This window comes from Cavia porcellus, unplaced genomic scaffold (assembly GCF_034190915.1).
Source record: "Cavia porcellus strain 051 isolate PalLab524CR breed Dunkin Hartley unplaced genomic scaffold, mCavPor4.1 scaffold_19, whole genome shotgun sequence".
In the NCBI taxonomy this organism is placed as follows: domain Eukaryota; kingdom Metazoa; phylum Chordata; class Mammalia; order Rodentia; family Caviidae; genus Cavia; species Cavia porcellus.
Window position 1 is genome coordinate 38,077,114 of NW_026947502.1, and position 288,358 is coordinate 38,365,471.

At 42.2% G+C, this 288,358-nt stretch overlaps 1 protein-coding gene across 4 annotated transcripts; it reads right to left on the reverse strand.

Moving 5' to 3' along the window:
• Positions 1-47,374: 47,374 nt before the first annotated feature.
• Positions 47,375-168,248, reverse strand: Sema6a (semaphorin 6A). Of its 4 annotated transcripts, XM_005005197.4 has the most exons (20): positions 168,062-168,248; positions 104,420-104,557; positions 102,069-102,186; positions 98,008-98,068; positions 96,988-97,050; positions 96,167-96,268; positions 91,168-91,258; positions 88,376-88,495; positions 87,623-87,711; positions 86,517-86,734; positions 82,729-82,860; positions 80,648-80,803; positions 79,205-79,381; positions 78,567-78,707; positions 78,400-78,480; positions 76,218-76,276; positions 73,845-73,865; positions 73,657-73,707; positions 68,348-68,512; positions 47,375-49,964 (listed from the first exon to the last, which is right to left on the reverse strand). In XM_005005197.4, the coding sequence occupies exons 2-20, from the start codon at positions 104,517-104,519 to the stop codon at positions 48,766-48,768; spliced, it is 3,144 nt and encodes a 1,047-aa protein (XP_005005254.2). In that variant the 5' UTR covers positions 104,520-104,557; positions 168,062-168,248; the 3' UTR covers positions 47,375-48,765. The 4 variants fall into 4 exon arrangements, with proteins under 4 accessions (XP_005005254.2, XP_003473328.2, XP_005005255.2 ...); XM_003473280.5 differs by lacking the exon at positions 73,657-73,707; XM_005005198.4 differs by lacking the exons at positions 68,348-68,512; positions 73,657-73,707.
• Between the last annotated feature and the right edge of the window lie 120,110 nt (positions 168,249-288,358).

Here is a 288,358-nt window from a genome sequence, read left to right on the forward strand (position 1 = left end):
TCAATATACATGAAAGTATGGACAGCTATTTTGAAGAGAATGAGAGACTCTACAACAGCTATTAGTGACTTCCCTATTGTCTGGTTTTGAAGACCTAAAATGCCTTCCTCATTCTGTTTGGATCAGTTTTATACTATGTTGCTTTGTATGAGCTTTCTGTATGCGAAGACATGGACAACTATTTGGAAGAAAACAAGAGGCATGATAGACAGTGAAGATCTCAGGTCATCTAGCTTTGAAATTTATATCTCTTACATTGCTTTCTTAGTCCTATTTTATTTTGTTTTGTTGTGTTTAATTTTACCCCTTTTTAAAATTTTATTTAAAGAAAGACTAAACAAAACAGAAAATAGGTAGAAATAATACATATGTTCAGAGAAAAAAATAAACAGTAGGAAATCACTTGTTGATGTTTACATATTGTCATTTTACAAATAATTGTTCAAGATACAAAAATGGAACATGTAAAGTGGGAATTCAAACAGCGAGACTGCAAACAGTTCTGTTCAACTGTCCAACAAAAACTTAGTAACATGGTTGTTAATCCTATACACTTATACATGCAGTAATCCATATCTTCATTTATGCTTAAACAAACTAAAGCAGGTTAAAATCATTCTGAACAAAGAATAATAGTATTGCTAGATTTCACATCATGATACTACATGATCAGCACTGGGTACTGTAGTGTCTTTTTTTAAAAATTTAATTTAAAGAAAGACTAAACAAAACAGAAAACAGAAATAATACATAATTTCAAAGAAAAAAAATAAAGAGTAAGAAATCACTAGTTGGTGATTCAAGATTGTCTTCTTACAAATAGTTATTCAAGATACTAAAGTGAATCATATAAAGTAGGGATTCAAACAGTGAGATTGCAACCAGTTCTGTTCAACTATCCAACAAAAACTTAGAAATATGGTTATCAGTCCTATGCACTTCAACATACATGCCTTTATCCATATCATCAATTATGTTGAGACTGAATAAACCCAAGCAGGCTGATATCACTCTGAACAAAGAATAATACTATTGCTGGGTTTCACATTATGACACTCCAGGATCAGCACTGGGTATTTTAGTGTCTCTTTTTCTTCAAAGTGTTGTTCATTTCATCATGTTTCATAAGATCAGTTCTCATAAACTGTTTATAGATTCTACACATGCATGAGTCTTAACATGTATTTCTATCCTTTCTATATTAGAGGGAGAAACAAAACAAAGCAAGATGAAACAAAACATATTCCTATAAACACATGAAATGAAAAAAACATAAGACCATTGTACAAAGAGTTCTACCATGGTTCCTGTGTTGTCTCTTGTTATCGCCAATAGAATTGGCTATATCATTAGACATAGTATAATTGAATATATCAGTAGATAACAGTATTAATAAAAACACAACTTTGTATATAGTATAGAACTTCAAAAACTGGCAGTTATCAAACCAGAGTGTGTATTGTAGAGTCTTGTCATCTTCAGTGTAGTTTCCTATACTCTCAGACTTGATACTATCAATCATATCAGTTTTGAATAAAATCTTCTCTGCCTCATTTGTGTTATCCTCTTTTTTTGCCATCAGTTGTCTGCTTATATTCTTCATTCTGTTTTCTGCTCCATTCATTGAGGCCTCTCTGCCACTGTTCCTGGAATCCTGGTACTTTTCTCTCTCTCTAGAATGTCCTGCAGTATTCTCTGTAGAGTTGGATTGGTGATTACAAATTTCCCAAGTTTCTCTTTGTCTTGAAGCATCTTGTTTCTCCATTAATTTCTAGAGACAGTTTATCAGGTTATATCAATCTTGGACAGAGGTTATTTTCTTTCAAGGCTTGGAATATTTCGCTCCAGACTCTTCTTGACTTGATGGTTTGTGTCGAGAAGTCTGCTGTGATTCTGATGAACATTCCTTTATAGGTGATCTGTTTCTTGTCTTTAACAGCTTTTAATATTCTGTTCTTATATTGAATATCTGGGATCTTGATTATTATATGCCTGGGTGTAGCTTTATTTTGGTTGTAGGTGGCTGGAGTTCTGTATGCCTCATATATCAGAATATCATTTCCTTTTCCTATGTTTGGGAAGTTTTCTTTAATTTTTTCTGTAAATAACCTTTGTAGTTCCTTTGTTTGTATCCTTGCTTCTTCATTCACATTCTTTATTCTCAAGTTATAGATCCTCTTGTCTCTTCTAGCCTTTGTATTGTTACTGTTTGTTTCCTTGTTATTTTTAAAAAGTTTTCCCTTTCATAATCCCACATTGCAAAATTGTCCTCCAATTTGGGTAATCTATCCTTAGTTTCTTTCAAGCAGCTTTGCCATCTTTCTATAGAATTTTTAATTTCCTGGTAATCTCTTTGAGTCTGCTTCATGTATTCTATATTTTCTATAGTCTTCATCAAATGGTTCTCTCCTTTGAATTCCTCCCTTCTTCCATCTGTGTCTGCTTGAGGGGTGCTTAGTATCTCTTTTATTAATCTTCTTATATCTTGATTTACTTGGCTAAATATTTCACTTTTGAACTCATCTATGAGTTCCCGAATATATCTCTTTATGTCCACTGGCGCTGTGTCTGATATTTCATGTTTGCTGTTCTCATTCTCCTTTGTATTTACCTGTCCTGGGTCAATGTTCTTAGTGTTTGGACCTGGGGACTTTTTATTGTTGCTTCCTCTTCCCATCTTTTTTGGTTCTTCCAGGAGGCCCCAGTTTCTTTCTTTGTTGGTTACTATTCTTCTAAAGTGTGCTGACTAGATGACCCTTCCCACTACTGTGTGCCAGTGAGTTGCAGACAGGGACAGCATATGCTGGCCCCTTCTCTCTGGATCAGTCTAGCTGCTGTGGCCTGCACTGTATTACTTTGTGCCGCCTGCGCTCCCGATCAGTCAAACTTCTGAGGCTTCACTGGATTAGTGTGATTAGTGTGTACCATCGCTGTAAGGACTTGATTTTGGATAACCTATTGGGTCTCAGCCAGGTCGCATGACCCAGGCCTAGCTCACTCCACTAGTCCCGTTCGGGAAGGAAAAAACTGACTGAAGTCACTGCTGCCCCTTGTACTTGCCAGTCCTGTCCCGACCCAGAATGTCATCTGCCAGAGCCCCCTTTCTATGGAATGGCTCCATTTCTGTCACTCACCACAGGTTGATGTAGACACTCTGCCAATTCAGCTCTCCATTCAGCTCACCAGCCTCTGAACTCAATGTAACTGTGCCTCCAGTGAGTCTAAGCGGCAGGACCTCGGACTGCTCAGCAAGTCGTGGCGGGACCTCTGATTGCTTGGGAAGTCACCCGCTGCACAGGAACTGAACCTTTAGCTGTTCCAATAATAGCACCAGGACTGTATGTTTGGTTGGTTCTTCTCACCTTCATTTCTTCTTGGGACAAGAGAATTCATCTCCTTCTCTTTGAGGCTCCCCACTTTGTTGAATTCTAAGTTGACTGTCTCAGGGAGCCTCTGTAGCCAGTTATTATCTATCTGCCATCTTTCATCCTCCTATCTATACTCAATTTTACCCTCTATAAAATAAAAATAAAAATAAAACAAATCCAATAAGATAGCAGGCTACAAGATCAGCACACAAATATCAGTTGTGTTCTTGTACACTGGTAATGAACTGACTGAGAAAGAAATTAGGAGAACTACATCATTGACCATAGGGTCAAGAGAAAAAAAAAATCACATAACTGGGAACAAACTTAACCAAGAAAGTGAAGGACCTTGATAATGAGAAATTCAGTATACCAAGTAAGGAGCTCAAGTAGGACATCAGCAAATGGAAAGATATTCCTGGTCCCTGGATAGGCAGAGCCAGTGTTGTTCAAATGGCCATCAACAATACTGACAGCTCAAAATTTAAACTCTAGCACAGGAGCACCCCAGGGCCACTAAGGGTGGGAGGTGTTGCTGTATTCACGATGACTCAAAAGTCATTAACCATAGGGTCAGAAAGAATCTTTAGTCTGATGTGATTCAGGAATTGTTTCTGGATCTTCTTTTTGTGGCAGCTTTTTACAAATGGGCCAGCTTCTCTCTGTATTTCCTGTCCATGTTAGGATGGTGTCAAGGAGAATATGAATAAGGTTGACCCAGATAATGTCACTGTTTGTATTAGAAGGAAATATTTCCTTTAAGCCAATCAACTGATTGGTTGCCTCGGATCAACTAAGCACCTCAGAGCCAATCAGTGAGCAGGAAGGTCAGTCACAAGAATCAAATCGACCATCTGTGATTGGAGAAAAGCCTGTACCATGACTATGAGAGGGACCAGTTTTATGATTGACTTGATTAGGACACTGGTGGCTTCAAAATACTTACTAAAATCAAATGTTAATGAAGCAATATCAGTCTCAGGGTCTGCAATTGAAAAAGTTCTGGAACCAGGCATTAGGAGTGAAGAAATTTGACCCTTCCATGATTGCGAAGCTGAACCAGTCTTTCCTTTCAGTTCCTGTTGGGAGCCGCGTCTGTGATAGCTCGCCTTGCGCGGCGGACTTGCGGCCTGTGGTAAAGAGCAAAGCCTGAGGTAGATTACCCCTCCCATCGAATATGTTAGTTTCCTGCTTACCGCGTAAACAACCCGCTCAACAATATAGTCTGCCTGGCAACTGATGATGTTAGCCAATCAGCTTGCCTTGCTTACTTTAACATGATTGGACACTGTACCCGTATATATACCGGTGCCACCCCTGGGCGGAAGAAGAAGCCAGGTAGAAGCCCAGAAGTAAAAGCCCAAAAGGAGCCGCGGAGAGCGGACCGGTAGAGGCTTTGGGGCAGACTGAAGCACAAAAGGAGCCGCAGGGAGCGGACCAGAGGAGGCTTCAGCTGGGAGAACCCAGGGCAGGCTGTACGGAGAAGGAAAATAAAAAGAAAAGGTTGTCCACTACCAGACTTTGTCGTGTGTCCTTCCTGCCGGCCGGGAGCGGACATCGACATTTGGAGGCCCACACGGGGACTGATCACCCCCGAGACGTGGAAGTGGACAACGCTCCAGTACAGAGCTGCGAGACAGGTGAGTTGGGGATAAGCCTGGGCTCTGGGTGGCGCGCACCTACAGGGCTTTTAGACTCCCCTCAGGCTCACGCGTAAGTGGCGGATTCCTTGGGCCTCACGCGGTGAGTAACATATTAAAAGATGGGAAACATGTTAGGTAGCAACACTAAGAGCGAGGGTGGTTGTGGAGAAAGCTCTCAAGAGCTTACAAAAGTACGCAGGGTATCTGAGCAGGCCCAGTCAGGGAGCTCCCGAGAGGGGTCCGTCAAGGGGAACAAGGATGCTAAGGAGGAGGACGGGGCTCTAGCCTCGGAGTCGTCTGACTCCGAGGACGAGGGAAAGTTGAATGGCAAGGAGGCCAAAGAGACCAGCTGTCAGGAGCCTAAATCGCTCAATAAGGAGTCGCAGGGTTCTTTTCCAGCGTTGCCCCGCGAATTGCGCTCTGCTCAACCTGGTCTGCGGAGGAGTAGAGAGCTCCTGAGCGCTCCCCGGTGCGAGAGGGAGGCGAAGCCTTCCGCCCCACCTTGGGGGCCGTTTCCGGAGGCGATTCCTCGACACGAGGCGGCCGCCTGGGAGCTCTCTCCCCTTTCGCCAGAACAGGAAGTGATGCACGGGCCCCCATTTTCCGCCCAATCACGGCCGCTGTCTTATGCTCCGCCGCCGGCGGGTCGGTATTTTTACAGGCGGCTTTGGCAGGGGGGACGCTTGTCTCATGAGGTACATCCACCTGGGATAGATAGTGGCCCCTACGGGATATTTCCTGTACAAGTAGCTATGGGCCAGGGACGCAATGTATGGGAGCCTTTTGAGATAAAGCAGATTAGAGAACTTAAAAATGCAGTTACAACCTTTGGGCCGACTGTGCCTTACACCATTGCCATGCTGGAGAACCTGTGTTCTGGGCCCCTCACCCCCGCGGACTGGATTCAGCTGGCAAAGGCGTGTCTGCCCTCGGGCAGTTACCTGGATTGGCGAGCCTGGTACGCAGAGTTCTCTGCAGAGCAGGCTGAGAGAAACGCCAATCGGGGAAACCGGGGGTGGAACAAGGAAATGCTTATGGGAGAAGGTCGGCACGCTGATGACCAGACCCAGTTCCCCGGCGCTGTCTATGAACAAATCAATGCCATAGGGCTCCGCGCCTGGAAACAGGTAAGTGGTGCCGGAACTACCTCCTTGTGTCTTTCAAAAATAATTCAGGGTACCACAGAGCCATTTGTTGACTTTGTGGCCCGAATGCAAGATGCTGCCGATAAGATATTTCCTGATCCGGGAGTGGCTCAACCGCTGGTAAGACAGCTGATTTTTGAGCAATGTACAAAGGAGTGCAAGGCAGCGATAGCTCCTCATAAGAACAAGGACCTCAACGCCTGGATTAGGATATGCAGAGAGATAGGGGGGCCGCTCTCCAACTCGGGAGTGGCTGCTCTCCTGGCCTCGGCTGTACAGCAGAGGGGACCTCAAGGGTTAGAAGGGGAATGTAAGGCTAAAGGGTGTTTTGCCTGCGGGGAGCCAGGACACATTAAACGTCATTGCCCAAACAATACAGATGCTAGGCCTCGCCCTAGGAATGAAGAACCATATGTTTGTGGGCGATGCAAAAAGGGATCACACAAAGCTGAGGAGTGTAGGTCGGTCTTTGATGTTCAGGGCAACCGTATTTGTGGACAAGATGCTAGAGAGCCAAAAAACGGCCAGAGGGGGCCCCCTTCACAGGCGGGCCCCCGCCCCAGAGACAGGACAGCTCAGGGTGGCAGCCTTCAACAAGGGCCACCCCTGGGTCAGCAGGTGTGGACCTCAGTGTCGCCTCAGGACTTATATTAGTGCCTGATATGGGTGTTCAAGTGGTTGAAACCACCTTTAAGGGACCGTTACCCGAAAATTCCGTGGGTCTGGTGATCGGGAGATCCTCCACGGCCCTTCGGGGTCTCACAGTAGTCCCAGGGGTCATAGACTCAGACTACACAGGACATATTAAAATTATGGTTCAATCTCTTGTGGGTACTATGGTAATCAATAAAGGAGACAAGATAGCGCAGCTCTTGCTGCTCCCCAGTCTCCACAAGAGATTTCCCTCAAAGCAGAAAATTAGAGAAAGTCAAGGTTTCGGTTCCTCAGGGGAAGTCTTTGAGGGACTCCATATGACACTTGGTAAAAGGCCCATGCTCTCACTTAAGGTCAATGGCAAGAATATAACAGGGCTCCTAGACACAGGAGCTGACCGTTCCATTATCTCCAGAAAGGATTGGCCTTCCAACTGGCCCACCAACACTGCAGATAACACGCTGCAGGGCCTGGGGATGGTGTCAGCTCCTCAGGTTAGTGCTTCAACCCTGCTCTGGTGCGATGAGGAGGGTCATCAGGGCCATTTCCAACCGTTTGTGTTGCAGTTGCCAGTGTCTCTATGGGGAAGGGACATCCTCACTCAGATGGATGTCACGCTTACGTCAAACTGCTCCCCCCAGGCTAAGGATATACTCAGGAACCAGGGATATACCCCCGGCAAAGGCTTGGGCAATGCCCTGCAGGGTCGGACATCCCCAATACCAGTAGAAAACAAAAAAGGTAGGCAAGGATTGGGTTTTTCTTAGGGGCCGCTGAAGAAGCTCTCCTACCCACTTCGATCAAAATCACCTGGAAATCAAATGATCCGGTTTGGGTACCTCAGTGGCCCCTGCCTAAGGAGAAGCTATTAGCCTTGTCAGAAATAGTCAGTACACAACTTAGATTAGGACATATTAAGCCGTCAACCTCCCCATGGAACACCCCCATTTTTATAATTAAGAAAAAGTCTGGCAAGTGGAGGCTGCTCCATGATCTAAGGGCGGTCAACGCGCAGATGCAGCCCCTGGGGGCGGTCCAGAGGGGGCTGCCAGCTCTCTCAGCCATCCCTCAGTCCTGGCCAGTTTATGTTATAGACCTTAGAGACTGTTTCTTCTCAATTCCCCTGCACCCAGAGGACACTCATAGGTTCGCCTTTACTTTGCCCACCATTAACCAAGAAAGCCCTGATCTCAGATACGAGTGGGTAACGTTGCCCCAAGGTATGGCCAACAGTCCCACTATGTGTCAGATTTACCTTGATTCCCTACTGGCCCCCCTACGAAAATCCTTTCCCAAGATAAGATGTATGCATTACATGGACGACCTTTTGCTCAGCGGCAGGGACCCAGACATGCTAAATAATATGCTCGGCCAGTTGGTCGAGGCCCTGAGACAAGCTAATCTGCATGTTGCCCCCGACAAGATTCAGGGAGGAGAAATGGTGACCTACTTAGGCGCGAGAATCTCCCCTATGCTAGTCTCTCCGCAGAATGTCACCATTAGGATGGATGGCGTTAGGACCCTAAATGACATGCAAAAGCTATTGGGAGACATTAATTGGATTAGGCCATATTTACATATACCAAATTCAGATCTCAAACCCCTGTTCGACCTTCTGAAGGGAGACCCAGATATAGCCTCCCACAGGAGGCTCACTCCTGAGGCAAGAGCTGCCTTACAGAGAGTGGAAAAAGCCTTAGGTGGGGCTACCTTACACAGAATTGAACCAGGGCGACCCTTTGATGTCTGTTTGCTACAGACTAGTCTACAGCCTACAGCGGTGATTTGGCAGAAAGGACCACTACTGTGGATACACCCTAAGGTCTCACCTGCAAAAGTCATAGAGCATTACCCGGAGGCAGTCGCTTCATTGGCCCTTGAAGCGCATGATAGAGCTGTCCAACATTTTGGCTCAGGACCACAAGCCATCCGAGTACCCTATACCGCCAGCCAGATCAAGACCCTGGCTGCCTGCATAGATACCTGGGCCATTCTGAGATGTGTTTTCCATGGGGATATAAACAATCAATACCCTAAAGACCCTATCTTGTCATTTGTCGCTCAGCACCCTATAATTTTTCCAAAGGTTACTGCCTCTGAGCCATTAGTCCCAGCAACTACAATATACACAGATGGCTCCAAGACGGGGATAGGCGCCTATGTGATCCTAGGCAAGCCCCCGGTTACCATACAATTTAAACCAGATCAGCCTCAGGTGGTAGAACTGCAGATCGTTAAAATGATTCTTGAACGGTTCTCAGAAGCCATTAACATTGTCTCCGATTCTAGGTATGTGGTCAATGCTATGCAAGTGCTTGAGACTGCCAGTTTAATTAGATCCACTTCCACAGTGGCTGGACTGTTCCTGTCTATCCAGACATTGCTTCAGAACAGACACCATAAGGTCTTCACCACCCACATAAGAGCACATACATCCCTGCCAGGGCCCATGGCACAGGGGAATGCGGCTGCTGATACTGCCACTCGCCCGTTATGGATTTTTACCTTACTAACACCAATCGAGCGAGCCCGTGCCTTCCATGATAAGTTTCATGTCAATGCCAGGACACTAGCAAACCATTTCCATGTTTCTAGAGCAGATGCACGAGATATCGTGGGACTATGTGACTCCTGTGCCACATACAAACCTGCCATACCGATGGGAGTAAACCCTCGAGGTTTGATCCCTGGTGATGTTTGGCAGATGGACATCACACATATACAGGAGTTTGGGACTCTTAAATATGTTCATGTTTCCACAGACACCTGTTCTCACGTCATATTCGCAACAGCAGAAACAGGTGAAAAAGTGTCTAATGTGATCAATCATTGCCTGGCGGCTTGGGCCGCATGGGGCAAACCAAAAATATTAAAAACTGATAATGGACCAGCCTATATAGGCAAAGCCTTCAATGAGTTCTGCAAAATGATGGAGGTTCAATTAAAACATGGTATCCCATACAATCCCCAAGGTCAAGGAATCATTGAGAGGGCTCATAGAAGCCTCAAAGAAATTTTACAAAAACAAAAAGGGGGAGTAGGCCAAGGCCTGGCCCCAAAGGCACGATTATCCATGGCACTATTCACACACAATTTTTTAAATTTAAATAATGATAATCGCTCCCCAGCTGTGGAGCACTGCAACCCTTCCCCCAACCATAAAGGGTGGGTGAAGTGGAAAGATGTCCTGACAGGACAATGGATGGGCCCGGATCCAGTGGTCAGCTGGAACCGAGGCGCGGTTTGTGTTTTCCCACAGGAACCGGGACGAGAACCACTGTGGATACCGGAGAGACTGACACGGGCAACAAAGCCCTCGACTGAAGATCAGACCTGCCCTACTGGAGATCCATCACAGACCAACCAATAAGATGAATAGAAATAGCGGTAGCCCGAAATGGACAAGAAGATCCTCAGGCATATGCATGGCTTGCTCAATTGGCCCACGACCGAGTCTAGATATGGCGGGCATCCCTCATTCTCCTCCATAAGGTGACAATACACAGCAGGGTAGGTGAGTCAATGACGGGTAAGAGCGTGCCTCCCCAGCACGACTCGACCTAAGCCAGGCCCTACCCCATCCTGCACGTAAGCCGCTGGACTGTTAGATGCTGCCCAGGTCTAAATTTCTCTCCGAGGGGATTTCTTTACGGAGAGGAAATGAGTGCAAGCTTGTGTGCATCCAGGTTCCGTCCAGTTTGTGCCTGGCCCTAGAAAAAGGACGAGGGCCTCAGGGCCTTGGCAGACCATGGCATGGCCAACCAGCGTCTAAGCCAAGGACCTACGGTGGACCTACACATAGGGCATAAGCCTCTGCACCCAGTCCAGGAAGGGCTACGATGCGCACATTCATAAAAAATAAAATAGGGGGAGATGTTGGGAGCCGCGTCTGTGATAGCTCGCCTTGCGCGGCGGACGTGCGGCCTGTGGTAAAGAGCAAAGCCTGAGGTAGATTACCCCTCCCATCGAATATGTTAGTTTCCTGCTTACCGCGTAAACAACCCGCTCAACAATATAGTCTGCCTGGCAACTGATGATGTTAGCCAATCAGCTTGCCTTGCTTACTTTAACATGATTGGACACTGTACCCGTATATATACCGGTGCCACCCCTGGGCGGAAGAAGAAGCCAGGTAGAAGCCCAGAAGTAAAAGCCCAAAAGGAGCCGCGGAGAGCGGACCGGTAGAGGCTTTGGGGCAGACTGAAGCACAAAAGGAGCCGCGGGGAGCGGACCAGAGGAGGCTTCAGCTGGGAGAACCCAGGGCAGGCTGTACGGAGAAGGAAAATAAAAAGAAAAGGTTGTCCACTACCAGACTTTGTCGTGTGTCCTTCCTGCCGGCCGGGAGCGGACATCGACAAGTTCCCTATACCACTGGCACTGAATTGCTGTTGGATTCATATAGAGACACCACAGAATGAGTGGAAATCATACCAGTGGGGTTGGCCCTTCTTGTGGCCTTTGTTGGGCTGAAATGTGTTTCTCTAAAATTTATCTGTTAAAATCCTAACCCTAGGTATTTCACAATATAACCATATTTGGATGGAGACCTTTAAAGTGGTAATCATAGTTAGCTCTGATCCAGTCTGACTGGTGTCATTAAAAGAAGAGATTAAGACACCCAGAAGGAATGCCACATAAAGATGCAAGGAAAGATACCTTGAACTAACCCATGCTGATACCTTGAGCTCAGATTTCTAGCATCCAGAATAATAAGAGAAAAACACTGTTGTCTCAGCTACCAGGTGTGCTGTACTTGGTTACAGCAGCACTGGCCAAGGAACATTGCCTCCCAGTGTGAACTTGCCCTGGTCCAGCTTTTCTGTCCGCTCAGCTGCCTGGGCTGTGAACTTGTGCCTGGCATGCCCAGCCAATGGGCTTTCCCAACAGGAAGCCAGGTGAGTTGATGGGCCAGGTGTTCAGTGTTGGGAGCCGCAGCCCCGAGCCCGGTCGCCTCACTTGGCGGACGTGAGGCCTGTAGTAAAGAGTAAAGCCTGAGGTAGATTACCCCTCCCATCGAGCACGTTAGTTTCCTGCTTACCGCGTAAGCAACCCGCTCAACAATATAGTCTGCCTGGCAACTGATGATGTTAGCCAATCAGCTTGCCTTGCTTACTTTAACATGATTGGACACTGTATCCGTATATATACTGATGCCACCCCTGGGGGGGAAGAAGAAGCCCGGAAGTAGAAGCCCAGAAGGAGCCGCGGGGAGCGGACCAAAGGAGGCTTCGGCTGGGAGCGATCCCAGGGCAGGCTGTACGGAGAAGGAAAATAAAAGAAAAGGTTGTCCACTGCCAGACTTTGTCGTGTGTCCTTCCTGCAGGCCAGGAGCGACATCGACATTTGGTGGCCCGCACGGGGACTGATCACCCCCGAGACGTGACAGCGGACAACGCTCCAGTACAGAGCTGCGAGACAGGTGAGTTGGGGATAAGCCTGGGCTTTGGGTGGCGCGCACCTACAGGGCTTTTAGACTCCCCTCAGGCTCACGCGTAAGTGGCGGATTCCTTGGGCCTCACGCGGTGAGTAACATATTAAAAAATGCGAAACATGCTAGGTAGTAACATTAAGAGCGAGGGTGGTTGTGGAGAAAGCTCTCAAGAGCTTACAAAAGTACGCAGGGTATTTGAGCAGGCCCAGTCAGGGAGCTCCCGAGAGGGGCCCGTCAAGGGGAACAAAGATGCTAAGGAGAAGGACGGGGCTCTAGCCTCAGAGTCGTCTGACTCCGAGGACGAGGGAAAGTTGAATGGCAAGGAGGCCAAAGAGACCAGCTGTCAGGAGCCTAAGTCGCTCGATAAGGAGTCGCAGGGTTCTTTCCCAGCGTTGCGCCGTGAATTGCGCTCCGCTCAACTTGGTCTGCGGAGGAGTAGAGAGCTCCTGAGCGCTCCCCGGTGCAAGAGGGAGGCGAAGCCTTCCGCCCCACCTTGGGGGTTGTTCCCGGAAGCGATCCCTCGCCGCGAGGCGGCCGCCCGGGAGCTCCCTTCCCCTTCGCCAGAACAGGAAGTGATGCACGGGCCCCCATTTTCCGTCCAATCATGGCCGCCGTCTTATGCTCCGCCGCCGGCGGGTCGGTATTTTTACAGGCGGCTTTGGCAGGGGGGACGTTTGTCTCATGAGGTACATCCACCACCTGGGATAGATAGTGGCCCCTACGGGATATTTCCTGTACAAGTAGCTATGGGCCAGGGACGTAATGCATGGGAGCCTTTTGAGATAAAGCAGATTAGAGAACTTAAAAATGCAGTTACAACCTTTGGGCCGACTGCGCCTTACACCATTGCCATGCTGGAGAACCTGTGTTCTGGGCCCCTCACCCCCGCGGACTGGATTCAGCTGGCAAAGGCGTGTCTGCCCTCGGGTAGTTACCTGGATTGGCGAGCCTGGTACGCAGAGTTCTCTGCAGAGCAGGCTGAGAGAAACGCCAGTCGGGGAAACCGGGGGTGGAACAAGGAAATGCTTATGGGAGAAGGTCGGCACACTGATGATCAGACTCAGTTCCCCAGCGCTGTCTATGAACAAATCAACGCCATAGGGCTCCACGCCTGGAAGCAGGTAAGTGGTGCCGGAACAGCCTCCTTGTGTCTTTCAAAAATAATTCAGGGTACCACAGAGCCATTTGTTGACTTTGTGGCCCGAATGCAAGATGCTGCCGATAAGATATTTTCTGATCCGGGAGTGGCTCGACCGCTGGTAAGGCAGCTGATTTTTGAGCAATGTACAAAGGAGTGCAAGGCAGCGATAGCTCCTCATAAGAACAAGGACCTCAACGCCTGGATTAGGATATGCAGAGAGATAGGGGGGCCGCTCTCCAACTCGGGAGTGGCTGCTCTCCTGGCCTCGGCTGTACAGCAGAGGGGACCTCGCGGGTTAGAAGGGGAATGTAAGGCTAAAGGGTGTTTTGCCTGCGGGGAGCCAGGACACATTAAATGTCATTGCCCAAACAATGCAGATGCTAGGCCTCGCCCTAGGAATGAAGAACCATATGTTTGTGGGCGATGCAAGAGGGGATCACACAAAGCTGAGGAGTGTAGGTCGGTCTTTGATGCTCAGGGCAACCGTATTTGTGGACGAGATGTTAGAGGGCCAAAAAACGGCCAGAGGGGGCCCCCTTCACAGGCGGGCCCCCGCCCCAGAGACAGGACAGCTCAGGATGGCAGCCTTCAACAAGGGCCACCCCTGGGTCAGCAGGTGTGGACCTCAGTGTCGCCTCCAGACTTATATTAGTGCCTGATATGGGTGTTCAAGTGGTTGAAACCACCTTTAAGGGACCGTTACCCGAAAATTCCGTGGGTCTGGTGATCGGGAGATCCTCCACGGCCCTTCGGGGTCTCATAGTAGTCCCGGGGGTCATAGACTCAGACTACACAGGACACATTAAAATTATGGTTCAATCTCTTGTGGGTACTATGGTAATCAATAAAGGAGACAAGATAGCGCAGCTCTTGCTGCTCCCCAGTCTCCACAAGAGATTCCCCTCAAAGCAGAAAATTAGAGAAAGTCAAGGTTTCGGTTCCTCAGGGGAAGTCTTCGAGGGACTCCATATAATACTTGATAAAAGGCCCATGCTCTCACTTAAGGTCAACGGCAAGAGTATAACAGGGCTCCTAGACACAGGAGCTGACCGTTCCATTATCTCTAGAAAGGATTGGCCCTCCAACTGGCCCACCAACACTGCAGATAACACGCTGCAGGGCCTGGGGATGGTGTCAGCTCCTCAGGTTAGTGCTTCAACCCTGCTCTGGTGCGATGAGGAGGGTCATCAGGGCCATTTCCAACCGTTTGTGTTGCAGTTGCCAGTGTCTCTATGGGGAAGGGACATCCTCACTCAGATGGATGTCACGCTTACGTCAAACTGCTCCCCCCAGGCTAAGGATATACTCAGGAACCAGGGATATACCCCCGGCAAAGGCTTGGGCAATGCCCTACAGTGTCGGACATCCCCAATACCAGTAGAGAACAAAAAAGGTAGGCAAGGGCTGGGTTTTTCTTAGGGGCCGCTGAAGAAGCTCTCCTACCCACTTCGATCAAAATCACCTGGAGGTCAAATGATCCGGTTTGGGTACCTCAGTGGCCCCTGCCTAAGGAGAAGCTATTAGCCTTGTCAGAAATAGTCAGTACACAACTTAGATTAGGACACATTAAGCCGTCAACCTCCCCATGGAACACCCCCATTTTTATAATTAAGAAAAAGTCTGGCAAGTGGAGGCTGCTCCATGATCTAAGGGCGGTCAACGCGCAGATGCAGTCCCTGGGGGCGGTCCAGAGGGGGCTGCCAGCTCTCTCAGCCATCCCTCAGTCCTGGCCAGTTTATGTTATAGATCTTAGAGACTGTTTCTTCTCAATCCCCCTGCATCCAGAGGACACTCATAGGTTCGCCTTTACTTTACCCACCATTAACCAAGAAAGCCCTGATCTCAGATACGAGTGGATAACGCTGCCCCAAGGTATGGCCAACAGTCCCACTATGTGTCAGATTTACCTTGATTCCCTACTGGCCCCCCTACGGAAATCCTTTCCCAAGATAAGATGTGTGCATTACATGGACGACCTTTTGCTCAGCGGCAGGGACCCAGACATGCTAAATAATATGCTCGGCCAGTTGGTCGAGGCCCTGAGACAAGCTAATCTGCATGTTGCCCCCGACAAGATTCAGGGAGGAGAAATGGTGACCTACTTAGGCGCAAAAATCTCCCCTATGCTAGTCTCTCCACAGAAGGTCACCATTAGGACGGATGGCGTTAGGACCCTAAATGACATGCAAAAGCTATTGGGAGACATTAATTGGATTAGGCCATATTTACATATACCAAATTCAGATCTCAAACCCCTGTTCGACCTTCTGAAGGGAGACCCAGATATAGCCTCCCACAGGAGGCTCACTCCTGAGGCAAGAGCTGCCTTACAGAGAGTGGAGGAAGCCTTAGGTGGGGCTACCTTACACAGAATTGAACCAGGGCGACCCTTTGATGTCTGTTTGCTACAGACTAGTCTACAGCCCACAGCGGTGATTTGGCAGAAAGGACCATTACTGTGGATACACCCTAAGGTCTCACCTGCAAAAGTCATAGAGCATTACCCGGAGGCAGTCGCTTCATTGGCCCTTGAAGCGCATGATAGAGCTGTCCAACATTTTGGCTCAGGACCACAAGCCATCCGAGTACCCTATACCGCCAGCCAGATCAAGACCCTGGCTGCCTGCATAGATACATGGGCCATTCTGAGATGTGTTTTCCATGGGGATATAAACAATCAATACCCTAAAGACCCTATCTTGTCATTTGTCACTCAGCACCCTATAATTTTTCCAAAGGTTACTGCCTCTGAGCCATTAGTCCCAGCAACTACAATATACACAGATGGCTCCAAGACGGGGATAGGCGCCTATGTGATCCTAGGCAAGCCCCCGGTTACCATACAATTTGAACCTGATCAGCCTCAGGTGGTAAAACTGCAGATCGTTAAAATGATTCTTGAACGGTTCTCAGAAGCCATTAATATTGTCTCCGATTCTAGGTATGTGGTCAATGCTATGCAAGTGCTTGAGACTGCCGGTTTAATTAGATCCACTTCCACAGTGGCTGGGCTGTTCCTGTCTATCCAGACATTGCTTCAGAACAGACACCATAAGGTCTTCACCACCCACATAAGAGCACATACATCCCTGCCGGGGCCCATGGCACAGGGGAATGCGGCTGCTGATACTGCCACTCGCCCGTTATGGATTTTTACCTTACTAACACCAATCGAGCGAGCCCGTGCCTTCCATGATAAGTTTCATGTCAATGCCAGGACACTAGCAAACCATTTCCATGTTTCCAGAGCAGATGCACGAGATATCGTGCGACTATGTGACTCCTGTGCCACATACAAACCTGCCATACCGATGGGAGTAAACCCTCGAGGTTTGATCCCTGGTGATGTTTGGCAGATGGACATCACACATATACAGGAGTTTGGGACTCTTAAATATGTTCATGTTTCCACAGACACCTGTTCTCACGTCATATTCGCAACAGCAGAAACAGGTGAAAAAGTGTCTAATGTGATCAATCATTGCCTGGCGGCTTGGGCCGCATGGGGCAAACCAAAAATATTAAAAACTGATAATGGACCAGCCTATATAGGCAAAGCCTTCAATGAGTTCTGCAAAATGATGGAGGTTCAATTAAAACATGGTATCCCATACAATCCCCAAGGTCAAGGAATCATTGAGAGGGCTCATAGAAGCCTCAAAGAAATTTTACAAAAACAAAAAGGGGGAGTAGGCCAAGGCCTGGCCCCAAAGGCACGATTATCCATGGCACTATTCACACACAATTTTTTGAATTTAAATAATGATAATTGCTCCCCAGCCGTGGAGCACTGCAACCCTTCCCCCAACCATAAAGGGTGGGTGAAGTGGAAAGATGTCCTGACAGGACAATGGATGGGCCCGGATCCAGTGGTCAGCTGGAACCGAGGCGCGGTTTGTGTTTTCCCACAGGAATCGGGACGAGAACCATTGTGGGTACCGGAGAGACTGACACGGGCGACAAAGCCCTCGACTGAAGATCAGACCTGCCCTACTGGAGATCCATCACAGACCAACCAACAAGATGAATAAAAATAGCGGTAGCCCGAAATGGACAAGAAGATCCTCAGGCATATGCATGGCTCGCTCGCCTAGCCTACGACCGAGTCTAGGGACGGTGAGCTTCCCACACTCCTCTAAAAAAAAATTATGACATAGCTGGGTAGGAGAGTCAATGACGGGTAAGAGCGTACTCCCCCGGTGCGACTCAACCTAAGCCAGGCCCTACCCCATCCTGCACGTAAGCCGCTGGACTGTTAGATGCTGCCCAGGTCTAAATTTCTCTCCGAGGGGATTTCTTTACGGAGAGAAAATGAGTGCAAGCTTGTGTGCATCCAGGTTCCGTCCAGTTTGTGCCTGGCCCTAGAAAAAGGACGAGGGCCTCAGGGCCTTGGCAGACCATGGGACGGCCGACCAGGGTCTAAGCCAAGGACCTACGGTGGGCCTACGCATAGGGCATAAGCCTCTGCACCCAGTCCAGAAAGGGCTACGATGCGCACATTCATAAAAAATAAAAAAGGGGGAGATGTTGGGAGCCGCAGCCCCGAGCCCGGTCGCCTCACTTGGCGGACGTGAGGCCTGTAGTAAAGAGTAAAGCCTGAGGTAGATTACCCCTCCCATCGAGCACGTTAGTTTCCTGCTTACCGCGTAAGCAACCCGCTCAACAATATAGTCTGCCTGGCAACTGATGATGTTAGCCAATCAGCTTGCCTTGCTTACTTTAACATGATTGGACACTGTATCCGTATATATACTGGTGCCACCCCTGGGGGGGAAGAAGAAGCCCGGAAGTAGAAGCCCAGAAGGAGCCGCGGGGAGCGGACCAAAGGAGGCTTCGGCTGGGAGCGATCCCAGGGCAGGCTGTACGGAGAAGGAAAATAAAAGAAAAGGTTGTCCACTGCCAGACTTTGTCGTGTGTCCTTCCTGCCGGCCAGGAGCGACATCAACAGTTCAGCTCTTGCAGAGCATGACTAGAGACACAGGCTGTGAGAAGAGCTCTCCCTCTGCCCTCTGCATGGTGGGATGTTAGCCAGGAGCTCCTTTCTGTTTCATTAGCTCCTGGAGGATGAGATCCAGTTTCCACACCTGCTGTTTACTCTCTTCCCTTCTGCGTTGGCAGCAAGAGTGCAAGGACTCCTCTGGCTTCTCAGCTACTGAAAAGCAGCCATTTTTGCTTTGAAAACTACAAGATCAGGGAGTTGTATAGTTTCCCTGATTTTTGGTGAAATAGGCCCTCAATGAGCAGATGGCAAAGAAGCCAAGTGCCAAGAGAAGCCTTGAAACTTTTAAAGTGACCCAGAAAAGTCTATGTACACAGAAGTTCATCAATTATGCATTATAAATAAGCCACTTAAATGTACTAATTGAATATTACTTTAATTCATAGCAATACAGTATGGAGGTATTGCAAGCCCCCCCCCCAATTCCCTCTAAAACACAGAGGTGAGCATAAAGGACTGCCCTTGAAGGACCTGGCAACAGGGACAAATGCCCAGAGAGATGTGAAGCAGTGCAGAAGTGAGCTCTGCTTGGGATCCTTAGTCCGTCTCTGCTCCTCTCTGTTATCCTGTGATCACAGAAATCCAGATGCAGCCAATCCTGTGTCCTCTCCTGCTTTATTGAGTCCCAGGCAGGGCCAGATGTCTGACTTCCCACAGAAAGGCCAGTGAAGGACGTGCCTGGTTGTGAGGTGTATGTGGAAGTGCCAGCACCTCTCCTGGTGACGCTCCACCTTCCTCTTGAAGCCTGGGGCAAATCCAGATCACATGGACCTGGTTTGTCTTAAAATGTTCCTTATAGGAATCACTGTCCATGTCTTGCTATTTTGAAGGAAAGCTAGGAAATAGAAGAAATTCATTTTTCAGTAGGGGAGAAATGAGATACAGATAAGACTCCCATGTGGTAGTTATCTCTAGGAAGCTACAGGAAACTCTTTTTCTACTCCATCTTTGGCAGCAACATAAGGTCCCCAGGAGGCTGGCAGCAAATCCTCGGGCTCCTGTCTCGGCCTGGACCTGAGCCCTCTCCTGAGCCCTCTGGGAGGTTATGTCTTAGAGCCCGAGGACATGCAAGAAGTTGGTCTCCCTGAGAGTACAGCAGATCTCCTGTCTCAGGGCTCTGGAGGGACAGTGGAGATAGCCCAGCAGCTTCTGCCTGAAAATAAGCTGTCTTGGGCCCAGTCCCTGCCCACCTATCCCCTTCCTGGCAGTGCCTTTCTCCCGCAGGCCTGTTCACTTCAATGATGAAGAAGGGAAGAATTAGAGAATGAACAGTCAGTATTTGGCAGCTGTGAGCCTATTGCTTGCCATAGAATAATCTGTCTGAATTGTCACAAGAAGTCTGGCAGGTTGGTGTGGTATCCCACCTTTAAAAATGAAGAGACAGAGGCTAATGATACAAAAAGTCCTTCAACACACATCACACAGTCAAGAAATGGAAGAGTTAAGATTTGAATTCAGGGTTTCTTTCTTCAAACTTTGGGCCTGAGGCTTTACTTTGAGTGCAACCTTCAGGGTTCCATCAGTTCTACAGCTCCAGGTCTGTTAGTTTTCTAAAACTTACTTCAATGGTCTGAGAGACTTTTTGCCTGGCTTTGAGATGGACAAAAAGGGCATTATTGTGCTACAGTCAAAGGTGCCAGGCCAGGGTGTGACGGTCAGTCTTCAGTGTCATCTGACTGAATGAAGAGATTCCGGGAGAGGTAACTGCACCTGGGGGTGCTGTGCTCATCAGCAGGCTAACCCACTGGTGTTCCCAGCAGGATGTGCTGCTGGAAGGTGGCTCACTGGGGACATTCTCTGGAGGGTGTGTATCTTGTGGGTGCTTGTTGTAGTCAGGGGTTGTACACAGAGAACAATTCAGATCAGGACATGGAGTTTATAATATTTTTATAATGGTCACCGGAAGTTAACACAGGAGAATGCAGGAAATCTATCTGCAACACCAACGACATAGATTAATTAGTCAAGAGTCTAAACCCCATGGCAATGTCCCACATGAGTCCAGATAAAAACCCAGAGCTCAGGACAATGCCTCCGCGAGTCCAACTGGAAGTCCAGGGCCCACAAGGACTTACGCCAGTCTCTTTTACGGATTCGTGCCGGGAAGACCCAAGGGTCCGAGGTGGAAGCCAGAAAGTCTATGCCAGCAGGATGAAGGAGCTGTGCTAGTGGGATGAGGGTTCTACACTGGAGCTGAGAAGTCACACTCACAACAAAGAGTGGGGCTGTCCTGAAAGGCACCACAGCTGTCCTCAGCGACACGGAGGCCCTGAGCTCCTCCGACGACAAGCACAGTCAGGTATGTGCCAGGAAGCAGCGTGTTAAGTTCATCCTGGAGACCAGGCAGCACATGTCTTCCCCTCTGGAGCCAGGAAGCGATGCTTGATGTGAAGACCAAAGCTTCTCCAGGAGAACCAACAGCTCAGAGAGCAACTCGTAGGAGAACCAACAATGCCTCCATAACGCCTCAATCCCTCTCAACATCTCTCTTCTTCTCCACCTATTTATCCCGGCAACCCTCCTCAGGTGGAGCATCTTCTCTCAATGCATGCTGATGTAATCCAGCTGGCGTTAAGTTGACCACCAGTTTTCAAACTATAACAGTGCTCTTCCCCTGTATTCTGCCTCCCTGCTGACAAGAAGAGAATAATTCTGCTCCACCGTGGGTCCCTTCTCCATGCTGTTTCTGCCTCGGACTCTGGACTGAACCATCTGAAATCATGAGCCAAATTAAACTTGTCTTCCTTTCAGTTACAGATATCAAGTACTTTGTCATACTAATGGGAAACCTGTCCAAAATATGGACCTACATGTTTGTAGCTAGGAGGATTGTGTGGCCTTGGCATCTCTACTCCTTGCTAGAAGGAAATATTCTCTGTGTGTGAATCCTGTCCCTCTTCTCACTAAGGCACCTAGCACGGACATCCTCTTTAATAGAAGTTTTAAACGTGTTGAATAACAGTCAAAATAAAACTGTGAACAGATTAATCATTTATTGTATGTCCTCATATGAGGCATACATGTGCACTGATATTAGGGTCACATAAAAGACATCACCACTGCGGCACATTCCTAATATGACTAATATGTGATCAACTCTCTCTCTCTCTCTCTCTCTCTTTCTCTTTCTCTCTCTCTCTCATCATAGTAGTCTGGGAAGTTTTTGCAAACCCAACTCTAGCCACTATTTTTCCAAAGCCAACAGTGAATTTCTGGGTTCACTCTGCAGGGGAGATTAGTGGTGGTGAAGGGTGAGAGATGCAGGCAAGGAAAGCACAAATGAACTGCAAAAAATTGTGATCCTGAGGAGACAGTGTTCACTAAAACACTTTCAAATTAGGGCATGACAAGTGAGATGCAAAATGTCATGCAGCACTTTTAAAAACCCACTGGAAATCTACACTTTATTACTCAGTGTTTGAGGGGCTCAAGAACTCTTCTTCCTATTGTGCTGGCAGCAGTGCTAGGGCGGCTGGCTCCACCCTGCCCTTCTCACAGCCCTTGTGCCTGCTGTGGGTAAGACCGGGACTTTGCAGACAGCTCAGGTTCCCAGGAGCAGCTGCTGCTCTCTGTGATGGGAGCCTCGGGGTAAAAACCTGTGTTTTCAAAACCTCAAGTCAGGCTGCATAGCTTGAAGACAGGGTGGAATATTTTAAAATAAGGTGCTTCCAGAAAACAAAGGCCCTGAGGCTGCTGTACACTAATCACTGCAGCAGCTCTTGTCCTCTTTGTGAGCCTTGTTCTCAGGGCCAAAGTGGCCCCACCTGGAGACAGCTTTTGCCTGGTCTTGATGCTTGCTGGGTTTTTCTGGGCTGACTGTAATGCAGCTATTCATATTCTAAAACCTTAATTCCTTATTGGCCTTGACCACCTGAGGGGATTTCAGAAACTAAGCAGGGCTGGGGAACTGATACACTGAAGCTGAGCACTGAGAGGCAGGGTAGGTGTTGGGTTAGGACTTGTCTGCTTAGTCCCATCTGGCTGCTGGGTGGCTGGACAAGAAAACAAGAGAGCTGCTATCAGGACTGGTTTTTTGTAATACTGATGCAGAGAGCAGAGCCACTTGCCCTGTACTTTTACTGCGTCGGTGACCTCGGGACAATTTCTGTACAGATGTTTTACAGTGAAGAATCTAGATCGTAGGTGACAGAAAATCCAGCCCCATCTGTCTTCTGCAGAAGCAGAGTGTATTAATGTGACCAGGTGGTGCTGCATGGGGAAATGATTGGCTTCACTTGTCACTGGACAGGTTCAGTGCTCACTTTCTCTCTATTTGCCAATAAGTGGGCCTCTGTCTTGATTTTATAGGTAGAAATAGAGGGACAGTAGTACCAGTACTAATTGTCACTGGTTTCTACAGTATTTTCAGCCGTCCCTACCTTGCTTCAGCTTTTTGGCAGATGCAGTGCAGCAGAAAATCAAAGTCCATTTCTGCCAAGTTTAGGGGTAGCTTTGCATGGCAAAGAGAAAAGCTGCCAGAGGGAAATGGCCATCATTAGGCCTGGCTCAGAAAGATCTCTTTGGTGGTAGTTGCACCTTGATGTGCAAAATAATTCTTGACTGTCAGATTTATAACGCATACATTAAAATGATGTGGAAAATATATAGTTTTTAAAGATAGCAAAACAGCCCTGCAAAGTGGCTGAGGCTTTGGAAATGCCCTCTGGGAGGATGCACCGTGACCGACCCTGTACTGGCAGACTCGGTGCCTGGCGAATTGGTCTCTCCACCACCTCTGGCTCCTGCCCCACTCGTCAGGCTGTTCTTTGTCTGGTTCTTCTTCTTCAAGCAGTTTCCCTAAATTGCTTTCCATTTGGACTTTCTACTTTTGTCCCCTAATTTACTGGACAACCTGAAGACACAGACCACATAGGAAACCAGAGAGACTTGGTTTAGAGTTTCCTGATGGAGAATACAGAATAACTTAAACTCATTGCTCGGCACTGATGTTTGTTTCCTCACAAAACTTTTAAAATAATCAATATTCTTCATACCTGTCTGGAGGAAAGGGCTCAGACAACCTCACAGGGTCACTTTAGCCCTGACACTTGATAAATGGTGGCATCCTCTCCTCAGTCCCCCTTTGTTTGTGCTCCCTTCTCTCAAGCCAACTCCTCAGCTCTCTGCCTTTAGCGGCCAACTCTTCTCCCCCAGCACAGGCCAGCTGCTCACTTGGCCTGGGAATCATGGCTTTGCTGCTTGTTTACCTTGGAATACTACAAAGGAAAGCTGATTTGTCTCTCCCTGACTTACCGAGAGCCCTTGCTTTTCCTGTCCTCTATCTCATTATTTTCCCTTAATACTGTAATTGTGGCATAATGGTCCATCAGCAAACATAGTGCCTAACAACACCAGCCCTCCTTCATTTACCTCACGGGCCTACAGTTAGCCAGTGTGCCTTAGAGAGGGCTCATCTCTGCCGTAACCCAGGGAATGTGGACTGGAGCTGCAAGAACTTCCAATAAAGCTCACTCACCTGCTGGTGCAGGGGGCCGGAGGGCTCTCCAAGGGCTGCTTGGGTTTCCTCATTTCACTGTGGTGTGATGAGCATCCCAGGAGATGTGGAATGAGTGTCTCTGGTTTGGAAAGACCTGGATTTGAACACACAGCAGTATTTGTACAGTATTTGTACTTCATGACTGTCTGGTGGCTCTGACCATCTGTGTGAAGTATTTGTACCATTCTCACACTGCCATGAAGCCCAGATCCAAGGGAAGCCATGAACACTCATTCTTCCCAACAGGAAACGTGTCAGAGAGTCCTGGGGCCATGTTTTAAATTGCCAAATTGAGCTGAGGAGCTAAAGTTCCAAAAAAATATAGTAGCTTTCCTGAAATCATGTTGGTAGATACCTGTACAATTGGTTACTACCTTCTACAAGAGTTGCTCTTACCATGTGGTGACCTTCTAAGCCCTGTTCCTGCTCAGGAGTGAGGTACCATGGGGTCTGGACATCCTATGTGAGGGGATTCCCCTCGAGATAGGAGTAACGTTTCCATCCTGAAAGCCCAGCAATGACTTGCTTCCAGGAATTTGGAATCAGGATGCAGACAGACTGGCACTGTAATTCACTAGGGCTTACATTTCTTGAGCACCATCCTGAAGTCAGGGGACTTGAGGGTATAGAGGAAGGTGAACCACTGATAGATAACTGTTTGATACAGACAAAGTGATTTATTTTCTTTGAGCTTATCTCCCTATAAAAGAGGAAGATAAATGATGTTAGCAATCTACGTTCTCCTAATTCAGTGCAAGTTGGAAATGTTTGAAGTTGGGCACCTAAAGCATTTTTGACTCCTTGTTTCCTGGTATTTTATCTCCTACCAGAGAACTAAGGATAAGGTAAGAGGTGGCTCATTTTGAAACTGACTCAGCAATCCTGGGCAACATGCTCTCTACTTAGGAAGGCGGAGCTGAGCTCCTATCCATGTACACTTCGGGCAATGGGTATCTCCAGCAAGGCATGTCTTACTTCAGAGAGCTGCCGTATGGGCCAAAGAGGGAGATGTTTAGACAGAAACTTATCAATCATAAGGTCCTTCATGACATTAGCTTTGGTATTACAAATCCCAGTGGTTCACAGCCAGGGTAAATTTGCCTTTAGAGGACAAATGACAATATCTAGAGACAGTGTTGTTTGTCACAGTGTATAGGGCAAACTACTCGGCTCTAATGAGTAAGGCAGTTATGTTGCTAACCATCTACCTTCCTAGTGATAAAGGATTATCCAGCTCATGGTGTCAAGACTGAGCATCCTGCTGTGTCATAATGCCCATGGGATGATTTTCAACCTTCACAAGGTAATTTTGAAAAATCACAAGCAAACTGCTTTCCTGTCTAGGTTATGATCCAGACAGAACCCGAACTCTTCCTATACCTTGAGTTGTCTACAAAATATTAATTTAAATCCTCAAGTCTGTATTCCCTTTCCCATGACTTTGAAAAATTCCATGTTTAAGATTCTGGTCATTGTATTCTGCCCTACAAGACACATCTCTATTCTGTCCTACACCAATCCAGATGTGACACTCACCTGTCTGAATTCCCAGTTGCACATTTTGGTTTCTCTGTGCAGGTACACACATTAGAAAATTTGCATGTGTTCAGTACAGTCTGGTGTATATCCATGGAAACTGAGATGACATAGGAAGTTCATAATATACCAGGATCCCTGCTCTTCTGTGTTTTCCGCCTAATGGGCTCACATGGAACCAAAAGAGCTGTAACTTGGTCTGTGTCTGAAAAGCAAGGAGTGCAGATGTGAGGGTAGACAGCGTGCGCATGATTTCTGAAACAATAAAAAAGTCATGGGGAATATTTTTCCAACTTTTTTAAAAGCACAACTCTCAGGAAAAGAAAAATATGATAGCATAGTCCGTCTATTCCTTAATATAGTACAAAAGTTTTATGAAAAATATCCTTCATTATATACAATGCTTCCAGAATTTTCTTTTCTAATTTATTTTATAAAAAGTGCTGCAACAGACTGACTTCATGACTATCTGGTGGTTCTGACCATCTGTGTGAAGCTTTGGCTTAAGGTGATGCTCTAAGGTAAAAGCCTGGGTTATAGGGTGACCAGAGAGTTGAAAACTGCAAGGTCCTTGTGTGACAGGACCATTCACCCTGGTATCCAAGGTCCTTGGGAAGCTAGTGGGACCAGTGGATCAGGACAGGCTATCACCCATGAACCCAAATCATTAGTGAACATAGGGAGGTCAGTAATGGCAAAAGGTAGAAAGGAGGGAAGAGAGAAAGCAAGTTGGAGTAAACCTCAGAGGTTACGATCTTTTCTGAATGCAGGAATATTAGCTGTTCAGCAGAATCATAATCATCCTTCCAGGTCCAATCACTCATGGCGCAGTGTGAGTACAGCTTCTCAGCAAGGGTGGAAAATCTTCCTTGATGAACTCTCTTTTGACAAATATTTATTCAGCACCAGCTTATTTAATACCTGAGCCTTGCACTCGTGTCCTGTTTTGTTCTTCCTAAAAGCATCCTTGTCAATCTAAAACTTGATGCTAAGGAAGTCGCAGCTACATCTGGGGCACTATCTGGCGATACTGTCTTTTGTCTCGCATACACGGCTTCTGCGTTAACACGGAATTCTCAAAGTCCAAAGGAGGAAAGCCAGTCAAAAATGTCCAGTGAAAACTTCTTACCATAGGGTTTGAAAATGACTCTGTGCTATTATAACACAGATTTTAGATAGGATGACATGAATCATATAGTCCAAGGCCAGTTTAAATGCCTGAAAGAACACTGTAAGTAAACAAACAGTGACTCTCAGGTCATTGAAAGGCAATTATCATTTCTAGCATAACATCCTGCTTCAGGCCTGTGAAGAGCCTGCATCTGAAAAGACTCCGGTTAATTTTCCTCTTTCTTGGCCCAGTAGTCATTTGCTACTCCGAAGGAACCACGTGCAAGTCCACTGGCTGCTCTCTCTCTACTCTAAATCTGTTGACCCAAGTATCAGTCCTGGTCTCGTTGCTTCCAAAGTTCGCATCTGGATGTCAGCTTTCTATCTACAATGTAGGGCCCCTGTGTGAATTTGGCAAAGTTTTGAGCCTGAAGCACATAGTAGAGCACGAGCTTTGTAGAGTATTTGCTGGGAAGCAAGTACCCAAAAATATCGTTTCTCTTGCCCCCTTACCTTTGTTTTCTCTCCCTATAGTAAAGGGGTATGATTTTTTTTCAATTCTTTATTTCCTTCTGTGTGACATTTGGCACATAACTTTGAAGTTTCTTCCAGTGGTGGTGGAATATAGTTTATGCCTCACTGATATTGGACTTGGTGACTTGTTTGCATTGGAGGTATCCATATGACTTGCTCTAATTGTTGGAAAAGTTAGCAAAGACAGGAGTAGAGGTTTGAAATGTGTTTTTATGTTTGAGTGTATTCTCTCTCACTATGGGAAAACCATGAAGCTGCTGGTGCATTTGTGATGAGACACATGGGGAGGAGATCTGGACTCAGTCTGAAGCTGGGTGTCAAGTCCAGCTGAGCCCAGCCTAGACCAGCTGAACCCCAGCTGATCTGCAGATACCTGAGGGAGAGATGAGTGCTTGCTGCTGTATGCTTCTGGGTTTATGCAGCATTATTGCAGCAACAGCTAAGTGGTAACGACCTTAGAGCTTTCACACTCTGCAATGAGTGCTGCATATATTAAATAGCTGCATATATTAAATGGCAGAGAAAGTAACTGCTCCATGGAAGCTGTAGAAAAAAATGAATCACTGGCACACAGAAGGGGCCAGTACTTTATTTTCCTTGTAACCCCTAAAAACATTTTGTGGAGCCATGGGCCCAAACTTTCTTCCATCTTTATTTGGCTAAAGACGATTTTGTATCGGAATGAAACTGTCCAGAGATGGCACTAGTAACGGCAGGATTATTGTTTCTCTAAGAGTGAAGCCAAACTATTGTTCACAGAAAAACTAAGCACACTTTTTGCAAAATCAGACTGCACAGACTTCAAAAGAAAACAAATGATTATTGGATGAAGTCGTTTGTTCTTAAATAATCATAAGGTGGCCTAAACCAGAAATGGTAGAGAAACTAAAGTGAGACCCTGTCACTGCTAAGACAGAGCCTGCCACGCTCCCTTCTGCAGCCAGCACACAAAGCAGAAAACAAAAGATACTGCACTCCCATTGCCCGTGCCAGCCTATCTCCTTTGGAAAAGGTTGTATGCAAACAGACAGATGGGAACAAGGAACGGGAAGAAGTTAAAGAAGAACTTAAAGCAGGGATGCAGGTGGGGGTGGAGATGGCATCTGGAGACCTCAGGGTCCCCTGACAGGTTGGGCGGCTAACATGCTGTGCACTGGAGAAGAACTAAAAGGATAAACAAGCACTGTAACCAGCTGGAGCCCCACTTACCAAGCCAGGTGCCAGGTACAAGGCAGTGCCCATCTAGAGCACTGTCTAGAGACGGGAGCTTACTGTATTTTTCTAAATTTCAGTCAGAGAGCAAACCAGCAGCCACTCTGAGCCAGACCAAAGAACTGAGCCTGTGGGATTTCCCCAAGGTTTTTTTCCCCCACCCCCAGCCTCATGCAGGGCAAGGAACAATGTAACTTAAATAAAGCCTGTCTTCCAGCTCCACTGGCTACCTGGGACAGTGAGTGTTCTGACCTTTCATCATAAAGTCCCACTGAGTTCACAGCCGGCTCCTTCTGAGGAAGACAGGGTGGTGGTTCCTCCCAACGGAAGCACCTGTCTCCTGATGGTCTGGTGGCAGCGTCCAGCCCTTCCTCTCTGGACTGTCAGGAGCTCCCGCAGACAGGCAGACAGCTCTTAGACTGGAGGACACAGAAAGCCTCTTCCTCTGCTTGCTGTGGGCCCTACCTAGTTAGGTAGTGAGGGCCATGGCCCCTTGTGGGAAAGAAAGGCAGAGTCCTGACACACCCACGTTGTAAGTGCGGTCTGTTTCAAAAGTCAAAATCATATTACATATTTAAGTTTGTTCAGAAAACTCCCATCTTTGATTATCTAGTTTTATGTCTTGCTCTTTACTTTTATTGTATTTGAGGGTGCATTTAACGTTTTGCAGGGCCCAGTGCTTACACAATTTGGAGGGCCTGCTTTAGGAAAATCAGATTATATAATAATATGGAATTTTGTGTGGATGTGGATGTTTTGTGTGAGCCGGATGGATTGAGTCTTGAAGCCTGAGCATGATTAGTTTCATGGTATGTCTGCCTCAGCCTGATGTGGCCTGGCTTCTCCCTTTCTGATTAGGAGGTGAGTAGCCAAGGGATACTTGCTCCTGGCTTGTCAGTGTGTCCCCCGCTGTCACAGCTGAGGTGGACATGGTGTCAATATGGTGGCCGGCTCCACTCTGGTCTCACTCTTGGGAAGGGTGTAGGGGAAAGTGTGGTCAGGCTGCTTGGTCATCCCTCCTGACCAAAAAGCAGGTGGCCAGAGTTCTGGTCTTATGACAAGGGTAACCCTGAGCATTTGTTATCTCCTCAGTGGCCCCACTGATAAAATGATGGGGAGACCCATGATATTCCAGAAGCATCCCCAGGAACATACTCAAACTCACTCAAACCCACAGTATTTGTCTAAAATATGTGGTCTATTCTAAAGCTTGTTTTTCTTAAAATCTCCACAGTTTACTATTCTTTGGGGGTTAAATGATATTGGGATATTTTGCTCTGCTAAGTAATACAAGGGGGAATAAAAAGAGAGGCATAATATTGGGTGGGTATACAGACCTCCGAGAAGACCAGAAGGGACTGGGTCAGGTGTAGACACCACTTCCCCAGGCATGCTAGTTGAAACGGGTTTGCAAACAGAGTAGACAAGCTCTATGGACAGATCAGTTTGGACTTTGCTAGCTGAATGCAAAACTCTGAGGAAGATTTGCAGAGGGCACTTGGGACAGCTGAGGTGTTCAGTGGCTGCACGGGGCATTGGCCTGAAAGATACTTGCAGGGAAGTCATGACTGTGTGGCTCTCAGGAAAATAATTCATGCTCGCTGTTAAAAAGGCAAACAAACAAACATATGACATCATGCAGTCCTGTGCAAAGACCTTCTTTGTCAAACAGCAGGTCACAATTCACGCTCAGGATCTGCGCAGTGAGGCCCAAGAGTCATAAAATGCAAGGGTCTTGACTGGATTGCGGTTCGCTCCTGCTTCAGGGTTTCTGGTATCATAAATCACTTCTGTATTCCGGCTATGGAAATATTTTCTTTTCCACTGACTGCTTTAGGCTTTGAACATGGGTAATGAGAGAGCTTTCGCAGTGGCAGGCCCAGTGCAGGAGCATAGACTCTGTGGAGATCTTGCAGGAGCTGGTCAGTGAGTTTGTTGGGGTGTTAGGCTGTTATCCGAGGCTGAGGTGGAGAGCAGAGCTGTACCTCTCACCCTTCCCTGACTCCTTACTCCCTTGCCCCACATTTAGGATGGATCTATTTCCTGTCCACATCTCCCATCGGGCATTGCCCGGAACCACTATCCCAGATCCCCAGTGATTCTGAGCTCCTGCCCTTCACTCAGATGTTCTGTCCTTGCTTCTTTACTGCACTAGAGACAGGTTTATGGCTTGCACTCACGGGAACAGGCCAGTTTTTGTTCTTTTAACTACACAGAGAAGCAGAAAGTACCTGTGTGTCCTTCACCACAGACTATATTTTTAGATGACTCACAAGTGTGTCATTTTCTTTTTTTCCTCCTCACACTCCTAAATTTATTCTTGGACGCAGCCCTTGCTGCTGACTTAACTTCTCTTCTTGGCTGAGTCTAGGAGGATCTGTGGTCCCTTATGCATATCCAGGCAAGGATGGATGCACAGTTCTGCCTTGCAAAGGAACACTGAGCTGGTACAGAATGTCCTTCTTTCGGCTTCCTGTGCTCCAGGTGAGAATTGTTGACCGGTTCTAACCTCTATTCCAGCCTTCTGGGAATGTATTTGAGGATCTTAACAAATGCACAAAAACCCAGGATCTGAGTTCATGACTACCAGTTATGAAGTCTTTGATGGCTCCCATGCTGAAGCCCAGATTCTTTAGCTATACATAAAAGTCCTCTCACAATTTATCTGCAGCCAAGATTTCTGGTCTCTCCTTGTCACATGGTTGACCATGTATTTCACTTTGCACCTTATGCATGCCATTGTTCCTTTCTCCCAAAAATCTAGCCAGTTCTGTGCCTTCTTTGAAGAATGGGACCTTCAGCTGGGAGTGCTCACTGTCCTCCATCCTGGTGTCCCTAGAACTGGCATTCCTACCAAGGGAAGCCCCTGGCTCCCCTTTGTACACCCATGACCCATGTCATCATTTGCTGGGACCTCATCAAGGTTTATTTATTTGCTTGTTTCTGTCTGCTTTCCTCATCTGTCTATGAGTTCCCTAAGGGAAGTATTAGACTCTTATTCTCATTTTTACACCCTCAGCATCAAATATGGTCAGAACCACAGCCAAGCAAATATTTGATGAGTAAAACGGACAGTTCTGCAAGGAAAACTTTCTCTTGGACACCCACAAAATCAGTTCTGTAATTGGCACATGTTCCTGAGAGGCCAGATGTTTGGGAGGGACTCATGTCTCCTCCCTCCCCTCCCCTTCCCTCTCCTGTCCTCTCCTTTTGTCTGGCTCTGTGCTGGCCAAAGGGTCCAAAGTTCCTTGGAAGCTGTTAATGTCTCTCCTGATGATCTGCTTCCTGTTGCTAGCAGAGAGCGCTGCCTACTATTGTGTGTTCTTTTTCTTTTCCTCTCTCTCCTGGAGGACAGGAAGTTCAAAGCTAAGCCATTTACTGGAATAATTATTCCACAGACTCCTTTCTCCTGTTGCTTCTTCTTTTTCCTGGCTCTTGCTTTGACAGGAGTTTTAAAGCTGCTATGGTCCTTTTATATCTGTGCTTTGTAGTGAAATCTATGTCCCATGCTTTTGAAAACAGGTGGGATATCAATAATAGATTAGATATGAACAGAAGATATGATGCTCTGTGATGCTGCACTGCCTGCTAAGGAAAAAGCTCCTCCATCCTGTGTGTTTGTGTTTGCTCTCAGACTCTTCAATGTACCCTGGTTTCTGGGTCACATTTAAGAGTAGATAATGTCTTGGTTGCTATTTGTATCTGCCATAGTGAGGCCCAGGAAGAAAGCCTGTGCTGTTCTTAGAAGGCTTCAGGAATCCAGTTCTGTGTGTGCAGTGCTTTTGTCTCTCCTTTAGAAAGGCCCCCTGACTTGCCTAGCAGGTGCTTCAGCAGGTGTTACAGTGTGGATCCCTCCCACCAAAGGCTGTGTAGTGAAGGCTTGGATGCCAGCCTGGGATGATACTGGGAAATGGTGGAACTTTTAGGAGGTTGATCCTAGTGGAAGGAGGTGAGATCTGTGGGGGTCTTTGCTTGAAAGAAATATGGCAGCATCTCCCCTTTTTCTTTTTCTTGGGATCCTTGAGGTGAGCAACTTTCCTCTATCACACACTCCCTGTCATGATGCGCTGTATCACTACAGGCCCAAAAGCAACAGGCCAAAAGGTAACAATATGTACCTGTGAAATGAAATGTGTATTTCCTCTTGTAAGTTGTTTTTCTCCGGTATTTTGTCATAGCAATGGAAGATGTACTGACACAATCCTAAAATGTAGGCTGATTAGGAAGATGTGAAGACTCAGAGTGACCACCTACTACTGCCTCTTGACAGATGCAGTTTTATGTACAATATCAAGGGGAACCAGTATTGCAGTTTAAAATTCTCCTCTTCAAAGGCTGGATTCAACAGAATATTGTTACAGTAATTAAAAAATTGATAAAGACCACCAAAATATTTAAACAGAGGAACAGCATGGCAATTTTGCTTAACCTGCTTTAAAATTACCATCATTTACAAAAACACAGTACTGACCTGAATGCATACATTCATCAATAGGATAGAATAAGGAAAAGGGTCCGAGTTAGCTTGAAGCAATGCCTGATGAAGGTGATGATATCATTCAGGGTTTAATCATAGAAGCTAAACCACTACAATAGTCTAGTGTGTGTAGTAGTGCTCAGTGGGAGCGATTTTGTCTCCAGGGGCCACTTGAAAATGTCCAGAGACCTTTATTTGTGGCCATCAGAAGGAAGCAGTGCCCCTGGCATTTAATGGGTAGAGACAGGGATGCTGCTAAACATCTGGCAATGCACAGAACAGTGCCTACCAACCAACCCCAAATGTCAACAGTGATCAGGCTCCTATGCACAGCGCTTACAGGACATGGTCCTCCTTCAGTGGCGAGGGTTCATGGAGGAATATGTGTTTAGTTGTGCTCTTAGGGCTTTAGCTACCATAGCTCAGGTTGGCTAGCAATCAGGAAGGAAAGCTGGAGATAGAGATGGGGAGAGAAAGGACAAACTGGAATCCACGAAGCTAAACTGGAACCTGCTCCTGTCTTTCCTTTCACCGCTTCCCACCTCAGGGCTATGGGTGACCTGCACACATACGGCTGTCCTAGTACTCTGAGGAGCAGGAACACGGCAGGCTGGGGTGCTGTCTCAAGCCACCACAGGCAAGAGCTGGCAATAGCACCTTGTACCCTGCTGTGACCTTCAAACCATATTACTGCGATGACATGGCCACCTTCCAGAAGTTTCTTTCACTATCCCTAACTGGAAACATACCGGGAAGGGAATTCCAGAAAGCAGAGCTGCATCTTAGCTGAGCTGATAGAGTTCAAAGTCCCCACAGTGGTATTACAAGAAGGAGTTCCCGTAGACCTTTGCAGACTGGGTGGAAAGAGTTATATCTGCTTGCAAGACAGAGAGATTAAAGGCTTGCTTTGTGCACATACAGAAATGCAGTCAGAAAGTGGAGAAAGTCTATGAGAAAAAAAAAAGATAAAACATTTTTTTTTCAGTTTCCAAGACAGAAAGTTGTTTAACTTCTCAAATAATCAGAAACATGGAAACTAACATAACGGACCTTTTTACTTAGAACATTGGCCAAACTTTAAAAATTGGAGTCTCTACAAGTGTGATCAGGGTAAGAGCAGGGCAATCGCATTTGTTATTAATATCACTGTGAGTTCTGGGAGCATTTCTGAGGGAATTTCAGAAGTAACTATTACTTTGATATAAATAAATGCTCTGTCATAGTAATTCACTTTCTGGGAGTCCTGTGAATAAACATAATATTTTAATAATAAACATAATATATAATAATATATGATCGTAAACATAACCTTAGTGTATGTGTGGGTGTATGTGTGCTGCCCAAGGGAAAATACTATATATAAGTACTGTTTATGTAATGTGTGCTTACTAAGAGTTCTTAACATCTGAAGAAATGTGACCCTCTTACATTTAAAGACTTCAGTCAGGTGCCTGCATATCCTTATAGATGGCACATTAATTGGATGATTAGTCACACATACTTTCTTTCTTTCTCTTGGAGCAACTGCTCTATGCCACCCTACTCCTAAGCCGAACCATTGACTACGTTCGGGTAGCCATTTCCTACTTATCCTGGAAAACATAGCAGAGCCACTTCCTCTGAGAATGCTGCTGAACGTGACCTCCAACGCCCTGTGTAGGGACCAGGTCCTCCACACTGCACACGAGAGCACAGCCATCACATTTACCTTTCAACTGGTTCATTTTTCCAGCTCTTAGGACAGCACATGAAGCATAATGCACAAAAAATGTTTGCTGATTAGATGAGTCAATTTCAGATTTTCCAAAAGACGTTTTGATTTTTTTTGTTTGTTTCCAAAAGACATTTTGAGAAAATACATTTGCTTTTTGTGGCCACTAGTAATATGCAGTGATTCTTATCAACCTAACACCAAAAACAACCAGAGTGGAGCTCTTGTATGATTAAAACTCCATTCCCTACCCCCTGCAGTCAAGCTTTTCACATCCTCTGTTCTATGAATACAACTTGTGTGTTGAGACTTTTTTCCCTCTCCACTAAACAGCTGGTGTTCTGATATTCTGGAAAAATATATTTTAATTTTACCATTAAGATATAAAAATGTGTTGAGAACCCATTGAGTCAATTTAGCATGTAGAATGCTGTGTTTGTTTAAGCATATTCAAGTCTTAGAGGCTACTTACGCCACCCTTGATAAGTCTAACGATCATATGTGACAAATTTGGATATGAGAGCAAACTCAATGAATTTACTCTGTCTTGCTCACAGAACATGCAGAAAACCTAATGGACATCTGGAGCTACCTGTCTATGCTTGGATTCCCCAGGACCTTGAGGGTACCACAGGGAAGCACTATTGTCCTCTGATCACCCTCACAAGGGAAGATAAAAGCCAGTGTGTGCTGGATACTTTTCTTAAATTCTTTAATTAAACCTCTCTCCCTGAAAAAAAAATCTATTTTTTAAATGAGGATATTAAGACTGAGAAGTTTTATGTGTATTCTCCAAGCTGGCCAACTTACTCAGGAAGAATATAGTCTTACATTTTGCACCCCTAACCCTAACCCTAACCCTAACCCTAACCCTTGTCCACTCTGAGACTTGAGGAGTACTAGGAAGTTATGATCTGCGGCTACAGACTGCACACACCTTGGGCTCCAGTCCGAGTCCCAAGGCTGAGGTGCAGAGGTGTGGCCTCTGCTTGCTATCATCTAGCTCTGTAATACTGAGGTAAATGGCACAGTGGCCTGTCCTTTCTTCCCACAGCCTATAGCCTACTTTTAAAACTGGACTTACTGTCTTCAGATGAAATCCCTTACATCCAGTTAAATCCAATCCAGCCTGTATTAAAAATGTGTATGGTGGGGAGTGTGATCCTCTCAGGATCTTCCATGATTTTTAGTATGAGCCCTTCTCCAATGAAGCCTGACTGAGCCTAGGCGTGTTAACATGCTTTTGTTGGTTTTCCATCTTACGATTTGTATCTTCGTGAAAGGCTTAACATTTTGGGTCCCCCACCTTCCAGAGGAGGTCCTCAGACTCCTTTAGATGGCGTTGCATCTAACAAGGCTGTTAGTAAGTATGATTTGACAACGCAGCGTGGATTCGCCCTCCAGTTCTGTTCCTCAAAGATCCCGAAAAAGAACCAGTGCTATTGTTCTCTCTGGGTCAGTTTCTTCCCAGAACACCATGTTCAGTCAGACTCAGAGGTTGGGAAGGAAGGTGGGAGGTCTGTGTGAATGGATGGAGGAGGACCCTTGTCCTCTCAGCATCGCCCGGGTGAGGTGCAGCGAAAGTGCCACAGAGCCAGGAACTAGGGTGAATGCTGCACCCCTCCCACCCACACCCAACTGCAAAAAGGCCCCCAGCTTCTTTAAGCCAACACTTTGTTTTTTGTCTCACATTTTGGAACAAGGGAAACTTGGAGCTTTGAAACCTTATTTATTTTAAAATCAAATTCAACTTCCTACACAGCCCAGATGTTCCTTCACTTTGCCTACTTTGATTTCCTCTCAACACCAGTCACAAGCAACGGAAATCAGGGCCAACGGAGGTGTCATTGCCAATAATCTCGTGTTCTTGTGAGGTTTCTGCACTGCTGATTCCCCCAAGCATCCTCCTGAGCTTCTTTGGCACCTCTAGACCCTGGAGGTCTTGGATGTGAGCTTGGAAAATGTGTGAGCCTGCTAATTTGGGCCCCATCCTGTCCGCCCACTTATGCTAGCACATCAGAGGTGGATGAAGAGGCAAAGTAAAAATTAAGCTCAAATTGATGATGCTCGAAAACCATCTATACGTCATGTAAAGAAGAGTAGTTTACTTATTTCTCTTAATTTCTTACATGGGGTTTGAGGATTTTTATGGTAGAACAAAACTTTCAAATTGTATTTCCTTAATGCATTGTTTCAGATTGCTTCAGAGTATAAGGAAGGTTCAGCCTGGCCCAAACCTCTTTCCTCTATGCAGAGCAGGCAGGCAGTTAATGAAAGGGCACTCCGGCTGTTGGGTACAGGAAAGTTTGTTCAGCTAATTTCCACTGCCGGGAGAGGAAGAGGCAGATATTAAGAACTGTTCCAAAAGAATTAAATAAGTAAAGAGGAGCCTTGGTCCTTGAACTACCTCTAAGAGATATCGGATTACATTTTTTCAGGGTTTCCTAGGAAACCAGTTTGGTGTAAAAAATGTTTTCTTTGTCTTCTGCTCTTTGCAAAATTGTTTGAGCCATCATATCTCATAAAAGGTTGCTTCACAGGCAATTTGAACAGCATTTTAAAAAAAGCTTAATCTGCAGTTTGCTGCTCTAAAGGCAAAACACCTTTATCAGAAGTTGAATGCTTCAGATTCTATTTGTTGAAAACGGATAAGATTATCCCATTACTTGTGAAGCATCTGTGAAATCAAATCTTGTTGTCTTTCCCCCTTCTAAACCATGAGACCTTCCTTTCAATATACACAACTTGCATTAAAAAACAAAATATAAAGTAGTTTTAGGAAAATTTTATCAGCACTTACACAGCAGAATAGAGAAATAATAGAGAGAAATAAACCTCTCTCCCCCAACCCTGCGCCATGCAGCGTGATGCGTACACACTTGCTCTGACTGCAGACCTGACGTGCGCATGTGTTCCTGGTGACACGTGGGCTGAATCCTCCTTGTCTACTCTGCTGTTGTGGGTCTTTTCTGACTTAGGATCCTCACATAGTGTATTTAGATCTTACTGTGGTTGTGAAAGGCTGGCATCCTTGAATGTGTGCTGGGTGAAGGGTGGTGAGGGTTGGGGGTTGAGGGTACATACGGAAAATGTTGTGTTTGAGGGCTTTGGGTACAGAATGGAATCACAGCAGTGAAGCACAGCCTGGGATGGGAAAGTAGCTGTGAAATGAACTACTTCTCATTACATGTGCCAGGGGGAGGCTGTGTCTGGGGGATGACACACACTCCTTTAATGTCACTGAACACTGACTCCTACAGTTTCCGATAGGCACTGTTGGTCACATTGAAAAAAAGTCCTCATCTCATCTTGCTTAATAAGACAAATGATTCAAAGCACTGGCTCTGGAATCACCCAGATGTACACACTGCACCCAGCAATTACTACTCAGTGAGCATGAGGAAGTTCTTATACTGTACTGCAGTTACCTTATCTGTCAAATGGAATAACAAAGGATACCTGCCTGGTTCTTATAGGGATTAAATGACCTAATGCCTCAGAAACACCCATTGCCTGGCAGCTGGTGAATGTAAAATTTATGCTGCAACTGTTATGAAATCTATGGCAACCACTAGTAGTGATTTTGTCTCTGTTGTGTGTGGAGACTCAACCCTTACTATGTTTTGTCTGATGATGGTAACTCCATTTAGCAAATGGTTTGCCATGTACCTATAGTTTGCTAAGAGCACTGGTGACACTGAGCTTACCAAAGTGAAAGATAAAGTGACTATCCTTTGAGATGCTTAATTTCATGGGGAAGCAAAGCTTTGTGGTAGGTGTTAAAATCTTTATGCACAGGGTGGTCTGGAAGAGGAGAAAAGAGCAGAGCATGGCCAGGAAGCTCAGCAGAGGCATGCTGGAGGTAGGAGGCCTACACAGGGCGTTGATGTAGCACAAGAATGGATGATTATTATAATACAGTAGCACTGTGCAGTAGGTTTATATGATCTTCTCTGGTGTGGTGGTGCATGCCTGTAATCCCAGCTACCTAGGGGCTAAGGTGAAGGATTGCAAATTTAAGACCTACTGGGCAACTTTGAGACTCTGTCTCTAAATAAAATATAAAAATGGCTCAATGGTAGAGCACCTCTGAGCTCAGTCTCTGGTACCACAAAATAACTTACTTATGCTCTTACAGGAGCAGAATGTGACAGACTGCTGACTCTCTGTAGTCTCTCTCTCTCTCTCTCTCTCTCTCTTTGTCTCTCTCTCTCTCTCTCTCTCTCTCTCTCTCTCTCTCTCTCTCCACATCTTTTTGTATAGTTCAGGCCAACCTCAAACATGTTGATTCTCCTGCTTCAGCCTCCTGAGTGCAGGGATTGCTAACTTGGGTCACCACTCCCTGGTTTCTCTTTTATAGTCTTAAAATTTAATTTTTTAACTTAAAACATTTAATTGATGAACAAAAATTAGATAAATTCCCAATATACTATGCAGTTGCTTCTGATGTGTATGCAATGGGTGATGACAATCAGAAGCAAGTTAATTAACACATCTATCATTACTGGTGCTGTCCCCGGGGTCCTCAGAACCTGTTTATCTTATGACTGAAAGTTGATGCCATTTGGCCAACATCTCATTTTCCTCAAACTCCATTTCCTCAAAATCCCTTACAAACTACCACTCTGCCCTGGGTTTAATCCTCAGTACCTCACACATTCAAAGTAAAACTGAATTCTCAGGAAGCTGCACTCTGGTTGAGCAGTAGGGAAGGCTGGGATTGGGGGAGCAGATCATGGGCTGAGCCTGATCATGGAGCACTTCGGTTCCTGCCAGGAAAGCAAGCACTGAAGACGTGTTGAGGGGAAACGGCTGACTCTGCCAGCTTGAGAGCAACTCAGAGTGAGGCAAGCCAAGGCCACCAGCTGTCATGTGCTGGGGCCCAGAAATTTACAGCTGAGTTTTGCCATGCATCCTAGGCCCCACGGCCTAGGCCTGAGATCCTGTCTAGAGCAGCAGTTTGGATCTAGCAACTGGGAGGAGCCCCAGAGGGCAAGGAGGCAGAATTTAGTCACCAGTGCTTCCCAGACCACCCATCTGGAACAGACGAGGATGGTGTCATAGTGTCAAGTCCCTGGAGCCTCTGCGTGGTCACCGTGTGGCTGAGATGGCCACACCAGTAAAAAGGAACCAGAACTCTTGAGCAGGCCAAGCAGGGCTTTGTTTAACCAGGTCCAACTGGCTGCTTTTTTGACAGATAAAATAGTTAAGGGAGAGGAAAAAAAAGAGATGTTTTACTGATTAGCAGGCTGGGAATGTAGTCATAACTGATGGCTTGGAGGGCTGGGATCTCATTCCGTGCACCATATTGGAGAAGAGGTACATTGGTTTTGTTTGTTCCAGTGAAACACTTCCCTCGCAGTTGGGCATAGTTAGGTCTATTTTGCAGATGGAGCGAATGAAGTGGCAGAATGACTGCTCCACAAACAGCAAGGCCAGCTCAGACTAGAATGGAGGCACACTGCCTTCCAGGCTAGCATGGCTTGGGTAGGGGCGTGCCAAGCTGCCACACACAGGATGACTGTCCATAAAGCCCGTAGGGGCTGAGCTGTGTGGGGTAGTCTGCAGCACTTCTATCCTTCATGGCACCCCTCCTCCAACACACACATACACACACACACACACACACGCGCGCACGCGCGCGCGCACACACACACACACACACACACACACACATTTACATACACACCGTCACACCATTACCTCCCTGCCCATGTCTGTCTGCTGCTCTGGCCAAGTAATTAGAGAGAGATAATCGTTTTGGGTCACTATTTCCTGAGGACAAAATATCCCTTTGGTTTCTTGATGAGAAAGCCTGGCAGACTGAGTGACAAGGAAAAGTTTTTGATCTTGCTTTTTATAGTCACCTAATTAAAATGAAATGCAGATGCTCTAACACCTAGTAATTTTCACCTCACGTTGGCTCCAATTACAGCCCTCTCCTACTGACTTACACTGTTTAAATTACAAAGTCGGAAGGAAATATGACTATTTACCTGTTTTTATTCATACATCCAAGTCTAACACATTATCTTTTCTCCCCAAGCAAGAAATGTGATCATAGGCTTTCTCTGTGCCCTAGAAACAGAGAGGAATAAATTTTTGATTCTTAAATAAAATTAAACACCAATAGGAATATAAAATAAGCAAATACCTATGTCAGCCTTCAAGGGGCAATTTGCTATACAAACACACACACACACACACACACCACACACACACACTATCTTGTCCCCAAGAAAGGAAGAGGCAGATCCTCAGAACAAGAATAGCATTTGCAGTTCACACTCAGAGTGAACTGGCTACAGACTCTGACCCTTTGGATGAGGGAAAGGTGGTCCAAAGTGCTACTTTTAGTGAACTCCTAATTAGGTAAATAGTATTGCATGCCAGGTGGAAATGAATTAGAACTACCTTAGTTGATTACACCTAAGGCTCCTTATTTACTAAAAAACACTAAGAAAGGCACTGAACTGAGAACAGGGTTTTAACTGTCCAGCAAACACACAACAAACAAACAAGCACCAACCAACCGAAGAGACAAAGTGGTACTGAAAGAAGAATGGCCACTTCCCTCTCCTCAAAATGGGTCTGAGGACGTTAGCAGGAGGGGAGCGGAGGGTGCCTGCAGCTTGCAGTGCTGGAGTAGCTTCTCAATGCGGGGAGCCGCCCAGCAGCAGGAGAGAGGCTGGAGCTCCCCACAGGGCCCCTTCTCCAGCTGCTGGTGAACTCCAGCAGGGCAAGCCTGTAAGGTTAAGGACAGGAGAAAGGTGGGGATCAGAGCAGGAGAGTGGAGGTGAGGTGAGGCTTGAGGGGTGAACAAAGACAAGGATGAGAATCTGTACATTTCCTCTTTGTTCCCAATTCATCCTGGTTCTATTTTTTTTTTTTTTTTTTGTACTGGAAATCAAACTTAAAACCTCAGGCTTGTCAGGCAGGTGCTGTGCCACTGGGCTCTATCCCCAGCCCTCACCCTGGTTCTTGGAAGCCCTTTAAATTTCCTTTGTGACCTGTGGGCATGGGTACAATAAACTCACAAAGCGCAGCCTTTTGTCCTTTTTTCTTTCAAGGAGGCCTGTGTCACTGTCCCTGAAGGGAGGCACTGCCCCTGAGAGAGGCCACTGCATTTGGCTTCAGGTCCCTCCTTTCCTGCTTTGTTGACAGTTCCTAATCACACCACTGGCAGCAGCATTCTGCAGACTCAGGAAGGAAGAGATAGCTATTCAATGATGGAAAAAATATTAGCGCACAATGCCCTGTAAGCAGCATGTGTGTGACTAGCTTTTATTTCGGGAGCTTGATTGTTGGGACCATCTCTCCTGGGAAATGCTGTAGGAGGCTCCTCCCCTTTCAGTGAGGCAGAACAATTATGTAACCTGAGGTGTCCCCAAGAGAGCCTGGGGTGATGTCAACACACAGGCTTTTTGAAACGCGGCTACATCTTTTTGTTGATCATCGCTCTAACAGGTCCTTCCTCTTCCAACTCCAGTTGCTGTGTGTGCTGTTCATTCCCACACATTGTTATGAATATCAAATAATAGAACAGACATGATTATGTCTGCAAACTGTAAAATGTCATGCATGCAAATATCACTGTTATTGATAGGAGCAAAACCTACCGGTCCCTCTTGGGTGCTGGTCTCATTCTGCTTTTTTATCTTTTTTATTCAATAATTGTTAGTCTTTTATTGAATTTGTACTTTCACACTATTGTGCAAAATGTTCAATGTCCACACCAAAGAACTGACACAGGGTTTTGCTGAGATCAACTCTGTCCCACGTCCACATAACATGGTCAGGGTGGTTGTCATGAGGCCCAAGAAACAAAGAATGTTTGGTTCCCAGACTATTTTTTCAACGTCTTTTTTTTATTGTTGTTGTTATTCTAGAAACCCTTGAGAATCCTGCCCCAGTTTCCTCCATGCTGATATCCTGGCATTTGGCATTGTGTCCAATGCCACTTTCATCCATTTCTTGTTCCTTTTCTGAAAATCATCCATGAAAAAGCTTCTGATTTCATTGCACCCACTTTTCCCTTCCATTAGCATCCCTTATTTGGACTATCACTGCAGCCCATTAGGTAGGCTGATGACTTGCTCTGGTGATGTGGTTAATGATTCTCAAGGCAGTCTTTTATCTGAAGGGGATTAAGAAAAATAAAAAGTTGTCAGTCACCTCCATCAGTGTCGGTGAATTTGCTGAGAGTTTCCTGTGTCCAGGATCCCCTACAAATACCCTGATTCCTCTTTCTGAAATTGTGGAACCCCCATACTTTACCCAGAAAACAGGTGACAGGTCTTCCAAGGGGAACACTGTCAGCACACACAAGTTCAGATCTCTGTGATATTTTCCATATGAAGAAAAAAGTCCTCCTGACAGCATTTGCGTGCAGAAATGTGTGCATCAACGTGTGTGCAGAGGGGGATGGGGAACCCTCTGCCACTCAGCTGCCTCCCATAATTTGCTCAAATTTCATTTCCATTTGCTACAGGGACATCTGCACATTTTTCTGTCCATCCACATTTAATGCGCATCAGTTCAGCCCTAACCCTCTGTGGAGGTCACTGTGCCCCATTGCCAAACATCCCGGGGGGTTACAGCTAAGGATACACAATAATCTAAATGGAATAGTGAAGATCCCCATCTGCCTGGCAGATCCGATCAATAAATGTGAGCCCTTCCTTCCCACTTCTGTGCAAGAGATGCGTCACCACCTGGATTGGAGACAAGTGTGAGCCTGGGCTTCTAAGGGTCAGTGAGTCCAGCCCAGCTGTCACAGCACTCAGTCGGGAAAGGGATTATACTCTTAATCGTGTTATTTTGTTACTAAAAGGTTCTTATAAACTCCCCTCCTCCTTCCCTTCAAGCAAAATATACCAGTGTCTGAAATTGGAGGTGTCTTTCTGACACTCTCACTTGCTGACTGATTTCTTTTTGAAAGAGCTTTTGTTCAGGCAGTAAAATCTAGACTTTGTGCTTCTGGGCCATTTTGTCTGGCTATTGCCAAATTGCGAGGCTGAACAACAAGACCAGTTTATGTTTACCTGACATGTCACTGGAGCAAGGCAAACAGGCCCAGCAGGTCAGCTCTGGACCCCAGAAATGCCTGGCCCGAGTCTGCACAGGTGCAGCCACTCCTCAGGGACAGCGACCTGCAGATCTACTGCAGAAATCCCCAGCCCCTTTAATAAGCATGTGAGCAAATACACAATTAAAACTCTAGACTGGTTGAGGTGTTTTTCTTGTCTGAGCAGGGGCATCCCTGTGGCTTCAGCTAAAATACTGGCTACACCTGTTCAGCCTCTGTCCCCTCTTCACCATCCCAGAACAGAGGTGACTGCAGAAAAAGCACACAAAGATCAGGTTGCACTGTGGAGACTGTGCCAGTCCTGTGTTCTGTGTGCCCAAGCAGCCCCTGCCTGGCCCAGATGAAGGACTGGTGTGCTGGACTGGGGAAGGGAGGCATGTATGTGTGTGTGTGTGTGTGTGTGTGTGTGTGTGTGTGTGTGGATGGTGGGGAGGGCTTTTTCTGATCAACAGTGAGAGGGAGATGCTGTCCGGCTCTGCAGCATGCTTTTTGGAGCTAATGTGGCTATAATGATCTGAGCGGGTAAGGGTAGAAGATGACTTTGTCTTCACTGAAGTTGCTTTCCTCTGGTTTTAAGATCATCACCAAATGCTTTCCTCAGTAGTCCCTAACTTCCCCTCTTTTTTTAAAAACAGAAGGTCCTGTTAGACCAGTTGTTGACCATTCTGAGTTCTTTTTTTTTTTTTTTTTTTTTGGTCTTTTTTGTTTTTTATCGGTACCAGGGATCGAACTCATGACTGCCTACTTGCAAGGCAGGCGGTTATGCCGCTGAGCTAAATCCCCAGCCCCGACCATTCTGAGTTCTACAGTAAGGCATTTATGTAAAACTGGGCAAGGCCAGCCTGCTGATGGCATGTGCAGAAGGAAGGCCTTCCATCTGGCAGAGGGGACAATCACAGAGGTGGTTCACTATGTTTCCTATAGAACCTGAAGTTAAACGTGGCCTTTCCATTTGTATTGCTCCTACCAATTGGGCCTGTTAGAAGACACATTGGCCATCCAGCCCGGAGCCTCTCTGGACCATGCCAGTCCCCACATTCCTGCCAGCCAGCTCTCTAAAGCTCTGACACATGCTTGCTGCCTCATCTGCTCCCCCGCAGCACAGCTGAAGCCCTCAAGGATCATCCTAGTCTGTCCCCAGCCAGCCTTCCCCTGTTAAAGGCCTGCTAGATCTTCCATTTCCCATGAACCGTGCCTTTGCACAACTTTCTCCTCATCCCGAGCTAGTTGTCCAGAGAACTCATTCTGTGAGAGCCATCTCAGAAGACGCCATGTGACCCCAAATCTGGGGAGTCCCTTTAGCACTCTGTGCTTACATCTGAGAAGGGTAATAATGGGGGTCATGTCAACACATCTTTGGAAATGAGGTAGTAACAATACCTTGTGAGCTCCATGCCAACAGTGGCTGGCACTGAGGATGCAATTCAAGAGACACAACTGGAGATGACTTAAGACTTCTGGACCAGACCAAGAGATCACTCCAGGTACAGCTTCCCACACTTGAGCTGACCAAAAACATTTTGAAAAATTACTTTAGAAGGTCAAATAGCTGAAGACTCATTTACATAACAGCTTTTTTCAAAATACCCCACAGGGGAAAACCTGATCTAGGCATTTCATAATGTTATTCTGCAAAATGAAAACCAAGCACGCCATCCTGATAGAACTCCAATCGTGTCTTCTGAGTTATGAGGGAAATGCTAACAAGGAGTAAAATCCGGGGCCCTCTCCCTCATTAATATGTAAAAGGGCTGACGTCACATCTGTGCCAAGGATCTATTTTTAGTGGATGTTACACACTAAAATCCAAGCCTTGATCTCTTACCGACCATAAATGTTTGATGATGAACAAGCCCATAAAAAGAAAATGCATAAAACGAATAGAGGGCTCAGTGCGTGCTCCGCCTTTTAATTACCAGTGGCTTCGGCTAAAATCCTGCTCCCGGCTTGGTGCAGACAGGGAACGCACATCAGTGATTTTGGTGGGGGGCTCAGGATGTGGGTATTATCACAAACACATGTGTCAAACTATATATATATTTCTGTGTTGCAACCCAGATAGAGATGAAAGGAAGTGTCGAGTCCTACAACACAAAAGCAGGGGGTGAGAAGAGTGACTAAAATAAAAAAAAAAAAGATAAATGAAAGGCAATCAGGACACAAAAGGTAATGTAGAACAGTCTGATTTTATTACTTTTAATAAAGAGCCTTTTCTCTGCTTTTTTTCTTTTTTATCCTTTTTCTTTTTTTTTTTTTTTCTTTTTTACAACATACATTAAGTTGTCAATCAAATGTTAGGGGATGTGGAGACGGCAGGAAAATTGGTGACATCACAGTATTTTTACAACTTTACAACAAATATAAATCTGAGTTGGTTGCATCTACAGTGTCTAGCAAGGGGGAAAGCAAAGGCACACTTGGGTTCGTGGACCTTCCCCCACACACCGTGGGGAAAAGACAGGGATAAAACACTTCGATGCCGAAGACCAGCTCCATACACGTGGGCACTGGTGGACACTACTAGGGGCGGACTGTGGGATGCAGGAAGTGGGACGCACATTTGGACACAGGTCTCCTTAACACAGCTGGGCAGTGATGTCCACTGATGCAGGCACAGGACTGCCCCTGAGTGGGCACTGCACCATCAGGACTCCCGGGAGCACAGAGGAGAAGGTGGCAGGGTGACAAAGGTCCACCCCTTCCTCACTTCTGCATTTGTGAAGAAGTGGCGAGGGGGAAAACAACATTTCAGTTTCTAGAAAAGAACTGATGGTATCAATGTCTAGAGCTTCTGGGATGTGAATACTGACTCCACTGAAAAACAAAACGAAACCTAACAACAGTCTACCCCAGTAAGACCACAAGGGGCTCTCGGGGCCACGGCTGCATCCCCATCCTGAGACGCGTGCTCAAAGCTCCAGGTGAATGCGCTAAACATGAAAACTGTCCTTGTCGGTCTTTTTCTGAAGTTCTTTTTTTTTTTTTTTAATTTTTATTTTTAAAGACAAAACTAAACCCAGAAGATCACACTGGAAATAAAGAGGCAAAGCAACCACCAAATATATTGTTTAACTTTTTAAAAAAAAAAAAAAAGAAAGAAAAAAACCCACTAACAACCAACAACAATACTCACAGTTTACAGTACGCTGACCTTTCTTTTGTTGGTGATAAAGTAAATCAAAGTCCCTTCCATGTGCTCCAACAAAGGAAAGCCAAGGGGAGAGTACTACAGGCCATTCTCTCCTAACCCTTTACAAACAATAATAAAAGGATAAAGAAATTTTAAAAAGTTAAGAAAAAAACCCCCTTTTGCCCCAGTCAATGTTTTTGCCACACCGTGGTGGTCAGCTTTGCACTCTGAGTTATCATTAGTCACAGCAGGGACCAGCCCGCCCGTGTCTACCTCCACATTGTCTTTTGGCATGCACTGCACGAGTGTGCCGAGCCCACGCTCAGCTTCAGAGATGGCTCCCAGGTGCCAGCCACACACGGTGTGTTTTGCAGCCAGTGGACACAGCAGAAAGGATTGGGGCTTTAGTCCCTTTTCTGCTTGCTAATGAGGATGTCACCACACTGAGATGACTGAGAATGTTAGGGACAAAGAAAGCTCTGGAGGAAGGGGGTCACCACCCACCACACTGGGGTGCGGCTTGGAGGCACAGCCAAAGGGTGGTCAGGTTGGCACAGCTAGAAGGCAGTGTGAAATGGAGGATGTGGTTCCACCTGACATTCCCAGGCTGCTGCGTTCCAAGCATCACCACTGCATTCTTCTATCTGCTTGACTCTAATCTTCCAGAGGGCTGGAGTGAGAGTATGGAGGAGGGAGGATTCAATAAATATCTGCATTTATTTCAGAAGAAAGGAAAAGCTGATCATAGCAACAGTTCACAAGTGTACACAACTCAGGGTGTAAGGCACAAATTTACATGTGGAAAACAGGCTATTCACAGATGTAACCCACGAAAAACCTGTGTGATCAAACCATGAATTTATGCAAGGTAGCAGCCAGCATATTAATGACTTAACACCGTTGGTGGATTTATTTTGCGGTCTTACATGCAGGGTGAAATGAGATGGCGGATTGCAAGCTGGTGCCTGCACAAAAGGTAGCAACCAGTGAAAAAGCCACGCTGGCCCCAATGGATGTGCCGTTCTGGACGTTTCCGTCCTGGTTGCTCTAGTAGATGGCATCTGGAAGGACTTTCAAACTTAATTAATGTTTTGCATTTTACAGGCCGGAGACCTGATCCACAAATTAACTGGTAGCTTTAAATAAATATTCCCCTCCTAACTCTTCGCTTCAGCTACAGACCAGACAATCCAACCAAACAAAGCTCAGAATTCCAGCTTTGACTTATTTACTCAGTGAATTTATTGTAAAAATAAAGAAACTCAATTATTCCAGTTAATGGATTTCACGTTAAATAGTTTTAACTTTCAAGGGGCTTCAAAAGAGCTGTCCATAGGAGGATATATGGAAGAGTCCTTTCCTTAAAGAAAAACAAGTGAACAATAAATAAAGAGTTACTTGCGTTAACGGTCACGTTATTTCATTAAAAGAGGAGGAGCAGAAATCTATGACATAAGTTGCCCGACATGGCAATGATCTGCTGTTAACAGGAAGCTGTAACACTGGTGGGCATTTCACAGTATCTGTGCGTAGTAAACTTCTGCCATTGTTAAAGTCTGAGTTAGAATTATCAATGAATTCTTTTTTTGTCTTTTAAATTTTCATGACTTTAAAAAAAAAAATGTGTCCTGTGTTTTGCAGTTTGGGAGGCTAGCCCAGTCGGGCAGCACTTCGTGCAGTCATGGACAGAATGCTGTGGTTGCTGTTCACATGTGTGTGTGTGTGTGTGTGTGTGTGTGTGTGTGTGTGTGTGTGCGCGCGCGCGCGTGCACGGGAAGTGGAGTGGGTATGTGCTTTTGGCTCATGTTTGTGATGATAACCGAAGTCTCTCGTGGGTCCGACCTGCTGTAGGGTGTGGGGGTGAGTGAAGAAAGAGAATGGAGGCGAGTCCCCCTGTTGCAGACCTTCACCAAACTGCGTGGCCCGATTTGGGGAGTACCCCGGTGTCCCAGAGAGGAGGATGCATGTCCTCAGCGCTGTCCTAGGCCATCTGGATCTGATGTGTGCTCCAGGCGGGTGAGAACCTCGCTGAGCTGAGCGGATGACTCGCCTTGCCTGCTGGTTCGACTCCTGACCCCTCCCCCTGGCATTATGTACATGCGTCATTGGGCTTCATGGATGTGGAAAGGGGAGCAAAGGAAGGTTTAGGGGGTACGTCCGGCTTTAGCGAGGGTGTGCGCTTCAGCCCCGACCTTGTCAGTGAGTTGTAGGCGTTGAGGCTGGGCTGCCTGGAGACAGTCACAGCCTGGCTGGAGGGCTGAGGGCTGTGCACCTGGATAGAATCCACCCTCTGTGGGGCGGGGGGCGGGTTGTCTCCCCTGCCAAAGCTCTGGTTCCGGGACAGGTGGGAGGAATTGGAGGAGTTAGTATTGTTTCTTTTGAGAGTGGTGGCCTGGTGGCTTCTCGTGAGCGAGTTCGTGGGGTAGCTCCTCTTATAGTCAAGCCCATAGGAAGAGGAGTGATGCATTTCCAGACGCTTGCTCAGGCCATTCTGAGACAGGGAGGCTCCAGGAGGGCCCAGGGAGGCCTCGCGTTGGGGAACTTTGGGGGGCAAGCTGTCCAGGTTCTCCACGAGATTCACCCCGTGATTGGGACTCTTGCTGCTGAGATGCTCCTTGATGGTCTTATATTCTAGGGTGGCGGCCTGGTCCTCCAGTGCCATTTGGGCCACCTCACTTATTTTGGGCTGCTCCACGTACTCATGCTGGTAGCCCTGCTGTGTGATGGGCAAGACCACCACGCTGGGGATGTGGCTAGGGGAGGCCCGGAGGGGCAGGTCTGTGGGGATCACAGGGGAACCCATGGGGGGCATGTCCTTCGTGCAGGCATTGATGAGGTTCTGGTTTCTTTCCCACTCGCGGCTGCCGCGCCTGGGCTTCCGCTTCTGCTGCAGGGTCGGGGTGGACTCCGGCGTGGGCAAGGCCGTCAGGTCCATGTGGTGCTGGTCAGCCTTAATGAGCATCTTGGCCGTGTTGCTGGGAGTGGCGAGCTTGCCGTTGTGCATGAGGGGTGTGAGGATGGCCTCCGGCTTTGGGTCTTTGGACTGAGTGTCCCCAAAGAGGCCACTGAGCTTGGTGACGCTGCTCATGGATCCCCGGCGTGAGTGGGCGAGCTCTTTCTCCTTGCGCTGCACGACTGCCACGTCCTTGCGCCGGTGATCGCAGACGCAGTACACGATGATACCCGAGAAAACAGCCCCCATGACAAAAGCCAGAATCACCGCAATGGCCAACAGGGTGACAGGAACAAGCTGGTCATGTCCTTTGAGGTAACTTTCCCGAATCACTCCTGCAACAGATATTGCATAAGGTGTTCAGAAATGAGAGTGCACTGTGAGGCTTACTGTTGCTTGGCATTTACCCTGGGCATTGGTAAGAATAGTGAGTGACCGTGGCACCTCTTCAGGGTGCAGCTTGCCAAACATTTAACTAATCAACCCTCCCCTCTTGGTCTTGCCTATGCAAACTGAATTCCTTTGTTGCCTATTTGTGTTTATCACACTCTCCAAGTACAGGGTTTTTCTAGCTAGCTACACTCCATGGAACACGGCAGGTTTTAGTTGACAAAATCTGTCTCTTTTCTGTCTCCCCTTATACATTAGAGCAACTGAGGTAGTTTGTATCTGGAGGAAGATACAATGGTATGCATGTTAAATGGACAAATCACACAGCAATCCAGGCTTGCAGCTGGGCTCCTTTCTGATGACTTCTTGTAGCACCAAGTCTCTGTCTGGAGAAAAGTGCTTTTCAAAGAACTAGGGAATAGAAGGTATATGTCATTTGTAGCAAAACAAAAGAGATAAAGCACACAGATTGCATCCCCAAATTTCAGGTTGTATATATGCTGAATATTTGAATGGAATATTACGATTGAGATAACAGGGAAAAAAGACCATTTGGGCTTCACCAGTTAGTGGATTTAAAAAATGCCAAGCCCCATTATAATGCTTACAGTTTCCTTGCACTCTGAGGTTCTTCAGGAGAGTTGATCCTTTCAGTTTAATATAAACTACGTGGTTACACCCATCTACAGTCTTATACTATATTAACCAAGATGGTGCACTTCTGAAAAAAGCTGCTCTCCTGTTCCTGCCTAGTCTGCCACCAGGCTGAGCAATGCTAATCAAATGCAAACACTGAAGATTTTATTTTTAATACCAAGTGAGAATATGGATCACAATTGTCAGATGCTAAGTGCTTGATGCAGTAGCTAAAAAAAAAGTCTCAAAAAACCCAATTCCTGCCTCTGGAGACTGAAAGAACATGAATACGTTAGAAGCACTGCATGGGCTGAGGAAATGTAAATATTGTTCCTATTATGGAAATGATAGCAAGACAGAAAATGTACCTTCTTCAGTCTCAGGAGACACATCTGTCATCTACTAAATCAACTCTGTCTGGAACATGTTTAATGCATTATACTGGCAGGTATCAGTGGCATGGAATCAGAATGAAATGAAATTAAAAAAAAAAAAGAAAAAAAATTCTCTATGCAATCCCAAATTCACAACATGCAACCCTTAAGCTTCTGCTGGAAAAAAAGGAAAAAAAAAAAAAAAAGGTTTTTCTTTAATGTCACAGCTGAGACCTTGAAGAAATGCAGCTTTATTGTGGGGGGTTCTTGCTAAAATATTTTGATTACTGGAGAGATGGTTTTAAAACCCAGAAACGTTGGCCTGAAGATTGAATTCTTTTCTCTAAAGGATTCTTCTCGCAATTGTGACAATAAGTTTGGTTGCTGTAGAAATGATTTTCCTGTGACAAAGGACTGTGACTTCAGGTGGCATAAATAGAAGCAGCAAAGTCTCTTGAGAAGAAACATTCTGTGATTAAACAAATACCCTTGGTGATGAAAGGCAGTCACCCTAAGGAAAGTGTTTAAGGTGGTAAGATGCTGAATAATTCCCAAACATGACACTTTCCCAATATTTCCGTATTTATCTTCATCATCTTTTAAGAGGCAGAAAGCAAGAAGCAAAAATCCACTAACTCACACCTTTTGTGTGTACCACTCTCTACACAGTGGGATATCTTGCAATCAAATATGTTTTAAAAACATATTTGTCAGCCAAGAAAATGTGCTAAAGAAAAAAATTCTTCCTAAAATTTGCATTTCCTTTTTGTTATGCGAATAGCAATTCATTTTCCTTCAGTTTTGATTGTATGTGGGTTCTATTGAACCTCTTTTTTTACCACCTACACATGAATGCGCCTGGAAATAAAACGGATTTTATTTCTCTTATTGAGTTGGTGATCTCAGTGGGCTCAATACTGGTAGGTAGGCAACCAGGGAGGGAATATGTACAACTTTTCATGGCAATGAATATTTCACAGCACACTTTCAGACAATTATTTCCAAGCATATCTTCCTCAAATATGTTTAGGTATTATAGGGCACTATCTACACCTGACTTTGATACTCTACAATTCAAATTGCCATTTTAGATTTCACGCTGACTCCCTATCTAAATCCCACCTGACTTGTCTTCCAAAATCAAGTAATTTTTTTCATGTTGGGCAATCAACCAGTCTATTGTGCAATATATCCAGGAATTCCATGTGAGTAAACAGCGGCAAGAATGGTCAAAGGAAATTAATGATCATGGTTCTTGAGACGTGCAAAACCGAACAATATCTATCTCACGATTAGGTGATTCGAAGCGGACGTATGTGGTTTGGCCACACCTCCACCTAAATGAAGGTGTCCACCCATCTGTGATCACCAATCTTCTACATAGACTGCCCCTAAAGAGCCTTGTAGGAAGATGGCCTTGTAGGATGAGATGGTCCCCCATCTTCTGTCACTTAGCTTACAGCAAGAAATTTCTGTTTGTGCGGCGGCCTCGCCTCTTAACCTCGGCTCCTGGCAGGCAGCTGAGCACACCAAGCCTTTCATGACACAACGAGGCTAGAGCTATGCATTTGTTTCACTGGAAAACAGCTAAGTTTTCAGATGAACCCACTGCTTTCTAACCTTTCAGCTCCCACACACCGTTCTTCTTTCATGCCTGAAGTTCTTTAGCTACCTTAGACTCCTGGAAACCTCTCGCCCTTTCACTGGGAAAATATTCTAGTGGATGACATTGGAGTTCAGGTTTTTAGTTGTTAACAAGTCAGGGAGAATCGGACCTTTCAGGAAGATGGTGTCTCAGATAGTTTTTTCTAGCTCATTTTGTTATGTAAATATTGCCCTTAAAAACCAGCTCTGTATCTCTTCATCTTATAGACTCACAGGCAGGGGACTTCTTCGTTTGCTTGTGAGAATTCAGAATAACCTCTGTGTCCCCCAACTTGGAAAGAGACCAGAGATTAAATTGAAAATGCAGTGAAAAAGGCAAACCTTATTCTTAGAACCACTTTCCAAATGTGAAACTCTCTGCTCACATCATGTAAAAAGAGAAAAGGATCAAATTGCCTCTGGCCTGGCCATGGTGAAGGATGGAACACAGCAGGCTTACTTAAGAGCCTCAGGAAAAATGCCCAAAGCCACCACTGGGAGACCTGAGAACCTTGGGTCCCAAGCTCCTATTTCAAACTGCGTGACTTTTTGGCCAGGGACAACTTTGGGCCTCAGTTTTAATCTGTAATATGGGGGTAATACAATCTTTCTGCCTTACTGGGTGTTAGAAGAATCAAATGAAATAAATAGGAAAGCAATTAAATGTTGGAGTTTGCTGGTCAACTTTAGTGGTCAAAAGAAGTCATCAAGGTAAGTGTTGGCTGCTAGGGGACAGTCACAGTTGCTCTAGCTGTTTCTATCAGCTAGTGATCTCACAGGGGTGAAAGTTTTTATCTGCCCACGTGTGGTCAGAGAGAAGAGATGCTGAGACAACATCAAAGAATACTTTTGTTTCAGGGTTGCCTACAGGTCTTAGATTGAAATACTGTAATTAAAAATTATTGAATAAAACACAGTAATTATGATTCCACGTGGAGCAATAATCCTACAGACAGCTCCTTGAAAGTTGGACACAAGTATTTGTATTTATATTTCTAACCATCCACACCACTGATTAACAGTGCAGCTAAATAAATGATGGTTGAATACATGGATTTTCAATATATTGTACAGACACTAAATGCACTTGTAAATGCTTAGAAGTGAGTGTAATCTTGTTTTTGCTGTCATAAAGGAATTATATCTCTAATCATGCCATAGAATTTTAATAGTACTATGCATTGGGCAAAAATAAATTATGAAAGCACTCAGTATTTATTCAAAAATAAGAAACTACTTTAAAAATGAAACTAAATTAGCTCTAGGATAATTCCAAAAGATCAAAAGAAGGTAAGTGGTTACATGTAATAACGAGAGTGCTCTGGTAGAATTGAAAAATTTGAAACAAATGCATCTTTGCAAAAGGCAAAAGGCAATTGGCTAGGAGGTTTGGGTGGCCTTTGCCTCAGGCTCTACAAGAAGCCCTTGGTGAGTGGAAAGCTTCTGTGAGACACTTTGTTCTGTTGCTTAATGTCCCCCACTGCAGTGGGAACAGTCAGAGGAGGCTTCCCTGCCCTGGGGAGTTCAAATGCCTTCCTTTGCCACCCCTGGGCCTTCTGCTCTCACCAACTGAGTATGGGGCATTAGTAATGAAAACAGTATCTGAAAAATCCTTTGCATTGATTCATTAACCGCCAGCTATTTCTCACTAGTCATGAGGTGCTAAATGATTATTCTTTCTGCCTTCCTGTGCAGGAAGCAAGGCGTGCAATGGCTTAGGCATTTCTCTGAAATCATGCCTTAAATTGGCAGAAGTGAGAAAGGATAGAATATCCAATGCATTTTCTCCCCTAGGTGAGAATTTTCAGATGCTGTCAGGAGGCCTCAGGAAGGTAGTCTGAAGATCTTCAGAGGCCAAAGCAGAGAAAATATTATGCACAACTCTGCCCTTGAAGCCCTGCAACACATAATTCAAAACAAAAACTATGAATTTTATGAGGAAGTCTGATACAGTTCCAAATTTTACTTTGATGAAATTACTAATGAATTCTGCAAGATCAAACCCCAAATTCTTTATTTAAAACAGTGTGGCTTCAGGCAGCCCTGCATAGAGAACTGTACCTGCTTAGTTAGTGCATACTCAGAGGGCCAGCACCAGGTTCTGGACCAGTTAGTTTCCAAATGATGCTGTCTCCTAACACAAGGCTGTGATTCTCTCAGTGTCTTTGTTATTATTCTCCTGGTATGTCAAGCCTTTTGGTTCCAAGCATCTTTGGAGCTGCCCTTAGCAAACATTTACTGAGCACACTAAACCACTGTGCCAGATGCTGGCAGTAACAAAGGGGAGTGATGCCCAAACCGTAAGAGAGCTGCCTGCTCACAGCTCCCTCCAAAGTGAGGAAGTGTGATGAAATATGTTGCATTTCTACCTCAGTGACTGGGGTAAAATTTCCCAGTAGAGTTTGAGCTAAGCCTTAAAGATGCATAGGATTTCAACAAGAGCAGACAAAGCAACGAAACCAACGGGCTGCTGGGGAGACCAGCAAAAGCAAGGGCAGTGAAGGACACAGAGAATGGTGCTTACTACCTTCTGGTCTCTTACACGTACAGGTTAGGAGCCATCCTGCTGAGCTCCTGCCTGCTTCCGGGGCCACCGGAACTGCACATTAGCCCATATCCCTCCAGGCCTCAGCTTCCGAAGAAGCCTCTTTCAATTTCTCAGATCAGGTGAGCACTTCCTTCTACAAATATCCCCATAGCTCCTACCCGCTTGTCAGGTACCATCTTGAGATTCCTTCACCTGGGCTGCTCTGAGGGAGAAGGACTCACTACTGAATGCCCAGCAGAAAGAGGCTCAGGAAGTGTCTACTAAGCCAGGAACAGAACAACACATAAATGAATCAGTAACAGGGAGAGGAAAAATGTCAGCCAGAAACAGTATTAGGATGGTTACAAACAGTCTTAAGTGACTAAAACAAGATTTTTGGAAGATCTGTTAGTTTTGGAAGAAAAGTTCTCACCTAATTTACCTATAGTTTCAAGCACCTCCGTGCCTGAGAAAGCTGACTTTGAGCCTGCTGGGCTCCACATTGAAGAAATTATAAAAAATTACTGGCTCAAGAGGCAGTATCTTTGTTTCAGAAGCAGAGCTAGTGTGCTACTGTTTTTTACAATTAACACTCTCAATCTTCAAGTATACTTGCCCTCTGCTCCTTACGGAAGTGTCCAGAAGATGTTTTCTGTCCTATATGAAGCAAAACAAACAGATGTATAAAATGCACCTACTGAGCCAAATACCAAGGCAGGGTGCTCTCACCCCTACCTGAATACCTCTCTAAACGCGTAGAGCCAGGAGCCAGCAACTTGAAACAGTTAAGCGCGCACATGAGCCTCTCAGCTCTGCTCACTGCCTGGCCGCTCCGGGCTGCCGAGATATGATGGATACGTCTGTCTCCACAGCGACATGATTAATAGGCATCTGTGTAAAGCGGACCCGATGACCACAAAGACAACAAAGCCTCTCTGTGTCTTTAGAGAAACATGCGAAGGCAAAAAAGGAGGATGGACACTTCCTCCACCACGGAGCTGGAGAAGGTTTATGTTGGGTCTGAGAGCTAAGAAAGATGGCAAAATACCAAGAAAAGCCCCAGAGTAGGAGACCCTAAAAATAGACTCATGCAATTTCCTTGAAATCCTCATAACAACTCGGGTGAATGGGATCTAACAACCCAATTTTTCTTGCTTGAAAATCTTCTTGCAATAAAATGCCAGTCTCACAGCCCGGCAAGGCACTGTGAATGAATGAAGGAATCGCGAGCCAAGCCTCACCAGGCTGACCACACAGGGCCCACTGTAATCGCTACTGAAGAGGAGGAGAAAATAAACGGGGCAAAACCCCAAACTGGGGCCAATTTATTCTCGAAGCCACACCCTGGCCGATGGAGATGACCACACTGAGAGCGAAATGGGAGCTGGCTGCGGTTATCTCGGCAGGAAGCAGCCTTCTTGTCTTACTGCATAATGTGAACCAGATGGTAGGAATAAAGGGAACCGCCAGCAGCCAGGGAAATGGGCTCAAACTTTCCTTTTCCTTTGATTTTTAACTTTTCTACCCGCTGGCTGTTTAAAGATTAGGTACCAGGAGAGAACATGGACTTTAAGATTAAAGTTAGTGACTAATTATGTCGAAGTAGAGGCAGCTTCCTAGGTCTGGCAGTTTAAGATCCTCAATTCAGAAGTGACTGAAAAACACGCACACTGAATAATGCTTACTGTGACTGTCTGCAGAGGAATCCACTTCCAGTTCTAGCACCTCTGAAAGGGACGCAGTTTTGGTTGGGATGCATCACACGGAGACAAGGGAGAATGAGCGTGAAACTCATGGCGTTTCATGTTTTTTAAAAAGAGCTTCCCTGTCTTTGGCTCGCTGACCCTCTGTGGCTGCACTGTTTTAGACCTGGTGTTGCCAGTGAGAATGTGGATCCAGAGCCTGGATTGGTGTCTTGATTAGAATTAGAATTAGAATTAGAACAGGACACATTTTATAATCCCTGCCCTGGAAGGTTGCTCTGTGTTTCCAGCTTCAAAAGCTTACTGTCCTTGTAAAGGTAATTCGTACTTTACATTAGCAACGATTTGCAAATTTTCCTAGCCATAGGGTTTTTTTTTTTTTTTTAAACTCTTTCCTAAATGAGATGGAAAACTCAACATCTGAATGATGTCTAAAGCCAGACAAAATATTGCTGTTTTCAATTTCCTGGTCCTATCTTCGTTTGCTCTCTCACAAAGCATTTAAAAAGCTACACAATGAGATAATAGATCTTCTCATAAAATTGTTAAACCCAAGTAACAGTTTGGAATTCAGATAACTGTTTGGATTATTTGCAGTGCTTTTGCCATACAAAACAAACATAAAACAAATAGGATGCAACATGTGTTAACAGAACTGAAATTGCCAACTTAAACTAGCCAGAATTACAATGCATGAGGTTCAGGTCAAAGATGAGGCTGGATGTTACTGCTGAGGAACACAAGCTTTGAGATTGTACAGTCCTTGATTTGAACCTTGGCTGTGGGAACTTGGGCATGTCACTCGGTCTGTAACCCCAGCTGAACTGAGTATGCCAGGAGTGTTGGTGGAAGGATAAAACAGGCTAAACAAATGAATGCATGGAAAGCAGATGGAACTGTGCAGGAAACATGTTGATACTTAATAACAAAAGGGCTGTATTTCTAGAATCTCTGATAAATTGCCCACCTGAAACAGTGTCTCAGATAGATTACTTTAAAGCAACTCTTTGTAGGGCTCTATTGTGTTAGTCAAGAATAGAAAGCTGAGGATATAAAAATATATAAAGCAAGATCCTGACTATTAAGCTTCCTAAGAGCCTGTCAGCAACATGGAAAGTGTCTTTAGTCAGTGCCACTCACCATTAGTTTTACAGGGAGGCTGTTAGAAACAACAAATCCTTAAGTATTATCTAGACCGGCCTCAGAATCTTTGGCCTTTTAATAAGGCCTTCAGCAAAGTCTTATGTTCACCAAAGCTTGAGAAGCACTGAATCAGTGACATCGATAATATTCTAGACAGTGCATCTAGGCTTTTAGCCCAGTTGTCCAACCTCGTACACCACTGAGGCAGTGGCAGCCCAGACTTCTAAAATGACTGATGAAATTTGTAACAAATAAATGCACCCAACTTCCTGCTGTCTGAAGAATGAGTCCTTAGTCCTTAATTTCCATACTTGGTGTCATGCTCTCACAAAGAAAAACTGTTTTACTTGAAACAACAATCAAACCTCACACTTGCTATTAGTAAGTGAAAAAAGCATCACATACGACTGAAAACTTAATCCAATTTGCTAGCACCAAAGGTACTAGAAGGATGCCTGAGTCATTTTATTAAACCTGGCATGAAGAGGGAAATTTTGATGGTCCCCTCCTCTGCAGCAGTGGCCACTACCTCATAGAACAGGTAGAATTCAGGTTATGTCCAAGAGTATGGGCCCAGGCATGATTGGCCCCCACAGGCAGAAGAAACAGTATCTCAGGGCACCACCAATGGGCACAGTGCCCACTTTTGTGTAATGGCACCTCAAAAGAAGCTCCTTAAGCAGTATTGAGAGTAGATCAGAGAATGCAAAAATCTGTCCCCCTACCCCTGTCTGATCAGATTAGAGAAAAGAAACCCAGGCAAGTTTTTTCTTTCAAATTCTAAACTAAAAGGAACTGTGTGAGCTCAGGTTTCATTCTCTGTGTTAAAAGTCTTGCTTAGGGATGATAAAAGCACCGGCCTAAGAGTGCACTCAGCAGAACCTGGCACTTCCAGTCCGCTGAGTTGAACTGAACCTTCAAATCCACAGAATTACATAAGAGATTTTTAAGTTACATAAAATTTCTGTTGCTTGCATTTAAATCCTGGAGTGCAAGACCCATCAGCACTTAGAGTGTATTTATTACCTTAACAAATGTCAGCTGATTGTGTCCAGTGTTATCTGTTATTTATGAGTAACAAGAGGCTACAGGACTGGAAATGACATGCTTTAATATGTCCAAAAGGTTAGGCATAATGCAGTCTGCTGCCCTATAAATTTCTCGATACAATTTCTCCCCTAATGAAGTACTGTCAGTGGCTGACATTTATAATGACTGCCTCTGACTTCAGTGAAGAAAATTGTAGATATGTGTGAAAAAGAAAGCATCTTCTTAAAAATATGAAATTAAAAAAATAATCGGAGTCAGAGAATTTCTATGACCCCATTAAAAATGAATAGTTTTACAAAGATAATTCCCAAGTGGAAAACTTGGAAAAACTTAAGAAATATTAATTAAAGATGACAAACCTTCACACCACCTATAATTGGCTTGCTGACACCAATTAAGATCCACTGTGTACCCACTATACCTGACGCTGTCCCAGTACATTTTACCTATGAACTTCAGGGCCTGTCTGGGTTAAAGCAGTGAAATTCATGTGGTTTCTCTCAGATTCCATCGCAGCCACGCCCTTTGCAAGGGTTTATCCTTTACTTGCATGGCCTGTATCTTCTTTGGGATCAGCTAATGAACACACATTTTTCTCCCATTTCTCTTTATGGCAGTTTATGTATTCTATATTTTGGAAAAGGCTTATAGAATTGGAGGCCATTCTCATGTAAAGTTAAAAAAAACTCTTCAGAAAAGCTACCTTATTGTAGACTAATCTAAGAAACAACGAGTTTCATGAAGGAAAACATCTAATAAACCTAAAACCAAAACAACAAATACCTCATGAAACTCAACTATGAGAAAAATTTGAGACAAAGCTAGTACCATTTTTTCTATGATCGCAAGTCTCCAAACTATAAATTGACTCTTCACAATTTTATAATGAGGGCAACATAGAATCTACAAGAGCACAGTGCAGTTGAATCAATGCAAATTGCAAGTTTGTAACTATTCCAGATGTTCAGTTAATAAGATCACGCCTAATCTAGTCCCTTTAGTCCTTGAAAGTTCCATTACGCTGTCAGAAAATTTTGTCATTGTGTGTGTGTTTGTACAAAAGATGGAAGAGAATGAAGAATATAAAAGAATGGGGGAAAAGGGTAGAGGCAAAATGTCAAGAACGGTATGGCTTGAAAAAGGAGTTGTGGATTAAAGGTAAAAAGCACAGTTAGAAGGTGATTTTTTTAATATGCTGAGGTTTAAGATGCTGATTTAAAAGCAAAAGTTCAAGTCTCCATAATCTTAATTTAAATCCTTCAGTTTTTGAGGAAATGGATAGATTATGATGAAAAAAGAGGTTGAGTGGATATCCCTAGAAAATTTAAATACTGGTGCGCACGCACTTCAGGCAGCCAGGGAGATGAAACAGCTTTCTTAACGTGGCTGACATTTAACTGTTTTTCTCTTCCATCCTTTCCACAATAATCTCATCAAGACTTTAGATAAATTCAGCAAGTTGTCAAAAGGATACAAAATTAACTAGATCCAATCTACATCCACGCCCGCACTCCTGAAAGGACAGTTACAGGCAGCCCCTCCAAGGCTCACAGGGGAAGGTGTCAGCGTGGGGCCCAGCGCCAGACCTGCCTGCTGCTTCACTCCTCCCAGACCTTCAAACAAAAGTCAGAAACCACAAATAGACCCCTTTTCTTGTAGATGACAAAGAATTAAAAACTACAAACGAAGGCTGGCACTTAGATTATATTATCGTGTCTTTCTCAACCACTCCTGATAGAAAAATCAGAGGAGGCTGAGAAATGTCATAAACTGCAAAGGCAGTGACAGAGGAGTCACAGTTTGGAGTTTAGCTTGCTTGGGGCTTTACCTGGGACCAAGCCTAGTTTGGCAAGGGGCATTTACCAGGAAAAGCTCAGCGAGTCGTAGAGCACACAGCCTCCCGTCAGGAAGTAACCAGCTTGCTCTATGTCCATGCCATGTACACTTAGTCTCCATGGCCGTTGTGGCCATCTAGATGCTGCACCACTTCCGTCACTTCACACTGCCTGCTTCCTCAGCATCACATGCCGCACTGTCGCCAGCATGTATCTTGGTCATGCAGTTATTCGGTTTGGAATGAATGCCCAGCTTCCTCCTCCTGCCACAGAAATCCAACCTTTCCTTCAATGACCCCACCTGGGCCAGGGAAGTCCTGCGCCCTGTGCCCCCTCAGTTCTTTAGCCACCCCTTTGTCACTGTCTTCTCTTGCTCACAGCAGGTGCCCGGGCAGACAGGTCACCGGTGTATCTGTACTGTAAGCCGAGTTCCAACCTGCATCTTCTGTGGCTCTTAAGGTCAGGTCTACATAGAACACATGTTGCCCTCGTTTCTGCTGAATACACAAAGAAAGAAAGGAAAGGGGGCCACTTTTCCAGTAGGGTTATCATTATCATTATTAAACTATTATTTTCCAGTGCTTTGAGTCTTAGTTCTTTTTTCCAAAATGATGAAAATAAGGTAAACAAGAGTAAGCAAAAGTTGAGGCTAAATAAGAACTAGTAGCTTTAATAGCATTCATTTCAGTAAAAATTTGATTTCTGAGCCTTCCTTACATAAAAGTGGCATTTGAAAGACTGCTTCCAGTGATAATCTTTTAAATTATCCTTTGTCACATTTCAAACATATGTGTAACTTTAAGTGCATATTTTCAGAAGTTAATATGATGTGAATATTTTTCATGGAACAAATATTGTTACTTAAATGTCTCCAACATGGCAATATTATTGTAGATTTCCAAGAGATTTAAGAGGCAAATGTGATGTAGAGACTAATCTCATATCCTCTCTAAGTTATCAGCAACCTCTTCAGTGAGATGCAGGCAGCAAAAGTAGACAAAATACTTCACTAAATCTAAATTTCAGATAAACAGTGCTGTTTCATAGTACTATTAGTCCCATGCAATATTTGGAAGATGCTTACACTAAAAATTATTCAGTTATGATTAAATATTTAAAAACAGTATTCAGGTAAATTTGATATTTAAATTTAACTTCCCATATTGTGCTTTACCCAGCAACCTCCTCTTCCTCGTCCCAATTGTGCACTTCTAATGACTCGGACAAACATCCTTTAAATGCATTTGGAGCTTTTGGAAGTTAAAATAGTTTAAGAGAGAGCTTTAAAAATGATATTAGACCACTACGGGAGAAGTAAAGCACAGGGTACAAATAAAAGAATAACAATCAATTTTCAGGTTTTTTTTTTTTACTGTCCATTATTGTCAAAAGTTTATGCTCTCTCTCTCTCTCTCTCTCTCTCTCTCTCTCTCTCTCTCTCTCTCCTCTCTCTCTCTCTGCTGAGAATCAAACTCAGGACCTTGTACTTGGCAGACATGCACCACTGAGCTGAATCTCTGGCTACACTAAATTTCTTATGAACTTCGCAGGGTACTCCCCCTCTCACACTCCAAAGCAAAAATAAATGAACTATAATTTAAAAAGGTTCTGGAAACAATGCTACTCACTTCCTTCTTTCTTAATGTTCTTTGCATCTGGCTGGATGTTTTTTTCCTACCTAGTTTGGTTTATTTTTGGGCCCATTCTCCCTCCCTCCCACTAGAGGACTCCTCATAAGATAGAAGCCCTCTCTGGGAAATCTCCACAACCTGGTCTTGTTCTACTATCACATCCCAAACTGGCTATGATACTATTTGTTTTACTAATAAAACCTTGTATGAACTTAGTGGTTTTTTTTTTTAAATAAAGGTTGAGGTACTCAAAAGAACAAAGGTAGAGTTTGCTAGCATATCTGCAAATATGTATCTATGCATCCAATACCTGACACCCATCAGCTTCCTGATCCTCCTTATCTAGTGAGAGATCACTGCTATGGTGTTGGTATTCAAGACTAAGGAAAGGGGCTGAGAAATGGATTTGATTGTGATGGCACGGACTTCAGTTGCCCAGCATGTTCTCCTCACATCTACCATGCACCATTCTGTCTTGTTCCCAAAGACAGTAGTGGCCAGAAGGCACTGTGCCTTACTGTCACGTCCCCATGCACTTGTCTGTCGGCAGTTTGGACAGGATCTATGTCTATTGCTAATAAAACCCTGAACTCCTCACTGGCATCCAAATTGCATTCCAGAACCAGTGATAAATTTGCTTGAGACGCCTCAGAAAACATTTTGTTACTGTGATGTTACTGAAGGAATGGCAGAAAAGTTTAGGCCAACTTAAAGAGTCCAGGAAAGAACAGAAGTCCATTTCCCTTTGTGTGTTACTGACATCAGGAATAATTTTCTCTGGACACAAAATGGCTCACATAGGAGCTAAGAAATAACCTTCTCCGCTGGGAGAACTGGGCAGATTGAAAAGCCCAAACTTTGGAGATTTTAAGCATCGGAGAATGTTAAAATGCAAGATTAGTTAGAGTTAGGTTCTGTTACCAACCATACTCAGATTTTCCCTGCTGTTTTTATATCAAGCCTGAGTCCCACGGTTTGAGACTTGGAATAGACAAAGAGCGAACAGGAAAAGGTCAAGGTTAGGGTACTGCCCGTAGCGCCAGAGTTCTGGTGGGTGCAGAAAGGGAGAAGGGAAGCAGAAGCGTGCAGGTAAATGTTCCCTTGACCAGCAGGCATCAGGGTGATCCCTAGCCACAGTCCACACCAGGGTGCTTGCTGCTGGTGTAGAAAGAAAAGCTACCAGACGCTTAATAAGCCATGAGTGGCTAACTTCTCAGTCTTAATTCATTTTGCTTCAAATTCCTACTTGACCAAACTTCCTATTCCCAGAATCATAAAACTCAGCAACTGGAAAAGAAAACAGAACAGCACTGGGTTGTGTAATTGCCACATCCAGACTGAGAAGTGCATTCGCTTGGCGATGCAGCCCGCAATCAGCGGAAGGCTTGGCAGGCGTCAAATCTCCTTTTGAGGATCAGAGGCAAGATTTCAGTGGAGCACGAACACAATGTCAGTCCACCAGGAAGTGTCATGAATCATTTTGTTTACTTAACATATATACATTCTTTTTTGTTTTTTAACACTTATACATACTTAAGAGCATTTGCATTACTTATTTAATATTTTATTTGTATAACCTTAAAGTATATTTCAAATGGAAATTTTGCATCACTGTCTAAAGGGAAACAATGTCACTTTTCATAGATAGAAGGTAATCATAAAAATACCATTATTTTGCTTTCAGTTGACTTTAATTCTAGCAAGAAGTACAAGTCCTGTTTTGTTGTTTCTGTGTCCAATAGGAACAACAGCAAGTTTACTGAGTTGTAAATGACAAAGTATCAAACTAAGGCTTATTCCTTTACATGAGCAAGAAGAATGAAAAATGCATAAATTCCTGCCTGTGACTGTTTCTAAAGGCCACGTGCCACTTAAATCCTGCTGTGCGAGGTGGTACGCATTCCATTTGGATGCAATATGGTGGCAGACTGTGGTGCATTAACAGAATCCATAACTGACTATAAGGAGCACTCCTGATTGCTGTGATTCATATAATTCTATTTAGGATTCTTATGATGCATGGACAATATATTCATTATCCTTTATATCCCTTATAAATCTTACTAGATTATTCTTCCAAGTAAAAACAGCTTACACAAATAGCTTGTACAATGATTAAAACATAGTCAACATTTACTGTACATTTTAGTTTGAATTACTCATTTAACCTCTACTTTGGATTCTGGTTTTCCATTTTTCCTTGCCTATAAGGATCATATCTTCTTGATTAAATGTAATCATGTAATAATGTGTCACTTTATAGATTTCCCAAAGTATATACATATACTACAATTTTGGAATTTCTTATCAAATAAGAACACATCGTCCATGTTTACTATTTCATCTGTTTTCAGAGAACTCACAGAACCTATAAAGTATGAAGTAGGAGATTTTCTACTGTTTGGTATTTATACTTGTGTGCTAGTGACCACCATCAACATTTCCACTTTATATTTACAACCCACGGCCAGCCTGGCAACTTTGTGCATGGATAACTTCCTTGCATATCTTACAGTCCTGTAGAACATCAAGTGTGATGCTTTTCAAAGAAACCAGAGGAATGAGCAGCTACTAACGTTCTCAGCATTGCTTAACAAAAACAAAACATAACCCCTAAACCCTCATTTCTCTTGTGGTAGGAGGGATGGTGGGGGATAAACCAGATCTAAAAATAAAAGGGTTTTCTTTCTTATTTATATGTAATTACAGCCCCTCTGTAACTACTCATTACCACCTCAATAGTTATTGGATGAATAAATATGTTCTTTAACTGTGGAAAAGCCAGGAAAAAATTAGTCAGGTCTGCATCTAATTTATTAGCTTGGTGATTAAAGGGCTGGCTCTTGAAGGTCCAGACATCTAGGGACCCAGGGATAAAGCAGAAGTGTTGGCTGTACTTCTACTGATGAATCCAGGGCTTGAAAGATACCAGGCAATTTTAAAGAAAAGCAGCAAGGAAGGACAAGAGACGTTAGACAAGGCTAGAGGGGTAATGAAGGGCAAGGCCAGTTACTGAGCGAGAAAATCACTTCATTTTCTATAATAATGCTGCTTCTGCACGCTTTGCAGGTCGGTCCTCATGCTTTGTGAGTGCTACTACATACTAACAGTATCTGAACTCGACTCACGGTAGAAGGAAAGAGCCTTGGACCATTCCACAGAGGGGCAGGGAGCTTGAGTCTCTTATTTTGAAATGGGGAGGCTAAGAACAATGGTAGCAGAAGGAGGTTAGATGGCAAGGTGAGGACAGTGCTGTGACAGAATATGAGGGATGCACAGGATTAAATCAAGACAAACACAGCAAGGAAAAGGAAGGAACAGGTGCGCAAACATACTCTGGAAGTGCAGAACGGTTTGAAGGATGAAGTGTGGGAAAGCAGCCCAGGAGCGGTCAGCAGATCTGTAGAGCCGAGCTGTTGGGCTTATTGTGCCCACTGGCTCTTTTTCAGTGTCCGAAATGAAAAGGGCATCAGACGCTGACTCCTTCTCAGCGAGCGGGTCAGCAGACACGTATTCTGCTTAGCAGGGAAGCATGCAGTATTTTAGAAACAATTCCAGAGTATATTTGGCTCCCGGAGCTGGAGCACACAATGTCACATTCCCATGAGAAGATTGACCCAGTGGAGAGAGCGCGTGCCAGCAGCCCTGGAAATCCATGGGGCTCCAAGATGCGCACACGTGGATGTGGCATCGACTCAGGGCATGGAAAGAAGCAAGGGATCACAGGTTGATTCAAGTCAAAAGTTGTCACGATGAGTCAAAAGGAAAAAGACTTTTCCAACAGAATAACACCACTGCCACGTCATACCACACAGTGCTTGGCGAAACAAAAGTTTGAAATAAATCATGAATAGTAAACAGAAAGATAATTCAGAGCAAAATGGAAATTAAAATCATGGTCAAAGGAACACCGAACTCCATCATTTTTAAAAAAATTTCTGCATCACAACTCATTGACATTGCCCCATCACATATAATCAATCGTCAGAAATCAAGTTCGAGTTTGACAGGGCAAGGCAAGGAGAACACGGAAATGTGAGCGTGTTAAACATCCATGCGGTCACCTCTGCCACCATTGCTTGACGATGTGTAGACTGCTTCCAGCCTCCGCAGTGCTCATAATAAGACCCAGGGGAATGCATGATGCTGAATTGTAAAACAATCTGTCAAAGTGTTAATTGGATTCTTTGAGAACCTCCTTCCTTAGGGGAGTTAATGATTGGAGAAAATCCATGACACCCCTCTCAGCGAAGTGAAAAGAAAATCACTGCAACCAACAGAGAGAAATTTGGTCAACATATATAATGCTTTACTGGAAAGACTGTTCCAGAAAAATCACAGCGGGCCAAGGCAAAGTGGGTTTTTGTGTTTTTTTTTAAAACTGAGTTTTCTCTTCTTGAGAATAGAGCCAAGACTGACCAACACATCTCGGGTTTGGAACCACACATCACAAAGAGGGCACATGCTGGGGCTTGCGGCTAGGCAGGCAGGCAGGCAGGCAGGCAGTCTGCCCTTCATCATGTGTTTTCTCAGTCTGGTGAGAATAAAGAGGCTGATTTAAAGAGGCTGAGGAGAATAACGTGTCCTGCTACCTTTAAATAGATTTGTGGCAGGGCAGACGAAGAAAAGGAATTCTACCGAAGAATAATAACATCAGTGAAGGGGCCACGCTCAAGAACAAGATAAAAGCGGCAAATCCTTACATTGAGGAACGGGAAGTAGGGCAGCAGAGTGCACAGCGCTCTCAGAGCCAGAGAAGCAAGAAAGACAGAAAAGAGGAGGAAGTTTAGCATGAGCATTGCCCAGAAATATCCTGCTAAAGCGAAGCTGGCCATCCAGATGAGGGAATTCTCGGAGAGAGCGCGACAGAGACCCTCCCAAGGGTCACAGTGGCTGCACTGCCCTCGAAACTGAAACCCCAGCTTAGCTGGAACTCTTGAAAACATATAGAAGTAAACAATTCTGAATGGGGGAAAACAGCTCAGCAACATAACTGGGCTTTTCAGTCTCTGATTTACAAGACTGTTTTTTGGACAAGTAAAGGCCTCTTTGGTTGCAGCTGCAACTGAAGTAGGATGTGTTACCAGAAGCAGCAAATGGCAAGAAAAGAGATGACATTTCCTGTCTGTAGTCAGGCAAAGAAAGCAAAGGAAAATTTGGGACAGTTCACAGTGGAGTCCCTTTCATTGAGCGTGGCTTCCTTTCCATTTTAAATGCATAGCAATTCTGCTTGATTAAATAACATATTTTTGTTTCAGCTGCTGGCCTCTAAGGGCAGTTACAGTAGTCTGAGGAGCACAGCTCTATTCAAATTCTGCACCATGTGAGACAGAGAAATGTTTCCAGCCAGAGAAGTCTTCGCTGGCTATTTCTTAACTTACTGATTAATGGGCTTTTACTTCAAGTATATTGACTTGCCAAAGCCTGCGCGGCATTCCACCACATGACGGTGGGAGAAAGGGCACAAACCTCAGGGCATGAGACTCAGAAGAGTGGAAGGGAATCTCAGGAGCCGGCATCTACTCTAGGCCAAGCTGCATGCCTGCTGGGTGCAAGAAGCTCAGAGAGGATGTGCTATTTGTTTTGTGTGGTTTCTCCTTGGTCATGGAGTAATTTAGGATTAAGCTTCGCACAAGGTTGAGTTGCAGTCTTTTCTGAGAAGCATCCAATCATCCCACACTGGAGGGTCCCACACGCTCCTGGGGTTCAGCTGGAAGCAGCCACACAGTCCTCCTTGCTGGCCCCCCTTCTCCCCCCAAAGGAAGAGGCATGTCCAAGGCCTTACCCTTCTTGTCTTGGTGATTATGGGAAGACACTGCCCCCAAAGGGTCTGTGTTGCCGGGTGAATCGAGCAGATCCTTCCAGTCCAGCATTTCTCCCCTAGACTCATAACCCTCCTGAGCCGCCGCATCGGACGTGGTGGTGCTGGGCAAGAGGGAACTGGCGTGCCCTGTTTTCATCACAAATACAGTTAGGGGAAACATCACTGAGTGATCCAGACCCTCTTTGCCCAGAGGCCAGGAGATGGGACATTCAAGCTGGCTGTAAGACCAGGAGCACACGGCCCTAGCAACGACAAGGCTTGCAGGTGGTAGGGAACATGGTGTGTCCAGCCTAAGACATAGTGATGAAGAGCCAGGGCCTCCGTCAGGCACTTGCTGAGTAAGTCTTGGGAATCACGTGGTCCCTCCCTCTGTGGACACGATGAGCAGACACTTCCCAGAGTAGGGGAGATAAGGTCTCCTCATGGTAAAAGCATCTAGCATAGCCTGATCCATATTAAATGCAAAATAGCCGTCCTTCCCTGGTCTCATGGCAACTGAACACAGAATGGGACTCATGGGGAAGGTACATGGTAATCGACGGCCCTTTCCCTGTTACCAAAGACTCCTCCACCTTGAGCCTTGGTGTGGAAGCTCCATGCCATATCTAACCTCATGTCAACTCAACTGCACAGGCAGTCCCTGTCCTGAGAGTTCTTGCTTTCCCAAGAGATCTGCACTCATCGCTTCTGTGTTGTAATGGGGACTTTAAGTGACACACAGCATTGTGACTGTGCACCCTTAGTCAAGATTTGTATTTATGAGACACAGTTTCTGAGGTCTCACTAACTGACATGAGTAAAGGAAAGAAGGCATCTTGAGGTTCACGGTACCTGCCATAGGGCAGGACCAGGGCAATGGTAAAGCTGCAGCTAGGGCAGGTACGTGGGCACTTCCTGTTCACACACCTGTAGGCTCACCTTGCATCATTTCCCAAGATTAAGTGCAGATTGGAACAGGTGCTTTGGCCCAATCTTTCACAATGATTTAAAGGAGCCCTACTACCTGTCCTCTTCAGTCAAAATAAAACATAACCTCTCTGTGAGTTCCAAGTGGATTTGGCCTATTAAACCTTCTCGCCTATAGCAACCTCCTGAACAGTTTTTAAAAAGACATCAGGACAAATACTGTGCATGTCTAAACAGTGCTTTGGGAGAAAGTAGGGCAGATTCACAATAACTCCCAAACTTCCAGCCTCAGGATGTGATTACCATGTACATGATAAATAAAATGCCCCAGAAAGACAGGTAATAATGATGAACGCGTTGCATTAATTTTTGCACAATCATTGGAAGCTGCATTTGCAAAAGATTCCACATTGCAAGCAATGGACAACGTATTTCAAAAATAGCTTTTTATCTTATAATTTTGCTTAGCAGGGAAAAAGCAGCCAAGTGACTCATCTAAGTTACAATGATTCTCTGGATACATCATACCTAATGCCATTACAAAACCTTGGTAACATTTAAGAAGTCTCTTTCTAGGCAGAACTTGTGTGGCTCTTACTCAGCTTCAAACAGCTGCTTTGTTGAAAATGGTCTGCTTTACATCCTACTGCTAAAAATATGTTCATTTAAGACTCAAGACATGCTTGATTTTAGACTCCTACTTTTGTATTTCTGAGTTTCACATCTCATTTCATAACACTGATAAGGGATCAGGGGCAGGGAAATGAGCCTAAAGAATGGAAATAAAGAATTTGCTTATCTCATCCTTGCCTGCATTGTAGTCTAAAATATAAATGCTATCTTTGACTTATAAATTTAAGACTACTTTAATGAAATATATGGCCAGAGAATTCATACCCTGCATAAGCAATTATAAATAGCTTTTAAGGAGTTAGAGAAAGGGAGGAAGAAAAAAAATTCCCTTCAAGTAGCAAGACTTTTTTTTTTAAACCTGAAATGATATGCATTTTGGGCACTTTCAATTTAACTGTGTTCAAGGGGCAATTTTATGGTAATGCCCTAAGCATGGTTTAGGGAAAACATTTCTTAATATGGTAATCTAAGGGAAATATATGCCTAAGGGATACATTCTCTGTACAAAGATTTCCTGGACCATATGCTGCAAATACATGGAAAACTCATTGGTAACGGAAAGCGATGGCTAAGAGAGGAAATTAATGTGGACCAGATGGTAGTTAGGCAGGAACATGTTTTACACAAACGTGAGAAATCAGCCTCTTCTTCCTAGCGCTGAGTGTTAGTCTAATACCTACCACATCTCTGCTCTCTACATGTAAATCTAGAGAAACCATGCATCTGATTTACACAAAAGAAAAAATACATGGTACAACGTGAGGTTTGTAATCCTAAAACTTGTACTTTAGGATAACATAATGTGCTGGTGGGGATTAAACAGAGAACTGCCACAGAGGAACACCAACAAAAAACAGTCCTTAGCTTGAAATCAAGATGCGCGTTATTACTTCTCCAAACTTTAAGAGACCATTTGTATTCCTTCTTATAATTTGATTTCAGAGGCTCTATTATTTTTATGCATTGCTTAAGAGTGTGACGTATCACTACAAAAATAGGCAATCATTTGTGGATATGGTGTTGTGTGTCAATACATTTGCCATTTGCCATTTGCACCTTATCGTTTGTCTTGTCAATGCAAAAGAGAAGTCACATTTTAATAAACAGAGCTCAGGCTATATTATTATTAAAGATAGGAAGACATACATAATACTTTAAAAGTTCATTTTAGAGCCAATCTCAGCACTCTGGAAGGCTGAGGCAGGAGAAGAGTAAATTTGAGTTCAGCTTGGGCAATTTAGTGTGAATTTGCTTCCAAATTACACGGTTAAAGGCCAAGGATTTAGCTCAGTGGCATAAGTGCCTGCCTGGTAACATAAGGTCCTGAGTTTGATTCCCAGTACAAAAATTATATATATATATAATTACTATTAAAAAAAGGGCTGGAGTTGAGCTCAGGGAAAAGGCCTGGGCTTACTTCCCAGTCTCCAGTACCACACACCAATGAAAGAAAAGTTCATTGTGTTGTATAGTTTCTCTACATCTACAAGTCCTCATTCTAGAGGTTAGAGACCTTTCAAGCTACTCAAAAGTATTAACGATCATTATAGCCAGTTAAATGTACAAGAGAGATACTAAATACGGAGAAAAAAGAGACGGAAAATAATCAAGGCCCAATTCACTAAAAAGGGTATCTGCATAAGTAACCAGTGTTGCGTAGAGTTTTTGCCTACAGAAAGCTTGCTTGATTTAAGGAAATGAACCGCTTTTCTAAAATGGATCAGTTGAGTTCTGTGGTTTGCTCTATGGACTTGTGCTTAGCTATAGTCAAGGACATGCAAAGGACACAGCTAGAAACGGTGAGACTGGCTTCCTCGTCTATGTAAATGCTCCAAACCAGCAGTTTGATCCTTTCTTTGATGCTACAAACTCAGGACCAAGTTCACTGCCTGGCACAGAGCAAGCCCTCGGCAAATGTTGTCAAGTGAATTAATTAAATCTCTTCTGAGTTTATGAATCCAAAATAGATAGCTCTTGTAACTGTTTGTAGATAGAAAAAAAAACCCTTCCTATATTTTTGTGAATACTGTCAGAATCATCACCCATTTTAATGGTCAGTTAATCAGCTAACGACTTCACAAGGAAAATCCCAACTCTTTAGTTTCATCAAAAACTACAGGTCAAAAGCTGAGAATGAATGGGCATTGTAAGTGTTAGCATGGAAAAATCAGTAAGTTCTTTTCCTTTGAAAAGGAAAAGAGGCCCATAGCTTGAAGAGTGTTTTTCATGTTTTTTAAAAAATTGTTGTTGTTCAGAAAAAGCATCATGTGGTTTAATTACTCTACATGAGAAATTGCCTAAGAGTAAAATTTGGTTTTTGTGTAAGAATGCTGGCTAGGTTGCTGGTTCAATTAGTTCCAAGATTTCTCAATATCTGATAAAGATTATTCAGTCATAGGAAATGATTATAAAGTATGATGGAGAGGAGCAGATGCTCAGTGGCTTTTCTTTCTGGAGGCTGAGGCTAAGCTAGATGGCCATTTCTTTCTGAGCATTCTCATCTGGTCTTTGGTGTCCAGTGTTACGGTAGCTGAGTGAATGCTGAAGGCTTTTCTGCTCCACATGACCTCATTTTGCAAGGTGGTGGCTTAGGAGACATGAGGCAATTTTCCATATTGTACAGCTCCAGTTTATGTAATAATCTTTAAGGTTTCAAAGAAGGTTTTTTTTTTTTTTTTGTATGCCAATCAGACACAAAGTGAAAGTTTGTGTACAGCTGCTGAACACATCTGTAGCAATCTTGAACTGCTTCTTTGGATCTGAATGTACATCGCTTCCTTTTCTTTTCCTTTTTCTTAAATTTCCCCTTCCTTTCTTGGCTACTCCTGTATTTAATGACTATGCTGTAACTATTACTTTGTTGCATATTTTAAACACACAAACTATAGATGGCTGAATTCATAGTCTCCATTAAAATGTGAACAGTTAAATTTGTCACCACACAGATGTTTCCCATATTATTTAAAAAATAATGCATTCATAGATTATCTGAATAAACATCCAGGGATACTTTCAGAAATATAAAGGGAACAGCTATATGTCAACTTTTCGTATAGAGTTCAGAATATTCGGTTTATGGACTCAGTAGTTTTGTTTGACACAGCGCTTGTATATCTCAGACCAGGATGATGGGCTAAATTCTGTTTGCATATCATTTCCCCTGTGTCACTCTTCCTGTGTCACATTCTGAAGAAATCTCACTGAAAACACTTAAATATTCATACCAGTTCTGGGCTTAAATTTCAATGGCCAATTTCATGCTGTCTTAAAAAGTTTTGCCTAATAAGAACCTGGTGTCCGTAGCCTGGACAGATTTTTCCCTGTGGATGGTACTACCTTGAGAGCCAGGATTCTTGGGAATGGTATTCACTATCATCTGAGGAGTTAGTAAGCACTATTCTTTTTATCTTGGATATACTTATGCCCAAAAGCAGCTTTTTCTCCCTCAAGAGCTCATTAAATATATTCACCAAATTCATGAAGGTTGGCATATTTCATGTTATACGGATTAAAAATTTAGGACTCAGTCTCCCACATCAGCTGTCTCATATAAGCAGAGTGATTTTTTTTTGAAGCGTAGTGAAATCTATAAATAATTTTAGTGAATTGGGGCCCTGAAGTAACAAAGAAGCTGGTCCATGATATTTAGGAATGAAAACTACAGACTATCACAGCATGAGACTTTAAGAATTAAAAATAAATAAATAAATATATATAATCAATAAACTGACCATACACTGTGTGGTAAGACATTTCATGATCTGGTAGTGCAGTTGAAATGTCTATAAAAAAATAATGAGGATAAAAAATTAATTATAAAGAAACCTAAAGTTTGAAAATACTCAAGAGGATTAATGAAATAGGATTTCTAAGATAGAATTCCACTGATATTAAATTACGACAGTAATATCTTCCTTACCATTCAGTGCCACGAAGGAATCTGAAAGACAAAAGGGAGGAGGAAGTTACTTAAGGTTTCCACTCTGCTTAGTGTGACTCACTTAATAAGTGGGAAGGAGCTAATTAGAGCTATGCCAACGTACGGTCCCCACTATTGAGTAAGGGCTGTCAGAGTCCTGCTTGTAAACTAAACTGCTCTCTGTTTGGTCCTACTTTATACCCTATCTCTCCCCAAAAAAGAAGGTTTCCTCAAAGTCACTGCCAAGAGGCAGAGAAAAACCAAGAGCTAGCAGAGGAAATGACCATATGCGATCATTGTGATTCTCAGGAGTCGAGCCCTGCATTAGTGAGGAACACATATCTTATATTTTCTTCTCTTGTTTTATTCTCAGGACCATGCTGGAGGAACTGTCCGGTACCACAATGTTCTGAACTCAGTCGGGGTTTTAGTTTGGAAATTGAAACAAAACAAAAATGTACGAACAAACCCATGCACTTATTAGGCAACACATACATGTGGATGTGTGCGGTGTGTATCTGAGTGATGTTACCAGTTCATGCTCATCCCTACCAATTGCTCATCACGAGCTCCTCACTTCTTCTTAAGGTCCTGCTCAAGCATCATTGTGCCCAACTGTCGTCTATCCTGTCTGAAGTCCAGGTGTGCAAAAGCAAGCAGCTGCCCCAGTAAGAGCACAGGGGGAGCAGAAGCTCCCAGGGAAGCCAGGAAGGCACTGGAGCGGTCTCACCTCCCGCCCACCCCAGTGCTCTGCAGGAGTGGGGCAGAGGCTGGGGACACTGGAAGACAGACAGGCATTTCGGGGGGCTGGGGCTGACTGCAGAGATGAGGCTAGGATTATGGAATGAGCCACTGGAGTGGGAGCTGAGTCTTTCCTTGATAAATACAGGTCGCTCTGCCTAGAACACAATACCAGTGAGCCTGTGGCTACAGCGGATGATTTATAGATGTGGTAATAACCATTTTCATGATTTATTTCTGATTCAATCCAAACTCACATCACTACTTTTCTATAGGGGCTCATACCATTTGATAATAGGATGAAAATGGTTCACTAAAGTCAACATAGTAGTGGTGAACACACAGACACACACCCAAATACACACACACACACTCGCACGCATACACACACACACACACACACACACACACACACACACACACTCTGGCCAAACTTGTTTCCCTCAAAGTGAAGCAGCAATTAAAAAGATGAAGGCCCAGTGATCAAACTTCAGAATGCTTCACTGATAGAGCTAAACGTATACACGTATGTGACAGACGTCTTTGGGATAGTTCTGTCTCCATTCTAAGTTTTTGCTTGCAGATTTTCCATGTGAAGACACACTAAGATGTTTTTGGTAATATATAGTATTTGTAAACAAAAATATACACAGAAATGAGTTTGAAGATAAGGCCACCCATAGCCATTTTTACTGGATTACATTCGATCTCTATAAATGCGTAAGGTTGGGAGTTGAATGACATCCTCATTTGAAATTTCCATACTCATAGCTGAAAGGCTTAGTCACTTTCATAATCTACATTGTAGATTCAATTATGAAAATTCATACAGTTTTATTCCCTAGGTGCTATTTTTTTGGTGCCATCTTAAGTGCAAACTTCTTGAAATCCACACGCAACATTTTAAAAAAAATCAGGCAATAAATGTATTTTCCAATAGTGTAGGATTATTCCTTTAATTAGTATTAAGACAGCATTTTAAGAGGTCAAAGGATATTTGGATAGAATTTTGATCCTGATCTTTTGTACAAAGTTCTAACTAAAATGTTACCACTTAATAACATTTAAAATACAGTCTAAGAGTATCATTGTAGATTAGTTCCTATAAAAAGGTTATTCCAAATTGCTGTGTACTCATGTGGTGTTTCTAGAAATTGTTTTCTAACACAAATGGTAATATACATAAATCTAATCTTAAAAATAATTACCTTTTCTTAGTCAAGATATTCAAGAATAAAAGTCTTACTCAAACAGCTTCAGCACAACGATCAATTTCTTTATTAGTTGGCTAAAAATTACAGTGTAACAGCACATTAGAAAAAGTCGAACTGTCATTTCGTAATAGAAATGCTGGTGTAACTTACTGCTTTGCTGTAATTAATATCCTCTAGAGTGTATGTATCCCATAGCATTAAAATGAGGAGACAGGTACAGCATTCATAGCAGTTAACACTGGCAGCACCAGCTCTCCTATGGACTGCTTCCTTTACTTGACATTGTGGAGACAATTTCTGTTATTTTTGTATGTTCCAATGTCAGCCGCACTCAGTGTGACATGTAGTGTAATGTTTCTAGGCCATTCGATAAAAGCATCTTTACTCAAAGAGAAGCACGGATAAAAAGTCTACTTACTGTGACAGTCTCCTAGGCCATCTGTATTGCCACGCTCTATGTCCTGCTCAAAAGTCAGTCTTTAAAAAAGGGAAGACAAGGAAAGACAGAAACACAATAACATGAGTCATCACTCAGGAATGTGCCTTAAATTTTACTAATGACAGTTACATCATTTGATGAATGGAATGGCAGGTGCAAAAAAAGAAATAGGCTATAGCTTGAAAATGTGTCTCAAAAGTTTACAGAAACGAATCTTACGTGAATCTCCAAAAGAGAATCCATGGTTTAAGTAGTTGATACTGATCTTAAAAAGGAAGTTAAATAGTTTATGGATCATTTATGTCTCTTTTTAAAAAAATGCTGATTCCCTTAGCATTTCCTAAACATTTCAGAAGTTTGAATGTTAAAACTTTCTCTTCATTAGGTGAAACCTGCAAATTAAAACTAATGTTTTCCTCTCTATTTTCTCTCACTCTTACTCTTGCTTTTCTAGACCATTTTCTATTTATCTGCCCAGCAAAGACACAGATAACCAAGTGTTCAGGGTACAAAGGAGGCCTATGGGGTGACAGGGCTTGGGGGTGCATTTTGCTGAGACCATTTAGGTCCCGTGCTCACTGCCAGTTCTGCCCAAAACTTCAGGGGCATTTTCACACTCCTCTTTCACATGCTCAAATCCTTTAGAGTCACTGATGGATGGTATAAGGCTCATAAAGTTAGCAAAATCAATTTCATTAATATCTAGTTTGACTTAAAAAAAAGTGCACTAGAATTATCCAAAGGAATACTGCCCTTTTATGAGGAAACTTCATATTTATTTCTATGTTATAATTGAAAATTTTATTTTGCAATTGACTTCAGAGTTTGAGAGCCATATAAAAGTGTTTTGAAAGTTATAGCCTGATCTAGTAATCCACCATGTTTAGCATCTGAAGTCTTTTGCTGCATTAAAGAAAAAAAATCATCATCAAATGACAAAGACATGCTCACTCTCGGGAGTCCCACATGTTTTGAAAGCCAATGTCACTGAAATATATGAGTGGACCTTAGAATAACCATTGTGGAGTTCTAATGTTGGTTTAAAAATCACATCTAAAGAATCAAGTTAGAATCAAGTTACCTTCGTTCACCCACTGAATACCTCACTGTGCTTTGTGATCTTTTCTCTTCCACCCAAAGCTTCCCATGAAAAGATACAAAGCTCACACTGGCCTGTGTCAGCGATGCTGCTTACAAAGCTTTTCTAATAGTGGATAGTGGGTCAACTCTGTGTTAGTCAGGTTCCAGGTCAGGTTTTCCAGTTAACATTAGCTGTTCATGGGAATACTTGCCCTCCAGTTCTATAGGTGGTGGTCTTCAGCTGTGCTTTCTACCTGTTCATCTAGCTATTCTAAAACAGAAAAGGAGGTGCAGAGCCATGGGAAAGTGGCCCTGTTCGGCCTTCAGATGTGAGAAGGCTCAAAGGGATGACTTTGTTCGCCTTACTCATGCTGCTGCAACCTGTCAAACACATGCTTTAAATATTTTTCCAAACAGTTTGGATTTCAGATCCACTGAATAAAAACATAAAAAGAAATCCCCTAGCCAATACTTTCTGAGCACTTAAAGCTGGGCTAACAATTTAAAACATCAAAATCACAAGCATGGTAGACTGGCCAGCTTTCACTGACCTACTGGAGAATTGCCAAGAATTGACTGACTTCCCAACAAGGAATAGGGTCAACTGCTCTTTGGCATAGAGAAAGCTTTATTGAATGTCCACACCATGTCTGCAGCATAAATGCATGACTTAACAAATGCTCTGCAATTTCTTCTCATCCCTGGACAGTCAATTAGAAGAGCGGGCTCTGCTGCAGCCAGCAGACTGCTCGCTAATCTAATTGGTATCCCACCGCTCCCTCTCTCTGCTGTCCTCGCTGTGTGAGGATCAAGGCAGGCACCTTCTTGTCTCTCTCTCCAGGGAAGACTTTGAAGCCCACCGAGTTTCCCTTTTCTGTGTTTTTAATCAGACAGAGGTGATTATCCATTTGGAAATCTGCCACGTGTGATACTGTGGGATTCTATGAAATAAGAAGAGGAAGGATCACGCAGATGGCTCTGGCCTTCAGGTTTCTGCATGGGAGGCTGAGTGGTGGGGTGGTCTGTGAGCGCAGTGACTCCCCCATCTGCTTTTCTGTGTTCTGCAATGTGGGCTTCTTACCTGCTGTTGGAGGACAGATGGGTACAGGTACCACCTTCCTTCACCCACCCACAGTACGGATCTCTAGAGGCGATGCAGGTCCTGCAGGAAGAGATGATCATGAGCCATGTAGGACTCCTTTCTAACCACTGCAGAGTCTCCAAGCACCAGTGTGACCAAATACATACTTTTTACACTTTCCATGTCGTTCACACCGTCCCAGGGGAACCTTTATCACACAGGTGGAGAACGCGACGTACAGCGCACTGCTCGCCCTGTCCAGCTGCATGCCCATAATTCTTTTGTCTTCTACTCCATCATAGCTGCATCTAGTTTACAAGGCATGATAACATCACTGATAGATGCTTTGGGTTGGTTTTAGTTTTCCTGGTGCTTCCCCACAATCCACATCCCAGCTTGTAAGGTGATCGCAATCCGATCTAACTGAAGGTCCTATGTGCATCCACATGCACATAAACACACATAGCATGATGGTGCATGCCTGTAATTCCAGCACTCTGGGAGGCTGAGGCAGGACCATCACAAATTTGAGCCCAGCCTGGGTGATTTAGACTCAAAATACAGAAAAAAAATGTTGGAGATGTAGCTCGGTGCTAATGTTCTGGGTTCAATCTCCAGGATCACAAACAAAACATAACAACACCATATACACTACTGATAATGAAAAATAATTCTTTTTATGTATTAAAAGATTTTTATTACTAGCATGAAAAGTTGGATAAAATAGTCTGCCATCATTTTCTTTGAATGAAAGGAATCTTAATAACTTAACAATGAATAAGTTAAGAACTGACATTATACTCACTTTTCTGGGTTATAAACACTCATCTCCTCCAGAAAAAGGCTGTCATTTAGGAATCCACTGGTTCCTATCCTGGCCAAAAATTTCAGGATGATTCCCTTTTCTGATCCCAGGAAAACCACAGTGTGATTCTGATACGGTCCAGCAGCAGTGTCCACTGCAATTTTGGTCAGGCGGTACCTATGACAAGATCATACATATATATTATCATTTTTAGACGAGATTGGGCGTGATCAGGTTGGTTTGCAGGCCGTAGACTATATTATTGTTTGTAAAGTGTTCTCTTTTCTATTTCAAGTAATTGTGACATAGCTTTCTAGTAATAATCTAAAGAAAAATATATGCGTATAAATGTTGCTTTCAAGGTGTTCTGGTTCTTTTTTCCCATATGCAGAGCATTAGTATTGCTCCAAAGGGGAGGAAAGAGGTATGCATGTGGCAGACCAAGTCCCATAGTAAACGGACAGCACGGCCATCTGAAACCACTCAGTGACCATCCTTTTCATGAGGAAAAAGGAAAGACTGATGTCTCCATAGAGGTGGAAAGAAGAAAAAGCGGACCCACTTCGCATTCCTTTTAACACTGAGAAGAAGTGGTGGCTACCATTCACTCTTCTTTATACTCTTTCTCTGAGAGGCAAAGTCTTCATCAACAGGATGTTAGACTAGGTAGCTTTCCAAATCTATGTACAGAGGCCAAGACACTTTTGAAGTTGGAAGGATTATGGCACTATCAGCAAATGTAAGGATGTTCACGTCAAGCTAGATTCCATGGGAAGCCAAAGGCAAAAGACATGCCTAGGAATAAATCCCACTGTCCTCCTCTGAATTCTTTGATCAGTTAACTTTCCATGTACTTCAATATTAAGTAACAATATAAAATTATGATAAAGTCAGTTAACATTTTGTTTGACTACCACAACTGGATGGTACTTGGGAAAAGCTGTTGCATTGCTTGAAAATAACTTAAAAAAAACACAAGGAAGAATGTTCAGTAGTGTGATATCTCTAATCAGCCATCCCTTCTCTGTTGGCCAGCAATTCAGATAAGCAGTACTACAGTAGAAGTACTTAACACTGTCCTACTTCTGCAAACGTGGTAGCTGAGCTGTTTGAAAGCTAACAATCCAGGGACAGTGCTCTCCTGTACCAGACCTTTATTTTTGCACAGGTTGCATAAGCTAACCCGGAAGGAAATATCTTTCTTTCCTCTAATTGCTGGCATGTGTACACCTAGCCTGAAAATCCTGGAACTTTTCTCACTGGGAATATAGCTATGGGGATTTGGTGGCAGCCACCCAACCTGCCAGCCTTTCATAGCTGAATCAATGCCCAGAACAGCAGAAGATGTTTGTGGCATTTCAAAGCATGATCTACTACTACATTCTACGAGCATGAGGCAGAGCCAGGGAAATCCGTTGAGGATCTGGTTGGCTTGGGACCCACCTGACCATCGTCCTCAGGAACCACGGTCTGTTGATGATGGCAGGGACTGCCTCGTCCATGAGCGGATGCGTCTTAATGAAGTTCAGGGTATCGTCAGGAAACTCATTGGAGGTCGCGTATTTTTCTAAGGAGGATGAGCCAGCACAACAGCCTGGTCTACAAACGAAAGAAAATTCTTTGAATGAACCGCTTCCTTAAGCATTTGGCACAAAGGAGAATGAATGCATCAGTCTGAGAAGAGGAAGTGGAACAATGCAGAATGCCACCAAGTACAATATGCTGAGATTTCCTCTTGGCTGCCTCCTCACAGAGAAGCCTTAGCCGGTGAAGTTCAGCTTCATCTTGAGCACCTTGCCTTCTTTCCAGAAGCACAAAGAAGCCTCTGCAAACAGGCCCAAGATTGGAAATGAGGGAATAAGTGTGTGGTGTGCACATATCTCAGAGTGGCTCTACTTATTCAAACGCCCTCCTAGATGTTCATGCATTTGCTCTACAAAGGGAGAGAGCTGACTTTTTCACAAATGTCAAACATAAAGATGTTCAAAAAGTCACTGGGGTACAAACCAGCAAGATTCAGTGTCACCATCTCTCATTAACTGGGGTGCAGAATATTCAGGTTTATTTTTATTTTTATGTGATTTCAGTATATGAAAACTCATTATACAGGAGATTCTTCCCTAATGTATCGATTCCTTATAACTGAAAAATAATAGAAAAAATTCATTTTCACAAGAAAGTCTGTGGCAGCTGGAGTTAAGGTTTATTCCAGAAAAGTCGGGTCTGGGAAATAGCAGGCCAGGACCTGGTTTGCGTACTGGTGCAGGAGATGAGTGGGGCCATCAGAGGATCAGTATGCTGCAGGATGCTAATCCTGCCAGCCCCCTGAAAGTGTCCTGATGTTTGCAAGGACAGGCAGGAGTGCAACCCATTACCACGGGGAGAAAATCACTTTACAGTGTGGGTCCTCTTGACTGTTAGAGGACATCACCTTTCAAACAAGGAGAGAGCATCACATGCCTGTTCCCTAAAACCTGGCCCTTCCAGCTTGCTTTCCCCTCCTGCCTATCCAAGAGACAGTTAACAATTACAAGGGAGGACAGAGAGACTATCTGAGGCGACTGGGGTCGGCTTCTGCACCACGTCTGCTCTCCATAAGCAGCAGACATGAACATACATGATATTTTAGGCCATCAAGATAGCCCCCTGAACTTTCCCTTGCAGTGTGCAGTTTCATAGTTCTGACTTAGTTTAATTAAGTGTGTTGAAAGGTGTTTGAATGAGAGATGAGATTCTGGGGGAGAAAGAGGATAAAAATAAAATTAGTAAGACACTGGGCTTCCTTCCAAAGACACACAAATCCAGTGGTGCTTTTCCACAAAATGTGAATTGTGAGTGCTGTCATGAAGGTGGGGAGGCTGTGACATGAGGGATGGGTGGATGGGATTAGCTGTTTCAGCAGGAGGGGTTAGAGACCAAGAAACCTCTGAGTTGTATCTGGGCCACAGGCTTCCACGTGAGCAACATAGGGTTCTCTGCTGCCAATGGTCTCAAAACAGACCAGAACATGGGAAGCCAGAGACACCCTAATGTCTTCCATAGTAAGAGGTTTACACTGCTTTTAGCTACATTTTGGATTCAGCTCTAATCCAGCTTGTTCACAACATCTAGGAAAGTGGAAAGGAGCAACAGAAACAATCTCTCCAGCCACGAAACTTGTACAATGTACTTTGTCTCTTTGGGCCTCCACTTCCCCAACTACTGACCTACAGAGCTGAGATCAGACTGTTGCTTCACTCTTATCAATACGCTGGACGAAACATGCATCTAGAGGGTAAGTAAGCAAAATACTACACTGTCACTGTTTTACATGCACTAAGGATAACTGGCTTTTGATTAAGGGGATGAAAGGAAATGACTTTGATTAAGGAGATAAAGAGAAATAAGCCAGACAGTCTTCTACTATTGTTATGTCCCCAGTTAGCATGGGGGGCAGTGATATGCAGTTTACGGAATGTGCGCTGTCAGAGGAGCCAGCTTGTTTTCTAGACGTTTTAAATAACCAAGTAAGCGTTTGTACGTACCTGGGCTTAGGGACTCGTTCATCAGGAACTGGTGTCCAGGTAGAATCGGGAGACTTCTGTTCCTTAAATCGACCAGTAAAAACATTGGCAATGTCCAGCATGTCATAGGCACACACGGCAGACCCTGGAATGCTACAATGTGATGTTTTTGGTATTAGGAGGCCATTAACACACCAGCTGGATGACACACTCCCAAGAAATTTTCTTATCACAGACACAACCTGAATAGTGCAAATTAAGGGATCTTACTGCGTAAAGAAAGTGTTTTAGTCTATCCGATACACCTCAACAACCTTCCTGAAGAACGGGGCAGCTACTGCAAACTCAGAGAGAGAAAAAACCCTTTCATGTCTCCACTGCCTCCTGAACCACTTTTGTTCACTGAGCTGATAATAGATATTTTGTAATTTCTCTATCATCCAACAATCCGAAGATAGAAGTTTCTAGAGAATATTCTACATCTAATGTGAGTAAAAATGTGAAAGGCAATGGCTCCATTTTCTACATATCACTTGCTTATACTTTTAAGGAAATATCTATACTATGTAGAATTTCATACGAAATTCTGAGGATATGAGAATGTGAAAACTGGGGAAGGGGCATCCACACATCTTCTGTATTAGGCACTATACCTTTAAATTTTTACTTCATGCTTATTTGCCCAAGACTAAATAATTTAAGTGCATAAAACACTACCACTTTGCAAATAAAGTACTTTATCAAGTGCTAAATAATAATGACAGTAATCTCCATGTATAATTGCATCCTTGCCCTGCAGTTCTGGAAGGACTTAGGCATTTATTTTTCCATCAGTGGTGGAAAGACATAAATTATTCATTCATCCGGGTGTGCTATTTACATTTGAACCCATGTTTGTTTTTGACTATGGTTGCTACTTGATTTTGACCAAATAAATTCAATGGCAGGTACCAGCTGGCCATGAGTCTTAATCAGGCTCCAAGGTAGTGGGACATTACACAGTAGGGTTTTCCAGGTAGTGACACAGGTGCTTTGCAGTGTGGGAACATCAGTCAGGGTAGGGAGAAACTTAGCATTGATTTTGCAAATGTTATACAGCAGTGGCAGGGGAATTTTATGCCATCTTTAATTTGATAGTGCAATTATTGAAGTGTTACTGATAAAGCAAGAAACAGAGGAATAAAAAGTTTGTTTTAAACATGGTCATAGCATGAATTTTAAAATATACAGTTTATACATGTATATATTTTTCAAAGAATGAAGTTTATAAAATAGCCACCCACCATTTGCCTTTCAATTTCAGAACCAAACACTATTTACTAAATTTTGTAAGTTTTTTTTTTACATTTTCCTTTCCTAAATGTAGCAAGTTTACATATTTACCTAATGAGTTAAGAAAAGTCAGATAAATATTGCTTGAGGAATTTTAGGATGCTACCCACAATGAGTGAAGACACACTAAGGTTTTATAATCTTCCTAAGACTAGAAGCACTTTTGAAGTCTATTTTTCCTCTTTCCTCCCTTCTGTCTTCCTTCCTTTAAATCTACCCTTTATTCTTTTTTTCCACTTCTGTTCATTAACAGGTATTTATGAAATCTCTAATCTAGAGCAGTAAGTGGTCCATAAATAAGAGAGTCCTGCCTTTCTTTGGAGGCAAGCATGGTAACAACCACAAAAACTCCCAGGTAATCAATCTGTTACAGGTCGTACATGAAAGAGAGAGGCACAGTGTGGTGAGAGGTGACTGAGCTGAGATGTGAGTCCAGGGTACACGTTGGTGGGGCAGGCGGACTTGGCAGAGAGCAATGCATGAGCAGAGACTGGCATAGATTCTAGAACTGCACTTTCGCTCCAGGAGGTCATGGCACAAGCCATGTGGCAGAGGATGAGAGGTGAGATGAGCTCAGGAGGGAAGGAAGGCACATCATGAGGAACTGGTGAACCATGCCAAGAAGCTTTCATTTTCTTCACAGCAAAGAGGGTCCTTTCGAAGATTGGAAATCATCCGCCATAGCCCAGTTTGATGTGTGGATGAGAATGGAGGGGTGAAAGGGGGGCGGAATCAGGGGGAGTAAAGCCAAAGCAGGAAAACGGTTTAGAGATGAAAATGGGTGTGTATATTTTAAAAGTGGAAATTAAATAACCATTTTTTCAATTTTACTGAACAAATATGATTTCTCAGACTCCGTAAGCATTGCTATGGCACTAAGGAGCTATTACTTAAGGACCACTTAAGGAAATACTTTAAAGGAAATATCTATACTATGTAGAAATTCACTGAGGCTTTTATTGGTTATGGTTTTGTTTTGGAACCATGGATTGAACTCAAGACCTTGAGTTTGCCAGGCAGGCACTTATGCTGCTGAGCTAAATCCCCAGCCCCTTCACTGAGATTTTAAATCAAAATGTAATCTATACTTTCAAAATACCAAAGAAAATCCCTCAAACTAAAAGGTGTGCTCTTAAATTCCACTGGTTCCTTTCATGTACTTAGAGTATGCTTGCTACTGCGGATATTTCTTAGCGAGCACTTACAAAAATACTTTAAATGGAATATAAGTTATAGGAACCCACACCTTAAAAAAAAAAAAAAAGAAGAAAAACAGAAATCCGAAAATCAGCAGGAAATGTTTGACTCTTACCCTCCATGTAATTGAGGGACATGAGTTTGTCCTTCTGCTGCTGTGCTCTGAGCTCTATCCAAGTCTTGAGCAGTTCTTTTTAGATTCTATCCCCTAATCTCATCATTCTATGTCTGTCACGTAGGCATTCACTGAGTTCTTAAAAGTCTTTGTAAAAGATATAATCAAGGCAAAACAGCATTTTCCTAGGGGAAGATACTCCGTGTGGAATACACAATGATTCTGCATTGAACTGAAAACAGGGTGCGTTCAGATTTCTTGCCTATGTCCAGTTGTATGATCATTTTCACCCAAGAGCACCAGGGATGAGATTTTATTGGCTTAACAGAGAGCTGAGCACCAGGCAGAGACACTAACACTTTCCTTTTATTCTGTAATCTTTACACATTTTCACTGCCTGGGAGCAATTAGTGTGCCACTTTATTGTCTGAAGTCTTAGCTTAACAAACACAAAAACAGGAGCAAAGTGGCTGACACTGAATATTCCTAGTACAGTATCTGATGACTAATAAAGACGGACTGTAGCCCTCCAGGGACAGTGGTGCTGGGGTTGAGATCTGAGCCATGACCCAATTTGTTGACTGAGGGCGCGGAAAACCAACTTTTTGAACAGGGTAATAAGTAGAACCCCCAGCTAGGATGCTTCATAGATTCATTTGAATCCTAAATTCACACTGTAGCATTGTTATAAATTTCCAGTTTCTGCTTCAAAATGGAAGATCTCAGAGACAGAAATCCTACAAGTCAAATGGAGAGTTAGATGCTCATAAGAAAGCGACAAGAGAAGCCTTCCTGGATCCAAATCTCCTCCTCCTCAGCTAACCAGGTCATAATATATCTTGAGCTCAGTCTTCAAATGTAGAAAGAAGACAATAACATTTAGTTTCCAGGGCTACTGGAAGAATTTACAAATAGCACATATAAATTATATGCCAGTCATATATAGAAGATATCATATTATTTATGTCCCATAAAACCATACTTTAATAGTGCTTATAAAGTCTAATTAATTCACTGATGAAAACTAAGTGTTGAGTGCTTCTTAGTTACAAACAGTGAACAACAATTTTCAGTCAGTTACAAATATTATGTATCAGGAGAGAAGCCCTGGGGAAAAGGAAGCCAGAAAGAACCAATTAGGTCAAGATTCCCAGGGCATGGGTACCTGTTATAAGGTGTAGAAAAGGTTGCCAGGACAACATCGCGGCCATTAATACGGATCACGTCTGTAACTGCCTGGAGTATATTGAAATAAAAATGAGAGTCTCCAGGAACTGAGCAGTTCAGGCGAGCCTTCAGGAAAGATGTCCACTGCTTCTCCAGGACTCTCTGAGAGCCTCCCATGTCGTTCTTACACACCTGAGCCACTCTAGGGAAAACGACCTGTGGAGGAAAAATGTAAAGGGAGAAGGAGATGCTGTCATTCCTTGCGAAGATCTTGGCAGAATTTGCCTTTCCTTGACAACAGAAACAGAACAACAAGGTGCTTAATTTAATATTGTGTTTCTAAAATCAGTGGGAAAAAAAAGAAAAGAGGAAAACTCAGCACTGGAACAGCATGTTTTAAAAGATAAGACTATGGCATTTAATACAGAGCCATAAATTCTTCAGGGAATCAGCTCCCAGCCACACAAACTCATTTCCATACAGACTGCTTAGCTTTTTATTTCCTCAAACAAAAGCACACTTTGTATGCACCATAGCTGCCATCCTTCCCGGCTGCCTCTAGGGCCAAATCTCAGAATCTCATACTCCGAGTGTGAGCTCCTCTGACTAACTGTGTGAGCCACCCCTGCATTTTATGTGTGCCCCCTGAGTTGGTGACCCTGACCTAATCTCTGGTGAAAATAACTGAAATAGACATCTCCTAACTGTTCTATTGCTTTTTGCAATAAAGAGAAAAGATCAGATTGTTTGCATAAAGATACTGGATATAGACTCTCCCTGCGGAGTAACTCAATTAAGAAAGAAAACTACCTGGAAATCATACGTCAAGATGCCCGGAATTCAGTATGAAATCAACCAAACATCTGTCAGATTTTCAACAGAAATATGCAAAAAGTTCCCTGGGATTCCTTACTGTTCTGAAATTCCTATGGAGCTTCCAGAAAACTCAGTGTTTCCCTTTTGCCCAATCTTAACTATATCTTCTCAAAATGATGACCATGTGTGCTGACCTGCAGCTTGCATTTCAAGGTCATTCAGAATAATGTTGATTTGAAAGGTTGTTTCTAAAATGTCCCAAAGGGAGCCAGGCCACCGTCCCCTTACCTTTCCCATGGTGTTGTATTCCACTGCGATTTCCCTGAAGAAGAAGTAAATATAGTCTCCATAGTCCACTGCTTGGACAAAGTATGGTTCTGCAGACAAATGGATACTTTGAGATGTTACATGGCATTCAAAGAATTTTAATCAAGTTGAAACAAATACACGCTATTAATTAAAAGCATATAGCTCTTAGGCATCTGGTGAGCACTAACCATTTCCAATGACTTCACACATGCGAGTGCTACTGATTTCAGAAGGTGTTCAAGCTTACAAATTATGTTTCAGAAGCTCTGCAGTCAACAATAAAGAGCAAGCGAGTTCTGCAGATTTCTGTGATTTCACTTTCCACAATGGAATGTCCCTGTCACAGAGAGGAGTTTGTACACTGCCCCGTCACCCTGACTCATGCAGGGCAGTGAATCGCTTCTTTCCTGCTCCCCTCCACCTTCCATCCCCTGCCCGCTTTCATGAATGAACTGCTTAGTTCTTTTCTTGCGGGACGCTGAAATGAGAGTCTGAGGCAGGGAAATATGAATGTAATGCATTCTATTGTGGCACTGGTAGTTGTGTTAATATTCCAGAAACTCAAGGGAAGGGAAAAGGGAGGGAAATAAATCAACTGAGGCAAAAGATGCAATTCACATGGTTGTGTCTGTCAGAACTCATTACTGAAATGAATTTACAGGCTGGCCCGTCCAGACTGTAAATCCCCACGAGCTATGTATCACCCCCTTTCTCTTCATTTTAACTGTTCACCTTTCAGCCATTTCGAATCATGCTTGACGGTCCTCAGGGTAGGGCTGTCTCCGAGACTCCGGTAAATGACAGCATCGATGGCGAGGAAGTCGGTCACTGTGGCCGAGTACAGCTTTCCATCTTAGATGAGAAAGAAAAGAGCTGAACAGGGTAAAAGCCAGACAGTGGGGGAGGGGAGTAATAAAGATATCCCCCAAATTGCTTTCTGACATCAGGCAAATGAGAGAGGACAACTGGGAAAAATCCAAGAGTCGCTAGGAAAAGACTTGGCCCACATTGCTAACCATTTTAAATTGGGATCATGAGAGATGAAACATTTTTCATTTTTAAATTGCATGGCAATTTTTCTAAGCACAGGCAGCTCAGGGAACAGAGTAAATGCAAAATGTTGTTTGCTTCACTTGATTAGATGGGCTCTGACCGAAATCTCAAGGCCAAGGACCCTGGGACACTTCTGTTGTCACCATCCCATGACAAACTGGATTAGCTGGGGGAAACACAGGAGCTGATGTTATCTGCGTACATCCAGAGACTTTAGGGGAGTCCTCATCTTGAAGAAGTGGGGAATCGAGAGAGGGCTCCAAAGCAGGAAAGGGCTCACTCAGTTACTTCTGTCCTGAGGGTCGCCCTTGCCCTTTACCCCAGGGGTCAGCCATCCTGGAGCCCTGCCAGCCTAGATTATTTACCTCAGGACTTCTAAAGTCACCAACTGAAAATATTCTGATATACAAAAGGCCAAAGCAAAGAGGAAAGGGGAAGGAGTGAAGCTCAATCTAAATGGCTTTTCAAGGATTCATGCTTTGGGGAGATTTGCTTATGGGTACACTCAAGCCAGAAGAGAATGAAGAAGAGTGAAGATTAGTTCCTAAATCTTTTGGATGATTTCTGGCTTAGTAAACACTGTCTATAAATTCCCAACTGGGATGTTGAAAAATAGCAAAGTCTACGTATATGACATAGAAACAATAATTACAGCTAAAATAAAAAAAATATTTCTTTGATTTTTAATGGATTATACATCTCCACTAATTATATGTCAGCAATTTTAGTACTCAAATTTTTCCACATTAAGCTTTGTTGTTGTTGTTGTTGTTTTTTAAAAAAGCTTATCCAAATATACCTAAGCAAAGTCCTTGATGTCTATTTTTGCTCTTAACTCAAATTTGGTCAGAATCAAGTTAGAGCTACCATGAGAGCTATATTATCAACAGTTACGTATAAAAGACTGTTGTCAGTTTGGGTGAAATTGAACTTCAGACACAAATATTTTCATAGACAAACATTTATCTATAAATCTCAACTTTTCTCATGGCATAAATATTCTATATTCTTATAGCCCCAAGTCAGACAGATATACCTAGGTCGTAGGGAACAGTGTGAGGGTGGGAAGGAGGGTGGGCTATGGTGATGGTTATTCCCCAAACTGCTCTTCTGGACTCTTTTTACAATCAACACCAGAGCTTTACTTGTAAAGCAGAACACTCCTCTAACACTCTTCACACTACCGAGTTGCAGTGAGGATCTTCCACTACTGATGGCTAAGCTTTTATGAGATTTCAAGCATTACAAAGAGAAACTACTCAAATATGTCACTCGGACACGGGGAAAGTCATAGTCTTATCCCACTTGGCATGCTCTTTGTAGCTCCTGGAATATTGGCAGCCTTATTAAACACGTTGCCTTTTCTTCCCTTTACCTCAGACCACAGGAAGTCCTATTTTTAATTTACGGTGAAATTAAATGGCTCCCCTACAGCTCACATCCCCCAAGGCACCAATTTATGGGTGTCCCAACTGTCACAGAGGTGTTCTAGTGCTGCGTGTGCACTTGGGAATGTGCTTAAGCCCTCTTGACCTTGGCCTTGCTGGTCTGTGAGGCTGGGGATCCTGATAGTCCTGCTCCCCAGCAGTGCTGTCCTTTCCCTTAGTGGGAGGACCGAAGGACATTTTCTTTCTCTACAAGCTGTCGCTGCAGGCCCACAAGTCAGTGACACTGAGCTATGAAGTTCAAAGAGCCTGGAACTGATCTTTCATCATCAAAGCCTGAAAGCCCATTCTGCTAGGATGTGCCAGATTTTAGCTTCTGTGGTAGGAATTACATCTAAGTGCCTTATTCCATTCTATAGCAATAACCATTGTAACAACATTTCTCTCTGTGCCCACCTACACATACACAGCTGATAATGGATCCCTAAATAAATTCCTGATTAAAACATACACAAAATAATCCCACTAACTCTGAAAATGGTATTTTATTAGCTACATCTTTATATCTTCTGTAGTGGAAGGAAGGGATAAGTGTGGAAGTGTTTTCCACTAGTCACCACGACCTCGGGCCAGAGACAGGTACACAGGTGTGTCTTCTACCTAGGTCAATGATATCTGAAGTATTTGCTGTAACCTTGTGGGTGAAGGGCCTCACTCTTTTTTGTATCCAAGAGGATGTTGTTGAATCAAACCAACCTCAAATTCTGATGCCTCAAACATTAATCCCTATGGGAGATTTGAGATGACAGTTCCTATGATCTGAGCCCAAACATGCCACCACAGCCAGTGTTATGTAGCCACTCTTCTCTGAAGGCATGAGAGCATGGATAAGTGTGGTGAAGGTTTCTTTTGAAGCAGATGTACAGTTTCCATACTAATTTTAAACAGCAAAGACTCCTTAATTACAGGATTCTCTGGAGAATCAAAGTACAACTGTGACAGTACGAATCCTCCAAAGCAGATTCTCAGTGACAGGCTGAAACACGCACAAGCAAATGCAGTGAGAGAAGAAATCAGGTCCTTTACCTGCAAACAGTGCAACGTTGGCATGTTTGGCATCGTAAGGGCATCTGGCCATTCCACTAAATTCATCCCCATAAGGTTCCAGAGTATCGATCTAAATAAAATAATGGAACTTAATTTATAAACAACCACCAACAAGCAGTAACTTCAACTCATACTTTTAAAGCATGTAATGTGCAAAATGATTCATAGGCATGCTTGCAAATAATCCTTGTTCATGCCCCCTGGGCACTGAAGAAATTGAGGTTGATCAAGATTAAGTCAACTGACTAAGATTCTATGCAAGAGTCTGAAAGTTGGTCATGACTGCTTGACTTCCAACCCTTGCAGTGCAGATTTCCATCCCCAATGGAATGAGCTGAAAGAAGCATTCTAACCCAAGGAGGTCTGAAGCAGTCACTGAGAAAATCTACCTGCCCTAGTTATCTGCTGAGTCGTGAACTTGATAGAGAATGACCTCAGGTTTTGTTTTTGTTTTGCCTGATGACTCCTATCTTTGTGGGTTAAATCCCCATAGAAGACATTGGAATTTTTTCCCTCCTCTGGTTGATGGCAAAACAGCATACCAGCAGCAAGGTACAAAATCACAGATGCAAGCAGAACTCAGGCAGTCTCTACAGCAACTTGAGAATCATGGGGTGATAGTTTTGAGACATGGCCCAGTCCACACTGAGGGACTCACACAGGCCAAAGGCAATGAGAGGAGGAGGCTCTGTGTAAGGTATACCTACCAGTGTCCAATCCACGGCTTGTTTTGTGCTAGAAGTTACAAGTGCCCTCAAATGAGTTCTGTTTGGCTAAGTAGGTACATGGGGAACAGTCCCAATTTAAACAAATTTTTACATGAAAACTTGGATTTCTTGCTTCTTTTGCACCAGTAGAAAAGTTAATTCATTCTTTCTTAACCAAGTGATCATTATTCATCTGTATTACTCTGTAGGTGACAAATGTATAACCCTGTAGGTGTCTGTGGGTAGGTGAAACTTTGCTGGGAGCTTACCAGGCTTCATTTCCCGTTCTTACAGATCACCTTCAAGTGTATTTACCATCCCACATGAACACTGACTACGCAATGGCCATGGATACGGTGTAAGGCTCTGAGCTGCTTCTTGGGCTTTTCGCTGTAAGCCCCTTAGGACTCTGTGTCTTGTTCGCTTTCATTATCTCCCACCCAGATACGATGGAGCCAAGGACCAGGGGATGCAGAGCTCCAAGCAGGACACAGGCTAGCCTTCTATTCCCTCATGAACACTTGAGGGTGGTAGCACTGACAGAGGCTGTCCATCCTCTGTCCATCTTGACCAGTCACTTAGTCGCCTTCCTTCTCTGAGAACTCTTCTTGAAATGTAAAATCTCACTCCTGTGAGTCCACAAAATGACCTCCCTATCCCATTACAGCCATCAGTGGTTCCACCCCCTTTGTAATTTGAGACATTTTGTTCATCACCTAGAAGCTGCACAGTTTGATTACAGATTTGAAAACTGAAATGACCTAAATCTAAAACAGCAAGCACTAGTGCTAAAGAGAGACCTACAGAAAGGCTGTCAGCAGGATGCCGAGCTCTGGGGCCACCAGCGTTGTCCAATGAGTTGTGCCTTTTGCCCTGAATTCCCATTTCACAGATGTGAAAAATCTTCCTACCTCACCACGATGAGATGGCTTCTGATGGAGCCACCATTTCCAAAGGGAGTTGAGAATCACATCAAATATGTATTTAAAATATGTGTCTTTAGGGGAAAGGTAGCCAAGCAGACATCCTTTAAAGAAGTGTGCTCTTCCCCCGATTCTTCAGGAAAATCTTTTATGAACGCTTCTTTCTCCCAGCAAGAGTCCTGTGTTGAGCTGTGTCAGACTCTGCAGTGTGTTGCTCCAGCAATTATTCCGAAATGACGCTGAGCACACAGTGATGCAATGGAAATGCCCTTGCCCCAAGCAGGCATGTGCTAATCCTGGCAACAGAGAATCAACATTCCAGGGAGAGGGATGTGTGTGTGTGTGTGTGTGTGTGTGTGTGTGTGTGTGTGTGTGTGATGTACCTACTCCTGTAACAGTGGTTCCCAATGAGTTCTGTTTGGCTAAGTAGCCAATCAGAGACAGGAAGCAGGGAAAACTTAACTTGTAGGTTTGTCACTTTGGGATGGTCCAGAAACAAAGTGATGCCCTGGTGAAATCCTTGTTCCCTGCGGGAAGAACTAATCCTTGTGATAGTCATCAACTCTCAGACCTAACAGCAGTGCCTGGAAAAGCAAATCACCAGAGGGCACAGATAATTACCCACCACACAAGCCTGACTGGGGCAGGAAGTTCATAAGGTTCAGGGCACAGGAAGAACAAGGCACGAAGATGCGGGGTGGAGGCTCTAAGGGTTGGCCTTCCAAGTGCCTCTCCAATTGATCTTACTTCAGCTTCCTTTTGTAATAAAAACCATAATAAATCAGGGTGCAGCAAAGGCAAAGATTGATAATTTGTCACTTTCCTGTTTCTAGTTACTCGAATTCAGTGGGTACTTCTGTGCCAGGATGAGACCTGGGCTTTTCCTTTGAATCTTGGGTACTGACCTGTCGATAAGAAGCACTTAAGAAAGATGTCATTCTCCCTGCAGCCCAATATATTGCATCCCATATCACCAGTGCCCAGAGCCTAAGATAATACCTTTCTGCACAATGCCCAAGTTTCTCTTAACCTCACACAGGCCTTGGCACATAGGGCCTGGGTATGAATGATGTCTCACATGTGTCTTCAGAGAAGCCCAGGCTTCTGAACGTATCTCTATGAGTGTAGCTAAGGCAAGTGAGGACCACAGCACTCCATCAAGGTGAGGCACCATGAGAGACAGAATACCCGTAATGTAGAAAAGAATAAGATAGACCCCTTTTGGCCCGTGGAGCACAGTGCCAAGAAAACTTCTAATTTGTCATAGAAGATAGCTTTCCTGCTAGAGAATACCTTGGCACGTGTGAGAATATTCATCTTAATGATACCTAAACAACACCAACGGGAGTGGATTACTGAAGGGAAGAATTAAAGTTGAAACTAGCTGTTTGCTGCCACTGGTGAGAATAAACGCTGGGCTGGGGGAGCTGCCTCTGTTATGACTGGATAGACTTATTTTAAAATTTGATCTTTTGTTAATAGTGGACATTTTAGTCTAATTTTGATTTTTAAAAAATGTCACAAATAATCAAATTTATCTTAGTTACTGCATGTGGGGTGCTCCCTTGTGCCTGAGCCGTGTACCTCACTGGCCTCCCCTCCCCTGGCCCTGCTGGCCCTCCCCCCAGCCTAAGCAGGAAGAGGAGCAGCAGGGTGAGATGGACCACCCTTTTTTGCCTCTGCCAAGAGGAGGCTGGTTCTGTTGGGGCGCGCATGGGCTTGGACTCCAGCGGTCATTGCTTTTCTACTCTCCACACCTGTTACAAACGTTTTACTTCATGATGATAAAACCCAAATTTCTCCTTTCTCCCCACATCTCTCCCAAAGCCCTAGCTAAACATCTCAGTTCCTGCCCCACTGGCATCACCCCATCCCCATGCAAGATACACTCATGACGTGTGGAGCACCCACCCTTCCTGTGCCCCCACCTTGTGATGGCTTGTTTATTTCCTGTCTAAACTGGTGGCGGCTCCATCTGTCCACTCCCTGAGAGATAGCCTAGCAGTCCTTCTTGGCTCCTGTCCCTCTCTCGTTTTGTGCTCCTTATCAATTATTAAATCTTCCTGGTTTCTGTCACAGGAGAAGTTCCTGAATCCATTCTTGTCCTTTCATCCTGAGGGCTATGTCCTCCTCCCGCCTGTTCCTGCTGTCACTTGCCACTTCAGTTCAGCAGCTCAGCTTAGGGAAGCTCCTCTCTCCTGTGGTGCTTTAACTGTTCATGCCGTCATCCCTACCATGGACACTTTCCTTCACATCACTAACCTCTATGATCCTTTAATACAGAGACTAGGGATTACCTTGCTTCTGATTTATCCCATACAAACTAAGCACTCGTTTGGGAGCACTGCATGAGGTTCTGGATAGTCACAGATGTGATCCCTGCCCTCATGGAACCTCTGGGCTTCTTACAGGCCAGAAGTGTGTGAGAACAGCAGGGGAGGGCTCTGCAGAGAACCATCCACCTCCCTCCCACGACACGCTCACCCACTCGCCATCTTGGTCTCCTGTAAGGGTCCACGTGTTGTGCTTCATGATTCTCAGTACTATGTCACCAGCAATCCTATGGAGTTAAGCCTTTCATTCTCCCTGTCTAGCTTCCATAAGGGTGAAGGCCTTCTCTTTGCCTTCATGACTTCAGTGCCTGGCCACAGTCACAGAAACTTGTAACACGTTTGCCGAGCAAAAATTGGCAGCAGGATGAAGGGACAAGGAAAGCTAAGAGATGTGACGTGTGAACTCGGGCCACTGCTGCTCTGCTTGTGCTGCTGCCGAGCTCCTGGCTTTATCAGCTGCGTCTCAGCTAACCACATTTACTAACTTCTTTTTTTTCCGTGCATAAAGACTACAGTAAAGCAGGTCATGCTCAAGTAAGCTGAGTGCTAAATGGAATTAAATTCCACTGCTCTTGAAAATCTTACCAACAGGGAAGGCTACAGTTTCAAATAGCAATCTTTTGCAATACTTTTTAGAATAGGAATCCCTCACCAATTAAGTGTGTTTTTGTGCTCAGGAGAGACTGTGGTGGCAGAGAGAAAGAGAAAGAGAGAGGGGGAAATCCACATGGCCTTCCCACGTGGTAGGTCTGCGGTCCTCCTGAACAATGAAGAATAGGGTCTCACCGAAACTACCTTGCCTGGTTGCTCCTAACAGATGTGTCAATCAATCCTGAGCAAACAGGAAACTCAGAAGCTGGCGTGGGATCACTCAGGTGGAGCAACGCATCAAGCTTCTAAGTGAAAAGGACCCAGGTGGTATTAAATTACCCCTCTTCGGTAGCCGCAGGTACAATCACAGTAAATGATGAAATACCTCCTGCTTGTGAGGCTCCAGCAGACAAATGGCATTTACCTTATAGTTCCTGCAGGCAGGGTTGAAAGCGTTGGTTCCACAGACAAACAAGGTATCATCATTTTTCTTTAGAAGAACTTTAATAAAGTTGTGACACTCATCCTAAAACAAAATAATTCAGACTGTTTTGCTTCAAGTCCATTCAACACAAAAACCTACTCATTGCTGTATACCGACATCTGTACACGGCGAGGATGGCAGCTCGGGAGCTCACCGGGTTAATGTCTGGGTTGCTCCTGGCATTCTTCAAAAGAAGACGCTGACAACAGCTGTTGTTTCAGCAGTAAATAAAAACATGGCGCGGACTGGAAAGAGTTCTTATTTTATATCACAAAAAGAAGGGGCTACAGGGCCACCTTCCCCTTGTATTATTACATTTTAACCCCAGATGCTGCAGAGCCCCTTGCCATACAAGGCTTCTGGTTGAAGCATCTTTATGTTGTTATATGACCAAAGACACGTAAGTCTGCCTGTCTGCCACAATCTTTTATGAGTGTGTCCCCAGACTCCCGGAGGGCCCCGGCCCGGAGCTGGACCGTGGGAGAGAACAGGCCCTCAGAAGACTCAGGCAGCCGTTTTGTGTCCATAATCCCAAGTGCTCACAAGGGGTGCATGACGCAGTCCCAGCAGCTGTTGTAATGTTTCATCACATTAAAAGCAAACTATTTTTGTAAATTAAAGCCTTCAATAAGTTGATGGAAAAAGCAATTACTGGGGAAAAGGGAATAGCTCAATGCATTCTACATCACAGACTATGCTGGAGGTAACCGTCAAAAACTTAACCCATAGTGGCAGCTGCAGGAGGAATGAAAATTGCCTACCTTATGCTTTCCCTTCATCCTGCATGTGTCTACATCAGCCTGTCTAGATTTCCATGTCAGTTTCTACAGGGATCAAGAAAGAAATCAATTAGAGACCAGAGGTTGGAGCATTTGATTTTAGAAGTAAAAGTTCCCTTGGGGATACCAGAGGCTAAATGTATATTTATTGAAAGCTTCCCACACCCTTTCTTCATGATTAATTCACCAAAACAACAAAAGAGGAAACATGGAAACACTCATTTAATTTTGAACCCCTATCTATTCATTAAATTGGCCTTCTCGGAGGTCAAGATAGAGGAGAAAGGGAAGAAGAAACAGTAGCCCAGAAATTTCATATCAAATACCCAAATTAACTTGCTAAACTATGCTCATCTTGATAAAATGTATGCTTTTGCCCTTTCCTTTCCATTCCTCAATCAATTTGTGTAAAGAAGATTTTGTTCTTAAAACACGAAAGTTATTTCTTTAAACATAAAAGGGACAATCACTTCAGGTGGGCAACTTTTAGCTCAGGTTGTGCTCCTTCCTGTAAAGAAGGGATCTTCTACGATACGGGTTTCATGAACTAAAACATCTTGTGGAATGATAAAGGACGCTTAGGTTGGACTTCATCTAAAATTCATAATTACCAAATTCCTGAACCACAGTGATCAAATCAAACTCAATATTACAATTTACATAGAAACACTATCACCAAAACACGGATGGGACAAAATTTCACTTCCAAACATTATTTTTTCCTGGACAAATGTGGCAATATTCTACTGGGGGATTTTAGAAACTTCCCAATGTCCAAAATGTACATGCATACACTGATCCATAAAATATGACATACTTGTTTCTGAACACATATTAAACCTGAGTGCCCTCCCAAATCAAGGTTTCAAAAAGCGTACTTGTATTGGCATTTACAAATTAGCATTAGCCACATCATCTTGACCAATGCATTTAATATACATATTCTCTTCAAAAATTATCCGGATTTTTCCAATTTAGAAAGATGGTTTTGAAACAACTTACTTTGCTACAGTAAATCTCTTCTGTGTGGGATGTGTCTATATCAACAGTATAAATATGATCCCTAGAAACAAAGAAAGGTTAACACAAGGTCAAATGCAGGAGTCCAGAACATTTATTTTCTATTGAAACAGTTATATCTCATTCAGCACAGATAAGTTTGTACCCGTGTTTTTTGAAAAACAAGCCATCCACTTGCTAGACACACTTGCTGGATCACATTTAGCTCCTCCTGATACATCACAGCCTCTGGTTCTATGGTTCTCCTTTTATGAAACCTTCAAGTAGTCACTGTTTCTCTAACACCAGAACTACAATCCTAGAATACCCAGAGCTCCAGTGGGGGAGTGCTGGGGCCGGAACACAGACAGCCATTAGCTTTTTCAGTATCTGCAAACCACGTCCCAAACACTTGGCACTCAACACACCATATTTGTTCATCAAAGGAGCTAGCAGAAAGCGGTTCTCCACCATCTCTCTTTGGAAAACACATTTTCAGCCTTGGCTTTGATGATTTGATGGACAAGATGGGAGATGATACAGGTAAAATTACTCCCAGGAGTCACTCTTTTCTTCCCAAGATGATGTTCAATTAAAGTCTAAAATGTTCTTCAGCTAAAGTTTACACCTCTTGCTTCTGTTCACCTTCCTGTTTCGCTGAGAAATGAGTTGTCTTTATAGTTGCCTGCCAATCTCCCCTTCGAAGGAGAGAAACAGAATCCGCAGCTCAGGTGTGGGACTATATTTAAACCTCCCCTTCTGTGTGAGCAGAGCACAAGGGCGTTTTTGTCTAGAATTCAGACAAAATAAAAGAAAAGCAGTACGCTCAATGGAGGAGATGGGGGCCAGTGAGGGAAGCCAAAGGGCGGCTCATTTTCCCTTGAAATAACATTGACTTTTTCTAAAATGCAGGAAGTCCTGGGGCTGGAAAATTACCCGCAGCTTTAAACCAGGACCTCAAGGCCTCCCATGCAGACTTTCCAACCCCTTCATCACTTAGAAGGAAGGAGGAGGTGGGGAGAAAAAAGGAATTATTCACAGGATTCTTATATATGCCCATACATGACTGCTGTGTATGTATGTATACAGTTCTTCAGAAAAGTCTGCTTCTGTTTTTTAAGGAAAGGACCCAGAGAAAATAAAAAGAAGCTTTTCACATGAAAAGGAGGGGGCAGGGCTGTCAGCTTACAAAATTCCTTGCCTGCTGCTGAACTGCGTGACAGGATGAGAGAGAGAGAGAGACAGAAAGAGAGAGAGAGAGAGAGAGAGAGAGAGAGAGAGAGAGAGAGAGAGAGATATGGACTGATGGACAGACAGACGGCGGAGAAGGGGAATAAGAGCCTGTTTTGTAAACTGCTGCACTGGGAAGCTTCTGCAAGCTTGGGTAGGATGCCAGAATTACCCTGCCCTTTACTTTCAAGGCACTTTATTGCATTCGTTTATTACTTGTTTGACTTTATAGGGCTGCTGTGGTCAGGCACATTATTGGAGTGGAATTGCCTGTGACTTTGGTTTCAGGTCTGAGATGACTCTGGGCTTCTTCTTGCCCTGCCTCTCCTCAAAACTGAAGCAGGAGCTGAATATATGAATCCTAAATTAACAACTGATTAATATGCACTGGCAACTCCTCAGAAAGCTCTCGAATTGCCCCATTTTGGCATGGCCTGTTTATGTTAATTAGTAGTATAGAGATTAAAAAGAAAAAAAGAGTTTGCAAAGTAGACAATACTAAAAAATAAAAGGAACTGAAAGGAGTTCTTGCCTCCTACCCTCCCTCAGCCCCAAGGTTCTGGATGGGATTTGGCTTTTGATTGCTGATACCAATTGTCTGAAGGAAGGGTAGCCTTTTAAAAACAGAATTGCATGAATGAAATCCCCTTTTGAATAAAGGCAATCTTTTTTAATATCTCAAAGATCACACAGCCCCGGGCAAGCAGAAATAGTACTTAACAGTCAAACATAATCTGGGGTGGGGACGAGGGTGGTCCACAATTTCCCAAGTGTACAGTCCAAGAGAACACTGCTGCTTTTCCCGAATTAAATTATGTGAATACAAACTGATTTAATCCGACTACCTCTTCCCCTCCACCCCACACCACAGAATTGCATTCCTGTGCCTGGCGTCTTGGGGGATGATTTTAACTTTGAATTGTGTTACTGGCTGCCTAGGAACCCAGGTCTCTCAGAAAAGTGATGAGAACACCAAAATGAGAGGAACAGCCCCAACTATGGCAGCCACAGAGATCCTGGGTGAGTCTTTCTGAGTGTGGAACAAAAATCAACCTGGTCACGCTAAGTTGTCGACAAACAGAACCTTTAACCGAGTGTGTTTCATAGCTTAAAAACAACAGAGCATGGTTTTTCTACACCACCACCCCTTTCCTTGGGATGAGGAGGAGTTCGGAGGAAACTTTCTTGAGTTTAATGAGCTGGAATAATGGACACTTTTAAGCCTGTGAAGCACCTAGCTTCCTACATTTGTGCTGCCCCTGGACCTGCAGCCCTACATCTAGTCTACACCCTCAGGTATAAAGGTAGCCTGTAACACCATGTTTGTGCCCTGAAACTCCACTGCAAAGTGAACAATGCACAGAAGATTTCTCAGTTAAACTGTTTCTCACCAATCTAATATTTCATCATTTATTTTGACCGGCCTTTAGGTAATCGTGTACACATACAGTCTACTCTTGCTTTATTTCCAGAACCAGAAAAGGAACTGATAAGGTGCCGGTGGGACAGTGGGGGTAGGGTGGGGTGGGGGGGGAGCCCTGAGTCCCCAGTGCATTGGGAATGTGTAAGGATGAATACACATTTGTGATGATTGTGCTCCAGGGCGGCAGCTGTGAGAAGGGGATTACCAGGACAAAGAGTTCCAGCTCTGTTCCTCAGTGGACAGCACAGAACGGGAAGTGGTGAAGTGGTTTACAGTTTAAGGCCTTCCTTGCCCAAATCCTGCCTCTGTCATTGAGCCTAGTTATTTTCTGACTCTGTCTCTTCGATTCCTTTCCCAGGACATGGGGGAGAATAGTAGCTCCTTCTCATAGGACTGTTTCCAGGATTGAACAAATTGATATTTATAAAGGAACTTTCAACTACATTTGTAACTGACATGGACATACCAGTATGTGCTATATTTGTGAAGTAAAACATTTAAAGTGTTTTGTGTTGCTTCCTGAGCCCAAGTGTGGGTTATTCTCAGGACATTTTACACATACCTGTGGCTTTTCACTTTGCACTGCAGAGCGTCTCACCTTAAAATATCTAAGTGCTTTAAGACAATCAAGACCATTGTCATTTACCTGATCCTTACCTATCTTCACAGTCTGATATAAAGAGCACCTCTTTCTTTTTCCCCGGGTGAACATCACAGAAAAGGATCCCAGTGGCTGACCATTTGGAATTATTCTGAATAAGCCCCACATCCAAAGTACAGGGGATCATATATGGTGACACCCTAATGGACTCCATTAAGATCATCTAAGCTAACCTCTTGTTTGGCAGAGGGTGCTTACAGCCAAAGAAATCGTGATCAGGCATTAAAACAAAGCCCAAAACCATGATCCCCACTTATGCATCATTTCTACCATGCCATTTAGCCTTAAACCTGTCTAAATGACATTTTTCCAAAAGGGTGAGTGGCTCCTTTACTATATTCAAATTAGAAATTCCTCTGGAACATCCACTGTGAGCTTTCTTTGGGTACCATTGTCATTCTTTTAAAGTAATGATATACACTATGTATTTGCTGCAAAAATGTTTACTGTAAACACACCTACAGACACAGTATAACACATTTCCAGATTCAACTTGATTTAACAAATAAGGGTCAAAGAGCAGAGAGAATGCCTGGGTAAATATTTGCATTTATTCAAGATACACAGTGGGTTGTGTCAAAGCACCATGATATGCAATTATTTCTCTGTAAATCCATGTAAAGTTAAATAGAAACAGAACTTTGAATGATTGCTAGTCTGTAACTTAAATAAAAGGATGCAAAGCTGCTACAGATTTAGGGTTGGGGAAGTTTTGGATGTCGTGGAGCAGCTTGCGGGAGAGGCACTTACCTAGCAGCAATGTAGAGTGTTCTGTTCATGAGCATAATCATCTGGATGTCCAGCCTGTGCCTCTGTGTGGCGTTCCGTCCTGGCTTATGGCCCACAAACACCGGATACTGTTTTGTATCTGTAAAAGGAGGAGATGAGGAAGAGGGGAGAAAGTATATCAGGCCAAGAATTCTTCGGGCAGGGTGACAAGGGAGCAGGCCCCCAAACAAAAGCATGTTTAATTCAGATTGTGTCACCATTTTTCACCTCCAAACGAATGTTATTTTAGGAAATACTATGACAGACGCATGCTCTTTAAGGATGATCAAATTACACTTGAGTTGGAGATGATAATTAGCTGAGACTTAACATTTCTAAGTGTCATGATTTCTGGGGGTTAAACTTGGTAGTGAACTCTTTGCATGAAGGTGCTCTTTCTTCCAGATTTCTTTTCATCTTGTGGAGAGTGTTAAGCCCAAGGGGGCAAACTGCCAAAAATCTGGTCTTGGGACAAAACTATTTCAAAGCCGCCTTCCCATCAATCACCACAAAGGCAATGTGGTCTGGAGGCCAGAGCCTCCGTCCAGGAGCCAGAAGAAAAATACAGTCTCCGCAGGTGTCCAGTTGGAATAATCCACTATTGAAGCCAGCCCTGCTAGGCTGGATGGCATTCTAGGAACTGTGGGAAGTTCACTCCGCAGTGAAGCAATTGGCTCATATCACAGAAATGTGAGCTTTGACAAGACCAGGTCAAACTCAGTGTAGCCAGTCAGGTGATCTGGAATTTTCCTGACTTGGAAAGTCAATGAGCACATTTCTCTGATCCTGCTATTCCCTTTGGCTGAGAGTGGGCAATGTGTAATAATTCCTAGCCTTTTAAAATATATGTACCTTGATATCTCTCTGCCTTGAAACCTCCAGCCTCCAGAGCATTGGCTGTGGCCGTTCTCCGCTCCCTCCCAGAAAATGAGTCATGTTTAGCGTGGTGTGTTCTAGGGAGGGCCGGGGGTGTAAATAATGACTAGAAAACTGTTTGCAGGTTTACACTTGCTCCCTACACTGTAATTCCCTGTAATACCTGAACGTGGTTCACAGCGGAGATATCATTAGAGGGCTTGGGGTATTTCACTGCAAAGAAAGTGGTACAGGACTAGCTTTTCCTTCCACAGTTCTTAAGTTTCACTGCTGATTCATAAAGGAGGTTCCTAGAACGCTTCACGTGCCTTGACTATCACAGATTTGTTTGAGCTGGCTATAGGAATTTAGCAGCACATCTGGGCTGCTGCCCCTTCTGTCCCGTGGTGCCAAGGAGAGAGAGCTTATTTCCGATGGAGATAAACAAATGCTTATTTGTACCATTTCAGGAGCGATGGCCTTGAAGGACATAATTTCATCCTAACCCTACCTTTTGGCTTTTTGTTCTCTAATTGCTTTATGTGTCAGTCTTGTGACCTCATTTTCATGTGAAATTATCTTCTTTTTCTTTTTTTTTTTTGTCTTTTTCATTTTTATCGGTACCGGGGATCGAACTCACGACCGCCTGCTTGCAAGGCAGGTGCTTATGCCGCTGAGCTAAACCCCCAGCCCCTTATCTTCTTTTTCAATGCACAAAGTCCAGCTGAAAGATGGATTTCCTGGTATCTAACATTAATGATCCACATCCTTTAAAAGGCTACTCAATGTATTGGGATAATTACCCGGAAAATGGGTACCTGGGAAAATGTTCACTTCCACCTTTACCGAGATAAAATAGCGTTTTGGAAAACAAGAAAAGACAGTAAATTGGATGTTCTATCTAGCACATAGGTAGGACTTTCCTTTTTGGAGAAGACGACTGAATTTTCAAAAATGGTAGCATCAACCCTGGCAATCAAATAGATACCAAAAAGGCTTACGAACAGTTAAAATAAGGCCTCTGTAAATTCAAAATCACTTTTTACCCAAGTCTAACAATGATAAAACTAATTTTTTAAAGTTAATTTTTGCTAAAGCATTCCAATCCAGTCATTTTCTTTTCAAATCTTATAATGATGCCCATATACTGCCTGCATAGGAAAATGAATAATATCAGCAGCTCTCAGGGGGAAAAATATTCTCCCACACATCTAGTTTTAAGGAATAATCATGGCCTCCCTGTAGTAACTGGGACTTCATCAGAGTTGAGGGACATTTTTAGTTGCTCACATGTGTCCCCACAACAAATGAGGAGTTATACAGCAGTCATTGCACCAATTTGACATTTAAATTATTTACTTTTGTTATTTAACAAGTTAAAGTGTGTCTACTTTTCTGATTAATTTTTATGTTTTGCTGCATGGATGTGGACTGAAATGCCTGCAAAAGGAGGGAGTGAGTGAGCCTGTGGTACTTACAGTTGCCATGCGAAATACTGATTGGCTCAGAATCTTCTGGGAAACCAGCCCCAGCAAAATGTAGCAGTGTGAAATATAGCAGCAAGGCTTCTGACCTCATAGTAGTTCAGCGGGGAGACTTTATTTCTCTACTTCACCCTGCCAAAAAGCAAAGACACACATTTTTGTTTTGCTAGTCATTTTTATCCCATTTCACAAAATGAAAACGGTCTTGAAGATGATTCAAGACAGAAAGGCTTCTGCTCCACACCTTGTCCACCATGAACTCACTAATCAGTGTGTTTTACACAAGCAGTTTGTATCAAGAATGTACCCTCCCTTCCCTATGTTGGAACCTTCTGGCAAAGCTCTTCCCAAATGCAGGACACAGCCTCAGTTCCTTGGAGACATCTCTAAGCCCTTCTAGTAGGTGACTAGTTCCACATTCCAAAAATGTGAGTAACTAATGAGAATTTTTTTCTGTTTAAGTTAAATCTCTTTCTTCACAGCAGGTGTAGATCACAGTCATGTCCCAAACATGTTTTTACTTGGCTAGCCCAGGATCTTTGAGAAATTTAGTTGCTGATATTGAAAAATTAAGGGATCTCTGATAATAATCTAGACTGCAATCTTTTTTTTTTTTTTTTTATGAAGATAAGACTGTCATAGTGACTTAACCCACACTTTCTGGAAATGACACACCTGCCCCCATGTGTGCTATCACACGCACAATCCCGTCTGCTCATTTTTATTACTTGCTGAATCCCGTCGTTGAGATGTTTTCATCCCAGTTTATGTAATTTTACAGTGATCTTACACATAAATAAAATCATAAACCTATGTTTAAAAATTAATCATTAGATGCACTCAGATACTGTGAAGAATACTTTAAGGAGAATCTGAAACCACATCTAAGAGTGTTACAGATTTTAAAAAAATTGTTATCTCTATGTTAGTCTGAAATACTACCCTACACTGGAAAAGTAGTAAATAAAATGCCAGATGTATGGTGCTACACATCTGTATTTTCTTCAGCATGCTCTTTCTGTGCAGAAAAATTTCCCTGAATCTTAGAAATCAAAATCTCACGTGGAGACGCTGGATGTAATGAAAGATACAGTAAACATCACATTATTCTCAGGCATTTTCAAGTGTTGATCTATCTAGAAAATGAATGTAAAATGCAGTATATTTTCATCTTTCCAGACTAGAATTCTTTGAAATAGACTGCCAAGTATTGTCTCTTCTGAACAAAGTATTTTACAAAAGTCCATCAGTCATTTAAGAGCTGTATGTAGAAGAATCAAACTTAGTAACCTTGATGTCTTTGGGCTTTTAAATTTGGCAAACAACTGCTACCCTACTTTTTGAAGTACCATTTAATATTAGACACCTATGTCTCTTTTCTTCAAGCCAAAAAAGCATTAATAAGTCAAGTGTTTATCATAGCTTATAATTTCACAGATACAGCTAAGTCTTAATCATTTCTTCAACTGAAAAGTGCACCTTAATTAATGTGTTTTATCTTGAAAAATCAAAGAGAGAGAATGAGAGAAAACCCTAAACAATTCCATATCTCCATCTCTGATGTACAGATTAAAATTAAAAGTTTAAATGATTCCTGTTCATAAGAGCAGTCCATTACTGAGAGACAGAAACATGTATTTACTGGCGAGTTAAAAGCTAGTCTATTTATTCATCTATTTGCCAGTTCTTTCCAGCCTGGCAAGTCTGAGCAAAAAGGAAGAAACTTTTGGGGTGCCCATTTGTTTCTGGTGGTTCCTGTTGGGTATAATATCAAAGGGGAGAGGAAAACATAAAGCAAGAGTAAAACATAAATGAGACGCCCCTCTGCTGGTCCATGTTAAGTGAGGAAGGGGACAGGAAGAGGAGAATCTGCAGCATTAACAGGGGCTCGGGAGCAGAACCGCAGCACTGCACAGAAGCGTGTCGCCTTGGCATTTGCAGCGTGTGACAGAGAATAAAGGAAATACAAAAGGTTGACACTTATTCTTTAGAAGCCTTGGAAAATACCTGTACAGCAAACTTTTGAAGATTCATTTTTCTTATGACAAATGAGCATTCTTCCACAATGGTATTCCATCTTTGTGCAGGTATTCTCTGAGTTAACAAGACAGAACCCAGCTACTTTATTGTATTCTCCTAGTTTTAATCCTTTCTGTAGGTTGTATGGGTAGCCCTGGAAGCTGGCAGGAAGAGCAATGCATACAGAAGAAATCCATTATGCAATTCAGTGGCTTCTTTTTATCCTTACATACATGTAGCCAGGATCACAGCTAAGCTATGTCATTTAAATATCTCCAGGTTTATAGGAGGGCTCTTTGCCAGGAAAAGCAGTTGTTTTCTGTGTCTTCCTATCATCACATCACAGGTAGTTACCATGTGTATTATATGGGTGAAAGTCTTCTGGCAGAACTGGTAATCTTGGCCAGTCTGCATGAAACTTTGAAGTTTCTGGAAAGCTGAAGTTTTGATGTATTATCCCCTTCCTACTAAACTTTGGGCTCTAAGCCTTGTAAATATGTAGACAATGTATTTTCTTGTTGAAATGATAGCTTTGGGGAAGCATTCCCATCCAATTACATTGTCATTCCCCATCTCACAGAACACAGACTGGGTCTCCCACCTAACACCACAGCCTAGGAGGAAGAAACTAGAACTTTCCACTGAGTTTAAAAATCTTGAATTAGCTGAGTTGCTCAAATTAAAATGCTGTCTAAGGAATTTCTCAAACTTCAGAAAGTGCTTCTCTTATAAGGCATATTTAGGACTACCTGCAAATATTTGTCAACTTTCTTGCCTGTGACTTGCATATATAAACCAGCTATGACACAGGCGTAAGCAGCTATCCAGGAAATGAGACGATAATAACTGTCAATATGAGGATTCTAAATACAAATACTTATTTCAAAGGTAAGCTGATTATACTTGAATTTTCCATCTAATTGCCTCATCTTGTCACTGTTGGCAGCCTGAAAAGAAATAGCCTTTGTAAAATGTACCATTACTATAAAGTTATAAACCTACTCTGTGCCAACCCATAGAATTTATGGAAAACCTTAAGAACATTCTTAATTTTAATAGGCATCTGCTTTGTGAATTTATTAGGTCTATTTCAGTTCATCTAAAATTAATTTGTGTTGACTTTCTATACACTCTGAACTCAGACAAAATTCTTTTTACTATAACTTTTCCTGACAGCTTGTAAGACCAAATTGAATAATTAAAACTGTGATGCACAAATAGTGTTATAACTATTGACTGCCATGAGCCACATGAACCGTACAGAATGCTAATTGGTGAGGAAAATACCCTTCAGGTATTCCAGCTTGAAGACAAGACAAAAGTGCCTAGAAGATCTGTCTGAAAATCCTGTGAAGGAATTCATTGTGATAACTGTGTTTTAAAGTGAAATACTTTCAATCATTTGAGCTGCCATTCACACACACACACACACACACACACACACACACACACACACACACTTCCCATCATATAGGTCATGGTGTTGGCAAAATGTGATGCCAAAGGGAGTACCAATGGAACCAGAGATGATTATGAAGTCAGAGAACGAGGGCAGCAGTTGCCACATCTTTCTTCTAAACAATCTAGTTAATTAATAAATTCTCAGGAGGACAGAGAAGCCTCCCCAGTCAAAGTACCAGTAGGTTGAGTCTTCTGCCCGACTATCTCCTGAAAAATTATAGTGGTAACTAGCAATCTTATCCAAAATTGTCTCACAGAGAACAAGTGAAACTAGCAACATATAGAAAAAATAGATTTAGCTTACTAACTCTAGATTTTTGCCTACACAAAAAAAGAAAAAATGAAATCAGCTTGGCTGGCCTATGATTCTACATGGCAACATTCTGTTGCTGAGAGGTGGCTGTTCAAAGTAGAGTGCCTGGCCCCCCACTTTGCATTGACTCAGGAAGCCTTCTTCACCCACTGTCCTTCCCTGCCCCACTCCCTGAAGGCTTTGAAAGCGAGTTCCAGGCTACTCAGGTTAAGGATAGCACTACTGTGGTACGAGATACCCTGCTTATGTTCACTGCTCTCCCAAAGGTTATCAGCCTCAGCAAACGGGCCCTATGAGACCCAACATGTAAACACGAAAATACACAGAACCTTCCTTGGGCCATGAGTGATGGCTGTCCCCACAGTGAAAGTGTGAGTGGCTGACAGTGAGTGACAGTCACAGAGCGGGGAGTGACCCTCAGTCAGGTCATCCCACTATCAAGCATTTCCAAGGCCAGCAACACTGTGTGGAGGTGAGAGACTGTGGCAGTAAGGTGTCCAGGCTGAGGTGAGGTGGCATTTGGAAGTCCACCCTGCACCTTCCCTCCCTCCCTGTGTCAGCGTGGTAAGTACTGGTGATGGCTGGCTCTGGTGATGTCTGAGCTTATGATCAACATCAGGCAGCAAAAATTCCATGCACCTGGGCAAGTGTTTGTTCCAAAATGATTGGGGAATGGAACAGGGCTCACTGTGTTCTCCACCCTTTCCTCATTGCTCCCAAATACCATGCACTTGGGAAATCAGGAAGCATTAGGTTGTGAATGAGTGGTTCTCTGTGGCAAACAGAAGGTGACACAACTCTTCAGCATAGGACAGCAGCCACAGCACAGACCTGTGTACAGTGCATCCACTGGAGCACAGAGACACCAGTATCACACCCCTCTCCCCAACCCCAGGGCTGGGCAGTGTCCTAGTCTACAAAGGGCTCCAACCTGTCAAATAGAGTGCTGCTGGCCCCACTGCATCAGATTCAGAATTTACTTGGATTTTACACTGCAAACAATAGCTCTCGGACCTCACCATCTTTTCCTTCCCATGTGAACTTTGAAATCCTGAACTGAAATCGGTTATAAAGCTCCTGCACAAAACCAAACTGTTGCTGATAACCTAGACAACTGGAAGGGCAGAGGGTCAAACAAGGAGTCCTCATCACTTTCTCACCACGGAGACATAAAAGCTGATTCCCACAATTCAAAGCAGGAGAGGTGTATCTTGGTTCATGATTTTTAGGGCCCGAGGTTGGCCAGCTCAAAGGAAGAAATGGCTTGGTGGAGGGGGCTGGCGGAGGAAAGTCGCTCACATTATGGTTAGCAGGAAGCAGAGAGAGAAGGAAGCAACCAGGGAGCAGACACCACCTTCTGGGTCATGTACCCAGTTACCACCTCTTTCAACCAGGCCTCCACAACTAATGGCACATATAGCTGTGAACTCACCAAGGAGTTATACAGCACCCCATGATTCAAACACTTGCTGAAGGTCCCACCTCTGAAACTTTGCAGGGACACCCTAGGTCCAAGTCACAGAAACCCTCTCTTATCTCTGGGAACTTTCACAAGATGCTTGAACTCTTGAGCTCAATTCCCCAGATTCTGGGTCTCAGAAACTGATTGTGTCTCTATTTCTCAATCAAGATGCTAAAATGTGCTTTTTAATACTTTCCTTGTATTTCTTTAACAAATTCTCATGCAGGACTGAGATGAGGTCCTAGTATCCTGCTTGATTCAGTGGAAGTCCCTTCTTCTTCCTCCCTCCATGTCACTAAGCTTCCTATCTTTGGATGAGTTCTGGGGAGGCAAAGGAGTCTGCTTCTAGAAGCACGCTTGTACTGGTGTGGTTTTTGCAAATGCAAATCATGGTACTCACATTAGTGCAAAAGAAAACAATGATGTGGAGAACAGAATGGATGAGATAGAAGTAGAATCCACTGAGCACCTATGTGCACAGCACATGTGCGTGGCATTTAAACATCTGAACCACCTAGTGAGAAAGGCCTTATCAACTACGTGGTGCTCACAGGGAAACTAAGGCTAGGGTTGCTAGACAACATGTTTAAGCAGCACACAGTAAATATTTACAGCACTATGGTGAAAAAGAATAGCACAATAGTCAAAAGTGAAAGCCATGACTGAAACCCAAGTCTGATGCCAGTTTTCATCCTTCCCAGGACACCAAAGAAAGGGAGCAGAAGAAGAAGAGGGCAGAAAAGAGAGAGAGAGAGAGAGAGAGAGAGAGAGAGAGAGAGAGAGAGAGAGAGAGAGAGCTCTAAATGGAAACTGCACTTAAGCTAATAACTTAATATACGTTGATGCATCTACGCTTACATGGACAGAGTGGCTGAAAGTCCCTAATGGCTTCAGTAATAAAATCTATAAAAGAGTATGCAGTTGCCTCCAAACGCATAGGCACGCAAAGGCTCATCTCATCCTACTTTCTGGGCCCGTGATGGCAGACCTAAAGTGATAGAAGCATGCAAATGCTCTCAACCACAGTTTTAGTTGGAATTATCTTACGACACCACTGTGTTAAGTGGCACCACTTGCCTGTTTCAGGCTCCCTCAGCAGTGATGTTTTAAAGTCAATACATCATCGAGAACAGTGTCTTGTAAAGAGTACAGTAAGTCTGCCTGCTTTGGTGACTGCTAAGACGAACAGACTGGACAGCTCTCCAGTCAGAGTAAGGAGCCTTGGTCCAGAGAGCTGAGAAAGCAGGTGTTTGTGCGGAACAGCCAGCTCCCTGAGTGCTGGAGACTTGTCTAGCAGAGATTGAAACTGCTGATTATTCTTGCACCAGAGCAAAATTTAAAGCACCAAGGAGTGTCTGAACAGCAAATGTCCTTCACTGACCTTTACCGCTCTGTTTTAAAGACTGCAGCATGAGAAGGATGCTGTCTGCAGGATGCAGAACAGGGTCAAACGTCTACCAAATGGAACTGGAAATAACTTGGGCCCACTAATCCTGGCTGATGCCTCCTCTGCATGCAGTCCTCAGGGACCAAGAGCCACCTGTCCGATGGCATTCATATAAAGACATAAGGTTCACAAAAAAGAGAAAAACAGCTCCAGCTTGCTAAAAAGACATCTGGTCTTTCCCTGCTCCTCTTTTTAGCCATTAACAAAGTCATAAAAGCACCTGTATTAGAGGAATAGGAAATGCCTCAGACCTAACTTTGGAGAAGGACAGTAGCATTCAATGGAGGATAATAAATATCGACTGTGTATAATAGATGTTCCATTTTAGACCTGAAACCACTGTCATAGAAGAGCAGAAAAACTGTTGTGAATTCTGAGGTACTTCTAGAAAAAAACCAGACAAATAAAAGTAGATTATATACCCACAGTCTTTTGAGGGAAGAAGGCAAATGTCCTCTTTCATGTCAGTTCTTCCTTACCACACTGTTTTCCTCTCGTACCCCAAATACACAGCCCTGAGCCAACACATTCAATGCACTTTGCTTCGATACTTCAGATACAGTGCAATGACTTATCAGGACTCTGCTGCCCCAGTCAAGAAAACACTGTGCAAACGCTCTTGAGCTCAGAAATCACATGGTCCCAAACATGTTAACCAGCAGTGAGCCCCAGCCTTTGGCTGCTGCTTACTTTTTAAGCTTGTTAAGGTACTGCTGAACTGAAACATCTTTTCCAGCGGCAGAAGCAAGCACTCTTTCTATTTTGCTGAGAAAACTGAGGACCTGAAAAGAGGGGTCATTTGCCAAATGTGCTGCCGCTTAGAAGTGGCAGAGCTGGGGAGCTGGGAGGCCGCAGGACTCCTCCATGGAGCGCCCTCCTCCCTGTGGCTGCTGTCCGAAAGGGAGCCAAAATTCATTCATTTCTCTTTGGCTCACTGCCAGATGTCCATTATTCCCACTGCCTGATTTCCATGTCACTGACTCCCTGTTCTCGACGGAGCCAGGCTCCTGGGTGAGGTGCTCATATAAAGGAGGGAACCCCCATCCGCAGAGGACCTCGCTGCCAGTGGACAGCTGACAGTTCCCACCCATGGTCCCCAAACAGAACACACACACAATCATCTTTCAAAGGAAATTAGATTCTGTTGGGGAGAATGCTACTTGGGCATGGAAGCTGGTGTACAGGTCCATAGGAAGAAGGGCAAAGGTTTCAGCTAGAGAAAAGTGAAGCCGGAGGAAGGTGGCTCATTCACTTCCTGCAGAAAGGCAGGCTTCCAGATGAAAGGACCAGGGCAAGGCAGGAGACATTTAAAACGCCAACACTGCGCTGACTGACCTTCCAGGCATTCAAACTGGACTATTTCTTTCTTTGCTTAAGGAATTTCAAACATTTGTTTAAAGTAATGGACTTTTTTTTTTCCATTTTACCCAAGGTTCTGTTCAAGGTATTATAACAGAATAAAGATTCTATGTGGTGAGACAGTTTTCCCTTCTCTGGTTAAGACAGAAGAAGAAAAGGAGGAGGAGCTCTGAGGTACAAATTAGGCATATTGGTATGTCTTTATTTGAGGGTGCTGAACATGGGGATCTTTTTCATATTACTGGTAATTTTCTTTACAGTTGTGATTTTATTAAAAATCATCAGGCAGAGGCTGGGCGTGGTGAGGCAGGCTGTCATAAAAGCACTCTGGGAGGCTGTGGCAGGAGGATCACAATTTGAGCCCTGCCTGAGCAACTTAAGTGATTTAGTGAGATCATGCCTCAAAGGGGGAAAAAATAAGAACTGCTGGGGATGCAGCTCAGTGTGAAGACCCTAAGTTCAATCTTGTGCATGCGTGCACAGACACACAGACACACACACACACACACACACACACACACACACACACACACACAGACAGGCAGACAGAGAGAGAGAGAGAGAGAGAGAGAGAGAGAGAGCGTGCAAAAATAATACAGCAGGTCCAAAGCACTTTTTCCCAGTCCTTTGGAAAGATATCTCTTCAGTGGTTTTAGAGGAGTACACCAGAGATATTTAGTGCCTGAGTTTTCCATAAACCTTTGTTAAGATCCTGAAGGGATTTAAACTCAAAGAAGGCAATCTCTGTTCTTTGACAGGATGACTCCCTCATTGCTTATCTGTCTTCTCCCAGCCTTGACACTAAGCTCCCTGATCCTCACTTTGCCGGGATTGCTCAGCCTCTCACGTGGTAGGAATGTGCTCCTCCCCAGGCCTTGGAGTGGAAGTGAACTCCACACAAAGTTCAGACACAGAAAAACAACCGCAGGTCCCTCCCTACCAGAGGCGGGAATAACAGCCTCAGATACCAGGGCAGTATCAGTCATTGGTGATTTAAACTTTGAACAAGTCCTTATTGTTCCTTTATGTGAAAACCTTTGTTTTGTTCTGTGAAACAGTCTCAAGATTAGAAAAAAAGAGTGAAAACCATTTCTCTGCTTAAACTAAAACACAGCAGCTGGGTCCTCTGGGGCTGGCGCATGTGCCATCTTCCATTGCCTGCCTTGCCTCTTCCTCAAGGTTGAGCGCTTTCTCTCCCTGCATCCCAAGAGCCAAAAATAGGGCTTATAATTGACTAATAGCTTCTGATTGTACAAAGCGAGACAGAACAACATTTCGGGATCTGTTCCATAACAGGGCATTATCATCATTAGCACCCACGTAGGCACTGGATTGTCTGTGCATCTGGGCATCTAGGCACATTCTGCATAGAAATGATTTGGAAGCATTATTTCCTGACTTTTCATAACTTTTCCACATTTGTTAAGAAATTTATTTCATCTATTTTTTTAAAGTCTACATTATGATCTCAGTGAGCGGGTGGGGTGAAAATTGCAAACGCACATATTTAGACCTATTACTGAGTTTTTCTGAAACCAATGTCATTTTATTGTCTGTGTCCATGTCCTTTACATTAAAAAATGACTTAGGGGGCAGGCTTGATTTACTTACAGCAAAATAACCTGGAGTCTTACAAAGGCATTTCTCTCTTTGAATTAGAATGGAGAATACTATTCACGAGTTACCCAAATTGGAATCGAATCTGATGATACGACTTCCAAAATGTTCACCTGTTTTTAATGTGGAGTCCTACCTTCAAAATTAATAATGATTTCCAAACATCCTGAAAATATGTATCTTGAAGGCCAGTGAAAATAAGTTTCCAGGAAATCATGGATTTGTTTAAGTAACCCTACCACATAATGCCTGCTGGTTAGCATAGGTGACTACGGTCACACAAAGGAACTTACAGACCTGTTCCTTGGAATGTGAACTGAGGCAGGAGGCATTAAGCAGCAGGATACGTCATTTTGGTGTTAGTTGTTTTAAAATATGCTTCTACTGTAAGAATGGAGGGACACAATTTTAGTTAGCTTCCTCTTATGCTTTGGGATCTGTATGGGGTAAGCTGGTTTGAAAGTACAGGTATGTGATCCCTTACTTGCATTGACAAAAACCCTGAAGCCAAGTTTTTCCCTTCTCCTGTGATGACAAATTTTATGAACTGGCATGAAGATATTCAGTCTTCATTTCCATTAGAGTTTATAGTTTATACAACTGACTGTAAAACTATTAATGGCTTTGATTAGGCATTGCTATTGACCCCACTGAAGTATGTGTCAATCTCCTAAGATCTAAATGTTTTAAAATTCTGAAATGTATCTGCTTCAAGGGCTTTGGGTTGGGGGAAGAAGAAAGAGAAACTGTGTGTCTTTGTTCCTGAAGAGATTAAAAAGCAGATAAAAAACAAAAAGAGACCCTTAGAGTTGAGTTCCTATCCACTGGGTTAAGTCTGGGGCACTCTAATTATCCCACAGTGTGTTGTGAAATCCTTAGAGAATTAGAAAGAATTATCTGATTGCATTTAGTTTTAAAAATGTATCTAACATTATCCTTGCAACAATAATTCAGAGATTAGGAATTGCTGTGTTACTTTTAACTTCCTCGTTCTGTGCTTAGTACAGATTTCCAGGTGCCTCTTTTCCCTACAAAGGACCCAGAAAGACTGCCACAAAATGAGTGATACTCACAGAGTGGAAGTAATCTTGGGAGACAGGGTCTCAAGGCCTCCTTCGAGGAAGCAATGACATCTGGCCAAAGAAGTGCCTACCTCACCAGCTCAGTCACTCTGCCTGGGACAGTGTTGAGAGGTTACAAATGGCTCAGCATGCCTCTGTCCAGATGGGGAGACTTCACAGTTTTTTGTTTTCTGTGGAGGGGTGGTTTTTTTTTTTTGTTTTTGTTTTGTTTTTGTTTTTTGTTTTTTTGCGCACTTGGTGGTGGTTTTTCCAAGGTAATGTCCATATGTCAGCACACTGTCATCTTCCTCTCCCTCACGGAATAAACCCGTAATGGCCTTATGAAATGGCAGGATCTGAAAGGCAGTTGTCAACAGTAGCATGCACTCTGTTTTGGACATGTTTTGCCTCTGATTTTCCCGCACCTGGAATTTTATTTTCCTAACATCAAAAGTGAAGGAACTAACAAACAGAAGGGAGAGCTGAATTTTCAGAACATTTTGGTGGACAATGGGAGAGAATGGAAAACGTGCTCTCTGCCCTTGCGCTCTGAGTGGCTCCTCCACTCACCCAACCTCTCCTTTCTCGCAAAGTGAGTACTGGGCGTCACACACAGAAGTAATGCATTCTAGTCCTGAGATAAAATGTAGGCCAATGGTTAACATCAGATAATCTGGAGACAGGTTAATTATGGCAGTCCAAACAATCTGGAAGGAAGACAGCACATGGATATCACCAATTAACCCTTAAATCTGAAAACAAACTCCACAATTCCTGTAATTAATAGCATAGCAGACAATCACTGTAATTATAATCTCTGCCAGAGAGACCAGAATTAGGAGGAAAAGTGAAATTATTCAATAATCTTGACTCTGACAGACAGAAGCCAAATTAAAGTGCTGAGGCTCAGATAAAAGAGAAGTGATAAATCCAAGGAGGTAAGAGTGAGACTGAAGCACGGCCCAGCGGAGGCCCTGCACAGCACCAGGGACCCCGAGGGGTCCTCCTCTCCCTGGGACAAAATGGTGGCAGAAGAAATGGATAAAGGCTCAGAAAGGTGCTGATCCCCTGCTCATTAGGAATCAGAGGTCTACCTAGGTTATCCAGGTTTTTCCATTAAGGATTCAGAGGGTGAGCAGTGGAAAAGATGCAGCTATGAACCACGTGGAGAGGGGAATAAAACATAAAAATCTCCTCAAAAAGGATGTCCCCAATTTGAATAACTTAAAGACTAAGAATAATTTTCTTCTCAAAAAGCAACACTCTTCCTGTTCAGTTAACACAGTCTTCATCTCCCCAGTGTGTGTGTGCGGTGTAGGGGGAGGGAGATCATTCTAAAGTGTCATGCAAGAATAGACAGATGTGTTCTTCATGGATAGGTTTCATCAGCTCTTTCCGGCAGCCATAAGGTATGAAAGAAAGGTTGGACATCCTCCAGAATCTCCAATGAGGAGAGAACAAGGTGATGCTTGAAGCTTGGGCAAGATTGCAATCTTTCTGGGGCACTGTTCTGTCACCTGAAAGCATAGGGCACAAGGATGACTTTCCTTCCTTACACAAGAAGGAAATTTGAAAGTCAATAAGAGTTGTTATTGATAATATCTCCATTTTTTTGAAAGCAATTTAATTCCAAAGGAACATTACTTTTGCATCTCATGAATTACTCTTCTAGTGTTTTGGGAGATACTAGCAAGAACATGAGGCATGAGAGAATATTGTACAAATATGTAGACAATAAAAAAATCTTTATTTTCAATATTCAATGAAATACGGAAACTGCCTTTGTTAGTGGTTTACTTTCACTTGCTCATTCACTTGTCTGTTAATTTCAGGAATTTCTGAGTTTGTCCTAAGTGCAGGGAAGGCTCTACACTGAGACAGTCAAGGACATGGAGCCCATGAGGTCTGCTCTTATCAGAGCCTTCAGCCTGCTAGGGAAGGCTACACAAGCAGCTACAATGATTTCCATAAAACTGCTGTAAAAGTTATGGGGATTGATTTCCACTTCTTACTTTCCACCTATGATCATTTTAAACTTAACCCAGCCTCAATCCCATATGGATTACTATGAAAGCTATCTAGTCTTCTTCCACGTGGCTGGTAGTCCTTTAAACACATAGATCATATATATAATGTTTTCCCCTGCTGTCTTAGTTACTTTTCTCTCCTTGCTGAGACAAAATACTTGACATTCAAGGTTAAAAGAGGAAAGATTTATTCGGTTCACAGTTTGTAGAGGTTTCAATCTATAATCAGCTGGCTCCAAAGCAGGGTGGCTTGGAAGACAAGCATCACAAAAGAGAAATAATTCGTGGTGGACAGAAGATGGCTAAGTGAGCAAGAGAGGGACAAAACAAGCCTCTTTCTGTTCCTTATATTGTATCCAGGTGACCAGAATTAGGACAGTACCAAACCAGTCAGCACAATGATCTAGTGATCACCTTCAATCTTAGCCTTGCACCACCAATGAATCACACACTAGCTTCTACCACCTCTAAAAAAGCCCCATCTATGACTGCATGAGACTTTGGAGAAATATCTATACATAAGCCACAACAATCCACTCTTGGTTCCCCAAAGACTCAGGTACATCCCTTTATGTACAAAGCATTTAGTCCATCTTCAAGAGTTGTCAAAGTCCTAACAGTTTCAGCATTTGCTTACATTTCAGAGAGTTCGAACTTGCTGAAAAGTCTAAGTTCGAACACTTTGAAATGTAAGCAAATGCTTAGCCCCTGAACAAATGAAAAAGAAGTTAAACACTTAAAACATTCATTCAGTAGCACAAGATAGACATTATCATTCCAAAAGGTATGAGGGGACATAAAGAAATGGCACCAAACCAAGTTCAGTGGGGCAAACATTAAGTCCTGTAGTTTCATGTCCACCACACAAAGCAACCTGTGACAAGATGTCAACTCCAAAGAACTTGGGTGGCTCTACCAGTGGTCATAGCTCCCATGGCTTCTCTCTGGGGCTGGGCCTACTCCCCCCTTGAAGTTGTTCTCAAACAATCCACCTGCCTAGTTTCTGCAAACTAAAGGAGTCTCCACTGCACCTTTGACTCTACCCCCTCAGGGACACACTGCCTGCCCTCTCAGGTCTTCTTCTGAACTCTAAGAGGAATCCTTCCTGACCCCACAACTCTTACGTTTTGCATCCACCTAAAGCCAGCACCATGTAAACGCCAAGATCTGCTACTAAGTGAAGCAGTAGCTACAGTTTGTTCTCTCTTGGCTGTAGGGGTCAAATGCCTGTGAACCAAACCCTGAAGAACACCTTCCCTGTACTGCTGTCCTGGAACGTTGCTCTAGGGCTGTTCCCAAAGCAAAGGCTTCACCTTTTCAGCACTGACGTTGTAAAGGTTGGAGTTCTGCTCTTTCCTGTCATGTCATCATCAGGGCATTTTTTGTTGTTTTCTTCTGAAATACTTGGATTTCTTTTTTTAGTCTTATCAGTGCCCACTTTCTCCTCTGTTCCATCTTTGCAGCTTCAGGTTTACCGGAGCTTCCTTTCTAGCCAAACTCACAATGTTTTAAACCATTCTGCTGGGCTCTTTGATCTTGATTTTCAGCATAAATCTGGCTAAAAGCCCCCAACAGTAAGCCATGCCACTGTCCCAACATTAGACTGCCTTGAAATTTCTTCTGCAAGTTTAATCAGTCCACCACCCTTAATCCCAATCTGAATCTCAAGGTAAAGTTTCTGGACTCAAGAAAAATGCAGAAAAATGCTGCCAAGCCATAACATAGATCACCTGAAGTCCATTAGTCAATGCAGTCCTTATTCCCAGCAAAGACCTCCTGAGGCTGTCTTTATCAGCAGCATTTCTGTCAACTTTCTGGTCTTCTGAGCTCTGATCAGAATCTCCCACCAAGTATAGCCTAAGGTATTCCAGGTCTTCTTTTTCAGGTAGCATCTACAAACCTTTTCTAACTCTTTCCCTTCCCACAAACCAGCTCCAAAGGGTGGTAAACCATAGTCAGGTACAGTCACACCAACAGTCCTACTTCCAGTACCGAAGTCTATATTAGTTAGTATTTGCAAGAGAAACCAATATGACAAAGCTCTCGGCAGTGACTTGTGCAAGGCTGCATCTGGAGCCCGAGAGGGTTGTGATGGAAGATTAAATAAAAGAGTCTATGCTGGAAGACTGAAGGATCTTCACTAGAAGTTGAAGAGTCTGCACTGGAAGCCAAGAGATGATGTCCAAGACAATAAAAGACTGGACCTCCTCTGAATTAACAGAAGCAGATCTATCTGTCCTTCTTCATCTCTCCTTCTTACCATCTAGGTGACAAACTGATCTAATGTGGGCCTAGGGTGTGGAATCCCTGTGCCAATTTAGTTGAGCTTTTTCTTACTCAAGTTGTCACAATGAGTCAACCATCTCACCTGCTTAAAACCTTCCAGTGGCTTCTCATTACACTGACAACAAAATTTAAATGCCTAACCCTGGGCATAAAAGGTGTTACTGTCTCCCTGACTCGGTCATGTTCCACTCCATAACTGCCCACTTTACTCCAGCCTTTCTTTCTTGACTTCCTCAGTGGGACAGGGCTCAGTCCTTCTTTGTGGCCTTGTTGCTCCTTCTGTAATAGTTCACTCACAGTCTTACACACGTAGTTTACTTGTCAGTCAGGGAGCAACTACAACACCACCTCCTCAGATGGATCTTCCTTCACTTCTCAAAGCAGCCCAACACCATTTTTTCCTGTTTTTGTCTTATTTTGCATCTTTTTATTTTTAATTTTTGAGAAGGATTTACCCTTAGCTTATTTTTTCATATTTACATTCCTGTTTGCATTTATCCTTTCCTATCCCTAGAATGTAAGCTTCATATAGGCAAATTTGTCTTGTTAACCACTGCATCTCCATATTCCAGAGGAAAGCTTATACACAATAAATTCTGTCCATAAATACTCATAGAATTATGGACATTACTGCAGTGTCAGGGAGAAAAAGTGCTAAAAGAAGAAAAGAGATGCAAGGAAGAAAGCACAGGCATTTTCTGATAGCTGAAGAGAAACCTAAAATATAGCAATGAAGATAGAACTGAGAGAAATGGGTAAAAACCCATAAGGAGATTATTTCTGCTCATAATAAGAAGCAATTTCTAGCATCCTCAGTAATGTAAACATGAACATGTACCTAAGAGGACTAGGAGGCCAGATGAGTGCGAGGGCGGAAGGAATTTCATCCAGGAAACTCAGACATAGGATGTGGGACCAGATTAGACAATGTTTCAAGTTCCGGGAGGGAGCCCAACTGCCTATGGTTGTTGGGTGTTTGGACAAATCCTTCCTCCTATGTACTGGAGGGCAGGAGGAGCACTGGTTACAGCAGGAAGCCACAAATGGCCCAACAGCATCCTGCTGTGGACTTTCATTTTTCTAGCAGTCGCTTTTCCACATAAATGTTAAGGAAATACTGTGCCTAGAACCAAAAGACCTATGCCTTCGAGCTCTGGACAAACATTCCTTCACTTACTAACTTGACTTCATTTGTATAGGACACAAGACTACAGCCAAAAAAAAAAAAAAAAAAAAAAAAAAAAAACATTTGCAAGGGGAATGAAGGCAATAATATAATTAGGATCATGAGCAATAATCAGAGAAGTCTTTTGGGGTGGAGATATCCAGCATCCAGACAGCCCTACTTCATTTCATCTACTAAGTTCAGATGCCCTAATGTTTGGAACATGAAGTTAGCCTCTGATTGGGTGGCCTTCCTAGGAATGTCAACCACTGGCTTGTTACTAAGGTTCATTTGCCAATGACAAACAGATCCAAGAGATGATTTAACTTCACTCTTGCCTGGAATCCCTTCCCAGTGACTCATAACTTTCTCTTGACACTAGAGCAGCTGGGCCAGCCAGCTGGAAAGAAGATATACAGATGTTGCTGACTGGAGCCTGAGGGGCTCTGGAGCTCCTCTGTATAAGCAGCCCGCAACCCCATAATGGGCCAGGGAGTGAGTGCTTCCCCTCTGCAGACAAGATGTGGGTGGGGATCTCGACTCTGTCATGACCATCTCGCATCCTTCAACACATATGTGCTTAGATGAGACACCACTGCAGCTCTTCTTCGTATGCAACTCGGGGGTATTTTATTTCTTTGGGGAATATCAGATCCTGTGCCAATCCATCTGGAGAAGCTATGAGAGATAGGCCTGTTACCAGGATGTACCATCACCCAGATGCAGCACTTAAAACAGATTTCAAGTCTGTTTATTCAAGAGTTTATTCAAACAGATGAGGGTGGGCAAGAAAGAGATCACTTTTGTTTTGAAAAAAAAAAAAAAAACCCTGAAATAAAGAGAGGGAACATAAATTTAGGTTCATCAATTACTCAGCAGAGGGACACAATGAAAAATGTGAGTGTAAATTTTCATTAGAAATGGCTTGTTTAGGCATCATATATACATTGAAGGTACTTATTAAATACGTATGGATTTTGGTCCAAATGGCTTTGAATATTGTTACATTTCAGGGTATTGAGTCTTATTGTGACTCTAAAAGGTGCTATTTTTGTTAATGAAAATTGAAATGCAAGCTAAGAATGATTTTTAAGAGGTGTTGTGTTAACAGTATTTCAGTTCTAACATGTAAGGATCTAGTAACAGTCTCTGAGGGAAGAGGATGAAAGGTCACATGTGGGAGTGCTACTTTTTATGTAGTACTCTTTTATGATTTTCTAAAAACTTCTCATGCATGTGTTTCTTTCATTTTTTTTAAACAAAATGAAGCTCATTATTAATGGTATTTAAAACAATCTTTGTCTCCAGAGGCAAACCTGGGACTTAAGCCTACTGATACTCCCAATTCCCACAATTTTTCCCGAGATTCTGACTCTTTCCAGTATGATTAGCCAATATAATATTCTGGAATGCAGGATGGGATAAGGGAAGTTTATGAGCACTGGTTGTCCGGAATGATAACTCTAGTTTATGTGTGACACAGATGGATATACATGGTGGCTGACAGTTTATGTACACCATAAACTTGCCTGTGTGTCATATGAATGGCTGTCAAATTTATTAGCTTTCAAATAAAAATGTAGCAAGTTCAGAAAGGCGGAGTGCAATGAAGTCAAATACAAAAAATCAGATGAGCTCAAAGCAAATGTCCTTTGCATCTACTTTTCCCTTTGGTGGGGTGCTTTGCCCATAACCAGATACAAAAATATATAACACAATGCGGTTTCAGTCTGTATGAAGAAACTTTTCCTTTCTCTAGCCAGATGTTTATTTTCCAGTAGGCATCTGGCCCCAGGATGTCTGGCTTGACTATCCGTTCTTCCCATTCACCTCTTATGGCAAAGCAACAGCAAATCTGACTTGGGAAATATACCCCAAGGATCTCAGGTGTTTTGTAAGTTCAGTGAGCAACTCCCCAAGGATTTTCTCCTTGGAGTATCCCACAATGACTGGAAAGCAAGAGCATAAAAGAGCAAAAAGGACAGTGTGGAAAGGTGCTCATCATGTGGGGTATGATTCAGAAAAACATTTTCATCCTATCTGAGCACCTTGGTCAGGGAGGTGAGCTCCAGGTGGCCGCCTCTGCTTTTCACCTCTGTTTACTCACCCATTTAACAAGTGCCTAGGTAAATGCTAAGAAGCAGATAGGGAGTTACATCCACTGCAACCACGAAGAAGGTGCTTTTCTCTCAGCCAGTGTGTGTGGGGGGTGTCACCTGATGGTCCTCCTGGGATTTAAGGTCTGTCTGGGAGATGAGAGAAAGTAATTTCTGATTTCAATTTCAATTCCCTACATACTACAGGCAGGTGGTACGCACAAGAATGTGGCTGTTTTCTTTTCACATCACTAATTCATGTTTCTCTGCCCTTAACCACATGCAAAAATATACAATAAACCACGTATAAGCCAGGGCTTCCAAAACTCGCCTGCACATCAAAATTGCCGAGAATTTCAGTAATTGAGGATACCTGTGCCTTACATCCAGAGAGCCAGTGACTTGACTGACCTGCGCTATCATCTGACTTTGGAAAGTTTAGTTGATCTTCAGTTGATTTTAGGTGAGCAGATCTGTTTGGGAACTCCTGATTCCAACACAAAAGATAATTCAAATTCTAATCATAATCCCTCTCACTTCAGTGCCTTGGCCATAGCCAGTGACAATTAATCATGATCCAAAAACTTATGTTTGTGCCAGTTAGGTAGAGTTGCTTGAAAAATATCCAAATTTATTTGTATCGTCCTACCCTCGCATCAATCCATTTACAAATATAATTTAATCCATTAAAAATGACAAACCGTCGTGCAGAAACTTGTTTTCCAGCACAGGGCTTGCAAAATATTTCTAATGTAGACATGGATAATAGATATGCTGTCTTTTGTGATGAAGTTTAAATAAAGCAGAGCTAATTAACCCACTGAGATGCTGTGGAATATGGACCACCTGAATACCACATTAGGAGACCCATCTCCCAGCCTTATCAAAACTGCTTTCTCTTCCACTGTGCCCTGGTAACCTGGGAGATATAAATTTTGATTACTGATTGGTGCATTGTTAGTAACTGCCTATATATCATCAGTAGCTGGTCACCAGTGTCAGCCTAGACTTAATTATCTCAGCTGAAGGGAAAAAAAAAAAACCCAGAAAGAACTGTTTTCCAATTAAGGCAGCATAGAATATGTGATTTGTCTCTCTGGTGATACCCAATTCATAGTCTTTTTCATGCTATTTGTATTGTATTCGTTTTCTCATTACAAGCCTAGAGTTGTGAATCTTGGGCTCCTGGAAAGAAGCACATAAATATCAAGAGGGCAGCTGTCAAGCTTTTAAAAAAATCTGGAACAGTCACCACCAAAATCCTAACAGTAATTACAGAGTTTCCACCAGAAAATGCTACAGTTAGGGTTAAAGACATCCCTCAACATGCCAATTTATTTTCACAGGCTACTAACCTTCTATAGAATGTGTGTGTGACTCCATGGTTATACATATACTCAAACACAATTTCCGGAAATTATTCCTTTGTGTGTATATAACTTATATGTTGCCTTAGCTATTATTTTAATGACAGGGAAAAGTTTCCTACTACTACAAGGAGAAAATAGTGAGTAAAGCCTAGGCAATACTCTAAACTATTTATCTTTATTGTTTGCTTTTACTGCTGTCAATTTGTCATGCATTCCAGCTGAGTGCCTGCTCACTTGCCTATCTTGACAGTTCTTTATCCAGGAGGAGATATGAACATTTATCATTTCTGTGATTAACTAGAACTCGATTGCTTTGTAAACACACAACTTGAATTCTGAGTTGTTTAAGAAAATATTGGTTGAGTACTTGCTCTGTACTAAGCATGTTACTGGCACTAGTATTCCACAGGGAAAGAAAGAGTTCCCTTGTCTAGCACACTGTTGTCCAGTTCTGTCCATTAGTGGCCAAGTGGCCCCATCATTGTTTTTGAATCTCTGTGAGCTCAAGGCTTCTTAATTGCTTTACACTTAAAGGCAATGATGCTTTCTTTTCACATAGTTATTGTTAGGATGAAAATCTCTCAGACACTAAAATATTGTTTAGTAAGTATATACTTAAATTATCTTTCAGTGTGCTTGTAGTAGGAGTTAAAATTTGGGAAGGGTCTTATTCTTCAGCATTATGAATTTTGCATAGGTGTTTCCTGTATCTCTTCTCTGTCACTTGCCTTCTGAAAACATGACTTCAGTAGATTCTCAATCTCCTAATTCCCAGAACTTCCCAAGCACAGCCTTCTGAGTCTTGTGTTGAAACTGAACATATTTTGTTACTACTTTGAGAAACTGATAACTGTATTTTGGTGCAACGTTTCTTGGAAACTTAATGTATTCCTTTGAGCGGAAAAAGGGTTGCATTTTTAAAATGTGTTTTTCAGTGCCATGCCAATGTAAAAAAGAGGAACAGGCTACAGTCACTGGTGTTAGTCATCATTTTCTTGGCTCATAGCTATCTCTTCCCAACTACACTACAAATCCCTCCTGGGAAAGTCTTTTGTGTTTATGCTCAGCCATTTACACTGAGCGTGTATTGTCTACATTTTTGAGCAAACGCACTACTGAGGCACTGTGGCCAGCACAAAAATGAGGGACAGCTGACGGGCTAGAACTGGACCAGGAAGTGGCACTTGAGAGCCTCCCAGCACCTTCCCAGCCCACAGTCTGGCAGGCTGCCCTGCCCTAATGCCTTGGCTTTCCTGCCTGCTGTCCATTGCTAAGTAAACCAGATTTCAATGAACTGCCACCAGCCACAAGATGTTGAGAATTTCTCACAATTCGGCTGAATTGGCTGAGTGAGTGACAGGTCTGGAAGGCTGACTCTTTGATCTTCCTCCACTTCCTTTTCTTTTGTCCATTCAGTGTTGTATCTTACACTACTTTTCCTTCTGCCAGAATTTAGGATTCCGCCCCCCCCCAATGATTTCACCAAGACCCTCTCCAAATCCCACCTCCCCTGTGAGTTCTCCAGATTCTCACAACAGTTAATCATGAATGTCTCGCTCCTTTCTTCCATAGAAACTGAAAATTTCAATCATAGCAATCAAACTGGCATTATTTGTTTGCTAATCTATCCTTGCCACTACACAGTGAACCTGGCAGAGGTTAACACATGCCTGATGGGTGAAAGATTAGTCAATGAATAATCCAATACATGATCAATGTCCTCAGAGGACTGATACTTTATAGGGGAGACAGACGTGCTAATAAAGTACAAAGGAAAGTACACATCGCATAGACTATAAACAATTCCACACATTATATGTTTAATTTTTTTAGGAAGGCTTAGATTTACCTACTCACCTCACTTCATTATGGCCTGGTGTCCCTGAACCAGTCATGTTACAAGAGCTCAGTGCTAACTGGATTCAGAGGCCCTGTTAGATATAAATACACACTCAGGTAACACACATGAGACTGACATGCAGAGGTTGCCTTTCTACTAAAACACAGGCTCTTGAAATATACATGAAATGTAGGATGCTGGTATTCTTACAGTAACACAATACTTCCACCTTCTATGAAATCCCTGACCTAGTTACATTGCTGAGGGCGGCAGCTTAAGTGCATACAGTGCCTACCACAAGAAAAAGATTGTTATCTTGAGAAAAGTAAATTTCGTATTCCCCAAGTTCTGTATTATTAAATCTGTGACCCTAATATTGCATTAGAGTAGATACCTTATTCAATTATATGGACAATGAAATAAGAACCGAGAAAGATATAGCTGGTCCAGAATCCCCTGGGTGTGAAAAGATGATGGTATTTATTTTATCTACTCCCGACAATGAAGTTTAAACTGTTACTTAAAGCTCCTACCAGCAAAGTATCAATTCAAACAGAGGGTAATTCATTACCTGACATTAAATATTAGTCATCTGAACTATGAGAAAAATTGAGTATTTCTGCATTTAAAAATGGAGATGAAGCCTCTGAAGTCTTGGATAAGGAAAATTGAACACGACCAAAAGGCAGTTACTGCCAAATTAAACCAATGAATTTGGACTTACTAAATAAATAAACTTTATTTCTAATGGTTCAATGCAAAAAAAAAAAAAACAAAAAACAAACAAAAAAAAAAAAACATGGGACTTTTTTTCCTGCATGTTGGAAAGTATTTCTCACAGAAACACATTCAGAAAGTGATCTTTTATTCCAATAGATGTTGAAAAGGTGAAAGTATAAAGAAGACTGAGGTAGAAATTATCTGTCCTTCTCCTGAGCACGATGTGGTAGGAAAAAAGGGTGGGTAAAGTGTATAGACACCCTCAAATTTACATAAATGCCTTTGTGTATGCGTGTGTGTGATTCAATGAGGATTTATTTATTGTCAAACAACTTGACTGTAGTAAAGTCTTATTAATTGTCTTAGGCAATCAGAGTCAACAGCTCGAGGTGACACTCAAGAATGACTTTCAGCCAAGTCAACCCTGTGAGGACAAACTTAGATAGGATTGTGTTAACCTACAAAACTGTTCTCAATCAATCTAACCAGACCAAAGTCCAGCTCAGTCATTAATTTAATAGCAGCTCAAGTCTTAAAAGCTCAATGCATACACTCATTAAAGGAACAAAGATTGAATTTAGAGAACCAAAAACAGGAAAGGAAACAATAAGCTTTCTTTTCAATTAACAACTTTTCAACAGGATTTAAGTAGTAGATACAATTTCCTCTCTCCAGGATCACTAGAGTTAAACATTCCCTCACCAGATGGGGGGCCTTTCTTTTGCTTGTGTTTCATTTCTTCATTTCCTTAACAACTGGATAATATTCTTAAGTAATTAACAGAGTACACAATTTTTATTTTTAATTTTTATTTTCCCAGCTTCATCCTTTGAAACTGAGTGATTAACCAGCCTTGGTAAACATCCTGCTATGTTGCTCCCTTACGAATACAATGGGGTTTCTGGACATGCTCCAGGCAGGGAAGTACTAAGACTAACGTGTCAGTACCTCGCTGACTGACACCTCCCATCCAACCCCATCCTCATTTGCATTTGTCACATTAAACTGATACAGCAGAAGCAGTTGATATCAGGAAAGCCAGCACAGGTAAATTAACTTAATGAAACAGATGACTTTGCATGTATTGAAACTGAGGAGGCTCAAATATCCACTCAGCTAATGAGCCTGGGCTAGGACCCCAGCATAAGTGTCATCCTTCTGCCACTAAAAGCCTCTCCGCAGCCTTCATCCAGTCTTCCAGTCTGACAATGAGGCAGAAGCTCAACAGTCACCACACTTCTGAAACACAAACAGCAGCAGTTGCCTATCTAACTTGTGATTGATGATATACAAAAATACATGGCTACTGCATAGATATTCCAGCCACAACAAATTAGGGATCTAAGCTTTTGTACCAGGCAGATAGCCAGTGTATTGTGGGGACTGCTGTGGCTCTATAATTATATCCAGCCTGCTAATCATCCATTCTGCTGTGAAGGCTGCACCAAGGGACTTTAATGTCACTATCTTCCTCCACCAGATAATGCCTGACCCTGTGTCGCTTTGACTGTGAATCACTGAAAGAGACAAATGAGCCTTTCTCTGACTACGTTAAATTAACTAATGGATTCTGGTTGTGAAACTGGCATAATGATCAGCCATGACTCTGAAGGTTCAGGGTGAACGTTTAGACAAATCTCTAAGGGTGTTATTAACCTCAGGCACTAAAACAAAACAAGAACAAAACCAGAAAGGAGTTGAGCCAGTATAAGAAAAGAATCTGCTCAGTGTGGGTAGTGATTAACCAAGTATTTTGTATTTCAAAGAGTTATTTGAAATAGCTGAGTCTTGGGACACAGTTACAAGAGCGTTGTTTTATAGTCTAATGCTGGGCATTAAATAAGCTATTTTATTTTATTTTGGTACAGGGATACGAACTCATGGCTGCGTGCTTTCAAGGCAGGCGCTTATGCCACTGAGCTAACTCCCCAACCCAAATAAGCTACTTTAAATCACCATTTCTTTCTGGTTTTGGAACTACTTTATTTTCCCAATCAGAAAGGTGCTATATTCAATATGGATGCAGGTACACTCATTTGAACTGAATGATGTAAATCTTAAATATCTTTCTATAATGACCACTGTTCACATTACTTTCATTCTAGGACAAAAGTCACTATTGTTTCCAATAACTGATGAATGACATTAGAATATCTATACATTGGGTAACTGACAAAGCCATTGTCATAGTTATATAGATACCCATATTATATACTGTCTTAATATTTTTAATATGTACTTTTCTTCTAGTTAAATAGATTTTATTTTCAAGCAGTTGAAAAGATATTCATTCCTGTGTTCCCATTAGAAGTCTATGTATTCTGTGGAAGGTTAAAAAAATTGTAACTCAGCCATTCCATACTGTATCAAAATTGAAATTTGGCAACCCAGTGTGAATTTGTTTCCCAAAGGAAACAGAATCTGGTAAGGATTTTTCTTCCTAAAGAAAAACAAAACTTTAGAAAGTTTATTTTTTAAAACATTCATACTAGATCTTGAGGTTATTTTGAAAAATAAAAATGCATACAATTTTATTTAAAGTCCTTCGGACTCTGAGAGATAAATCTATTTATCTAAAGCTTTTAACTTTAAAAACATATTACTGAAATGCAGACGTTGTATCACGTGTATTAGTCAGTGACCAAAAATATCTGCTTGCCTTGATTTTAGGTAGTATATTTTGAGATGATCTCTGTCTGCCTGGGAGAAATTTGTTTTTGCAAAATAATATTTAGTAAGTGTTTACCATGTGTTGGACTCAGATCTATCTGTTGATGTTTAATGACTCATTTAAGCTTCAAAGCGCGTTGGATACATGCTATAATTAGCCCCATTTTACAGATGAGCGGACTTCCAAGGTCATAAACTAACTCAAAAATGGGGGAACAGGGGTTTGAACCCTGGGCAACTTGACTCCAATGCCCTTCTTAACTACTACCTTATCTCTAATCCTAGACATTTCCCTAATCATGAGTTTATTAAACATTCAAGAAATGTCAATTCATTTACACAAGGCACTGCACTAGAGGTTGAAAGTAAGAATGGGGAGGACCAAGCAGAGAAAAGATGAACAAAGTTTAAAACCACAATTCTTCACAGAGTGTTGTGAACCGGGTGAGTATAAGTCACTGTTTCTAATAGGAAGTGGTAAATATTGCCCTTTTCTGATTGGTTCTTTCCAGTTCCGGGACATCATGAGATGGCGGGTTACTTGCTCAGACATCTGCATCCCCCTGGATAACACAAACTGCATGGGCAGCTCCTGCTACTCACCTGGAGACAGTTCCAAGCCACTTTTCTCAAAACCCAAAACCTGGTGGCAAAATACTTCATGTATGTCACAGCGCTTTGTTAGTTTTCCTGTTGAGTTCCAAGGAACATCAGTAGCAATGCTTTTGCTTTGGATGCTCTGGCTCTTAGCGTTTTGTCACACATGAGCCATTTGTTAAAGTATCATTAACAAGGACCCAGACAGAGATGACAGGTGTAAACAGTTCATAATTTACAAAGCGCAGGATCAGGTTCCTCCCCACCCTCTGCTAACTGCTCACAAATACACCTTATCGTGGCTCTGTGCATGTCTGGATTCTGACAGTTGTTAGAAAAGAAATCTAACACACCTATTTGGATATGTTGTGGCTGCAGAGGACTGGGTGGCTATTAATTCAAACTATCCAAGGCTACCGATTAATTTCTAAATCAACATTTCAAACTGTTCTGTACACATCAATATGCATGTGTGCCCTGAGCCCTTCAGAAAGGGCTTCCTTTCTACTCTGCTATAGACCTCCTTTGTTTTCTCCTTTCTTACCAGGGGCTCCTGTGTATTGTCAAAGCAGGTTTGAAACGGCTGGCAGCCGAAGAGACCCGAGCTGTTGCTCTGTGTGCAGATGTGGAATTTCTTATGCCATTTTAGTCGGACCTACTTAGCTGCCTTCTGCATTTTTCAGGGCTGACATGTTTCAGTAAAACTTTGACTAACTGGAATACTTGGGGGAAGGGTACTCTGGGTGAATGATTTCCTCGTTAAGTTGCAAGTTATTTAGAAAGCCCTTGTTACTGAAAATCATTCCAAAACATATCAGCACTTTTTTCTCTGGAGCCAAGTAGCTGTGCCGCAGGAAAATGGTACAGAGGAGGTAGGGAGGGCCGCCAAACAGACTTACCAAAGCTGCTAAGGGCTCCTTAGGGCTCCTTGGTCCCCTCTCCCGCTAGAAGGCTGTCCTTCTCCGGCACCCCGAGGCAGTGAGGAGTCTAACCCCACACTCCCTTCAAAGCCTTTCTTTCTCTAGCAGAGGTCACACTCCTACCAGGGCACAGAACAAAGGCTCACCTCTCCACCTGCTCATCCCACTCCACCACCTCACTCCCACCTGTGCTGGCCCCTCACCTTGCTCTACACCCCAGCCTCCCCCAGAGGCTACCCATCCTTTCCCAGGTGCTGGCGGACTCATGCTGGTTTGCTGATATTCCTATAAACAAGCCTGTCTTCCTGTCATAGAAAGCTAAGTCCCTTCCTTCCTTACTCAGAATCTTCGAGGGTGGGTACGACATGCACTGGCCTCCTAGGCGCTCATTCACCTTCCTCTTGGGACTTCACCATATCCGCTTTCAAAAGGTCATCAGAGACCATCTACTGACCCAATGGCTTCTCCCCAGCAAGTTTTGTGGATTGTTCCTAAATTTAACGCACTTCTTTGCCGCCACAGTTTTGGTCTGGTGAGTTTCACTTGGGGAAGTGTAAGTCAGGTCTTGCTGCTGCTTCCAGTGCACTTAGAGGGACACAGGTTTCCTAGGAGACCCGTGGCCCTGACATTTGGCCTGGACAGCCCATGTGCCCTCTTCCACCACCTCCCAGATGACTGTCTTGTGTCCTCAAACACCCAGAGCCCTTTTCCTCCTGGAGCTGGTTTCCCTCGCAGCCCTCCATACCCAACGCCACCTCCTGAATTCACAGGTTACCTGCTCAGTTCTTCTCTTGAACACAATTCTTTTTAATGCTTCATTGGTGACACCAGTGAAGGTGGTCAGTACACGTGCACACTCATTGGCCGAATTCGTGTTTGTTCCCCTAGGTCTTGAGTCAGGAAACCTCACATCGTATATATTTTTTTTTTTCTTTTTGAGGCAGGGCCTCAATATACAGTTAAGGTTCGCCTTGAGCTCACTTTCTAACCCTGGCTGGTCTCTTAACTCACAGAGATCCTCCTGCCTCTGTCACCTGAGTGCTGGGATAACAGGCATGCTCCACCTTGCCCAGCACACTTTTTTAAATCTACTACTGGACAGCCAGTACTTAGCACAGTTATTGAGTTTATGACTAAAAATGGGAAGGTTTTCCACTTTTCTTCTAGAAGGACTATAGAAACTGAATCAGAGAAATAACTAGTAAAGTACAACTGAAAAAATTCAAATTTTAAATTTGCTGCTAATTGAAATATAAGAAAGGATGTTTATTCCCTCCTGTATACATGAAAATCAAGCCACTCAGCCTGGGGTAGAAAAGCATTCAGCATAATATAAATACACATCTTTTTATACACAATGACAGACTTCCTTTGGGAGCAATGACTAAGGTGACCTAAGGGAAAGAAGGAGAGAGAGAAGCCTTGAGACCCTGCTGCCAGCTCATAGGAGGGGTGCACACAGCCAGAAACTCAACAGGACAGGAGGAAGTGGGGTAACAGGGATAATTGTAATGGGGAAACTAAAATTAGAACAACCAAGAATGTCTTTAACCTGCTGAGGTACCAGCGAGCCAGGCAGAGAGCAACACGCAGAACTGCAAATCCTACCTAGACACCAAGCCGGCTCTGCAGCAGATCAGGAGAGGACAGCACAGACTCGGGTGGAGAAGAACAGAAACTGCAGGGATGGGCAGGACACCCGGCAACATCAAGAGCTTCTTGTGAGCATGGATGAACGAGCTGCAGGAGCTTCTTGAAAGTCACGTGATCTCTGGATTACGAGCCATTAGCAACAGTGACCAAGATTCTGCCACAGCTACACTGACTTTGAACCTGATGATAAACAGAGCAGTGAGGCTGATGATGGTTCAGACAGTAGACAGGAATGTGCACTGAGGGAAGCAAGGCTGAAGTCCACTTTAGGGAGATAATGAGCCATAGCTGAGACTCAAGGGGAGCCAGAAAGCACCACCGCAACCCTGAGTGCCATTCACTCTGGGGGTTCTGACACACCCTAAAAATGGGGCTAAGGCTGAGCTCACGGGAGGCAGGAAATATTGAGCGAAGGTCCAGTTTTACTTATTTGCTTTTATTTTCCTATTATTACTTGTGCTTGGGATTGAACCCAGGGCCTCACCATGCCAGGCAAGTGCTCTACCGCTGAACCACATCCTCAGCCCAATGTCCAGCTGCCCACAGCAGCATCATTGTTAAGGTCTCCCCCCCACCAGATGGGGTCCAACTGTCTAGCCTGAGGTTCAGCCTGGGGTCTATGTTGTCCAAGCTACTGTTGAACACACGAGTGTAAGTGATTCTCCCACCTCAGTCTCACCAGTAGCTGGAATCATCAGAATGTGTCAACTGCCAGGCATCAGTTTTTAAGCATTAAAAAACTAAACACAGTTAAACACCAATCCCAAATAATTCAATCAACTCAAGCTTATTTACCCAGAAAGAAATGATTTCAGATTAAGATGCCCACCTGGCTTTTGGTTTACCAGCTGTACTTGTCAGAAAATCTGATTTTCTTTGCACAGGAATCATCAATTACAAAACCACAGAGGTGAAATAGCAGCCATCACTACCCCGGTGCTGGAAGTGAATTAGGCCTTTGGTATTATTTTAAGAGTGATCGGAATTTAATTTTAGTTAGGAAGAGCAGAGTCCACTGTTTACTTACAAATAAAGAATCCTCTCCCAGCACTAGGATTCTTGCTTGGCTGGTTTTAAATAGATGAGGCTGACCAGATATTTACCATCAGCTTGGTGAAGAAAGAGACATTGTCCTGGGGAGCCAGAGTCATGGGAACTCAGGACCCATGATGATGCATTGCTAACTACGAATGAGTGTACTACGACCGATCAAAGTCTCACTGTGCATTTCACAGAGGTGGGACCAAAACAGGAAAAAAACGCACTGAGTACCAGCGTGCTGGGAAGACATCATTGTAATAAAATTGTGAAACCAATGCTGGCAGGCGAACAGAAACCACCACACCACCAAACTGCAATATGCTTATCAGGCTCTGACCGACAGAAAAAGGCCCCCATCTTCCACAGAGTACCCTGGCAAAGATCCCAGGCCCCGCAAGTCCTGAATAGCTCGCTGTGCTGCGTCTCCTTCAGGTACTGCATTGTCCACAGGGCTAGTTCTCGGCAGTCAAGGAGCAGCCGCACAATGCACGCAGCCTCTGAATGGCCGGAGAGCTTTTTATTCAGTTCTTGTGTGATTAAAAAAAAAAAAAAAACACCCAAACTGGTGTTCCTTTGTGCTTTACAAAAGCAGTAGTTTGCTGGTTCCAACCAAGTTCAAGACTCATGGGCTATTAGGAAAGGCAAGATGGACAATGTGCTAGCACGCATGAACAGAAAGAATAGGCGTTCTTTAAAATCGCATCTACAGTAAGAGCAGCTCAGCGTCTGCAGCACCCACCTGGGCGAGCAGCAGCTTCAGCAGCAGCTGGAAGGTGAGCAACTGCAGCTGTCACACACAGACATAGTGCACGTGCACACACACGGCTCGATGGCAGGAAACTACAGCATACAGGAATACTGGGGAGTAGGGTGCTGATAGTCAATACAGTCACAGAAAGGTTACATGCAGGAGGGTTTAGAGACCATGTAGTCCTGCACCTCAGTCTGTGGAAAAGAAAGCCATTCTTCCAGAGGTTAAGTGACTTGCAAATACACACAGATACTTCATAAACAAACAAGTTCTGGATGCATGTTGGGGAGGATGATCTGGTGATTCCATGTCACTGGGTATCTGATGGTGTGACGACTCCCTGGAGACCAGATCTGGGATTTGGCATCAGTCTGATTTAAGTCTGATTGCCTAGCATTGGCAATTTCTAGTTTTGTGATCTAGGAAAAAAAAATTCTTCAATCCTCAAATTCTCTTCAATAAATAATAGTAACTTATGCCTTTAGGATTGCTGCCAAGATGAAGTAAACAAATGCCAAGTATTAAATAAATGTTGGTTGTTATGCTTATTGCTATTAAAAGGAGCAGTAGTATTTTCATCTCAGGAATTTAAACAGTTTTAGAAAGAAAGAGAACCACAGTAATAGGAAAGACACAGGGAAAATCCACAAAGTTTTATGAGTAAGGATATAGAAGATAAATGCAGGCAAGACACACAGGCCAACCAGCATTATCTTTGTTAAAGCTTGGGCCAAAGCTCGGTACGGTGGCACACACTTGTCACACCAGCACTCTGGGAGTCTGGGCAAGAAGCACCACCAAGCCAAGACTGGGAAATTTAGTGACTTAGTAAGGTCCCGTTTCAAAATCTAAATAAATAAATACATAAATAAGGTTGGGAATGTAGCTCAGTGAGGAAGCCCTGAGTTCAATGCCCAGTGCTAAAATACAAACAAAATGACAAAATAACACTTGGATCAAATGCTTTGTATGAGCTATATTCTGCTGCCTTTATGCATGAGTAATATGTCTCTTACCTGCCTAGATGAGCTTGATGGTTTGAGGGTTTTTCACAGAATAGTAACAGGTTTTGTTTTTTTTTTAATCTTTTAGAAGTATTTTGATTTACTCAAAATAATTTGTCACTAGACATTTTAATAATTATTTTTCTTTTTCTGATGATCACAGATATCCTGAAATACTAACTTGGATATCTAACATGTAAAGCCATTTAGTGTCCTGAGATGTCCAACTCATATACCATGGAGCCACCACCTAAGTTAGGAGGCTAACAAATTACTTCAGGGCAGTGATGGTGAACCTGTAGGAGTCACCACACTCAACCCCAATCAGATTTATTTATCCAAAATGCCAACACTGCAACTAAACCTAAATACTGAGAATTTGGTTCAGAAAAACTGATTCACACATTAGCATTTCTTATGCTAAAGAATTCTTAATAACACCTTTGCCTATCATAGGTTCACACCACTGCTTCGGGCCTTTACATTCCATGTTGTCCAGAGCTTTTTCTAGCACCATCATTTACCTGTGTTTTGGGGACAGCTCCATTCTGGTTGATGATCAGAACTTCAGTTAGTGTTGTTAGCTATGAATTACTTTTAAAGATAACTGGTAATATTTTTATCTGCTACTTCATTTGACTATATGTCTGAATAATTTTAGTGGCTGCTTTTTAAATACTTAAACTACACACATAAAGCATGGCGACTTTCTTATGACATAAAGAAATCAGAGACCAAGCTGAAGTCCAACTTGGGTACTACCCAATCCTTTTGCCACTGTTCCCTATAATAATTCCAGACACCCCCTTTAGAGACACTCCATTACCATGGTGTTGTAGATATATTTTGCAGAATTTTATTTTTTGACCTTTGTATATTTATTTAAATAATATCTTTTTGTTATTGGTTCATTCCTATAGTTGACCATATTTTTCAATGAAAGTTATTCACTGCAGTTAAGGAGATATTATTTGTCATGTGTTCTGCAATCAAGCAAATTTTCTCTATTATGCGCAAGATCTCTAAACTCCTATCCTATCCTATCCTATCCTATCCTATCCTATCCTATCCTATCCTATCCACAACCCAAACCCCCACTTCTGGAAGTTCCATCAAGCATCATTTTTTCCTCCAGCACAAGTTTTTACAACCAGGTTTTGGCTGTGATTATCTGGGCAGGCATCATACTGCATGCAGTCCTCCCTCCTAAAGCTGAGGACAATAGTGGTTTGCTTTTGTAGTGTTTTTGTTGCTTTTGTCTTGCAGTTTTCTCCCTAAAACGTGTCACATATTCCTAATTATAAGGTAGCTGAAACTCTGTAGACTTTGAAGTGTGCACGTAATGTGCCATACTATGAAAGTTGTTGCCCTGCTTTGCAATGAGGACAAAACAAATCACTGATTAGAGTCATGACTTGCGAGAATGGTCTCGCTGTTGCAGCTCTGCTGGAGGGTGTGTATAACTGCTACCAGGCTCCTCAGCTGATCTTTACACAAAGGCTTCCAGTATTCTTGCAGGGTGACTCTGCTTTCCTTGAAATACATATTTATAATTCCCCCAGCATGGACATGTGCAGCCTTTAATTTTTGCCTGATTAATTCCACTTCAATCACACAAAATTATATTGAAAAACTGATGGAACTCTTTCAATAACTTGATTTCACCACTAGAAGAATGGTTCACAACATTTCCATCAGTGGTAGATAGTCAGGTTAAATTATTTTTCTTTCTGATCTTGTTAAAGGCAGATAATAACTAAATATGAAGTATCTTAAATAACCTGAAAAATTAAATAAAAAATAACATTTCTTATCTAAAAGTTTGATTATTTAGGCCATTGGTCCATGTTCATAGTTCTTCCTGATGTATCTTCTACTGTCACTAGACATAGAATGCATTGTATTGCCTTGTCTGGTTAATTTTGACGTTGCTGAGGAAGTGTTGTTTTTGATGGTGATGGTGATTTTTGAGGCAAGGTTTCATTATGCTACAAGCTAGCCTCATCCAGGCTGGCCTTTAACTTACAATCCACCTGCTTTAACCACGCAGAGGCCTGAGATCATGGGCGTGTGCTATCATACCTGATTGGCTAGTGTTCTGATTGCACTGTTTTTTCTGTTTGTTTTCCTTTCCAAGTTCATTTTATCTTGTTCCTTTTCCTGTACTACACTGTGCAACCTTAATAAAACTCCTTTTCTGACTCTGTAACTTCTTGGTTATATAAAAGGTAACTCTTTATATACTCAGTCTCTTTTCTTCAGATAATGAGATAGGACTCAAATAGTCATTGTTTTCAAGGCATGCATTTATTGTGACACTAAAAAATACCTCTTTTTTTAGCAGGAAAATTACCCAGTTTCATGCTTTTGATTCAAAATCATTTCAGATATCCATTTTAACCAAACATAGATGAGAAAATATTACAGTACTTGCAAGTCAAACCAAATCTGGTCATCACAGAAGGCTCTTTCTAGCCATGATGCTGAGTGGTGTTTCCTTGCTCGCAGGCACCCCTCCCTGCATGAGCTCTTGCCTTAGGACACTGCAAAAGCTTCCCTGATATGTCACTTCACCTTCCATTTTACATATCCCTTCTGGGAGGGCCTGCCTGGCTCTTTGCTGTTTGATTTCCTCTATGGTTTCCACATCTCAGGACATGACAAAGGGGTGTGTATGAACTTGGCAAGATAAGGGGGATAGAGAGTTGCCCCAAGATTTCCTGTTTGCTTGTTAGAAGGCACACTCATATTTCATATAGACTGATGTTGTGTGTATGCAAGTGTTAGGGACCTCATTCAAGAGCAAAGGAGAAAGAAAAGAAATTGGCCTAAACTATCATTTTTCACTCCAGGGTCTTCCTTGGCAGTTTATTCTCCACTGACTGGCACCAGTACCTGCCAGCAGCTTCTACTTCTGATCTTCTGGCACTTAGATGACAGTGTATTTCCACATGGCTGAAAGCAGACAGGAAAAAGTCTTGCATAATATTTTCTACTAGCAACACTGAACTGATGTCAAAGCTATCGAATTATCCCAAGACAATAAAATTCAGTCATGATAATACATAAATGATTTACAAAGGAGATTGTTCTGCTGTGTTTGATACTATTTGGGGCAAAAGTCAAGTCTGGATGGCGTCTTTCTCAGGCTGCAGAAGCTTGATAACATTCATGAGGGTCAGTGCTGAAGGGTACATACAGTGGAGTGCAGAGAGAACACAGAGACAGCTGCATCACCTGCTGGCCCACGATTACACAGGACACAAATTGCTGATGATCAGTGTGTCCAGTGAATTCTGCACAATGAAAATCCTAGCAGATGCAAATTAACACCACTGGTCTTTACCTCAACCTATTTTATTAGCTTTCAGGAATCACATTTCAGGAGGGTAGCATCACCAAACTTTTTAGTTTTGAAATGATTATTTGCCATGTAATGACATTTGAAAGCAGTATTCTTTTTTTTTTTTTCTTTTTCATTTTTATCGGTACCAGGGATCGAACTCACGACTGCCTGCTTACAAAGCAGGCGCTCATGCCGCTGAGCTAAATCCCCAGCCCCGAAAGCAGTATTCTTAAAAGGAGCAACCCCAAACTTACATGACAAAATAAAGATTAATTATTTTGCATGTTCCTAGGATCAGAAGCCACTCCTCCAAGTTCATTCTGTCAGTACAAAGATTGCATTATTGTCATTACAAGTTCAAATGCTAATAGTTAACAGCAAAACTTAGTAACATCTTACACATGACTGGATTTTCAGGACAAAAGCAAACTTTAAGTTCATTACAATGCTTTTCCTATCCAGTTAGAAGTCCCATTACAAAAGTACATAGCGTATCAAGCCATGTGCTGAGAGCTACCCATTCATTCTCTTCTCCTTGTAATCTAAGGATTCAGTCCCTACCACAAGCAGCACAGCCTGGATAACCAGCAATGACTAAGAGTTTCTCTACTCTTTCTTTATTTGAGATACAATATAGGAATTAGTGGGGACTCTATTCAAAATTTTGGATAGAGTCCAAGATTCTCATTTCTGATAGTTTACAGATAGTGTAGTTTACAGCTAACAGATTATGCTAAATTCTAGGAACCATACACCTAATATTTTGGAGTGTATATAAATCTGAACAGTTTGAGAAATAAAACATCATCTACAGGACCTCAACATTAGTTTTTCCACTTCACTGGTCTATTGTGCTTTATTTCTTCCCATAAGATGCATCTTCAAACCCTATACATACATCTCATTTTTAATAGCCTGTAAGATAAGTGTCCTTCGGTCATTCATTAACAAGGTCCAGAAAACATTTGTTTTTTTCCCCCTTGCATTTATTTCACATTGTAGAGAATTTAAAAAAAAAAAAACCCAAATTCACACATCTAGTGCATCAAAGAAGGTAAATTCAGCCAACAAAACAAAAAAGTCCAAAAATCCAGGATTCCAAGAGAACTCAGATATCTTTGAAGGTAAAGTTTGACCATTTGGAGAAAGTAGTAAATGGGGAAAATCTGTAAGTGTCATCATCATTTTAAACCTGGAATAAACTGTTTCCAATGTCTGACATGGAGAAACAGAAAGCAACTCGGGCAGATGGCGCCTGAGTGAGGCTGCAGGGGCCGGTGGCTTCCTCCACACACAGCTACACTGTTCCCTTCCTTCCCTTTCATACGGTCGCTGCAGGGCACACCTCAGCACCTGCTTTCCCTCTACCAGTCCGGGGTGATTTGGAGACAGCATTATTTCCCATTTGTATGGCAGAGATTCTGTATTCACAATCTGAGTTTATTTGAATACTCACAAAGCCCAAATAGTATAATGCGGAGTTGAAGCTCCCTTGAAAACACACACACACACACACACACACACACACACACACACACACACAAGTGCTCTTCTCTTTCAATATGATGTCAATGTCATCTTTTAATTCCTACAGGAAGGAATGATTTGCCTGCTTTAGGACAATAACTGGATTCCTCTGAGTCATAGAAGAGGTATCTTTCCATTTTATAAGTAAATTGTACTCAGTGTCTTTGGAAACATTTCTAGCTCTAGTTCAGCAAATGTCTTCCACCCCTACATCTTGCATAAAGCCAACAACAAACCGGCCCAGTTCAGAAAAGTTTCTCTGCATTTTGAAACCACTTTCATCCTGTCTAGGATATTCTTCAAAACTGCAGGAATAGCTTTACCTTTCGTTTTTCTCTCAGTCTAGCTTCTGGGGAACATACCTTTTTCTTCCTAAAATATTCTCATCACTCCTGAACTATTACTCTTGGCTGCAAAGAAATATAGGTTAATAACTAGGGCTTTTCTCCTTAACTCCTAGACTTGTACCTTTTAAAATAAGGCCAAGAATTCCATTTTTCAGTTCAAAGGGCATCAAGACTGATCAACACACGCTATTTGTCTCCAAAGGTTTATAATCTGACCAATTTCCTGACCTTCCAGGGCTGGTTAGCCCAGATTAGGTAGTAGAAATAACACTCCCACATGCTGACACAAGTTTGTGCTGGCAGAAGAAAAGTAAAAAGGACAGTTCGATAAGACCAGCAGATGTGTGTGGATAGTATCCTCCTGATCAAGTCTCCACTGTGGTGAAACTCAGGGCAGAACCAGCCTTTGCACTTTTGCAGGAGACTTTGCATTTGTCTCTTTCCTTCCACCTCTCCATTAGGTCTGTAATCTTTTGGGCAACTCTTAAAATAACATTTGTAGTGTCTTCGATTCTATGGCCATCCATGTTCTTTGCTACATTTCTCATGCATGTAAAATGCAGGAAATAGAATTTCTATTGGCCCTCATGTTTCCAAGAAATAACCCAATAACTGGAAGAGATGGGAATAAACTTTAGTCATTTTTCTAGCAATATATTTACATTTTTGCTTTTTACAGTTTCTAGGAAATAGAAAGTACTCAGTCCAACCCTTGCCAGTACATGAGGCTCCTCCTAGTCAAAGTGCCTTTCCTTCCTGTTCCTCTTTCTTGACACTGGGCCTGGCTCATGGATGCAAGGTCCATGCCTGAATGTAGTTACAGTTTCTTTGTGTATTTCTCAAATGACGTCTCCCGTGACTGCCTGCCAAACTTCAAAACTGAGATCATTATATCAAAAAGGACAAGGATAAGTATTGTGATCTCACCATTTCTAGTCAATGTTTTTCTAGGTTGGTATTTATTGCTTTTTAAACTTTGGCCAAAGGTGAGTGGCAGAAAAATCTTACTGTCGTAGGCAACTCATTAGGAGAGAACAGCTTATTTGTATAACACCGAAATGGGCTTGGTTACTTTGGGAAGTGGCAGCCCAGAGTGAGAATGTGAAGGCAAGAGATGATCTCGTCTCTCGATGGAGGCACTCAGGGACCACTCAGATGTGGCTCAGTCTGCTTTTCAGACGGCTTTGTATCCTCCCGTCTTCCTGGCCTTATCTGGTTCTGTCTCCCATCATAATTCTGCAGAAGAAATGGCAGAAATCCTCATTTCCCTCTTGGTGTTAAGGGAACACAGCCTTGAGCTGTTTCATGGGGTTGTTAAGATGGCTAAGATTTTTTTAAAAGGGCTGTAAAACATTTTTGAAGCAAGAAGCTTTCATAGAATGATAAATCATTTCAATAATAAATATGTGCTGGAATCCCACAAGCAGCGTCATGGTTTACTGGTGTTAAAAACCAAAAAGCTGGTTTTAAACGTAATTCAAAATGCTGTTGAGATCAAGATCATTGTTCAAATCACCCAGCTTTTTTACCTCAGTTGCGTTTGCACACATGGCCTTGAGGCTATTAGGCAAATACTGGGCTCCCCATTAGAGGGGTCAGAAGTAAGTCAAGGTCCAGATAATTAACTTCCCAGAGACACTCTAGTTGTTTTATATCTTGAAAGATAAACTACTAACAAATGCCCTCACAGGGCTACAATGTAGTTAGCTCACTAGCTAAAAATAGTCTGCTCCTGCTTTGGGAAGATAACCCCATTTTCCCGCCAGCACTCTGTGTCCTGCCATCTCATGTCCACATCCCTTTTAATCTAACTTATGCCTCTCGGACATCAACATATATGCCAACTGCCTGAAGATCATGTTAATATGCAGATTATATCCCTGCAATATGCCTTAGCATCTGCATTTCTAATAAGCTTTTAGATAATGCAGATGTTGCTGGCCCAGGAACAAGACTTTGGACCACTTGTCAACAGGCCTCTGGGGATGTAACTAGGTAATTACTAGGAGCTCTTCCCTGGGACGAGCAGATTGCTTGGAAAGCCCCTCTACTCATTATAGACCCTTATCCTAACCCCCCTCCAATTAACATAAGAACACATGGGGGAATCGGACCTTTGAAACTCAGATCTGTAAACCACGGGGGCGGTGTGTGCATTGCCCACCCACTTTCCTGTTCTGTCTCTTCTCACTAGCCATTCCCACCTCTTTTTATTGCTTATTATCGCTTGTCTGAGCAAACACAAGCTTCAGCCCGATAAGCAACCAACTGACTTTTCCATAAATAATGAATTCTCATGAAAAACAAAAAGGAAAGAGAACAAAATGGAGAGATGTTATATATTCAATTTATTTTAGGTTCCAAACCTATTTTTTTCCTTAGGCTTGTTGCCTGATTTCCATTAAGTCATTCACTTTGCTCGTTGCCTTTGGATCAGTTTTTCCTGCTACTTTAAAAAGGCTTTAAAGAGGTTTTAAAAAATCTATTAGCCTTTAAAAATCTTCCTTTTTATCTACTACCATTAAAGAAATGGTAGATAATAGCACATGTGTACTAAGTGTCCAAAGGAGGTGTGTCATTGATGGGCTGAAAAACCTCATATCCAATTTTATGGAAATATTTGCTTTGATCTTTTTCTTCCAGCTCACCCTAATTGGACTGCTAACCAGTGTACCAAGTCCTCCTACATTTCATGTTTATTTTTTAATAATCAAACATATGACATTCATTCCTAAAGAATTCGAGGCCAAAAAAAATGAAGTATTATCCAAAGTTACTGGTTTTATATATTCTTAAGGCAAAAAGAGAATTCATCACTTTCCTTCCTTCCTTAACTATTTGATTAATATTCTCTTAAGTAATATGTTGATTAAGAAAAGGCCTTTGTATTATCTATTAAAGAAGCCTCTACAATAGAACCTTTATTTCGTAACAGTATTACTAACAAGCAAGCATTAAGCCTGACTAATAATGTCTTTGGATCTAAACCAGAGGAGAAAAACCAATGATGTAAATTATTATACATCTGATACTTTTATTAAGAAGTCAAATGATCCCCTGAGTCAACACCAGTGAATGTAAAGCATTCTGCAAATAAGGAAGGAATATGATCAGCACTATTAATTAAAGTATATTATACTCAGAACCTTGCAATATGTAAGCTACACTTTCAGATGAGCTAAAGTGCTCTTAGGGGCTGCAAATTGATGCCATTTTCCAAAGTGCTGAATCTTATCCCTGGACACACCTTTTGTGCTAGGGGAAGATGGCCCCATGGTGTCATGCTTACTGTGTGAGATCATCTGTCCTGCCACTTAAGACTAACACCTGCAAACAGGGCTGTCTGGCAGTCTTGGGACTGAATGGTCCAGTCCCAGCTGGGAAGACTGTTGCTGAACAGGCTTCAAAGCTCTGTGGGAAATAGCACAGCAAGGCTCCACCAAACAGCTAGCGCCAGTTATGACACCTTCACCCTGCTTGACAGTTTTCTGAAGAGTTGATTTATGGACTTTACGTCTTGCTCCCAAGAAAAACTGGCACAGATACTTAGCTGCCACATCCAAGGCAGCTGAGCAATGGCTCTGGAGGTTCATGGTGTGTCTCAGGAAGTGTCACCCTGGAGCGGAAAACTAGCCTTGAGGGTCAGGCATGGCAGTAAGATTTAAACTCCTGCTTGGGTTTGAGTGTCCCTATGGGTGGCTTATCTCAGGACATTTAATAAACAAATAGGCCTCCCCAGTATTTGTGTTCACCTCAGAGCTCTTTCCAATTTATAACATATAAAGATAATGTTGCACATCAGGGGAAAGTTATGCTTACATAACATACTTTTCAATGATGCAGCTTCTTCAACTGATGAGTTTAAGATATGCTTCAAAAAATCTTTTCAACAAGAACACTGAAATCAAGAAACACTTCCCCACAGATGATATCAAGTCAGCAGAAGAGATATGAAGACAACTTTATTCTCTCTGATTGGATGGCATCAATGTTAAAGCTGCAGTGCTCTGAGCAATGTTGTTCTATAAACCTTAATAGATGACCAAAATAATTTTAACACTATCCACAAACATAAAGGTCTCCATGCTTAAATGAATGCTGTCTTGGAAACTAAAGAAATACTGGGATAGTCTTGGCCTCCTCTGTCTATATTTTCTACTTCTAAAAAGAATCATTGAAGACAAGGAGCATGATCGCGTAGATACAGTACTCTACACTACTGATGTGAAGTTTCCCAGTGCCAGCTGATGGAAAAACCGGATAAGCATTTTCAGGCTCTCTGATGAATCAACTGGAAATCAAAATCATTATAAGCAAACAACAAAATGGACCTGATAAATCACTTCTTTGATATCTCTGAAAATTAGGAGAGGAAACACATACTAAATTCCCTTGACACAGTCAATGATCAAGCAAGAGATTACTTTATCAGCTTGTATAAACTTCTACCATTTTAGGGATGAATTAAGACAAAAAATTTCTCTGGGAATATAAGGAGTCCCCTTGAAATGGGACCTCAGATATGAAGACAGGAGTACTCAGCCAGGGGAGATGAGATGCGGAAGGGTCTTGACTAGGATGGCGCATTGCATGCACAAGACTACTGGAATGCCCTGGTGACCCTGGCATATGAAGGGGAGATGGAGCTGGCATGAAGGCACTCCAACTGGAACTCCCAGATGTGAGACAGAAAGGCTGGCTCTTTTCCATCTCTAGTCTCATGGGTGAGAGAAATAAAACGTGAACAGGAATGGGAAAGCAAGAAATAAGATGATTTTATTTGTAAGTGTTAAGCTATACTTTTCTAATGAGACGTAAATATCCAATTATTGCTAACAGAATGTGCCATCCAAGCACTTCTCACAGAAATGCAGCACACCATTGGGCACAAAATTCACACATTTCCTTCTATCATTCATAAGATGTTTACATTATACTTTTCGGAAGTAGAAGGTAGGAACGTACAAACAACAATCAGAACGCTCTACCATGAAGCATCACGAACAACTCCGTCAAAGGCAGCTGGTCAATGCACTCACTGAACTAGTTACCTGTGACTCAAGAGTACTGGCTCCATTGATCACAGGCCTTCTCAATATATATTCTAGTTTGGTAATAAAACCAAACTCCGTACAGACTTAAACAATAAGGAACTGCATCCCTTTAAATTTTCTACACAAAGGTACTGTTGGGAAGGATTTTGTTTTTTAGAGGCACTTAAAACACTGTCATCTCAAAATGTAAGTGTTGTAATACCTGCTGATTATTTGAGACCATTAATTTCCTTAATGTTTCTTTCTACGACTTCTTCTAAGCCTCCTTGGTTTTTATTTCAAAAGTAAAATGCACATTTGTATTGAAAGTTCATCACAAATTTCACACTGTCAGCAATGTCTGGATTAATTTAGGAAAGAAGAGATTACAAAGAGAGCAATCCTCTCTGAGGTTATCTGACACCATTTTTCCACCTTTTAGTTCTTGAACCTGAAACCAAGTCTGTGAAATAATACTTCAAAAGTGCAAATGTTAGCAGTATCTAATGATACAGAGAGCACATGACAGTTCCTAACTTGACACTTTGCTTTTAACGGGCTTTTCCAAAGAACCGCAACAAAAGCAAGTAGAAGATTTTCCCAGAAACGCAGATCTGATCTTCTCCAGTGACCAGCCTTTGTAAGACTCGTCTGCACGTTTCCACTGTGAACCTTTCTGCTTTTTAGTCTGAGGAACTTGGAGGTGCCCTGCACTGAATAGTCATAAGGACACTTTAGGTTTGCTCAGGGCTCTCAACTGTGTTAGAACAGACAGCACATCATTTGGTACGCACCAACTTCAAGGAGAAAAATGTGGTTCTCCAATCCTCTCCCACACAAGGAACAAGAGGCTCAGCATGATTCACTGAATGAGAGGCTCCCAAAATGAAATCTCTTCACAATCACCAAAAAGGCACTGATTTCTGCTGCCTGTCAGGCCTGGAGATGGACCAGTTGGGTCTCTGGCAGAGCCAAATGTTCTGCTGTTATAGTTCCAGTGTGAAATCACTACTGCGCTGCATCTCCTAGCACTTGTGCATGCAGACACACGCACACAGGCGCTACAGCTCATCTCTTACCAGCAGCTTACCTGAATAGAAGATATGAGAAGGCAGAAACAGGAAACCCTTATCTCGCACTGACAGCATGCAGCCAGTGCCTACAGCGGTTTAAACCACTGACTCACTGAAGCTTCATGGTAACTGTATGTAGCCATTTGCTACTACCATTCCTCTTTACAAGAGAGGGATAAACAGCTTCAGTTAAGGAGTTTGCCTGAACTCACATAGGTAATGAAGGGTGAAATCTGCTTCTGAATCCAAGTCCTGCTTCTCCGCAGCACTGGCTGACAGGATGCCTGTTTGTTCTCTCCAGTGTGCGCTTTTGTTTGCTGGGGTTGTTTCCCTCCCACCCACCTGTAAGTTTTAACTGAGTATTGAATTGAGGTGTAACAGGTATCTTAGACATTGTAATCTCCGGCTTGCTTTATCAGCCTCCTGTTTGCAATTAAGCAGAGACATGCTACAACAATGAGGACATCAATAATCCCACTAAGGAATCAGCTTGCCTGAGCTGACAATTCAAAGTGTGAGGAGCTGTCAATTTTCGGACTGGCAGGGGAAGGCTTTAGAACATCTGCCTGATCTTTGCTACTATGATTCTTCTGAGCTGGTCACAGGAGCCTCTTGGAGATCCTCAAGGCTGTTATGTACATGGACCGGAAGAAACAGCGACAACAAAAGACACTGGCATGTCAATCACCACCCCCAACGTCACTGACACCAGTCAAGGAATCACTGATTCCCCAGAGAACACTGCAAGGGGAACCCTGGCCCGGATTTTTCCTGCTCCTCCTTCACATTTCACAAAGCCTAGAGCTTTCTCTGATGTTCACACTGCTTTTTAAAAGAGGATTTTGTATCAAACTGTCCTTCTTAACATGTTTTAGTCTGACAAGCTGAAAATGACGCAGTGAACTATTTGGGCAAAATGATATAAAAAAATCTAGGTAACGTTACATAGACTCTGCCATTTTTCTGAACCAGAGCAAAGACAGGTGCCACGGAAGGCCATGACAATAAAATGGAGTAGTGTATAAAAAAGCTATGAGAAACCAGACACTGATTTCCACCCGTTAGGTCAACTTGCGATTTGGTGCTAAATGAAATCCCCATGGGTTGGGTCTAAGAGGAGGATGTTCTTCCCCATCCCTCAGCCAGGGGTCAGGGCCAGAGAACAATTTAGTCAAGCACCTGAGGACTGCAGTCAGGTGACAGTTCTGCTGGGTGCAGCCTGAAGCAGCCTGAACCTGGGTGAACCCTGCCTCCTCTGAGGGGACTCTTGGTCTATTTCAACTGGAGGAGGGACAACTCTTAGAAAGTTTATTTACATATGCCCATTATATATATTAACACTCATCTCCAAGAAATGTTAGTAGTGGGGCAATTTTATAAATCCAATAGAAAATTATTTCATAATTGGTCTCAATTGTTGCCAGATGTGACAAAAATGAATACAGTTTCATTCAGCCATTGCCAAAATATACTAGAAAGTTTAAAAAAAAAAAAAAAAAAAAAAAACACCCTGGATCTAGTGAAAGGATAAATTTGTAATAATGGAGATCTTGTGTGGAAGAAAGCAGTCTCTTGCAGAGAAGGCCCCGGAGGTGGTGGCCAGGGTCTAGACAGCATGCGCTCACCACCACCACCCCAGAAGTCTTGGGGGCCCCCACAGACTTCCCAACTTGGAAAGCAGACCATAATGTTGGTCTCCAAATTGCTTTAAAAATCAAAGCAAAAACCAGTATGTACGGTACACTGAACTGGTACATTATGTAACTTTGTATCAGGCCTGTTTGGAAGGCTCTGTATTGGGAAACTTTTATTAACAGATTTCCTTTAAACGCAAATGCGACCTCATTTACCTGTAAGCCCTTGAAAATCACCAAGTAAAAACTTAGCCAAATTTCTCCTCAACTTCAATGCACCCACTGAAGTGGGAGCACTGTGAACTCGAAGTCCCGCTCCTCAAAGGGATTAAGCCTTAAATATACCGTCTTGGCTGATCACACTCGGTGTCATTAGCGTCTGTTTAATATGGCAGCTGATGCCTTGTGGTCCCTTTGCAAATAGGGGAGAGTGGAGCCTTGGAGAGAAGTGAATGATAATTGCCCGCCGCAGGACTGTGTGGCGCTGTCTGTGACAGCAGCAAATGGGGAAAATAGGAAGGCATTAGAGGAGGTCTGTTGTCCTGACGGAGTGGGATTCCTAGAACACACTGTGCTATCAAATGAGATTTGGCTCCACAGTGCTGGGAGCAAACAATGGACTCAATAGTGCCCAGCTCTGGTTGCCGGGCATAGCCTTAGCTCCTTCAGTCAGAGCGGCCTTTCATTCAAAGGAGCAGGAGCCACACTAGAGAATGGAAAGGGGACATTGTGTTATGGTCTGGAAAAACTGAGAATCACACGTATTAGGAAAAAAAAAAACTCAACAGACTTTGAACCAGGATGACTGAACAACACAGTATACATATGGCTTCTCACAGTCCATGTGATAAGCTTCAACCAATCTATAATCATTTTTTATGAACAATCATAGCAATGATCGGAAGACTGTGTTCAGCCTCTATGCTAGAAAGATCTGGGTGGATGATGGATCTTTCTTAGGTTTTTTATCTCTGGAAAGGGAAGGGGAAAGAGTGTTTAATGAATGGGTGTGGGAATGGGGCTCACTCACAGAGAGCCTGGAGTCAGGGAGGGTCTCTCTATTCTGTGTGTGTGTGTGTTTGTGTGGCCCAAGCTCATGAAAACAAGCAATGAACTTCAGTAACATCAATGAAAATGAAAATGTCTGAAATCACCTACTGTAAAATACACCGTGTCTTAGAGTCACCTATCAGTCCACTGACGGGTAATATATCCCACCAGTAATAAGCAAGGAGTGAGTTAGAGCTAGTTCTTAACTTGCAAAGTTGAGACTAAAAAAAACAAAAATGGGGACAATTTCTATTCCAAACTGCCTCCGGCACCCAAGCCAGTTTAACTGTTGAAATCAAAGGCAGTCAATTGTAGCCTGTACAAGTAGGTGCAAGTCTCCATTATTCAGGGAGCATCGTCAAACCAGTTTGCCTCAGATATCCACTTTAAACTGATTTCAGTGCAAAAATCCTCTCTAAGTGAAGTATTTCCACAAAAATATATAGCAGCTATCAACATTTATTATTTGTAAAATCAAAAAATGAAGTATGCATTTTAAGCTGGAGGAAAGTACCCTGTAATAATATTTTTATTAAGACATTTTTTCACAACTACTCTGCAAAAAGCAAAGTTGGAAAGAAAATTCTGTGTTTTAAGGTTTGGTTTGATGAGAGGCGGTCAGTGATGTCCAAATGACCCCTGACTTGCTACTTTCTTGAAAGGTTTCACAGTGTGGTACACACATACAAGCACACACACAAACCAAACAAGTACCTCCTGGAGCTTTTGCATCAGAAGCCTTGAAACCCAAAGTCCTTGACTAGAGAACTCTGTTTCTCAACAGGGCCCATTGCAGAAGCCGAGGGACATGGCCGGGCAGTAGGGTCACCATCCATCCAGCCCACTGCTGCCTTGTTTGTTGAGATTGTCAGCACACTGCCAATTATGGCCTATTTTGATGGTTTTTGTGTTGTGAACATCTGTCCACTAGCATCTGGCCAGGGCCCAAATCCATTTCACAAGAAACACCAAACAGCTGTCAGATGGCCCTGACCTTGGGTGAATACCAAATGAGTGCAATTCTCCTGCCACAGGGAGGGCCGTTCCTATCACCCAGCTGGAGTCTCCAACTCATTCCGTAAGCCCTGCCTGACCAGCAGCTTCCTTGTTCCTGCGAATTAAGCTTTGCCTGTTGGGGCACAGTTGGACTGCAAAAACACATTCATGAAATATCTAGAAGTTTATCCACTTGAATAAATAACTTGATAAGCAATATCGGAATTAACTTTCACTTGCTTTAGAGCTGACGATCATTTGAGCCCACGCTTCTCTTCCATAGCCCAGCCTGTCTCTCTCCTCCTTGTACTTCAGTGAAGTAGGGGAAAGGCCATGTCAGAATAGAAACCTGCTTTCTAGCCCATCCACTCTGCTGTTGAGCGGTTCCGCCTTTAAGGTTTGTATTTAAAGTTAATGACTTCATTTGACAGTTTAGTTTATTGTTAAAAAGTTAATGGTAACATAACCAAGGTTTACTGTAGAAATTGAACTTTTTTTGTATGTATACACTGGGTTTTTGGGGGGGAGGCTTCCTTTTTTAAAATTTTTATTAGTACATATTAGTACAATATGGTCCTAGATGTCCTAGTACTTAATGTTTACATTTACTGTATGGGATTGCTCCACATACAGGACACATTTTTATACACTGTTTTTGAGTTGGAGTTTTACAGAGGACCTAGGCCATCTTGGTGAGAATTCTTGAATATCAGGATTCCAAATACTATATTACCTACAGCCTATGCACTGGGATTCACAAAACTCATCCAGTAAAGAAACCCTTGATGACATCACCTTAGCATCTCTGTGTCTGTCCCTAGAGAGGAGAGCCATTGCTTAGGGCATGAGATACCAGCCTGAGTGACCAGCTGCAGACTACACATTGGACCCAAAGGCAAGTGAGCACAGGAGCAATACTCAGGTATCTCACCTCTCATATCTTATTTAATATGTTTTAAATATTTAGTAGTATCCAATTTAGCCCTCTGCAAATACTGGCACATAATAAATTATTTCCTACAGCAGAAAATAAATCTGGCAGTATTCAATCTGTTATTTTAAGTCATGCCCTGGCATACAAAAGAACATGGGAGAAAGCAGCAGGCAACGCCTCATCTGGACACTATCATCTTGTCATTACCTCGTCTTTCCAGTTTTAACTTGCATGCAAATAACCTATTTCCTGCTGGTGACAAAAACACTAAATTCATCTCATTTCACCAGGAGGCTTTGATATCAAAAAATAATGACTCATTTTATGGAGGGTTTGCCACACATCACCAATCCTTCTGGTACATATTGCTCCATTGAATCATAAGAATCTCATTTTGCCAGGTAGGGACTTAGTATTTTCATGCTAGAGAGGAAGAAAGCAAGGCACAGAGATACTGAGTAATTTCCCCACAACCATGTAACCAACAGAACGGCAGACTCCAGGGCTCAGACACTGAATGCTCTCCTTTACAAGAAAAAAAAGTGGAGTCCTGTCCCTAACTTGGCCTTTCAGGTTGATTTTGCGTATATCTATCATGAACATGGTCTTAGATGTCCGACCTGACCTGAGTTTCAAAACTCTGGGGCCAACACCATGATCATCACCATCACCATCACTACAACATCATCATTAACCTTTTTCGTGGAACTTCTGTCAGCTTTTATGAGCTTTTAGGAGCTGGATTTACTTGTCTCATTGTCCTGTCGCTGTCGTAATCCAATGAGAATGCCTGCACTACACATTCAACAAGTAACTCTGGAGTTCTCACTCATGCAAACTCTAGAGTTTGGCTGCTCTTTATACAAGGAATAGCAATGCTGGCACAACTGTCCGTGAGTACTTCATAGCAATAAGCTGCACTGTGTGCTCCTCCTTACAGAGAAGAATCTTTAAAGAGCTTGGATGAAAAAAAAAAAAATGCAAGGAGTCTGAAACTCTTCCCTGAGCACTGCACACTTAGAGAATGTCTGTTCAAACACTCCATACTTTTTTGATACTTGTAATTTTATTCACATTTATTAAAGTCTTTTAGCCTTTAGACTGAGTTTATTTTAACATATATGGCTTTTAAAATACACAGGATAGAAAATAAAATGAAATGAACTGGGTAGCCCTCAGCCTTCATTTTTGTTGCCTAACTTTGTCTTCAGAATTCAGCTTTCAATTTAGTCACTACTGTGTGTGTTTCTCCCACCCATTCTGTCCTCTGTGGCATTAGTGATGGGCACATTCTATAAACCACGTGCTCTAAACTTCTTATCAATATTTAATGATAGTGTGTGGTTGGGCTGGACTGGTTGTTGATTAGGCAATATTCTCTGTTTTTTTTTTTTTTTTTTTTTTTCACTTTTCTGCGATCCAAACAAAAGTGGCTGTACTGAGATTAACACTAGAGGGCAGCCTGCAAGTTGGAAGCCAGCGATGCCAACCCCGGGTGTGCAATCATCTGACATACACTAGGTCAGATAGGAAATCTGTAATTCAGGCCTCAGGGACACCAGCCCAAACACGCTGTCCTCACAGTAACAATAATTATTCCTTAATTCGCTCATGTCTAACTTGAATGTGCCTGCAACAGAAGACATGAAAGCACTTTGGTAAACTTTCTTCATTCTAGAATCTTAATTTATTAAAGCCACTGAATATCCATGATGTTTCCAGTCTTGTTTTTTTCTACTTCTACTCAGTTTCTTTTTAAAAACAAATTTAGAAGAATAAAACTCACATGCTACAAGTTTTATTTAGGAAAAACTTAGAAGAAAAATACAAGATGAAGGTAAATATAGAACACTCATATTTTCAGGACTCTGTGTACAAATATCTGAACTAGTACAGGCATTGAAGGATTACTCTGGACAACCGCCCTGCATCAATATTTATCTAAAGGTTGAAATTATAAAATGAAGTCTGTGGTACCTCAATGATCTACACAATGGAAGTCCAAATAAAATATTGCACCCCACATTTCCCCTTCTACTATATGAGCAGCATTTGATTTTAGCACAAGGCAGTAAGTTGGTTTTGTTTCTTTTTAAAGCCTAGTGATCTGATTAACATTGTCTTATGAAATAAACAACACAGCTGAGGTGTTGTGTTTTGTAAATTACATCATCTGTAACAGTTCAGTTGCACAAAGGCAATCTAAAAGATAAACACTCATAAAAATGCCCCCGTGGGGAGGGAGAGGGAAGGAAGGCATGTGTATAAGCAATTTCAAAATTCAGAAACTTTCATAAAATAAAATTGTTCAGAATGAAAAAATAATAGCAAACAGGTGACTCCTCTGTGCCCCGCTCCTTCCGTGACTGAATCCTTTTGTCCTGGGCTCTCCTGCCCTTTCTAAGGCCAGTTTTCATAGACACCTGGACGGTGCTTCAGTCTTCCTCGTATTACCCACCTCGGATCATGGTGCGGGTCTCCCTGATGCTGGAGAAGCTGGTCCGGCTGCCAGACCCAATGTGACCCTGTGGGCATGTTTCACTTTGCACCAGCGTTCTGGCTGCGAGTGGAGGGTGAGCACAAGAGAACCGGGTGCAAGTCACTGGTACTGAGTCTACTATGTTTCACGACAGCTACTAGTTACATGTTTTATTTATAAACCTGGGTTCTTGTCTTGGTTGGTGCCACCACTGTCCATTCAGCTTCCCAGCTGTGACATCTTGGAAACACTTGGGATCCCCAGCTTCTTCCTTCACAAGTCTCACAGGTCCCCAGGCCCTGCTGGCTAAACTTTGCCAAAATAGTCTGTCCCTCTTTCCACTCACAGTCCTAACAGATTCATATTTCTCACACATCTATCTGCTGATGTCATCTTCTTGTTGAAAAGTTACAGCTGCCTGTGGAGCCAGGTCCCCCTCTTATTTTCCTCTCCCTTCCTCCGTTCATTTCTTTTTCGGTGACATTGGAGGTTGACCCATGACCTTTACACTGAACTACACGCCCAGACTAGTTTTTGTTTTGTTTTGAGATGGGGTCTCACTATAGTCACTAAATTGCCCAGACTGACCTGGAGTTTACAATCTTTCTGTCTCAGGTCCCCAAAATTTTGGGATTACAGGCATGTGACACCACGCCTGGCTTAACTCCTCTCTTTCAAGCAGGGCGGAACCCTCCTCCCAGCGCTCGGCTGCTGTTTCCCGCATCACTTGCACCTGAGCTTCAGAGGCCCATCCTCCCTTTCCTTACCCCATGGCTTCCTCCCGCTGCTCCTTTCGCTGGACTTGACCCACTCCTTAGACGCAAGGGGAAGGTTTGCTCGTTTTCTGAGCTCTGTCTCACTTTCCTTGCAGCTGGCCACGGCACTCTGTTCCCTGCTTAGTGCCCTTGCCACTCTGCTCCTGGGACAGGGACTTCTCATGCCCATTCTTCGCTAGTGTGGGCTGGACACCCAGCTTGCAGCAGGCACACACAACTGTGGCAGGCAGTGCGCAGTTTCAACTTGACTGACTTTGGGACCTGCCCAAGGGCAGCGAGGCACACTTCTTCCAGGTCGGTCAGGGTGGTGGTGGTAGAGGAGAGGTCTTAGGGTCCATGTCTAAATCCTGGCCCTTCCACTCCAGCATTCCTTCCCTGCTCTGCTTGCTGTCTGCCATAAACCGAGCAGCTGAGATCAGTCACACCTTTCTGCCTGCTGTCTCTGCCTGGGAGTCAGCTGACCTGGGCTGGAACCATCAGCACCTTAAACCTCTCCTCCTTAAAGTTGGAGGGCAGCATTGTGCTGCAGTGACCAAGCTGACTAATATGACCGACCCATCAGTAAATTCTTAATTAATTCACCATCTTTCTACAGCTGATGTCATCTTGTAGAACACTTTCTTGCCCAGTGTTAAACGTTTATCCGCTGAAGTACACTGAACTGCCACATTGAGTACACCTAGTTTCCTAACCCAGAGGCACTCTGTCAGAGGAAAGGTGCACTCACGCTGTGCCATGGGGTGCTCTCTACTTCACGCTTGTCTTACAGATGAGACTGCAAGCCCCAGGGAGCTATTATTGTGGGAACATCCGCTTCAGCTTTTTGCCTTTTCTGTTCCACTCTGTGCTAGGGTCAAAGTTGCTGTTCTTGGGGGCTGGGGATTTAGCTCAGCGGCAGAAGCATCTGCCTTGTAAGCAGGCTGTCGTGAGTTCGATCTTCAGTACCGATAAAAAAGAAAAAGACAAAAAAAAACCTTGCTGTTCTTATATTAGAATGTATTTTTGTACTATAAAATAGATCTGGAATCACAAATAAAATCACCACTTGCCAACTGATCTGCATTATAAGATTTTGACTTAAAATGCCAAGGATCTCCAGAGTCAATGTGGCCTCCATAAATGCTCCTCTACTGAGAAGCAGGAATTTAAATCTCACATGCTCCAAAGCTTCAGGTAGCATGTTCTGAAAGCTGCTTTCAACTTGCTCTGTATTGGGGTTCAACCTGCATAACAGGCATTATTTAGGAATATCTCTGGCTGCAAGACTATTTTTTTTTTTTAAAGATTTGTAATGTGTGGAATAAACAGCACAGTGATGAGCTGAAGCTAAACACCACAGGCTTGGAAGGCTGGACACCTCCTCCCAGGCCCTTCCCTTGCAGAAGCTCCACTCTTAGCCCATTGGTTGACCTCTCTAACACTCAGCTCATCTTTAAAATGAGCATCGTAATACCAGCTCTATCTAACCCATAATGTTTGCCTGGCAACTGAAGTTTGTAATGAGATTACATGAGGCAAAATTTAGAAACACACTTTGAAAAATAGAAGCACTATATAAACGAATCTTGGTTATTAATAGCACCATTAAATATTGTCATTGCTGATCATCATCAGTGTGCCCCACTACAGTGTTTGAGGGGGGCTCCAAGGAACCTCTTCCTGAGGCAGAAGCATCCTGTGACCCCTTCACTGCTGGAAGCCAGTCTATTCCCTTCCAAGGATCAGGATGTCATGGGGACTAAAAAACAGCGAAAGGTGCGAACTGTTATGAACACTTTTCCCAGAATAAGCCCTCCAGGTGAGCCTAGGTGTGGCTGACAGCTCAGAGGAAAACACCTTCTATTTGGTCTATTTGGTCTGAATCTGCATTTTAATGACAATGTGATAATGTCACGCTATTTGCTTGACATTGCAGAACTTCTTGCACACCTGGCCTGGCTGAGGCACTGCAGATAGAACTAGAGGTAGTTGTGTTTACTGTTGGTGACGGACGTGTTTGAGAGTATTAACAGGTTTTCTGTTTGGGACATGGCAAAATGTGAAGCGGAATTCCCTTCCCCCTCTGAGACTGCCCTGGAGAATTAATTAATCAGCATATTCATCATGTTGAACTTCCCTTCGTCACAAATGGGAGGAAACACCTTGTAGATAAAAACTAACTTTTATAGAAAACATGTCCCTGTACTAGCAGCACCCCTTTTAAAAAAGTTTCTAAAAGCTGTGCTGCCTTTGCTCTTAGTTACCTATGAAACTCCTCTGCTCTTTCCATTTTGGACTCCTTTTTTGTGCAAACATGGGGTGGTGGTGCAAGGCTGCTGTATTTCTATTAAAAATAAAGTCATACTGCATGCAGGAAGAGGATCACTCTAAAATTATTTTAAATAGTCACGACTCCAGGATTCAGTATCGCAAATATTACCAATCAATCCAATCTTGGTAACTTCGCATAAAGATGCCTACAGATGGGAAAGTCTAATTGTAAAAGCTAAGCATTTATAATTCATAAGCACAAATGAGACCAAACTAGGTGGGTTTTATACTTAGAGTTTTGCATAAGTTACAAAATGACTGTTCATAAGTTGGTATTTATGTACTATATTCAACTCTTATTAGATTCTCATTAAAAGTTAAATGTAAATAGCACATTAACATTTATAATTCAGCTTCCTGACATCTGTTGTAAAACTCATGACACAGGGAAATGTACTTTTAATCCAAAGTAAGGTCCAGTTCTCTCCAGTATCCTCAGTGCTTCCTGATTCTGTGCAGCACTCAGTGAAAGTACTTTAGGGAAAGGAAATGCTTTTTGGCCTACTACTTTGAGCAAATACAAAGTTTTTATCTGAAAATACTGAGGTGCCATTTAAAATCCTATTCAATTGTTGGAAGCAATGGCCTTGAGTTCTGTTAAGTCAGTAAATATCCGCAATTTTAATAGGTAAACTTGTTTAAAGTGAAATACATTTCCTCTAAGGACACAAAAGGTCTGCATCACTAACTCATAAATTTCAGTTGCTATCAAGAGATAGTACACTCTCAATATGACCATTCTCACAATGATACAGAATCACAGTTTTCCATTATAGTAAGAACACAGGGTGATTTGTGTGGCAAGATAATGGAGGCACGTTCACGTCACTGCTGTCTGAAAGTGCTCCCTCTAAATACAGCCTCTATGGATGCCTCAAAGGCACAAGAGGATATCTGTAATCAGAATCATTAATCAAGATTATTTAAATTCCACATCATAGTTGATTGACACAAAAAGTAGCGCTCACTTTTCTGAAAACTATAAATACAATTCACGTCTACTTGGACCCCCAAGAGTAACCACCATCTTTAGATTCCTGAGAGGGAAGAAGACTACATTTACCAAAATTCTTCTAACATAAAAAGCTTCAGTCTTAGTCCCAATGTTCCCTCTCTGTCTCCCTCTCTCTCCCTCTTCCCTGTCCTCCTTCCCTCCTTCACTCCCTTCTTTCCCCTCCAAATACTCAGGGGCCCATAATATTGAGTGTACCAATGTGTGTTTTCTTTGCTTCAGGGAGTGATGTGAGAGGGAGGTGGAGATGGGCTGGGAATAACTGCAGCCTATGGCTGAGCCAGACCACATGATCAGAAACTGCTGTGACACTTAAAAGTGTTTCTCCATAAGGAATTCCGGTGCTCAGAAGCCTGGTGAAGCCAGCAGCAATTAAGGCCATGCTATCCTTTTAATTCAGTTCACATTATTGGCCTCTAAAATCAATCATTTTGTGTGGTTGAGAGAGGGGTCTATATAATAGGCACATGTATTAAAAATGCTTGTTGACCGTACACAAAAATTTTGGCAGGCTGAATCTGGGGAAATTTAAAACGGCTGCTTTAAAGCTTACTTTGAAATAAAACTAATCATTTTCTAGTAAAAAAAAAAAAAAGAAAAAGTAGCTAATCTCCTATATTAGCTCATGTATAATGACTTCAGAAGTTTTCTTCTGACTATGCTTAGGTTTTCCACCTGATACCTGTATATCCTGAATGTGTCAAGTTATTTTGTTTTAATCTAAAAAGGAATCAATTTGTTTGGCTTAGACTGATAGGAGCCCTTGAGAGTCCACTTGAGAAATGGAAATAAAACACGAACAAGTGTACCAGTATCTATGACCTAACAAAAGCCAGATATGTTCTACATCACACACCCGGCAAATAAAATCACGACAATGTGTGCATCTCCCTCTTGCAGCAACGTACTCTCCAAATCTTTTCTGACAGTGTGTCAATGTCTATATGCAACTGGAGGCCCTTTCCTAATCAGCTCTGAAGTTAAAAATCTAAAAGCAGGCAACATATTAGAATTATTAAAGAAATGAGAAACATTCATATACTTAAGAGCTGGCAAAGCAGCAGGCATATGGTCCAAAGCATGTTACTGCAAAATCCAGTAAGCCAGTGTCCAGCTCCACCGTAATGAGTGTCAAACCGAAGACACTGAAGCTTAAGCCTCAAGCAGCGCTCTGCATCTTTACGCTGCCAAAACAAAAGATGCGCGTGCCATTTTATTTATTAAGCAATCTGCACAGCCAAAGCTGTGCAGAAGCTGAATTTCTGAGCAAAGTCACAAACACCCTCATTCACCCCCACGTGTGCGCAGCCTTTAATGCAGAGTTCACGCCACTTTGCTTTCTTCTCAAAAGATGAAAGTGACATCAGCCCCTGGACTGTAATTTTTTCCTGAGTGAGACCGAGCAGCAGGCAAATCCTGGAGTAAATATCAGCGGGATGTGCACATAACAAGGTCCAGGGAGACCTCAGAAGTTGTCTTCTACCCTAGCACCGAATTATAGGAGAAGCGGTTTTCAGTTCCTCCCAAGCACAACTGCCAAAATAACTACAAGGCCTGCGAGCCCTGGTATGCTTCAAACCTTTCCCAAGATACCCTAGCACTATCTGAGGCACTGATACTATGGCAACCGAATCAGAGAGCAGCCTCCATGATTAATAGATGAAGATCCCAGCGACAGAGACTAGCTAGGGTCATCATTCATGATGGAAGCAGAATTAGTACAGAATCTATCTCGAAAAGCATTAACAAGTATTCTTATAAAAATCAACTCCACTGCCATCCTGCGGCACATGTTTGAGTTTAGAATCCTCTTGAACAATTGGGTTTCTATTTATCACTCTCTATGCTGGCATGAGAATAAGCTTAGCAACTCAGATGCTCATGCTTTTAAAACAGCGAAAGGCTGAATAGAAAGCAGAGTTTTCCACAGGGTATCTGAGGCCTAAGAACAAATGCAGTCAAAGACCGAAATATGTGAATGAAATCAGATGGTTCTCGAGGAAGGACGGAGGAGGGACAGAGTTTGGATGGGTTGGGTGTGTTCTGTGGAATGCAGATTTGCATGAATTCTTCCATTTTCAGGACAGGAGCATTTCATTCACCAGCTCAATCAGTATTCTCTGAGTTTCCTCATCCAAGGACAGTAGGCGTCTAGGGGAGGGGTGGGCAAGACCCGGGGGCCCTGCAATATCAATGAAAAGACTGAATATTCTCCTTGCAGAAAGAATGGTAAACAGGGAAGAAAAAAGAGGAAATGAGGGTCCATCGCAGACAGCTCTCTATGAAACTCCCACGTAACATTAAGCACTACTAATATATTTTTATCTTTTCCCAGCTCTTCAGATGTTTATTTTCCAATCACATGTTTTCATTGTACTGAAATGAACATGCTTTAGTACATGCTTCAATCAAATCGCTGCTGAGGGCAGATCTTTCAGGGGCGGGCAGAAGGGCCCAGAGTGGGTACACAGCATGGATCCTAGATAATCTTCTACTAAAATTCTTAAATTGGCATGGATTCTTTGAATAAACGTTCTACAGATGGCAACTATAGGTTAGCTGGAAACCACTAGAGAGCACCTAGTTATAATAAAGGAAAGTCTCAGGTCTAAAGGCTGTACCTATGTGGAAATATCTATTACTAACAATATTTTCAAAGTAATTGTCATCACATTGGCTGCTTAGGAGGATCCAGACCTTCAATCTTTGGGGAATATTAATTGTTGTTTTATTTCACTCTCCTTATATCCCCTCTCCACTTACAGAACTTGAGAAAACTCTCTCCCCAGGATGAAAATAACTATAATCTGAAGTCATGTATTCCTAGAAGACATGCAGGCAGCAGAAGTCCTCAGGGAATTGTGGTGATAATATCAATTTATTTCCCCTTCTACTGTGCATTTTAGAAGTCAGCTTTTTCTTACTGATAAAGACTTGCATGACTATTATTTGAATCAAAATTGAGGCTGTATAGCAGGAAGGATACTAGTACAGTAAATGCTGTCTCTATTCTAGTCAACCAACTCTATCTATTTTACCTTCAGAGGGGGAAGGCAGTTGCTTACTTTTGCTTGGAGACTTGTGCTCTTCCAAACTGATTTCAAACATGGTCAGGGAAGAGTGACCTATTGGACACATGGCCATTTTGAAAGTTCATGAAGACCCTTTGGCAGAAGTTCTAGCCTGAGTCTCCTAGAGGAAGCCTATCATCAGTTAAGCTTTTCTCCTACAAGTGCTTTCTTTAGGAATTTGATTCATCCCTAAAGGAGCTGCTCTCAGATTCTGAATGTGGGTACAGACACTGCATTTTCTTCTTAAAACATTAATAACCAATAGGGATCATCTTTTAAAAATTGCCCTTTGGGCTCTAATTTGACATAGGTCCCGCACTGTCTGCAACTGATCTGTTTTTGTTTGTTTGGGTTTTGGACAGTGGTTTGTTTCTTCAGTGTTTTGGGTGTGATATTTCTACTTCTGCAGTTTTAAGAAAATGCCCATCGCTCTTCCCCTGCACATGACCCTCTCACATGCCTCTCAGCTAAAACCCGTGACACTACTGATGGCTTATGATGTGACTGTTCTCATCTACTCCAAAGGCAGTTTCTTTTGCATCATGTCTTTATATTACGGATTGTTAGTCACTTCCTTTTCTGCTGCCCCCTGCAAAAGCACTGCCTGCTGTTTTGAAACCTATTCCCAGGGCATTTTCCACTACCATAATCAGCCAAGTAAAAATAATACCTTATACTTAGTGGGCACCTGTTGTGTGCCAGGCATTGTTCAAGGGAGTTTATGGATGTTATCACATTTATTCTACTCACCGTATCATCATATTATCAATGTACAAATGCAAACTGACTCAGAGAAGTCAAGAAACTGGCTCAGTCATACTGTTCAAGATGAGGGGAGTGGAAAAGACACAATTCCAACTGTGTCCTATCTGCCCGAAAAGCTTCAGCACTGTTTCTGGGGTATCCGTTCCACACCCTCTGACATCCCTCCACATTCATAAACATCTGCCCTCAAAGCCTAATGTTTGAAACTTTCCTCCAGTGCTCCTGGTTCACTCTGATGTATCTGTTCTACATTAATAGTAACAGTGCCACACAGAATTTCAGAACTTAACTGGATAAAAAACAGCTCTCTTGGATTTTTGTAATGCCTGGCAAAGTGCCATTCTCATGACCTTGCCTGATTTAATGGTCATAACAAAAGCAATCTCTACTTGAAGCAGTTGAGATTCTGATTAACATCGTCACTATTCATGCTTTACGAATTGTGCATCTTTAGTGAATTGGAGGACATTATTTAATTTCCTATTGTGGTTTACACCAAAACTTCAACAGATTATAATCTTTTTATGATTTAGAAGATGATGAATGAAGTAAGGTGCCTGTTATACCCCAGATTTGGAGTATGAAGCAGGTTTTGCATTAAACTTTCCAATGTTCAAAGTATATATTTTACTAAAGGCATCATGTTTCTCATTTCCCATTATCCTCCCTGCAGTGTTGCAAAGTGGGAAGAATAAGTTTACTATTCACAAATTTCACTTAAAATAATGCAGCCTTCAAATTTAAGCTGCTGATCAAGGAACTAAGAGCACATATTCTGTCTTCCGGCTCCAAGTATAGGATCTTGAACTGCAGTTACATTGTCCTGGTATAGGGCAAAATATGGGCTAAGAAGCATAATGCATTTTCCTATAGAAAAATGAAAGTTTAAAACTAATGGCAAACTCCAAAAATGGATCAAGGTTGTGTGGTCAATGGCTAGAATGTAAAACACATGAGGCCAGGGGCAGCTCAATCCTCACAAATGCTGGCTATCTTCTTAGCTCTATTTCTTGGCAAGTTGATTTTACCTAACTCAGGCGCCTTCTAGCTCTGACCAGGTGTCTCGCAGATGTGTGCCCAGAGCCACAGGAGGGGACTGGGTGAAAGTGTGGGAACCAGCAGGCTCCAATCCATCACTGAGACTGAAAAAACAACACATAGTGAATACTGCACAAATCTACATGAGACTCAGAAATAACTCCGTTGATAAAAATACAAGCTAGAAAAAACAGGTCCCTAAAAAGAGACACAATAAAAACCGGTTGTTTGCAAAATGATTCACTTTTTAGTCATTCAACAAATACTTGTTATGGATGGTGTATGATGTACAAGTCACTGCTTTAGGGGCTGGAAGTAGAGCAGAGAATAAAGCAGAAAAACGTCCCGGTGGCAATTGTGTTCTGGAGGAAGACAGAAAGTAAACAAAGACAACATACAGTTAGTCAGGCGGTGAACAGTGCCAGAGAATGAAATGAGGCCTGCAATGGACAGGAAACACTTGGGGAAAAGGATGAAGTGAGTAACGTGACCAGAAGAACCTCTGCTAACAAAGTGACACCTGTGCAGAGACCTGAAGGAGATGAGAAGCAAATCATACAACTATCTCTGGAGGGAGCATTCCATGCCACCAAAGAAGCCTGAACAGAAACACTGCAAAGGAAGGGGCTGGGGATTTAGCCCAGTGGCATAAGCGCCTGCCTTGTAAGCAGGCAGTCATGAGTTCGATCCCCGGTACCGATAAAAAGACAAAAAAAAAAAAAAAAAGAAACACTGCAAAGGAGCCCAAAGGATGACCAACCTAGCAGGTGGTAGGACTGCAGGACAGGACAGGTGAAGTCAGGGAGAGGCTTGAGGGCAGAGGCCACAGAAAGGACTTTGGTGTCTACTACAGCAAGATGGGAAAGTATCTGTGGGAGAAGTTAACTGATCTAGTTTAGTTTAAAAAGACAAAAGCAAAAAAGCAAGAAAGGTCAGTAGTGGCCAAGAACAGAAGCAGGGAGGCAATCTGGGAGCTGGGAGGCAGCAGGACAGACCAAGGCTGGCTACTGTGTGGCCACTGGGGTGGGAGAGTGGAGGAGGCAGAATGCACTGTGGGGGTGGGGCCTCAGCATTACCAAGAGAAGAATCAAGGGTAAACCTCAGACTCTGAGACCCCAGTAACCCCAATAATGATATTCTCATGGTGGAGATTATACAAAAGCAAACTTTGGAGAGGAGTGAGAATCTGGGTTTCTGAAGATACTAAGTTTGAGGTGCCTTTTATATTGAAGAGGAGTTGTCTGTTCAGGGAGCACTGGCTATCTGCCAGGTCCAGAATACTGTAGACCTATGACTATGACACTCTACATTAGTGTAATTAGAATTATTCTAATGAGAAAGTTTTGGAAGTGCTCACCTGCTTCACAAAACAAGAAACCTTTATGCATACACTAGACCATAATAGTCCCTTGCTAAGTAGTGCTGGGCGCCCTTCCCCCCTGGAGGTTTGTGGGTGTGACATCTTATTTGCCCATTTCAAAGGGATTAAATGCCTCCCTTCCCTACCTTACCATATCCCCAAGAGGGCTGTGTGGTTGCCAGCAGAGAATAGCTCAGTTGCTCTTGCAGTACATTTTAAGACAGATGGGAAAAGCCTTCACTGTGAAATAGAAATATCTCAAAGACAACTTGGCTGCAGGGTACCCCAAGAGAGTAGGGGAACCTAAGTGAGAGGGTTTGGCAGAGTGTTTCAAGGCTTCACCTTCCCATGCCGTGCACAAATGTAGCTGCCATAACACAGAGGACTCTTAAGTATGCTAAGAAACACTCATTCCAGGAGTGGGACAATACACCTCGTGGGGGGCAGCAGTGAAGAGATAGGCTTTGCATGGAAGCAAATGGGAGATGCCCAATTAAAGCATTTGCAATTAGTTTGGCTTGTTCTGAGTCCTTCCTGCAAGCCATAAAGTAAGAGAATATATTAGTTTTTGGCAATCTACTTCTATGAAAACTTTTTGCCTCATCATCATTCCTATATCCTGCTACGAAAAACAAAAAAGCTAAATCTTTATATACACAGTAAACAATCTGACCTACCTCTTTGTTCAAAACAATATTTACTTCCGTTTCAACTGGGAGTGCAAAAACCCATTTACTTTTATAGCATGAATTTTTTTTTTTTTTTTTTTTTTTTGGTACCAAGGATCAAACTCATGACCTCATGCTCACCAGACAGGCACTTATGCCACAGATCTAAATCCCTGGCCCTACAGCATGAATATTAACTTTAAATTTAATACATTTCTTAATTTGGAGATCTTTTTATTCAACAAAGATAAAGGTCTTTCTAATTCTTGCTATCCTAATTCAACACTCAACCTCACTAGTTTATTGTTAGCCTACTCAACATGAAAGCGCTGTTTTTCATAATGTTTCTAATAAATTAGAAAAGCACTAAACTTTGAAAGAATCTGAAGAGTGTATGTATGTTTGTTGCAAAGCATTAACACCACAGTGTGATACTCACTGAATTGAATGTGATCTTCATAATTTTTACCCTACTCTAACTTAGAGGTTTTGTCCAATCCATATATTGTGTAGGTGGCTCCTGAGATGACTGTGTCTGCTTTGTATATACATGTGGATTGTATAGAGTACTGAGAATGTGGCTCATCTTTAAGGGGTGACAGCTGCAAAACATAATGCATCAGGAAGACTGTCCCCTTAAACATTAAATAAGAAACCCTAACCCTAGCCCTATCCCTATCCCTAACAGAATACTTCTTTTAAACATGGCAAAACAACAACAAAAAAACCTCTCATACAACAAAATTAAGAAGTTAAAGCTAGTGTTCACTCTTCTCTGATTTAGGGTAGGTTGGAAGACACCTCATTCAAAAATGCCTAAAACCAAAGTACAAACAGGGAGTGGGGTTTACTCAAGATTCAAGTAAGTTACCATATAAAGGGGTAAGCCAAATGCAAGTAGCTAATGTAATTACTTTTTAACAGATAACTCAGGTTAATAGGTGGAGACACAGTTCTGCCACTATATTTAAGGTTAGGTTAATAATTAACTTTGGTGCCTGGAGTAGTTTATCAAAGCTCATTGTAATGACTAAACGTTTAAAAAAATTTTTTTAACTATACAAAATACTTCCAATCTTGACCTCTGCTAGTCATGTGGGTAAGGAGAAAAAAAAAGTGCAGAAATGAATGAATACATGCATATTTCTTTCCCCAAAAGAACAAGATGACTGTATTTTGAATCACTAATCTTCTCCTGCTACCCACAGTCGCAGACGTTGGGCTTGATGCTGAAAATGTATGTACCAGGAGAAAAGAAGACCGACAACAATCAGGAAAGCAAGGCATAGAAACTGTATTTTCCCACCCTGGAAAGATTTAAAAACCAGCGCTGGGGGGCATTCAATAGCTTTCTTGAGACCTGCCCTGCGCAGTACTGCATCTAGGTTAAATGGCTTTTCAGACAAGCAAAGAAAGTTACGCGCATGAGAGTGTGTGCTTCCGAGTCTGGGTATCTCCGCAAGAGCCTGTGCTTCAAACCTTTCAGGAGTAGTGAAACTCGATTTCCAGGAAGAGTAAACAAGGCGCGATCCCTTGGCCACCGCATTCCCTCAGCGGCCCGGAGGGAGGGCTGCACACAGGCTGGAGGCTGCGGCTGTTCCTTGGAAATGCCTTGGCCAGGGAAGACAGCGCCCTCGGTCCCCAGTCCCTCCTAGGCTCGTGCACCTGGGATGTGTTTCTACTCCTCGCTGGACCTTCCCAGGTAGCAGCACCGCGCCGAGCGCTGGAGGCTCGTAGTGCGGCACCTGGAGCCGACGAAGGCCGGCCTGGGCCCACTGGCTTTCCCGCAGCTCCCGAGTCCCCGCGGTCACACCAGCATCCCCAGCTCTGCTCCTCACCATCCCGCTGGCCCCTCCCCCACTGCTCCGGAGACTGGTCCAGCAGGTACCGCGGGCCAGGAGGCGCCACTCTCCAGTGGGCCAGCACTGGCTCCCAGCCACCTCCCGGCTGTCCACACCGTTCCCTCTGGCCCCGTTTCCCGCAGGCTCAACACGCTGAGCTCGACAATGTCTTGCCCGCCGCCCTCAGAGAAACTTTCCAAACAGCCAACCTCAGCAACCCGCGCTGTGTAAGGGAGGAAGCGCCGGGGGCAGGGGCAGCGGGGGAGCGGAAAAGGTGTCAGAGTCCAGTTTCCTTTCCCGGCACCCCAAGTCCGGGACAGCTACCCAGCTTGCTCCGCACCACTCAGGCGATGCAAAGAGCAAGGAGATCTCAGGAGCTTACTTCGCGTGGTCGCCCACAGTGGAGAACTAAGAAAAACGTGGAGAATCCATAGCAAGGCACCCCCCACCCCCCTCCCGCCCCCGCGCTCGAGTCAAACAGGGGGCCAGCATTGCCCGGCTTGCGCCCCAGCGCCCCTGGCCGGAGAGGCAGCTCCAGGACCATGGAGGAGTCGACACCCTCAACTCTGGGCTGGAGGAGTGTCTCCCTTGGGGTGGCCAGCCGGGGGCTATCTCTTGCCAGGTCTCCCTACCCTTCCTCCTGGAACCCCTTTTCCAAAGAGGGACCACACGGAGCCGGGAGGAGGGCGCAGCAGGCGGAGGCCCCACCGTGCAGGACGCGGTGCTTGCGTGAGACGTGGCTGGCGGGCAGCGAACTCGCCAGTCGGCTGAAAGCTGAGATGGGGACCCGACTTAGAGGCTGGGCACCACGCAACGAGTGGTCACTCCTCCGTACTTGTGTGAGCGAACAAAGCCCGGAACCTCCGGTGCCAGTGGCCCCCTGGAGCGAGGGTCTCCCAATGGGGCAAGGCGCGCGGGTGTCCGGGGGCATCGCAAGTTTCCTGCACTCCAGGGAGCCCAGTCCCGATCCCACACTGACAACAAAAGACTGTCGTCTCCTCCGCACAGCCTCCGTGGAGGGCTTTCCTCCATCCCAGAACCTAAACCAAGGCTGGAGGAAGGAAGCGGTGTTCTTCCCAACACCCTTGCCCTCGAGGCAGAGCCCTCTCCAGCCTCCCCCACGGGAATGGAGGGACCATTCTGCTCCCTGCTGGCCAGAGAGCGAGGAGGAGTCTCGGACCCGCACAAAGCTGGGCAGGGCGGCCACCCATGCCGTCGCGGTGCGGGGCGGCGCCGGGCGTGTGCGGGGCGCGGGTAGGGAAGGTCGCGGCGCGGAGCCGGGCGATCCTGGGGCGCACAGCTTGAGGAGAGGGGCGGGCAGGGCTCGAGACTGCTCCCCCAGGACCAAGCAGCGCTCGGGAGGCAAAAATGAGAGACAAAATAAAACGCAGGTACCACAAAGGCCACGGCGCGCGAGGATGGAGGTGGTCTCAGCCCGGGACCCTCGGCAGGACCCTGGCGGTTCAGAAGGTGGCGCGCAGGGACGCCCGTCCGTACCTTTTCGGTGCATCGACGGGCAGAAGGCAGAGGGCCTCGGGACGGACTGGCACGGCGGGTATCCCATTTAGTAATCCATTATCGAGATCTCTCCGGGCCTCGAGCTGCGCGCTCCGCTTTGCCAGCCTTTGTCATTCCTACATGTGTGCTGTCTCTTTGGGGCCACAGTCGCGTAGTCTACTTTCTGCGATGCAAGCAAGCTGTGTTCATCTCCAATGACACGCAGAAGGGGAAAAAGAAGCCAAAAAGAAAAAGAAAAGAAAAGAAACACCAACACCGAAGAGGGTGAATGTTCAGGAAACTCTTCTCCAAATCCAAATTCCACTCAGAGTCCACTCCGTGAGTCCCCTCGGCGTGTGCGCGCTGGTTAACAAGTCCTCGCAAGGCGGGGCGGGGGCGCGCGGCTCGGGCGTGGCGGTGGGGCCGCGGCCGCGCTCCTAGGCGGGCATCGCGGGCGGGCGGTGGCGCGGAGAAGCTGCGTCGCGTCCCGAGCGCCGGGGCAGCGGAGCGCGGTGCGCGGGGAGCGGAGTTGGCTGCAGCCTCACCCGAGCCACTCGCTGCTACTCTGTCACCGCGGAGGCCAAAGCGCCGGGCGGAGCCAAGTCCCGGACTGGATTGCGCGCCGCGGACTCTCCTCCCGCAACCCCGCCCCCTTTGGCTGGCTTCTCCTCCGACCCGAAGGAAAGCTCCGGGGTGGGGTGGGGTGTGTGTGTGTGCGCGCGTGCGTGTGTGCGCGCGCGCGTGTGTGCGTTCGTAGGTGTGTGCGCGCGTGTGCGTCTATGCCTGTGTGTGTGTGTCTGCGTGCGTGTGTGTGTGTGTGTGTGTGTGTGTGTGTGTGTATGCAAGCAAGCGAGGTGGCGGGGGTGGGGGTGGGGACCTGGGCGCTGTGGCTGCAGGTGGAGCTCGGGCTGTCACCGCTACCCGCACCTCAACCTCAGCTGGCACGCGGGGCGTAGGTCCGGTTGTGGGGGGCGCGCCCCAGAGGCGCCTGGCCGCCGCCCCCACCCCACGCCGCTCTCACAGCGGGAGAGGAAAGATCCCGGACGGCACGGCTGAGCCCGGCCCAATCAGAAAAATAAATAAAACTAGACCTAGCTCTGGAGCGAGTTAAAAGAAAGGATCTGTCCATCGATTTTCTTAAATGGAAAAGTTCTAAAGGACGCTGTAAGTGAGAGGCGAGCCTTTCTGGTTCTGATTACTGTGTCGGGAAGCAGATTCTAGAAACGATGGGTGCCCCGCGCACCCATAGAGCTGGACAGAAGCAGCGCGGCTAAGATGCGCTTGGAAGATGGAGCGGCGCTGTGGGTTTCGCGCACACACACCATAATAAAGCACGCTAGTCAGATCGACTGCAGTACAGAGACGGGGGTCATCAATGGCCATCTGTTTTGAAACTCCTTGGTTTTAGAGTCTACAACGCGACTGTTTGAAACGCCTAAACTTTAGGCAGGAGACGCAAACAAAGCCGAGGACCCGAGAGCTTTATGAAGGAGGGAAATCGCAACTCCTAACCCGGCTCCATTGTTACGCCCTCACGCTGAACCGCAGGCGCAGCCTTCCTCCTCTGCCTCCTTCTCCTCCACCTCCTCCTCCTCCTCCTCCTCCTTCTCCGCCGCCCGGACTCCCAGAGCAGGAGCCCCGCAGCCGCGCCCCGCCAGCAGCAGCTGCGCGCCCCGCTGCGCCCCAAGTGAGCTCCGCAGATGGTGCGGGCCTGGCCGTGGCCTTTGAGGAAAGTCACAGCAGGCGCCCAAGCAGTTGGCGAGCAGTCTTGACTAGTCACGAGGTCGACAGAGAAGATCAAGTGGGGACACTGGAGGTCAGATCCACGGGGGCCGAGCGGCCCCATATTCGAAACCGTACCTGCTCTTTCATTGGGGCTAACGCCACTAAGGAGGCCACGTCCCCTTGTTTCCGTCCCTGTATGTGCAGGCATCTGCTGAAGAGTGCTCACGAAGAATGAATGCACAAGTGACAACCACCACCACCCCCTTTCCTGTCCACGATCCACCTGGAGAAGGTGGGAAGGAAGGATGGTTAAGGGGCTCGCGCGCTCCCCTGCCGTTCTCCCCTTCGGCCAGCAGGGGCCGCTCTCCCCTCCTCTCCTCTCTTCCCCCGGGCGAATGGAAGCCGCCTTAGGCGCGGCCCTGGATGCGCGCGCAGCCCCGCGGTCCGGGCCGGTCTCACAGATTCTGGGTTCTGGATTGTGTTGCTGTGTGTGTAGACCTAGGCTGCTGCTCGTGCAGCCCTGCGAACCGCGTCCCAAGCTCGCCCTAGGTCTGTCCCGCAGTCCAGGCCCCAGTCTCTCTCTTCTCAGCCGCCCATTAACATGCTAATCGTGTTTGGGAAAAAAAGTTCTTTAATTGGCAGAATTAGGCAGAGCAAACGGATTGTTTCATAGGCGAGCCAAATTAATTCCGGGTTTAGCTCCTTCCCTTGGAGAAACAAACAATTAAGTTGTCTTGTTTGCTTTATGGATATATTGGAAATGCCCCGCATCGAGTTTCAGGGTGATGTTTAAAGGGAAATTATTTTCAGTGTTAATACTTGCATGTTTAACTTGTAGCAACACTGAGCCAAGAGGCAGAGATTAAATTTACCTAATTTAAAAGTGTAGTGTACAAGAGGAAAAAAAATTAGAGTTTATTTTGGCAACAGCCCAGAAATGCCACCCAGGACTAGACCTCAGAGTTCCACCTGCCCAGGGGAAGCTTCTGGAAGAGATAAAAAAAGCTAGCAGCTGGAGGCCCCTGCCACCCTGGGGTCCAGGAGTGGAGTAGGAAAGCTCCAGGAGGCCCCTGCTCCAGTGCATGCCTCAGCTCAGTCCCCGAGGCCTGCACCAAGCCTACAGCTTGCCCTGCTCCTTGCAAAGCCAGGGAGCCAAGGAGGGTTCGGGAATCCCACAGTGTTCCTGCTGGAGGGAAAAACAGCGCTGTTGGAGGGGAGCCGCTGAAGCGGAGTGAGCATGCTTGGGTCTCTGGAGGCCTCTCAGCGAACACGCCTGTATTTGAAATAATGCCCTGCCCAAGGGTTGCGTGGATCAGCTGGTGTATGTGCATGGAGAATCTGGGGCGATCGCTGCTCTGCGCATGTTAACCAGTATCGCTGTCCACCTTGTCATTCTCCACATCAATCCCGACGTCACAGGAGTCAGGTTGGAGGCGCCCTGGAAAAAGCTGCTCATGTGTGTCAGTGACTGGGGCCAGGCTGAGAGCTACCGTCAAAAACTCTCCTCCATGAACGCTCGCATGGCGATATCCACTCTCCTCAAATCACCTGTGGAAGTGAGGGGGAAGGTTAGGACAGAACAAGGTGACCTCGCCCAGAGTTGAGTCACTTAAGAGACCAACAGCAGCCCGTCTGTGGGATTCTCCACTCTAAGACAGAAAGGGGCAGTGACCTTGGGAGAAGAGAGTGCGGTACTTGCTGTCTCCTTCCTGGGATGGGTTCAGGGTTGTTTTAGGCCCGGGACAGCCTGGAGAAGATACTGTCCATATCCTTAGCCCCTCTCCAGACTTTACTCTTGATCTTATGTCACCCCTTTCAAAGCCCTCTGTGTAGTAGAAAAACCAAGAACATTTAAGTGTCACAAGTGGTCAGGTCCCACAGACTGTCCCTCACTTGTGCAGCAGCCCCGTGCGTGCGTGCTGTCTCATGAATCCTGGAGTGAGGCTGCTTCTTTCCCCTCCTGCCCTTTCATTCCGGGGTTGAGACATCAGGTCCCTGTCCTCCTCGAGTCCATGCTGATTTCAGGCCATTTCTTCTCCTTTCAAAGCCCCCAGCTTTTGGTGGCTGTGTTCTGCAGCCCCTCCGTGCTGTGACCCACGGAGCACATTTTACCCTGTTCCTCAGAGACGCCACAGTATGCTTCTTGTCCCGTGTGTCCCAGTCCTGTCGTCCTTCCCGGCACTGTCAGTCTTTGCCTCCCGTCCTTCCTCTGCAGTCTGTTTCTGGTCATTCTCATCTGCTCTCTCTTTTTCTCTGCCCCTCTGCTCCCCACCCCAAGACTTCCTCCTAGGCTTTGTCATCAGAAAAGGCTCCAGGTCTACACACTGATTCTGACATCCCACTGTCCAATCACAAGTCCTCCTCCTTCCAGCTTGCTTGCTGACACATCCGTCCGTGCTCTGTGACGTCTAGACCGCGGGTCCTGTCTCTTCCACTTCCGCCTGCTTCCATTCCCTGCTGTCTAACACAACCTCATAACACCAGTCTCTCTTCTCCATCTTCCGGTGAACGCCCATCTGACCAAAAGCCAGCTCTGAATTAGGTAAGCATCAGCCTCCTCTGCTCTAGCGCTGAACAACTGAAGCCTGCTAGGAAAACATTTAGGCAGGCTGAGCTCCCAACCTGAACTGTACCCTTAACATTATCTTCCCCTGTTCCCCTCTTCCCTTTACTCCTTGTCTCAGCCTCTTCCTCCCCTAAGGCAGACATTTCACCCTGAGCAGGTGGTACGTGTTCAGTGCCTTCCACCTCCTTAAAAACCACAGTGCACTGGCACATCTTGCCCTGTTTTCATTATTTATACCTAGGCTTCTCCTGTCAGAGTCCAGGCAGTGTTCCTGCTCCAACATGAGTCCAGCTCCTCCCACATTCTCAGAAAAGTCTGTCTTTTGCTTCCAGCCCATCAACAGGGAAACAAGCTCTAGGCTCTCTCATTTGAGAAACAGGGACCTCGCCTAGTGTTCTGGGAGGCTGAAGCAGGAAGATTCCAAGTTCAACCCCAGTTTGGGTAGCTTACCTTGTCTCAAAATAACAGATACAACAGACTGGGAACATAGCTATGCAAAGGCTTCCACACTACTAAAGGAAAGGAGAAAGAGGAAGAGGAGGAGGAGGAAAAGGGGCAGGGGAGGGAAGAGGAAGGGGAAGGGGAGAGGGAGAGGAGGGTGCAGCCCTCCCTAGCTCATCTTTTGCTTCTGAGCTACCTACCCTCTTCCTGCTCCTTCCAAAACCAATTGTCATTAAAGGTTGTTGAGGTGTTGACAGCCACCATTACCACTTCTTCCTCCTGCTCATTCCTCCCTCTGGCGTCTGTCCCCAGCACTCCACTCACAGGCCTTTTGCTGAAGTCTGCAGTGATGGCGCTCACAGTAGATGCAGTGAGCATTTTAAAGTTTTCATTTTATTCAAGCTGTCGGTAACAGTGAACATATCTCTGCTCTTTTGTGACACATCACTCTCTCCTGGTTCTTCTCCCTCTTTCTTTCTTCTCTTAATTTTGTTTTCCTTTGGAGGAACTTGGAAGATAAAAGAATTTTCAGAACATCCCAATTTGCTCCAAATTAACAACTATTAACATTTTTCCTTGAATGCCTTATAGAAAATAAGACATCAGAATAAGCTTCACTTCCTGATCATCAGCACTCGTGTGTTCCTCCTCACATCCTCTTATTTTAGATTCTATGAGGTTTCCATGCATCTTTACAGTTCATTTTCTGCCCTTGTCATATGTGTATCCGAATCGATGGATAGCAATGTTTTTGATTGTTTTCCCCTAAATTAACATAAATAACATCCTGTTCATCCTGCGTGATCATTGAATGGTGCAGTTCAGATCCCAGTAGCCCCTGTGACGCCTCACAGGCCTCACAGGCGTCACAGGCCAGGCGTCCCTTACATCTCCAAGCCTGAGGCTGGCTTTCAAAGCTGGGCATGAATTGCTTTTAACTGCTTCTCTGGTCTTCTCGCTCTATGGTGCTCCTTGCACTGCTCCCCTTCTTATAGCATTATTGGTATTTTGAGTTCCTGGAAAGCCACCATTCCTATTCTTAACAGAGATCTGTCCGTGTACTTCTGCATGCCATTTCCCCTGTGTGGCTTCTGCGGGACGCCCTATTCATCCTTTAAGTGTCAGCCTCCATGTCTCTGCCTCAAGAAAGCCTTCCTGATGCTGTAGCAGGTGACATCCCCATTCCATGTGTTCAAAGGACCCTGCAAATGCACCTATAGTGTGCATCCTATAGCACAGCTGGAGGTAATATCTGATGCAATTCTTTGTTAAACCCTTCTCTTTCCTGTCAGATTAGAAGCTCCTTAGGGGCTGAGGATTTAGTTCAGCAGCCTAAGTGCCTGCCTTGCTAAGCACTTGGTGGTGAGTTCGATCACTGGTACTTCCCTGGGACGGTGTGTGTTTCATTTTGTTCCTGTCTCTGACACATAGAGCCAGTGAGGACTCAGTTCATAAATGAGGGGATGAATTAATGAAAGCAGCGAATTCTCTTTCAAGGATTCAGAGGGTAAGGATGGGTGGTTGGATGGAAGAGCAATGTTTTTAACCGGAAAGGAAGAAGAGCACCGTAAAGATATCACACCCTTCTGATTTTGAGACTCTGGCTGCAAAGACAGATAAAATCCAGGCTTTCCTTTAGTACAGAACTTCTACTTTAAAATGTCTACTTTGTCTTTCAAGTGAGCAGGGGAAAAAGGACATACAGGTGTAAGTGGTGAGTAAATACAGCAATTACAAAAGCCAGATGCTTGAAAATAAGGTGTAATAAGAACATAAATATACCACTAAGAGGAGAGAAAGCTGTAATTCGAATCCACTGGGGAGCCGAGCTAGAGTTTCCTCTGTCAGCATGGCAGAGACGCTAACAGTGATTTACTGTCAGGCTCTGTGAATAACTTCTCGGGGTGATGCCTGCCCCTGCATGCGACAATCACCTCACTGTCCCACAGTGAAACTTCGGCTCTGTTCATGTCAGATATTAAGTTATTGTTTGGGAAATTAAGAGAATGGTGGATTAGAAATAAGGTAATGAATGAACAATGCATGTTAAGTAAAGTAGAACTCGTAATTTTTTTTTCTGCCCCCACAAAAGCTCTTTACATTGAGTTAAAGCTGTTAGTTATATAATAGCGAAGTCTGGTTTTGGCCATATCTTCATCTTTCTGTTCCAACCTAACCTTTTAATCGCTCTTTGACTAATGTTTGGATTTAGAAGTACCTCCTTGGATGTGAGTTTGTTTAAAATGCAGTTATCTAAATTTAATTTATTTTCTTCATACCAGATAAGTCAGTTGATTAAATATCACTTTGAAATTTGCTATTTGGCCAAAAGAAGGATGAAAATTAAAATATGCTTGTTTTTGACAACTGCTTTCAAGGCTTTTGCTTCTAGGTAACAGAAGAGCATATTGGAACAAAGAATGCTTCGGCACGTACTCATTTATAAAATTACCCTTCAGTTTGTTCTGATTCTAGTTTTTAGCTTATGTAAGAAAACTCACTGCTACCAACTGAGAGACTTTTTAAGTGACTGAAAATGATATCACTGAATAAAATTTTCCTCCAAAAATGTCCCTATAATTACACAGTATAAAGACAGCTTCCTAAAAGCTTGACCTGACTTTGGATTTTGTTCCTGAGACAAGCTTATACTTATTCATCCCATAAAACACTGAGAGTGGTTAACTAGCTAAATTTAAGAGTGTTTTCATATATAACTTTTACGGGGCTGGGGATTTAGCTCAGCGACATAAGCGCCTGCCTTGCAAGCAGCCAGTCATGAGTTCGATCCCTGGTACTGATAAAAACAAAACAACAACAACAAAAAAGATATAACTTTTAGGCTGAAAGAAATTTAAACATCACATTTCAAGATAAATAATACCAAATTCAATACATTCCAAATTTCAGGTGATCTGGTGACGAATTACCAGTGCCCAATTTGTGCTTCACTGTATACAAGATGAGGGGAGCAACTAATGTCAGTTTCTTTGTGACATCTCTTCAATATCCCTGGGTTCATAACCAGGTTCTGAGTCATAGAAATGAGAATGTTGCATTTTGACATATGAAATGGAAACCTGTACCCTTGTTTTCTTGAGAAATGTTGTGTTTAAAAAAAGGCGGGGCTGGGGATTTAGCTCAGCGGCATAAGTGCCTGCCTTGCAAGCGCATGGTCGTGAGTACAATCCCTGGAACCGATAAAAAACAACAAAAAAGAGAGAAATGTTGTGTCTGATCTGTATTACTAAGAGTCATAATAACGTATGTGTTGATTTCCTCATAGTTCTTCTCCCTTTCTTTCCATGCCTCAAAACAATCGAGTCATTTCCTTTCTCCGAATAGCCTCCCAAAGACTTTTCTTCTACTGATGTCAACTTCTAAAGTCCTCAACCTTTGGCTCCTCCACACTATTTCTGTTCCCATCTATTCTCTACTCTGAATAAATTGCAAGCATGGATTTTTAAATTATTACAACCTAACATTTGACTTTTATGTTTATTAGATACCGTTATGTTAGGGAATTTCTCTTTTTTCTTTAATTAATAGACAATCTATTCTTTTCTTATGTTTCTGTTTTTGGTAAGCTTAATAGCTGTTCTCTTACAAAGCACATCATACATGTGGTACCAAGAGACTTACTGGTGGTGTTAATTCCCTCACCCGTGGGCCTGTGATCTCAGGTCCGATCAGGGAATTATTGGTCAGAGGTGACTGAAGATGTGAGCATATTCACTTACTATCATTGTTCATGTAGATCTCCTGATCACAGACAGTAATGCTGGCTGCTCCAGCCTAGCAATCTCAGTCATAGTTGGCTCTTTCTTTCTCATTTGTCACAACCAATTCAAGACCTGTTGGCCTGGCATCAAAATAGGTCTAGAAGCTGATCACTTCCCCTTTTAACCGTTATCCTATTGGTCCAAGCCATTATCAATTTAATAATCTGGAATATGCTGATAGCTTCAGAATGGGTGTTCCTGCTTCTACACTTGCTTGCTTACAAGCTAATCCCAGATGGGAGCCAACATGACTGTAACTAACTGGCTAAAATCATCTCACCCCTCTGCTCAACACCACCCAAGGATATTTCACCCCACTTCCCTCAAGAGTAGAATCTGGGGTCTGCACCATCTGACTTTCCTACAGCAATCTGGCCTCATCATGAGTTCTCTACTCACCCACCGCACTCAGATCTCCTGTCCCCCTCACAAGCTTGCCTGAGGCTCTGTTTCCTAAGACTGCCCCAGGACGCCAGCCTCATCTTCTGGAGTTCTCTCCTTACATCTCACTTCTCAGCTGGCTCTGTGCTGGCTGCATCCAGAATAGGAACTCCTCACCCTTTCCTCTTTTTGTTATTTCCTTACTGTAGCCTGTATTCCCTCACACCTACATATATTTACCTGTTTATTTGTGTAATGTGTCTGTCCTACCCCTCAGTGGTAAGCTTCAAGGCTGGGACTGCCATTATACTAGCCATTATATCCCTGGTGATTGTAGCACTGTCTCACACATACAAGTAGTAAATATATGTTGCATCACTGAATGCATAATCACACCTTAGCACACTTCAGGTCGGTCACATCAGGGCCTTTAGCCGCACGTCCTGCACACAAATAGCATTTGATGCAAAGTAAGGAACACTTGATCAAGAAGTCCTCTTGGATAGTTCATGTTAATTCAGTTTCTTTGTTTAAAGTGAGACTGCATGTAGTGCATTTAAAAAGTAAATACAATTCACTTTGGAGTAGTGCCTGTATTTAGCAAAAAAGGGATGGTTATTGTTGGGGGCTCAGAAATGATGCCCCAAAGTACTCTACTGGTGTGCTGAATACTCTGAATTAAAGAAACAAGAAGGTCTTTCCAACCTTCTCCTGCCCAATGAAGGCCGTAGATTTTAACATCCTTCCCTGGTGTGGATTATAGAAACTGGAACCAGACTCTCCCAGGGCCAGTTGTAAACTAGAAATAGTACTCTCATCTTACTCTACCTAAGAGGTGGCCCCAAGACAATTTTCTGATTGTTTTGTCTGATGGTAACTCACAAGACACATTTCTTCAGAGGAGGGAAGGTCTCAGGAGGTATCAAGAAGAATCTAATAAATGGGCTGTTTCAGTCTCTTCTCATTAGGTTGCTTCCTGTGTCCAACCCCATTTCTACATGGCTGATCAGTTTTCATTGAACCTAAGCTCAAAGCCTGAGATTACCCTGGATCTCTGAGCAAAACTTTAATTAATAAATGCTTTTCTCTTACTAACCAGCTTTTCTTTTCTTTTCTTTTCTGTTTTAAGAGTATTAGTCGTGATCCTCATGATGGATGAAGACTGTGAGAGGTTTTGAATGAGGAATGTCTACCAAGAAGATCAGAATTTTGCTCTCTGCTTGGTTTGTTACTTCAGATGGTCATTTTCAAAGGCCACGAGGAAGAGGAAAGTTAGTCTTATAACTTCTGTCTAGCCATCTATGCTAGTCAGCTAGGCCCATCATAACAAAATGCTGTATGTTTAAACAATAGTAATTTATTTTCTCAAAGTTCTAGGGAGTAAAGTACAAGATTATGATTCTGGCCAATTAGAATAAAATTGAAGACTCACTTCCTCTTCCTGATTTAGTGATCACAACCACCCTATTAAGTCCTCACACAGCTTTATGGCTTTTCTTTGATGTGTGTGACAGGAAGGGCAAAGCAGAGGGGAAAAGGAAGGGGAGAAAAGGGAGAGGGAGTTTTCTATGGTTTTCTCTAACAGGGACACTAATCCAGCTGGATCAAGGGGCTACCACTATGATCTTTAATTTCCGTTTATCTTCAATTACTTCTTACTCCAAATACAGATACCTCAGAGGTCAGAACATCTAATATGTGAAATTTGGGGACACAAACAGCCCATAGTAGCCCCTTCTTTAGGCTTTGCTTAATACCACGAATCTCCTGCTTACTGTCTTACAGCTTGGTTTCTATAAATAAGGTTCCAACAGGTATAACTGGTTCTGGTCTTATGTTCAGGAAAGTTTTGAAATCATCTATCTTGACCTATTCTTCAAGTAATGTTCACATACACACCTCAGACAAAAACTTACACATAGCAAATGCATAGAGAATATATAAATATATAAAACCAGTATTTTTTTTTTATTTTACAAATGAGTTATCCACAGAGGTGCTTATAAAACCATTCGATATTTCTTATTCTTTATCTACTAGCACCTCTAGGCTCTCTCAGATCAGGGAGTCATTGCTTTTTAGATTTGGGGCGAACGTACACCACTCAGGTCATTCCTGTTAGCTTTGGTTACCATTCAAATGCTGGCTTTTCCTGCTAGTGGTTCTTTTATATGTCTTACTGTCCATGAATCTCTGTGTTTCTTGTCTCCCACCGGACTGAGCTTTATACCCCTGTTCTCCTTTCAGAAGTTTCTTTTTATAGTTCTTTTTCCTCTGGAGCTTCTTCAGAGTGAATGGTGCCTTCCATACCCTCAGTGCCTTCCTTGATTAATCTTTTTACCCCCGACTCACTTATAATATGGTGGACTGAGGAATTCCAGGCATTTTCTGGCCATTCTTGAATGATGAGGACATCATCAGTTGTCAGTTAAATACAAAAACACAATACAGTGTCAGGGATATAGCTCAGTAGTAGACTACTTGCCTACTTTACTAGACTACCTTTTACAAGGACTTGAGTTCAATTCCCAGTCCTAAAGAAAAGGAAAAAACAAAACTCCAACGAAGCTGCACATGGACAATTTACTCTTCTGGGATGATATTCACAGGGGAGGACCTAAAGATGTACTACTGAGTTGAATTCTGTAAGAAAAGAGAAACTCTAGGGCCTGATAAATCATAGGTTGGTTCATAGTAAAGTAACATAGTAAACAAGCATAGTAAAGAATACAACTTGGAACCCAGAAATCTTTGCCAGACCCAGATATTCTGAGCCTTAATTTTTTTCAGTTGCTATATATCTGAAGCCTCTAAGTAAAGTGCTGCTCACTGTAAGGGCCGCAAGTCCTTAAAGCTTTCTGGGGTGGTGTGTGGCTTCCCCCCACGGCCTTCCGAGCCTGCACAGCTGGGGCCTGGAGTTTCCTTTCCGGGATGATTATGAGCAGCCCGGTGCTGAAGGTTCTCATTCCTTTGAAATCAAGGTGGAGTGTGGAGATCAAGGTATTGTTCGCAAAAATCTCCTGAACTCGAGAATGAAATGGGGACAAAGATTCTATCTTTGAAAATGTATAAAAAAAAAACAGTCATCATGAAAAGAAAACCCAAAAATACACACAGTTTTAAGAAAAGGAGAAAAGCAGAAAATTATCGAAGCAGCACCCTGCAGGGCTGCTTCTTGTATCACATGAATACTTCTCTAAGAATTTGGGGGTATTGACTCAGGCAGTTTTTCTAATAACTCCAACATGCAAGTTTTTTCATTACCCTTATTAAACCTACAACTACATGAGGTAGTCAAATATTAAGAACTTGGCCGAGGTTATATTGTAAGGAGTTTAAGCAGTGTTTTCAAATGCAGACCCTCGGCACTTGGGCCTCTGCTGCACTGTGTAATCCCGTAAAGGAAGCACGGATATTGCATGCAGTTGGTTCTTGAAAAATATATTGAAGTCTAAAATATCGTCAAGGCACATGGCGTCCAATGTTGCTGCTGATTTAACAAACTATAAGTTGATTCAAAATGTGCCCCATGTTATAGCAAATCTCCCCCTAACACGATTTCAGCAAGTTGTCTACACTCAACTGTGTGTTCATTCAACCAAAAACCAAATTGCAGGAAAATCTTAATTATAAAAGAGATAAAACAGGGTTGATACTTTCGTTTATAGAAAAAATGATTTTCTTTTGACAGGGATCAGTGTTCAAGGAAGCTCTTGATTCAGGTTTAATGTTTAACCTTGCTGAAATTACACTCCCAGCCTGTGTCTGCTGCATGAAGAGTGAACACACCCTGCATTCTGTGCTCTCCAGGGAGGTCTAGTTCTTCTAGAGTGTTGGGTATGATTGTGCACAGGAGTTAATTTTCTTCCTGAGCTGGGCCCAGAAATGGTGAAATATAAAAGGGTCTTTTTCTTAGAGTTGGGGCTTCTAACAAAAAGTTAATTTTCTACCCTGGGACAAACAGCTATCCATTTGGAAAAAAATCGATCTACCTATTTTTTCAAGTTTCACATATGAACTACATATGTGAAAAGGAAAGGAAAAGAAAATATGAGAATTAAAGTGAGTAGATGACAGAATACAAATGTGACTTTAGGAGAAAAAAGGCATTCTTAAAACAATGAAAGCAAAACCTCTAAAGGAGAATGTCATGGTTTATGTCTGTGTCCCCCAGGCCTCATGAGTTTGCATTGCGTATTTGTGATTGGTTCATTGTCTAGTGCTTGGATTGATGGTGTCAGTGCTCCACCCACATAGGGGTGGAGCCAGGATGTGATATAATGGCAGGAAGAAGGTGTGTCTTGCTCTTTGCTGGTTCCTGGCTTGCTGTTTGTAGCCACCATGAAAGGCGGCCCAGGCATGCCTGCCTGCCTGCCTGGTAGCCAACTGAGTGTGGACTGAAACCTCCAAAAACTGTAAGAAACAAACCTTTCCTTTCCTAACTTGGGCATCAGGTATTTTGTCTCAGCAACGAGCATAAAGTAACTAAGACAGAGAACGTTAGAATTTTTGACTGTTTCCAAAATAAAAATTTTCTAAGACAAAACATATTGTACATAAAGTAAACAGATGGTAGATTGAGCAAAAGTATTTGGAACCTAATTAACAAAGGACTAGCATGTAGTATATGTACAGAAGTCATACAAATTGAATAGTAACATGAAAATAGTTCGTTAGAAAAAAGGCAAAACACATAAAAAGACAATTCTTTTTCTGTGTTCCTTGGAAAGGACACAGTTGGCCAATAAGTACTCCAGATGCTGCTCATCTTCCACATCAATCAGAACCAATATATAAAATTTTATACTTATCAGATTGGCAAAGAATACTAAAATTTGATACCATAGAATGTTGGCAAGGATGTTCAAGAATCTCTGTGATTTACCCGTGAGAATCTAAATTGTTATAGCTACTTTGAAGGGCAATTTAATAGCATATGTTAAAAACAGTAGTGATATGTTCTAGACCCAGTGAGTCAGCTTGGAGAAAAATTCACCTTTCTACAAAAAGATCCACAAAGAAAGATTCTCATTGTTGAATTGTTTGCTATTGGAAACAATTTGAATAGACCACTTAAATATTTAACAATATAGTAGTAGTTATTTAAACCAGTTAATGGGCTCTAATAATCATATTTTGGGATATTAGGCAACAGTTAAACATTTTGCAAATCACACTACCATACACTACTCTTAAAATTCACTAACTCATATTTTAAAAAACACTAGTGAGATGAGCATAGGTGGCAGATATCATTTGGGTGACTAAAATAAGAGAATTCAAGAGTCTGAAGTCAGTATAGGCAGCTTAGAGAGACCCTGTCCCAAAAATGATAAAGACTTAGGCAAGCTCAAGGCCTTCCATGGGCAACTTAGAGAGACTTTTTCAAAATTAATTAAATGAGTAAGTAATTGAGTGTGCGCTGGAGATGTTGCTCCTGTGTTGGATTCCTCAGAACCATAAAAATAAGACGAACAGCAAACAACAACACAAGGTAATGAAGTTTATGCACTTGAAGATTTTTAAAAACTGCACCAAAGAAAAATAACCTCATAAAACCTGTGGCTATAGTTTCTTTGTTTTGTAGATATATATCTGTACTTCAAAAATAGGAATAGAAGGGAAACAAGAGTCCAGATGGGAAGGGAAAGATGCTGATAGGGAGTAACTTACGTTTCCCCCAAAGTTCGTGCTCTCAATGCACTGCATTTGGAGCAAGGAAGTCGTGAAGATGGAGGAGCCCATGAACACACACAGGCCTAATCCACAGGGCCAGGAAGCTCCCGCTCTCTCGTGTCCTTGCGTGGACCGAGGAAAGAATGTGAAGACACAGTGAGAAGCAGAGGTCTGTGAGCCAGAGTGGGAGGCCACAGGAGAAGTGGAGCCCTGTGGGGACCTGCGGGACCTTCACGTCGCACTTCCTCACCCGCAGAATAGCGAGGAACTCCACTTGGGTTTAATTTTCTGCCATTTATGCTATGGGCATTGTGGAATTTTGTTACAGTAGCCAGAGCACATTAAAGCAGGTGTCAAAGAGTGTTTCAGGGCTGGGGATTTAGGTCAGCAGCATGAGCGTCTGCCTTACAAGTGTGTGGTTGTGAGTTTGATCCCCAGTACTGATGGGAGAGAGAGAGAGAGAGAGAGAGAGAGAGAGAGAGATCCCAGCAGAACTTTCCAAGAGGCTCGCCCTGTAGGTCAGGGTCCCTGGAAATCAGTCTCACTGTGACCTTCTGAGGAAATGCTATGAGACACCCCGGAGACTGGACCAGCCGAGTAAGGGCATAGGATTTGGTAAAGGGACTCATGGCAAGGAGAATTTACTAAGTGGCAGGCACTGCCTTTGTATTGTAAGCAATTACCTTGCTTAATCCTTGGGAGCCACCCCTGCCACTGGAGAACACTGAAGTAACCATTCTTAATCCATACAATTTTCTCATTAAATTTTATGTAATATAAAACATCTTAATACCAATTGCAAGAAATTGAAAGAGCCACATTTCTCTCTTACCCCTCCAAACATCAGCACCATTCTGGGATGTTCTTTTTTAGATTTTATCTGTATGCTTCCATACTTCAGGTTGTCATCAGAAGGTTTGTAATATTTTTGCAGATGCTTTTTCCACTTAGCACTCTTATTATAGGCTCTTCACAGTTGTCATTTTAATGGCTACTCAATATTTCATTCGATTGTTGTATTATAATTTACCTATCTATTCCCCCGTGGTTGACATCTAGGCCATTTTCAACTTGCTGTTACCATAGATAATGTTGAATAAACATTTTCTCAAGTATGAATTTTTAAATTTGAGTTATTTCTCTACAGTGAGTTCTCAGAGGAATTACTAAGCCACATGACATAAGCATATTTTATGACTATTGACTAGAATTGCTCAGGAGTTTTCCAAAGCTTTGTGCCAAGTAATGGTGCCATCAGCAATTTGAAAATACACCAGTTTCACCATGGCATTGTCAGCACTGGCGAGCACCATTCCAGGATTTTTGCTGATGGAAGAGCTTCAGCCAATGGTCCTTGAGGTCTCCTCAGTTTCCTTGGTAAGCTTATTGAAAGCCAAAGGATATATAAAAGGGCAGGGATCCCAAGATGATTGTAACCTACATGTACTGAAAACATGTACTAATAGAATTAAAAGAAAAGAAAGAACGTGGATTATTTGTCCTAGCTCTATATCTATCTGCTCCCTCTAGGAAAAACACTTGACCTCCCTGATCTGAGAGGATGTGGTTTGATGTGATGCCAGCCCCAACCTCTGATCTAAGTAGCTAGCGTAAGACCCAGCATGGTCATTGGGCAATCTTTCTGCCTCTGTCTCTGTTTATTGGTCTGTCTATCTGTCTCTCTTACTCTTACACACACATACACACACACACACACACACACACACACAAACATACACACACTCACCCCACTGGGAGAGGAAGTGAGGAGCAGTGGATCCAGCAAAAAGAACTGCAGAGCCAAATGGAGATAATAAATCATGGTTACAGTGTTTAGGGCCCTAGATCTGTTTCAGATTGACGCCACACTAATCCTGGATTCAGAGCCACTCTATAGCACTGAGCAAATTGTGAACTACAAAGGGTTTTAACCAAAGGGACAAATGGGGATGAGGTCCACTGTGTGCATCTGGGAGCAGCTCTATTTACATAGAGGAAAGGACTTTGCTTTTGTTTTCAAATACGGGTTGTGCAGCCATATGCCACATGCTCACTCAGGATACACCTTTTCCATGTCTCAGATGGAAATTGGTGTAGCCTGCCAATTACTTTGAAGTTATGTTAACAAGAAATCTCTCCTCTTATTTAAATCAGCTTCAGGTCTGTTCCTATCATTTGATATCAAGGTAATCCTGATAAATATATTAGAAAAAGAGATTTTTAAAACTAGGAGATGTCTTAAAAATTTCTGGAGGGTGTTGTGTAGGTGAAGAGGTTGAAGGAGTGTAGTAACCTCCAAAGTCATGTCACCATCAGCAAGGAAAGCCTGTCCCTAAGTTAGCATTCTTTGTGGCATAGTGTGCTGCGTCTCTCTTTACTGTGATGTCATTTTAAAAGCTTAGCTTTGACTTCTAGCCCTGCAAAGACACAGCTCATGTGCATTACCTGGCTACAAAGGTCTGCTCTCAGGTAAATGTGGATTTTGTGACCACAGAACCTAAAGCTGTTCACAGCATGAAGACCCAAGAAACGAAGCACAGGATGTGATTTGATAGATGCATTACTATATAGGGAATGTCAAATCAGAAAGTGTCAAAACATTAATATTAAATTTTGCATGATTAGGAAATTAAACATTTATACACTTTAAAGAATTAGAGTTCCTGTAGTAGACATGTTTCACTGTTCCTTTGGCTGTTATTAAATATTGCTTCATTTGTATGTACTGTTTCCCCAAGCTGCAACAGAAAACTCACCCCAGAGCACTACAGACTCACAGGCAAGGTCTCAGAGGGGATTAACCCTGGCTAGTGACCAGCTAAATGCTAAAAGGCTTTAGTGACCCCATTTTGTGGGCCAGCTCCCTTCCTGCTTTTGCTATTCCTGAGTTTGTTTAACCCAGAGGTTCCGCCTTCTGCCCTGTCTCCTCTTACCCTGAGAAAGAGGGGTACGCTCAGCCTTTGAGAAGCACGGTGAGAGGCTGCACGGATTTCACTGAGCTGCGCACCCTACTGTGGGATCTTCCCAGACAGAACAGAGTGATTTTCTTCTGTCAGACACCAGAGACTTCTCAACCCAGATTTGCCCTGTGACCACATAGAATCAGATTTTCTGCTAAATTCTATAGCCTTCTTGGTTGGGGCCCTGGTTTCTTTGACACGACCTTTGAACAAATGGCTTTCCAAGGAGTTGTGTCCCTCTCTTTGTGCTTGTTGAGAAACCTGCTTGAACAAACCTGCTTCTCCTCTTGCTTATTTTGCTAGATAGATTGCATTTAGAGACAGGGTAGATGGGCGTGGTCTGTGGAGAGCTTTTCTGCCTCTCTGCATGCTAGACTGTGCCCCTGGATTTGAATTCTGTCTCCTGCCCTTCAGGAATTTCCATGGTTCATTATTCCTGTTTCTACCACCTAAAAAGTCCTTTTTCTGACCCATCATTGCCCTCCAGATAGTGTCTGATTTTATTTTTCCCCTCCACCTGCAACTCACCAAAGATTTGTCTGAATGTATCAGCTATACTTCTTCCGTTTCATTTTTGTAGTTTGTGGCATTGTGAAATACGTATTTGGTCTTTGTGCTGATATGATATATAGCTCCTAAAACCCTTGAAGTGTCAGGAGTGATAGGGGTGTTTTGTACATTGATGAGATGACTTGTGGTGGCAGCCTCTAAAGAGAATTATGGAGCCTCTGACAATGGGTCGTTGGAACTTCAGCCCCACTTATCAGCCTCAGGTTGATCACTAGCACCCAGTAACCTAACCCATGACACATACCTAACATTTCTGTAAGAACTTAAAGGGATGGGGCTTAGTGAGCTTCTGGATAGTTGAACATGTAGAGGTTGCTGGAAGGTGGGTGCTCAAATAAAACACCAAAGCTCATGCCCCTACCCACACACTTCACCCTGTGCCTCTCTTCACCTATATCTTTTGTAGAAGCCATTGTAAGTGCTGTGAATCCCTGTAGCCAACTCATCAAACCAGAGAATGGAGTCATAGGGACCCTGATGTACGGCTGCTTGGTCAGAATCTCAGATACAATACCATAAGGCTTGTGATTGGGATGGAAAGTAGGGGGTGGTAGCCTCATAAGGCTGAGACTTCAGCCTGTGGGATTTGACTCTTTCTCAGGTAGATGGTGTCAGAGTTGAGCTGAATTAGAGGACAACCATGGCAGAATTGACTGCCTGTTTGGTATGTGAGCAATCACTCTAAACTTGTCACCTAATAGTTTGAGTTGTGTAGTACAGAGAACAGGAAGACATAAGTTTGGTTCTTCTTCTGTACTGACATTATTGACGTGTCTTTCTATATCTGCACATTTCCCTGTCTTACTGTAAAACAGTGTGGCTAAGGTCATTAGATAGGTAAGCAGACACACCCAATGGCTCACAGTAGAGCCTCCTGAGAGCTCCCTTGTCATTACATTGATGAATTTTTCTCCACTTTCCAATAAACGTTGTTTCATTTGAGATGTGCAGTTGGCCCCTTTTCGGCTTCTCTTTGCACTTTTATTTATTTTCTTGATTTTTATAACTCAACAGAATTGTGTTCTTCCAAACACCAAATCACATTCAATCTCCCACTCTGCTCTTCCAGATGAAAATGTCAGGGATTCTTTTCAGTGTTTTTTCATTCTTTTTAATTAACTTGTTAGCAAATCCTATGTTTTGTCTCCAATATGTGTCACATCATTCTCATTTCTTTTTAGTTAACTACCACTTCCCCTCTTAACACCACTATCTTTTCTCAATTGTTTTATTGCAACGTCCTCGTAACTGGGTTCCCTAAATTCACTCTTGCTTTCTTCCAACTAATTATTCATACTGTATCTAGAAAAAAAAACATCAAATATAACATGTCATTCTGTTGACTGACCACTTAATGATTTGTCATTGTTCTCAAATCCTTGCAAGGCTAAGATAATCTTCTAGAATGTAGGTTTTTCTTCTATCATGTTCTCTACTTTATCCCCAAGTAAAGACACTCTAGCACATGTAAAGCAATCGATAAATATTCATTGAAATAGTGAATGATACATAGTATTTGTTTAGTGTCTGTTTTCCCAACTAAAAATGGAAACAATTTGATAATAATTATATAAGAATTAAAAACTAACACAGTGGCTGTGTGCATGGCTATATGTCTTTATCTTAAGACATAGTGCTGAGTATAATGAATATAAAACAAAATTAAAGTATAACAATGCTATTTACAAAAATTTAAAAAAGATTTGGTGGAAAGAGGGTGGTTGCTTACAGGCAACAGTATGGGTGAGTGTCATTGAGTTAAAACTGGATAAGGCAAGTACCTGAGGTAGGTAAAAGATAAAGTCTGACATGAGATGGTCAATGGAAAGAGAATCCAGCTGGCCCAAGGTCCTGTCTCTAGGAGTTGTGTGAGGGAAACCGAACCACTCCTGGATCAGAGCACCACCCACCCCAGTCCTGGCCACCTTGGAGAAGTGTGGACTGAGGGAGAAGCCTGGCCCTTCGATGGTAGCCTGGCAGATGGAACAGGCTCCGAATCACTCCAACCCCTTCATGTGAGGCACAGTGAGTGAGATACATGCAAGCCAGAGGAAGGAAGAAGCTGAAGGCAAGGGAACAGTATGAGACAAAACACGAGGCACGTTATGTCTTGAATGCAGTAGCACCCCTACAGCTTTGACTGGCAGGATGGGAGAGAAGGCTTTCCTGACAGGAAAAAAATTGCTGAGAGGCTCTCACCGGGGGAACCCAGTGCCTCCTAGCTGAGGAATGCAGGGACAAGGAAATCCAGGACTGTGACAGGAATGCAGGCCAGAAAGTGGACCTGGGGCTCCCTGTGAGGGTGAGGTCAGAGGGTGACACGGGGAGCCAGAACAGAGCAGGTGCTCTCTTGCCCTTTCTGCCAACACTGGGAAAGCCTGAGACAGCCTGGAGCTCTGCCCACCAATTTGTACTGGCAGGAGGGAAGGCTCTGCTAAGCCTGGGGCCTGGCTCTCCATGGGCAGGTCTGAAACAGGTTAGTGTTTGCACTCTGAAACAGGCATGAAGCTATCCACGGATGAGGAAGAAACTCCACATACAGGCAAGCAAGGGCTTCAGAGCACTAAATAACTACAAAAAAAAAAAAAAAAAAAAAGAAGATCCTCGTGATACATCGTAGTAAAAATACCAGAAGTCCAGCAAATGGACAGAATCTTAAATGCAAAACACCAGGAGAAAGCAAAATATTACTTACAAAGGTAAAACTCATTATCATTATAACGGACTATTCAACAAAACTTTAAAGGCCAGGGAAGCTTGGAGTGAAATATTTCAAGCAAAAAAAAAAAAAAAAAAAAAAAAAAAAAAATCCCACCTCACAAAAACCCAAAAACAAACAAACAAACAAAACAAAAAATATGTCCAATGCAAACTAATATAGCTTGAAAACTATCTTTCAAACTTAATAGAGAAATAAGAACATTTGTTGCCAAACAGTGTATTAAGAAATTCGTGAACACCAAGTCAGAAACCTCAAAAATACCAAAGCATATTCTAGAGAACAACAATGAAGCCAACAAAACCATGAAGTTGGATGGAATGAATATATCAAGAATGATGAGTAAATAAAATGGGATAAATAAAGGAGTCAACAACAGAAGAAGGATGCAGTGATGGGAATAAATCAATACCTTTCATTAATAACTCAATGTAAATGGTTTCATCTTCCTTGGACAGAGAAGAAGACTGGATGAAAAGACAAAACTCAGTGGTTTGTGTATTTAAGACAAGTATCTAATCCAAAAAATAAGTTCATAGATCAAAAAGAAATCAAAGGATGAGAAATAATATCTCATGTACTAGAAACCCTGACATCAAACACCAATAGAAATTTTATTCTCACAGTGAATTTCAAGCTAAAATTGATTAGGAAAGGCAAAAAATTCACAGCATATAAATTAAGGGAACAACTCAAAAGGAAGCAATAATAGTTGTAAATATATGTACACTAAACATCAGGGAACCCAACCTCAATAGACAAACAGTATTGGACATAAAAAACCAGATTAACATCCACTTGTCATAGTGGGAGGCATCAATGCCCCACTTACGCAAAGAGAACAACTAAATGAAAAATTTACAAAGTAATATGAGAACAGAATGACATATTCAAACAAATGGACTTAATAGATATTTTTAGAGTGTTCTACTCTACAACAATAGAATATAAATTTTTCTCAGCAGTACATGGAATTTTTTCCAAAATAGACCACAAAGTCTGCTTAAAAAATGCAAAAGAATTAAAATCCTCTCTCAGATGTACTATCAGAGCATAAAACACTAAAATTAGATACAAATTCAAAAGAAACCATGCAAGCTTTACAAACACCTGGGCATTAAATGTCACATTCCTTAATACTCACTGGATCACAGAAAAATTTGAGGAATAAATTCAATAATTTCTAGAATCAAATGGCAATGTCAATACAAGACACAAAGGTCTATGGCACAAAATGAAAGAAGGAAGTTATTGCTATGAATTCTTGCTCTAGAAATACAACAAGCTTATATGGACAGCCTAATGATGCCCTTCAAGAACCTAGAAGACAAAAACAGTTTAAACTCAAGTACAAAGAAGGAACTCATAAATGTCAGAATGGAAATTAATAAAATTGTGACCAAAAAACACTAAGAATTAATTAATAAAGCAGCAGATTCTTTGAATTTATAAAATGGACACTTAGCTAATCTTATCTTTTTTTAAAAAAAAGAAAGACCCATTTCAAAGGAATAAGAAAAGAAAAAGGTGAAATCACAAAAGACATTGCTGAAATTCAGATCGTTAGTAAGTACTATGAAAAACTACTCCACCAAATTGGAAAATCTTGAAGAAATGGACAGACTTCTGTACACATAAGAACTACCAAAACTAAACCAAGAATGAATAAAAACTTTGAACAGTATGTCAATAAGCAACAAAATGAAGCAGTGATAAAAACCCTACTGACTAAGAAAAGCCCAGGACCTGATGGATTCACTACCGAATTGTCCTAGAACTTTAGAGAAGATATACTGCCAATACTCCTCAAACATTATAATGAAATTGACAGAGTAATAGTACCTCCAAGTATATTCCTGGAAGCTAGCATTGCATTGATTCCAAAACCAGATTCAACTAATATAGAAAACTACAGACAATCTCTTTAATGAACATAGATGCAAAAATTCTATCAAATGCAAATAAAATGCAACAAATCATGAAAAAGTTCATACATTATGACTAAATAGGTCTCATCCCTGAAATGCAAGAATACTTGAATATATACAAATCAATAAATGTAATATGCTACCTAAGTATAAGGAAGGATAGAACACCCCATGTTCATATCCATAGATACATAAAATACTTTGACGAAATTTCATATCAATTTATTGGTTTTTTAAATTTTTTTAAAAGAGACTAAGACAAAAGAGGACAGAACAAAGCAGATCAGAACGGAACAATGTAAGCAACACAGCACTTCACCACAAGACAACCTGATATTAACACTAGTTACCACAATGTCTCTTTCTTTGAAACAGTTGAGCACACTTTCACATACAATGGTATCAAACATAACAAAATAGTATAAAACCATTCAGGAGAATGAAAGTATTACTGGGCATTCAGAACCAAATAACAGAAAATGAACAATGGCTACTAAATTATCTCATTTTCCATAAAAAATTTGTTTATACTATCACACATAATAAAATCCAGTAAGATACAAAATGATAGAACCAATGGAAACAGAAGAACAAAAGCATGGTAGGACTTCAAAGCAAGATAATATTAAATCACATCGATTTACTGTTAAATAAAGAAAAAATCCTGAAGAAAACAGTTAAAGAAGAACCTTATCTCAATGTGATAAAGCCATTTATCACAACTGTACTACTATGTTAAATCAGGCAAAACTGAAAACTTTTCCTCTAAAGTCACAAATAAGACAAGGATGTACACTGTAACCACTCTTGTTTGATACAGTATTTGAAGCATTAACCAGAGCAGCCAGGCAAGGAAAAGAAGTGAAAGGGTTACACATAAGAAAGGAAAAGGTCAGGGTATGACTGTTTGCAGATGACGTGATCCTCTACATAGAAAATCCCCCAAATCCATTGAAAGTCTCCTAAATTGGTAACTAAATTCAGCAATGTAGCTGAACACAAAGCAAACAGACAAAAATCAATAGCATTCCTATATACCAATATTTAGCTGACCAAGAAAGAACTTAGGAAAATAGTACCTTTCAAAGTAGCATCAAGAAAAGTAGAATACATAAGATTTAATTTCATCAAGGAAATGAAAGACCTTTACAATGAAAACTACAGTACTCTTTAAAAAGGAGATCGAAGAGGAAAGTCTTTCCCTGTTCCTGGATAGGCAGAACCAATATTGTCAAAATGGCCAGACTTCCAAAACTGACACATAGACAATGCAATTCCAATAAAAATTCCAGCAGCAATTGTCACAAAACTAGGGAAAACAATGCTAATGTTCATAAAGTCCCTATGAAGCCAAAAGAGACAGAGACTATCCAAAGCACACCTGGGCAACAATTAGCAAAGGAGGAGGCAGCACAATCTCAGATTTCAAATTATATTACAAAGCCAAAGTGATAAAAACAGCAGAGTACTGACATAAAAATGTACCTGTGAATTAATGGCACAAAATGGAGAATCAGAAACAACCCCAAGTACATTCAGACACCTGATCTTTGATAAAGAACAAGTAAATGTTGGAGGAAAGATAGCCTCTCTAGCAATGGTTCTGAGAAAGCTGGCTATCCATATGCAAAATATTGAAGCTAGACTCATCTCTCAACATGTAATAAACCAAATCAAAATGTATCAAAGATCAAAATATTAAAACAAACACTCACTCTGCTGGAAAATAAAATAGGTAAAAGTCTTAAAGTCATAGTAATGAATAAGAGCTTTCTTAACAGAATCCCAACTGTGCAAGAAATAACCTCAACAATCAGTTAAGGGATTTCATTAGATAAAAAGCTTCAAAGCTCAAATAAAACAATCCACAGAGAGAAGTGAAAACTTACAGAATGGCAAGAAATTTTGCCAACTATTTCTGGGGCAGAGGACTAATTTTTAGACTATATAAAGAACTAAAAATTCAGACCCCTCCAAAATGAAAGACCCAGTCAAAAAATATATATCTGAAATGAATAAACACTTCTCAGAAAAATAAATACAAATGGCAAATAAATACTTGAAAAATGTACAACATTTCTGGCCATTAAAGAAATGTAAATTCATTAAACCTGAGCTCCTTTTTACTCCAGAAAAAATTGTCTATCTTCAAAAAATTAAATAATAATTTCTAGGGAGACTATAATGAAAAAGAAACCCTTCTACACTTTTGGAGAAAGGTGAACTGTTTCAATCACCGTGGCAATCAGAATGGAGATTCTTCAGAAACCTAGAAATTCTACTTGACTCAGATATTCCACTGCTGGGTATATCTGAAAGTGTTAAAAACACCGTGTTATAGTGATACATGCCTACCCATGTACACGGCAGCACAATTCAGAAGAGGTAAAGCTTGCAGGTGGCCTATACATTCATCAGCAAATGAATGGATGGAGAAAATGTGATGTTTATGCTTCCACTCTACTATAAGGAAGTTTACTTTTGAGTCATTTGTAGAAAAATGAATGGACCTTGAGACCATAATGTTAAGTGAAATAACTTAGACAAAGATGCTTAAATTTATTGTGGTTTCTCTTGTATGAGAAACCCAAGATATAAATTAATTAAAGGAAAAATAAAATATAGATAATAGGAAACAAGGGAGAATAATCTTTTGCAAATGGGAAGCAGACCAAAAGGGAAGGAGGCATGGCAGGAGTGGAGTAGGAGGTGAGGATGTGAATGAAGGTGTGCCAGTCTCCCGTGATGAATACAACCATTACACATTGCAAAATACAGAAACAAAAGTAGAAATAGAATAAGTTAAAATATGCATTAAGAACAGCAATAAACATTTTGCAAAAACACAAACAAAAATCAGATTCCCATGATAAACATTAGAATGATTGCTAATGTAGAGAGAAAACAGGTATAGTTTATAAAATAGAAAAATAACACATAAAAGAGAAGTGCTTGCTAAGTCAGTGTTGAAAAAATTTTGAGCCCATAAACAAATTTCAAGTTGATTCAACATGAATTTCAAAGGAATAACAAAAATGAACAGAGATCTGAAAGAGTTCATAAAAATCCATTTATTACTCAGGGATTCAGTCCAAGATTTTGATTTTAAAGATGGGGAGACAGATACAATGGTCTGGTACTTTGTTAACAACAAATAATCTCTTAGTAGTGATAAATTATAAAATTTACTACTATTATCAAACATTCCAAGTATAAGTGCAAATTTGTTCTCTACTTAAAAAAAAATTCTAACTTTCAAAAAAAAAATTCTTCAGAGGAAAATTTCATTGTTCTTTTTCTCTTGTGCGAGCTTAGTTAAGAACGAGCAAGGCAATATTATTGGAACAGTGGTTTCCAGATCTGATTTTCCTGATCTCCATGAAACCTCTAATCATGTCCCAAAATTCTTAAAAGGAAATTTGATTTTTAACTCACTTTAATTGGGCAAGTAAATATGCAGTACTTTCAAGAGAAAAGTGGTTTGTTGCATCATATTATTATGGATAGGGCAGGAGTCAAATCCTGTGTTCTCTACAACAAACTTAAACATCTTAAGTAGTGTAAAATCTTCTCACATCGTCACCTGATATATGTGTCGCTCAACTGCATAAATCCTGCACATAACTCTTCTGGGAACTACGGGCTCTGCAGCACTACAGGAGCTGAAACGAAACTGTAAAATCTAAATCTATCTAATGAACAAAGAAAAGGAAGGAAGGCAAATTGCAATTGAAAGAGTTTTGGCCCAGGCCGGACACTGTAGCTGGAAAAGCCTCAGCCAGAGCCAAGGAGCCCCATCTCTCCCACCCCTAGGAGTTTATCTATGGCTCTATCTTCCCCAACCCTAGGAATTTACCTATGGCGCCAAAAATATACCAATGGGCTACTTGTGCATCCCTAATGCCCCTCAGGCACCACGCCTAACCTAAACTACATATAGGCCTCCACTCCACGTGTTCCATGGAGAGACTGCGGACCCTGCGGGGAGATGCTGCGCCCCAGGGGATTGGGGCTGTCTTTCCCCGCATTCTCAAAATAAAGGTCATTTATATTTCATACTTCTTATCTTTTCAGCTGCTGCCAGTCCCCCACAGTTCTATCAGCAATGAAATAAGTTATCATTACATTTTAGTGTTTCATCAAAGAAGGTAATCTCACTATCATGGACACACCCACATACTTATTATATAGCTTAAATTAGAAAAACATGATTCTCTTTGTCCTGGGGAGAAATCTGGCTTTGTTTGTGGTCTTTTGTCTTTTTAGCACTCAGACTTGAAGCCAACATCTCACGCATGGTAGCTAGCAGTGCTCCCCCATTGAGCCACTCCTCTTTCCCTAAAGAAACATAATTCTGAAAACACACAACTTTTCTTAGAAGGTTTACTATTGGCTAATAGGAGCTGTGTTACATAATGAAATATATAAAAATTCAGGGCATTTGATTTCCAAATTGTTGAGGAGTATGCTCACTTGCCCAAATTTAAGGAATAGACTCTGAGACACAAAGCATGGTGAAAAGAAGACTTTAACGTGGTCTTGCCAGCTTGGGTGTCTGACACTGAGGCACACTGGAGGCAGTTACAGCAGGTGCTTGTCTCCCAGCATGCAGGTCCTTCTGGATCCTCATTAGCTAGATTCTATAAGGCGTAGTCTTCTCAGGTGTTGCCTAAGTTTCCTTGTAAGACATTATTTTCTTTCTTCCCCACACGGGCTTATATTTCTCACTACAGATTTTCTTTGTGGTTCATCCCTCCTCCAAGGTCCCATTTGTTTAGGGACCTTCCAGGCAGGTGCTTATGCCACTGAGCTACATCCCCAGCCCTTAGGGACCTTCTAAATGTGTGAACTTGGTCACATTCACAAGCCACTAGGTTTGTCACACCTGCAGCCCACTAGGCAGTTTTAACTGTTAGAAATTTTCCACTGAGAGTTGGCTGCTTTGTCCTGACCATGGACAAGGTTAGGTTTCTACTTCTTGCATAAATGTCATCAAGGAACTTTTTGTGTTAATTTCATTACAATCATAAAAAACTTTAGCAACTGAATTACCATATCGTGTGTTTCTTGATCATCTTAACAATTCCACCATCTTCAATTCCAAATAGAGGAAGCACTAACCAAGGATGAATATCTGTCTGTAAAACAGGACCAACATGTTCTGTAGTGAGGAATAGAGCCTTGAGTTAGAGAGACAGGAGGATGCAGTGAACTTCCTTCACCCATCCAGACCTGGGTCATGGGGCTCACTTTTATGGTTTTGATCTGGAATGTCCCCCAAAACTCTCATGTGCTCCAAGGCAGGGCTTTGGGGCTTTGGGGAGGTGACTGGATCATAGGCACTGTACTCATTAGTGGATTTACGCACTGATGGGGTGGGTGTAGCCTGGAGGGTTGTATCTCCCTACCCAGCTCCGCCTTTCTCGCCCTACTTCCCACACCACCATGTGATCAGCTCTTTTCCACTAGACTTTTACACCATGCTGTTTCATAGCAGAGGGCACAACCCTAGACCAAGACTTCTGAAAGTGAACAACAACAACAACAACAACAAAAAACAAAAAAACCCCCGACATCATTTAAACTGTGGGTGTTTGATATTTTGTCCCAGAAATAAGGAAGTGCCTACAGTACTGCTCACTAACTGATAAGAACTCATCACGGAAGCCCTAAGGATTATGGACCTATTGTTTCTGCTTACTTCTTGATATAGTGTCCTGTTAAATTTCTCATACATATATTGTAGGAGATAACTGTAGGAGATAACCCCCCTTGAATGCAAACAATTGCTTCAGCATTAGTCAAACCAAACCTTGTTTCCAAGTACTGGTATGTACAGAGCTGGTTATGCTATTTTCTTTTCCCTTTAATTGGCTCTAAGTAATGCAAATAGGCTAGCTAAGGTATTTACATGCAGCTCTTGAAGCCAGCCAACAGTTTCCTGTTTCCTCACACCCTGTTTCCTGTAAACAGTTGAGCACAGCAGGAATGCAGAGCCACACAGCTCCAGGAATGTCTACAGGGTTTAGCCACAAGTTAAGAGACTATTACTTTCCAGAGCACAAAAATTTACATATCAGAAAGTAAAGTAACAGCCCGCTAAATCACTCAAATGCTACCTCAATGAAGTTATGCAGATTGGTCTTTCTACATACCCTTCTCCCTGCATATTGCAGAGGTGCTTGTCTCTGCCTGGCCAGCTCAGCTCACACTGCTTGGGTAATTCCCTGCCAGTCTCACTGGCACTCACCCTCAAGTCACTCCCTTCTTCAAGAGAGAATAAATTCTGGGTGAGGCCTTGGGTCAGGGCCTTTGTTCATACCTCATGTATCATGAGTAGAGAAAAAGTGTAAATTGAGAGATGTTTTGGGGCATCCTCCATTATGCCAGGGTTTTTGATACTTCAAGCTTTCTCTGAGTATCTCCTTAAATCCATTCCCCTATTGTCACCCCATTTACCTGGATGGTTGCCACTTCCTACTTCCCTGAAATGTCTTGATGACTCACTATTCTGCCTCCTTCTTTTACTACAGGCCTGGGCAGCGCTTACTGGTTTATCTGTGTATATGTATTGTACTAGTACACTGCTTGTTTTGTTTGTGTGACTCTTGAACTCAAGATCCCTGCCTTTTTTTTTTTTTGTCTTTTTCCTTTTTATCGGTACCAGGGATCGAACTCACGACTGAGCTAAATCCCCAGCCCCAACAGATTGATGCACACTATACTTTTTTTTTTTTTTTTTTTTTTTGTCTTTTTGCTTTTTATCAGTACCGGGGATCGAACTCATGACTGCCTGCTTGCAAGGCAGGCGCTTATGCCCCTGAGCTAAATCCCCAGCCCGATCCCTGCCTTTTGCTACTGAATCCCAGAGCTGAGCGTACTACCAGCACATGGAATGGTGAGTAAATAAGATAGATTGATGTGGCTTTAGCACTAGGGTTCATTTGTGGTGGCCAGAATAGTGACACAGTTAACAGAAAGCTGAAGAAAGTTACAGATTGCTCTTTTTTTCTTTTAAAGGTCAATCGTATTTTAAAGAAAATTATTGTTTTCCAAGTGCAAAGGACCTTTGAAGGTAATTAACTAAACACACAATTGCACTGGAAACAGAAATGTCAACCAAGATCTAATTTACTAATTGGGTCTATAACTCTTTTAAAATCTATTTCTGGTTCCTATATAATTCTCAACTTTTGAATTTCCATTCTCTGTTCTTTTTGCATATGTGAACCATCTTTTACTTTACAAATCCTGAGTTTAAATATTTACCTAATTATTTTCTGGAGGTGAATTTTTCATTACAGTTTTGATCAGAACTAGATCACCTTCTTTGTCATATAATTTGGGGAAATCTGTAAAATGCAATTCAGGAATGGACACTGAATTGACAATTGCTGTATGAGCAGGACCATTCATTTGAAGGTATTAGCTAAATGTTAGTAACAACATAGTCTAGAGCAGTCTAAGTAGGGAAGACATTTTTATATGGATTGAATTAAAGGCCATTTTGAAATTTTGATGCATGTGCCCATCACTGACATAGATAAAACCCTACAATCCTACTATCATCACTACTGCTACTGCCTTATTCCACAATGACTATTATACTCACACGCTTCACCGTTATCCAAATTATATCACAGTGGGGTGTAAATTTAATAAGCATTGATTTGCTTGTTCAACAAAGATTCATTCAGTGCCTACTTTATCTCAGTGATCTTTTAGATATGACAATCCAGACATGAATAAGGCAGAATCTCTGGGCTACATTTACATTCTTTACAAGAGATAGATAAGAGAGAGATAGGAGATAGATAAGTAAACAACACAAGAAAGTAAGGTGATTTTCAATAGTGGTAACTGCTATGAAGGTAAATAAAACAGGTTAAGGAGGTTAACTATAAGCTGATAGGGAATTGGAAAAGAAAATTATTATCAAATCTATTGCTGCTATAACAAATTACCTTATAGGTAGTACTTGGTGTTTTAAAACAACACAATTTCTTATTGTACTGTTCTGAGGTTAAAAGTTCAAAATGGGTTTTACTGGGCCAAAATAAAAATGTTGCCAGGGCTATCTTCTTTTTGGAGATTCCAGGGTAGAAATTATTACTTTGTTTTTTCTAACTTCTGGAAGTTGTCTAAATTTCTTGGCTCGTGATCCCTGTCTGAGTCTTCAAAGCCAGTGGCCTGGCATCCTGAAATCTCTCACTGACTTTTAGTCTCTCACTAGGACATCTGGGATTAATCAACCTACCCATATGATACAGGATAATCTTCCCACCTCGAAGTTCTTATCTTATTCACTGGAAGGGCTCTTTTACCATGTAAGCAAACATATTAAAAATTTTGGGGGATAAGCATGTATACAGAGCCACTATTTTTGTCTTCTGCAAGGTGGTCAGAGAAAACCTCTTCAGAGATGTGGCTTTACAGCAGATCCTGGAGTAACCTGAGTGAGCTGGAGACGACCTCATGGAAGGCTTTCTCAGGAATGAGGCTTTGGTCCAGATGGAAACACCAAGGGCGAGTGCTGCCCTTTAAGACCAGGCCAGGTGCTGGGATGGGCAGACACTGAAGACCTAAAAGAAAGCTGAAGCTGGATATGGGGTCTTTCTAGATTGTTCCCAAAAGCAATTAGGTATTTTTCTCTGAGGGAAACAGGAAGCTTTCTGGAAGGTTCTTAGCAGGGATAGACATGTTCTCATATTTCCAGAAATCGATTAAATTGTTATTTCCTGTCTTTACAGAAAGTTTAGAAGCAAACAGTGCCAGGGATTTAGCTCAGCAGCATAAGAGCCTGCCTGGCAAGCTTGAAGTCATGAGTTCAATTCCGGGTATGAAAAAAAAAAAAAAAAAAAGGCAAACAAAGCTGCTTTCCGCCTCATTGGTAAAGAAGTCCTCGAAGACAGTGATGGAGTCAAATCAGAACAGAAGGGACATGATGTCATAGGTGCCCACTTTCCTTCTTTGAAGGATCAAATCCTGTGTTAAGGATGAGACTGGTCATGGAGGCTGTCATGTGAGAGTCAAGGGTGATGACTTCTTAATGGGCACTTTACTACAGAGCTGTGATGATGCTGGGTCATCTTCCTTAATTGGATTCCCGCTTGGATAAAGGACAAAAATGATTTCTAAGTGTTGGGAACCTGCACATTATGATTGAGGCTTGAAAGTCATTATAGTCTCTAAATAGTTAGAATTATTACTATCATTAAAAGTCAGTGTCATTCTGGTCTGCCCCCTAAGATACAAAGGACATTTGATAACGCAGAAATGTCTTTTGTAATAGTGTTTATAATGTGATTTTACCTGGAAATTAAATTGATTTGCCATCATTTTCTTGTCACAGAACCATACCAGTTGCTGTTTCATCATCATGCTTACATATAGAGATTTTTATATTCAGTATTTCTAAGATTTGGCTGGCATTAACATTAAGCTGACCAGTCTGGTACTATAAGCATCATTTTAATTTTCAATTATAATGGATTTCAGGAAAATGGTATTTGTAAGAATATAACATACTTACTACCTTCAGAGACTATGTAGTAATTATTTAAAAATCAAGATACTTTTCTTTTTCTTTTCAAAGCTCTTTCTTTTTTAAAAAAATATAAAGTCAGCAACTTAAGACCAAAGACAATAAAATGCACAGTTTTGCAGCTGCTCTCTCTATTTATAGGATCTGGGGCTACAGCTTACCCTACAGTGCTATTTGGAAAAGAAAAAGCCCTCCCTGGGAATGTGCAAAAGACAGTCAGACAAAAGCACATGGACTAAATGCTGTGTTCACAGTAAGACTTCATAAAGGTAGTACATCAATCAAGGCTTGAGAGGAGCAGGGAGAGAGGGATGCGTTTGTCTTGGCAAGTCCTTGTTATTACAGCAGAAGGCTCTGGACCAACGTGGACCGTAACCGTGCCTCCCCAAATAGCCAAAGTCATGGAAAAGGTGTAATTGCTATAATAGTAAATAAGTGGCCTAGAGATGTCTGTGTTATATCATAGGAGTTTTACAAACAGTTATAACATTAAACAGATCATTAAAAATCAGCTGAAAATAATAGAAAAAATATGAGCAGACAAATGGAAAACTGGTTTTCTATGACCTTTCCTTTTAATTCTGCCACGCATGCAGTGCAGTACATTGTTTAGGAAACAGTCTCCTGGCAATTGAAAAGCCTTTGGAGGCTTGGCCATTGGATTTTAATTGAGAGTTTCAATTATGATAAAGCCAATCATTTTTCTTCCTCAGATTACAGGCATTTGAAAGAAGATGTTAATCTTGAAGTTTTTGACAGTAAAGATTTGCTACACTACACAGTGGAAGCCAAAAAGGAGAAAAGGGGGAAAGAAGAAAAAAGATGGTGAGAAATAGAGAAACAGAAGAAAATAGCTGAATGCAGAGGCATCATGTGACCACCAAGATTGGCTCCCGTCCCCCAAAGTTTCTGACTTTGACTTTGTTTGATGCCGAGTTGCACTCGCTTTTCTACATGTGTGTGGTCAGGTTTCGCCACCGAAGTACACCGCCACTCTCTCTGTACATTTGAAGGAGAATTAAGGCGGGCCACACTGTCATCATTCACAGAAAGAGCTGCAGCATGCATGGAAAGAGTTAAGAATTCTGCTCTCTCAATAGTTTGATGCTTTTTGGTATTCAAGAATATTAAAAACTATCTTGACTTAATTCTAACACTTGGGAAAGACTGACAAGCACATTCTAGTATTACTGAAAAAGATTTTAAAAGAGGGGTTGGTAAATCCTTTCTGAAAGGGGCCTGATAGAAAATATTTCTAGCTTTGTGGGCTATTCCATCTCTTACACGGTTTCCCAACTTTGCCCATGAAAGCAGCCATTGAAAATATATACATGAGTGAGTGTACTTATGAGCTAAAAAGCAGTTCTTACCAACAATAAAAGTTACATTTCATATGACTTTCATGTATCATGAAATAGTTTTGTTTGGCTTATTTTTTCCAGCAAATTAAGTTATAAAATGATGCTTATCTTTGAGGCTATACAAAAACAGGGAGTGAATTAGAATGATTGATGGGGCATAGTTTGCTGACCTGCACAATATAACGTGAGATTTACATTAACAATAATATGACAATAATTGTAGGCATTTGTAGCATGTTTAAAATGTGCCAGAGTCCTAAACACTACATGTTCCATAGCAATTAGGTCCTCAGGACAGCCCCATCAGGAAGATACTATTTCCTTCAGTATACAAAGAGAAGGTGAAAACAAAGCGACTTCAAGTAACAGAACTACTGTACACAGTGATGTGGATTACAGAAGGCATATGGGTGCCAAGGCTAAAACGAGGATCATAAACAAAAATTTCAGATTTTGGGGGGCTTTGTCTGTCCAAAGACACAACTGCTTCTAATTTTTGCTGAGGTCCTAAGAGCTAGACATTTAACTTGTCCAAGGCCACAGAGTACAAAACTGAACACAAGACTTTCAATCCAAAGCCTCTGCTATGGTGCTGAGGAAGTTCTTTGCAGGTTTTTTGAATCTATTTTGTTTTTGTTTTTGCTATGGTGATAGTTTTGGTTGTTGATGTTTTTCCAGAGGTAGTTTTTGCATATGTCGTTTCATTAAAAAAAATCTCTCTTCTCTAGTGCTAACAGAGTCAAGTACTCTAAGGTAGCTTTGTTACTGCAATTAGATATTTTGTCCTCATAAAGAGTATGTCAAAGTGTTAAAAGACATTAAACATCAGTAGCAACAAATATTATAAAAATAAAAACATTGCAATGATAGAAACACTTGTTTCTCCTTACTTATTGATTTTTTTCATACTTCGACCAAAATAAGGTATTTCCACAGGGACTAAGGTGAACATTTTTATAACAGAAAACTAAATTACATTGCCTGATTTTTTAAAGTAACATTACTTACATTGAATGAACTACATCCAATATATTCAGCTGACTGTGAACTCAGCTGAAGAGATTGTTAAATTCATAGTTTTAAATTACCTGAATGAATTTCACTCTTAGACATCTTCTTCTATTATTTCTTATGCTTGTTTTCTTATTCTTCCACTCTTGATGCAAACTTTCCATTCTTCATTTATTTATTGATATGTTTTATCCCATGTTCTGCCTGGTTCCAGTTTCCCTGGCTGTCCAAACCTGTCTACCAATTACATATGAATCTTAGAGTACTAGTTTTAAAAATAATTTCGCATTGTAGTTTGAGATTCTCTGTTGGTGTCATATAGCTTATGGCCCCCAAAATATGCTCTGAGTCAAGCACAGAGGACCCTTTCAGGTTGGCTCATTTTTATCCAGTTACCCTCCAGTCTCTTAAATCAGGTGGGGAAAGATATCTTCTTATGATCAGTCTTGAATAAATATGCTCCTGCTTCACTCCTGCTCATGCTGCCCTGTGCTCTGGAGACCCTTTCCCTCACCTGGATACCCCCAATTTTTATACACCTTGCTGAGGTAGCTTGTCAAATTCCTCTTCTCCGCAGAGCTTCATTGGGATCCTCAGCTCATGGCCATACCTTCTACCATCCCATGTGGCCTCTGTCTGGCTTGGTGGTTCTCAGCTCCACCAATTGCTGATGCCATATTTAAGAAGGTTATAAACCCTTATGGTAGGATCGCTGCCTTCATGATAGCAGCCCTGTCACCAACTCTGGTCTGCAACACTTCATCTCCTTATTCTTTCTGTCTCAAATTGAGGTCTGATTATAATTTCCTCCTTTTGCTGGGCGTGTGGAGAAGGAAGTCAACGCTAAAATACAACTGCATTTTGGGTTGTGTTGGGTTTCTTTGACTTTGTCCCTGGGGGCTGTGCTATAGTTCTGGCATTTTCTACACAGCGGAGAGCTGGGAGGCGGGAGACACTGGGCTCTCTGTTATTGCTCTAGATGGACCAGGCCTGAGAGCTTGTCATTTCTGTCCATAGTTGCAATGGTCTTCTGCTGTCCCCATGTCATGCTGGGAGCCCGGGAATCTTTGCAAAGGCTGCTTATATTTCTGTCAGTGTGCACAATGTGGCCATCCCTCTCTGGGCTGGCAGCCTTCCTAGTGAACTGCTTAATGTGGGACACAACTCTTCTCTGCTCTTGGGCCTGGCTCCAGACCTCCGCCTCCTCTGCCCTTCCCTGGGCCTAGGGAATTGGGAAGTTTGGGGGACTTCTTCATTATTCTTTTTTCAGGATGTGAACAGAGAATCTTTTAGCATTTTTAAAACAAAGACACAAAAGCTTGTGGTTTGCTCTGTTTCCCACTCCATTGTGCGGCTCTCTAGAATGAGCAGAGATCTGATTCTGCGCTACAATGGGAGTAGGGTGAGAGCGATTTGTTGAAAAAACCAAAATGGAAAATACTGAGAAGGAAAAAGAGTGAACATATAGCTAGAAACCACCTATGTGCATTTCTTGTACCCAGATGTGTACCGAGTTCCTTGGTGGAACTTATTATTTGTTAGCAATGTCCGTCTGGTCTTGTTAAGTACCAGAGTCTCAAGACTTCACCGCTAAGTCAGTCCTGGATATCACTGCTGGATTTTAAAGGTGGCTGCAGACAAAGTGTGCTCAGGGGAAGTCCAGTACCAGCAGTGGTACATTTCTCTGTCAGTCTGGAAGGACCCAAAGGTAAAAGCAGCAGAGAGAAGTGGTACAGTACCAGCGCTGGAGGAGCACTGTTGGGTACCAGTAAGCACAACGTAATTATTATTATCATCAGATCTTTGTTTTTTTTCACCTTTTGCCTGCTATTCTCCCCTTCATCACACCTCTTAACAAAACCATGGAAAAGATCATCTCCAAAGTGTTTGTAATTTATCATTCTGTCTAACATACTGCAATTGGAACGGCAAGAAATTTAGCATGGTCTGTCATTTCTGGGCACTTATGGACTGTGCGTGGCCATTGATCTGAATCAGGCAGCTGGTTTGTGATTTGTGCATTCCATCTGAGATTGTAGGCAACTGGGTTTCTAATCTGTAATGTGTCAGTTTAAGGAGTGGAGATGTAAGAAATCAAAATCTCTGTAAACATTGGCTTAAGCAAACACCGAAAATCCATGTATTGGTATACATAACTGGAAGGCCACAGGTAGGATTTCCCTCTGGATTAGTGCAATTCAGGGGTTCCACCATGACCTCAAGCTTTCTTTCCATTTTTCTTCTTTGCCTACCACAAAGGAAGACTTGGTCTGAGGCTGGATTCATCTCATGGTGGTAATTTGGCTGCTAGCAAATTCCCAGGGTTCTTGTTTTCACATGTGTCCCTTCAGAAGGCAGGAGAGAAGAGCATTTCCAGAAGCTCTCAGAAAAGAACAAAGATACTTTTTTCCTCAGAAGTTCTGAAAACATCCTCTCTGGCCTCTGGGGTGCACGTGTTGTATCAGTCGTCCTCCCAGTGATCATCAGAGTGGGGGAGGGTAACCCCCCCACTGGCTGGGTGCCACATCCTTCAGTGGGCACAGGGACTTTCAGCCTCTTTCGAAGTGCAGGGGCACACAGGAAGTAAAGAGAAATGCGGCCAGGTCCGTCAAGAAGGGACAGTGGAGGCACACAGGAAGTAAAGAGAAGTGCGGCCAGGTCCATAAAGAAGGGACAGTGAATGTCAGAAGGGCCACCAGAAATCAAATATAGTAATGGTGTCACCTGATGAGAAGCTGGGTTTTAACATCTAAAAGTATTCCGTTCTCTACTAAAAAACTTCTGTCACCTTGTTACACTCAATGCAGGACCTATTATGTTTGGATTTGTTTGTTTATGTGTTTTGTTTTGAATCAACAGCAAAAGTCATGATTTGTCCTTGCATGGGCCATGGAACTTTAACTGTGTTGATTCAGAAGACGCTGCCTCTGGCAACTTCATATTCCACAAGACCACCAAGGACAGAACGCTTTTAAGACCTATTCAAAAGCAATTCTTTATGGCGCCTTGCTTTAAATAGAGAATTTCAGTGGAATTAGCCTTTAATAACTTGAACACACGTAGGTGTTTACCATTTTCCTTTCTAACTAGCCTGATGAATGAGCCTTGGAGAATATGTAATTGCCACGGTGGGTAAGCACTGGTCTCTGCACCGCCCAGCCACATCGTGATCCTTTGTTGTTCTTAGTGTTTCCCCACCAAGTCACTCCAGAAGGAAGCAGCTGTCCTGCGCTTTGGACAGTACTTCCACACCTTCCCTACCCACTTCCCGGCTCAAACACATCAGCATGCACGTCAGCAACAGACATTGTTTTAGGTATGAACTTGGACTGGCACCAGTTTATAACACGAAAAAAGTTGTTCTCAGACATTAGTTATTACATTAGTCAGGCTAGGCCACATCAGATTGCAATAAAGATAACTTTCAGCGGCTGAACGTGTTTTCTGCCTCACATTATGTGAGCTCACTGCAGAAGGGCATTCTGCCATTTATGGCCTCCCTGGATTAGGGCAATTCAGGGGTTCCACTGTGACCCCAAGTCATGACTGACAGAGTTGCTCTGTCCAAGCAGCTAGGATGGTGCAACAAATGGGTGAAAGCGATATTACAAATTGCAAACTCATTCTTACTGGTTTTGCCTTGTGATGACCTTACATCATATTCGTTCCCATTTGATGATTAAGGTAACTATACAGATTATGCTGTTTAGGAGTAGGGAAAAAGCAATCCTTTCATATGCTCAGAGAAGGAAAGACGGACTATTTATGCAAATCCTAATTACCACAACAGATTAAAAAATCATTTGTAAGGATTAAGTGTGGTTACCTCACTGTTTACCTTGTCACTTATACCTTCTGTTGTCCAATAAAAGCTATTGGGTAATCACTTAACTGCGGAAAGTCTTCCTGGACTGTTTTCTTCATGTCTACTTACTGGGAAAAAGCACTCTCTCTCTCCCTCTCCCCCCACTCTCTCTTTCTATGTCTCCCCTCACCCACTTTCTTTTTGTGGTACTGGGGGTGGAACCCAGAGCCTGGACATGGAGCTTTGTCCTCAGTCCTTTAAAATTTTATTTCCTTTCTATTTGAGAGAGAATGTTGGGAAGTCACTGAAGAGTTCAGGTTTGGTCTGATGAGCCAGTGTTTTGTTCCTTCCTTCCAGAGGGCTGGGATTGTACATGTGCACCACTATACCTGGCTGCGGAAGATGATCCCAAGATGATCCCAAGGTTTCTACCCTCTCAGTACATGCACTTTATAGAATCTTCTCTCCTCAAGCCTGGATGGGATAGTGAATACCAGCATAGCACTCCTGCCATTATGGTATGTCACATGGCAAGCAGATTTTATAGGTCTAAATTAAGAGTCCAAATCCATTGACTTTGAGTAAGTCAAAAAGGAAATTGCCTTTGATGGGTCTAAGACAAGGATCAGTAGCGGCCTTCTGTAGGCCTGGACAAGGTAAGCTGCTAAGTTGAGGAAGCCTGAGTGGTACGGACACAGGGCAGCCTTGAGAAGGCCCAGCTGACAGCAGGCAGGCAGACAGGGCCCTCAGTCATGCAGTGCAGGAAAATGAAACCTGCCAACACTTAGTGTGCTCAGGAAAGGACTGAGTGCCTCGGTTGTGCCTGTACCCCCGGCCTGTGCTGGGACGTCAGCCTGGCAATGCCCTTCACAGAAAACCCAGCTGACTGGCGCCTGGACTGTTGGCTCACAGGGATTGAGTAAGGATGAAACTGTGTTGTTTTAAGTCACTGAGCCTGTGGTGATTCATTATGCAGTGGTAAAAACTGAACAGCAATGTCAACAATTGCCAAAAGATTCTGCTGCATAAAATCAAGAAAAAGCAAGACCTGCAAACATTTATCTTCTAGAAGAGAAAGAGCTTATTGCACTGGAAATCAGGATCACAGTGAGCTTCAGGGAAAGTTGCTTACTGGGAAGGGCTGGAGGGGAACCTGCTAAAAATTTTCTACATCTTCATATAGGGTGCTGAATCTAGCACCCCTGTGTGTACACATTAAAACTCACTGAGATGTGTACTGAAGGCTTGTGTGTACTTATACCTCAATAAAAAATAATGAGCTAAGCCCATAGAGCCCATTATCAATCATTTCCACAATTCTATCTGTGTGTCTTGTACACAATAGATACTCAAGAAATACTTTGATTTTGGTAAAATAACAAAATTAACACTCGAATCATTTCAAGTGTCCAAATCAGTGGCATGAAGTATTTTCCCTTGTTGTGCAACCATACCATTATTCACCTGCAGAAATTTTTCATTATTTTGAGCTGAAGGAAATATATCTTACTGAGGAGACACCTGGCTCTGGTTTCTTTCTACCATGCAAACAAGCCAAAGAACAATGCAGAATGATCGTCAAGGCACCTCTCCTATTCTATTTATTTATGTATGAGCTTGACAGTGCTCTCTGATATGATTCCAGGTTTTTGTGAAGTAAAAATTCTTGAAAGAGTGCCTTTAATTCTACCCAAAATTATAGGTCAAGTTGTTTTTTATAATTCTTTTCAGACCCACTTTTTACCACTTCCTCTCTCTCCTCCTTTCCACTGTCATGGTTCATCTAATTCTTACAAGATACCAGGACCATTTGACCTGGCCCATGTCCTTTTCTCAGATCCCTTTTGTACTTGACAACTTCAGAAAATTTTATTGAGCACTTACTCTGCACCAGTCACTGGGGATCAAGTAGCATTTACAATCTTGTGGGAAGATAAGCATCAGGGTTTTTTTTTTTTTTTTTTTTGTCTTTTTCATTTTTATCAGTACCGGGGATTGAACTCAGGACCGCCTGCTTGCAAGGCAGGTGCTTATGCCGCTGAGCTAAATCCCCAGCCCCTAAGCATCAGTTTTTGCATTGTTTGTTCAGTTATTAGTTCTGCGGGGAACTTTCTCTGACTGCCTTCTTTCCTTGCCCTCCTCTCTCTGCTGCACCCTGAGGCTGTCTTAGCAAGTGAGGTTTACACCTCTCTGAGAAAACTCTCTCATCTCCATTTACATCCTTGTCTTTCCTACTTAACCGAATGTTACTTGGAGAGCAGGCTCTGTCTTGCCCACCTTTGTGTCTGGTGCCCGTGGCATCCTGCTGAGCTACTGGCTGATGCTCATTTAATATTCATTGAATGATTAAGTAGTGTGTTGGGTAGGGACTTGAAGGTTATAATTAAATCCAGGTGCTAGCTAAATATCACTGCTCCTTAATGTCCATAGTTACTAAAAGTTCAGTTAATAGTTTTCAGAGGCAGAGAAAAAGAGGAGGGCACTTTCAAAGTCTCCTCCTCTTGAAGGATTTATATTATTAATTAAACAGAGGGATGTAAGAATCTGTGAATGTTGACTCCTTCTAGAAATGGGCTCCTTTTTTGATTAAATAGGATACGGTACAATATAAATCTCTCAATGCTTATTCCTCTAGTTTCCTGCATACCAATGAGGGCAAGCAAACAGAACAAGTATGGTGTTGGTGGTAGAAATCATTTATTCAGCAACGGGAAAAATAACACCAGGCTTTAGACCCTCTGCTGAGTTTGCACACAGTTTTTTAAAAGATTTATATAGGCAAACTAATTAAGTAGCTGAGTATATTAAATAAAGCAGGTGTCATTGCGGAAGTTAGAGAAGATGGCTTGTGTTTCCTCCACTTAGCAGCCCACAGGTGAGCGGAGAGAGGACCTGGTCTCAGTTGCCCTTTCTCCACACAGTGGATGCTACCTTCAAGTTGCTGGCTTCTATTAAAAATTAGCCACACTGCCTAGAGAAATTTTAGAGTTCCCAGGAACTACAGAAAGGTGAATTTTGATACAAGATAGTGTGGTAATGCTTGTCTCTTTTTGTTTATTTACTATTTTTAAATGTGCATGATCATCTCATTAGCAAAGGGACTTATTCCAAGCTATACTCACAGAGCTTATTATCCAGCCTGCCCATTTACTACATGTTAGAAAAGGGAAAGGGCAAGACTATGACAGGCGATTAGGGCACAGCAAACTGGCTGGGGAAGTAGGCGTGGCCTGCATGCAGACTTCTGCAGAACTACAGTGGGTTAGATTAAGGCCAGCCTAAGGCTAGGGATCTCAGCGCCACCCCTCAGGACCCAGGTGCATTCTCCCAGGATTCTTGAGATTTGGACAGTATAGAAGAAAGGCAGCCTTGAGAGGCCCAGACTACCCCAACTTTCTAGGCTAGCCCTCTTTGCTTCATAGATGCAGCTTGTACACTTATCTTTGCTCCAACCTCTTGTTCTATTTACTTGGCCCAAACTCGCTCTGTAGGGCATGTTTCTCTTCGACTCCTCATTTTTGCTTTCTTGACTAAACTTTGTCACTGCTGCTTGCTTGTTTCATTCAATTTTATTTTCAAGGCAAAAAGAACTTGGAATCCAACTCCAGCAGAGGAAAGCAGTCCAGAATCTGGAAACGTTTCATTGATCCACTTTTAGAAACAAGTTACTGGATACCAGGATAAACCCTTTAGCTAGTCCACAGGATCCTATCTGAGACCCTCCTGGAAGTGGAACAAGCATTATGTTCTACAAGTCCGCACCTTTAGTCAGCTCTAGATGTGTTCTGTCTGACTACTTTAATGACAGCAAAACCAAACAGCAACGTAAATTTCATAGTACATCCACCTACTGTCTTTTTGGAAAGTAAATCCAAACAGATACTTTGTTAAATTAGTAGATGAAAAATTTTATAAGTGAAACATTTGCATGTGCATATGTGTGTAGGTATGGAAAGATGTTTAAAATCGTTCATTAGGAGATGGAAATGAAGTAATCTTTCAAGAGAATAGGTGGCTTTTTATGAGTGTTTTCTTGTCCTTTTGCTTCTATGTATGTTACGATTGTTGAGATGGAAGAACAATTCGTTCTAGTTGGACTGATCAGTTGGCAGAGTGTGTTTGTTTTGCTGGTGGTCAAAGCAAACCTGAAAATAAGGGTCAGAGGAGGGCAAGGTTTGGTTAGCTTCCCAGCCAGCTAGAAACACAGCCATCTGGGACTTTTAGCTCCTTAATGACCAATGTCTTTTTGGTTTTTCACTAAAAAAGGGACACAGTTGCAAAAAAATTTTCACTTTCTTTGCTTTTCTTATTTATTTTTTCCCAGATGGTTTCTTTCACCTGTATCTGGATACTCTATTAGCATTTTTGTTTTCATTTCAAATTTTTTAAAATGCATATAGTTTTTTACTTTCCTTCACTGGGCTCCCAGTGAACTGTTCAGAACTCTGTTCCCAGGGGTCTATGGCCTATTTTCTATGTTTCAATGAATCAAGATAGCAGAAAAAGTTGGAGTACGGACTTTGTCTTATTTTTTATTTTACCACCAAATAGAGGCAGGTGGGGGTGGGGGGATTATAGCTGCAGGTGAACTGTTCACCCTCTTTTGTAAGAGCGGTTTCCATTGCCCCTGTTGTGATCATGACTCTGATCACATTTCTCCCCACGGTCTCTCCAGGGACTGTCATGCAGGCGAGTCCTTCTGCTGCAGAGAAGAAAGGAGAAGCCTCATAAGATGAAGGAACTGTAGCCAACAACTGTGAGAAGGACCATGATGCCGGATACTGAGTATAAACTGTCATGCTTCGATTGTGGGCTCTCCCCCATTCCGGTGCTGGCCCTACAGTAAGCCGTAGAACTTTGTGTCCTGTGCCCTCACTGAACAGATGGGGAACAAACACGCTGCAGGGCAGATGTGAACATTGACCTCCCTGGGGGAGCGCAAAGCCTGACCTGGAGTTAATACTTTTATCAAGTGGCATCAGTAGATTAATGGTTTTATTGAGTGGCTTTAGGCATATGGAGGAGTAAAGATGAGACTCATAGTTTCCCAGGAACATCCATTAGTTCTCTCTGAACCAACAAGTCCATCACTAGAACCCTCGCACCCACCTCCTTCCCGCATCCCACTCCCCATTTTGTCAACTTACTTTCTTGGAGGTGAGGGTAGGGGAAAGAGTTTCAGGTTCTGGCAGGGTGGAGGAGGAAGATGGTCAGACATTAAACCTCAGCCAAGTGGTCTGCTCAAAGTTATGCTGAGAGAGCTGAGAGAGAGCTGAGTGCCGGGTGGGACAGACAGGCCAAGCCCCAAGAGCCATATGGAGAAGGCTCCTTTCACCAATTTCTCAGCTCATCCCTGCAGCATCCGAGCTGACTTCTGCTGAGAACCCCCTTTTTATTTCAGTACTGGGGGTTGACCCTGAGGCCTTCACTTCCCAGCCCCTTTTTGTTTTTGAAGTTTGACTCAGTGTCTTGCTAAGTCACTAACTCCTTTTGGTTGGGGACAGTGGAGCTGAACCCACAGAGTCATCCTTCCAGGCTCAAAGTCCCTTCCCCACCTGCCTAGAAGGTTGGCTGTACCTTGATGCCACCCCCTTCCAATCATCCCTTGCCTTCCTGGGGCTCTGTGCTATTGCTTTGCCCCAGTGGCCTGCAGCACTAGCTGGGCCAGGCTTCTTGGCACAGTTATCTTCCTTCATCCCTAACTGGTAAACACTGACCCTTCCAAGTCCACTCCAGCACTGTGTATTAGAAGTATCAACACACCATCTTGAGGAAGAAGTGGATAGCCACATACAACAAAATGTGGCCAATAGGGAGTCCAGCAAACCTCAGCGAGGCTTCAGGGGAAGCCCCATCAAGGCACGCCCATGTCACACGGGACCCAGGCTTCCAGCCCCAAGCAAAGCCTTCGTGTCTTGGGTGAAGGCCATGAGAAGACCTCGAAGAGCTGGCCTCACAGGGAAAGGGGCACAGGCTCACAGAAGTGGGTGATTCCTCATCTATTCCCAGTGTAACTGTACGGCCCAGAGCTGCAGGATTTAACAGAGCCTGCTGCCTCAGGGTACCCCTCCTTCAGTGATGAGGGCAGGATGAAGCTCCACATAATGCGGCATGAAATAGATAAGAGGGGGAAGAACCTGGGGGAAGATTCCATTTTTCTTGTTGCTATATTTCTTCGCTTGTTACAGTTTCTTTGGACCCTGGAGCTCTTGCCGGTGACCCATTTTGTGAATGGAGACGTTTTTGCTTTGAAGTCATAATTTATCCTGCAAGAGCTGCTAAAAGAAGCACTTTTAAACTCAGATCTGAGAGAAGGGTGGGAATTGTAAGTCACCTCCAAGCACTTGGTTAAATTGCGAAAAGCAGAGCCTTTTTTCACCTCAGGGAGTCAATTTTAACTTACGGCTTTTTCCTCTGAAGACACTTTTCTAAAACAGTCTCTCCCCTTTGTTTTCATTGCAAATTCTAGCTTAGGATGTACAAATGAGCTGCTTTTGATTTATTCATGACACGTTGTTTGTTGGGAGTTAACTTATGACTATGTCAACATTAACCATCTAGCTGAACAAAAAGTTTGGAAAGTTATGCTCTGAAGAGGCACAGGACATAGTATTTTGTTTCAACCCCTGCAAAGACAATTACAGTTTCTCCCAGCCTTCTCTTTCCATCAGTCTGGCAGGGAAGTCCTGTGCTGGCTTGCATCCAAATGCCTGGGTTCAAGTTATGCTTTCACCAGTTATCAGCTCTGTGATCTTAAGCAAGTTATTTAACCTCTTATACTTCAGTTTTCTCAACTGTACATGCAAGTTATGCTCCTGTATTTCTCACAAGATTGAAACAAGGAGTAGATGAATTACATGCACAAAGGCATGAGAAGGGTGCCAGAAACAGGAAGCAAAATATCTGTACATTTTCTTTTTAGTAAAGTATCTTCTAAATGTATCATTAAAGAAACATACAGATGAATCAGAAAACCTGTTTTATTAAAATAAATAATATAAATAAATTGTAAAATAAATAAAATTAAAACAGAACCCATTTTATTAAAACAGTATCTTTTGCTTTTATGGTTTAATTGAGTGGTAATTAGCATCAGGGCATGCTTAATGCACAGGAGTTGGTAGAGTCCATCTCTGAAGATGCTTTGTATTTCGTTAAGTACAATCAGGGCCGTTACCTATTTAAATTTTCTGCTTCTGATGATGCTCTGGGTCTGAACCTCATGCTTTAAAGGTTGATGAGAAATGTCTTTAATGTGTGAGTTCACATAATGAAACTCATCTGACTAAGTAAGACTGTGCCAAGTGGCCAGCATCTCTCGTCTCCCCCTCACTGCCCTTCCGTCCCTTCCCACACACCCTCCAAGACACATGTAAGCACACTTTGTGCAAGCCACAGAAGAGGACAACAATGAGCACACATCTCTGGCTCCATATGTTATTGCCTTTTCTATCCACTGAGTTTTCAGAGTAACTATCTCATTGTTAAATTTGCCTATTGCGGACAAAGCTATTCAGGAATATACAATACCCTGTCATTTGATAGGCAGCCAAAGTTCCCTGAGAGAGTTCTTTTGGAAACTCTTAAAATGTCCCTTTGTTGCAACTCATAGCGAGTCACAAGAGAGCAGTTGATCTGTGTGACTAAGTTTTATGAAGAATCCACAGGGACAAAAACGACTATTTTCTTGCCTATACATTCTCTCTCTCTCTCTCTCTCTCTCTCTCTCTCTCTCTCTCATTGTCCTTGTCCTTAATCCATTCCCATTTTTACCTCTGCCAATTTGTGATCACTCAATGATGCGTTTTAACTATCTTCTGAAGATGCAGGGCACTATAGCATCTCTCCATCTTCAGTGTGAGGTGAGCAGGGCTCCCTTATCCCATCCATTTATTTTATTGCTAAAGAATTCAAGAGAATTCCAAGGATTTAGTCAATTTGGAATAAGTCAGATTAATCTCTTCATGGTCACAATGAAGCCCCTGGACTCAAGAGCTCTTTAATAATTTGGAAGTCTCCCGAGGGAAGGTCTTACAACTTAGACTTTTGGTGTAGGGTCTGGATAGGGGGATGGGATGCCTAGACTTAATTGGAGGCCTAAAGTTGTTTCCAGCATGATTTCCTTCCTTCAAATTCAACAACAAACATCAGGTTTTGTGTCTCTCTTTCAGAGTTTGTGTATACTATCCATTCCAATATGTAACACTCTATAATCTTGTATTGATTCTTATGCCCACCTAAATAATCTGTCTCCACAGATGGAGGGTGGGGTGGGAATGAGAACTCCATGTATCCTCAACCCCTAGCTCAGTGTCCGGTATACAGTCCGGGTTTAACAAATGGTGACCGAGTAAGTCCTTTACTTTTTGCAGACCTTTCACGTACAATTTTACTTCCTCTGTAACACCATTAAATTTAGTTCTGGCTGGGGCCAGATACGCTCATGCTGGGTGGAATTACCACATAATCCTCAAGGCAGGCAGGAAGGTGCTCCATCAATGAATAATTTCAAAGGATTTATTAGATTCACAGTGTCTAATTCCTTTGTATTCAGAGCTAAAAGTCAAGGGGAAAATCTAATAGAGTTTTAGCCACAGAACTTCAAAATCCAGCTGGCAGGAGGAATCTTATATAAATGTCATAATTAAATGCTGATTTTAAAACACTGACAGTGCTAAGGGAAGAAACGTTGCAGGGATTGGAAAGATGAAATTATGGATAGAAAAGGTTACATAGGAGATACGACTTTGGCAGAAACAATAGGGAGCAGAGACTGAGCTACTTGAAGGAACAGAGGTGTGACTTTCTATGTAGAGGCGGGTCTTGGGCAAGCTTGAGCAAACCTCAGAGACTGGCAGGAGCGTGGCTTTCAGGAGAAGCCACTGCCCAGGCTGGAGTGAAGTAGGCATGACATGACTCAGAGGAGAACAATGGGGGACTTGAAATATGGTTTGTGTTTATATTATCACTGATGCACTCAGCCTGGCCACCCTGCGGCTATGATGCCCAGGGTGACAGGGACAGTACATTAGAGCATAATGGAAATTAGAGAATGTTACAGCTCACTCTAGCACCTGCCCACCACACTTTCCTCTTGATTTCCATTTTATTCAAACCAATTTCAGTCAAACCAAAAACTTATAAATTTCTTGTTGATGAACTAACCTAATCTCTCTGTAAGGAAGAAGTCTTAAACTATGACTATATGTAATTGGAATTCTTCAGGGATCTTATTTTAAATGTGGTTTCCTGGGACTCACTTTCATCACACCTAAGTTATGATTTAGTAGAATAAGACTGAGGTCTAGGGTTCTGCATTTTTGCAAGGGCTCAGGGTGGTCCATGAACCACATTTTGTAAATATGGTCCCAAAAATTAAGTGGGCAAAGAAGTAGCAGGGAAAATCTCAGAAACAGCAGACATAAATTGCGCAATTAATCACTATGATTCTGAGTTTTGCTGAAATTTAAATTACATCTAGAAAAATTCTTATCTTCCCCATAATTTTGGGCATTATTTTAATTTGATGAATAGAGTGATAGGTACCAGAGGCACAGATATTATTCAGCTTCCAAAAGCCAGGTAGTAAGAATACTAAAGCTCACCTTAATCCAAGGACGTCCCTAAAACAGCCACTTGAATTTATACTGTGCTGTCAGCTGAGCCCAAAGCTCATTTTAAACTACAATTAGTAGCAAATTACAGTCAGACTGCCTTTCAAAAGAGCTGGTAACATCCCGCTAGGAAGCGATTTTGGGGGTAAGGTTGGTGCTGCCACTAAATCACAGGAGCTCATCTAGTTCCAGAGTGGATCTCCCAGCCCCACAAGGCTTGCAACCTGGCTTCTCGGCAAAAAAATATGGCTCTGGGCTCTTGTTCGTGCTAACCATGGCCTGACCTGGCCGGGGGCAGTGTTTAGAACTTACTGGCAATAATAAAGAAGGAGGAACCTGATACACATTCTTTTTATACATTTAGATGTGAACACTTTGAGGGCTTTGTAGCTCCTGATGAGTTACTTTAAGCCTGTGACTTAGCCTCTTGGCAGACTCATTGCAAAGTAGAGGGGACTTCAGAGGTGATACTTTGCTCTGTCAAATCTTCTTGCATTACAAAAATAAAAATTGATTTAAAAAAATACATAGTGAAGAAAAGCCGGACAGTGCAGAACATGTAGCTGCTCTGTCTAGGTGGTCACAGCACTGACCATGAGGACTGAAAAGTTGACTGACTGCCCATGTGGTCTGGAGCAGAGATGCTATGCTCAGTGCACCTCCCCGGGTACACTGCTGCCAACTTCCTCAGAGTCTGAATCACAGGAAGTTGTAAAGAGCTTTTTTGTTTTTATATCACCAGAAAATTTTACTTTCTTTGTGTGTCTACTATCCTCCATTCTACATGGAGAACACAGTAATTTCACTTGAGATAAAAGCAAAGAATTCCAGTAGTGAAGAAAACATATCTTAGGGCTAAACTTTATTTCTTTGTCCTCTCTCGCTCTCCCCCCAACCCCTTCCTTTCACCTGCAGGCAAAATGTATTTGGCTTCATTTCATGTGAAAGTGATTTTGGCTAGATAGAAAGGCAAACTTCCATTAGGAAATCCACACCGCCCTCCGTCCTCAGAATGGGCAGTGCAGCTGCCTTGATTCTTCCATGTCCAACCACAGACAGCACCTATAATGCCTGGAATTGGGGGAAAAATTCCCCACTTCTTTGAATCAACAACCAAAGTCACTGGAGTCAACCCTCAAGTCCCTCAAGAACAACAACCTTCGACTCTTTCAAGGGGAAATGAAACTGAATTTGTATTGAAAGTCAACACCCTTTTAAAAAATGTGAAAAATTTTATTTGCTTAGAACATCCACTTGGCCCTGCGTGGACTGGTCCCGGGAGGTTTTCCAGCCCATAGCCTGGATGCTTCTCTCCAGCTACTTTCCAGGCTCCTGTTCAAGGTAACACCAACCTCTGGTCCATTCTGACCCCCGCCTGGGCTGTTTTTCACTCCTTCACGTTTCTCATCATGAAATCTCTGGCCCAACTGTTTCCTTATTTCTCCAGGGTCACCCACAGAAGACAGGGCTAATTCCTCAGAAAGGGCATGACCTGGGAGGTGGTACCTGTCTGCCAACTCAGCTAGGACTCAGTATGTTTGGAGAATATATGTTTTGAAAGTGACTCTTCATTCATAATCTATAATTTAATGTGTTTCCAGAAACCCCAACAGTGTGGTCTCTCCAAGGAGTCTAGGCTCAGCCGGAAACCCGGGAAAAGGTGACTCTGTTGGAAGAATCTGCTTGAAGATTTCCATTTGCTTACTCTATTGCAATGTAGCTCAGTAGCAAGAAAAAAAATTGATATTATATATAAAAAAAAGAATACCCCAGGCCAACAGGGAAGAAAAAAACATTTCCGAACTCAGCTAAACGTTTTGTGTATATTATTGGCTTGCCTGCAGTCCTACACATCTCATGTGGGATGAATTGTGCGCCCTCTAACATCCTCTGAGTTTCAGGGATTTGAGGGAATCCCAAGGAATCCTGTGATCCTCTACAGGGCCACTTTCTCAGTCCTTATGAATTCTAATCACTGAGATCTCCTTCATCCTGCTTTGGGGACTGTCATCTTCCCTTACTTCTTTTGTTTTTCTTGGTCATGGAACAGTGTATTTTTCTTCAGTCTTCAAAGTCACACAACTCTCCTTCTGTGACAGAGACCACTGTGGCAGGAAGCTCCAGTGACTTGTGTATACAACTGGCTGTGTTTACTCCTGTTTCCTGTATGTGTGTATGTGTGAGGGGGGGGGGGAGGGGAGGAGGGGCGAGAGGGACAGGGAGAGAGAGAAAGACAGGGAAAGAGGGAGAGGGAGACAGAGGGAGAGAGAGAAAGAGAGAGAGAGAATGAGCAAGAAAAAGTACTGCTGTCTTTGAGGCCCTATCACAGGCAGACTAGCAACCTTTCCTATATTATCTAGCTTAAACTCCATAACAGCTCTGTGAATTACACATCAGCATCCACATGAGTGGATGAGGAATGGGGTTCAAAGAGTTAAGTGAAAAGCTAAGGACAGTACTTCTGGGAGGAGCCGCCTGAGAGCGGGGACTGTTCCGTGACACCATGTCTCTGGGGCCCATGTGGAGCCCTGTCTTGGACCTATAGAGACCGAAGCAGCCCAAGATTGGGCAGCCTGATGCTTGCTCAAGGCGGGGGCTTGTGTGTTCATGATTTCCCAAGCACAGGGTCACTCCAGATGGAATATTCAGCTGCTCAGCGTGGCACTGCTCCTAAGTCACCTGCCCTGTTTCTCTTTTTTCTGCTTTGAGGGTTTTTTCAGCCTGAAGTGAGAACTGGAAGATAAAAATGATCTGGCAGAAGTGTTCAGAATGAGGCCACCAAGTGAAAGGTGCCACATACACTGTCTGATTGCTTGGATGCTGCAGGGATGAGGGCGAGGATTGTGCCGCTCTTCCTCTTCCTGGGACCTGAAGATCTCAGTTTCTCCTGCCTGACAGGTGGATGCCAGTCTCCCTGAGCCAGAGGCTGAAGAGGGGGTCCTCATCTACTTCTTTCTGGGCATCCAATAAGGGCAGGCTTCTTCTCCAGGAGCCCCCTGAACGCAGATTGGGAAGAAGCAAGGAGAGGGTGTTCACAGTTATTGCCATGGGCAGGTGCGGGGTCTTCCTCCCTATGTGCCCCAGAACAGGGGCATGCAGTGTGCTTCCTTTCTGCCTGCGAGCTCATGGGGGACCTCAGGTCAGCTCTGCTCAGATGGAAGTTCCATTAGGTGACTGTTTCCAAATGTCAGCTCCTCTCCAAAAAACTCGAAGAGAAAAACACCTAGCACTGAGGACACGGTTTCTTTTCTTTTTGCTTGACGTATGCCTTCTTTCAGTGTCTTTTTTTTTTTTAATTTTTTTTTTTTTTTTTTTTTTTTTTGTCTTTTTCCTTTTTATTGGTACCGGGGATCGAACTCATGACTGCTTGCTTTCAAGGCAGGCGCTTATGCCGCTGAGCTAAACCCCCAGCCCCCAGCATATGTGTCTTTGAAAACACTGGGACTGCGACTATTTTCATTTTTTTCCTTGTCTCTATGGATATGACGTCAGCTCATTTTAAGATGGCAAATTGCCAAAATCCTTTTTTAAAAAACCTCTTCCAAAAGGTTTACAGACTGATAGGGTGATTTAAATGCAGGTAATAGAAAGAAATATTGGTGTATTCTATGCAAACATGGATTGCTGTTTCCCCTAGAAGAGAGCAAAGTAACTTTTAGGAATTCGGAGGAAACTAGCTGATGCCAGTTGATTATTTCTTGCAAGAAAACAAAACCCCAAGTAAGGGCAGAAAGTGGTATAAGAAAAGCATCAGACGGCGGGTAAAGAAGCATTTTTAGTTACTGCAGTTTATACACTGCACTTTTCCGTGGAGGACATGTAGGAAAACTGACTAATACAGCTGTTTGGACAAGGATGGAAGACTCAGTCCAACCACAGAAATCCAAGGGGCAGAATTACCCTCAAAGGAAGACTGCAAAGAGATGATGGACAACGTGGGCTTTTTAACCTCTTTGATAAGTCCTTCGCTGCCTTCCGTTTCAGTGCTGCTGGGACTGACCTACTTGGTTTTCCTCATTACAAGATTTTGCATAGGAAATAATAAATAACAAGATGAGAGGCTCTGATGTTAGAACTCATCTCTGAAACTCAGCAAGGCTTCTCGGCTTCAAATCCCAAGGCCAAGTTCATGAATTTTATTTATGTATTCATTTATTTATATGATGTCTGGTGTGAGACATGGATAAAAAATTAAAGCATCAATTCATCAGAAGACCTCATCCTGGAGCTAGATTAAAATTTGAACCTCTAAACATCCCAACACCTTCTGCCACGGAAATAACAAGTCATCACAGAGCTTCACAAACAAAGGAAGCTCTCTCCTCCCCCATGGACCAAGGGGTGAAAAGGCAGAGCTGAGAATACTTGCACCACTCAAAACATCACTCACAACACCCCAAACCAAAACAAAAGCAACTTGCCAGAGCCAAACAAATGCAGAAGTCCGCCCTTGGCACTCCCTGGTGAGTTGCCAAATTTGGCTTCTGGCAGTTTGCCTTGTGGGAATTACGTAATTCCTAGATGAGGGCCCTTGCCTGAGAAATTCAGGCTCTCATCTGAGACTTTTACTCCTAGGACCTGGCAGGGGAAAAAAAAAAAAGTGAGACTCTCACTTCCACTCTTGCAGTGGGGGCTGCTGACTTTTATTAGGTAATTTTGCTGCGAGGGTTAGAGAGGGTGGTGGGAAAAAAGGTCATGTTTATGAGCTTATAGAATGAATTCCATTCTGTTCTCCCCACAACAGTAGCAGAGGTATTCTCTTGTTTGTACTGTCTAATTTATTCGTGCTTCCAATTCTCTGAAATGAATGCATGAATATCTAAAGCACCGTGTCCTGTTACCTTACCTCCAGTGGGATAGCAAACTCAGACCCAAGATCTAGGTTTATAGTCCGGGTATTCGCTAAGGAAAAGCAGAGGTGAGAGGAGGAGGGAGTTGAGCCTAAGAAGTTAAGCCTGGTGGATGGAATCAGAGGAAGTGTTGAAATGACCACAGTGGACCAGATACCTCACCCTTTCACTAACGTGGCATCTAGAACAATTCTATGAAGTATTCGTCTGATGTCACAAACAAGGAAGCTGGAGCTCAGAAAGTGTAGGAGGTTCCCTGAAACAGGACACCTATTGAGTATTGGCCTGGGTTTCAGTGACTCGAAATCCTATTCCATCCCTCAGTGTGCGAGCTTTGCTCCGTAAGGTTCAAGGGACTGGAGCAAAAGTGCCAGGTGCCTTTATTACCTCCATGAATACTAATGTGATTGAACGTCTATAAGAATTCATAGCCATGGTCATGGCTTACACATGCCCTAGCCTCTAAGCTGTCCAGAGCTGTGGTTATTTAAATTAATCAAAATAAGATCAATAACTCACAACCCCTGTCTTATCAACCGTATATAGAATACTCAGCAACCTCACGTGACCAGTGGATACTAGTAATAGTGTGTGCTCTTACAGTGAACAGTGCAGGCTTCTAGAACATTTTCATCCTCACAGAATGTTCTGTTGGGTGGGGTTGAACAGCACTGAGACATTCAATTTCTTACTGAGCTCTTTCCCTGTGAGGTGGCACTTAGTCCTCCTAGGCCTGCAGAAGCCAACTCAGGCTGCTTATTGGAGCAGAAATTCTTAGTTCCACTGTGGGTTTCCATTGGGAGGAATTTTCCTTAAGCACATCTCTGACCTCTATCTGTTTGTTTACTCATTGTCTTCCTGGGAGGGAGAGATCTTTTTACCAATTTGCTAGTTTGGCAAGAGTAACTGGGATGAACTACCTAGGGGGGACACTAGGGTCTTGCCCCGTGGTGCACAAGATCTGGGGCATCCTGAATATCTTCAGTTTGCCTTTAGATACACTTTCCATCCTTCTCCAACCCACGCCTGGCTCCGGGAGGCTGACAGTGAACACTTTTGAACTCTGTCAGACCCACCAAATCATAAGATGAGAGACTGCCAACAGTGCATGGTAGGATGAAACAGCTGAACCTGCAGCTGGGTGCCAGCAGTGTCGAGGGCCCAGGAGGTGGCATGAGCAGGTCTGCAGACCCATCCACCCATGTGTCCCAGCATCTCACACATAAGATGTGAGGGAGAGGGCCCCCATGGCTGCTGATGAAAGAGGTAAAAGCCAAACTTTGTTGACAGATGAATTGGCTTTAGATGGCTAAAAGGTGAAAACGATCTACATGAGTAGGTTTCTTTCTGGATAACGCTGAAACAGAAGAAATAATTCTTTCTAGAAGACAGAAGTACGCGTATTTACTCTGTGCAGAAAAAGAAATTGTCCTTCAGAAAAACACACGTTGCCCGATGGTTAGTCATAAATGGCTTGCCTGGTTGATCAGGGTGTGGAAGCAGAAAGATGGGAGGGTCAAATCTCAAGATAAAGAGGTTTGAGGAAAAGGCGTCACATGGAAGCACCTGTGAGAGGCAACGTGGTATACGATACACTGTGTGTTGAATACAGCAGAGTGTCCATCATGGAGTTGTACTCTACATTGGAGCTGGTGTAATCACTTACTCGGTTGATACTAATTTCCTTCTGCTTTCTAGACTTTGACGGCTTAAAGGTCTTGGTTTTTGGAAGGAGAACATTTCAACCAGGAGAGTCAGCAAGGGTTCCACTAAGTTTTTGGTTGTGCCTGCTGACTGATATTCATGGCAAACTCTTATCAGGCGAGGTGAAGTCTCCACCCCTGCCAAGATATTGGGCCCTGATGGTCAGGAGGTGGAAGGGCTGTTTAGAGGGTACTCTTGAAACTTCCTTAGTCAGTTTTAACAATAAATAGACAATTCAGTGGTCATGCTCCTGGAAGAACTCATATATTTTTCATGAAGTTCAGAGTACCCCATTGAATAAGCAGCCTAGATCAGCAAAGGAACTAGCTGAAGATGCAAGTCTGGAATGAGTGACAGAGAAGAGGGCTGATGTATGTCAGTTACTCTGAAACCAGCTTCAGATGAAACCAGAGCTGTCAGTCATGTCACTTGCTTTCCTCCTGTGAGTTTGGCTAGGAAAACAGGGCAGCTAGGCTTTCAGAGGGGCTCTTTCAGGTTCACCATGTGAAGGAAGTAAGTCCAAGTAGCCCAAGACTGAGCCCTACTACTGCTGTGGGGCACTGCCCAGGCCCTTTCTAGGACTGAAGTGTGGGTGACTTGACATGTGTACCTGGTCCCTCTACAGGGACTGCCTCTGACAAGGAGCCCCTGTGGTCAATTAGATTGCACTGCACACCACAGGACTATCGGACCTCAGCTGTGTGGTCACTGCAGAGGTGCAAAAGCCTAACTTTCCTGAATCTAGCAAGTCAGTTGTTCTCCCTGTGGGATTGACTGAGGTCTCTGTCACAGTTTCATTGCTGTTCGTACGTTCCTTCATCCAGCCTGTATTTCACTCCTCGATAAGTATTGACTTTGAAGGTGCTCACTCATAAACTTCCTGCCTGCAAATCTCTGTCTCTAGATCCATTCCCTGGTAATTGGATTTATGACACATGCTGTCTTTCAACTCAGAGTGCTTCCTCCATCCACAGTTTTTGTTGAGTCTTTTTGAATTATCCTAGTACAAGTGTGTCTGCTGAATTCTTCTTGGAGCCTGGCTAGTAGGGCAGAATACTGGGCTGGGCCTTCTCTGGACCATGACCCTGTGATTGTCCACTACTGAGATGGGGCATTGGCAAGTGCCTCTATTCACAGACAGAATCCACACCCTCTTATGTACTAAAGTCAACTTAACTAAGGTTTTCCAATCTCTATTTTACTGTTTTTTGTTTAAATTATTCAGAAACAGAATGGGGAAGGAACTATTTGGTGGGTGCCCCTGAAACCTCAACCCTCTGCAGAACACTTGTACCAGATTTGAATGGAAAGACCAAATGTTTGGCCTATTTGTGGGCTTCTATTCACAGGTGTGTGTGTGTGTGTGTGTGTGTGTGTGTGTGTGTGTGTGTGTGTGCATGCACGTGTGTGTCCTCATGTGTGCGTACAGTGCACCCAGCAAGCTCAGTCTTCTCTCAGCAGGACAGCTATCTCACCCCTTGCCGGGGCCCTTGATGTGATAGGAAAATTTATTAGATTTTTTAATGGTTTGAACCTTGAATAGCCCCCAAAACTCATGCTGAAGGCTTGGAACCCAATGCAGAAGTGTTGCAAGGGTGGGGCTTTTAGGAGTGATTAGATCATGAAGCTCTAACCCCATCAGTAGAGGTTAGATGTGCTTCCACTAATGCACTGGTCATAGTTTAGTCGGCCACTGGGAGGTGGAGGAAAATTTAAAAAGGGGTCCTTGCTGGAGGACATAGTCACAACCTTGCTCCTGGATGGTGTATTTTATTTATGGCCCCTTCTCTCTCTCTCTACTCCTTTACTGAGATGAGATGAATATCTTTTCTCTAGCACACATTCCTTGTCCAGAGATGCTGTCTTTCCACAGACCCAGGAAGAAGGAAGCTGAGACCATGGACTATGGTCTCTGAAACTATGGGACAAGGGAATACTTCCTCATTTTTAAATTGATTTTTCTCAGGCATTTCATCATAGTGATGAAAAGCTGGCAAACAGAGATCCCTTTGGCACTCAGACATTATTTAAGCTGTTGATGTATTTTGTGTCTAAAATTTTATTTTTTAAAAAACATTATTTTCATGACATAATTAGCAAATGAAAGTATTCTCTCTGGTAAGAAACCAATGTGAAACAGACAAATAGAAAAATCCTTTCAGCTGTCACACCAATCGACCTCAAGGCAAACCTTCCAAATCCTTTTTCACATTGATAGTCTCTTTAAAATTGTGTCTTTTCTTTGCCTAGGAAATTCCATTTTTTTTTAAATGAAAACCCATTAGATGTGCCTAAGAAGGAAGAAGGATATTTACTGCAACATTGTTTATAACAGCAATAAATAAAAGCCTTAAGAGAGGACTAAATACTTGTAGTATATTTTTACAATGACATTGTATTTGGTAGTAAAAACTGGTATGTGGATCCTTAACTGCTAGCATGGAAGCATCTTCGGGAAATACTGCTGAGTGAAGACAAGGAGTGTAATGTAGCTTTTTGGGTAGTCATAGCAGGAGCAACCACCAGGATTCGGTGAGAGGAGCAGGGACAGGGAGACTAATTCACACCCTTGCCCTGCCTGTCTTTTTAAGCTCTCTCTTCCCATTTTTCTCCGTCCTTACTGTCTCCTCTTTCATTCCATATTCTTCTCTTACTTAATCACTTCCTTCCATCACTTACAAAGAAAGCCAAATCTATGTTTTAGAAACTGTTTGTGTTTACTCTCATTAACAACTAGTTGAATTCAACTGATTAGCAACACAGCTGATCCAAACTGGTAGTTAAAAGTGTCACAATAAATAGATCCCTTGCCTGTGCCCTGGCCCACAGGATCCAGTTGATGAATAATTAATCAGGCAGCAATATGATGTGTTATATGGAAATTTGCCTCCTTTGGCTACTGAAAAGCTTAAACATAAATCAGCAATGTGACATGCTTACAAAAAAAATAAAACACAAAAAAGAAGCTTCAGGTTTGTATTGAGTAATAAAACTATAGTGGATATACTATTGATAAAAAGACCAGTAAATTTGTGCTTTGTATTATTATTGAAGCATGTAGATTATTTGAATTGAAAAATTCTAGTTGATGTCTTCTGTTTGTACTGGAACAAAGGATTTGAGGTAGCAAATTGCAACTTTCTAGCTACTGGCTGGGGCAACACATTTGCAGATAGCAGAGCTGCCCCTGCTTTTTTCTTTGGGCAATGATCCCATTGCTATCTGGTATGGTGGAATTCAAATGTGTGATCCACTTTTAAAACTCAGGTCTGTGTCAAGGCACAATTGTTAGAAAATGAGTAGAAATGTTTGACATAGTGCTAAATCAGATGAGAGAATCAATGACCAGTCTCTGGGCCTCTCTGAAGCCAATGTGTCATGGTTTAATTGTGAACCCAACTAATTCCACCTGACAATGAAACAAAGGGAAATAACCTCAAAAAGTGGGCATATTTGGCTTGAAGAAGAAGTGGAAGAGTAGGGTAACCAGCTAAACACAGGACACACAATTCAATCTGAATTTCATATAAACAATGCATGCTCCTTAAGTATAAGTCCATTCTAAATATTGCATGGGACAATGTATAATTAACAATTATTGGTTACTTATCCAAAATTCAAATTTAATCTTGCTTCAAATTGAAATTAAATTCAAATTTAATCTGGTCTTGCTTGTTTGTTCATTTGGTTTTATTATTATTATTGTTATTACTTTTGTCATACTGGAGTTCAAACTCAGGACCTCGTATGTGCCGAGCCAGCTGTCTTTCAATGAACTTCCCTCAACCCCCTGGTGCTCTATGTTTTTTATTTGTTAAATCTATCATGTGCAGCAGGTTACATTTTGAAGTATTTAACTTGAGATGTTGTATAAGCTTCAAAAGATTTTTCTGTATGTTTCTTAGTTTTTCTGAACTCCAACTCATAAAATATGACCAATACTTTGAACTCAAATGACACTGAATATTGGATCAACACGACAGGTTTTCTGGAAACTGGAATGTCCTGCAATGGAACAGATTGCCTCAGAGGTAGTGCGTCCCTGTGCCAAGGATATTACTACAGTTATACCAACATTTTTAATAGCTGCAAATGGAGTGAAATTAAAAGACTTTGAAAAGGGGACTGGTTTCAAAAACTAAAGACATTGGGCTGGGGATTTAGTTCATCGGCTCAAATGCTTGGCTGGTACTTGGTATTAAACAAACAAAAACAAAAACAAAAACACCGAAAAAACTAGGGACCTATCTGTGCAATGGAATTCTATGCAGATTTTGTTCTAGCCTGCTAGCCACTTTTGTGGTGGGACTCTCACTCTTCTCAAAACATGAGCACCTAACTTGCTTTCCAGCAGACCAGTTGGTCTCTGTGACTCCTCAGCTCTGCAAATTCACACGAGGACTCTCCCTGGTCTGTATATAAGGGGAAGGTTTCCAAATAGACCTTTGTTATAAATTGTAGCTAGATGTCCCCATAACCTTCATGCATTCATAGGTGGGCCCTCTGGGAGGTGACAGGTTTATGGGGACAGAGCTGTTGGCTTGCTGTTGGGATGCAGGGTTTGATCAGAGATAGACCACTGGGGCTGAAAGGGTTTATTGCCCTCCTCAGTTTCTCCTGCCCTTCTCTCTCTCTTCCTCCCTGCCACCATGCCATGAACAGCTCTTCTCAGCTCTCCTCTGCCATGGGACCAGCTGACTATGGACTGAAATATAAGCAAAAGTAAATCCCTTCCTCCTTTAAGTTGTGCATGTCGGGTATTTTGTCCCAGTGACAAGGAAAATGACTAAAACAATCTTTAAGTTAAAAAAACAAAAGCAAGCTGGACATGGTGGCACACACCTATCATCCCAGCACCCAGGAGGCTGAGGCAGGAGGATCACAATGAGTTCAAGGCTAGTTTGGGCTGCATAAATTTGTTTAAGGCCAACCTGCACTACATAGCAAAGCCCTGTCTCAAATTGCTCCCTCAAAGGTAAAAAAGCAGCATGTTAGATTTTCGTGTGTGTAAATTTTAAAATGCATAAAACTAAATATAAATAAAAAGCATAGCATGATTTTCTGGGTTAAATACTTGAGAAATTATGTGTTTATTTAGGGAAGTGGTTCAGTTATTGAGGCTAGGTGAGGAAAACCTGTTATTTTATACCTTTATAGATGAGTTGAGGTACTTTCACACTGGAAAGCCTGGATATCTACCCATAAGAAATCTCTACTAGCTGTCCCTGGGAGGCATGGGAATAGGTGCTAGAAGGAGGTTACCTCATATGTCTTTCAGTTTAAAGATGATTGAAACATTAACACTTTGAGAAGAGCCCCTACCATTTAGTCTGGGGAACATCACTGGTAGATGTTCTTTGAGAATACTAAATCTCTGCTGCCCAATGAGAAGCTCCCTGTAAAAACTCTCCCAGTGCACACACGGCTACCTGCAGCCATGGCTGTCTTGGCAGTGGCCATCTGTAGACCACACGAGGACAAAGATTCCTTACGGAATGAGCCTACCATCCATAAATCCACACGGCTTCTCAACAACCAGGAAAAGTTGCCCCCCTTTTGATAACAATTCAAACAAAATAAAATTGTGATTTCACAGGCATAAAAGACTATCCATCATTTTATGTGGGTCAGATACAATGTCTTCTGGACATTCCTTTTTATTTTTGCCCTTGAACAATTAGAGAACCAGTAAAAGCAGAGAGGCCAGGAAGAAAGAAGGGTGAGAGGCTAAGAGAAAAAGAAGAGGGTATGTTTGTGGGTACCGTTTGTCTGCCTCTACTTTGAAAGTGAAGCAGCCTATGAAAACTGTTAGGAAGTGTTAGTCAGTCAGTGGCTATCTTAGACCGTATTTACAGGTAAAGTGAATGAGATCTGAATGAAAATCTTGCTAAACTGACTTGTTTTGGCTGTGCAGTGAGGGTGTAGACACTTGGTTCTGTTTCCTGTGAATGTTAAGAGGACTCCAGGGCATTGGGCTGGTTAGATTTTACAGTCCTGCCTTTCAGTCTCCTTTGCCTTACTTAATGTTACATTTTCATACTGTAATCATTTGTCCAGAGTTTGAAACAAATCTCTGTTGAGACCTGTTTCCTTCCAGGGCCAGAGATAATGGATGACTAGATAACATCTTGGCTCTTTTATTACAAATCCTGTTTGGAAAACTAGAATTTATTTTTAAATGGGAGAGTCTCAGTTTGTTATAGCTATACCCACATTACAGATACTGGCTTTATGGAGGAGGTGATCACATCTGTGTCCCCTTAGAAACTTCTGTTTCCAAGGACACACTCCGATCACTCTCTTCCAGGATCTAGTATTCCCCACCTCCTTCCTCACACCTCCCTCATTTTATCTTCCTTCCTTCCTTCTTTGCTTCCTTTTTTCCTAAGGATCGAACCTGGGACCTTTGCACTATGCCCTTTTTTCTTTTTTCTTTTTTAAGTCAGGCTCTCCTGAGGTCACTAACTTGCCCACCTCAGACTTGTAGAGTGCTGGGATTACAAATGTGTGCCACACATCCAGCTGGGCTCTAGTAGTTTTCATCATTCCCACCATTCAGGGTGGAGGGGAATACTAGGTAATTTTCTCAAGCGACTGGATGAGAAAAGGGATTTGAATCTTGCTGTCTAACTTCAGATCTAATAATCTACATTTCATTAAATGGTCAAAGCATAGTGATCACAATCCACCCTTTTAATTTTTCAATTTAAATTATGTAACCTGTCCAAGGCCCAACGCCTTTCTACTGCATTACTCTCTTTCACCTTCGTTCCTTTTCACCATTCCAATACAGCTCTTCTCTGAGCTCCTACCACCACTTGAAAGTAAACTGTTTTAACAACTTGATTCCACCACATGGTTTCAATAATTGCAAAGTTTAAAGTGGGACTTGGATATTGGGGACCCTGGCAAGGATAGTGAACTCCTGTTTGGTGCTGTGGCCTGTGGCTACAAAGAAAACTAAGAGACAAGGTAAAAGTGAAGCAGGGAACTGGTGTGGCCAGTCATGGGCTGAGCAAGCCCTTGTATTAGCCATATTCCCAGTTTTTATTGGTTGTACAATCTATCCAATACAGAATGGGTGAGAAGGCTACGTGTTGCTGCTGGGAATAAGATATTGATGCAGGTAGGGTTTGTAAAGGACAGAGCAGAACATTCTGTCATTAAGAACAGAGGAGACCAGGAATAGCGCTCGGTTAATGACTAGCTCATTTTTCAAGTAAGCAAACTACAGTTCTGGGAAAGGACTTTGGGAAGAGTCACTTGTCCTTGGCTGCTGTGTTACCTCATATCAGAGCCTCATAGCTTCATCCACTGTACTTCTGCTCTCTGCTGTGGTGCTGGCAAGGAGAAAATGGTGATCATCATCTTCAGTGTTCTCATGAGACATGTGGATTTGGGCCTGACTCACTACTTAAAATAAGGCAACTGTGGAGTTAACTCTTCATAGCCCATACCGCTCACAGCCTGCTCTGGGTGTAATCAGAACAGTGGTTTTCTGCAGTTCTCTCTTCTCTATTTGGGAACTACAACCACTACATCAGGGTGAGCCATGGTTGCATAACAACTAGATGTCAGTTGGTGGGAGTTTCTCTGTGGCAGACTGAGTTTGCAATTTAAGATCAATATCCTGTTGAATTTTCTAGCTGCTGTCAGCAGATTTTTGGCCCAGTTAATGAAGCAGTCCAAAGCACCAAAAAGGCAAAGAAGACATTTTCAGGTGTGATCAGCCTAGAGATCCACCAGAATGAGGGTATTAAGAGTTGTTGCTTTCAAGTCTTTCCATAGGCTGATTCTCCCCTTTGCCGTCTTGGAAATGTTGATCTCAGTGGTGTTGCTGATCCACTGTCTGTTAAAACCAACTATACTTTCATCCTGAAGTTATCAACTGCATGAGGCCATCTTACTTTCCTGTTTGGATGTCCTGTTACAGGATTTGAGCCCTACACGTTTGTTGGTTTGTCCTTTTTCTAATGCAGTTCTGATGACATACATTTATTTTCTATAAGCAGATTTAAAATTCTTCAGAAAGTAAGTAGCAATTATGCTTGTGGAGGCAGCTGTACTCTCCTTTTAGTTTATTTAACTGAATTTTGAGAGGTAGATGTGTTCTTTTTTAAAACCAGGGCTTTAGTGAATGTACTATCTTTGTCGTATTTGTTTTTTGTGTTGAGGCCTAGCCCTGTCTAACTGTCTGTAGCATTTATAACTAACTCATTTATAACTAAGTACAGTATTTTTCCCTCAGAAGAGCTATCGCTAACTGTGGATAGGGGAGACTGGGCATAATTTCCATTTTTCCGCTTTGAGCTTAGAAACGTTGGCAGAGGAGAGATCAACATTAGGAATCTTCTTCAGAGAGCTGATCCACTAGTCTCAGATAGAAGTCATGTTGTGGTTAACTCTTTTTATGAGGTTGATCTGTTGGATCTCAGTAGAAGAAATGCTGTTTTCGTGGGACAATGATTTTAACTTACTGTCTCTTAGACCATTCTAAGACTAGTATTTTGTCATATGTCTCTCTAGTTTTGGTTGATCTAAGCTGAAGAATTTGAGTTTTGTAGATTTTATTTTAGTTTTTTAAAAATAATTTGCAATAGTGGTTGGCTACTGATGTGATTAGAAACTGCCAGAAGGTGTCTGTGACTAGAATTCTTTTTATATCTAGCTTATTATTATGACTCTGTTTTTATATATCTTTTTATTATATTTTTTGCTGGATTTTCAAAATCAAGCTAAAGTGAGACCTGTGTTAATTAAAGTGAACTTTTTGCTGTCTGTTGAGGTCAGTTGAGTCTCCTCAGGCATTACTTTGGAATCATGTACAGAACCTCCCTGCTCCTCTGAGAATCAGTGTCAGCCCTTAGGATGGGTCATGGCCTTTACTCGGCCCATTATTTTGTAAGAAATTATGGGTGAACTTTTCCTCTAGTGACCCTTTTTTGGCACACTGTTCACTGTATTCTTGTCCTCCAAGATCCAGCAATATCCTTGCTCAGAAGATTAGGTGGCTCACCAGGGTTGTAGTATGTTGTAGAAAGGGATTCTTCATGTCTTGGGTCTTCATTACATGCAAAGGATCAGGAAAAAAACATTGGCTGTCCTTTTAGTTCAGCTATCTCTATTTTTACCTTTAAGCTTCAGTTGTTGAATACTCAGAAGAAAATATCAGTGCCATTAGTATTTTAGTGGGCATAGTGAGCTTAATTACATAATTTTGTCTGGATATAAATCACTTTGAAACATAAAGTATAGCTGGAGAGCTGCTATTCTTTATCTATCATGGTTGTCTCAGTAGTTGCATTCATGTATAATGTTAATAAACAGCAGTTATATAGTTTTACCAAGAAAACTTGAGATCAAAAGCCACATGTATTTTAGCACGACAGTAATAATGACATTACTTTTTGGAACACACTTAAATGCCCATCTTAGTATGGAATAGAGTAATACATATAGCATAAACATAAGTTTTTTAAAAAAATACTATTATTTGACTGATAATCTCATGTTGATTTGGCCATTTCTCTCACTGGAGTTTTCAAAAAAGAACAACCTGAGCTCCGTCAAATTAACAAGTAACCATACATATATTTTCTCTAATGAACTACTTCCACAACCTTTCCCCGACATACATAAGTTTTCCAGTCTTGTCATTCTCTCTCTCTCTCTCTCTCTCTCTCTCTCTCTCTCTCTCTCCTTATTAGGACAAAACTTTCATCATACAAAATCCTTTCATATTAAGAGTATGTATATCTCTTAAATTTATACCCCTCTTAATATTTTTTTCTCTCTACTTACTGTAGCTTTCTATAACAAATTTGTCACAGCTGTTTGGATTTTAAAATGGCCTCTCCCACCCCTCAGCTAGTAAACTTGATTGACTGTCAACAGACCTCTGAGCAAACTTGAGTGAGTATTCTCATTTTAAGCCAAAGAAGATCAGGGAAAAGAGAAAGTTAATCCCATAAATTCAAGAATTTTTAAGGTACAAGAAATGTGTTATGCATATCAACTCAAACTAGAAACCAAAAATAATGCATTTACCAATTAGCCAAAATTTACAATTTGATTTCTCTTTTAAAACTTCCCTACGCCTGACAGGACTTTGGCAATTCTTCCCAGGCTGGAGCTGCTGCAGCTTTTGGACACCTGAAGGTGGCATCCAGCTGGTGACATCAATCAAGGGCTAGTCCTGGGGCTCCCGAAGCTGGGAGGAGAACTGGGGCTCTGTCCCACTCTTCACTTGCTTTGAAGTGTAAAGAATGTCTGTTTCTCCTCTTCAATCTCAGTAGGCACAGTTGGGTCCAAATCTCTGGGCCTTGTGTTTCAGTTTTAGGCTGGTTACCAGACTATCTTGCTGTTCTGGTGTCCTCTCTCTCTCTCTCTCTTTTTCTCACTTATTTTTATTGCCTTTCCTGTGCTGCCCCACCTATATATCTTAGCACAATAAAAACTAAGCAGTTTTTTCATATCTTTGCCCATTACAGTGCAAATAATTTGCTCAATTACTTTTGCTTTCAAACCAAATACATTGCTTTCCTCCCTGAAGTTCCCAGCTGAGTCCAGATGATCTTGGACTCTAGCACTTTATTTTGTACACCTACACACTCATACATCTCCTCTTTCACAGTTTTCATCCAGGTATGGGATTTTTTTGGTCCCTCCTGTTGTGGGCTATTCCTATAATTTTGAAACTCTCTGTGAGTTTTTCTCACAGTTTTTTTTTCTCATGGCAGCCCATTTAACAATCTGTAGGTGTCTAGGTAGGTGTCTAGATAGGTGCTGGTTTATTCCCCATCCCAGCATCTGGTGGCAGTGACTGATTGCTTTGTATTTTGAGTTATAGTTGAGATCCACAGTCTTCTGGCTTCCAAGGCAGAGCAGCACAGCAGAAGGTCTTAGTAGAAGAAAAGTTTACATTGCAGTCAAGAAGCAGAAAAAGTGAAGGGAATGTCTTAGTTACTTTTCTCACATTGCTGAGACACAATACCTGATGCCCAACAATTAAGGGAGGAAATGTTTATTTAGCTCACAGTTTATAGAGGTTTCAGACCATAACTGGTGACTCCAAGGCAGGGTAGCATGTGGCAAATGGGCAATAGTTCATGGAGGTGCCAGACAGAGAAGACAGCAAGCAAGAGCAGAAAAGGGAGAAACAAGCCTCTTTCTGCCCCTTTTATCTTATCTAGCCTGCTGGGATGAGGGTGGTGCCAATGCAGGCAGTAGAGTCATCAGGCAGTCACTCATGTTTATTCCCAGCATTGCACTATGAATCAGTCACAAAGTCTAGAATCAGTGACCTCTGAGAAACCCAACTCCAGGGATGCATGAGGCTTTAGGAAGACCTTCAGACACAAACCATGACAGGGAGAACAGGGCAGGAGATACATCCTTCCAGGTTGTACTTCCTGGGATCCATTTCAGACCAGACCCCACATTCTAACAGCAAGTAAGCTATAAGCCTCTTCGATCCAATTACCTTCTATAAGTCCTGCCTATGAGTGCATGAGATGCTTGAGGGACAACTAGATGTAAATCATAACTGAAGACTGAGGAATCCTGAGGGTTGGTGGTCACTGTAGGTTTAGTAGAGTGCACAGGATGGGCTCACTGAGAAAGTAGTATTTGAATGAAGACTTGTAGGTGAAAAGCCCTCTGGGTATTTCAGGAAGAGCAGTCCACGAAGGGGGTGAGTCAAGGCAAAGACCTTCTTGTGGTGTTGTGCCTGGAATGTTTGAAAACAGCACAAGGCCAGTGAAGGAGGAGGAAGCCATCGAAGATGAAGTAACAGAATAACCAGAAGTCAAATCCTGTAATAACTTGTTGATCATGGTTAAAATCCTGGCTTTGCCTCTGATGGAGATGGAGAGCCACTGCAGACCTTAAAGCAGAAGAAAAATATGAAATAACTGATATATTAATGAATCATTTTGGTTATAATATTTAAAATAGGTCACAGGAGAAGAAGGAGAGAGAAAGGGAGACCACTGTAGAAGGAAATTCCAATAATGAGAAATATGATGGTAGCTTGGAACTGTAGAGAAAAATGGTCATAGTCTGATGGCAGAATTTCTTTATATGATGTATGTGGGATATAAGTAAAGTCAAAACTGATTTTATAGCTTTTAGGGTAAGCAGTTTGAATAACACAGCTGCCAACCAGTGAGAGCAGTATTGAAAGCTGAATGAGGTATCTATCAGATATCTGATGCAGAGATGCTGAGTCTGAAGTTTGGAATGTAGTTTCAGGTGGTGATATATTATGAAAGTGGTCTGAATATAAAATGTAATTAAAGCTAAAAGTTTGAAATTTTTATAAAAGGCTCAGTGATTAAAAAAGGGGTGGGGATTTAGCTCAGCGGCATAAGCGCCTACCTTGCAAGCGTGTGGTCATGAGTTCGATTCCCAGTGATAGGTAGAGATGGGGGTCAGAGTCTACACATGGGGGAATTGCAGTACTAAAAGAGAAAGGAAGAGGAAGAAGCCTGGAAGGAAAAAGTGAAAGGAAAATAGTGGAAGATAGGGGTGGCATCTTAGAAAGCAAAATAAAAGAAGTGTGCTTAGAAGGGAATGGCGACCAGTTCTGCTGCTGAACTGAATGACATGAGGACCGAGAATCAGAAATTTGGGCTAGCACTGATGGTACAAGATGACATTGGTTAACAATTTTGATGTGGCATGTGAGTTTCCGAGGGAATGTGAAAAGGAATTAGAGGAGTAAGGCAGTATAAACAACTCCTTTAAGTAATTTTTTTAATAAAGAGAAGAAAAGGCTGGATGGTACAGGCAAGAGAAGTATCTTTTAAGAAGGAGAAACAACAGCATATTAATTAGTGGAGGAACTTGTGGTGCAGGGGACAGAGAGACCAGCTGCTGTAACAGGGAATGAGAGGTTAGGGCGGAAGCTCAGGTGGCAGGTGCGGCATGGTGGGCGCAGCATGGAAAGGCAGAAGGCCTGGGTGCAGAGCTGGGCAGAGGGTCTATGGGTCCTCACCTTGAACTGTTTTGCTCTGTTAGGGAAGTAAGAAAATGGGCACAAAGGGAAAGAGGATGGAGGAAAGGATGCTCCAGTTGAGGGGAAAGGTATAAAGTAGACCTCTGAGGAGATTGGACATGAACAGACTGGGGAGCCATAGCACACATAGCAGACAGCCTTGTGGGCCGGTCTGAAGTTCCTATACGATCTTCTCCAGTGATATTCATCTGTGCAGCTGATGTTCATAAAAAGCAGAGGACAGAATCTTTTTTCCTTTGCGAACTTGAAAAATACAACAAGTAAAATGTTTCAAGAAGATAACACTCTCCATCTATCTTTCTTCTTTCTTGTTTTCCCCTTCCCTTTTCATTTGTTTTCCTTGTGTTTTTCTTCTTCTTCTCTCTCCCCTTTCCAGAAGCACTTGTCTCTCCCAGGTATATAATCATTATAGATGAAACTGGTTTAGAACAATCCACATTTCTGCATGAATTTTGTTTTGCATTCTTACTAAGTTCTAGGAGCTGTGGTATGAAGTCTGTGCTGCTGAAGAAGCAAAAGACAAAAAGGAAAGAAAGCAGAAAAGAAAACTAGAGGTTCACATGGGGGTGGCAAAGATGAACTATGTCCATAATAATTATAATATAAAGTGAATAATTTGAAAGCGCCAGTTTGAAAATAGAGCACTGAAAGTTTAGAGAAGAAAAAGCTACTTTCTAGCTGGAAATGGGAGGCCTGGAAGGACGTAATAAATTGCATTTTCTAAGGATGGCCAGAACACTGTCTGCACCTATCAGGTTGGGTGATTTTATTTTTATTTAAGTAGGAAACTCTTTGAATTTCTTTTTCACATTTCTGGTTGGTGAACACTCACTGTAGAAACATTTACAGATGTGTATCTGACTCCAGATCAGTGGTGAAGATTTTCATTAACACTCTCTGTGATTTGACTCTGTGATGACTAGAAGCAGCCATGCTTTTGTAGCCTGGGTCTTGACTCATGCAAAAACCTGACTACTTCATTAACAGAATTACCAGTGTGTATCTTATAAAATTAAGAGTACCATCCACACATCAATAAACCCTTTGCACCTTCTCTGAGTGTGTGTTTATGATTTGCACAATCTATTTTTAACACTTTTGTTGTCACCACATAAATGCTTTTAGTTTTTAAAAATCTTTTAAACTTTTGTTACCTTTCAAGTGTAAATGTTATGCATGTTGGCCAAATGCTTACCTTCATACCATTGGCTTGGCCAGTTGTTACTGACTGTCCTTGTAATGTTGATTAATTGGTAATCAAACAGTTTGATTTCTGCTTTCCTCTGGCTGCATAGATCTGTCAGGGTTGCAGTACTGCTCTTACCATCAACGTATTTTGTTGCAGGGTCTGACACCAGCCAACTTAATAATACAGCAAGAACGGCTAGACACCATTGCTGGGATTTATCACAAGGAGTAAGGAAGAGTTTACAGAATCAGTGGCAGAGCCAATGGAATGGGCCTTCACAGCGGGAAACAGAGGAGGCAGAAAATATCTCTTCCAAGTCCTGCCCTGATGGTGAATAAGCTCTAGCTTTCTTGGGTTCCACATCATCTTGCTCACTGCTTGTTTCCCTAAAACATGACAGCTCAGGGAGGACAGGCTCTTGGAAAGCTCCCTTCAAGCCCATGTCCACTGGGAGGGATTTCCTAAAGTGAAAGTGGTACCTTTGTCATCAGAATGGAAATGGGAGTACTGTGATCCAAATGGCAGGTGTGTACTCTACCACTGATTCCTGGGATCATCTAAGTGATCAATAATGATGGAACCTTACAGGATTTTAGAACATTCACTCAATCCAAGTGTGTCCGTGTAGCCACATTATACCTCTTTTTTTTTTTTTTTTTTTTCTTTTTGAGACAGCTCCTCACTATGTAGTTTAGGCTGGCCTTGAACTCACTACATAGTCCAAGCCAGTCTTGACCTTGTGTCAAGGCAATCCTCCTGTCCCAGCCTCTCAAGTACCTGGAATACAGGTTTGAACCACCCTCCCTGGCTGTAATACCGTATTTTAAAAGTCATCTTCATGCTAGGCATATACTTGTAATTCCAGCTACTAGGGAGGCTAAAACAGAAGAATGCCAAGTTCAAACCCAGCCTGAGAAACTTAGTAGAAATCTGTCTTGAAATTAAAAAACAAATTTGAAAGAGCTAGAAATGTAGTTCAATGGTAAAGCATTTGCCTAGCATGCATGAGTACTGGGTTCATTCCCCTGTCTGTCTGTCTGTCTGTCTCTCTTCTCTCTCTATCCCTCCCTCCCTCTCTTTCTCATTCTCTTTTTCACATACAGTCATCTTCATAACCTCATTTAGAAGATTTTTATTTTTAAAAATAGATTCCTATTCACCAGATCCTTCTTTACTTAAAAACTTGGTGAAATATATAAAAGAATTAATGTGCCTTTTGGATAAAAACTGGAAGTACCAGCTGTTTAAAGACTTGGCTCAGGTCACCTTAATGGCTTAAATATTTATTCAAGGATCCAATTGATTTGGATGTTCACCTCCATTCTTCTCCTTTTATGATCAGTGTCCTGAAGTGTAGTTATTATACCTCCTGCCCTAACCACAAAACTTAAACATCTATTAGGAAGCTGCATGACAGAAAGAAAAGACCCTTGAGAAAAAAAGAAAAAAATCTTCCTGACCTCTTCCGTAAGATTCACGTCTTGGTTTTATTACTTCTACACTGGAAAGTAACAGTCACAGTTGTTACTTACCTGAACCCGACTTGCTGGTTTGCTGCCAGCGCTGATAGAAGAATATATTGGTAAAATCAATATTACAGGGCTTCAGAAGATGTTGAGCAATAGTGAAGTATTACTATCTTCCTAATTCATATTCTAAATTATTCTTCCATGTGTAACTATTTGGTGACATTGCCCATGACTATTACCCGATGTACCAGTTGGGCATGTGAAAAATATAATACCAGGTAGTTTTTCTATTCTTTTTTTTTTTTTTTTTTTTTTTGGTATTGGCGATCGAACTCATGACCTAGTGCTCGCCAGGCAGGCGCTTATGTTGCTGAGCTAAATGTCCAGCTCTGTTTTCCTATTCTTTATCAGTGTGAGAGGATCAGTGAATTCAGTACTTTGTCATGGAATCACATTTTCTTCTGTTTGTTCTTTCTACCTGTTAAACGCATAGTGGTAAAAGATGTTCATTTTCAACAGAATAATTAAGCCAAGGACATTCTGTCTCATCTTTGATGAAATGCAGATTTCACATTAAAATCAGATCCTTCATTTAAAGGTTGAATAGAATACCATAAATAAAAAAAAAATTAGAATTCCAGCTGGTTAACTTTGGGTTGCTGAAAAAAAAGCTGAATGTAAGATTATTCTCGGTACAGAAACACTTCGCTTGGCTGTGAACTGGATGCATATGAAAATAATTTTCAGCTCTTGCTGTCAGAATTGTGTGTGGTCAGGGAGATCATCACACAAGTGTCAGTGATCGTGCTGCAGCTAGGGAGACTGCTTCCTTCACCCTAAGAATGTATTTCATTAGAAATAGGTGAAGGCAAGCTTATCAGGAAAGGGGAGTCTTATGTCTGCAGGAGGACTTTCAGGGACTGGTCACAATCTGCTGATGTTTTTGCTACAAATGTTGGTCTTTTCAGGTGTGATTCTTATATCTAGAACTCTGAAGTACCATATGCAAGGGGTAACCTTTTCAAAAACATGCCAATTAATTTATCTGTTGCAGACCTGAAGCATATACTTACAACAGGAGATGACATTTAATGGGTCTATGCCAAGTACCAGGTGCTGATGATCACTTTGAATATTTGCTCTTACTTCATGCTATGAATATAAAAATCACTGAAGAAGATAAGATGGCTCTCTTAGTCATGAAATGTCCAGTCACTGGGCACATAAACTTGACCACCTCGATAGAAGAAAAGTAATCCTGCAGGACAGCAAACTTCACCACCCTCCCACAAGACCACGCTGGAGGTATCTACCCACCTGGGAGACTGGCCTCCAGCTACCTGCAAGGGTGGCCACGCTGTCATTACTGGGACTTTCTGGAAGGCCACAGTGATGCGGCTGCCCCCCTTGCAGTGACTCCTCAGCCTGAGGCATGGTTCTGTGGACGGAGGAGCGGCTGGATCTTAATAGCACCTGTCCTTCCCCCTAGAGAGGTATCATTAGTATGAGATGATGTAATGGGTGTAATGTCCTTTTGTACAAAAACACAAGTCAGAATAATAAAAGAACAAAGAACATGATGGTTATGGTGATGCCAGAGCTCTCCACCCAGGAGAGTCAGTTGTCAATGACAGGGCACATTTTCTCTGTAAGGCCTCTGGGTTTCAACAAGATTTTGGAAGATTTGTCTACAAGTAGCCACTTTCTTAGAGAATCAGGAGAATGAAAGTTAAGCAATGAGTGCCTATTTGAACCAGGCAATCCTCTCCAGTTTTTCGCTTACACATGTAAGTAGACATCCTTTATACATAAAGACTTCTTTATACATAAACATCAACAGAGGAGTCTCTGGAAGAGTTCTGTAGGTTTCCCAGATTTCTTTTCTTTTCTTTTTTTTTAAATGGTCCTGGGGATTGAACTCAGAGTCCTGTGCATGCTAGGCCAATGCCATATCATGAAGCTATACCTTCATCTCCTTTTTACTTTTATTCTGAGATTTACTAATTTTCCCAGATTGTCATTGAACTTGTGATCCTCCTGCTTCAGTCTCCTAGGTACCTGGGATTACAGGATCCCCAGATTTCTTGCACTTATGCAAATTCTTACTGAAAGGTTTTTGCCCCAGATCGGACACTATAGCCGGTACAGCCTTGGACACGGAACCAAGGGCTCTATCTTGAGGTCATCTTTCCCTGTCCCTAGGCAATTTACGTGTAGCGGGAAATGAATACCAATGGGCTACCTGTGCATCACTAATGTCTCTTAGGCACCACCCGAAACCTAAGTTACATGTATGCCCCCACACCATGTGCCTGGCGGAGAGAATGCCAGACCCGGAGGGTTGTGGGATCTCTCCCCACATTCTTAAAATAAAGGTCTCTTTTATTTCATACTTCTTATCTTTTCAGCCGTGCCAAAATCCTATCAGATGGTTCTCTTCCACATGGAAAATTCTATCACTTACCATATCTTTTCTTGGGGTTCTATTTCTTACAAGCACATTCTTTGCTGCACAGAACAGACATTCTCTGATTCCAACAATCAGTGGCATCCATCTGGGATGCACCAGTATGAAGTGCAGTGATCGTGCCCGTGGAACTGAGTCTGCACAGTAGTGGTGAAGCCAGTGTTCATCTGACCCATACTGAATGTTTCTGTTGACCACCGCTTTCCAGGGGAGAAAAAGTTTTTTGGCAAAGAGGTTTTGCCTCCTTGCTTCTGTCTCCACACAGCCCACATCCCAGCCTGTCTGAAGCCAAGTGAGAGATTTCTTGTGTTGTCTGAAGCAGAAGAAATTGCTCCAAGCCCTGCATGCCAGGCAGGCTTCCCTGTTCCCCAAGGCACTTTTTCCATGACATGACAGAGCCCGAGCACGTGGACCTAGAGAATGAATTGTCTCTGCCTTCTTCTGGATTAGAGGTATATTCATATCTTTCCTTGGTTTTGAAGCTCATCACAGTTAACGTGGGTAAGAGCAGAATGACAGTCAGTACTTTTGAACCATCACTTGAAGCCATTAGAATCTAGACTTTGGGCCCAATAGATTTAATGATCTAGCTGAGCTCTTGCAGTCTATGCTGCCCTGCTATTTTCCTGAAAGGAAAGGGGGAGATTTATTGCTGTAACAGAAGTAATGAGTTGTCTAAAAATAATGTAAGGGAAGTGGCCACTATTCCTAACTCTTCTCAGAGGTCGTTATGTTGATCTCTGTGGGCCAGGAAGTCACTTAGTGCATTCTTTAGAAAGTCATACTGTCCGGGGTAAGGAGGACACTTTCCTTCACTTCCAATCAGCTATCCCATCACTTGTTCTATCCATCTGTAAGTTTGAGAAGTAACTTAAAAGTATGAGTCATGCTCTGAAAATCAAACACACACCATGCAGAGCATATAAAATGAACCGCGAAGGGTAAGAATTAGAGACACAATGTGGCCTTTGTGAAAGATGACGACATCCCTAGGGATCAAGGTTTGTGAGTGCTGCTGAGCTAAGGAGGGTAATGACAGGGCTTGGGATTGGCCAGAGAGTGAGTCCTACAGCAGTTGGACGCCAAGGGCAGAGAGCCTTTAATGAGGTGTGGAGGAGAGAGCTAGGAGTGTCCTGCTTCTCCCTGATTGTTTACTTGGTGAGTTGGCTGAGGTCAGAACTTCGCTGTTTCATTAGAAACATTTATGCTGTGTTTATCTCTTTTCTTTTCCAAGGAAATATTTGCAAAATGTGAGTGTTGAGACCCTAACTGTACTTTTCCTAAAAGATTACCTCAGACACATTACTTTCTCTTGGAATCACCTCTCTGAAGTGGGGGACTTGAGTTTTCCGGACTGCATGTTACCCTGGGAGGACACTTACGGTCCAAATTGGTCCTCTGGGACACGCTGCTGGCAGGGAGGAGTTATTTGGGGCTATGAATTCTAGCTTCTGGAACACACCTCAGGTGAATCCCAGCTATAAAAAAATAGCAGGACTTCTACTTGCGCAAGGCTTTAAGTAGTTGTTAAACTACTTCTGATAGATTTTCATTCAATACAGGGTGTTAGGGTTTAGTCTTTGAGCTCATCTTCCAAAGTTATAGGAAAACTTTTGCATGAATACCTGTATTCCTGGATGACAAAATGATACTATCAGACAATTTTTACTGTCAAGGATAATTGCCATGGAGCAGGGAAATAGGATGGAAGCTAGAAGAATAGAGAAAGTAAACACTTATGGTGAACATTAAGCTTTAGAAAAAGCATTGCAATGTAATAGCATAATGATTTCAATTCCAAATTTATAGCGACTTAGTGAAATAAGCAGCAGCCAAAGCTCAAAACATCTGTTTGCAGAGGCAGATTGAATGTAAGATATTTCTATTGTAAAGTAGTGATTTTTTTTTGTCTTACATGTCATTATCTTCAAAATACATACAGCACTTTGAGGTCTGAAAATACTGAGAGTTTTCTTCTAATGCTCCTTTTGTTTAGCATGCATTGTTTTATCTCGGAAGACACTTGCTGTTCCATGCACAGGCATTGCAATGGGATTTCCATTTCAGCAGGCGCAGTCCCAGGGCCGATAGGAAGGCTGGGGAGGAAGGAGCAGGCTTCTTATTCTGGCTGTCATAGGTGATGACTGGGTTTAGAAAAGACTTAAGATATAACGACAGGGAGAACTCATAACCCAATGCTTTCAAGTCAGTATCACGCTCTGCATTTAATTAAAGCCATCTGCCTTCCTTCCTCTTTTTCATTTGCTAAATAATATACTTTTCCTTATTTTCAGGAGTGGTGACGTGGGTCCCTGTTAAAACCAGATTGAGAAAATTATTTATTTGGAATCAAGTAAAACTACAGAAAAGGGTTGAACTGGTTGCCTCAGAAGCAAACAGCAATCTCCAGGTAGGTCCCACTTGTCATACTTTTGCTGTCAGAGGAAAGCAAAGTGTGACAGTCTGTTTTATTCTTGATTTGATTGTTTGGGAGCCACGTAGAGGATTGGGAAGGCATCCTTCTGTGTGCGTCTGGGTGAGTCATGGAGACATGACCTTGGAGTCTACATTTGGTCCTTGGACCCTTCCTATCTGATGCTGTTCCTCTTCCCTGTTTCCCAGCTTCTGAGCAGTGGGCAAGTTTCTGTACCATGCCTGTCCACCACAACATTTTGGCTTTGGAGCTGCTGACCATGGACTGAACGTGTGATGAACTAAACTATTTCCTCCTTTAAATTGTGAATTTCAGCAGTGGGAAAGCCGACCAGAGCTTAAGCAATTACAAAGTCGTTAATTTTGCAAGTAAAACAATCCAAACTATAAACATCTACTAAAACTGGGAGATAGGACGTCAATGACCTCTCCTCCTTGTATTTTATCTCACTGATGTAATTGGAAGACTACAGTCCTTTCTCTGTAACACTAGGAACCTCTTTTTGATTGGTTGTCAGAATTAGGATTACCTTATCACGGATTGATTTTCCACTTCCTTATATGTAATCCTCTTCTTTGGTTTATAGCCTTCTTCTATGAGGCCTGGTGTTTGATGCACTGTAGGTTATTGTTTAGATTATACCTGAACTTCCGGTGTTTCCTTCACACACACACCCTGGCTTGGAAAATTGTGATTGAAGATTCAGCAGCTCCAGTTCAGCACCGTCCGGTCCATGCATTGTGGTTCTTCTTCTTCCTGTCATCTCCATTTACCCCAACACTGGGATTCAGCCTTTCAATAGCCACTTTTCCTCTTTGAAATTTTTTATGTCTTTGATTTAAACAAACAAACAAACCAGCAGGGAAACAAAAACTTGTTTTTTGGTAAAGACAGCATCCAAATATGAAGAAAGGGTTAGAACAGGCGTATCCACCGTGGGCTACACAGTTAGTAATGCAACCCTGAAATGTAGTATCTTGAGACATTATTTTATGACTTTTAGTGATTTTTAAAACTATTCAATTGTGTAGTGTACAGGCTACAAAGGGGATGAGGAAGTGCGGTGTGTGGGTGCAATACTGTGGTCTCCTGAACCAAAGTGCTGGTGAATTGGATGGCACATATGCATGCCTGTAACCTGCATAGCAAAATGCAGTGACACACACGATTTCAGCAAATCTGTGTGTGCCTGTGAAGACAGCATTTATTGTTGTTAAGTGGACACATACCATTTCTTCTTAAGATACTAAACTTGGAGCTGTATTATTTGTTCTTAGTTTATTATTTATTTATTGCTGTTGTTTATTTTTCGAGACAAGGTTTCCCTATGTAGTTTAGGCTGGCCTTGAACTTACTACTTAGCAAGGCTAGCCTCAAACTCACAGCAATCCTCCTGCCTCAGCCTCCTGAGTGCTGGGATTACAGGCATGTGTCACCACATCCAGCTGTATTATTTCATTTTAATGTTATAATAACATCTTTTTTTTAAAGGAATTTTTGTTATTTATATAGATTAGCCATATTATATATTTTACATGCACCCCGAGACCACTCCTCTTCACTCAGTGCAGCCTCGACAAGCAGAAGACTGGACAACCATAGATTAAAACATTCAGACACTGTTCCAAGTGACTTTCAAAATGCTCTTACCAGAAATGAAGGTAATAAGGAGGTAAATAACAAACTACTTCCAGTTTTGAATAAATAAAATTCAACAGATTTTTTTCTAAGCTATCAGTCTTTTTAGAATTCCAAATGCCTAATAATTGAAATTTTTATTCGTTTCCTATCATGGATATATATACATATGATAAAAATAAATAAAATATATACATATAAATATATATAGACTTACACACACATATATGATCAGAAGCTAATTGCAATTAGTTACCCTAGAGAAAGATAAAAAAGAGTTTATTTTTTAAAAAAATTTTTAGCATGTGTGCAAAGTTGCCATTCCAGATGGGGACCATTATGTGATGTTATATTTCAAAGGCAAACATTTCTTAAACGTACTAGGGGAAAAATGTTTATTAAGGAAATAGGGGCTGCTGAAGGAAAGACACGTGTTATCTATTTCTTCAATTAGCAGCAAACTCCTGGTAGTATTCCTGAAGAACTGCAGGGGTTCTAATTGAAATATTCTAATCTTCCTTTTTTTTCTAATCCACTCAATGCTATTGTAAAATGAGGGAAAGAATCATACAATGAAATTCTGGGCAAAAACCATTTCTGATTTTGTAGCTGGGAGAAGAGGGTTGCACTATTTTGCTTAATGCACCATTTATTAAAAGTTTTTCTCAGTAGGACAGCAAGCAATTATTCAAAGCAGCTGGGTTCAAGAAGGACCGATCTGTGTTATTATACGCAGAGGAATTAGGGATCATGGGAAGACGAACAATGTAATTACGTTCATGGAGTGTCACTTATTAATTTTAAAGGTGAGATTTGTGATAATTTCATAATAGCTCTAAAAATCAAAGTGAATGTCTTTATTTGTAAGGGTCTCTAAGGTCTAAAACCGGCACATGGATTCAATTTAGTTAAAATGTGGATGTAGTCTGACAGTCTTCAATGTTCCAAGGAGAATGAAATCCTGAAAATTAGGCAGACAAAATCTAAAATTAATCTAATATTCCTGTTTCTTAATCTTCCAATTATCACAATCTCACTCCCTTCCTGCTTTAGTGCAAAGAAGGAGCCCTAACAGGATTACCCACAATTGTGTTGTATTTCCTATGAATAATTAGAGGGAAGTGCAAAGATGATGTGGTCATAGCAATCAACACTCTCTCTCCCGCTCTACCGTGGTGACTGGAGAAGCAGCGCCTTTGAAAAGCCCTCCACCCTCCGGATGAAAGAGCTGCCTTTGCTGTTCCTGTACCCTGGCACTTAACTGTTTAGAAGAGTGTCGCTCTGCAGTATTTCCACGGCCTCTTCCACTCTCTTCATTCCATTTTTGGTTTAACATTATTGCTAATTAGAAATCCAAAGCACGCCTCCCCCTTTTAAAAACAGGATGAAGACAATTGTTTTTGCCAGGTAAGTGGGTGGTATTTACAGGGAGCGATTAAAATGCATTTTACCAAATTTTTAAAAAAATCTAATGCTAATAATAGTAAAGTGCCAACAAAAATAAGAATGAAAAACTGAAGAGATCTGGAAATTAATGCAAATTAGTAAACTGAAGTGCTATGCAAACCCTACATGTGCAGTTAACTATGTTTAAAATAACCCAACATAAAATAAAGAGTAAAAGAATATGAAATCATGATTCTCCCAAGTCTGAGATATTTAAAAATTTTCCAGCTTCTAGATGTTGTAGAGCTATGTAATTTTTCCAAATAAAAATCATTTTATTGTTTTTTAATCTATCAATATAATGGATGCTTACTATTAAAAATGTAAGTATAATTAAATTTCCTAGTGAAAAACTTAATTTGTTTCACATCATTTTCTATGTAGCATGTAGCTATAAATAACAGCTACAAATATATGAAAATATAGTTTTGATAAAAATTCATTTATTTAGTATTATTTATTGAGCACCTACTATGGTCATACAGCAGGATATCATGGTGATGGTGCCTGCCTTGTGGTATCCAGCAGCCTACTGTAGGCGTGAAACACTAATTAAATAATCATGAGACAATGTCAATACTGTAAGGGTGACAAATGCTGTGAAACAGAAGCATATACTGTAAGACCTTACATTCTAGAAAAGAGACTTGAGGGATTTTGGGTGGTGATTACCTTGTGAACACTATGATATCGAGTTCAGATTTTAAAGAAGAGTCAGAAGCCAGGTGGTACCTAAAAAAAGTTGGGATTGAGGGGAACAGAGAGGTCCAGAGCAGCAGAGCTTTGCATACTGAGCAAGCTGCTTAAATTAAGGTTCTATCATTGACGGGAGCAATGCATTGGAGAAAATTAAGGAAAGATAACATCCAGAAATCAGCGTGTTACAGCGAGAGGCAAGCCTGGAGCAGTGGGAAGGGATCTAGACCTTATGTAGTCTGTATGCCCTGCTGGGGACTTGGTTCCCAGTCTTGAGTAGTAGAAACAGAGGTTGAAGAGGGATGCAGTACACTCTGTACTTAGATCAATGTGGCTTTGGTGTGGCGCATTGACAGGGAAGTAAGGAAGACATGCAGGAGGAAAGCAGGGAGACAGGTGGCAACAAGAACCACTGTGGGCAGAGGCTCTGGGGAGACAGGAACACAGTGAATGTGGGTGTGTGATCCGTAAGACACGCATCAAGGGAAACTCGCTTTGCAAAGTTCTTTCCCTAAAATTTTTGGTCCATGTGGCTATAGTGCCTTCTGTCTATTTCTCAGTTTGTGGCATTTGTTTGCATAGTGTGGCTTTGATTAATATTTCTGTTAGCTCACGTTTTGTTTTTGTCTGTTCTTTGTATTAATGGCTTTCTTTATGCCATTTCCTGATAATCAAGCCTTTGTTTCACACAGTTATACTTGGCAATCAATTCCTTTTCTCTTCTGGGTTTTGTGTCTTTTATTCTCCTGCTTTTATGATAATTTTTAGTTGATTTTTACAAATTCATTTGCAAATGTTTTTGTTGTTATAAAATAGGGACGGGGTTCATATCTTCTAGATGGATAAAAGTTATTTTCCTACATTTAGTATCCTTTACTCACTAAATAGCTAACTTCTCCTAGACAAATGCAAGGCAGATATTCACTAAATTATTTTAGTGTGCTCTGGTTGAGTTTTTCTATGCTGATCATACATTGTATTAGTCAAGATAACTTTATAGTACTTTAAATAATATTTTTATTCCTTTATACAGAAATTCAGAGACTTTGTCTTTCAATTTTGTGAAAAGAACTATTTAAGTTTTTCTTGAGGTTTTCCTAGTTACAGATTAATCTGGAAAAATTGATATGCTTTATAAAACTGAGTCTCCCCTTCAAAAATTGTGATATGTCTTTCCATTTATCCAAGTCTTCTTTATGTCCTTTGGTAACATTTTATGATTTTACTTATATAAATCTTAAGATAAAAGTATTGGCTTGTTTTGCATTATCTTGTCTGTTCCTACTTTTGACTTTATTTGTGCGTGCATAAATATATCCATCTTCCCTGTTGAAAATATTTAGGCAGATATTTCTGAAAAGTTTGTATACAGTAGATAACTGAGAAGTATTTTTTCTTTCCAAAGGGTTTGTTATTCACTCCAGGCAGGAAAATATGTAGGAGCTAAATTTTTCTTCCTGTTGAATAATGCCTCCATGGAGAATTTCAAATCAACCTCTCTTTGCAAGTGAAGGCCTGCCTTTTCTAGTGCGAGCTTTCACGTGGGCAGGGAATATGTCCAAGGTTGTCTATCTTCATTTCTAGAAACACATTCTATAATGATTTGGACGTAGTCCAGCATAATTCTTCTGCTGGTACATGTTCAAGACCCAGCTAAAAAATCACTCACCCTTATTCTTGTATGTTTATCTACTCACCGATCTTTCTCTTGCATACTCTCCCTTAGATACTTTGAAGGATGTAGAGTCTGACCATAAGCCCTAAGGACCGACCCTGAAGTTCATCTTCTATGTTTTGAAAGATATTCTCTTTCTTCTCTCTCCTACCTAGGAAAAGAAGGGAATTATCATTAGATGTTATAGCTGATAATGCATACAGAGGCATGTACAAAAAAGATCAAAGCCTCCACATATATTTATCTGTGAGACAGATCTACCATTCTGTGTGCAAAAGCTTTGTTCAAAACTGTTCTTTCAGTGTCCCAGTTAAGCTTATCTTTAGTAGCCCTGATTTCATTTAAATTAGAGAGGCCCGGTGAATTCCATGGGAGAGCTGGCAGGGACAAAACTGAGTTTCTCCGACCTCTTTATCTGCTCTTTATTTGTCCTCGTCGCCACAGATTTGCTTCCTTGTGAAACTCCACCACCGAGATGTGTGTCTTCATTTTCCAGCCCCAGCCTGGGCTTTGCAATGGTGAGGGCTTGCAACTTGCTATTTAATTGGGGATTAATACTTTGCTATTATCCTTATGTCCAGCCCTCTCTCCTGCCTGGTACTGTAACACACTGCATTCAGTATTCTAATAGGATTGTATGGGCCTGCCATCACTAGCTGGACTTTTCACAGGAAACTAGGACAATAAGGGCCTTGAGAAAGTGAATGTGAGAAATGCACGCTGCTTTCTAGGGACATTAGTTCAAAATGAAAACAACGCTGTCCTCTATTGCTGTGTCTGCCTCCCTATCTACGCCACGGCCATGAACACAAAAACGGGTGGCAGTCATTGAAGGACGGTGCCTTGGGGTGTGAAATCCATCTCTCTTTGTAAACATGAAATTGTCACCCACTGTCTGCATCCTTTCTTTCCATGAAATACTCAACTATTCAACCTAAGACAATTCTCTTTTTATTTTTTGGCTCCAAGGGTAAACCTTTGATAGTAGTAATAATAATAAGCCATTTGAAAAGAAAAAAACTTGGGGAACCTAATGGCAGGTAAACATTAGCAACTCTATGCATGAACTGAACCTAAGTTGGTAATTTAGCGTAGCTTTGTCTTTGTAGAATTAGTTTTTGAGGCGTGAACTTCTGGCTCTTTCTAGACCTACGAATGATGCGGGTAGCTGTGACAAGTTAAATAGGATTTTGGGACTCCTAGAGAAGAAGAACAATCAAGAAAGAATCATAAGCTTTCATTATTTTGAAGAAAGAAAATACAGAAGTCCAAGAGTGGTCTCTGCTCAGGCTGTTAGAAAATGCCAGGATCTAATTCTCAACTTCCTCTCAGAGGCTTTCTTATCCTTTTGCTGCAATGGTTCCACATTCTTGTTGACACCTCTTTCTTTCCTTGGATCTTTGGAGTTGCCATCCCCTGCATCCAATGTCTTTTCCTCCCATTTTTTTTTTTTTTCCCTGAGGGGAGAATTATATTCTCTTCTGTCCTAACAACAAGAGTTTGGGTTACATGTACAGTTGCCCACCAACTACATTTCCATGCTCCCATAAAACCAAGTTTCTGACTAGACATTACACTCCACCAATAGACATGAGGCTCCAGAGGAGAGGCAGAGGGCCTTTTTGTGTTCTGCCTGCTCTCACTGGCCAGGATGAATTCGGGTGTGCTGCGTGGGTTTCCAGTCTGCTCTGGCTACCTAGTGGTTCAGAAGTGAGGTGCCTGGGCCACATTCAGGTCTTGTCTCCACTCTCTCAACGCTGCTTCTCCTGTCTCTTCTCTGGTGCCTGCTGCAGGAGAGGCCTGGTTTGGAGTTGTTCTGGGAGTCATTTCAGGAGGCCCACCCTTACCCTTTCTGGTGGTTTTGGAAATCTCTGCTTTAGATACATTTTGTTTTAAATGCCTGTGGTTAAGTTCTAGTTCCCACACTAACCCTACAGCAAATAACATTACTTTTGTGGAGCCACATAGCATTTAAGAGCAGAGACATACAGTAGGCCATTGTAGAGGAAAAAGGAGGCCCACTTGCCAGATTTATTTGAGGCTCTTTCCACAGACTCTTCATTGGCTCACCCCAACCAAAGGAAGAGGGGGCATCATCACCATTAGATGGAGCTCCTCCCAGAGGTGGGTTGTAGCTCAGTGTTGAGTACTTGACCTGCATGGATGCGGCCTAGGGCTCTGTACTGCTTGGGGTTCCACTCTAGAAAGTGAAGGTAGGGAGTTTTAAGCCCTCACAGCCCGGAAGTGAAACCCATTCTTTCTTTGAACTTTCTCTGTCACAGCTCAGAGCAAAATACTGGTTAAAATATAAAAAAGAAATACTGCCTACCAAAATTTCTCTGAGGAAGTTCCCATGTAACACTGCTAGTGGCTGAAGATTTTGGTGCACTCTGTTTGAAGAAATAAACACAAGCCCAGGATGCACACGGCGATCATTTCAAAGCTTCCCACAGGTGAAATGCAATTGGGAGCAGCATGATTTTCTGCTCACTCTTCACTGTGTGTTTTCCCTCTGCTCTGAGGACTGTAGTGTTTGGAGTGCCAGAGACCTTCATCCTCAGAAGAAGTGTCTTTTTTAGCCTTCCTGATCTCTACCATACCACCAGGCCAAGCCTACCTGAGAGACAGCTGCCTGCTCTCCAAAGCTGACTGCTTTTGCTCTCGTGCTATGTTTCACATCAGCCTTGCTTCAAGCCAGAGTGGTGAGACCACAATTTGGATTTGGGTTTGGTTTCGGGAGAACTAGAGGCAGCGTGTTATGCTGTCAGGTTTCTAAGACATTATACCCACCCATGCCGCCTCTGTGGGCCCAGCTTAGCTTTATATGTTTATACTCCTGGGATTAGGGGTCAGGAAGCAGAAAAGAAAACTGTGACCTATGACAGAAAACTGTGAGCTTGCCTTGTCTGCTTTATGCTGAGGACCCTTGGCGGCACAATTCTCGCCACTTCCCCCATTGCTTCCCCGTGTAGCTGTCCTCATGCTGTCAAAGCCAGGCTCATGCTCCCCATGTCTGGAAAGTCTCTTCAAACCTGGCAGGCAGAGTGAGTGAATCCCTCTGTCATGAGAGCCCACAAGCTTTGTTGACACAGCAAAGCAGTACTGTGGCGCTTAGCGCAGGGTACTGTAATGAGCTGTTTACTTACCTGTTGTCCTCACTATTATTGACCTGGTAAGGAGAGTGACTGTATCTTATTCATCTCTTAATCCTTCACAGCTAAATAAATGTTTGGTAAATTAAAATGAGCTCTCACCCCCAGTTTAATGCACTGTACCCAACCCAAAGATAACATTCAGAATTCCTTGACTTTAAGGGTCCCTTTATTATAAAATGTACGTTTGATGTATGGAACACTCAAGGCATGTGTGCACATATTAACTCAAGTTAATCATGGTGGCACATGGGTGTTGGAATCCAGCTCTGGTTTGACTTAAAACTCTGCTACTGGTAAGTGTACGGCCTGGGGGAAGTGCCTTGACTTCTCTTTGGTGCAGTTTCCTATGAAATACAGCTAATCACAGAGTCTACCTCATGAGGTTGTCATGAAGATTAAATGAATTAACAAGGGGTAGAGCAATGAGAAAGTTTTCTGGTACACAGTAAATATTTTTAAGGTATGTTATTATCATCCTCATATCAGATACATTGGCATGTGAGATGAAAAATGTCTACCCTAAATTCACACATAGCTTAACATTCAAAAAGCAGATTTATACATTCCTTAGTTCAGAACAAATTTCACACGAGGTGTGTCCAGAATTGGCTCTGCTTTCTCTGGATACAAGGGATCCTTTGCCTCCTTGTGTACTTTGCTTGGAGTATCGGGTTCCCTCCCTTTCATCAGTCTTATTTTCACCTGAAATGCTGGCACAACATCTTATATTCCTTAACCGGCAGGAGCCTAACAACAATGAGTGTCTTATAAAATCATAAATGAAGAAACTAATCAGCAGCAGAGCCCACACACAACACCTGGACTCAACTCACAGACACTGTGCAAGCAGACAGCTGGAGGGAGTGACTCTGGCCTTCCTGCTCCAACGCTCACAGGCATGGGCTCAGGTTTTAGAAATGAACCGAAACAGGAACCAGGTTACACACTCATTCTGTGCCTGTGTCCCCCATTTCTAGCAGCCACCCCTTCGCATCTCTTATTGAAGCTGGAATACGGACAACTTTCTCCATGCTCTTGTTTATTATTAATCCAATTAGACTTCTGGCACTACTGCCCTAAAATATACTTTTCTACATGAACTTTGGCTGCACAGAGCTGCTATCTTATCTTTCTTTTATTCATCTGAGCATTTATATTTGGGGGTGTTCTACTGCGTGTACCTCCTTATTATCATGATGAGCCTCTTAGGTGTTATAATCAGATACTACATGTTTAGTATCCTAAATGCTTTTGCATAAACTATTGACTCTGGCGTGGGTGACTTCTTATAAGACAGATAAATAATATAGATGAGATAGTCAGTATGATGATTCACTCTTATTTATTAAAGTCCTATGGAACCTACAGACAGGTGCCAGGTGCTGATGGGCTCACTGGGAAGATGTAATTAAGAGGCATTACAATGCATCATTACTTGCAATATTGTTTGACCCGGAGTGTTAGTCAGCTTCCCATTACTGTAACAAACACCTGATTTAATCAAATTGTAAAGAGAGAGGGCTTATTTTAGCTCACGGCTTTGGAGGACTCACTCCATGATTGGTTGGTACTGTTGCTTGGCATATAGGCTGACACACTTGATGTGGATGGAAACAGGTCTCCGAGAAGGAGGTGATGTGGCAGAATCAGTTAGGAGATAGTCTAATGGGGTTTTGCAGTTAGGCCTGAAGAACAGGGTGCACATTCTTGGGGAAAATGAGGGTTCTTCTGAGAAGGAATCAAGATAGCACCATGGAAATGGAGAGAAAACACAACTCAATATATTCAGGAGGAAAAGCAGAACTCGAATCTCATTCTTCTTGCATCTGGCTAGAGTCAGTCCCAGCATGCTCTTGTGTCTGTGAGCACCCTATAGTCACTCTTCTCTACTCCCCCGGCCCCATTTCACATTCCGTGTTATAAGCTGTCCACATAGAGAGGAGCAGGCTGCAGCACGAGGCAGGAAGCAAGCATTCAGTCATGGAAGACGGGTTTCTGTTACCTGGTCACGTGGTAGTGGGGACGGTGGTGGATGCTAATACAGTGACAGAGGAGACCCTGTGAAGCCTGCCAGCTGGCCCGGGACTTTGGAAAACTATCCTTCTTTCAGCTCCAGTTTGGCCTAATAACACAGATATCTGACATCCTTACCTTCTCTGCTACATCTTGTCCCTAATCGAACAATAAAATAAGAACTGTAGCCCAAGTATGCAGTATGGGTGCTAACCAACCATCAATTCCCATGTCCTCAAATTCTCTTATGTACACTGACTGTAGATCTTTGTGACACTGGCTCTCCATAGCACAGCTCGTGAAGCCACTCTGGTAAGCGCTCTGTGCTTTGTCAGCCACACTTAAGACTGACAAGCGTCATCCCTGATATCTCCTCTCTTTCTCTGAACTTCAGAGGTGTTCAGGGTGCTCTGGTCATTGGCACTCACGGAAGCACTGAGTATTCTCTGCCGTTGTTTTGTGTTCTCTTCCCCAGCTTGGCTTGGCTGTGTCTGAGAGCCTGCTGTGCCTTGTACTTTCCTTTATGCCAGGCAGAGGTGATTGCTAAGCAATAATCAAAAGAATGAGTGAACAAATGAATCCCTCAAGCCCTGGTGGCAGTGAGAAGCTCATTGAATCCAACCTTTCTGATTATGATTTTTAAAGAATTAAAGATAAGTGTACTCATCAGTAGCAGCTAAGGTTGTTAGTACCATGAATTTAGATATTGCTTACGTATCAAGGACAGTTATACCTTATGTTATAATAGAGGAATGATAAAGTTGGCATCATGTCTTAGACAAATGACTAGACTTTAAGGTTTTTATTCTCAAATTCTTTCCCTTTTGCACTGGGGCTTGGGGGAAAGAAAAACCATCCCAAATTCCCTATCTGAGGGTGGAGTCTGAAATAAAAAGGAAGTCGTTTCTGCATCTGTCGTCAGGCTACTGTGTTTAGATCATCCTCCATCAGGCCCTCAGGAGACTTATCTGTGCTGTCAAAGCTCTCCACACCAAAACAACTCTTGCGCCAAATTCTGTGAGCCAACATCTCTCCCAAGGGCTTTGGCAGGTGGAGCCAAGAGTGGGGTGCACCAGCTGCTGAAGAAGGCCCAGCAATGGAAAGGAAAGGGCCAGGAGTGAAGGACAAGGGTTCCCTGGGGGATGCTGTGTGACAGTGCAGTGGGCCTGACAACAAGGGCCGCAGAGTCTTAGGTTTGTCTCTGAGGGTTTGAAGAGCTCCTGTCTCTGAGCAGGTAAGAGACGTTTCTCCAGTGTACCAAATATTCAGAAGGTATCTGCATACATATTCAGAGATATTTTCTGGAATGGATTCGAACTGGGATGTAACACAAAGTAGAGAATTTTTTGCCCTAAAAGTAGAGAGTCAGAGAAAATAATCTTCAAAGAGAGAAGAAAGAAGGGACCTTACAGAGCAGAGAAAGGTGGCAGTGAGTCCTCTGAGTTGGAGGGTAAGACAATGGCTCCCGCCAGCTTTCCTATGAGGTCGCAGTCCCTGTGTTCCTTCACCCTCACTTAAACTAATTTAAATGACGTGTTTTATTCCTTGCAACCATATAATTCTTGGCTAATATTTCAAGTCAAAAATTGTGAATCTCTACCTTCCTTCTCCCGCCTAACCAGACATCTAAGCCAAGAAAATGCAGAAAAACAAAATCACCAACCAGTATGCAGCAGTAACGAAGCACTTACGTGAAATTCTGGTTTTATTATTCATTCACAACTTGGGCCATTACCATTCATACCATTTATCAATGCATTTATTTTCAAAGTGCATTTTGAACTCCAAAGATGGTCATTTTGAAAACATGTTTAAAAGTTAGTATCTGTGCATATGCATGAGTGTGTGTGATACAGTTTTGTCCATTTGTAGGTTAGTGGTGCAGAATGAAGAACAGATAGGTTTTGGATTCTGTTAGCTGAATCACTGGAGGCTACAGGGCTACATACAAGTCAATTAGTTTTTTGAACATTGATGTCTTTCATCATCTAAAATGGGAACAACATCTCATCTTTGTATTGTTTTGAAGATGAAATGAGTCTAAATAAATCACAATATCTTGAGCCATTCAGACCTTTACGAATGGTAATTCCTTCCTTCTTTCTTTTTTTTTTTTTTTTTTTTGCATTGGTCAGATGGGTCCTTCCACTAACATAGTTCTCCTATTATATGAGAACTTAAAGCGTACCAACTATCTGATTTATTTTAGCTAAGCTCAAAACATAAAAACAGTTGACTTTTACATTACCAACAACTCTCTTTCAAAGAATGTCATCTCTTAAATTCTTCCAAAAAAGTCTTGGATTACTCTCTGACCTTTAGGAGACAATAGGGGATTTTCTAAGAGACAATGAGTGAGTGCAAATTCCTTCCACTTGGATTTCTAGTAAAGCACGTCTACATTGTATTGAATGGTGACTGCTGCATGGAGGAGAAAAACCTTTAGGAAAGCCACAGTGATGACATCCTCTTGGGTTTCTTTTTTAGTTAGCTAGAGGAACCTGATTTGATTTCGGTATGATTTAGTTTGTAACTGGATTAAACTTTGAACTCCATTAAAAACCAATCAGCTTACTTTGCCTGCAGGAATTTTGCTTTTATGAACAGGACTTCATTTCAGAATCCTTGTCTTTTTCTTATGGAAGAGTTATTTAACCTTCCAGAGCTCTGCTGGGTTTGCCTTATTGTAATCTCCATATCCTAATTTGAATAAGGACATGACTAAATTATAGAATCCCTGTTAGCTATGGCTTTATTCTTATGAGTGGAGATGAATTTCTCAAAATTCTTTTCATCACTTATTGAGAATTTTATCACCGGAGAAGCCGCGAATTACTGTGCAGAGGAGTCTGTGTTTCAGGTGTATGATTATTGCTTCTCTCCTGCTAGCCTGTTTCGAAACTCTGTTTTACTGTTATTTCTTACCTTTTTTTTTTTTTTGGTTTAAAATAAAAAAAAATAAGAGATTGAAATATGTTTTAATTGTGGCTATTAAGTAATTGTGATATAGAATATAGGGAAAAAATTTGTGACTAAACAGGAACATGAGAGTGAACAGGACTAAACCTGTGAGTTCAAAGCTCCCACCCTGTCTGTTCTGTCTCTGTACACATGCGTTGGTTCCATAAACAAGCTTTAAATAAGATTGCCTTTTAACGCATAGATAACAACTAAAATTTTCTTCAGATGACTGCCAGTAGGCATGCATTTTAGGAAATCAGACCTCATAGTTTTGCAATAGGATAACATTAACAACCGAAATAGTGCTGAAAAACAATGACTGGAATAATGAAGACCAACGCTTACCGAGCGCTTCCTCCTCTATGCTGGGCCTTATGCCAAGCAGCTATACGCTCATTGTGTCTTTCAGTGTTTAGAGCCACCTTATGAGACAGCTTCTATTGTGAGCTCCCTTTCATCTTTGCTGAAATTAGATTGAGTTACTTGCCTGGGGACACACAGCTTGCACTTGGTGCAGTGCGGTTCAAACTCAGGCAATTGGTTGTGCTGGGTAGTGTGTGCTTGATGTCTGATTAAACAGAAGAGTATTATTTTGGCAAAGTCAGATTGAACTTATTAGTGATATGGGAACTATTTAGCAGATAGGAAGTTTAGAGGAATTGGAAATATCTGTTAGTGACAGATGTTGTTGAACACAAAAGTTCTTTTAGACTGTTTGCTTCATTGGTCAAACTCAATTTTAGAAAGGTGCTGATTCACCGACACAGTTGGTTTGTATTATGGCCAGATGCTAGCTCAGTACTTGAAAATGTTTCTTCTTGATCCTCTCTGATGGGAATGGGAAATTAACAAGTGACTTTTGAGGAAGACGAACACATAGACACACACACACACACACACACACACAAACACACACACACACACACACAACTAAAGCAAACTAAACAAGACCACCAAAGGGTAAGGTAAAATACAGATAATGATCATGTCTGTACAGGAGTGAAACTCTCCAGCCTTTACTGAAAGCTTCATCCAGGGACTGCCCGTTGCTCTGTCTTGGTTGACATAAAATTCTATTGTCCAACTGTTGCCAAACAATATTTGCATAGCCAGGAAGGGCTGAAAAAGAGGGTTGTAATATTTCCCCGCATTATTTTTAGGATAACTAGAAGTACAACTTATTTTTAGAATTCTGGCAGTAGTTATTTATTGCAGCTCTATTTTAACTTTGCAAATAAAATTCTACTTCCTGGTTGTCTGGAACGCGAAATTCAGGATACATTAATTCCTGGAAGAATGAGTGGACTTCTGTATGTTTTCATGATTTAAGTAAGTCTAGGATTCTTAAGTAACAATTAAGTCTTCATGGAAAAATATTATCACATTTAGTAGGAACATAATATGGGAAAAATTACTCACTATTACCCAATATTATGTCCAACTGAATAGCACCTTTTCTGTTTCACTGGTTTAAAATGTATAAAGTTTGGTAATTTATATGAGTCAGAAAAAGTCCCATTTTGTTTTGGCATATTAATAGAATAAAAAGATTTATAGGTTGTTATGAATCCCAATCTTCCTGGGTTACACATCAACTCTTGTTCTCTTGTAAATACTGTATGTATTTCATCTTTGAATCAAGCAAGATTTCATTAGAAGAATATTACAATGTGCACAGGTGCCATGTATTACTTCTGTTGTGTTCTTAAATGTTAGTCACATTTTCATTTCACTGCGTATTGCTCTCTTTCATAGAATCTCATTAGTTTTTTTTTTTTTTTTCTTCAGAGAAGCAATGGTTTGGTTAAAATCAAATCATTTCTTATGTCTGCTGCACACCCACAGTGGGATCAGCCTTTGAAGAGGGAATACAGAAGTGAAGTGGATAGTCTTTTTGTCTCTAGAATATGGTAGTAAAAAAAGTCATAAATGAGAGCCCTGTTTGGAAAAGAGAAAAAAAATAAGGAAAAAGAAAGGGCATCTTAAAATATTCATAGTCACTTGAAATCTACTCTGCTTCTCTCCACAGTTTTGTGCCTGAAAACTGACTTCTTATCTACGGAATCAAGTACCAGAAATATCAGTGAATTAGCAAGTACTGACCTCTACCTTGGGAATTTTAAAAATTGAATGGTGCATATTCTATTCCCTCTATAGGTTAAAAAAGTGCTTTCCTTACTTGGCACAATGTATATTGAAAAATCACCAACTGACCTATCAGAAACAGTCATTAAATGCATAGTAAATGTAAAGTCATATTCAAAGAATTATGCTGCAAGAAATTCAATGCAATGTAATTAAAATACACCTCTGCTGTGAAAAGCTTTTGTTAGTGATTTTCTCCTGGATTAAGAAGTCATGCTAAGCTTGAAGCTGCAACACAGCAAATCCATTGAGACTTTCATTTGGACTCTACCCCATTCTCCTGGCCTCCAAGTACTTTTGTGTTTTGGCTAAATGAGGGAGATTATTTCATCTCAGTTTTGAGCATACACAGGCCTTTCTCATCTCGCTGAGGTCATAGCAATGTCCTCTCCACTTACTAGAATAATAAAGTTTGAACTTGATGCTGTGGAGGTAGGCAGGCAGATTTCTCTGTCTACTTCCAAATTCACTTGTATGGATATTGGCAGGCCCCACTTCCTTGCTGGCTGTTGCCCTGTGGCTTCAGTTTCACCTCTCCATGGAGCTGCTCTCAACATGGCAGGTTATTTTCTTCAGAGCAAGTGATGGGAGTAGAGAAGGAAAAAGAGAGAGAAAGAGAGAGAGAGACAGAGACACAGGGAGAAATATAAAGAAAGACAAAGACAGACAGAAGGAAGAAGAGAAAGAAGAAGGCGAAGTAGAAGGAGAAAAGAAGAAAAGGAAGAAGAGGAAGAAAAGAGAAAAGAGGTTGAACAAAGAAGCAAAATGGTACCCAAAGTTTAAGCTTCAGTCTTTTACAACCTGATCTCAAAAGTGACTCAGCGTCACTGCCGCCATATTCTTTTGGCCACATATACAAACTTGATGAAATGTGGGTGGAGACTGCATATGCTTGTGAGTGTCAGGAAGGATCATGGGTGGCCATCTGGAAAACCAGTTGCCAATTTATGTTATACTGACAAAGTATAGGTAAAGGATGGATGTTCAACTGTTTTGTATTTGGTGATAACTTCACTTGTGGAAATCTGAAATAATGAAACAGTGCTTTATTATACTTGTAATCTGATGGTTTTAAAAACAGAATTAAACTTTATTAAACTAAAAGTCAGTAATGCATCTCAGAGAATGTAGATTAAAACTGATTGGTAATACATGGGTAATGTTAGTGGTTGTTAGTTGGATTGTTCATATACAGTGCATATTCACTTGGAAGTGTCTTCATAGACAAGAAACTTTTTAGCTAAATCTAATATGTGGAATTTGAACATACCTAGTCCTCAGTCCCAAAGTAATTAGATGTTTTCCCCTTGAATTGTCTCCAAGCTGCTGCAATTCTGTAAGAATACAAATATGTATTTGTGTATTAGCCTGCTCATACTTTAACTCATTTTTTAGGTTGAAACTTCTTGGGGCTCCCATGTTCCAGTTAGGCTTTGGGTGGCAGAAAGAAGTATGTCTCATAATAAATCCTGACATCATGCTAGGTTCAGTTAGCTACTTTCTTTTAGTAATTAATATCCTTTTGAGTTTGGTTATAGAGGGGCTACGAAGGCAGAGAGGTTGAAAAATAATAAAATCAAGTTAGGACACTAAATAGAATCTTACTTTTGGATACTTAAGAGATTTAAGGAACAAAAGAAAAGTTGTGGCCACCTATAGTGGCTCATGCATGCTTACAGCCTCATGGGCAATTTAGTGAAGCCCTGTCTTGTAATAAAAAATAAGAAAAGAGTTAGAAGAATGGATTAATGAAAGCCCTTGTTCAATACCCAGTACTAAAAAAAGAAAGAGAGAAAGAAAAAAAGAAAAGCCACCATGAAGTAATGTGTTCTCACAGTTAAGTACACTATATTGAGCTTCATTTTCATTTCCTTCTTCCATCTATGGAGCCACTAAGGCATGTGGTACCTTGGAAGAGTATACGTGGGGATTTGAGGTGACAAGGAGGGCTGTGGACCTGTTGTCACTTGTGTGAGGCTATGTGGGAACAGGATTCAACCTAGAGTGTATGACAAACTATTATAGCTTCTTTAGAGAGCCTCTGTCCAGCCCTTGGAGGACAACAGGTGTGGCAGGAGGCACTTGGGGGAGGATTTAGAACCCTAGCAGGGTTTCGTTCTCTCTCAAGGGGATTATGTCCTGTGAAAAGGATGTTTATGGCTCAGAATCTAGGGACAGACTGTCTGGAGCCACACGAGGCTCCTTCGCAATGCTGAGCCTTTGCCTGTCAGATTCTGGAAGCTCAGTTTCCAGAAAGGTTTACTATACCTCTCTACTTTGGTATTATGTGGTTGACTGCCTAGATATTGAAATATTGGGAGGGGTAAATCCAGGATGTAAGAGCGTTTGGGGAAACTAATATAAACTCAGAGTTATACGTTATGTATAGACTTCTAAAATCACACCAAATTTTATAGTGTATGTAATGTATATTTTTATATGGTTTAAAAGTCTATAAATTAGCACAAATATCATTAAGTCAAGAAAAAAGAAAGATCCAAGATAGCTTCTGGCTCTACATTTTAAAATTCTCTCTTTCTCTATCTTCCTTCCTCCTCCCCTGTGCCCACTGTGAGAAGATTTTATATCACCATGCTCCTCTGGACCTGGTACCTTCATGTCCTAATGAGGGAGAACAGGCATTGCGGAAAATAGGACCATGTCTCTGGGAATCCTAATCTCTGGGCCGACTGATGTACCTATATGCAGAAGTCATTGCAAACCACATAAATGCATCATATTAAACCCAAGCTCAGTAGTCCCCAGCTAAACCTGTCCTTGTTAGATATCAAACATGCACAGAGATGCGCAGACATCACCCAGCCCACACAGAACAAGGCAAGTCAGAAAGGAATGATGACAGTCTCGTCTTACGATAATTAAAATATTTCACTTTTCCAAATTTGTAAAAATACATGATCAGAAGAATACATGCCCCCTTTCAGGATCTCTTCAGAGGAACTGTGATGTGTTATTAGCTTTCCTGGAAATTCACTTTTGATCCTTGATCCTTGGTTCATTATTCTGAGCTCATGGATAGCCCAGACAGGCTGATCACACTTGCCTTGATTTCTGATTGGGCACTTTGTGATCTGGCCTGCCCACCTTAGAACTATGGAGCATACAGCGGCTCTCATCACCAGCTGACTAAGATTAAACATACCACTCTTGGTCAAATTCAGCATGTTGGTTCTGTGTCCTGGAAAATAAAATAACAGTACTCATATAACATGGCCACGTATGGCTGTAATATTGTTTTGTCTCTTTGTGTCCCTCTCTTGTGCATACTGAACCATGAAAGGGGAATGAGGAATGCTGATTCAGAGCTTTCTTGTTATCATGGTCCACCCCCAGAGATGATTCAGGGTTACTTTTATTCTCTAGAGGTGGACAAAATTTAAGCATGATCAGAATCTGAAATCATTATCTCTCACAACCTTGAGCAGCATAACCTTTGACCTGGGGAATTTTAATAAGCAGGACTGATTCATCTCTGATGCCAATCGTGAATGTTTACTCACAAATCTGTGTGTACCAGCCATGCATCTTGCGATGTAATGAACATCCCTAGTTAGATTTTAGTTTAATCCATCAAACATGTCCATCAGCATAAGGAATCTTGTGTTGCATCCACCCTGGGGAAAATTATGCAAGCATCCGTCAGTCATGACAGGACAAGCAGAATTCTGGGGACTCTGGTTTTTCAGGCTATCACATTCCCACCTTTCTTTCCATTCTCCTGCCTTCCACTAATTATCATCCTCACTAATCTAACACACAGCACAGAAGTTTATCCGTTCACCTGGATCTGTAGCCCAGCTTTTATTTTAGTTTCCTGTTCCTTCGTTTTTTATTAATCAGTTCCCAGGTGAATCAAAGTCTAACCTTCCTTGTCCAAGTCTGAATTTTCATTCCAAGTTGGCAAGATTTTCTTATCTATCCTGGTGGCAGATCTGGGCAAAAGTCAGGCTTCCCGTTGCAGAGAGCACCTGACTGATCTGGGAAAGTGAAATGGAACATCACCAGTGGGCTTTGTTTTCTTTTCTTCTTATCTTCTTTCAAGCTCTCACGTGCTACACAGCCCCAAATAGAATCACGCACAATGTATGTATATGTTTAATTCAGAAGCGTCCTGTGTGAAGATGAAACTGAAATTTCATCTTAAATAGATCTATTCATTCAGTGCTCTGGAGGCCAGCCAGGAACCAGATCCAAACATGAGGCTTTGCGGCAGCAACTGCAAGCGTCTTCTCCCTGTGACTGAAACCTGTGTTTTTAAAGGGCCTGTAGAACACGCCACAAATGCTCTCAAGCTGTGAAGAGGCTCATATGGAGAGATAAACAGAGGCCCCAAACTGTGCACTGAATATAGAAGTCATCAAAGAAGTTTTAAAACCAATTCAACATTTGACAAGAGGCCAATACAGTTCCCTTGTGATTGGAATGACATGCTCAGGCTACTGCTATGGGGAGAGTTCTGAGGGCAGTGTTTCCGTCCATGTGGGAAGGTATGAAGACCACCCCTTCCACTCCCCACTCCGAGGAGAAGCATCGTGAAGGATTGCAGGGGTGTGTCAGTAAGATCCCCGACACATGGGCACCATTTGCCTGTGAGGGCAGTGATGAAATTCTAGCTACGAGGTAAAAGGGCCCAAGCCCAGAGAGTTTATAGTACAGCCTCACCACATTTATACCAAGCACAAGGAATAGTCATCACCGAATCTAGAGATAATTGAAAACAGGCTTCTTCTAAGAATGGGGAGGATTTGGGGGGGGGGCGGTTAGGACAGAGGGAGAATGTCAGTGACTGAAAACACCATAACAGGCTCTCATATTTTTTGACTTTCATTGGAAAAAGTAAAACAGAGCTTATTGGTCAAAAGCCCAGATGCCGTTTAATATTTCTCCCCTATAAATTTCAGTTCTAAGTCTCTTTCTGTTAATCTAAGAGAGGTACTTAGTGCTTCAAGGTATAGAGAAGATCTGACGTGAAAAGGGAAAAGAAAATGGGGTGTTGGTCATAGCTAGCTTCATTTGGGGTCCAAACTCCGGCATTGGCCATTCTGTCTTTTTCTCATTAGAACTTCAGTAGTAATTATCTCTGCTTCTTTTTGGTAAAGCAGAAGAGACAAATGAATCACAGCTATGATTCTGATGCCAAGCCGCTCTGTCATTGTGAGAGGCTCAAGACCAGATTTCCTCTTCTGCCTTCATTTCCCCTTTCTTTCAGCAGCCTCGTCACCTGCCTGTGTGCATTTGTCACCGGCTGGCATTGCTGCTGTACCGCCTCCTTTTCTTCCTTTCTGTGGCAAGCAGGCCTTGTTGTTTCTGTCCCGCTCCCTCCCCCACCCCTGGTCCTCATACTCCACAGAGAGACAGGTAATGGAGGTCCCAGCTCCACGCCCATCACAGCGGACACTTTGGGCTCTGTTTTTCTCAGCTCTGACTGATGGACCAAGAGCAGTGCACACTCCTGTACCTGGGTAAGTGATAAACAATGCTTCCGGAGATGTTGGAGTAAAGCCCTGGTTAAATCTCACCCAATGGGGGCTGGGATTTAGCTCAGCAGCATAAGCATAAGCACCTGCCTTGCAAGTGTGTGGTTGTGAGTTCGATCCCTGGTACCAATAAAAAAGAAAAAGACAAAAAAAAAAAAAAAAAAGTCTCACCCAATGAAGGTCATGAGCATGGTTTGGCTGGTTCTCATGCACAGTCTCAGGAAAGGCCAAGTCTCGGGGAAATCTTACCTTTCTCCAAAGATAACAGGTACAGGCTTGTTTCAGCCTTGAAGGGGAAAAACAGTATCTCCATCATCAAGTCATTTCACTCTCCCGCTCAACATCCAAACCTTTTCCATGACTAATTGCACTGCCCATACTTCTGGGGTCATCCCAGCTCTCTTTTTTCCTGTCATTTAAGTTCCAGACATATAAGATACCTATACTTTGTTGTCATTTCTACTAACAACCAAAATACTAGTCCCGAGGAACTCTGCCTCTTTCTCATCCAGGTTTTACCTTGTTACTTCTTGGGCCGATTGCTTTTATCCGTACTCTATTTTTTCCCTTGGCAATTTTATCTATGTGAACTTAGATTTTTATTTAGCTAACTGAATCGTATTTGTCATCCTCTGGGGTCCTGTTTGAATAAATCCTGTTTGGGCAGGAAGCTTGTTCTTGTATTAATGACTGTGTCTTCAACAGCTAACATAGTGTCCAGCTTGTGGAAAACTCTTTGGTAAGAAGCTGTCAGATGACAAATGGAGAGATGATCATGGAATGACTCAACTCTAGATCTTTTTCAAAATGATCTTCCTGCAGAAATGTTTCTTTTTTAAAAAGTGCTCTATTTGATATAAAGTAAACTTGCCTACAAAAATTAGGAATTTTCACAGATTTAGAAAAAATGTATTAAGACTGCACTTGCACAGGACATCACTGAAGGCAACAGAAGGACTGCTAAGTAATGAAACACAGTGCTTTAGGGTGGGGCTGCCTCTTTGGGGTACATCTTAGTCATTTGCTTCATCATTGGCACAAAACATCCAAAGACCCACAACTGTGAAGACGAAAGTTTTATTCTGGTTTGGGCTTCAGTTCATAGTCAACTGGCTCCAAGGCAAGAAGGCTTGGTGGGAAGGCCTAGTGGAGGACAGTGCTTCTCTTATGGAGGACAGGAAGCGGAGAGTGAAGCAAGGAGCCTGGGAAGGAGATGCAGCCTTCTGGGCCACACCCCTGGTGGTCCATGTTCTCCAGTCAGACCCTGCCTCCAAGGGCAGGCCATTTGTAGGCCCCCTTATATCACTTTCCATATATATGAGACTTTAGGGGCCACTGTAGATTTAAAGTATAGCAGGGCGTCATATAAAATGAGACGAAATGAAACAAAAGATAATTAGAGTCCCAGAAACCCAGCATTTATCTTCTTTCCCATCTGTTCACATTCAATTTCACCAAGCTTTAGGTTTCTACTTCCTTGATGTTTTTTGTTTGCTCTCTGTTCTTTGTACCATTATCAAACTTTGCAGTTTTGCTTGAGCCTCCTTACACATTTGTGCTTTACTGTAGATCGGTTCTTATCTATGTTTTATACTGTTAGCAATACTGTACTTCTAAACTCAAAATCTCAGCGTGTTAAGCCATGATATGTTCACATTCCTGCTTAAGTCCTTTAGGATCTCTTGTTGTCCTCAAAATAAGGCTGCTCTCCAAGACAGCCAACAAGGTCATACTTGACCTGCGCCCCGGTCTCTCTAGCTTTATCCTTTCCATGCCCCACAGGAGGAGGAGAGAATTAAAGGAAGAAAGGTTTATTTAGCTCACAGTTTGTGGAGGTTCTAGTCTATAAGCTGCTGCCTACAAGGCAGGGTGGCACATGGCAGAGGGGCATTGCAGAGTGTGGCAGGCAGAAGGCAAAGTAAGCAAGGGAGGATCACAGCTCTTTTTATCCCTTTTATCTTATCAAGGCTGCTAGTACAGGTAGCAGTCACCCCTTAATCCTAGTACCCTTGACCCTACCATTGTACCCTGCATCAATTCCAGAATCACAAACTCTAGATCCAGTTACCTGTGAAAAAGCCCCCCCATGAGTGCATGAGCTTTGGGGGGACATCTAGACACCAGCCATCACGCATCCATATCCTCAAATGAGCACATGAGACTAATGTTACAATGGGGTCAGTAGAGGAAAGGACAAGAGAATATTTGCTTACATTATAATCCATCATATTAATATGGAAAAATGTTTTAAAAACAACTTTTCAAGAGCTGAACTCTCTGGTTCACCGCAAACCAAGAGCCACCTATGTATTCTATTCTTTTCTATAACCTAGGAGCTACATATCTTTAATTCCTTCCCAATAGTCTGTCTTCACCTTCCTCATGTACTTATGAGTCTTCTGCATTCAGATTGTTGAATAAACATGAAGGAGTGAAAGGAAACATTCTGGCAGGGCCTGGCTGAGGCACAGCTTCCGGCAGGATCCTTGGCAGCCTGGGCCCCAGGACCAGTAAGAGGCCATCTGTCTACAGGCTGGGTGTGACTGCTCCTAGGCTGTGGCCATTTTCCAGCTCAAAGATGGGAGCCATAGCTCCCGAGGTGCTCTTGGTTCAGGCAGAGATATGCTGCTGGACCCAGGGTCAGGCTTTGAGTTTTGTCTGGAGACCATGTGAGACACAGTAGCTGTGAGCCAAAGGGCTACTTCATTTCCAAAGCAGATGCAGGTTTGATGAGTTTGTCCAGTTGCTGTGAGTCGTTGTGGATTCCCTGAAGGACATCCTGTGTGCTGGGGTGTGTGCAGTGGTCAGCTGTGCAGACCACATCTTCATATAGTCTGTGTGGCCCTGGCGTAGTTGTGGCTTCTGACAAAGGGGCTACATAACTTCATCTAAATGCTAATTCCTTGAGCAAAGGAAGCAGCTGTGAAGCATACTGAGTTCAGAATTCCATGATTGCTGTATGTAGACACAGCACTCAATAGATCAGGCAAAGGGAGGAAGGAAGGGAAGGAGGACGAGGAGGAAAATGACAATGAAGAATACAAAAGAAACAGAGGACCGCCAGGCCAAGCGACAGCAAGTCACTCTCAAGCAGTTCAAAGTTTCTAAAAGGTGTAAAAATAAATTCAGTGAGTTACTTCTTGGGTAGAAAAATGTTTCAAAGGTTTTTAAAGTCTAAGTCCTAGAAAAAGTTGTGCTGTACTATTTATGATGGTAAATAATGCAAATCTAATTACTTCATTTATATTTATCTTAGACAGGCCCTGCCAAAAAGGTCTATTTTCACTCACTTCTATTTATTTAATAATCTGGATGCAGAAAATTCTTAAGTACTTGAGGAAAGTGAGGAGAAACTATTGGGGAGGAATTAAAGGTATGTGATTTTAATACTGTAGGGAAGAATATATATGTGGCTTTTTCTCTTTCTTTCTCTCTACTCTCTGATAGAACTGTGGGGGACCAGCGGCGGCTGAAAAAATAAGAAGTATGAAATATAAATGACCTTTATTTTGAGAATGCGGGGAGAGACACCCCCGATCCCCCGGGGCACGGCATTTCCACCCCGTCAGCAATCTCTCCGTGGAACACGTGGAGTGGGGGCCTATATGTAGATTAGGTTAGGGGTGGTGCCTGAGGGGGCATTACGGATGCACAGGTAGCCCATTGGCACTAGTTTGGTGCCAAAGGTAGATTCCTAAGGGTGGGGGAGATAGGAGCTGTTTGGCTTTACTGGCTACAGTATCCTGCCTGGGCCAAAGCCCTTTCACTATCTATCTGGATAAATATAGATATTTAATAAAGTTAGATATTTGGCCAAAGAGGAGGAAACTGAGCAAATTCATATTCTCTTCCTCCTATTCTTTTAATCCCTGAAGTCCTTCAAATTAAGAGAGAAAATAATCATATATATATATATATATATATATATATATATGTATGTATATATACTTACACACACAGACACAACAGAGAGAGAGAAAGAGTGTGGAGAGGAAAGGATGAAGGAAGGATAGCCTTACTGGATCAGAAACTGCAAGCTGGATCTAGACAAAAGAAGACTGAAGGAGGAGTCCAGAACCGTAGCAGGTGCAGGAGGAGGCAGTGACAGCGGCCTGGAGCGCACAGAGCTGAAGTCAGCAGATTTGGACAGAGGGGCCTGGCTGGAGCTGCTCTGGGGGGTTCCCAAGGCTGCGCTCCCTCATTTCTCCTCAGTGGTGGCTGCTAATCTGGCCAGCTAGCCAGAAAGGTCCTGCTGATCCGGTGCTGTAGCAAGCAATAACACAACGAGCCCAGGACTCCACTGTTAGCATTTGGAGACAAGCCGTGGTCAAAGATAGGCTGCAGTGAAAGAAATGACTTTGCAATGAAAACTTCTAACGCCAAGATGGAACTGCTGGCATGAGAGATGGGGATAATGATTTACCAAGAAAGAGCATCTGGAGAGAAGTCATTAATAAGGCAACTCAAAAGAGGGTTTTGAATACTTAAAATCACTTGCAGACAGCTGTGAAGACAATGATGTTCATACACACTGTTCCAGTCTGAATGGAAAACAGGACATTTTAAAACAGCAGAATGCTTAAAAATAGACTGCTCACTAACCTCAGATGAGATAGCTAATAGAAAATCTACTTTGATAGCATTAAACGTGAATGCAAAAAAACATAATTTACTAATATATTTAAAATATAATAAAATTTAGATCTAAATCCCCATATAATTTCCTTATAATGAGTGCTCAAAGGAAATAGGAGAGAACAGAAGGTTATTAGTACTGATTAAAGCTAGATTTCAATAGATAAACACAAGTCTTTTACATAAATTTCACTGATTTAAAAATACATATTAAAATTTTGAATATCTTTACTAAAATAGCAGAAATAGAAGTTAAAACTTCTAACCAATTTAAAGAAAAACTTGGAATAAAAACTGTAAAACAAATATAATCAATCCAATAAATTGATCAGAGTGAAATAAATATTAACAATAAATCACAGCAAGTAAATGAACACAAAAATGATGACTAGGAAAAAAGGATAAGACACAAATGTAAATAGTTTAAAAGACACCATTCAAAACCAAAAAACGCTACATTTTAAAATAATGAATATCCAGACATTTGTATTTTTTAAGAAACACATAAAAATAAAATGACATTAGAAGATGAAAATACATAGTTGCATAAATATTTTCTAGGGAAATACTAATAATATCAATAATGGTAACAAAAGCTAAAATAACATTAACAGTAGATAAAATGAAGTTCTAGACTAACATTGTTTAAAAGAGAAACCATATGTTTCATGGTAAAAGGTGGAATTCAACAAGAGGTAGACCTGTTACTACTACCTGTTGGAGTCTTTTTGAGTAGCACGGGTTCAAATTAACTGAGGCAGACATCACTGCAAATGTGAGATGTTATAAGTGCATGCATTCACTTGTTTTAGTGACTGACACAGGAAGCAAACATTTAAATAAAACACTACATATTTTCTTGTTGTTTTTGAGACAGGGTCCTCACTATGTAATTCAGCTGGCCTAGAACTCACTATGTAGCCCAGGCTGACCTTGAGCAAACAGTGATTCTCCTGCCTCAACCTCCCATACCCAGCTGCAAACTACAGAGAACTAAACTCTGACCATTGCTAAATTCCTGTTATCTTGTTTTGAAAACCTACATAGCTATTTTTTTGGTTGTCTTGTCATTTTGCTTTTTTTGTTATTTTTTTGTAATTTGTTTGCTTCTTGGTTTTTCTGGAATTTTTTATTTTTTCTATTTAAAATAAAATTAAAAATTAAAATCAAATTTGAAGAGCCAGAAATATAGCTCAGTGTCACAGTGCCTGCCTGGCAAGCACAATGTCCTGAATTCGATTCCCAGTATGAAAAAAAAAAGCATCAAACTTGATATGCTTGAGAATCGTCATGATGGAGCTATACAAGTGACAAAAGGCACATTTGATCTGTTAATTGCTTTACATGCCACTTGCCATCTCACTTCATCTTTTTCTTTCTTTCCTCCCTCCCTCCTTTCCTCTCTTCCTTCCCTGTTTTTTCTCTGTCTCGCTCTCTCTGCCTCTCTCACTCTCTCTCTCTCTCCCCCTCCCACCATTTCTTGGTCTATCTTTTTAGCTACATCCCTATTTTACTGATGGTAAAGTATTTACATAGTACAAATGGAGGAGGGGAAAAGATATCTCTTGGCCTCATTGTGGTCTCCTGGTTCTCCTCTCCATATGTAGCTACGATTTTCAGTTTTCACGTCATTTCACATAGCGTTCACAAATACAAATCAGCCCGAATATATATGTATCTGTGTGTCTCGGTATATTTCTTTTTCCTGAAAAGTGTGTGTATGGGATACATATTTCTGTATTGCTAAGCATTCTCCTACAGCATGACTGAAATTCTAAGGAAGGCTCTGTTGCATGGATATATTGTTTTGTAGTTATTTTAAGTAATATGTCTATGACCGTTCCTATATTTATATTTTTTTCCTTAAAAGTAAAATTAAATGCAGATATGGAAAGGAACATTTTTAATAGTTTTGTTGCCAGGTTGTTTTATAGAGTCCTTTCCTTATATTGTTATTGTAAATTCAGCATAAAGTACTCAGACACTAGTGTATGTTTATACTCCAAAAGTAAGAAAGCTTGCTGGTGATGAACGGTTTTCATATATTCAAATCTAGGAGATCATATTAGCCACACCCCAGATCAACTTTCCTTGTGCATATGTTTCCTTAGAAGATGACTGCAGGAGGGACGAATGAGGCCTGAGAAACTTTGGCTACCTGGGAGACAGCCTGAACGCTGCTCTTCAACTTCCTAAGAGCTCAGAAAGAGAGAAGTGTTCTTTAGAGGGAGTGACAACATGGCAAAGCTTCGTTTTAAAGAGTTTCGCTACTTTTTAAAATGTGTAAAGCATGAAGGAGACTAGGATTTGTTTCATGACGAATCTGTAAAATTTAGATTTGACCATGAGATTCTATCAGAAAATAGGCCTGGAACTTGAAAATTCCTTTTGCTTCACCTATATCTTGAAGATTTATTGCTTATATTGGCATATAAATGACTAAAAAAGTCTGAGTCCCCTTAACTTGATTTGACTTAATTTTTTGAAATTTCTTAAACCAATAATGCCTCCTCTCTGTAAAAACATGAACTTCTATTTCTTTTTATTTTAAAAAGCAAAACAGGAAAAAGGATGGAAATGATACAGAGCTTCAAAAAAATAGTAGAAAATTAAGACTAGTTAATATATCGCACTTTGTTATATTAGAAGTAGTTCAGGTTACAACATCTAGGCGTAAAAAATGATCAAACAATCAAACAATGACCACACAAACTATTCTTTTTGATAAACTTAGAGATAAGTATAGTTAACTATCATATATATATATATATATATATATATATACATATATACACATACATACACCATATATGTGTATACCTACATATGTATAATGTTTTCCTTTCTTCTTTTCTCCTTTCCCCTATCCCAGTTCTTCTTCTTCTTCTTCTTCTTCTTCTTCTTCTTCTTCTTTTGTCTTTTTCATTTTTATCGGTACCAGGGATTGAACTCACGACCGCCTGCTTGCAAGGCAGGCGCTTATGCCGCTGAGCTAAATCCCCAGCCCCAGTTCTTCTTTCTTTTTGAGCACTTTCTTTCCCTTTCATTATTGTCGTTATCTGTTGTGCACTTTGGATCTTACTACTCTTCCAGTTTTTGACTATTTTTACACTAGGGAGACAATACAATATTTATAAATGTGAGTTTGATTTATTTCACTTGCGAGTATAGTCTCCAGTTGCCTCCATTTACCTATAAAAGCCTCAAGATTATCCTTTTTATAGCAGAGTAATATTCCATCCATGTGGTAATAAAAATACCACATCTTTTAAATCCATCCTGTGGTTGACGGGCATATGGGTTGTTTCCAAGGAGCCTCTATTAAGTGCTACCAGAAATATCATTTAGAAAAATGTATTTATACTAATGCTAGTTTATGAAATGGCGAGTTTTGTCAAAATAATAGTAAAATATTTTGTTGATACAAATTTCCAGTAGCTATATTAAAGTTATTGAATGACAAGACTGGTGGAGCCAGGGATTTAGCTCAGCAGCACAAATGTCTGCCAAGCAAGCGCTAGGTTGTGAGTTTGATCCCCGTACAAAATATAAAAAAAGACTGGTGTTTTGCTACCTGTGATTCAGCTGAGTTACAGAAATGAATCACACTGAATTAGATGGCTTAAACTTCTTGTGTCTGCATTGACAGCATCTTAATACTGTGTTGTGGTCAGTTCATCCCTCTCATTTTGAGAGATGTTAGAGAAGTCTGGAATTTTCTTCAGCCACCTGAGGCCAGATACGGTATGTGACTCAGCAACATGTTGGATAAATTTGCCTCTCTGACATCTACTCTGACCAGAGTCTGTGACGATCTCCATATTCTCACACTGAAGCACAAGCAGGAGGCTCAGTAAGAAAAGAAAGGGGAGGCGTGGTCATTACAGAATAAAGCAAAAAGCACTCCCTCCCCCACCTTCTCCAGATCATCTATTAATCTGACATCGGATTGGATTACCTGATCAATAATGGATGACAAAGTAATTAACAGGAAATATCTTTATCATGCATCACTTTTTTAAAAATTATAAATAGCCTAGATCATGCTTCATTTCACCTCACCTACTACTTGTGTTTTATTGAAAATTCTTAATTATGATAGTGATTTCTTTTGAAAAGATTTAAAATGCATATTTTATTTATTTTGTATCCTTGTTGGTTGTTTTTGTTGAAAATGGACACATTGGTGATAATGAATTGCATCAGAAGAAATACTTATAGGTAAGAAGTGAATTTTGTTCTCTTCCTGACTCTGCTAGTTATCCAGTTTAGTGCTAGAAAAATAAACATTTATATTTTAATATTTTGGGAATATAGACTTTTTATTTTTGCAATTTTTTTCATACTAATCATGTATCCCCTGTACCTAACCCTCTTAATAACAATCTAACGCCATCTCACTTTAGTTCCTGCAGGTTCGCACTGTTCACTTTAAGGCTGCTGCCCGTCAGCTATGTGTATTCAGCAAGTCCTGACTTAGGAGCATTTGAGTTTTGAACTTTTGCAGAGACGAGTGGACATCGCATTACGTGGAAGCAGTCACGTGTCCACCGGGTATGGTCACAGTTGTGCTGCTGTGTGCTTCCTGGACCGTACCACAGTGTGAAGTGCATTCGTGGACTTACTATTTCTTATGTATGTGTTTCCTGTTGATGCTTTCAATTTATATTTGCGTCAAAGGTGTGTACCGTCTATTGTGTAGGACTGATGAATGAATCCAATTTAGGAACGTTCTTCTGGAATGGAATTCATTGATAAGTCAGGGACTTCCTGTATTACAAATTAAGGTGTAATTTATAAAATTCAAATATATTAAAGAATTATGGTATTGTATATATTAGCTTTAAAAATTTTATGGGGGCCTGGTGGCTTAGCTCAGCGGCAGAAGGGCCTGCTTGGCAAACGCTAAATTGTAAGTTGGATCCCTGGCACCAAATAAATAAATAAATTTTAAAAAATAAAAAAAAATTTTATGGGTACATTTTAGATACACATAATGATAGCTTTCATCCTGAGGAATTTGTACTTATACATGGTGTATCTTTCTTCTCTTTTTTTCCCATTTGCTTCTCCTTCCTTCAACCCTTTCCCCCTCCTCAATTACAAAAGTTTTGTTTCCATTGTTTCTTTTCCTTTCCCCCTTCCCCTCCCTTGTTCCCTTTCCCATTCAAACATTTTCTTCCTAGTTTATAATATCTATTGCACAATTTGCTCCTTATTTACACTTTTGGTTTCTTGCACCAGAGAAATAATGTGGAATTTAAACATGTGTGTCTGATTTATTTCACTTAAGAATATGTTCTCAAGGTACATCCATTTAACCAGAAATGTTTCAAGTTTACTCTTCCTTCATGATAAAGTGTTTTTCTGTTGTATAAAAAACAAAACAAAGAAAAGAACCACATCTTTATCTTTTCACCTACTGATGAACATTTGGGCTGTTTCCAAAGATTTAGCTATTACCAACAGTGCCGCTGTAAACATGGGTGTGCATATAAATTTATAAACACTCACCTTATCAAAAAAAGGAAAGAAAAGACTCAAGTCCATGCAATTAGGGATGAAAGAATGAAATGGCAATAAATCCTGCAGAAATCCAAAAGATCATCAATATCTACTTTGAGAACGTGTACTCTAGTAAGATGGAAAACCCAGAAGAAATGGGCAGACTGCTAGACACATATGAATTACCAAACCTGAATCAAGAAGATATAAATTTCTAAATAACCCAGTATCAGTCAATGAAATTAAAGAAGTAATTTAAAAACCACCTCTGAAGAAAGCCCAGATCCTGTCAGATTTAGCGCTGATCTCTACTAGAAATTTAGAGAAGAGCTAATGCTGCTTCTTCTCAAACTCTCTAATGAAATTGAAAGGGAAGCAATATTTTCAAATGAACTCCTGGAAGCAAATGTTACTCTGACACCAAAACCCGTGAAGGATATAACCAAAAAACAGAACTACAGGCCAATCCCACTACTGAACAAATTCTCAGAAGACACTGGAAAACAGAATCTAGTGAATCATCAATTATACACCATGATAAAGTAGGATTCATGCCAGGGATGCAGGGATGGTTCAACATACACAAACCAATAAATATAACACGCCATGTTTGTTTTTTATTTTCATTACAAACAATGCACTGTGTCTATGTTAGTTTCTTATTGTTAGGACAAAATATCTGACATACACAACTATAGGTATGGAGATTTCACTGTACCGAGCTTTTTGTAAAAACAACTTTTCTGTGCCTTATTTGGGCACTTTATGTACTTTACAAAAACTCAAGATTCCTGACATGATTTTTCAGTTAAGATGACTTTTAATATGCAAATTTTTACTTGTCAATTTTCTGCCTAAGACGACTCACTGAGTTTCAGCCCAACTCAGATAATGTCCCAAGTCCCTAACATGGCCCACACAGGCACGGCCACTGAACTCTGCTCAGTACTAGGATTTAAATATTAATAATAGTTTGAGTCCAGCAGATGTGTTCTGAACCAGTACAGCAATGCCTCAAGTCCTCAACATGAGAACAATATTCATTCGAGCAGAGCAGGTGTGGTAGTGATGCAGGCAGTCCCAGAACTCTGACAAGCTTAGGCAGAAGGATCACAAGTTCAAGCTCAGCCTGGGCCACTTAATGAGACCCTGTATCAAAACAAAAATAAAAAATGGGCTACGGCTGCAGCTCAGCTCTCTCTGTTCAGTCCCTAGTCTGCATAAACACAAACAAAAGAAAAACCTTAGAACTCCTCAAACAAAAATACACAGCAGCTACCCATCAGTGGCAGTATGTCTCAATTTTTATGTATTGCTATAAGAAATATTAGCTCTCTTTAGGCTTACTTTTGAGATGTTTTATCACTAATCACTAGTTTCATGATGCTATGAAATGCAAACACAGTGAATACATTGGATCTGCTTGTTATGAGAAAAATGTGTTTTTAAATATTAAAAGATATAAGAAAAAGATGATTGTAGTATCAGTTTGCACTACCAGATTTTCTGGCAAAAAGCTTGTATTGGTTTCTTTTCTTTTTCATAGCTTATACAAATGCTCTTTCTCCACACCCTTCCAAACACTGCATATGATTTGTTTTATACTTTTTTATCACTCTGTTATGTGTCTCGGATGAGGAAGGCAACCTTTGGTAAAATGAATGTAAAGCCTGATAAGTTCTTGATTGCTAAACACACAGTGCTTATTTTGCTAAGAACTTTCTACTGAACAAATTATGTAAATTGTCTCATTTAATTTTCACATTGTTCATGCAGAGAGAGAGAGAGAGAGAGAGATTATTGCATTTTTGATAAGAAAGCAGAGTCTCAGAGATTTGGTGGCTTTTCCAGGGTTAAGCAGAAGTCTCTGATTCTAGTCCTTCCTACATGTGTACAACATGGGATATGCATGGATAGATTGGAAGGTTCTACCTGCCCAGCAGTTACTGTCTTGCTAATTACATGTTAGTTGTAGTTCTCCATAATAAGATAATACAATACTTGGTTTCTACCTTTAAGGGAACATATAATTCAGTTACATATGTCTGACTAACACAACTTAGAGGGGAACATTATAAAAGCAAATGATTTAGTGCTAAAGTTTGTGGTGCAGACCACAAGTAATATCATCACCAGTACATTTTGCGTGTTATTATATGCTGCACATTAAGTCTTTGAGGAAAACCAAGAGGGGAGAAGCAAAGCGTATGTAATCAAGAACTGAATAAGCAGGCAGAGATCAGCAGGCCTGCAAAGGCAGAATCTGATTCAGCTTTGGAGTTTATATAGATTAGGGAGCGTGCATGGCGTCTAGGACTTTCCTCCTTAAAGTCTTTGTTGGAAGTCTCATCCTTTATGCTGTTTATCTCCAGATCTCATGGATGAGGAAGAAACGTGCAGTTTCCATTCCCAGATAAGGCACAGGGAAGTTGTAAAATGATTTTACCAAACCCACACATTCTGCTATGTTGGATATTGAATGTGCCCTAAAGATCCATCTATAAAGGCTTGGGTCCCGGGGTTGGATCTTCAGGTGAGTGCAGGGGAAAGTTGTTAGGTCATGCAGGGTACACTCCTGAAAACATCACGGGATGCCCTTTGTCCAATTTGAAATTTGATTCTTTGTTCATCATGACATGTCACCTTCAAGGCAGGACAAACCAACGGGGCTGTCACAGCTTGGACTTGAACCCGTGAGGTGAATAAATCTTTATATTAAAAATAAGAATTCATGTAGATTGGAAGCTGTTTTTTCCAATCATGGCCCCATGATGAATGAAAGTGCAGGGTTAAGGATGAATAAACCTGTTCTGGAGACTACTAATTTTTCTGTCTGTACTAAAACATGATCCCACCAATAAAATTACCTTGCTCTAGTGGGAAATTTAACAGATAGCTGCAGGTCATTAATGACACACCATGGAATCTCTGTGGCAGAGCAATTAGGAATTCTGTAGCAGTAGTCGCTCATAAGGTGATTTAAACTCTTGTCCAAGGATGAAAAGACCTGAAGTCTGGAGGAATCTTTGGTGTGACCCCACTTGGTCTCAATAACGTCTTGAGCACTCTGTCCCCCTGAAGTGGACGGCATGCAGTTATCACGGGAGGTTCACATACAGTAAGTGTACATATTTGCCCTTAAGAAAGTAAAAGAAACACTTTGCCCTGAAACCTGAAAAAATTGTTTCAAACCCTAATGCTGCTTGTCTAGTTATATACACCATTGGAATCCTGGAAGATGGGCTCTTTAAACAGAAAAAGAGGTAAGCACTCTGCTTCCACAAGCTGATTTTCTTCAGTACTTAGGAAAAACACACTCTGTAGAGTTCACAGTTTAGAACTAGTGATCTTCAGATTCACAGACTCACCCTGCATGCCCCCTCTGGACAGCTTGAGAGAAGAGGTGGTCTGCTTTTTAGCGTGCTCTCATACTAGAATGATTTGTTTACGCTTACATGTAAAGGAAGGCGATCATGCAGTCTATTTCTCAGAGCTGCACAAACTGGAGAATTTATCAGAGAACAGTTTCCACAATGATCACAAATATTGGGCATCAGCTGAAAGATAATTATTGGTTTTTTAAATTTTCATTTCTCAGTCTGAATTAATGACATTTGAAAAAAAAAACAATATAATCCTCTTAGGCGAAAGAGAGTGTGTGATGTTCTGGGTACCTAGGGTATGTTGAGTGGCTTAAGTGTTTTCTAGATACCTTCTCCTTTTTCTTTTTCTTTTCTTTTCTTTTTTTTTTAGCCTGATGATCAATGCTTCATGCAAAGCTTATGTGCATTACTTATGTCATTGAAAGGATATGTCCCAAAATAAGATGACATTTTGTCAACACTCAAGTGTGCACATCAATTTTTACTATCATATAACCCTAACTTAAAGTACTGAGTTACAGATTTATGAATAGAAAACGTCAGTCTTTTAAAATCTAGATGGGTGACCAACCTAAGCTTGTTGTTTTGACCTTTGCTTATATATACATAAGAATGATATTTTGGAAATGTGTAAAATTATATTTTTATGCACACCTTTAGCCCTTCAGGGATAGATTTGCTTTTTACTTGTGTTAGAAACTGTAGTCCTCTGACAGCTTTCTGTGATTAGCACGTTTTGGACACCTAAACTCTTTCTTATTGGGGAGATACAACTACGGTCTACTGTGTTTTGTGCCTTCAGATGTCTCTGAATGACCATCTAAGAAATCACTTAGGAGAAACACTTGTTAATGGATTTTTTTAAAATCGAGGTTTACTTGTAATGCAACAACAATCACACTTAGCACCAGAGTACTTTTTATCTTCAAATATTGCAGAATTCTTTACCAACTGTAATTCTGAAATAATCTGTCCCATCCCACTGTTCAGGAAGCTCTCCGGGGCAGCCCTTTGGTAAGGAAAAGCCAGGGTGTGGAGATCTCTCTGGGCGCAGCAAGGTTTAGAGCCACAGAACTGTGTCCTGAGTGGAGGGCTGGCCTCCTGCATCAAGCCAAATGCAAACAAGAGTGCCAGGAATGAACCATTTGTGTTGTGGGACCAACTCAGGCTTTACACTTCCACCTTTTTTTTTTTTTTTTTTTGTACCAGGAATTGAACTCACAACTTCGTATTTGCCAAGCAGGCACTTACACGGCTGAGCTCACCCCCAGCCCCTATACTTCCACTTTCTTTTGTGCACGCTCAGGAAGACATTTTTGCCATTGAAGCCGGGTTTTAGTTACAGAAAGCAGTAAAATTTGGGCTGAAGAAAAATCAGTAAAACTGTTGGTTTTGATTTAGAGATGTAGCTCTGCTTTGCTGTTTTCATTGTTTGATGAAGAACATTTATATTTTCTTCTCTTTTCTCTACTGATTTTCCAAACCATAAAATACTTTACCTATTTTTAAAATGAAGTCATGTGCCATTTTTTATTCTGCTTAATTATGTTTAAGATTTATCTAAGTTTTGAATGCATAGTAGTTCATGCATTTATACTGTTAAAATCATTATATTGTATCATAGCACGACTTATTTTATACACATGCATTTACCCTCTCCGGTAACCTAAAGATGTGTGCAAGTTACAGCAGCACTGAACTATATGAAATAATTTTACAGGTCAACCCTGACAGTTTTAAAAATAAGTGTTGTATATTGCAAGTTCCTGCAAACTTGGGCATTTTATAATCAGATTAGACAAGGGAATTATACAAAAAAGATTTCTTTCTTTCCATTTATGATTTTTTTTTTTTTTTGTCTTTTTCATTTTTATCGGTACCAGGGACCGAACTCACTACTGCCTGCTTGCAAGGCAGGTGCTTATGCCGCTGAGCTAAATCCCCAGCCCCTCCATTTATGATTTGATGTGCAATAAAAGGTATAGAGGAGTTAGTCTCTGACAGATGAAATTATGCAATTGCGCCTTTATTTTTTGGCTGCTACTTCGTGCCATATCTGAATTTCTCATTTTTCCTGCACATTTTCCTGCATGTGTAAGTATAGTGTGTTAAAACTAGTAACACCAAGTAGCAGTGTAACACCCCAAGCAACTATTTACTTAGGAAATAATCAGTTAGTAGGATAAAAATTTATCAGTGGTATAGCTCAGACTATATTAAACCTACTAAGTAGTAATATCATTTTATTGAGAAAAGTCAGCATTATATCTTGATGAGTAGTCAAAATATGTCTTTACCTTTAGAAACACATTTTTTTTTGCATTTACTGTGACTTTGGTGTGTTGTTTAAAGAAGCTTTGTATTCTTTTCTATGCTGCTAAATTGCTGCAATTTGTAAATTCTGCTCGTATAGTTGTCTTCTGAATGTTCGCTTGAATTCAGCCCATATTCAGCCAAGAAAATGGGCGTGCTGAAATTTACAGATTATTAAAATGAAAACATGACTGTTAATTTTTTTAACAAAGTCAAATGTGAATGAACACAGAGAAGTTTATAAATTACAAGTGTACAGTTCAATGGATTATCACTATGTGAACACATCTGTGTAACTACCTAGGAGGTCAAGAAGTAGAATATTGCCAGGGATGGTGGCATAAGCCTGTATTTATTTTCAGCACTCAGGAGGTTGAAGCAGGAGGATTGCTGCAAGTTCCAGCCAGCCTGGTCTACATGGTCAGTTCAAGGCCAGCCCGAACTGTAGAGAGCCCTTATCGCAAAAATATTACAAACAACTAAGAACTCTTATATTCTCCAATAAGTCTGTTTCCTACCCCACTCCTAATTGCCAATCACATAAAGTAGTTTTTCTTGCTTTTAAAATTTTATAAAAATGGAGCCAGATACTAATTTGAGTTAGCTACCAGGTTTGGAGTGAGCTGTGTTAAAGTGCTTATGCTGTGGAAAAATACTGCACGAACATGCTACTGATTTTTCCCTCTTCTCTCGATAGATATTAAGGTCGTTTCTAGCTTGAGGTTGTTACCACTACTGTGCTAGAATATTTCTTGTGCCTCTTTTGCCACACATACCTGGTTACTCTAGGAGAGTAGGAAGTGATACGGAGCCTTGGCTACACACAGTGCCCTTAGAGAGGACAGCAAAGGAAGAACCTAACACATAGACGTTTGGAACAATGAAAACTATCACCAAAGGGAATAGAAATACAGTGTCCTTGCCAACTGAGAGGAAGAAGGAGGTCAGGAGATGAAAATATTTGAGAGAGAAGGAAGTGAGCAGCAGTGAAATCATTGATAAAAGGTCAAGTCGATTAAGACTGAAAATTAGACACAGAATTGGTGAGACAGTGGTCGTAGGTGGTATCAGGAATGGACAAGTGAAGGTCAGATTTGTGTAGAGGGAGCTTCGAAGAAAATGGGATAGGAAGATGTGGAGATTCACAAGCGTAAGCAACTCTTTAGTGAAGCTTTGAAGTAAAGAGAGACAGCAAAATATGGCAACAGTTGGAAGGAATCAAAAGGGTATTTATTTATTGAAGAAGGGTCTCGCTATGTAGTTGAGGCTGTCCTTGAACGCACTATGTAGTCCGTGCTGTCTTTGAACTTCCAGTAATCCTCCTGCCTCAGCTTCCTGAGGGCTAGGGTTACAGGTGGGCACCATTTGCTTTTTATTTATTTTTAAATGAGACAAATAGCAAAATGTTTGCATGCTGATGGAGTGACACAGGAGTGAAGAAGATGGTAACCTCAGGAAACCCAATGAAAGCAAACAAAATTCAGAGTTTTAAGAAAAAGAGAATTAAGACATTTTGTTTAACTACAATAGACACTAGCCAAAAGGAAACGATACATAAAACTTTTATTGTGTGAAATTAACAAGTAACATTTTTATGTGGATCTTGTGTTACCTTAATGGCTATATGTGTACATATTTATAAAAATACAAAACATGTAGACATTCATGACCAAAAGATCCTGTACTCTGTGGTAAACATTTAATCACCTCATCCCTGGTTTATTTTCACAAAAGTCACCTGTAAAAACCAAATGTTCCTAAGTAGCAGGATCACTATGAATGAACGTCCTGTGAAACCAACCAATAAAAGCAATGCTCCCTGAGAAGCTTTTCAGTGAGCCTAACTTCTTTGAAAAGCAATTGTGTCACTGGCTATGACCTCAGCAGTTTACCCAACTGTGAAAGTTTAACCAAATTCTTTTCCAATTGTTTTTTCAGAGACACCCTGGAAGGAATCTGTGTGCTCACGTGCACGTACTTCTATTTTACTCTCCCTTCTGCAATCTTTCATGATTATACACAGAATAGTAGATGTGCTTTCCGTGATTTTTAAAATTCTTCTATTATCATATTTCTACGCCTTCTGGGCTTTGGACAAGATAGGAGAAGAGTGGTGTAATCAGTGAAGGCTAATTCTTGTTCCATAAATAAAAACAAAAGATGTAATTTTGTGTAAAAATAAAGAGAAAGAATATACAAATCAGAAGTCTTTTTTCCAGTAGTAAGTATCACACATGTGTTTAGAGATCATTTCAAAAGTCTCTTAATGAATGTTCACTATCCAGGAATACTCTGTAGATTTCCTCATTAAAGAAAATAAGCTTTTCTCAATGTTTTGTTTCTTACAATTTTTCATATGTGATTTTATTCCTTATGTGCTTGGCATAGCAAGTATAAGTCTTGTACTTTATGTTTTTAAGTGACAATTTGTACTGTGCAAGTTTCAAAGCCTTCCACCTTTTGTCTCATTTGAACTTTGCTGTGACAGGACCCTGGTCCCCGCGTCTTCACTCACCTGCTGAGGTGTGCACAGGGTCAGTGACTTACCCAGCGGCTGACCTGGTCTCAGGCCTGCATCTGCTGCAGCTGACCTCACAGGCCCTCTGTTAAGCCATATTCTTCCTTGGGAACATTTGTTTCCTCTCACGAGCATCACAGCATCCGGCTTTGGTAACATTATCTTACAATTTTATTTCTCTGGAAAAAATTTAAAAATGTTTTTAGAAACTTAAATTGGTAGTCCTTTCTCCCCTCCTCTCCTCTGTACTTTATTCTGCAGTGCGGGAGATCAAGTCCAGTCCCTTGTGTATGCCAAGCGACAACTTTGCTGCTCAGCTTTAACCCCAGTCCCACAACATTCTTGTCTACAATCTGGTTCATAATGTTTTATGTTTATTTAATATGAGCCAGGCATAGCTCTAGCTTCTGGATACAACACGAGAAAGAGAGAAGATAGAATTTTGATTCTTAAGAAATTTGCAGTTCAACGGTAGAATGCTTTCAGTATAGGTTGCCAAAAGTCAACTTTGTTGGGTTAGCAGGAAAGAGGTTTTTGGAATATCGGATTATTAGGAATTTATACTATATAACAAGGGAGCAGAGTATATTTGGACAATGGTTTATGTTATACTCCACTTTAATCAGTATATTTTTTCTAAAATGACACATAATTGCAGTCATTTGAACATGGCAGGGTAAGGACAATAGCTCAGTGGTAGAGCATCCGCCTAGTGTGTGGGTGGCCCTCAGTTCCATCCCCAGCGCTAGGCAAGAAAATAGGCACAGGTGGAGCACAGTTTTAGAGTGCTTGCCTATTATTATCTTCGTGATTTACTTGGATTTCCCACCGTCCCACTGTAAAAAGCAGGGATCGCCCTTGCTCTTAAAAAGCTGAAGACCAGCATGTTGAATGGCCTTCAAGAAAGCACATGAAAGCCATCTCTGTTCACCAATCCTGCCCAATCGGTGTGTGACACTCAAAATATTGTCTAGTGATAGATGATATTTATTGTCAGGGTGCTGGTGAATGTTTTGCAAGAACTGTCTCGTAATTCTCAGAAGAAAGGTTTTTTATCACCACCTCCATTTCCTAATTGTGCGGCGCAGTCACCGAGAGAGTTTGCATAATCTACTTAGGAAGTATGAGAGCCAGACTCAGCCTAGAAGGCCTGGTTCCTTAGCTCTGCTTTAACTAGCATGCTGCTCTCCACAATGAAGGACAGCTGAAATTCAGCCTCATCAACTGTAGGAAGGCAGCTGTGGTTTCCCTAAAGAATTTGGGAAATTAAGGAAAAGTGGTCGATGTCCAAGTGACAGGAAGGCCCAGCCTCCTGTTTCTATGATTGCAAAGTAACTATGTTCCAGACATCTCAGAAGTATTCCAAAAGATGTGTTAGCGTATGGGGAAGCTTTAAAAACTGAAAATAACTCCGTATTTTGAAATCCTGATCTACTTATGGCAGAAAACTCTGTAACTGATACCTGTGAAATTTGCAAAAAACCCGGTAGGCTTTCATAGTTACACATAGATGTGACCCTGATTCTTTTTGTGATTGTCCTTTGTCAATGTCTACTTCTACTTACAACATATTAGAGAAGATAACATTCTGATTTTTGCCATCTAATTTCTGTCAGCAAGGTAACTTAAAATTTTACAGAACCTCTCTAAGCCTACTTTATGTTCTACCCATGAAAACAATGCATACATGCTTTTTACATGATGGAGTGGGTTAGTGTGGGTTTGGTGAATTTCATACAGCATTTTATTCACAATTTCATTGGTGTTTTTACCATTATCGAACAAGGAGCTAACTGGCCTTTTGTGATACATTATCTAGTAAATTCCTGTAAAAGGACATTTTTTTTCCCCACAAAAAGTCAGCTATGCTGAAAACGCTTCATGTAGTAGTAAAGTTTCATGCATTCACACCTCTGGAAAAATAGTTCAGTGCCATTTCTATTTTAAAGACCTTATTACATGAATTGGTGAAAATCAAGTATGAATTTGAAGGGTTTTAATAACACCACTATCCAACACTGTTGTATTTCTCTATCTGACTGCAATACACAGGGAATATATGTTTTCTTTTCTGAACATAGATTGTATCCAAAATTTAATTATGTATTCGGCCTGTAAAATGTTTTTGGATTTTCCTAAAATTAGAATACTTGTTGGAAAAATTATCTGGTCAAAAGAACAAAATACTGGATTTGAATGGCAAAACAAAATAATGAAACTCACTTTTAATTTGCAAGAGAAAACGCTCTTATAAATGGTCCTTGAATTGTGAGGAAATAAAAAAGTGAGATTGCAAATATTTTGACAGTTAATGTGAATGAGCATTCTTCACTGAGAAAAGTCCACAATGAGAACACAGCTGCAGTTAGGACAAAATTCATGGGTTTGAACTTTTCCTCTTAATACAAGTGAATCAAACACTTAAATTAGGAAACTAGTGAAAGAATACAAAAGTAAATCACAAATGAAGAAAGCAAGAGATTAGTAAACATGAGGCAGAAATCACTATATTTTTTTAACAGCTTACTAACAAAACTAACAAAAGCACTGAACATAACTAATAAAAGGTGGCTTTTCCACAATGTTACTTAATGGATAGGTCTTTCAGATAAAATGGCACATTCTGAAGTTACATTGAAATTTCAAATTTAAAAAATTGTTATTATTTAATGTAAGTACAACCTAATTTTAAGGCATACTTACACAAAATTACTATTACTTTTATGTGAAATTCAGGTTGAGCTGTGTGCCCTATATTGTTATTCTTTGGAAATTCTGGCAATACTATTAATAGAGGAGAATATCATAAAAGTTTGAACATCTTGATAAATGAATCTAGATGATTTTTTAAAAATTTTATTTAAGGAGGAAAAAAAAGCAGAGAAAGGGTACAAGTTATACAGATTTACAGGAAAAAAATAAACAGTAGGAAATCACTAGTTAATGGATTACATATTGTCATCTTAGAAATAATTGTTCAAGTCACAAAATTAAAGCTTGTAAAGTGGACATTCCAACAATGATACTGCAAACAGTTCTGTTCAATGATCCAATAAAACTCTGTGATAAGAATCTAGATGATTTTTAAGAAATAAAAATTATACAAATTGCCTGAAGACACTGACAATAAGTGAATAAAAATTAAGCACTGATAATATGAAAAAAAATTGTTAAATATCTACTATTAAAAAGGTACCAAGAATTCTGCTTGCATCCCTGGAGGAGTAACAAGAACCAGGTTTAACCTTTTGCAATAAAGGGACAGAATATATGGAGCAGCTATTTTTAGATTTGGAAAACAGGCAGTAAGCACCGAGCTCCCTGAAAGTCGAGAAAGGAGGAGGTAAGTCCTAAAACTTCCTGCTTCATGCTGGAGGCAATTTTCAGCTCCTGGGTGCAGGGAAAAGAAATTTACAGAAAACCTTACTGAGGTGTGGAGGTGTGGACTGAAGTTTGTGGGAGCAGAAACAGACAGAAGTTGCAACTCAAGGTTCCAGAAACAAAGGACTCACACAGAATCTAAAGCTCTAAAGCACATATTGGGGGACCCCTTGAGTCTTTGTATACCGTGAAGCATCACAGAGTGAAGAGGATGGAGGAGTTAGAAGCCGAGTGTCCCACAGTGCATTCGGGGTGAGAGGTTTGAGCTTAACCACAGTGAGCACAGGAAAAAACAAATGCAAAATATTGTACAGGTGCTCTTACTTATGACTTTAGGCTCAAGCATCTTAAATGGTACATTTGCAATTACATAAAGAAGTTGAAAGAGTTGCTGGCCCAGACCAGACACTTTAACCAGGAGAAGGCTCAGCCAAATTAAGGAGCTCCTGCCTCCCCTGCCCCTTAGAGATTTACCTGTAACCCTATACCCCTGCACTTAGTAACCTACCTCTGGCGCCAAACGTGTGCCAATGGGCAACTGTGAATACCTAATACCCCTTAGAGTCCACCCCAGACAGAGGCTACTTATGGGCCTCACTCCACGTGTTCAAGAGTGTGTGTTCCAGAGGGCCGGGGTGGAGATGCTGCGCCCTGGGGGCCGCGGGGGAGGGGGGGGTGGGGGGGGAGGGGGGTCTCTCCCCGCATTCCCGAAATAAAGGTTACTTACATTTTATACTTCTTATCTTGGCAGCCACCGCCGCCCACTCCTTTCACGGCCGTCCACTCTTTCCACCCAACTCCTTCCACTCCTTCCTTTCCTTCCTTCCTCCCTCTTCCTCCCCTTCTCAGACCTAACAGAAGTGACTCAAGCTCCAGTGGGATTTATTTAACAGTGCAAAGATGCATCAGATTACTTTAACAAATAATGGATTTACTCAAAGAAATCAAAGATAGTACATAAATGAGCCTATCATTTTAGCAGCTATAATTAATAAAAGTACAAAAATAAAGAAAAAAACCCAGAAAATTCCTGAATATGGAAAAGGGTATTCTTTGAAATCAGCAATAACTATCATAGTAAATAATATCTATTCCCGTTAAGTTCAGGAAACACTTTGGTTTGAAGACTCATAATCTTAACGCAGTAAGATAATAGGTAATGACATTTCTATTAGAAAATATATAATTATTATATGCAAAAAAATGACTACAGGTCTAGGAAATCAAATAAATGTAAATGTAAACTCATTCAAACACATAACAGAGTTCATAAAAGTATTTGGAAGCAAAGTAAAGATACAAATTATTAATGAGTAATTAATACTTAACAGTAATTCTTTTTGTCCCCCCTCCCTTTTTTTTTGAGGGACAATTTCTCACTATACAGTTCACACTGGCCTTGTGGCCGAGGCTGGCCTCAAACTTGCAGCCATCTTCCTGCCTCAGCTTTCTGACTCGTGGGGTTATAGGCGTGTGCTACCACTCCTGGCCTTAAGATTTAACTAATAGTGGCAGCATCTGAGTAAACCTCATATGTAACATGCCTCAGCCTATGTAAAAAGAATAGGATAAGCCTTCATGAAGGCGCAAAGGTATTTTGCCCTAATAAATGTAGTAGTTAGGTTAACATCTTCAGGCTCATATATATGTCTTTTGAAACTTCCTTATAATCCTAATTCTGTGATGTTGGAAAGTCGGTGGAAGGAGCTTTCTGGGTTTTGGGACATCTTTTTCTTTTATCTTTTAAAAAAGTTATCTGAAAGACTATGTATGTAAGGTTACCAAACAGGTTTTTCAAAAGGAATTTATTGTGGAAACAACATACCAGATACTAAGAAGTTCTCTAATAGTATAATTAAAACCTTATGATATTATCATATTATGAATAAATAAACCAATGAAACAGTAAAAAGGATCCGTTAAGTTATTTAAAAGAAAGATTGCATCTGAAATCTGTGGGGCAGGAATGGGAGTTTAACCTGAATGATGTTAGGACAACTTTCTTTCTCTATGAAACAGAAAGTGAGGGGTGGAGACTTGCTCAGCGCAGTTGTGAAGCCTGTATTCAGTCCCCTGCACCCACGGCTGTCTTTGGGGCATACTCATTTAGAAGTAAAGAGC

Excerpts from the sequence above, each read along its gene's own strand:
- Sema6a (XM_005005197.4), bottom strand. The coding sequence starts at position 104,519 with ATGAGGTCAGAAGCCTTGCTGCTATATTTCACACTGCTACATTTTGCT. Across the intron at positions 78,481-78,566 it reads CGACATGGAAAGTGTAAAAA|GACCTGCATCGCCTCTAGAG; the intron begins GTATGTATTTGG and ends CTCTTCCTGCAG. Across the intron at positions 73,866-76,217 it reads TGGCCTAGGAGACTGTCACA|ATTCCTTCGTGGCACTGAAT; the intron begins GTAAGTAGACTT and ends TTTGTCTTTCAG.